This window comes from Solenopsis invicta, chromosome 6, assembly GCF_016802725.1.
Source record: "Solenopsis invicta isolate M01_SB chromosome 6, UNIL_Sinv_3.0, whole genome shotgun sequence".
NCBI classification, from domain to species: Eukaryota; Metazoa; Arthropoda; class Insecta; order Hymenoptera; family Formicidae; genus Solenopsis; species Solenopsis invicta.
In genome coordinates, this window is record NC_052669.1 from 10784308 (window position 1) to 11072665 (window position 288358).

Genomic DNA, 288358 nt, shown 5'->3' on the forward strand with positions numbered 1-288358 from the left:
TCAAAATAAAAGGAGTTAAAATTTCCTTTTGATTGGTCAAATTTCAATCTTTAATCTTCAATCTCAATCTTCAATTCGTAGTCTGATATGGACTTAAAATGTACCAGTACCACACTTGAAAAAATAATTTATTTGCCCAATGTGTTGGCACTATTGATGGATGACACGGCCAAACTTAAGATTGAGCTGTGTTTTGCAGTGTCGCTCTGTGTTTCTCTGTGTCATAGTTGGAAAGCACCAATAATATTGTTCGTTTTGTCTCTCAAGGTGCGAATTCATGCGATAAATCGCTGGCGACTTTTTTTTTCTACCTCGATTTTCCCATTCTACACATACTTGTGCCGAATCCGTTGGAATCCGTCGACAAATCGTCAGAAGTTCAACTTGGTTGAACTTCAGCGACAAGTCGACACAATCGTGAGCAGTATGGAATCTTCAAATACTAGTTTAGGAACGGATACGTGAAAAAAGCTATGATCCTGACGGTCTTTTAAGTATGGAGCTACCCAATACTGCTTTTTTTTGTAATGCCGTTTCTCTTGTGTTTTTTGCAATTCCAACATTATAGCATGTTGTACCCTGTACAACTACGATAATTATACGCATAGCAACAGGAAATCAAGATTCCTATTGCTATGCATACGCGTAGCGGACTCGAATTCCGCATACGCTAGAAATATCGAAAAGACGCTGATGGTCTGTCGGGCTTCCGGCCCGCAACACCATCGCGCTGCGCCAGCTAATGCTGAGTCGCTTTCCGGTATTCGGATTTCGGCTAAGCGTGGGAGCTGCATGCCGCAAGGAACACGATTGGCCGAACCAAACGACGAATTTCCGTATAAATATCGCGACAAAATCGGAAAGCGACGGAAGAGTTTGACAAACAGCTGTCCGGTGTGTTACTCGCCGTGCGTGACTTACACGTCGAGTTTGTAACACAATCCGGAGATAACAGCCGACCTATATATACCGGGCCGTGCGGGAGAACAAGAAAACGAGCGACATACATAATCATACTACAAGTGTAACGAAGGCAATACTGAAGAAAATACATTATTTTAACGTTGGAACGAGCTAGTGTTTTATCTTCAACCACCGAGCGGCCCTTCCTACGAGTCCTAACTCCTAAGGCGCCCAAAAGATCCCGATATACCTACCGACGTCCCTGGAGCCATCACCGGGGCACAACAAGCAGTTGTAATCACTATTCGTCGCTTTTTAATTGCTCTTGCTACTGCTGTTCCCAAAATATTTGCGCATTCAGCAGAATACACCTTATTTGAACGTATTGTCCCTGCCTGCACCGGACGTAACAGAGACGTGCTGTTTTGATCACAAAGTCGCAGAAAATATGATACGTCTTGTGCACGTCGCTGCGACGTAACTAAATAATTTGAATGTTTTAATTAATTAGCTGTTTGTTGAATTTTCTTTTGTATTATGACTTATATTTTAAAGATAAATAACATTTCACTTTTTAAAAATGATGTTTTTTAATGTAATTAAATTTAATACGTAATTGTGAAAACGTTACGTAGAGTAATGTACAGTTGGAAAATACTATCGCGGTATCCGGCTATCCGGTAAAAATCACTATCCGATGCATCTCTCATAATAATTTCCTTAACCATGCAATTAAAGTCACAAATACTTTTTTCTCTGCGTATAGTAGTACACGAAACCGTCACTAGATGGGCGTTTTCTCGTAAGAAAGAAAACACTTAAATGGTATAAAAGGCGGAGCATTATAAGATTTTTCAACGATGTTCTTTGTCGATATTCTACTCTACGATTAGAGTAGAATAATTTTTCTGATGAATTCCCTTGAAAATGAAATCAAGTGGAAGATGTTTTAATTTACTATGTAATTAAAACTAACCTTTTTAAACTTCCAATATTTGGAACCATATAAACATAATAGATGTAACTATACATAAAAAGTAGAATATTATAATTCAGAATTACTATAATTTATAGATCGCACCAAAAACCACTATAAATTACAGTTGAATTATGGTAATTGCAATCATTTTCTTCTTTCAGTGTAAAACTATTATACATTTTATCTAGCAAGTATTTTACGTACATAATGCAGTAAAAACCAATCTTAATTTTTCAAAATTGGTCGATAATTTTCAGGTCACAATTAATGCATAAGTCACAAAATACACGTCATTACAACGTCGCTGTCACCAGAAATGGGGATGTTAGTTACGTCTCAGCGACGTCTCAATTACGTTTCGAACACCAGTTGAGACATCGCTGAGACGTAACATGCGACGAGTTAGCACGTCACAGCGACGTGCTTGTTACGTTTGGTGCAGGCAGGGGTCACTTTCATTTTTCTTCACTCTTCAATTTCTATTAAAAATAATACTTATTTTATTTTATACTTTTTTAATACTTTTTTTATATTTATTGTATTTTTAGTCGCTAGCGATTTGTCGCCACATGAATATGTACTAGGAGAAAAGCGACAGATACTTGACGCTGGCGTTACTTTTCCCCCACTTCTTCCAAGTCGCCAGCGATTTATCGCTGCATGAATTCGCAGCTTCAGGAGTCGCTGCTCGGAGTCGCTCCGAATGAACCCAGCGACTTGATAGTGGCCTAGTTTACACCAAGTACTTGATACACGAACTAACTAGTAATTTTTTATTAAATTATCGTAATTTCGGCAATAAATTTAAAGAATACTATATTAAGCTGGTACAATATGAATCGAGATAATTATTAGGAGTATAAATAAGTTTCCGCCGTTTCACAAAAAATGGCGCCACTAGTATGTTATGGTTGAAATTGTCTGTTGTAAAACGTTATATCGTAAGGTTGGACATCTGGCAACAACATAACCTTAAAATATTAGCGATTTTATATCAGCATCATATATCTTTTTTCGTGCGAAAATGTCGAGTTTTGAGCCGAATAAGTGTCATTTGCGGGAGCTTTTGATTTACTTCTTTAATTTGAAGAAATCTGCAGCCGAGGCGCATCGATTGCTTGTAGAAGCATATGGTGAGGCTGCCTTAAGTGAGAGAAGTTGCCGTGAGTATTTTCACAAGTTTAAGAACGGTGAATTTGACGACGAAGACAAAGAACGTAGCGGAAGGCCGAAAGTGTACGAAGACGCGGAATTGGAAACATTATTAGATGAAGATTTGTACCAAACGCAAGAAGCACTTGCACTTACATTAGGAGTGACTCAGCCAGCAATTTCACATCGCTTAAAATCATTGGGAATGATTCAAAAACAAGAAAACTGGGTTCCATATGAACTGAAGCCGAGAAACGTTGAACGCCAATTTTTCACATGTGAAATGCTTGCTAGGCATAAACGAAAGGGTTTTTTGCATCGTATAGTCACTGGTGATGAAAAATGGATCCACTACAATAACCCAAAAAAGAAAAAATCATGGGGACTACCTGGCCATGCTTCAACATAGACAGCCAAGCCGAACATTCATGGAAAAAAGTTCATGTTGTGTATTTGGTGGGATCAGTTTGGTGTCGTGTATTATGAGTTGCTCAAACCGAATGAAACCATTACTGGGGCTCTCTACCGAACACAATTGATGAGATTGAGCCGAGTACTCAAGGAAAAACGTGCACACTACTACTTCAGACACGACAAAGTTATTCTTCTGCATGATAATGCTCGTCCACATGTTGCGGCGCCGGTCAAAACCTATCTAGAAACACTAAATTGGGAAGTTTTACTCCACCCGCCGTATTCACCAGACATTGCTCCTTCTGATTACTACCTGTTTTGATCGATGGCGCATGGCCTGTCTGAGCAACACTTCATATTATATAAAGATACAAAAAATTGGGTCGATTTGTGGATAGCTTCAAAAGATGAAGCATTCTTCCGACGCGGTATCTGTATGCTGCCAGAAAGATGGGAAAAAGTAGTGGCTAGCGATGGACAATACTTCGAATAAAACATTAGGTTCCGTTCTTTTATAACAAATGCCCAATTTTTGATAAAAACGACGGAAACTTATTTATACTTCTAATAAATATATGTATCATGTATACACGCATTGTCGGAAGTAAGATAATTTAATAAAAAGTTACGAGTTAGTACGCGTATCAAGTGCTCGGTGTAAACCAGGCCAGTGACTTTGTTTACACCGAATACTTGATACGCGTAATATTTAGTAACTTTCTATTCAATTATCTTAATTTCGGTAATAAATTTAATGAATAGTATATTAAGCTGGTACAGTGCGTTGCATTGATGCCTGGGGTACCGATTTTAAGGACCACGTTTCTTTCTTACAAGCAAACCTACCCAACTGTTACACTCCGATTTTGATGAGCTTTAAATATGTTGTAGTCTAGGTCAAAATAAGAGACACGTATTTTTTTATAAGGGCCCATACGCACTTTTAGGGGATGAAACACCTCTTTGAAGAAAAAGACTTTTTTTTTCGAAACGTATATCGTCGAAACTATAAGAGATAGAAAAAAATGTTCTAATTAAAAGTTAAATGGCATGAAAAGTACTATACAACAGTGATAAAAAAAATTTTTTTTTTAATTTTTTTTATACTTTTCCTCATCACCTACCAATTTTTTTCAAAATTTTTATTTTTTTTTATAAGCGGAATAAAGTTTATTTTATTACGAATCCAACGATGTATAACAAAGTTATATTCCGACATTCCAATTTGCCAAAAATAATTAAAAACTTCTCTATACTCATGGTACGCGCACCCGTCCGTGTGCTACGGAAGTGTCCCTTTCAATTTTGACGAGTTTTTAATATGTTGTTTTCTATTTATTATATTTCTATATTAATTAGTTGATTTCTGAAAAATGTGTCTTTGGGCTACAACTTTATCATACATGTTTAAATTTGTTGTTAAATAGGCTATAAGTTATAAAACAAAAAATCTTTAGAAAAATTTTAGGATATTTTATAATTAGTGTATATGAAAAATTCAGAAAATTTTGATGAAATGTTATAAAGTTTCAAAGTTAAAAGTATTTTTTTTTAATTATAGGATTACTAATTAATGATTTAATGATTTAATTTTTAACTTTAACTAATTATTTTTAAATTCATTATACAAATTATAATTTTGTAATTTAATATAAAAGTTTTTTAAAATTAATTTTTAATTTAACTCAAGTTAATTTACTCTTAACGTAACTTTTAACTAGTTAGTTCTTTGTTTATATAACTTTTAACGCTAACTAAATTAATTTTATATACATATAAACCATTAACTTTAACTTAATTTAATTTAAAAAATGTATTAACTTACCCAACCCTGCACTTTTCACACGCTTTATTTACGTTCTGATGCCCCAATTTACACTCCCGCTTGCTTTACGCTATCATTTTCGCCACGGCAATAAACGTTTATATATTTCAAAACACGCGGTTGTTTATTGTATAACCTGAATGGAACCCGACTTGTACTGTCGTTTCGCGGTGGAGCATTACAGGGAAACTCTGAGTGGACCTGAATGGTTCTCAACAGCTCTAACGGCAGGTAATAAAACAGAACCAAGTTTTCACCCCAATTGCCCTCTATATCACTTCCGTCTAAAAGAACACTATCAAGTCGCTGGGTTCGTTCAGAGCGACTCCGAGCAGCTCCCGAGAGACAAAACGAACAATACAATAATAAATCACGCGAAAAAGAAAAAAGTAACTTTGAAAAAGTAATCTCGTGTTCAGTAAGTAATGATTTTTACTATATGTAATTAAATAGTATATAATCATTAAAACAATGCTATTATATTACATCAAGTAATTAATTATATTTTAAAAAAGGTATAAAATCAATGTATTTGTATAAAAGATATAACACTTACAGTGTCATTATCCATTTTTTTCACACATGCTACATAATTTACAGTTTTTGGAATCATTCTTCTAGCTCGGAAGATTGCAATTATTTCTTCTTCCTCGCTTGAACTAAAAAAAGATTCCAAAAATGTCTCCAAAATATTAAAAAGATCCAAATCCGGATTGCTCATTTTTTCAAATTTGAAACTTCGTTCGTTATTGCTTACAATAATGCACTGATGCTTGCATGCATTTAGTGCATTGAACTGGCACGGTCAAAATATCTCGTGCCACTTAGTGCGCATTATGCGAGTGTCGTGCGTTCAAACGAACACGTGATACTAGCCAAGTGCGCATTGGCACTGCCAATTGAACACGCGCCTGACACTGAGCCAGTTGTAACCGGTTGGCAATCTGATTAACAATAAAATTTATACTTACTCGTTCTTTCACGGTTGCCATGTATTTTTACCTGCTAATTACCAAGGATGATTCTCGACTTTTGCCATCTCTTTTTCTTCTTCTGTCTCCTGGACGCTGATTGGCCGGCTTTCCTCTTTTGTCACTCGTCGTAACTGTTATCACTCGTGGTTGTCTTGATTCCGTTGATCGTTATAAGTCGTTTATTCTTTGATTATGCACATATGTCCATTTCAAGCAATTGCAAATTTTACGGACTGTTACTCGTATAAGAAATGCGTTAGGGTTTGTGCGCAAGTGACTTTAACACAGCTCACTTACAAAATCATTATTTATTTGAGAATCACATAAATCACGAATTAAAAATAAAATAAAATAAAAAAATTAAATAACTTTTCTTCTGATCGTGATGAATTATAAAACGTTCTCCTTAATTCCATAACCATATAATCTTACGCTACTGAGTTCTGCGAGATTATTCTCCAAATGATGCAACATTGCATCATACTTTTTGATGTCCGGTGACATCAATCTTCGCCTCTTTGCGGTACACCCAAGGACTTTGATTCTGTCCATGGGGAAATTTTTCAAACTGAAAAGTCGCTATCTTTCTACATACTTACAGTTTATGATTAACGTAACAACCAATAAGCTCTAGTTTTTTCATTAATCATGAACTGCGAGTATGTAGAAAGTGGTGACTTCTCAGTTTGGAAAATTTCCCCATGGACAGAATCAAAGTCCTTGGGTGTACTTCACCGACTAACTCACTTTTGTTCCTTCCATCTCCTTTCCCTATTTGCGCATGCGCCCTTTTTCTTTTTATGACGCCATTTTGTTTTGCGCGGAAATGGTTTCGTATTACTAAGATGCGCGAACATTACGTCGCTCGTTTCGTTGCCTTATGCGGCTTATTTTAATTATAGTTAACACATAATGAAGTAAGACAAAATATATCTTTATAAAAAAAAAAAATTAATAATAGAAAATAATAATACTGACAAAAATTTAAAGGATATATATAAAAAAAACATCAAAATAAGTTAAAGCTACGACTAACATGAGTCAAAAAACAGTAAAAAAGATAAAACTAAAATTGACTATAAAGATAAGATTGTTGATATCCGTCTTACGGTTAAGATTACAGTTCAATTTTTGTCTTGTGGCTTACAATTGACGACTTTTGGTCTACCTAACTTAATCTTGGTTGGTGCTGGTGTTGGGTGGCGCGTTCGGTGGCTCCGGGAAGTCCCTCTTGCTCTCCGGGATGTTTTTCTCATTGGGGCCCATGTCCGTTGGTTTTCTGCTTGGCACTTTATTTTCTTTGTCCCAGTTGATTCTGTCCAATCTCTGTTGTTGAACCAGGGGCTATGATGTTCCGGCAGAGTCAAGTCTCTCCAGCGCCACCCTGACTTTCGGTTGCACAGTGCATCCCAATCAAAAACGCTATAAGTGTACACCCAAGGACTTTGATTCTGTCCATGGGGAAAGTTTTCAAACTGAGAAGTCGCTATCTTTCTACATACTTACAATTCATGATTAACGTAACGACCAATAAGCTCTAGTCGTTTCATTAATCATGAACTGCAAGTATGTAGAAAGTGGTGACTTCTCAGTTTGGAAAATTTTCCCATGGACAGAATCAAAGTCCTTGAGTGTACACCTATGGAATTTGATTCTGTTTATGGGGAAATTTTCTAAACTGAGAAGTCACCACTTTCTACATACTCGCAGTTTATGATTAATGTAACGACTAGAGCTTATTGGTCGTTACGTTAATCATGAACTGTAAGTATACAGAAAAATAGCAATTTCTTAGTTTGGAAAATTTCCCCATGGACAGAATCAAATTCCATGAGTGTACCCATGGAGTAGGAGAATAGGAGGCCAAACTCGATAGCGCGCGCGAAGCAAAAGTGTTCCAGATTTATGTACTTTATTGGGAGAAAGTACGCTAAACGGAATAACTTCTTACCGATGGTCGCCATCTTTAAAAGCCTCTTACACATGCAAAATGTGATGAATTCACGATCACGCATACATCGCATACACGAGATCATGTACGAGATGCCAGTTGTTACTCCGATTTTAAAAGAAAATGTTGGAAAATATCATTTTTATTGCAACATTTTTAACAACAAAGTAATATTAATTGAAAACTAATCGTAAATTGTGTACATCGTGTTACAAGCTGAGTTCAATAATCGGAAATGGAAAATAGAAGTTGCGTCAAACAAGCGACAGAGAGATTATATTATTAAAAAGTACATAATAATTATGAAATAGTATATTTGATTAGTAATTAATACAAAAACTTACATTTTAGGGATATAATGGAAAGAAATTTCACGGAAATATATCATGCATCAGATGAAATTAAATTTAAATATTTGCAACAGAACTTGAATTTAGTGGAGCTGTCTTCTTCGAATTGGGGATTTTTGACTGGAAACGACAAATTCTTTGGTTTTACAAAAGTTGAAAGTGATTTTAGCATAAGAAAAAGAATTGCTGTCTTTCCAAATTTACATATTAATATTTATATCGATGATGAGATTATGCCCTTTTCAAGATATATTAAAGTATTGAGTATTAATAATTTAAATGAAATTTTGAAAACATTAGATACTGTTTAATTTATACTCTTTTTAACTGTATATATATTTATGGTATATATATTTATACTCCTTGTAATTGTATATACATTTTAAGGATGAAATAAATGTGCATCCAAGGAAATTAAGGAAATTAAAGATTTTACATCGATAGTTAAATTTGACAAGTGAAATGGAACCGACCGAGTCATTAAAGAAAACCAATAATCAATTTTGATTTTTGAAAACTATTTGTTTATTTACTCTGATATCAAATAGTTTAATATAAGGTCTGAGATTTATATTTCAATTTGTATCGAAGTAACTTTAAGTCTTTATAATTACTTAATGCTGTACGATGTAAGTTTATTTGATATATCTTTATTTGATATTCAATCTTTTTTAAATGATTGTACACCCAAGGACTTTGATTCTGTCAATGGGAAAATTTTCCAAACTGAGAAGTCACCACTTTCTACATACTCGCAGTTCATGATTAATGAAATGACTAGAGCTTATTGGTCGTTACGTTAATCATGAATTGTAAGTATGTAGAAAGTTAGCGACTTCTCAGTTTGGAAAATTTCTCCATGGACAGAATCAAAGTCCTTGGGTGTACATTTTCATTATAAGAGAATATAAACTTAGTGGTTCATTAAATATCCGTTTCTATGTTCATTTTTATTTATCACCATCATATACATTAACAGATGCATAAATTAACATAAACTTATGTAACAACATAAACTTGAGTAACAACTTATACTTAAAAAACATAAAACATTTAGAAATTACGTTTTTTGTTTTTTATAATTTTTATTTGTTTGTTTAATAATTTCATTTCCTGCTTGATTTTTTCTTTTTCTTGAAGTTTTCAGTTTTACTTCGGTACACCCATGGAATTTGATTCTGTCCATGGGGAAATTTTTTAAACTGAGACGTCACCACTTTCTACATACGAGTACTCGCAGTTTATGATTAAAGTAACGACTAGAGCTTATTGGTCGTTACGTTAATCATAAACTGTAAATATGTAGAAAGATAGCGACTTCTTAGTTTGGAAAATTTCCCCATGGACAGAATCAAATTCCATGGGTGTACATGCTGTATTTTGTTCGGAAAAGACTACAGACTCTACATTGCGAGTATCGCTTACTTTACTGAGCTTAGAACGTTTTCTCCGTTCTCTGGTTTGCTCTTGTTCAGCATTGTTGTTTTCATTTGATTTTTTACAAAGAAAGCACATTCTGGTTGTTAAAAAAGATCGTATAATTTTCTGAGTAACTTCATTTTTATGCTTTGCACAACCAACTGCAGGCAGAGGCGATAGTTTTTGTATTGTATTTGTTATGTTAAATAGGGTGCTAGCATTAATTTCTCCATTTTGCGTTGCTTTAATTGTACCATGCTCTAAAATGGAAATTAAATTGACCAGTGCATTTGATGGATGTTTCAAACTTCCCTTGTTTCTCAATTGAATTAACTGGTGGGTATCGGGTATTTTTTCGTTTGGCCCTAACATTAACGTTTCTTTACAATCTTTGCAGACAGTAGATCTTTTATGTTTCACAAATGTTGTGAATTGTTGACCTTTCCTAGCAACATATTCAGCTATATAACATAAGACATAATCGGACGTACTATACATATGATCATGATCTTCAAATTTGGGGGCAATATTAACAAGAATATCAACATCTGTCCCTCTATCTACAATTGTATCGATTTGATTCAGCTACTGTTCTTGCCGTTCATTGGAGTTGTTTATGTCCTTGATACTTAAAAGTACATCCATCAGTTCTCCACCAGAAATATTACAACCTCTCGCAGGTTTCACTAGTGAGTACTTAGAGACTAGTTTATACATCTGTACAAACAATTAAGAGTCCGGGTGCTCATTTGATCCACAGCAATGGCGCATCATACCAAAAAATTGCTGAAATAAAAAACGTACAATTATTTGGAAATTATTCTGTGCACATTTCAAATTTAAGTTACGTAATGTACGTACTTCCAAATTGTCTTGGTTAAGTCTTGCAGTCATTAAGTACTTAAATTTGTGCTTTTTAATAAGAAACGTGGAAAGTTCTAAGGCGGCTTGCAAAGTTATTTTTAAACCATAACATGTCGAATCCGTTATAAACTCAATTAACTAATTTTTTTCTTTGGCTTCCTTTTCCCATTCACACAGATAATTCAAGAAGTCCTGTATATCCTATTTAAGTAGAGAAAGATCTTAGTATAGTAATTCTTATGACCGTACATTACCGTTAAAAAAAACCTAAGATCACTTGTCAAAAACATATAGGTATGCTAATTTCAAATTCTCATAGCTCAGTACCAAATTATCGAACATAAAAAAAAGGGAGGGTCCCAGATGCGCACAGACCCGATCGGACACCACCAATCACGTAATCTAATTTAACCCAACCAACGGAAATACTCTAGGCATCGGTCGCTATAAATGGTGGTGTCCAATTGGGTTTGTGCGCATCTGGGACCCTCCCAAAAAAACAATACCAACAAATTAGTAATAAGATTATGTGAATACAAGTTCAAGCATATTTTTTGTTAATTTTTTTGTCGTTTTCCGTTTTATGGCATATTTTTTACAGATGATCTTAGACTTTTGAACAGTGTTGCATTGATATTAGATCTTGTTTCGTATACATTCCACATTTGATTGCCCGGTTTCAACGAATTCATGGGTGTTCGGCTGTTCATTGCTGTAATCAGTGCTTTAACTCAAGTACAAAATTTGATAGATCCATCATAGTCTGCAAGATCTGCGTGATCATTTCGCAACAATGTCGTACCATCAGCGACTCCAAAGAACTGAAAAAAGCAAGTTAATACTGCAGAAGCTTATACTTTCTCAACTACCACAAAAAAATTTGACATGAGTTCAATAAAAATTCCTACAAAAAATTTTTTATGAGTTTTTTACGAATTCGTTTTGAATTCAAAATCGTTGAATTATTTTTGTGCTATTTGAGACGTACATGTATATTTAAAATAAAAAACACGTACTTGAAATGCTAACGCGTCATTCATTTTTTGGTAGTAAGCTGGTTTTACGTGATGTTCCGTTAATTTATAATTAACTCTTAAATTGAACGCTTTCAGATTTTCTATACAAAGCAGAGCATACCAATGTTTTAACGACACCATCCCATCTGGCGTCTGTAAGAAATGAAAAAGCACTAATCAAAACTTGATTGATACTTTACGTTCGTGTAAAATTTAAAAAATGTTTTCTGCTGCTGACCCAAATATCGTCATATCGATTGTGCTTGGAAAAGAAATTTCGAAAACATTTTATCAAATGTGGGAAATCGGATAAAAAATAGAGGCGTCGTTCAGGATCAACAACGTGCTGAACACTGATTTCCTCTGCTGTCACACCGAATTTATCCCACATACGAGGTGTGATCAAAAAGTTAGGTGACTTTTCATTTTTATAAAAAAATATTCATTTATTCATCCAAATTATGTTATCCCCTTCAAAATAATCCCCCTCTGATACAATGCATTTGTGCCAGCGCTTTTTCCAGTTGTTAAAACATTTCTGAAATGCACTTTTAGGTATTGCCTTGAGCTCCTCCAGCGATGCAGCCTTAATCTCCTCAATCGTCGCAAATCTTCGTCCTTTCATAGGCCTTTTCAATTTTGGGAAGAGGAAAAAGTCGCAGGAGGCCAAGTCTGGTGAATACGGTGGCTGAGGCATAATGATAGTATTGTTTTTGGCCAAAAAAGTACTCACTAGTAACGACGTGTGCGCAGGTGCATTATCATGGTGCAGAATCCATGAATTTTCTTTCCACACTTCCGGACGTTTTTTTCTTATTGATTCACGCAAACGCCGCATAACCTCAAGGTAATACTCCTTATTTACCGTACGACCTTGTGGTAGGAATTCTTGATGCACAACGCCATGGTAATCAAAGAAAGAACTGTGAGCAAAACCTTCACATTCGAACGAACTTGGCGTGCCTTTTTCGGTCTTGGCTCTCCTGGGCTCTTCCACTGGGATGACTGGGCTTTGGCTTCGACGACATAACCATATACCCATGTTTCGTCACCAGTTATAACCCTTTTGAGCAGATCAGGATCATCATTGACGTCGTTCAACATGTCTTGGGCGATGTTCATGCGACGCTGCTTCTGATCAAAATTAAGCAGTTTTGGAACAAATTTCGCTGACCCACGTGTCATACCCAAAACATCCGTTAAAATTGATTGGCATGAGCCAAACGATATGTTAAGATTATCAGCTATTTCTCTAATCGTGATTCGACGATTTTTCAACACAATTTCTTTCACTTCCTGAACATTTTTGTCGGTTTTTGACGTGCTGGGGCGTCCAGAGCGAGGTTCATCGTTAACATTTTCTCGGCCCTCTTGGAATAACTTATACCATTTATAAATTATTTTTTTTTTGCTCAAAGTTGATTCACCGTACGCCACTGTCAACATTTCAAGAGTTTTTGAACACTTAATACCATTTTTTACACAAAAATTAATACAAACTCTCTGCTCCATTATTTTCAACAGCAAAAAATTGCCGAGCACGCAAACACGAGTCTAACCTTTATGCCTCTCACATAAAAACAACACATGCTATATAGTCAAAACTGTGAACAGATGATCGTGACGAGTGTATCAACACAAAAAAAAATTTTGAAATTAGAGTGTACAGAGCGCGCGAAATTCAAAAAGTCACCTTACTTTTTGATCACACCTCGTAGAGCGATTCCAGGATGCTCCATCTGATGCCACAGCATCGACCTTGAATCCAGCTTTCTCAAGGAGAATGATACATTCCATGACGAGTTGAAATGCAAAGTGCAAAACTGTTCCAGATGCGCTTCCTGAACTGAGAAAGCACCCTACTGCCTGCACCCACTTGCCTTTAAAAGGTTGGAACATAAAGACCAGTGCATGATCTTCTTTTTTTCCAACTTTTTGTTTTGGAGTGTATTTCCCCAAATTTGTGAAGCCTTCAACTTCTAAGTTTTTACGATTAAATGTTAATATTTTAGATACTTTCATTTCATTCAACAGTAAAACACCTGAAACAAATAAGAATTTATGAATGGGCTTTTGAATTTTTCATTCTTTCAAAACTATCGAGAATAAAACGCATAAATTTCACTCTTAAAACAGTAAAAAATTCATTCGATCTTCATAAAAGAGTAGCTCAATTTTCACTTCAAATAATTAAGAGAGTAAAAAAAAAGAACAAAGTAGTAAAAAAAAAGAAAAGATTGCAAAGAAAAAACAGTTACAAAGAAAAATTTATACAGTATTCAATATTATCGACAAAAAATATTTATACATGTACATGCTATATTTTTGAGAGAAATAAACTTACCACGCACATCAGATGGTTCCATTTTTGCACTTTTTTCTTTTAAAAGTTTAAAAGTTTTCTCCTCAAATCCATAACAACCTTTAATGGCTTCAATGTACCGACTTAAAGTATCTCTGCATGGCAAGGCAAGTATATTGTGACTTCGAAGATGCTCATAAGTCTTTTTACTTTTTATTCGTAGCAACAAACATTCGTATACCCATTGAGTAGTATATCGCATGCCTTTACTACTTTTAACTTTTGATGTTGTAAAACATGCTTGCACGGACAGTTGTTGAGTTGTGGAAAGCTTCTTTTATTGCTTGCATATTTGCTTGCGCGCATTTGATCTTCATGCTTTGACTTTCCTTTTTCAACAGCAAAAACTACATTTCCATTAAAATCTCAGTGTTAATACATGCGAATTAAGTGATTAATATATTAGCAATAGATATTTTGAACTGCTTATAAAACCTTTTTTTTAAGCCTGAAATGTTTATTCGAGATCTTTTTGTAATTTACATTTACAGTTTGGGTCTTTGTCATAAACTTTTCCATTTTTATTGGTGTTTTCGATTTTCTCAAAATAGAATTTTTGCGGTACTTTGCACATGGTCTACATCTTTTTCTTTGCACACCACATATTGTGCTTTCTCTTTGGACATATCCAAGACATAATTGTCTGTTGCAAAGTATATGGTATATAATTGAAAATTTCGAAAGCAGATTTTAATGTGTATGCATATTAAATAGTATTTTTACTTTTTTCATAAATAAATAAACAATTAAATAGTAAATTTTCCACATACTATGTTTCAGTATTCACTTCTTTACACGGATAAACATTTGACACTCTTCGAAGAAGATTCTGTACGTTGTCCACATTATCCATTTTTCCATCTAATTCAATAATTTCTTTTTCTCCAATGAATACCTGCAATTGTTATTAATGTTTCAAATGTTATACAAAGTGACGTTTGATATTTGAAATCTTGCAATATATCTATACTCACACGAGCTATCATATTTTTGTGAAGAACAATACGTCGTACACAGGAAGACAAGTTATCTGTCCAGCAGATCCATACAATCAAGTCTTCCTTGATTACAGGGCACCACTATTCTGATGGAAGACTTAGACTTTTGAGAGATTCTTTCATTATAGCCCATGTTTCCACTTCGCCAAAACCTTCATTTATTTGATGTACATTATTTGAAGCATTCTCATGTGACTGTGATGTAGAATTAATTACAGTTTGCAATTGTGTCTGTCATTTTTTCTTATATTCAGGATTTATGTGACACACACTGATGGTTTTTTTTAATGCAAAAATTGATGGCACAGCATCTTCCTTCAACTTTGGTACCTTTCGGGGCACTGTCACAGTCGACCCATCCATCATTTCGAATACATCTTGTCTAATGATATCACTGTCTATAAAATACATATTCGACTTTTCTTTGTGAGCATGTTAATGCCTTTTGTGGCTACCTCACTGGCACTCCAGTTATTGAACATGATATCCTATGCAAATGCAACATTCACATTACATGTAATTTTAACAGACTTTTATCATGATTGTTGATAAATTGCATTTTCACAAATTATTATTCCATGTTACTTACAGTAAAAGCTGTAAAAAGACTTTTTTTGCCAAAGTACCACTTTTTCCACCTTTTGTGGTATATCCTCGAATCCAACACGCCATTTCTACGTTTGATTTAGAAATAAGTAAATATTTAAATATTCGGGTAAAAACACTGAACTCTACAAAAATACATGAAAAGTCAGGTTAGGCTAACTATTACAAATGGCGCTCATCTGTAAGAAGTTATTCTTTTCAGCGACCATCCTCCCAATAGGGAACATAAAACGAAAACGTAATTGGAGTGATGAGTTCGGCCTCCTATTCTCCTACTCCATGGGTGTACCCATGATGTAAGAAACAAGAGGCTTGTTTTCTATTCCTGCACTAGACTGCACTGGAACGTTCCTTCTTGCTTTCGCTAACTTTGAAACATCTATCTATTTCATTTTAAGTGTACACTTATTTAGAGAGTTCAGGAACAGAAAACAAACGGAAGGTGAAACAACGCGCATCGTCGGCGGCTCGATGCGTGGTAAGAGGCGTGGCTCGATGTGGTGAGCCAATGAAATTTGGGTCCAAATATATCCGCGCAATTTGAATACGAAACAATCATATGTAGTCACATGTACTTAAAATGTAAATGTTGTTAAAAAAAATAAATGTAAAAATACTTGAAATTTATTATCTTTAACACAAATTACTGTTTCAATAAACACTGCTGTTATAAACATAAAATACAACAATTTAGCCAAACACATAAGCTCATTCTTATAATTTTCCAAATTTTTTCTAATTTAAGTTTAAAAAATTTGAAATAACAATTATCACAATTTTCATTAATGTACACCCAAGGACTTTGATTCTGTCCATGGGGAAATTTTCCAAACTGAGAAGTCGCTATCTTTCTACATACTTACAGTTCATGATTAACGTACCGACCAATAAGCTCTAGTAGTTTCATTAATCATAAACTGCGAGTATATAGAAAGTGGTGACCTCTCAGTTTGGAAAATTTCCCTATGGACAGAATCAAAGTCCTTGGGTGTACAAAATCTCGGGAGGGTCCCAGAGGCGCACAGACCCTATCGGACACCACCAATCACGTAATCTAATCTAACCCAACCAACGGAAATACTCTAAGCATCGGCCGCTATAATTGGTGGTCCAATTGGGTCTGTGCGCATCTGGGACCCTCCCAAAGTCTCAACTTTACCTTTATGTTCTTCCTTTTTTAAGTAGCTTTGAATTTCTCCGATTCACCGATTATTTCCGATTCACGTATAAATACAAGTATAAATACGCCCCAGTACCGGAGCCGTAGCCATATTGAATCTCAAAATTTGGACCGACTTCTGATTGGTCTAGAGTATGGTACACTGCGCATCTGGTTACTTGTTTCACCTTTCTTCTTACATCATGGGTGTACCTATGTGAAATATATATTTATGCTACTTTGAACCATTGAACTATACTCTAACTGGAATGGGCACTAGCCGCCAGAAAACGTGACGAAAGAGAGCCATTTCGAAGGGCCACCTCTCTTCGTCAGTACAGTCACGTTAGAAAGTTTTGCAGTACCGGTACATAAGAATAGATAAACGAGCGACTTGAGTGACATACATAAATAAAACAAAAGCAAAATTGTATTATATTTTTTTAAGTATTTAAGTAACTTTTTAAGTAAAAGTTAATTTCTTTCTCGTTTCCACGAATTCCGTTACATGCTGTATCAACATGAAAACAAAGAAGAAATTTAACTTTTGAGTAGGAATGTAAGGTAAATGCTAACGCATGCGCAGAGAATGCTTAGAAAAAGAGAGGTGGCCCCTCGCATCATGCTATTTCTATCACGTTTTCCGCTTACAGACGTTATATGACAGTGCCCATTCCAGTTAGAGTATAGTTCAATGCTTTGAACTGTGTTTAAATCAATGGTGGACCCGATCTAATGCGTCCAATTTTTATGGGACCATTGATAAATGACAACCGTGCGAACTTTATGCGAGCGCGTGAGCAATAAAGAAATAGACAAATACATATAAATTAAGAAGGTTCGAACAATCGCGTGGCGTAACAGCGTCGGCCCTAACGAAAAGAATAAGCTCAGCCAATCAGCGATCGGGGAGACTTAAAACATAAAAAGACAGGAAATTTGAGAGACATCCTTGGTTATTAGAAGGTAAAATTACCTGACGACCGTGAAAAGATAAGTAGGTATAAGATTTACTAATAATCAGACTGTCACTTGGTTACACACTACACATATGACACTGCGGCTGTATTCTTGAAAAATAACGTATACGAAAATACTAGAGAACTCTATATAATATATGTAACGTATACTATAGTATTTTCGTATATTTTCGTATACGTTATTTTTCAAGAATACGGCCCCTGTTTTATAATTTCCACCGATACGCTCAATTCGGTTTCACTTCGGTGCAGGTCAAGTTTAGTGTCCTGTTTCCATTAGAAGTGGAATAGAAGTGAAGGTGATTGATATTTCAGAAGGACCAACTTAACTTTATAGAATATATATATATATATATATATATATATATATATATATATATATATATATACAGGGTGTCCCAAAATTTGCGCATTCGGAGTACAAGATGTGATACTTTATGATAAAAGAAAGAACTTTTTCCTTTAGCAAAATTGCATGCGACAAGTAGTTTTTGCAAGGAAGCACGTTAAAGTTAACGAATAAGCGTTCTTTGCTCTGCGGCGCTCAGGGCCGGCGCGCGCGTTTCTCACTCACTTGTACTTATTGTTAGTCATTGGCTAGTGGTTGTAAGTAATGTCTTAAGATGCTGATACAATTCTGTTATAATTAGTTACGACATTTTAAGACGACTGCAGAATCAATGAATATCGGCCGTTAACCTCTTTTGTATTACTTAAAATATGAAAAGTTAATAAATTAAATATTGATTTTATTTCTTGCGTAAGAAATGAATAAAAAGTTATCTGATTCTGTAGATTTATTTGAAAATAAAGATTAAAAAAAAACAAAGAATTTGTTTAAAATTATTAATTTTTTAATGTTATAATTATTACATAATTACGTAAAATTAGTAATAGTAATAGAATTGTATCAGCATCTTAAGACATTACTTACAATCATTAGCCAACGACTAGGTACAAATGAATAAGAAGCGCGCGCGCCGGCCCTGAGCGCCGTAGAGCCAAAAACGTTTATTCGTTAACTTTAACGTGCTTTCTTGCAAAAACTACTTGTCGCACGCAATTTTGCTAAAGGAAAAAGTTGCTTCTTTTATTGTAAAGTATCACGTCTTCTACTTTAGCGCGAATTTTGAGACTCTGTATATATATGTATGTATGTATGTATATATATATATATATATATATATATATATATATATATATATATATTATATATATATGTGTATGAAACAATGCACACCCCCGAGAAACAATGTGCATCGTTCCCGGTTACCAACAAATCCCGCCGGGCTATAACCGGGGGTGCCTCGGGCACCCAATTATAAAGATACCACGAGCTACGCGCGGCCGTGTCGATCCATCGCGCGCGCCAAGTCAGCGCGCACGCGTACACGAGAGAGCGCGCGTTTATATCACTCCGGCGACTCCGCCGTCAAACGCCGAAAATGACGGAGGCGAACAGAGTCGCCGGGTATATATAGGGCCGCGTGCTCCGGTAAAGTCGCCTTTTTCCATGGGACTGCAACTTCATGTTAAACGATGAAAACGGTGGGAACACAAGCGATCGACGGAATCCAAGCGGCCTGGCCTTGATACTACATGATTCTATATATATATATATATATATATATATATATATATATATACAGGGTGTTTCAGACCACCCGTACACCCCTTTTCTCTTCGCAGGATTAGGATCAATCAAAAATATGTTCAGACGAAAGTTGTAGGGTTTCAAAAGATCTATTCAATGATCTTATCAGTTTGACCTTGGATGGCGTCGCCAAGGTCAGATCGAAATCACATTAAGTTTTTTAAATGGAACACCCTATTTTTGATTCCAGAATCTAATAGCTGGTGTCAAGACCTTTCCAAAACTATAAGAATGTTTATTTTCGTTGACTACTTTCCGAATTGTGCGGCTTGAAAGTTACACTACCGCCAGCATCAGCATTACTCAAGATGTACCATGTGGTTACTTAGTCGGATTTAATCTTGTGTGTGGGTGTGTGCATACGTGCATGCGTATGTGTATGGGGGAGGAAAAGGGGAGTCAAAGTTTTATGTACTCTGCTTTTGTTTATTAACTGGATTGATTATGTTTGATGATCAATCATGTCCAGATTGACTGTATGCATTTTCCCGTGCTTAGCATTATGATGAGATCCAGAATGAACGACGTGGACGTGACGAGAATTTCATCCCATTGGGGTGCTTGATTCACGTGAGTCCCCTTGCCTCTCACGTTTGGGGTGCTTGATTCACGTGAGTCCCCTTGCCTCTCACGTTTGTGGTGCTTGATTCACGTGAGTCCCCTTGCATCTCACGTTTGGGGTGCTTGATTCACGTGAGTCCCCTTGCCTCTCACGTTTGGGGTGCTTGATTCACGTGAGTCCCCTTGCCTCTCACGTTTGGGGTGCTTGATTCACGTGAGTCCCCTTGCCTCTCACGTTCGGGAATGAATGAGTGTATGTTTTGTTAAGCGACTAAATGTTCAAAGTGAGCACCATTCTCTGCGATGCAAGCATCAACTCTATTTTGAAAATCATTGGTTGCTCGAAGAATTTCTTCGGCACGTAAGGATCGAATTGCTTCACTTATTCTACGAATCATATTATCCCTCGTAGTCGGACGTTCATGATAGACCAAGTTTTTTATCCTTCCTCAGAAATAATAATCAAGGACGGTGAGATCTGGTGATCGGGGTGGATAATTGATTGGACCGTATTTGTCTATCCACTTGTCGGGGAACATAGTATTTAATGCCGCACGAGCAACTCTCGATGTATGAGACGGACATGCATCTTGTTGAAACCACATGTTCAGGCGCAATTGCAGAGGAATATTTTCTAGTAAGACAGGAAGATCTGTCATTATCAAGGCGGAATATCTATCACCGTTTAGATTTTCGTCAAAGAAAACAGGACCTATGATTTGACTTCCAATAATTCCACACCAAACATTGACTTTCCAAATGGTTTGATGATCTACTTCTCTCAACCAGTGAGGATTATTTTGTGCCCAATAACGAGAGTTCCAAGTATTAACAGATCCATCACTTTTAAGTGTACATTCGTCAGAAAATAAAATTTTCAAGTGGAAATCAAGTGGTTGCTGTCTTATAAAGTTGCAAAATACAAGTCTCTGTCTAATATCGTTATAATTCAACGCTTGATGAACAGACATTCTGTAAGGGTGAAATTTGTTATTTTTTAGAATGCGCCAAACACTGATTTTACTAACACCAGAATCTTGTTCTCGTCGTCTTAAAGAATCATAAGGGTTCAATTCTGTCGATGCAAGAATTTCCACTGTTCTTTCATCCATAATCGGACGACGAATTTGTGTACCTTTGTTATGTTGAGGCTGAACGACACCTTTAATTTTGATTCGTTTAGCCAAACGTGAAAAAACATTTCGCGAGTGAGGAGTCCGATCAGGATAACGTTCCCGCCACAATCTTTCCGCTGCAATGAATGTACCTCGATACTCACCTAAAATTAGCAGCATATCATATGCTTCTTCATTGGAATAGGACATGGCTAAATAAACCTAGACTAATAAAGAGGGTCGGATTTTTGTTGCGCGATTGATACTGATATGACGGTTATTGAAGACGTAGGTGACAAGTTTGAGAGAGTTATTGTCACTCGTGTTGAGTTGAGTCACAATAGCGTTGTGGTGAATACATCTCTACTACATCCTATGCAAATAACAATATGTATAAAATCACGAGTTAGACATCGTTACGCAGAAAGCCGCGCTCGTTATTGCTCGTGTGCTACCGTTAAAGTAATAATGTAATTACATAATATTATGACATACATATGTATGTGACTATCTACGGTCGCGACAGCTAACTTTCACGATTTTTCATGATCTGTTTTTGTTGGCCCGGCTCGCGTGTTTACTTTCTTTGTGTCGGCTGCACGGCTTTCTGCGTAACGCGTGATTTTATATTGTTATTTACATGGTGTTGGCGGTAGTGTAACTTTCAAGCCGCACAACTCGGAAAGTAGTCAACGAAAATAAACTTTCTTGTAGTGTTTTGGAAAGGTCTTGACACCAGCTATTAGATTCTGGAATCAAAAATAGGGTGTTTCATTTAAAAAACTTAATGTGATTTCGATCTGACCTTGGCGACGCCATCCAAGGTCAAACTGATAAGATTATTGAATAGATCTTTTGAAACCCTACAACTTTCGTCTGAACATATTTTTGATTGGTCCTAATCCTGCGAAGAGAAAAGGGGTGTACGGGTGGTCTGAAACACCCTGTATATATACCCTATGATCAGAAAGTACCGGGAATTTTTTATTTAAAAGTACCGAGCATGCGGGAACCGATTTATTTTTTTTCTTATGTTGGTACGACCTTAAGACGCACATTTGTCAGGTTTTAGTGCCATCCGATCATTAGTGTCTGCCATGATGTAAGAAGAAAGGTGAAACAAGTAACCAGATGCGCAGTAGACCATACTCTAGACCAATCAGAACTGGGTTCAAATTTTGAGATTCAATATGGCTACGGCTGCGGTACTGGGACGTATGTATACTTGTATTTATACGTGAATCTGAGATAATTGGTGAATCGAAGAAATTCAAAGCTACTTAAAAAAAAAAGAACGTGAAGGTAAGGTTGAGACTTTGTACATTAATGAAAATTGTGATTTCAAATTTTTTAAACTTGGATTAGAAGAAATTTGGAAAGTTGTAAGAATGAGCTTATGTGTATGGCTAAATTGTTATATTTCATGTTTATAACAACAGTGTTTATTGCAACAGTGATTTGTGTTAAAGATAATAAATTTCAAGTATTTTTACATTTATATATATTTTTTTTTTAACAACTTCTACATTTTAAGTACGTGTGACTACATATGATTGTTCGTATTTAAATTGCGCGGATATATTTGGACCCAAATTTCATTGGCGCATCACATTGAGCCACGCCTCTTACCGCGCATCGAGCCGCCGACGATGCGCATTGTTTCACCTTGTTTTTTACATCATGGTGTCTGCCTGGCGTTTGTTTACATCAGTCAACTTTTTTCATTTTGCCGCATTTTACCATGAATAATTTTGTTGAACAAAGAGTTTGTTTGAAATTTTGTGTTGCGAACGAAATTTCGTGTGCCGATGCACTGAAAATGTTGCAAAAAGTATTTTGCGAATCTGCTCTATCAAAAACAAGAGCATACGAGTGGTATAAAGACTTTAAAAGTGGTCGTACAGTGGTTGAAGATTTCCCTCGTTCTGGACGTCCATCGACGTCGAACACCGATGAAAACGTGAAGAAAGTGAAAGAAATGGTGCTTAAAAATCGTCATACCAGCTTAAGAGAGATGTCTAGTGAACTTGGCATTGCATATGGAAAGGCACAGCATATTGTGGTTGATGTTTTGGGAATGAGACGCGTGGCAGCCAGGCTCGTTCCGAAGGATCTGAATTTCTTGCAAAAACACCAATGAATTATTTGACCAAACATCAAGTAAATACCATCAAGCAAGCACCGTATTCACCTGATATGGCCCCGTGCGACTTTTTTTGTTCCCCAAGTTGAAGTTGCCACTTCGTGGAAAAAGATTTCAGTCGATCGAGGAGATCAAAGAGAATGCGACGAGGGAACTAAAGGCCATCCCTTCGTCGGCCCATGCTTAGAATTTTTATCGATAAATGTTTTTAAACATATAATATAAATAACGGACATTAAGTGCAATTAAATAAGAGGTACACCCATGAAATTTGATTCTGTCCATAGAGAAATTTTCCAAACTAAGAAATCGCTATCTTTCTACATATTTACAGTTTATGATTAACGTAACGACACTGAACTGAATACATACAGGAAAGAGCCGTGGCCGGAAAAAAGCGGTCAGAGAGAGAGGGTTACGTTATGTTAGTTGTCTTTTTCTGTTATAGGCCTCTTTTTTTAGCGGTACAAGCATCGTCAAAAGTATGCTGACTGATAAGTTCAGAGAACGATTCAGAGGCACTTTAGGAGGTTTGACTAACTTTTAGATATGATTGTACCATCAAAAGCGGGTTTCAAAAGCCTAAGAAGAAAAGAAACAGCCAACATAATCATGATGGAAGTAGACATGCTGTGCGCAGTTTGCAAGCGTCTCTCTATAATTCTTTGCCCTCTCACTTATTTTTTGATCGTAAGTCCCCATGTGTACCAACCTTGTTTAACTCCGTAAAGTTGTTACAACTGAATGTGGTTGTTTTTGTTGCACGCACGTCATTTAGTATTCTTTCGGTCTCTTTTCATCATATACGTGCGTGAATGTCGTACGATTGCACTTATCGTATAATTATAATAAAATGTACATTGAATTCGACATAAAAAACGTATGGAAGATGTCGATAATTTTGAAAAGAAAATGTTAAGACTTATCTCCACAATGCTAAAACTCGGTGCAACTTTTCGAGCTGAGAACTGTGTGGTCAATTAGCTTGTCACTTTTCCGTAAAAGCTAAACATTGATTGGTGACAAACTTTTCGATCTGAGAACTCGGACCGATTTCTATCCATTTCTAGCATCGCGGGCTTTTATAAATAAACTTTTCCATAGTAATCAAAGAATATCGTAATATTATTACAATTTCTAAGAGCTGGTTTTAAAATCTCCTGTTTGTGACCAGTTCAGTACCAATTGTAATTGATTATTTCTGGGGGTCGATTGTGTATCATGTAACTAGAGTGAAAATGACAAAAGTGAACAAATTTACTAGAGTATTTATTATTTTATTGGTCAATACCAATGAATTCGCTCACTTTTGTAATTTTCACTCTAGTTACATGATACACAATCGACCCCCTGGTCAATTTTATTTAACGACAACTACGATATGTAAGATAATAATAAAGTATATAAATGTAGGATAATATTAAAGGAAAAAAACTAATATAATAAAGGATAATAATAAACGATTTTTATTTATATAAAAAAAACTCTGATATATTTAAACCAATGGTTTCGCGCTCGTGTTATAAATCACAGATTAATTATAGGCCGTAAACAAGCAAGACGGTTGTTAATTTAATAAATTTATTAAAATCTAAAAAGATTGCGATTACGGAACGTTTCGCTCTTACTTGACCTTCTTCAGCCGTAATGTTAACATTAATCTACTATCTTTTTGAACATATTTTTTATTTATTTTTCTACTCGTATATAAGTACGAGTTCGTACCAAACATTAATTTTTCAACAATTTTACTAATATGAATTAATTCATCAGAAGGATACATTATTTGGTACCCTTCAGAGACATAATGATATATATCAGGTATCAGAGAAAAGGACACAACGAACATATAGCAGGGTGTGACAAAGATGCAATCAAAACAGTTGTAGTAACCTGATATCATCAAACATTTAGTTTTTCGTAGTTGGCAAACTTGGGGACTTACGGTCTCCCGATGCGAAAAAAGGGCGTGGTTTGCGAGTTTTGCGCACACCATGGCTGTGTTCCGATATAACTGCCAGTACTGACAGTGATGAAAAATCCGTTCCGTTATTGGTACGCAGCGCACTGCGACAGCATCTAGTAACATCAATGACGTCATGAATGGTAGCCATATTGCCACTGTGACTACTGCAGCTTCCAAGGTGAGGTAGCTACAGTGCAATATGGCTACTATGCTGTTCCGAAATACGATGCTATAGCAGTGCTGGCAGTAATGCAGTAATATTGGAACAGTTGTGACAGTGTACTGTCATGACGTCACATTTACTGCACTGCCAGTAAAAACGGAACACAGCCCATGTCTACTTCCACCATGAACATAATGGAAACCTCTCTCTCTGACCAGCCTTTTAAACACGATTTCCATAAGACGGCTCTTTTCTGTATGTATTGAGTTCAGTGCGTAACGACCAATAAGTTCTAATCGTTAACTTAATCATAAACTGCGAGTATGTAGAAAGTGGTGATTTCTCAATTTAGAAAATTTTCCTATGGACAGAATCAAATTCCATGGGTGTACAAAAAAAAATAAATTAATTAATGTTACATAGAAATATATTTTTATTTCACAAAATAACGACAAATATATATAACTTAATTTTTATTAATAACTAAACTTACAATTAGTTGTAATAATAAGATAATGTATAAAAATACATGGTAAAATAATATTATTTTTCTTATTTTAAAAAGCTCTGAAAAAGCAGTGATATTTTTTGCTACATTACCCTACAGCTATGACAAAATTTTTGAAATCTTTAGTAGAATTGCAATTTTAAGAAGTATTACTATTTATTAAGTAATTTTTAAAGACTAAATAAAAACTAATTAAAAAGAAAATAGTAAAAGTATTTAATATTTTAAACGTAACAAACATTATAATCAAAACTGAAAATAAAAACAAAAAGTATACTAAAAAAAAATAAAAAATAATACTGATTGCATCATTAATACTTAAAATTGCATCATTAATACTTAAAAGTTACTTATGGTAATAAAATTTTGAAAAAGAAAACTGTAACACAAAATCTTTGAATATATATTAAAAATATACTAAAAATGTAAATAAATAAAATATGAAGAAAAAGAAACTACATCATAATGACTTAAATTGCTTGGTTTTCTCATAATGTCTCGAAGTTAATTGTACTGGTTTTTTCTTATCTTTATCATACTTATCTATTAAAAATGTTAAACTATTTTTGACGATTATATTGTCACATTAATGAATATTTAATAAATATATCTGCATAAATATATATTTGCATAAAAATATATTTAATAAATACATCTATGCATAAATTATATAAGCAATACAAAGTTAATTTCTTGCAAATAACACAAATGCACGTATTCAAATAAGCAACAATATAATCGTTGAGTCCTACTTACACAAGTATATCACACGAAATCATATATCACATAATATCACGTATCATATAATATCACATACTTTTCTCCACTACATTTTTTCATCGGCGGGTCCCGATAGCGCACATCCCGATAGCACACAAACCACTTACAATGGCAGATGCCTAGAGATTTTCCGTAGGTTGGGTTAGATAAGTCAAGATGATTGGTTGGTGGGCTATCGGGATGTGCGCTATCGAAACCTTATCACATTTCATATCTTGAGTAATCGGAAATTAACCGATGGTGAAGTTGTGACTGACTTCCATTGATCTAATTCTATAACACACACAGATATGCAATTATAAACTTGTAAATTTTATTTTATTTTATCTGTTAAAATTAATAAAATTATTATAATTTATATTCCGAGATCACTAATTTCAATATGAAGCAAATGCGTCAGGTTTTGCAATGTATGCATTGGGTGTATAACTTCTAGTTTTTTATTTTGCGTAAGACACTGGCCTAGTTTACACCGAGCACTTGATACACGTACTAACTCGTAACTTTCTATTAATTTATCTTACTGTCGACAATGCGTGTATACATAATACATATATTTAATTATCTTGATTCATATTGTACCAACTTAATATACTATTTTTTAAATTTATTGCCGAAATTAAGATAATTTAATAGAAAATTACTAGTTAGTACGCGTATTAAGTGCTCGGTGTAAACAAGGTCACAAATTGTACACTCACGAAATTTGATTCTGTCCATGGGGAAATTTTTCAAACTGAGAAGTCACCACTTTCTACATACTCGCAGTTCATGATTAATGTAACGACTAGAGCTTATTGGTCGTTACGTTAATCATAAACTGTAAGTATGTAGAAAGATAGCGACTTTTTAGTTTGGAAAATTTCCCCATGGACTCAAATTCCATGGGTGTATATTACTGTTTAGCTTTGCAAATTTTCTAGCAAATTTTTGGTCCGATAATTCTTTCCCGCAAAATTCTCTGAAAGAATATAAACAGGATGAAAAGAATATCTTATTATATGGGTACTTTACTATATGTGATATATAGCTTATATTTGTACATAATCTAGAGCTAATAAAAATAGTTAAAAAAAAAAAATATATAATATTTAATGAATATATCTGCAAGTAGCGTATGTAACTTTTGATTCATATCAATAAGCAAGTTTGTGTGGTAACCTAACCTTACAGACTCGAACAAGAGGAAGGCGATACAACGACATAGGACCTTCCAAACGTTTTAATAGATTCTCGCTTAACATAATGGGCAAGAACATAAACCAATTATGTAGCGTATGTCAAAGCAGAATTTGTGCCTAATCACTTTAACCATTTTCCAGCTTTCAGTAGTTTCAACTTGCCGTTCTTATCGTTCTTACCGTTGCTACATGGTCACTAGGGATGTTCGATTTTGAATCGATCTTTTAGAAAATCGATTCTTTTTCTATCAATTCTCGATTTTTTAGATCGATTCTTTAGTTCCGATTTAATCGACGAATCGATTCTCAAGGCCCAAGATCGGGGTCTCGATTCTCAGGGTGCGAACCAATCACGAGCGTTTCTTAATTTTTTAAACAGTTTCCGAAAACTGTTGAACGCTCGTGATTGGTTTCGCTCTCGTTCCATTACGCTATTCCGTTGCATAGATTCGCACCCATAAAGGCTATAAAGGGCCTCGCACATGAAATGCATAACATAACATAAGCACAACATAAGACCAATGCACCAATAAGCATCCAACATAAAATCGCCATATTGATTTACATAAAATTCCCATTGGTCCAGAGGCCTTATGTTACGCTTATACTCTGTTATGCATTTCATGTGCGAGGCCCTTAACACACACTTTCCATAACCGTAACCATAAGATGTACCATAAGAATTAGCCAATCACAGTCGAGAATTCAAATTCTTATTTCTGAATTCTCGACTGTGATTGGCTAATTCTTACGGTACGTCTTATGGTTACGGTTATGGAAGGTGTGTGTTATAGCCTTTATAGGCTTTCTACAATAAGCTATTAAGAACTTCGCACATGAAATGCATAACATAACATAAGCACAACATAAGACCGATGGACCAATGAGCATCCAGCATAAAGTCGCCATATTGATTTACGTAACATTCTCATTGGTCTAGAGATCTTATGCTATGTTTATGCTCTGTTATGCATTTCATGTGCGAGGCACTTTAGTCGATATCATAAGTCATAAGCCATAAGAATTGATCAATCACATCGAATATTCTCTTCACATTTGACTGTGATCAATTTTTATGGCTTATGATTTATGATACCGACTAATAGCTTATTGTAGAAAGCCTATAAAGGTTGGTTTATGCAGATCATAACCGCTAACTTATGCCGGAATCTGTAAGAAAGTGACCAATCATAGTCGATTATTCTTCTGTAAATCGATTAAAAGTCGCTAAAAAAAATTAGCGTTGGTATTAATAAATACATTAAAAGAATAGGATAACGAATGCGAGTAGTGCTACAAGTCTTATCTAATAATTGCTAATCAATACGAGCACATGAGTGTATGTATAAGTTATTAAAGTACAAATTAATTTTTTATATGCATTACTAATTAGAAAGTAAGAAAAGTTTATAATGTAAATAGAAAAACTACGTTATTATTAAAATCGAGAACAAATAATAAATATTTTGTTATACATACAAATTAATGAGAGAGACAATAATTTTCCACTTTCCGTAATTATCCGGACACTGAAATGAGTCTTCCCGTGTATGAGCTTCCACTCAAATACTAATACTCACGCTGTAAGACACAATTATCTTACAACAATCCTTAACGCGTATATAATTATGTAAATAGTATGTATTATGATAAATATAAAAGAAATATAAAATATTTTATTTAAGGCGTACTGCTTTTATTTTTACCAATATACAGAAATAACGTAAATTATATATTTTTTTGAATTTTTAATAATTTTATTTTATCAATATTAAAATCAGATATATTAACAATTTAATTATTTATTTATCTTTTTTAATTTTTTAGTATTATGTTATCCAATAATTTACATTGTTTGTATTGTCTACATAAAAAAAATTTTGTTTAAACAATACGTAAATAATAAGTACAGATGTAATCTTGAAATGTACGGCACAATTTTGTATAAAATTAAAAGAATAAAAAAAGATCGATTTTTGCGAAATCGATTCTTTGACATTCGATTTTTGGACGGATCGATACTTTTAGTTACGATTCAGTTTGATTCAAAAAATCGATTCTTTTGACAAGATCGAACATCCCTAATGGTCACAGTCGTTTTCTTAATTCTCTTCTTCTTTTTAGGTTAATCACGTGATCACGTCCCACTCGCTATACATGCGCGTGCATACATTTATTCCCGATCCTGCCTGGCCCGGTTATTTTCTGCTTTTAGATACTGCCTGTACTCCCGTGCCTTTTTTCGTCAGCCAGCATCACCACCTGATCCGCTAGGCCTGACAACACAGAAAATCAAGTAGTCGAAGCGTCTTGGTCACGGCGAAGATACTTCGCCTTTTCGTCTTTTCTTCTCCCGCATCCTCGCGAGCACGGACGTCCGACTCTCGCCAAGGTCCTTGGCGAGGGGAAGACTCCCGACCAGCTCCCGAGCAGCGGACTTCTCCGCTCCTCCGCAGAACGCAAAAAAAAAACGGAATCGCCGCTACGGGGTTTCAGTCGAGGTACTCGACGCGTTCCGCGGTTTCCAGACCGCCATCACTCCCGGCACGCACGAGGCCGCCCGGCCGTCCCGCCGATTCGCGAACCGTAAACGCCGTGCCGAGAGCTCCGCCCATCGCGCACCAATAAGCCGCAAGAAACTGCACTCGCACAGAGACATCATCCGCGTCTCAACATCTAGCGACGCCTCGCGGTCAATTGTAAATAACCGTGTAGATATTTGTGTTTCAAACACTGCTCGTCAACCCGCTATTTCAAATTTGTCTACTTTGTCCGTCCGCGCGCACCTCATAGCTGTAAACTTTCTATTCCGTAGATATAAGCAATAAATGTACATATATTATACGTCATACACCGCCGCGTAATTATTTGTAAGCCCGACTTCTTTCCTCTCTTCCCGTTCGAGCCCTTTCTCTTGCACCGCTCCGACGAGATGATCCGCGCGGAGAAAAACGACATGTCACATATACAGGTGTCAGGTAACTACCGCCCGTGATTTCGTGGATTGATAGATCAAGTAAAACTGAGCAGAAAAGTCCTTTACCATTTTTTAATATTTGCTATAGTTAACAAAAAAAAAATTAATAAAGTCTGCGAATAAGCGCGTATCACCGCACGCAAGGACCACCCGCCGGTCGCCGAGACGTAGGCAGCCGCGTAGACACGGCGCTGTGCGGTGAGGAGGGAAAAGCAGTAGTAATTGCGGCCTGCGAGCGGCGCGGCAAGGAGGGAGAAGTAGCAATGGGTACTTGCGAGCGGCGAGCGGTGCTAGATCGTTGCTCTGAGCTGCTCGTTCCCTCGTTTTCTTATAAAAATGTATCTTTTTTCATTACAAATGTGTGTATACATGCATGAATAACGCGTGACACATACATGCATGAATAACGCGCAATTTAAGAAGTAATGAAAAAAGATACATTTCCATATTTAAATATTGTATTAAAAAATTTCATTTTTATAAGAAAACGAGGGAACGAGCAGCTCAGAGCGACGATCTAGCACCGCTCACCGCTCGCGAGTACCCATTGCTACTTCTCCCTCCTCGCGCCGCTCGCAGGCCGCAACTACTGCTGCTTTTCTCTCCTCACCGCACAGCGCCATGCCTACAGCCGCGGCTGCCTACGTTTCGGCGACCGGCGAGCGGTCCTTGTGCGCGGTGATACGCGCTTATTCGCAGACTTTATTAATTTTTTTTTCGTTAACTATGGCAAATATTAAAAAATGGTAAAGGACTTTTCCGCTCAGTTTTACTTGATCTATCAATCGACAAAACCACGGGCGGTAGTTACCTGACACCCTGTATATATATACAGGGTGTAACAAAACAAAAGGACCTGGAGTATACCATGAGTTAGAGGACACGAATCCAAGTCGAAAAGTCCTGAGTCATTTTTTGATCTGAACCTTCTGTTCCATGCTATATGATGTTAAAGTTAGCGAATGAGCGCCCGTCTATAGAAAGAAAGCAGTGGCGGACAATAGACGGGTGGAGAGAAGGTGACAAACTACGCGGCGGGAGAACAACGATGAGCAGCGAAACGGCTGTAATCAAAAACACACACACACACACACACACACACACACACACACACACACACACACACACACACACTCTCTCTCTCTCTCTCTTTTTCTCTCTCTCCCCCTCTCTCCACCTTGTTTAAAAAAAACCTTAAAGATCCTAAGCTGCATAACTAAAATAAACGTTTCGGTGTTATTGTAATTTATCAATTTAACGTGAATTAATTATTTATTTTCTTATAATTATAATAAATGTTCGAAGTGTGCTCCTCCTACTTCGATACATGTTCTTGCTCTTTTTTGTACATTTTGCGTAGCTCTTCAAACTTGAACATTATTTATTCCTTCAATAGTGCGGAATACTAATTCCGTCATCTCGTCAGCCGTCTCGATGGTGTGCATAAATATTTTTGCTTTTATTGCTCCCGAAGAAAAAAATCACACGGATTGTAATCCAGAAATCGAGCAGGCCACGGAGTTATCGAATCTCTTCTAAACCATTGGGAGAAAGTATCATCGAGACAACGACGAACTATAACTTTAAATAAGATTTATTGAAGTTGATATTAAAAGTAGTTTAATGGATAATTACACTTGAATATAAAGTTTGTCTCAAACAAACGATATGTTTTTAGTACTAATTTTAATTAATCTAATTAACAAAAAATTATTGTGTAAAAGCAAGTTATTCTATGTATGTACACTGTGAAAAAAATTTTCGTAGTTTAAGTAAATATGTTATTAAGGCCATTCAAGCAAATTATTTACTTCACACAAATAAATATTACTTAAAAAAAAATAAATAATACTTTAAAGAAATAATATTTTCTACAAACAAGTAGGATCTTTAAGGTTTTTTTAAACAAAGTGGAGAGAGGGGGAAAGAGAGAGAGAGAGAGAGTGTGTTTTTTTGATTACAGCCGTTTCGCTGTTTATCGTTGTTCTCCCGCCGCGTAGTTTGTCACCTCCGCTCCGCCCGTCTATTGTCCGTCACTGCTTTCTTTCTATAGACGGGCGCTCATTCGCTAACTTTAACATCATATAGCATAAAACAGAAAGCTCAGATCAAAAAATGATTCAGGACTTTTTGACTTGGATTTGTGTCCTCTAACTCATGGTATACTCCAGGTCCCTTTGTTTTGTTACACCCTGTATATATATATATATATATATATATATATATATATATATACATGGTGCGTTCCATAAGTAATGCGACCAAATTCATAAAAAACTATTTATTGAATATATTTGTACCAATGGTTAGAAATCTTCAAAATAGCACCCTCCCGCATCGATACATTTTTGGAGGCGATGCTTCCAGGCCTGGAAGGCATCCTGAAAGGCCTTCTCCGGGATGTCCTTTAGAGCCGATGTCACATGTGCCTGGATGTTTGTAATTGTGCCCCAATGTTTTCCTTTCAGGCCTTGTTTTAAACGAGGAAACAAAAAAAAGTCTGCGGGTGCCAGGTCGGGACTGTAGGGAGGCTGGGAAACCAATGGGGTGTGGGTCTTGGCCAGAAAATCGTTGACAACGAAGGCGCTGTGGCTTGGCGCGTTGTCATGATGCAGCTTCCACGCGTTCTTGATGTCGCTTCGGCAACGTGTGACCCTTTTTTTCAATTTTTTTAGCACTTCCAAGTAGAAAGCTGCGTTCACAGTGGTCCCTGTAGGTACGAATTCATGGTGAACAATGCCTCTGACGTCAAAGAAGACAATGAGCATGGTTTTGATTCTGGATTTGCTCATGCGTGCCTTCTTGGGGCGGGGCGACGATGGAGTGTGCCACTCTGAACTCTGTCTTTTTGTCTCCGGGTCGTACTCAAAAATCCACGACTCATCACCGGTGATAACTGAGTTTAAAAAATTAGGATCATTTTCACACATTTCCAAGAGTTCTTGGCATCGAAGCACTCGCATGTTCTTTTGTTCGTCGGTCAACACTTTAGGGACCAGTTTGCCGCACACCTTTTTCATGTTTAAATCGTCGGTTACAATACGAAAAACTGTTGTTTTCGTAATGTTAAGAGTTTCTGCTATCAATTGAAGGCTCAACCGTCTGTCAAAATTTAAACAATCACGCACACGCGTCACATTTTCGTCAATTCGGGAGGTTGATGGACGTCCAATGCGGGGTTCGTCGGTGACTTCCTCTCGGCCCTCCTTGAACGACTTGTGCCATCGGAAAACTTGTGATTTTGACAAGCAATCACTCCCAAAGGCCTGCTGAATTAATGGCAACGTTTCGGTGGCGGACTTTCCAAGTTTAACGCAGAATTTGATAGCGTAACGTTGCTCCACAGTACGATCCATCGCGCCGTGTTACGTTAACCTCAAACGCGGTTCACGGGAATGCACGTCCTGACTCTCCTGCTGCTCGGAAGCGACCGAGACCGGGCGCATTTTGAAGCTAACACTCCCCTCCACCTTTCCCAACAGGTTAGAACACGCTGCGATGTATCGTCGCGTCAGGAAAAAATTGGTCGCATTACTTATGGAACGCACCATGTATATATATATATATAGAATAGAATTATTTTATATAATTTTATCTAAACCTGTAGTTTTTTATTAAATTTCTATGATAAATTACATGCGATTTCTAACCTCTTTGGACTTTTTTTACAGCACCCAGCACCCGCACACATGAGATTTGTTTGTTTTGTCCGTCCTGGGTCTATTTCAGAGCAGACCTAAGCAAACTTGGGTATCTTTGGGCTAAGATAGAGAAATTCTGGAAGTGCCTTGTAGAACAGAAAGTGAACTACTGATATTGCTCCAAACGACTCTGAAGTGAACTCGGCTGTAAAGAAAACACGATAGTATAACCTGGGGAGGGTGACACTCTTTTAGACACAGCACGATTGGACACCAACCAATCATCTTGACTTATCTAACCAAACCAACGGAAAAACTCTAGGCATCGGCCGCTGTGAGTGGTGGTGTCCAATCGTGCGGTGTCCAATCGTGCGCACCCCACCTGGGGGTCAATCATGTAATTTTACGTGGAACTTTTCACGTTTCACTTTTCACTTCTCATTTTTTCATTTTTCACTCATAGAGAGTTCACGTGAATCTTTTCACGCACAGCGTTTATGTATGGATAATGCGCGGAAGTTTAGATTGCGTTCCAAAATTTACCTTTAGAGGCTCGAATCTGTCATCGCAACTATCATGATGCAGTCCAATGGAGTCGGCGTACACCCATGGAATTTGATTCTGTCCATGGGAAAATTTTCCAAACTAAAAAGTCGCTATCTTTCTACATACTTACAGTTTATGATTAACGTAACGACCAATAAGCTCTAGTCGTTACATTAATCATGAACTGCAAGTATGTAGAAAGTGGTGACTTCTTAGTTTGGAAAATTTCCCCATGGACAGAATCAAATTCCGTGGGTGTACAGTCGTGTTCATTATAGTTGCAACACTTTTTCTTTGATGGTTTTTGGAATGTAGCCTTGCTCATCAAGCGACGAACGTAATTGGCTGGATCCACAAGTAAGAACCAATCATGTCCTCAGCTCTCGTTATAGTTGCGCGTTCAGAAACGCATCTAAGAAAAAGTGTCGCAACTATAATGAACACGACTGTACACTCAAGAACAAGAAAGATTAATAAGCTAATCAAATGTTAATTTACAATACTCATTTTTGAAATGGATAATAAAGGGATCTTGTAATTGGCTTATTAATCATTACGTCGACGTAAATACGCTCCATGGGACAGTCGATTAAATTTTCAGCGTAATGTTTTGACATATACATTCACATATATAAAGTCGAAACAAATGTCCATAATTTTGTTAATAAAATGTCTGAATTTGCATTAATCAATTTAATAAAACTTTTAAAAGTTTACAAATGTTCAGATAGTAATTTAAGCAAAAAAGACATTCGTCAAAAATTAATTCAAGTATACATAATATACGAATTAATGAGAGTCAAAGAAAAGAAAAGAGTGTTTAAAATTAAACACAATGCTCGAAGATTTTGGGTTAGACCAATTTTTAATATTGAAAGATTAGCACAAGGGGTTAGCCACAATCTAGTACAAGAAATGATGTACGGAGATAAAGAAAAATTTTTTAATTTTGACTAACACCAGAAACATTCAAAAAATTATTGTATATTGTTTTACCACATATACAGAAACGATTTGTTATTTGTGAGCCAATTTCTGCTCGCACTCGTCTTTAAATTTGTTTGTGATATTTATTTTCAAATAGTAGTATGACTATCAGAGATATTATGGTTTCCATATCATACGTATTTCGTGTAGGACACAATAATTATAGTTTCCACTTAAATTTTAATAAAAAAAGATTAGTGAACGAGACCAGATAAAGATTCCAAATGCGACTCTTCGCATCAATGGCATCAACGTCTCCGCACGAAGTCTATGTGTATGTGTTGCGTAAACGCTGGAACGCTGCAAATCAGCGTGGCTTTCTTGCGGGTGACACTCTTTTGGACACAGCACGATTGGACACCAACCAATCATCTTGACTTATCTAACCAAACCAACGGAAAAACTCTAGGTATCGGCCGCTGTGAGTGGTGGTGTCCAATCGTGCGGTGTCCAATCGTGCGCACCCCCTTTCTTGCTAGTGACGAAAACGAGCGTAAAGTCTGATTGGCCTAGTTCCTTTACGCCATACGCTAATATGCCGACTCCATGAGACTACACCATCAAGCGGTCGTGAAAAAAGTTTCTATCTGCTTTAATAGTATAACTTTTACTGTAAAAATTTAATTATATAAAAAAAGAAATTGTAAAAAAATATATTCATAAATAAATAGTAGTATTTCTTAGTTATATTGCATAAACTTAATTTACAAATATAATATATATTACATTTATTTTTGATGATCCATATATTGTAACAACTATTTTATTATGCAGTAATCTAATTCTAAAAATTACATTGTAATTTAATACAAACATTATTTTTCAAAATTAACTTTAATTTAGTTTTTCATTTGTGCAAATTTTAAAGTAAATTAATTTCATTAGTCATTAAATTTAACTTTGTTTAATTAAAAAATATTAAATAATTTAGAATACGGACTTTTATCAAAATTGAATTCTCCGCTCACACATGTATTTTCCAAATTTATAAGTTATAAACACTTACATGATTGATTAATATTTTATTTCACAAGACACACTTTTCTTATATCATTGTGTATTAAAACGCGTTAAAGTATATTTTTATCTAAAATGCATTTGATGAAGCCTTATTCTATATAATTATCAAAATATCAACTTGTCAAATATAAATATCAAACTTAATTGTATCACAAAAGCATTATTTTTATTTATGTATGTATAGTCGTGAGCTAAAAGATTGCAACACATTTTCTTCGATGGTTTTTGGAATGTAAACTTGCTCATCGATAGGCGAACGTAATTGGTTGGATCCATAGGTAAGAACCAATGACGTTTGCCGTTTGATGAGCAAGTCTACATTTCAAAAACAATCGAAGAAAATGTGTTGCAATCTTTTAGCTCACGACTGTATATTAGCTTAGCCTGTCAACGCAATGCAATATCAAAAAGGTTAACCTCTTCAATAATACCTCTTCAAACTGTTACCACACTGTTACCACACTTTTATTCTAATTTCGAAATACATACAATTTATTAATTCCCTAAATTTCTACCTTTTCGCTATCACGGCTGATGGCGAAAAAGTTCACGTGAAAAAGTTCATATTTCCGCTCATGAGTGAGTTACATGATCCCGTGGAATTGATCGTGCAATTCACGTGAAAATCTTTACTATTGAAGTTAATGGAGAAATTTTTCACTTTTCACGTTTCCGCTATAGGGAAAAAGTTTCATGATCGACCCCCTAATCTGAAAGATTATAAGTATTGTTTGTTTTATCTCTCGGGAGTTGCTCGGAGTCGTTCCGAACGAACCCAGCAAACTTGCTAGTGTTCTTTTAGGCAGAAGTTATATAGAAGGCAATCAGGGTGAAAATTTAGTTTTGTTTTATTACCTACCGTTAGAGCAGTTCAAGGTCCGTGGATTGGCGTTGGAGGGGAAGGAAGGTCGTTGCATAGCCGCCATTTTCGAGACAGCAAGTCAGTGTTAGTGTACGTAGGTACTACAGCTATTAGTTGTGTGAGTGAGCGAGTGTGCAAGACTGCGTTCAAAAATTCTACTCGTCGAGTAGAGTAACTTTGAGTGACCAATCAGGATAAAGAAATCTAAGAAATCTCAAAATTTTTTCATCCTGATTGGTCACTTAAAGTTACTCTACCCGACGAGTAGAATTTTCGAACGCAGCCCAGTAAAAGTATGTACAGTCGCCTGCATTATAGTTGCGACACTTTTCTTTCGATGCGTTTCTGAACGCGTAACTATAACGAGAGTTGAGAACATGATTGGTTCTTACTTGTGGATCTAACCAATTACGTTTGCCGCTCGATGAGAAAGGTTACATTCCAAAAACCATCGAAGAAAAAGTGTCGCAACTATAAAGGGCCTCGCACATGAAATGCATAACATAACTTAAGCACAACATAAGACTGATGGACCAATGACCATCCAACATAAAGTCGCCATATTAATTTACATAAGATTCCTATTGGTTCAGAAGCTTTATGCTACGTTTATGCTCTGTTATGCATTTTATGTGCGAGGCCCTTAATGCAGGCGACTGTACAATGCCAGGTTGCTGTTCTATGGCCACCGCCATTTTTGTTCCACATCGTTGAAGTGGATGCAACGACCTTTTTTCCCCTCCAACGCCAATCCACGGACCTTGGAGCAGTTGAGAACCATTTAGGTCCACTTAGAGTTGCCCTGTAACGCTCCCTCGCAAAACGACAGTTCTAGTCGGGTCCATTTGGATTACATAAAACAACTCGCATGTTTTGAAAAACGTAACACGCGAAAATGCAAAACAAAATAAGTGGACATGGCTATGGAGTAGACGTGTAACATACCCATACAGCACAGAGAGATTGCAGGAACATTGCAAAATGATTTCATTGAAACATTGTAATATTGCATTTTGATTGTGAAACATTGCTGCAACATTGCTGAAAGATTGCAGCAACATTAAGATGTCCGGTTTTGAAATATTGCATTGAAACATTCCATTTTTCCAAAATATTTACATAAATATTATTACATCACATAATTCCAATAAACAAAACAATATTTGTGTAACATTTTAAAAACATTTTTTGCAAAAAAAAAATTTTGGGAATATTTTTTCGGAAATTTCCAAGCGGTCACCCATCCAAGTCGCGACTCTGGTGAACGTTGCTTGACCTCCGTGATCGCTGCGAACTGATTCCTCATGATGACTTGTGAACACTTGTTACTGATATGTGTATATAACTAGTAGTTCAGGTCAATATACGTTATCAAAAAAATGAAATATGTATAATTAAAGCACAATATTTATATAAACAAATATAAAATTATAGTTTTTTTTACTAATTTTGCAAATGCAGAATAGCATCTGGAATAACTTTTCTGTTATTTGTTTAAATAAGATGCAATTAGAAAATATATATCAATATAATACAATAACTAAATTAAATATAAAAAAATTTTTATTAAAAAAACAATTAAAAAATAATGTTTGTTCATTGGGCTGTAGATCGAGGTTTCTTCATATATGGACCTATTTCATCTATTGATATAAATATTTATGTTTCTTAACAATACTATGAGGCACACAGCACCACCGGACCGCATGCTTTTTTCTAGACGTCTTAGAGTCAACATTTGAAGGATGTCTGCAGACGTTTATGCAAAGTTGATTTGCAATCAACTTTGAAAGCCTGACTTGGATGAGTCGACTTACAGTCGACATATGGACGGTTGTATTCTTAGGGAATGTAGAGATTCAGCGGAAAATTTAGTAACGTCGCCCGACCTTAGTTTGCTAAATGCGGATGAATAATTATGGATGAGTTAAATTAATATATTATTATACGCGAATATTCTGCTTTGGCTCTTTATTGCCACTACTTTATTAAAAAATTATGATATTGCAATGTTTCCGGAATATTACTGGCATATGCCATGCGATGTTGCAGGTATATTGTTAATTTATATTTCTGCAATGTCTCCGTAATATTGCATTGCAATCTGCAACATTGCAACGTTGCTGCAATGTTGCTGGAATTTTCTGTGCTGTATGGATATTGATTGTGAAAATTGTAAAATAAGTCGATTAACAACATCTCTTCTTAATCTAAAATGCTTTACAAATTTTATTTCACTATATTCAGAAATAACAGCTTCATAATTTTCTATGCAATGCCTATTATTGTCTTCATTTTTAAAAGATAAAGAATCGAAAAATATTTCCTGGCCATTAAATGATATTTCCGATGAATCAAATGATGATAACGATGACAACAATATTTTATAAGTATAATAGTTAAGAGAGATATTTTGATTGTTGTTGTATCAAAACAAATTGAACAAAAATGCCTTCTACGGTCGCAGCTAGGTCTTCGTGCTTGTATTGTTTGTGTGATTTTATATTGAACTTGAGGAAAGGATATAAAATTACACAAACAATACAAGCACAAAGATCTAGCTGCAACCGTAGAAGACATTCTTGTTTAATTTGTATTGATACAACAACGGTCAAAATATCTCTCTTAATTATTAACTAATATTTTATAACTTTGATACTCTTGTACCGATTTAATAATAAACATAATATAAAAATTAACAATAAAAGAATTCAATTAACAATAAACAAAATGCATGCAAATCTGTTACAAAGTTCGCATGTACATCGCGCGCAAAATTTGCCAGCAAAAAATGTTATCTGGGAACTGAAAATTAATTTGGCGCGCAGTTCATTGAACTTGAAGAAAGTATATAAAATGAATAAAATCACATAGACAATATAAGCACAAAGACCTAGCTACGACCGTAGTAGGCATTCTTGTTCAATTTGTGTTAATACAGCAACGATCAAAATATTTCTCTCTATTACTTAAAAAAAAAAATTGTTTGATGTAAAACGGAGTACGTATCCACTAATTTTAACGTTTTTGAAAAAGTTTAATGCAAAAATTTTTTAAATGTTTTTTTCTTATTGTTTTGCTCATTTATGCTTCGTTAAAAAAAACGTTTCTTTAATGTTTAATAAACGTTTTCTTTAAATGTTTAAAAAAACGTTTTTATAATATTTAAAAAACATTTTTTAACGTTAAAATAAACATTTTTTTAATACAAAAGAGCACTTAATCCATCATTCTTAACGTTTTCATAAATGTTTTAAAAAATGTTTTTTAAATACTTTTAAAAATATTTTTTAAATATTGTGTACTGGTTAAGATATTACGCATTTTTTTTCTTTGATTTTACTGCGATCTTATATCTTATTCATCCTTGTTTATTCATAATTTTGTTTTTGGAAAATGTAAAAGAATGGACGAGGAAGATTTATTACTGCTTATAGTAATATAAATCTAGTACACGTAGAACGTTGGTTCTTTTGTTAAAATGGCTGATCTATATTACTTTTTGATTGGTCAGTTATAACATAATTTAAGTTATAAGTCGTAAGATATGGAAATTTACCATCTGTTCTGTCACTGACTACTGACTTATGATTGTCTTATGACGCACTAAAAACTCGTTATAACTATAGTTTCCGACTTCTGACTTATTACTTATAGCTTATTATAGAAAGCTTATTGCATTTGTAATTATAGCGCTGTCGAGTGCAGCAGGTTAATGACGCCATATGATGGAATCATTCAATCGGAATTTAAAATAGAGCAAGTGACGTCATTAATCTAACTTGGGGTGTATTTCGAAAGTTCTATCAAAAATATCCCTTTTAATAATAAAGTTGGTAACACTGTAACTAACTACGCTATGTTCCGTAATAAAAGTTGAGTTTGTGATTTTGTTAGCTTGCAGAGACCATCAGAGAAGTTAGTTTAATTTCTTGTAATTTAATTATTTATAAAATAATTTTAATGACGTATTATTTATTAAAATAATTCTAATCATGTATTATTAAAATAATATTTAGTAACTGTTACGTCTGGCAAAAAAGAAATTTTATTTTTCCGCGCCATCCGTACTAATAATAGCCTAATTAAAATCCGGAAACATCCTCCGATCAATTAGATAAATTCTATATCAGCATCATAAATCGATATCGCTCGATTTCAAATCTCATACGGCTTGGCTACATCGCGGTGCCGCCCCCTCGACACGCAACACCCGCGAGCGTCCATCGGCGCGAGACAAACATCGTGCGTGCCGACCCCTCGGCTCGCGACCGGGGTGCGCACGATTGGACACCGCACGATTGGACACCACCACTCACAGCGGCTGATTCCTAGAGTTTTTCCGTTGGTTTGGTTAGATAAGTCAAGATGATTGGTTGGTGTCCAATCGTGCTGTGTCCAAAAGAGTGTCACCCCTCGCGACCCCCTCTAATACCGCCAAGCTCCGCACTTTGGAATTCTATTCATCTTTCCAATTTAATATAAAATATTAGAAACGGCAAATTTATAATTATCAAAACGTGATCCACTCATGAACGCTTCCTACTGCTGCGCCATGCAACTTTGATCAAAACAACTCTAAAATCGCGGCCAATAAAAATGCCAAACGATTTTGAATCAATTAATTCCTTACGAATAATAATGAAACCTTAAATTTTTAAATGGAAACTACTGCGTGTGCTTGGCGCTATCGCCTCGCACACTCTCAATTATAATATAATTTTTATTAAATTTTATTAATTTTCTGAGCACTAGATTTCGCGTCAGGGCTTGATATGCGGTGCCCCCGCGAGTCGCGATTCCCGGAGAAGTCTACAAGCGCCTCGCGCAAACTATAGGCGCAAGCCGCACGGTCGCGGAGCGGGGCGGGCTTCTAAGGGCCACACGAAAAACTATCACTCCGAATTTTCCGCGAACCTGACGAATCGTCCCACGACACCTCTTGCCCATATCCTTGCCTATATAAGGAGCAAAATCGGAGCTCGAAATTCAGATCAGTCTTGTTGGTCGAGCGAGAATCGCTGCCATCGGCGACCGACAACGTGCAGACCTCCAGGTACGATCTCAGCGACGGGTAGGTCTTACTCCTGACGAAGACGTTGGTCTTCGGAGTGGTCCCGGTCAAATCGCCTTTTTCCTACTCTCCCCCTCCCACCAGAGATCCAGAGGGTTGAACCACACTTAGCATTAGCTAGAGCGTGGCCTCACTCGTTTCTCCGTCCTTTCCACCGTCACCCTGGCATCGAGGAAGATTCGCTAACGCGACTCCTCGGCTTCCTCCATCCTTCTCTCTTCCTTCCCCACCGAAGAAGATTCGCTTACGCAACTCTTCGGCGTTCTCCCTCTCTTCCCCTCCCGCAGCACCGAAGAAGATTCGCTAACGCGACTCTTCGGCGTCTTTCCATCCTCTCTCTCTCTCTCTCTCTCTCTACCTGGACCCGAAGTTTTCTCCTAGACGTCCTCTACCAGCAGTAAGGCATTCTAACGGGTATCTACTCCGACCCAGCGGATTCGTCTCTCACAACGTATTTTCAATTGGTTCTCAATCATTAATAATTTGTCTCATTAAAATTCGTAGATCACTCACACTGACCTCTCTCTATCAATCGCTATCGCTTTAAAATCGATTCTTCAGAAAACCGGTAAGTCATCTGCTCATTCTAACATTCACGTGGCAATCCTTCTCTCATATTAACTCAACCATGTCTCTCTTGAAGCACATATGGGCAAACGTAAGGCACACCGCGCGTACGCCGGCGGTAGAAAACGTTTTTTCCGAAAAATGATGCGGGAGCTCCACGCATTCGGAGAGTTTGACCGTTCAGCGTTTCCACCCTCGCGTCTAAGCCCCCTACCCTCACCGGTGGAAGCTTTGAACACCGACTACCGATCAAGGCCGGACTTGAGCGGAGGTGAACCTCACCGTTAACGCCTTTGCCGTTAGGCCCAACGAAGACCTCACGACCAGACCCTGCGGCAACTCGCAAATGCAGTCTCGAGCTTTGAGAGGCGCCGGCCTGCACGGAAAACCACAGATTTTGCTTCAGTTCGTATTATGACTCGGCTCTTGCCCCTGTCCATCGCCGCCAGGAAACCGACCGCAGAAACTCCGGTACTGATCTCGCAAAGATTACCGGCCATTGTAAAGGACGTAGTAATTAAATTAATCATAACTAAGGATCGGCACGGGAACATCCGCTTTACCCGCAGTCAAACTATGTAACCACCGTTCAACTTCTTTGTATGTAATCACGTAAATATATATACATATTTAATCTAACAATCACACGCGTGTCACTGTTATTTAAGCCCACGCCAAGCTCAATCACGCATTTCAAATCTCCTTCCATTACAATGAAATTCTATTAGAACTTTCCAAATTCACTGCTTATTTATTACATAAATACATGTACTCTCCCAGAACATCTCCTCTCCTTGCATAAATCAATTGTCGTGTATCGGGGCGTGTTATCGCACGATTCCGAGCCGCGACTGGTGACAGCTGCCTTAATACCAAAAACCAAAGAAACCCACGTCCCGGATCGCAAGCCGCGGACGCAACAGTAACAATAATTTTTATTTAAAAATAAGAATTATAAGCAAAAGATGGATTTCCAAAAATTTCGTGAAGCTAAAAATCTCAAGTTCTGATTAATTTTAAATTATTAATTGTAAGTAAATTAGATTATATCCGTTTGTGTGCACTAATAGTGCATGATAAAATTTATTCTGTTTAAGTAGTTGGAGAGGCTACAGTAGCTTAGCTGGCATGCTTATAAATGTTAGTCTTTTTATTAAATATTATAATAATATAATTTCATACTTCTTTCATACAAAATAAAATAAGATTTTTAAAAAATCATATCAATATTGGCTAGAGACCCTATAGTAAACAGAGATGCGCCAACAGTCACGTGATCGTAATATTTCTCTGATTGGCTAGTTTTTCGCACGTAATTTAAACTCGCGTAGCTTTGTAGTGCGACTACTGTCAACATTGATTCTTGCGAAAAAAAGTAGTAAGTCATCCTTTTTAATGTTTTTTGAATACATTATTATTTCTTTGCATACTTTATATAGATTTTACATTCACGATGCCAACCTGTTGTACTGCATATCGTTGTAATAATAATAGCAATAAAGGTTATGCCTGCTTTAATTTTCCATCGGATGCAGATCTTTGTAAGAAATGGGTAATTGCTTTAAATAAAAGTTCCGAATGGCAACCCACACCTTCGCAACGAATTTGTGAAGTAAGCATTTTGAATTAATCTCCATTAATGCATTTCCAGATGTAAAGGAAATATAAAAAGCTCTTGACAGCTAGAGTTTATAATTAATATTTATCCTATTTTTCAGTTTTGTAATATTTTTTTATTCAGGTACATTTCGATCGAAAAGACATAGCGTTCATCGCTAAAAGGAAACAAGTATGTAAAGATGCCGTACCACGTTACTTCTGTACATGTCCATATACTCATACCGATCACTGCCCATTATTAAAGAGTCCTATTTCGACAAAGCAATTATTGACAGAATTCAATATAAATATAAATCAAAATGAATTAGACACGGATATTAATCTTAATGAATCTGACATAAATTCAAGACAACCTTTAATGTCTAAGATAAAAGCTTTATCAACAGAAAATGAAAATTTAAAATTAAAATTAAATGCAACATGTGTAATTCAAAATAGCAAAATAAATGCTCAAAATATTAAACTGAAAGAAGCTATTGCGGATAATAAAGCTTTAAAGAAACAACTTGAGAGACTCACTCGACAGACTATTAATTCATCAGCCAATAAATTACCGTACAAATCAAGAGCATATAAATATTCTGATGAATCTATTATAAAAGGGTTAAATCTTTGGACTGCATGTGGTACAACCAGATATAATCGTGTTCGAAAAACACTTTGTGTTGAACTGCCATCGACAAGAACACTTCAAACTAAAGTTAAAAATATTCCATTTAATTCGGGAATTTTGGAAGAAATTTTTTCGTGTCTTGAAAATAAAATTAATAATATGGAAGAAAAAAGTAAGCTTTGTTGCCTTGTCTTTGACGAAATGTCCATAGAACCTAAAATTGAGTATGATCCAGGTAGCGATTCAAATATAGGATACTGTACTCTTCCAAATCTTCCAATTGAGGCATCCAAGGCTTTATTATTTCTTGTTGGTGGAGTCTATAAAAGATATAAACAAGTTTTGGCTTATCATTTTACATCAACTTCTATGGATAATATTGCTGCAAAGAACTTTATTTTAACTCTTTTAGAAAAATGTGAAATTTCTGGCCTCCGAGTATTTGTAATAGTTTGTGACATGGGAAACAGAGGTATTTTAAATCAGCTGGGCTTCAGTTGCCGAAAAGATGATATCCAATACAGCATTCAACATCCTTTTAATATAAAAGAAAAATTATTTGCTTTACCCGATGTAGTTCATGTGTTTAAAAATCTAAAAAAAATGCTTATAAAGAGTGAGATTATTACTCTTCCTTTAGAGTTAGTTCGTGAATATGGTTTATCAACAGGAACAATAGACATGAATTTAATTGAATGGCTTGATCAACAGCAATCTGAAATGGGATTAAAGTTTGCACCAAAACTGAAGAAGAAGAATATTAGGGCAAATCATTTTAACAAAATGAAGGTTTCTACTGCAACTTCAGTATTGAATGAACAGACAGCAGGTGCTCTTTTCCGATTTAGTCAACTACATCAAGATTCAATTATGGAAACAACAGCTTGGTTTGTGTTGATTTTGCGACATTGGTTTAAAATTGTAACGTCCAGAGATAGACGTTTTGCTCTCAGTTTGCATAACATGGATGCTTATACAACTTCCATTAAAATCATTCAACTAGTAAAAAATATATTTCAATATGCAGATTTTGGAAGTAGTTGGAAAGTAACGCAGTCTCATGTAATAATGTGCTGTGATTGTATACTAGAAATTCAAAATTACCTTCTGCATGAGAAATTTTTTGAATTTGTATACCTCGGTAATCTAACTCAAGATTCAGTTGAAAATAAATTCTCTCAAATCCGAGCAAGTTGTTCTAAGCCCACAGCAAGAGATTTCAAGTATCGCCTTAAAAATTTGAGTATATCTGGAGAAGCCGCTCGTATTTCTAATTCTAGTTATGACCATGATGACAGTCCTACATTGATCAATATTATACAAAGATTTGAAAAGCCAGTTACAAAAAAAATACTGAAATTACTGTCGAATTACCAAAATTGCAAAATTGTCCGTCCTTATCTTTAAAAGAAGAGGAAATCTTGTACAAGATGTGTGGATATGTTGTCCATAAGTTGCAATCAAAGATAAAATGTAATGTATGCTATAATAGTTTATTACACTGGGGACTTGTAGATCATCCCAAAGCTGGACTTTTACTTGTATGTGAATTTGTATAAGATGCATTAGTGCGAGTATCTGATGAAGTATATCAGATTCTTCATGGCGCAGAATTAATTCTAATGGCTTCTCAGAATGTATTTAAAGATTTAGAAGAGTCACTAAAAAATATTTTGGAATGTCATTTAATAAAAGAATTATCTTCATTTCCATTATCTACATGTCACGACCAAAGACAAATATTAATTTCAAGATTTCTTAATATGCGATTACATCAATTATCACATTGTCAAGAAAGTAATAGGAATACTGCTTTCGCTAGTAAGAGCATGGGTTCAAGATTACTTGCTGACTCTTTTAACCCACACCACAAATAGCTTTAACGTAAAGCGCAAATTTTTTATTTCAAATAGATATATTCTTTCACAATTGTGATATTTTATAAGTTTGATTTCTTTAAAGATTATTTTATACATTGTTAACTAGATTCTATATAGTAATTAAGGCTGATAGTTATATATATTAACAATAAGTAAACATTATCAAAGCGATATTCAAAAAGACAAAGCAATTTTTATATTGTTCTTCACAGATCTGTGATATTTACAAGATTTTACATTACATTTTTAGTTTATTTTATAAAACGTTAATATTTTACATTGCAAATTACATACTGATAGTTATATACTTTAACAATTAATAAATAAAATACTTCTGATGTGATAAGTATTTAAAAAACATTTTTATGTAAAAAAGCAATTTTTTTAAATGAATTGTTCTTTATTGTATTGTTCTTCATAATTCTATTTCTCGAATTTCAGTTTTTTCTTTTAATTTTTTTTTTTTTATGTTAACTACGTTCCATGTAAGACTGCTAATCATAGTTACATAACAATAGTTTAACACTAATATAGAAATGTGAAAAAGAAATAAATAAATATTTTTCTATTACATATTGTTTTTATACTTTATTATTTGTATATCAAAATTTAAAGTTAAATTTGAAATTTTATATATTTGTCCGAAAATCATAATATAAAATTTTGTTAACAATATTAAACACATACAGTTCATTCTATTTTTAAGATATAGATAAAAATATTTTCAGGGTTTCTGTAACTTCAGTAATGAATAAACAGTTTCTTTTTCATTTTAAATTCTAGTAATAATCATGATGACAGCTCTATATTGATCATTTTTTTAATTTATCCTGAATTTTCGTAAGAGACAATGTTGACAGTAGTCGCACCTCATGGCTACGCGAGTTTAAATTACGTGCGAAAAACTCTAGCCAATCAGAGAAATATTACGATCACGTGACTGTTGGCGCATCTCTGTTTACTATAGGGTCTCTAATATTGGCAATATCAAAAAATTTATCTTACAAACAAACTTTGTAGTTAATTTTTAGTCTTTGGAAGTTCTTGTGCTCTTTAATTCCTATTTTAAAACCAAATTATTGTTAGTAAATAATATTTTAATCAATAATACATAATTACAATAATTTTCTAAATAATTAAAATACAAGAAATTAAATTAACCTCTCTGCTGATATTTGCAAGCCAACAATAATCACAAATTTAACTTACATTACGGAACACAGCGTAGTTAGTTACAGTGTTACCAATTTTATGATTAAAAAGACTATTTTCAATAGAACTTTCGGAATACACCCTTGGATTGGATTAAAAGTCACTGCATGACTGTACTCGAATTACTCAAAAACGTGCTATTAGTGATTGCGGGTGCGTTCAGTTATTTACTCTTATGAGAAATTCATACTGCGGGTTCAAAATAATTGTCAAAAAAGTATTAACATCAGTATGTACATATAACTACAACCGGAAAACTTGTTATAGAATTTTTTATATTTTAAAATAATAAAATAATACAAAATAAAAAACTTTTTATAAAATTAATTATACACGCACACATAAAATATTACACATTTATAGATGTGTTTGAAAACTGCATTATTATGATTATTAATCGTAATTAGTTGGCAAATAAGACATTTTTAATTTGCTAAAACTCCGTAATAATTGCTTGCTGATGAAAGATTCACAAAAAATTAACAGATATCAATTCTGACAAATTTTCTTCTTTATTTTATTCATTGACATCCAAATTTTTACTTGTATCTTAATTTTTTTTACATTGCACGCATGTTATATGTATAAACAACATAAAACATTTTATTACAGATTATAAATTATTACACGTATTCTACGATAATAAAACCAAAATAATCTGTATTATACATTATTGTATTCGATTTCAACAATTGCATATGCAATATATGCAATTGCAGCTGGGAAAAATTTTTGGTACAATCATTACATACATATATTTTATTATACATATACATAGAGGGTAACATAAAATATTCACTTATGCTCTCGTGGGTTGATAAAACGATTAAAACTGAGAAAAAAGTCTTTTACCATTTTTCAAAATTCGCAATAGTTATCGAAATAAAAATTAATGTAGTTGACAAATGAGCACATACTTTCCCATCCACCGCACGGCGGAATCGTCCGTCGGTCGCTAAACTGTAGGCAGCCGCAGCAGGTAGCGCAGTGAGGTGGGTAAGACAGCCATTGCTGCTTCTCCCCTGTCATCATGCTCCTCTCATCCTGCTGCGGTTGCCTATGGTTTGGCGACAGACAGGCGGAGGGTAGGGATATGTACTCATTTGCCGATTATATTAATTTTTATCTCGGTAACTATTGCGAATTTTGAAAAATAATAAAGGACTTTTCTTTTCAGTTTTATTTGCTCTATCAATCCATGAGAGCATAAATAAATATTTTTTAACATTCTGTATATTTGATGTATAATTGTAATATAAAAAATGTTTTTCCGGATACGCGTACACATCAACAATTGTTGTCAAAATATAATTGCTATTACATTGCGGATTAATATTACTTGAATATTATAGACAATATAAACTTGTCTTACACTATCAAACGTAAAAATTAAAGATAATTTTGTACCTAGATGCAAAACTAATTAGTGGACCATGTACGTTATTGACTGTAATTGTTTAATTATTCCAAAGTTGCGAGTACCGTAAAGTATGACATCGAGGTTTGCACGACCTACGAAAAGTATCATTGAAATCATTTTATAACATGTATCATAATGGCGATATACGATATTATACAGAGTGTTTTAGATTACCCGTACATCCCTTATTGCAGGATTAGATTTAATCAAAAGTATGTTCAGACAAAAGTTGTAAGGTTTTAAAAGATCTATTTATTAATCTTATTAGTTTAACCTTGGATGGTGTCGCCAAGGTCACATCAAAACACATTAACTTTTTTAAATGGAATACCTTATTTTTGATTCCAGAATCTAATAGCTGGTATTAAAAGTTTTTCAAAACTTTACAAGAAAGTTTATTTTTGTTGAATTCTTTTCGAGTTTTGAGGTTTGAAAGCTACAATGTACTGTAACTTTCAAGCATCATAACTCGGAAAGTACTCAACGAAAATAAACTTTTCTGTAAGGTTTTGGTAAGCTCTTGATACCAGCTATTAGATTTTGGAATCAAAAATAGAATGTTCTATTTAAAAAAGTTAATGTGATTTTGATGTGACCTTGACGATGCCATCCAAGGTCAAACTAATAAGATCAATAAATAGATTTTTTGAAACCTTATAACTTTTGTTGAAACATATTTTTGATTAGACTTAATCCTGCGAAGATAAAAGGGGTGTATGTACAGTGCGTTGCATTGATGCCTGGGTACCGATTTTAGGGACCACGTTTCTTTCTTGATTATTTTTATGTTTATGACTGAATGCTGCGGTGATCGTTGACCATTAAACTATACTCTAACTGGAATGGGCACTAGCCGCCAGAAAACGTGACAAGAGAGAGCCATTTCGAAGGGCCACCTCTCTTTGTCAGTACAGTCACGTTAGAAAGTTTTGCAGTACCGGCACATGAGAATAGATAAACGAGCGACTTGAGCGACATACATAAATAAAACAAAAGCAAAATTGTATTATATTTTTTTAAATATTTAAATAACTTTTTAAGTAAAAGTTAATTTCTTCCTCGTTTCCACGAATTCCGTTACATGCTGTATCAACATGAAAACAAAGAAGAAATTTAAGTGAGTAAGAATGTAAGGTGAATGCTGACGCATGCGCAGAGAATGCTTAGAAAAAGAGAGGTGGCCCCTCGCATCATACTATTTGTATCACGTTTCCCGCTTACGGACGTTATATGGCAGTGCCCATTCCAGTTAGAGTACAGTTCAATGTCGTTGACAGCAGTATTTGGTCATGAACATAAAAATAACTAAAAAAGAAACGTGGTCCTTAAAATCGGTACCTCAGGCATCAATGCAACGCACTGTACAAGTGGTCTGAAACACCTTGTATATGCTCATCTTTACCGTGGTAAAATTCTCCATTGAGAAAATGTAGATCTTGCAGGCGCTGAAGAAAATAGGTTGAAGAGTCTTTTGCATTATAAACAGAAGCATTTTTTGCAATTTGGGAGATGTTTCGTACCAAAGACTACTATAGCTGCAATGCTTCAGTGATACGTTAACTAAATTTTGTAATTAAGTATTAGATAATAATTATTATGGAAAATTTGTCATCTTACATTTTATCGCGTGTTTGAAGACTGTGATCTATCAGCTTTTGTCCCTCAAAACTGAGGCAAAATAGATGAATCAGTTGACTAAGGACATAAAATACATACCTCACTACTACTAAAACATGGGCGTTCTGCTGCGTAATCTCCAGTATGAAAAATGTAATACTTTAATTTCTCGTACATGTGTTTTCTTATACAATTTTTAAGTGAAATATGCAATTATATATATAGGATGTCCCAGACCAATGTATACAGATTATTACGATGAGGTACAAGGCAACGAGATAAATAAAAAATTAATACTTTTTTGCGATATTTGTAATAATTTTCGAATAATAAAATATTAAAGTCAGCCGAATAAGAGCGCGCGCAGAGACAGCAGTTGCTCGTCTGAGCCGTAAGACCGCCTACTGCGACCCGATTGTAAGCGACGGTAAATAGCACGCGACGAGGGGAAGGATAACTTGGCACCGCACCGCTCCCTCATGCCCCCGCACCGTACCGTGGCTTGCGGTCCTATGACCTATGGCTCAGGCGAGCGACTGCTTGTCTCTCTGTGCGCTCTTATTCGTCTGACCAGGGGCGAATTAACAAATTTGTCGCCCCTAGGCCGTTTATACACTGCCGCCTTCCCTCTCCACATTTCTTGGATAATTCATGCAGATAAAAAGAATTAAGTGTATAGCTCTGATTAATCTCTAATACATATTTGTAAATTATCAAAACGTAAATAATTGTATTTATTGATTGTTGATATTATGTACATTCTATATTTTCCTATGTTATTTTGTAAGAATTTTTTATTATATTTTAATATAATATATTTACCGATATCACAAGTGATAATGTAAGGAATGTACGTAAACAAAAGATTCAATTATTAACACAGCTTTTATTTTAATTTAAACATGAAATAGAATAAATTAGACGACTTTGCGTCTCGATTTTTCTTTTGCAAAATCATTTATAATGTCGTTAAAGTCTAAACTATTTAGAATATCTAATTCTATACAGAGGACAGCTAGAGTATTGAGTCGGTCTTCTAACATAGTTGATCAAAGATAATTTTTTATACGTCGCAAGAAAGAGAATAAACGCTCGGCTGTGCAGTTTGCTATGGGAATGCACACATACATCCGTAATGCTACGTCAATATTAGGATAAAGATCCCGCAAATTTTTTTCATACATCCATTTGCAAAGCTGAAGTGGTGTCTTCGGAATTAGATTATCTTTATCTACATTAATATGTCCTTTAAAATGTAGCAGTTCACCCAATAACGAGTCCTCTAAATCATTTGGATATCGACTAAGTAGAATCTTTCCCTCTTCTTCCAATTGGACGGTGGTGAGCTGATTTATTTTCGATTTTGCAGTAAATGGTTGATCGAATTGTGCATACGCAATTTGTCTTTTAATTAATTCACAACGTAATTGGTCAATAATAACCAGAAATGTATTTCTTTTAAAGTGGTCGCTACCAGTTACATTTAATATTTCATTAGGTTCCTCGTCATGGTGAAGTATCCTCTTTCTTTTTCTTTGAGTATCAAACTCATAAGTTTTGACACTAGATTTATTAAGAGCTTTATCTTCAAATAATTTGAATTGTTCCCGAGTAGTTCCCATAAGTGTTATAAGGGAGTTATACAACTCAACAACAGTACTTAAATCAATATTGACTTTCTGCAGTAACTTATTTGTTGCATTTAAACGATCTAACAAGAAGCTCCAAAACATAGCCATGAATGCTGTTTCAAGTCGTTCTAGTCGTAAACGCAAGGCTTTTGCTTCATTTCTGGTAGATGTCTTCTGAGTTAAATCCTGTTCTAATGTTATGATAGCGTTCAGGATTAGCGAGACCAAGACTCCATCAGAGCTTTACAAGCATCATCACGTGCAGACAAACGTGTTTGAGAAAGACTTTTCAATGAAACATTGCTTGATGTTGAGGCATCTGAAGAATTTTTTTGTAGGACCTCCCATTGATATGTCGAAGCTGTAAAGAAATTGTATAATAACTGAAGTAAGCTGAAAAATGATGTTGCTTCGGGACAGCACTCAGCAGCACAAGTTCCGACCAGGTTTAAAGAATGTGCAGAACATGGAGCATACTCAGCCAGTGGATTTACGTTCTTGATTCTGAAGTCCTGAATATATACTTAACATGTTACTGGCATTGTCGTATGATTGACCACGGCAGTCATTAATATCTAACTTGTAAATTTCTAGTGTTTTAATTACAGCATTAAATATATCTTCCGCTTTGTGGCCAGTGTTAGGAATAAATTTGATGAAACGTTCAACTGGCGAGCCATTCTTATTTACATAACGCACGACAAAAGAAAGCTGGTCAATATGAGACATGTCAGGTGTAGAGTCTACAATGATGGAAAAGTACTTTGCATCTCTAATTTTGTTAATAATCTTTGAAACGACTTTGCGAGCAATTATCTGGATAAATTTATTACAAACTGTTGAAGATAAATAAAAAGTATGTCCACGACCTGGGTTACCAACCTTCTTAATGTGATTTGCTAGAAACAAATCATATCTAGCAATTACCTACAGTAACATCCATATAATTTCCATTTTGATCCTATCCAAAATTTTCATCATGGCCCCTAAAAGGTAGACCTCTTGAAGCAAGTGTTTTTATCACTACTACTACTCTATGAAGAACTTTTCTCGAGTAGATCATTTCTTCATTTAGTTGTTGGATCAAATATTTATCTATTCTACCTAACACAGTTTCTCTTTTCATCAAATCAAGAATGCATGTCTTGTGATTATTAGAATTTTCATGTTCCGTTAGACGTTCTGAAGCATTTTTCCAGTCGTTGAAGCCTTTCATACTAAGTACTGAATGTTGTGTTGTTTTTCTTTGGAATAAACAACATGTACCACAAAAAACGCGTCCCATGCTCTCAGAGTAAACCAACCACGATCGTGGCTGAAGTTCTCCATTTGCAAGCTTTCTATTAAAAATATTTTTTGTAAGCATTCGAGTCTTATCTGTGTACTGTCGTTTTGATTTAGAAAAGTCAGTATTCTTGTTTTGCTCATATCCATGCATGGCCACATAATCTCGAGTATAATCATTAATAAGCCACGCGACAGGATCATTTGGCAAAATTTGGTCTGCATCACGTACAACGGTCTCATTATTTACTGATTTCTAAAATACAAATATTTTCTATTTTTTTGTAACGTTGCCGATTTTCTCTCTCGCGGACTAGCTCGTCGGAGCGGTGCGATTGAAAGGGCTCGCGCGGGAAGCGGAGGAAAGAGTCGGACGTGCGTAAATAATGAGTCGGCGGTATGTGCGTGTGCTAGAGTTTTACACGTGCTTTTTATTTTACGACGTTCAAATGGGTACAGATGCTTGTTGCGCGCGGATGGACAAAATACAGGAATTTAGAACGGCGCGCAAACGGACAAAATACAAGAATTTAGAACGGCGCGCGGACGGACAGATTTCGGTGAACGCGGCTATTTACAGTTTTCAGTATGTACAGATGCTTCGCGAGGTGTCGCCAGGCGACGGGACGCGAGCGATGCTCGGATGCGGGCGCGGCTTTCCCGCGGTGTCGCGACGCGCGTAGGGCGGAGCTTCGCGATGTGATGTGGCAACGCGCGAATCGGTAGGGCGACCGCGGCCGCGTGCGGGCCGATGATGATGGCGGCTGGGATGCCACGAAACGCGCCGAGTACCTCGGCCGAAATCCCGTGTCAGCGATTCCGCTTGGTTGCGTTTCGTGGCGGAGCGGAATGTAACCGCGGCTCGGGAGCTGATCGGGGGTCCTCCCCTCGCCAAGGACCTTGACGAGAGTTGGACGCTCGGGCTCGAGAGAATGCGGAGGATGAGGAGCGGTGCGGAAATCTGCGGAGTACCTCCGCCGTAGCCAAGCAACCTTCGACCACTTCTATTCCCGGGATTGTCAGGCGCAGCGGATCAGCGGGTGATGCTGGCTGACGAGAAACAGGTGCCTTTTTCGGAGCACGCGGCCCTATATATACCCGGCGACTCCGTTTGCCTCCGTCATTTTCGGCGCTTGACGGCGGGGTCGCCGGAGTGGGGCGAACGCGCGCTCCCTCGCATGCGCGTGCGCGCCGACTTGACGCGCGCGATGGACCGACACGATCTTAGTGCGCGAAGTTTCTGTTAACTTTTATATTTGGGTGCCCGAGGCACCCCCGGTTATAACCCGGCGGCTCTCTTTCTCCGGCTGTCGGTGGCCGGGGACGATGCATCGTATTTTCGGGGGTGTGCATCGTTACATCACCCCCCTCCTAACAAGTGCCTGAATTCGAGGCACATTATTATGTCTCTCGGGGAGGCAGCTCTCGGATCCGGCGGACGCTTCCGTTATGGTTGAACCGGATGTGCCATCGTTTCCCGCCTTGTCGCGTTTTCCACTCGCGTGCTGAGTGGGCGGCGAAGTGGGGCACCTCCACGATTAAGCCGTGCTCGACCTCGACTGGGATGGGTGGCGGTGGCAGCGGTCCCATTACTCGTGCCGGCTCCAACGTCGGGCGAGATTGTGATGCCCGTCGTGGTGGTTGACGAGGTTTAGGTCGTGCCGTTGGCGGGTTCAGCAACCAGGCCCTCTTTACTTCGTTGCGGCGGTCTGACGGTTGTCGTAGTCGGCCGTTTCGTTGCCCGACGATCGGGTGGCGGTTTGCCTCTACGGCAGCAGTAGCTGGCGGTTGGCTGGTCCGCAAGGAATCCCATGCCGGGTCGATTGCCGGGTCGTAACCCTCTGTTTCGCCGAGCAGACGATTAATCTCGTCGACGATATCGCGCTCTGTGCGTTCCATGTCGCTGGGACAGTCGGTTCGCTAGTGGCGAGCTGTGTTTCTTGTCGAATTTAACGGCTGACCTCCCCTCCTATTCCTCGTCGTCCTTCTCGTCCCCGGTGTTTTGGTTTGGCGTGTTGTCATTTTCCGGCGGAGCGTCGGTATCATCTCCGGAGTCGGTCTCGCTTTCGGTCTCCCCTCTCTGGCCCTCGGTGCGTGGTGCTGGTTTGAGATGCTGTATGTGTACGTGTCGAGTCCACCGCCCGCGTCGGTCGCGTAGGTCAACAATCACGGGCGAGATGATTTTGCGTATTTCGAGGGGGCCTTGAAATTTCGGAGCGAGCTTGGCGTTAAACGCGTCGGCTTTGTTCGAGAGTGGGTGGTCTCGTTTCCACACCCATTCCTCGATCTGCGGTCGCCAGGCGCGGCGTCGGAGATCGTAATGTTTTTGCTGGCGTTGGAATGCGCGCGCTAGGTGTATCCGCACGAGTTCGTGTGCTTTCTCGAGGTAGCGGCGTGTGGTATCCGGAGGCGGGGCCGGTTGCGGCGGGGCTTCGTTGTTGAGCGCGGGGGTAACTAGTTCTCGCCCGAAATTGACGAAGGCGGGCGTATACCCGGTTGCCTCGTGCCGCGCCGTATTGTAAGCCATTTGTAACTCGGGTATTCGTTCGTCCCAGTTTCGGTGATCGCGGTCGACGTACTGGGCGATCATTGTTTTGATTGTTCTGTTTGTGCGTTCGACTGGATTACAATGCGGCGCGTACGTCGGCGTGCATACATGGCGGACGCGGTAGGCGGTGAGCAGTTCGCTCAGCTGCTTTGACTTAAGTTGGGTCCCGTTATCGGATATGATGCTCTCCGGGCATCCGTGGCGGAGGATGACCTGTTCCGCGATGGCGCGGGTGACGGCAGGCGCGGTTGCTCGGCGGAGGGGGCGCATTTCGACCCATTTCGAGAAACGATCCTGCATATTCAGTAGCCAGGTGTGGCCTTGTTTGGAGCGAGGGAGGGGCCCTACCAGGTCTAGCGTTACTTGTTGCCAGGGGCGGTCCACGTGCGTTGCGTGCAGGTTCCCGGCGGTCCGGCGTTGGTCTACCTTGTGTCGGAGGCAGTTCTCGCACTTACGTACGTACGTTGCGATCTCGCGGAACATGCCCGGCCAATAGTACGAGCGGACTATCCGAGTGATGGTCTTGGCCACGCCGAAGTGGCCGGCGGTCGCGTCGTCGTGATTCCGGCTTAGGATTTCCGCTCGCTCGTGTCGCGGTACGCAGCGTTTCCACTGGCTACCTGCGGGTATCTCGGCGAAGTCCAGGCTATGCTGGACGTGTCGGTATAACTTTCCCTCACGGAGGGTGAAGTCGGGCAGGGCGGCCGGGTCGTTTTGCACGGTTTGCAGCGTGCGCCGGTACCAGCGATCGGCGGGGGCGTTCTCCGCGGCGGCGGCGGTAGGCTGGCGTGACAGCGCGTCGGCGACGCGGTTTAGGGCCCCTTTACGGTACTTGATCTCCATGTCGTGTTGTTGTATTTCGAATGCCCATTGACCGAGGCGTCCGGTCGGCGCGTCAAGCTTTTGTAGCCACCGTAGCGATTGGTGGTGGGTGATGACCGTAAAGGGGTATTCCTCGAGGTACTCCCGCATCCGCCGTATTCCCCAGGTCACGGCTAAGCATTCCAGCTCGGTGGCGCTATAATTTCTTTCGGCCGGATTTAATGTGCGACTCGCGTACGCGATGACCCGTTCTCCTTCGGGGAAAAATTGAGTCAGTACGGCCCCGAGTCCGGTGTTACTTGCGTCGGTTTGGAGGAAGAAGCGTCGCGAAAAATCTGGGCAGGTCAGGACGGGTGCGGAGGTGAGTGTGTCCTTTAGTTTTTGAAATGCGGCTTCCTCGTCGGCGCTCCATTTCCAGCGCGCGCGTTTCTTTGTGAGCGCGGTCAACGGGGCGGCCACGGTGGCAAAGTCGCGGATGAATCGTCGGTACCATGAGGCGATGCCCAAGAATTGCCGTATCTGTTTAACGGTGGTTGGGGCTGGCCAGTCTGTGATGGCCTTAACCTTCTCCGGGTCGGTCTGGATACTATTTTGGCCGACTATATGTCCGAGGTATTTCAATTGTCCTACGCAAAATCGGCACTTATCGGGATTTAGGCGTAGGTTTGCCTCGCGGAGTCGTCGGAAAACCTCACGTAGCGTGCGGAGATGTTCGTCGAACGTAGGGCTGATAACGATAATATCGTCTAAGTATACGAAGACCCGTGGTTCGAGATCGGGGCCCAGGACGGTGTCCAGTAAGCGCTGGAACGTAGCCAGTGCCGAGTGGAGGCCGAACGGCATTACGGTAAACTGGTACAGCCCCTTCCCCGGCACGGTGAACGCGGTCACGGGTCGGCTTTCGGCGGTCAGCGGGACCTGCCAGTACCCGTGGCGTAGGTCGAGTGTCGAAAGAAATGCCGCGTCGCGTAATTTATCGAGCGTGGCCGGGGAGGGGGTAGGCATCAGGTTCGGTGGCGTCGTTGACGCGGCGGAAGTCGATGCAGAATCGATACTTCCCGTCCTTCTTACGGACGATCACGACCGGGGAGCTCCAGGGGCTCTGTGACTTTTCGATTACCCCTTCCTGCAGCATTGCGTCGACTTCGGTGTTTATGACCGCCTGCATGGGTTTCGCGGCCGGTAGCGCTGTTTGATCGGAGCGCGGCCCGGTTTGAGCCGGATTGCGTGCTGGGCTAGCGGTGTCGGTCCGGAGACTTCGTCGAATAACAGTAGTTCGCGGGACAGGAAGGTTTTCAGCGTGGCTGTTTCCGTCGCGGTCAGCGGTGACGCTTTTTGCGTGACGGCGGCGTTCGGTCCGCGGTAGCGTGGCTGTGTTGGCGGTGGAGGAAGCGATGCTCCGATTTTGGCCCACGCGTCGATGCCGAGGAGTAGCGCTGTGCTCATGTTCGGCATTATGCAAAAACGGTGGCGGAATTGGCGGTGTCCGATGCGGATCGCGAGATGGATGTGGCCGGGCAAGTCTACCGGTTGTCCGTCAGCGAGCTGCACGGAGTTTGGTTCGTGCTGCACGCGGAAGCCGAGTTCCGTGGCGAGTCGCACGGTTGCCTGGTTCACGAACGATACTTCTGATCCGGAGTCGATTAATGCCAGGACGGTTCGGTCGCGGATTCGGACGGTAAGGTGCGGCCGGGGCAGGAATCTTACTCGGAGGACCGGGGAGCGGCCGGGGATTCGCCGGTCCTGGTCTCGTTTCCCGGAGGCGGATGACAGTATGCCATCCTTGCCGCATTGCGAGCAGAATTTTCGCGGTGGCCGGCGGCAGTCGAAACGAGTGTGACCTCGTTGTTTGCAGCGCCAGCAACATTCGGCGCGGTCGTACGTGGTGGCGGCGGCGGTGGTTTCGCGGTTCTTGGTTTGGGCGGCGCGTAACGCCCGGCAGCTTTCTTGTACATGCGTTCGAGTTCGGCGGTGCGTTGAAGCAGGTCGGTCGGACTACGGATGTCGTCGCGTCGGATGTGTAGCTGGTACTCCGGTTTCATGTTATCATAGAGTTGATCGATTCGGCCATTGATCGAAAACCCTCCGGCGCGTCGCATCAAGGCGAGACTTGCGGTAGCGTAACGGTGATACGGCTCGTCGGGCTTCTGCACGCGGTCGCGCAACTCGCGGATTAGGTGGCTGCGGTACCGCGGCGGTAGGTAGGTCGCCTTAAAGTCCTCCAAAAAATCGGACCAATCGCCCCAATTTTCTCGTGAATTCCGCAGCCAGAGTAACGCGTCTCCTTTCAGGAGTTCTGATAACCCTAGCAGCAGCTGGTGTTCGGAGAACCCGTACCCAGTCCGTAGCTCTTCGACTCGCTCCAGGAATCCCCATGGGTCCTTGCCGTCGAATTGTATTCCCCACTTTCTCATTTGACTCATGGTCTTGGCGGGGGACAGGTCATCGTCACCAAGGGTGGCCGGAGTGGTGTGATTGAGCGTCAATCGCGGTGGGCGGAAAAGAGGCGCGGGTGCGGCGTGGGTCAGCGACGGCCCGGGCTTAGTCGGGGGAGCTGCGGGGGCCGTGGCGTTTGTGGGCGCGCGGTATTCGTCCGGGTTTTCGTCGACGTATCGACTCATCCTTTGCCGGAGGGTGTCGAGGGTACCTTCGGTGTCGAGACCAACCGATTCCATCTCGATAACTAGTTCTTCTTTGCGGATCTCATATATCCAGCTCTTTGTTTCGGCGGACTTTCCTCCCTTCCGGTCTTGTCCCTGTTCGGGCGCCATTGTAACGTTGCCGATTTTCTCTCGCGCGGACTAGCTCGTCGGAGCGGTGCAATTGAAAGGGCTCGCTCGGGAAGCGGAGGAAAGAGTCGGACGTGCGTAAATAATGAGTGGGCGGTATATGCGTGTGCTAGAGTTTTACACGTGCTTTTTATTTTACGACGTTCGAATGGGTACAGATGCTTGTTGCGCGCGGATGGACAAAATACAGGAATTTAGAACGGCGCGCGGACGGACGAAATACAAGAATTTAGAACGGCGCGCGGACGGACAGATTTCGGTGAACGCGTCTATTTATAGTTTTCAGTATGTACAGATGCTTCGCGAGGTGTCGCCAGGCGACGGGACGCGAGCGATGCTCAGATGCGGGCGCGGCTTTCCCGCGGTGTCGCGACGCGCGTAGGGCGGAGCTTCGCGATGTGATGTGGCAACGTGCGAATCGGTAGGGCGACCGCGGCCGCGTGCGGGCCGATGATGATGGCGGCTGGGATGCCACGAAACGCGCCGAGTACCTCGGCCGAAATCCCGTGTCGGCGATTCCGCTTGGTTGCGTTTCGTGGCGGAGCGGATTGTAACCGCGGCTCGGGAGCTGATCGGGGGTCCTCCCCTCGCCAAGGACCTTGACGAGAGTTGGACGCTCGGGCTCGAGAGAATGCGGAGGATGAGGAGCGGTGCGGAAATCTGCGGAGTACCTCCGCCGTGGCCAAGCAACCTTCGACCACTTCTATTCCCGGGATTGTCAGGCGCAGCAGATCAGCGGGTGATGCTGACTGACGGGAAACAGGTGCCTTTTTCGCACGCGGCCCTATATATACCCGGCGACTCCGTTATTTGCCTCTGTTATTTTCGGCGCTTGACGGCGGGGTCGCCGGAGTGGGGCGAACGCGCGCTCCCTTGCATGCGCGTGCGCGCCGACTTGACGCGCGCGATGGACCGACACGATCTTAGCGCGCGAAGTTTCTGTTAACTTTTATATTTGGGTGCCCGAGGCACCCCCGGTTATAGTCCGGCGGCTCTCTTTCTCCGGCTGTCGGTGGCCGGGGACGATGCATCGTATTTTCGGGGGTGTGCATCGTTACATTTTTTTCATCACTCGGAGGGACAAATGCACACGCATTGTCGATTTTATCGTCAATAGTTGAAGAAGTAGTACATGATTCAATGCTTATTTCAAAATCGGTATTCTGTTGTACTACAGATTCGTTCAAAGATTTAAAATATACGTCTATTTTTGCGTTTTTGTTTAAAGTAATTTCTTTTTTCAATTTTTTTATTTGTCTTAATTTATTGTATTGACTTCCACTAAGCCTCTTTCTTCTATCACTCATGATGATAATTGTTATTATCAAGAACTGTAAAAACTAAAAACAAAAATTGCATTAAAAACGCAATATTTATTGTCATTTAACTCAATACTTAACCCAGATAACAATTTGTGACGGCTCACGTCACCCTCACAGCGTGATATCACGTATGCGTGCAACATCGCAGTCATATTGCCCTATCAATGTGATAGCGGCACGTGTGCGTGCATGGAAGGTGGCATTATGAAGTCATGCGTGAGAAGATATATGAGTGATCGAAAAGAATATTTTATATATTCTATCGTTGTGTATGATTGTATATTTATCATGGTGTATTTTTCATGGTGAGAATTTATATCACCCTCACGTGTGATACTCACACGTGCATGCACCAACGCAATCACTTTGCCTACACAACGTGACGGAGTAAAAAATGACCAAAATATTAAATCGTCATGAATTTTACAATTTTATATAATTTTCTTATTAATATAACAATATATAAAAAAATATATGTTGTAGTATCATAGGAAACATTTTATATATGATTTTTTTGTAATTTTTATTGCTAATTAATCAGAAATTATAGGACAAATACAGTTTCTTTTTTAATATCTCCTATAATTTTTAAATAATTTTCAATATGAAATTTATATATAACATACATAATTTATATATAATATAGTTTTATATTATGTACACATAATATATATAATTTTTTATTTAATATATTAAATTATTTATCTATTTATTTATCTATTTTAAGTATTTTCAATTTTAATTATGAATTTAAAAATATTACGTATTATGTAATTTACAAAATTGTGCTTCCTTTTTTAACTTTTAAATTTTATTCCATTTTATTGTAAGGCAATATTATAATCCAGTTTCTAAGTTTAAACTTGCGCGTACGTTTATTCTGAACGCACCGCAGTGACTGTGAAAAAAAAGTTCCATTCGCCGATTGGCTGCGTGTACAGTACATACATACACTGATTGTGCTTAGGATTTTGCTCATGCAATCCTATTATAATTCGTTAAGTTAACTATATTGCAGAGTGGAAGGTTGAACAAGTCCGTACCAATTAAGAAAAAGAAGAAAGTGATTGGAGGGATAATTAAATCATTTGGAGGTATGTAGATACATGTTTATTATTGTATGTTCGGATAAATGTTAAGATTACTCCCACCTCCTCCGATTTTTAGGTTCATTCGACGCGTTTTCGCACGAAATGAACGAATCTGGCAGAAAAAAGTGTCGGACTGACCCGCGAATCAGGATATCAAGCGTTAAAGTTGACGACTATTTAGGTTAGGATATCTAACCTAACGTTTGACTACGAAGATATTCGATTCGCCAGTCAGATATTCGGAAGAAACGTATACTTGTAAGTCGCGCTAATGGCGATGAAGTTTGTTATATCACGTTAATAATAATAATAATAATGTTTGTTATATACCGTAATAACAATAATAAAAAATATATATATAATTAGTGTACGTTTTTTAAAATAACCCTATGTATAATTTTAATATTTTTATTTATTATTTTATAATTTAACAATAAAATAAAATTAATATCGCTTGCACGCGTGTGGCACTCACGTGTGTAGACGATATGAATCTCAATTGGTGCACTCATATCAGATTCATGTCGCCCGCATGCGTGCGGCATTCACACGTGCGGGCGATATGAGTCTCAAATGCGGACATATCTGCATGGTGCTGTGCAGGCACACTGTGACGATTATTACGCACACGTGCGCGCACCGTGCACTCACTATGCAGGCATTTTGTTATCTGGGAACCGTCACTTTAATTAGACATTAAATATATTTCTATAAGTAACGGGATGATTAAAAAAAAACAGAATTTATAATTAAAAACAAGAAATCTTTTTAAATAAATTTTAGTTTAAATTTTATTTTTGATGACTAAAAGAAGATTCATCGGTTTTCAGAAATGTAGTTTCTTTAAGTATGCATTAACAAGAACATTTAAGTATGTATTAAAGTAGAATGCATAGGCGGATTCTAACTCGGGGATCTCAGGGGGGTGCGGGGAAGGGGGGGAATATTTCGGGTCGCGCGGGGGAACCTAACTGGCGATAAGGTCCCGCGGGTGGACCAAACCGGGTAGAGGAGGGGGAGGGGGGGCTTAAAACGAGGTCACACGTGTAAACCTAACCGGTAGTTCTGCGTAATCAATGTTTATACAAACAGAGATAACGATTCGAGGACCATGTTCTAGGCCGATGTTTAAATAAATTTGACACCTTTGAAATGTGTCGCGTGGAGGCAACTGGCCATTTAATGTAAACATGGACCATGTACTTGTCACTCTGTTTACATAAACATAATAAATCACACCGCGAGGAGGTGAGTATGGCAGTACTTTGAAATCGGAAATGGTTCTGCGTAATCAATGTTTAAGTAAACAGAGATAACGATTCGAGGACCATGTTCTTGACCGACACCTTTGAAATGTGTCGCGTGGAGGCAACTACTGACCATTTACTGTAAACATGGATCATGTACTTGTCACTCTGTTTACATAAACATAATAAATCACATCGCGAGGAGGTGTGTATGTGACTGTACTTTGAAATCGGAAATGTCTGTCATCACGAGGGGATAAGCGATACGATGGTGAATATTTTGTGGGGTGTGCGCGGCTATTTCCGCGGGGCCCGCCGCCGCCGCCGCCGCCGCCGCCGCCGCGTACGCGGAGGGGATGCGCGCTGTCTAACGCGGGGTCCGCTGGGGCGATCCGCCGCCGCCGCCGCCGCCCCCCAACGCTCGCTATCCTCTAATTTTTGGTCAAGGTGGATGCAAGAGAGAGAGAAAAGCGCTAAACAGCTCTTTCAGCTGTGCTAATAACGCGTTGAAATATTATTTAGATTTGTTTACGTGAACTCTCTTTCGTGTGCGGTTGTCGCCCAGTGGCATGTCTAATCGTGCAAGGTATCTTTCTTAGTAAAGAGAAGCGCCGATAGTCCGGCTTCTAATGACACGTGTAAATAATATTTAGATTTGTTTACGTGAGCTCTTTTTCGTGTGCGGTTGCCACTCAGTGGCATGTCTAATCTTGCAAGATATCTTTCTTAGTAAAGAGAAGCGCCGATAGTCCGGCTTCTAATGACACGTGTAAATAATATTTAGATTTGTTTATGTGAGCTCTTTTTCATGTGCGGTTGCCACCCAGTGGCATGTCTAATCTTGCAAGGTATCTTTCTTAGTAAAGATAAGCGCCGATAATCCGGCTGCTGCACGTTGAAACAATATTTAAATGATGCAAGAGGGAAGCGTTAATATTTCGATCGATTAAACAAAACTCATGTTTCAGTTATAAGTCTGGCGAATGTATTATACGATCAGTCTCGATGTGGACACCGAATCAATCGTAATAGTTACTCTATAAAAAAATAGTTGATCATATTGAAGCTCACATTAAACGCAATCAAAATACATGCAAGTGCTCCGAGAAAGCGTGTGATACGTACTAAAAACTGAAAAAAATGGAAAATAGTGAGCGAGTGGAACGCGAACTGCTCGAGCAATGCTCGCAGATTGCAAATTTAGCTGAATGTTTCGAGTGGTTGCAACGATGCGACGAGTACCTCGCGCAGCTCGAAGAACATTGTAGTGCCAAACGTCCTCGACTCGCCGTGGGAAAAAGACAATCACTTGTGTCAAGAATCGCGCGACTCAAAGGTGAAAAAGCGCAGTTAGAAAGACGTTTCATGCACGTTGGTGGCAATTATGCAAGCACTGGCGCTGATGATAAGCAATCGCTCGTATGGCGCGAGATCGAGACCGCGTTCAAGAATCGCATTGTGACTGGCGCTGTTATTAACATTGATTATATCGAGCCGCGACATTTTTTGGAGGACGCCAGTGATTTGGTGATTGAGCGAGTGCAAGACGCTATCGCGAAACATGATAGTGTAAAGGTAAACACCGTATTTAATGGTGAATATGTTAATAATCATGATGAACGTAATATTAAAAATATCGCTACGAGGAACAATGAACTTTATCGATCGTCAAATTTGCGCGAGTGGTATCAGCAGAGTGTCATCGATGTCACGTTGGCGATGCTCGACGAGTTCCAAGAACGCGATAGTGGTTGGGCACTTACGCGAATACTGAATTTAACGGTAAACATTAATAAACATAATCCCATGCACGCGGGATGTTGCATCGAATTGCCGCGGGGAATAAAGAATAAACGTGCCGTGATTAATGTGCAATCGAAAGACAATGCGTGTTTCGCGTGGTCGGTAGTGGCCTCTCTGTACCCTGCCGAAAGAAATGCAGACCGGGAGTCGTCATATCCACATTACGCGGAAGTCTTGAATGCTAGTGATATAACATTTCCAATGAATATAAAAGACATTGGAAAATTTGAACGTTTGAACGACGTGTCGGTGAATGTATACGGTACCGAATTCGACAGAAAAGAAAAGAAACTACGCGTATTCCCGATAAGGCTCACCAAGGATAAGAAGGAGAAGCATGCCAATCTACTGTACTTGGAAGATGAACGTGATAACAGCCTCGGTCACTTTGCATGTAAACAACCTGTCGCGACTGGTCAGTTCACAGCTGAACAATAATAAAAGAAGAAAGTACATTTGTGATCGGTAAGAATAATAAAATCTGTTAAAAAAAATATTTCTCACTTATAAAAATTGTTTTAATTTTAAAAATCGTCTTCTGTTTTTTATAGTTGTCTGCATTACTTTAGGTCTGAAGAAAAGTTGCAGTCACACAAAGTGGATTGTCAGCAATTAAACGACTGCGCCGTTTTACTACCGAGCGAGGATAACAAGTGGCTAGAATTCGATAATTACAACAACAAGGAGCGTTACCCTTTGTTGTTTATTCAGATTTGGAGTGCATACTGCGGAAGATTGACCCAGGAACAGAGAACACTTCAAATTTCCCGTATCAGCATCACGAGGTATTTAGTATAGCATATAATGTTAAGTGCTCATACGACGACGCGTTGTCAGAGTATCACTTTCGTCGCGATAACGATTGCGTCGTGTGGTTCGCGAAAGAACTCGAAAACCTGGCGCATAGCGTGAAAGCCAGAATATCCGCCAATGTTCCTATGGAATCATTAACTAAAGAGCAGCAAGAGGCATACAGTAACGCGAGGAATTGTCATATCTGTGAAAAACCGTTTGCACCGAATAGTATACGTGTGCGCGATCATTGCCATTTGACAGGGTCTTACCGTGGTCCTGCTCATTCAGATTGTAATTTAAATTACAAAAATTCATACGTTATTCCGATCGTATTTCATAATTTATCTGGTTACGATGCACATTTCATCATAAAAGAAATTGCCACCACGTTCGAAGGCAAAATCGATTTACTACCGATAAATAAAGAAAAATATATATCTTTTACCAAATATGTTGAAAATACTTGTGATAAAGACATAATTTTCAAAAATGCACGAAATTGTATACGGCTACGGTTCATCGATTCGTACAAGTTTTTAAGTTCAAGTCTTGACAAATTGGCATCGTTTTTAAGTCTTGATAAGTTAAAAATTTCTCATTCGGAATTTTCCTCGTTATCAAATGAAGACTTTGAATTGTTGACACGCAAAGGTGTCTTTCCATACGAATACGTGGATAATGTTGACAAACTGTATGAAACGCAACTGCCACCGCGTGAATCATTTTATAGTTCTCTTACCAAGCAGACGGTTACACAGTCTGCTTGGCAGTCACAGACAGATTATGCTCATGTTCAGAAAGTTTGGCAGCGGTTCTCAATCAAAACCCTGGGTGAATACAGCGACTTATATCTCAAGACCGATGTCTTATTATTGGCTGATATTTTTCAAAACTTCCGCGAAAGTAGCATTAATAGTTATGGTCTTGATCCAGCGCATTATTACACATTGCCAGGCTACACTTGGGATGCAATGTTGAAACTAACACGCGTAAGATTTGAGTTGCTCACCGATATAGACATGATCTTATTTATAGAACGCGGTATACGCGGTGGTTTGAGTCAATGCTCCGGTAGATATGCTAAAGCCAATAATAAGTACATGCGTTCTTACGATCCATCGAAACCATCGTCTTATCTAATGTATTTTGACATAAACAATATGTATGGTTTTGCGATGTGTCAACCATTACCATACGGTGAGTTTCAATGGATCGAAAACGTTGACAATTTTGACGTGAACGCGATCGCTTCGGATTCGCCCACTGGGTATGTGCTAGAAGTCGATCTCACATATCCACAATGTCTGCACGATCGACACACTGATTTACCTTTCTGTCCTACACAAAGTCATTCGTTAAACGTTCGTAACCGTCTTTTCGACGTTCATTGCTGCTCATTTTTGTCGTCTATCGCACGTCCTTCTCAAACAAAATCAACCTCTCGTCTGACTCGTTTCGTGGGTATACGATTTAATTTATAATTATGCCAGCTTCACGAAGTTCTTCCACGATGGACAACATCTCGTTGCCGTGAGCGTCGTTGCCCGCTCGATGTGAAGCGTCTAGCAATCGTAGACGATCTACTAATTCGTTGGGATCGTCCCAGTGCACGTAATCAATCGCCTTGTCGTTTAGTATCATAGCGCGAGGTAATCCCTTTCCGGATTTATTCGTTCTCTTTGGTGTAGATTCGATTGACATCAATGGTGCGATCATGTATCTATACTTGTATCCTTTGTTGCCTCGTAATCGACTCTCCGCGGTGTAATTACGTCTATGTACGTTTGTAGTCAACAATATGCTCTTGTACTTTTGCAAATCGTCCTCCTTATAGAGAAAATCATCGGGGAGTCTCTTAAAAATCAACTCGTAAAGACCGGGTGTGCCAGCGTATCGCACGCCATCGATAATTATGTTATCATTGATGTCCACGTCAAACTTTTTATTACCAAGCATCATTCCATCCTTGTCGAGACGAACACCATACACGGTGTCTATAATTTTCTCTTTTCCACCACCGCTGAAGAAATCTCCAATGTACTTTTGACCGAGCGGGCCAAAATGCTCAGACAACGTTTTTCGACCTTCCAACGTTTGCATCTGATGTTGAACAGACGTTCCAAACGAATCGTCTGTGGTTTTGAAAACGTCCTCGAGAGCCTTGTTAGTTAATGTTGCAGGACCAATCATCGTACGCGGTGTTGACGTTATCGCTGGTGAATCCATTGCGTCGTACGCTTGTTCAAAACGTTGCTTTTTGCTCGATGTTGCTTTCGACAATTCGTAAGATGCACCATCGTCGTCATCGTCGTCGCTCGGTCTTTTCTTAATTATTCTTTCTTCCTTCATTTCTTCTTTTCTTTTAATCGGCTGAGATTCCTCGACAATCTGTTTCAGAGGTGCGACGATGGGCTTGAAACGTCTCTCCATTGCAATTTCCTTCTCGATCCTGCCGGTTTTTAAAGCGCGATGTTTCTTGCGGATCGCATCGCTCGTTTTTTCAATCTCCCTCGCGAGTTGCTCACGCTTGCGTATATCTTTGTTATTTTCCGCCATGTTAACGTTCAACGTTGACGTATCGATAATGACTAATCGTTTTGCGGTACCGCGAATTCGTTAAATCCTTTTCTGTATCGTCCGTTACTAAGCGCGCTGTCCTTGTCTATCACTAGAAATCCATACTTTTGTTGCCAACAAGCACGGCACAAAGCACAAAATTCGTCGTACGACATGTCGGTGTTTACGTGATCGTTGTAAACGTGTTTGAGGTTGGTACCATCCTGTTTAAACAGAATTAGGAGATTGGCGTTATCGCGTATCAGATGTTTAGGTATCCTCGCGTACGTTTGACAAAGATAAAAGCAGTCGACATTCGAGTGGCGGCCCATTGAAAAGTATTCTCTCACCGCATCCTGCTTATCGCACGCAACGTCGTCGAAGACAAAGATTGAATTTGGAAGCGCCTCGCTCGGTGGAATAACGTCGCTATTATTGGAGAACGTAAAGTAGCCGATTTCATCGATCGATTTCAACAGATTTTCGAGATATTGATATTTAGGCTGCTGTAGCGACTTGGAATAAATATAAACATTCTCGAAACGTACACCATGCGGACTCTCGAGCAGGCTTATCAGAACATTAGTTTTGCCGCACGAAGATGGTCCCGCAATTATTGCGCGGATGGTACTCGGCAGCATTTCACCGTGTTTCCGCAACTGCGCGTTGTCCCCAATCATTCGCAATTTCTCGTCGCAGTTTGTAACGCGTATCGTCAGCGACTGCCGCACGAATTTTATGTTTCACACTAAACTCGCGTGACGCATCGAGGGCCTATTTATAGATATGTGAATAGCTCTTGAATAGAACTTGAGTAGCTCAGTATCAAAAATGTTTCTCGCGCTGTCACATCCCAGCGATATTCTGGACCTAAGCGCTGAGCAGTTGCAATATATACCTAAAGTCGTACTGTTACGCGTGTACGGTAATTACATCGACCACGTTTGGGAATGGCTTCCGAAACATATACAGGTGGACCCGGTAGTTCAAACTTATCGTCGCTGCGACGAGCATTATAATCAACCTTGGCAGCGTACGCACATCGACGGCCCTGCACCGAGGATAAAAGATTGCAGCGAATGTCAGCGTCGAAAAAACCGGAAGTTTGCTGAATCGAGCGATAAACGCGCTTCCTTTCGAGTTACATATCCCCGGTTACCAGTTTTGCGGTCCGGGCACTCGGCTGAAGAAACGATTAGCCAGAGGCGACACGGGCGTAAATCCATTGGACGCAGCGTGCCGCGAACACGATATTGCGTATTCTAAGAGTAACGAACTCGTCGATAGACACGCTGCTGACGATATACTCGCAGCGTCAGCACGGAAACGCATTACCGCGAGAGACTCGACTTTGGGCGAGAGAGCCGCCGCTGCAGCCATCTGGGCAGCGATGAAGGCCAAGACCAAGATCGGCATGGGTATGAATGCAAAGACGAGAAAGAGGAAAACGACGACGACGAAAAAAAAACGAGTACTTCCGTCGGCAAAACGAGGCGGCATGTTACCGATTCTGCCAATGTTGGGCGTTCTAGGATCTTTGATCGGTGGAGCTGCAAATGTAGCGAAAGCGGTAAGCGCCCGCAAAGATGCGCGACGTCAACTTGAAGAACTGCAACGTCACAATCGCGCGATGGAACAAGGTCGCGGTCTATACTTGGCACCTTATAAATACGGACGAGGAATTTATCTCGGGCCGTATAAACGCGGACAGGGCGTATCAACTAAGAGAAAAAAAAAAAACGTCGAAAAGACAATAAAAATGCCTGCGAGCGTGACCACCGACGTGCAATTGAACCAGCTGGCGAGACGTATGCGCATACCGTATTTTAGAGGTGTGTACATGCGTAATGCTTTACCGACGAGTGGCGTACGTCGAAACGAGAGCGGTATCGTTAATTTGGACGATACCACGGGCCCTGGCACGCACTGGGTGGCTTACGCAAAGAGGGGCAACCGCGTTGTGTATTTCGACAGCTTTGGCAATCTTCGACCGCCTCGAGAGTTGGTGCGATATTTCGGAAGCAATGTTACGATAGAGTACAATCAAACGTCCTATCAGACGTACAATCAAAATTTCTGCGGACAAATGTGCCTGAGATTTTTACAAACTGTTGACTTTTAAAAAGATCGATGAGGTGTCGAAGAGTCTCAGTATTCGTTGATCGCTTTTTTCCATCATGTCGTTTACGCTAACGCTAAGCGGAAAGAGCAGCGTTCTCACTGCAAATTACTCTCCGGCGATAGATTTGACCGATGCCGAATACGAACTCGGTTTAACGCTTTTTGAAACTTATAACACGATACCGAACGTGAACGCCTCAAACAATAAATTTTATTTCGGCAAAGACGATGTGGAGATTACGATACCCGAGGGATCATACGAGTTGCCGGCCATTAACGAATTTTTGAAACGCGCAATTTCGCAGAAACGTCCACGACGCAACGCGCCAGATGCCGGTGACACGCTAGTTGTCCGCGGCGATATCGGCGTGATCAATGATGACAACGAGGAAGCGATAGTGATTCGAGCTAATCATAACACGATGAAATGTGAAATTAAATGCGCTTACAAAATAAACTTTAACAAAGCCAACAGCATTGGATCCCTGCTGGGATTCTCGAAGCGTATACTGCAACCACGTAGATGGCACGAATCGGACATGTCAATTAATATTATGAACGTATATATTATCCGCGTCGAATGTAGTATCACCGCAGGTGCATACAATAACGGTGCGCGTGTGCATACAATTCATGAATTTTCTCCGAGCGTGCCTTCAGGATATAAGCTCAGTGAAAGGCCTGCAACAGTCATTTACTTGCCAGTGATCATACGAAGCGTTACGGATCTTACCATACGCATTGTCGATCAAAACGGACGATTGCTGGATTTTCGAGGGGAGGAAATTACCGTCAGGTTGCACGTTCGAAAACGATAACGCGACACATGAGATGCTTGTGTTGAGTGGAGCTGAGCGAGCAAAGAGAGATAACGCATTCTTTACAAGACCGGTGACATCATCATCATCATCGATTGATAATCCGACTCGATCAACTGAGAAGCGAAAGAGGCTCAGTGTATCAAACGTTAAATTTTTACAATCACTGGGATTCGCGGTACGACAATCTTGATTAAAAAAGAAAAAATGACTGATATTCTAAATATCGGAGACGAGCCAATCTTTGACGATCGAATTGTCAAGATTGAGACCCATGCTTATTCGCCGTATGCAAACACAACGTACGGGCACAGCGACGAGATAAGAATACCTATACAGCAACAGGATTTGTATACATTGCCGTACGAGAGCTTTCTATATGTCGAAGGGAGGCTGACAAAAAAGAAGAAACCTGAGGAGGTCAACGGTGACGTGGTTTTGGGAAATAATTGTGTTGCATTTATGTTTGACGAGATAAGATATGAACTCGACGGTGTCGAGATTGATCGTAATAGAAACGTGGGTATAACTAGCTCACTCAAAAACTATGTAACGCTGTCATCCGACAAAAGCGTGATTTTGCGAAATGCTGGCTAGGAAGAACAGTTGACTACCGCTGATGGCTACTTCAACTTTTGCATTCCGTTTTACGTGCTGTTGGGATTCTGCGAGGATTACCGTCGAGTAGTGATCAACGCTCGTCACGAATTGATCTTGATACGAGCGCGCAACGATAACAATTGTCTAAAGGGCAATTCAGCGGTAGAGCCTGTGATAGAATTGTTTAAGATTCAGTGGCGAATGCCGCACGTAATACTGAATGAAATAAATAAACTTTCGATGCTGCGCACATTGGAGAGCGGACGATACCTCAGCATGGCTTTTCGCTCGTGGGATCTTTACGAGTATCCGCTTTTGCAACGTACGACCAAGCACTCGTGGGCTATCAAGACCGCTACTCAACTCGAGAAGCCGCGATATGTCATCTTTGCTCTGCAAACCGGTCGAAAAAACGTCATGTCCGAGGACACGAGCCGATTCGACCATTGCAATTTAATCAACGTGAAACTGTACTTGAACTCTGATAGTTATCCTTATGAAGATATGAATTTAGATATTAGTAAAAATAGATGGGCTATTCTGTACGACATGTACGGCATTCTGCACGTTTCTGCAAAACTTATCTCGGATACGAGTATCTCGAGCCGAATCTCACAGTGACAAATTTTATACGTCACGGTCCTTTCGTAATAATAGATTGTAGTCAGCAAGTTGAATCAATCAAGAGCGCAACCGTTGACGTGCGATTGGAATTTGAGACAAAGGATAACGTACCAGAAAATACTAGTGCCTATTGCTTGATAATACACGATCGCGTGATTCAGTACAACCCGTTGACAAACATTGTGCGCAAAATCACTTAATTCCACGCATATATATATTATACGATACATCGACGTAGACCACAGTCTTCGTTTCGACCGCGACATGTCCGTGCCGACGTTCGTGGATCTGCAAGGTTTCCCCCTTGGACAATTGAGAGGTTTCGTCGTAAAAGAATTTGCTGCTCTTAGAGGGGGAAACGCGCATTATATCTTTGACAGCCCCCAGCCATGGGATTGGCTGATGAAATCCGAAAGATCTTGCGCCTCCTGGCTCACTGCCATGCATCATGGGCTAAGATGGGGCACCGACGGGGTGGTTCCGTACCGGAAAGCGAGACAAGTGATTACAACTGCAGTACTGGGTGCTGAAAATCCTGACGACAAGGAGATTGTATACGTCAAAGGACATGAGAAACGAGAATGGCTGGGAGAATTACTTCTGGACAATCGGCGAGAATACGCATACATCGAGAGCCTGGATGTGGATTACGAAGACGTGGATAATCTGAATAATCTAAATGATGCTAATACTTTTCAATGTGGGCAACACCGTACGAATAAACATTGTGCTTTACAAAATGTATTCAAACTTTACAATTGGTGGACACAATTGCAAAAATAAACATACGTAATATACGAGATACATTTTTTTTCCCCCTCCATTACATCTACGTTTCTCCAACGTTTTTTTCATGTTTCTCACGTTTAGTTTAACGTTTTTCATGTTTAGTTTAACGTTTTTCATATTTCACGTTTCATGTACGTCATGTTTCATGTATGTCATGTTTTACGTTTCATGTACGTCATGTTTCATGTATGTCATATTTCACGTTTCATGTACGTCATGTTTCATGTACGTCATGTTTCACGTTTCATGTACGTCACGTTTCATGTACGTCATGTTTCACGTTTCATGTACGTAACGTTTCACGTTTCATGTTTCTCACGTTTAGTTTAACGTTTTTCACGTTCAGTTTAACGTTTTTCATGTTTTTTCACGTTTAGTTTAACGTTTTTTCATGTTCTTTTCACGTTTAGTTTAACGTTTTTTCATGTTTAGATTAACGTTTTTTTCATATTTCACGTTTCATGTACATCATGTTTCATGTATGTCATGTTTTACGTTTCATGTACGTCATGTTTCATGTATGTCATATTTCACGTTTCATGTACGTCATGTTTCATGTACGTCATATTTCACGTTTCATGTACGTCATGTTTCATGTATGTCATGTTTCATGTACGTCATGTTTTACGTTTCATGTACATACGTCATGTTTCACGTTTCATGTACATCATGTTTCATGTACGTCATGTTTCATGTACGTCATGTTTCACGTTTCATGTACGTCATGTTTCATGTACGTCACGTTTCATGTATGTCATGTTTCACGTTTCATGTACATCATGTTTCATGTACGTCATGTTTCACGTTTCATGTACAACGTTGCCAGACCGCGAAAACGTGTCGTGACACGTTCGAGCGATAACGATGATGATGAAATTGTTTGATAGAGGGGAAAAGTATCCCCCACTCCTTTACAATTGCAGAAGCATAAACGTGTCGTGACATGTGAAAGTGATGACGACGACAATAATGAAATTGTTGAAAGAGGGGGAAGCCTCCCCTCTCCTTAAAAGTGCAGAAGCATTAATCTTCAAATAAGCATCATAATTTCTTGCAACATCAGTATTGCATCAGAGGTTTGAACGAACGATTCGCAATGTACTTTGCCGAGGGAGGTAACACATTGTACAGTGGTGAAGTGAAGAAGGAATGCAATGGGTAAGTTTCGATATTCTAATAGCGTTTATGCAACATTGTGTGATAAACTTTTGATTTTCTTTTACAGCATTTCGACGGAGCGTCGTACAGCGCGCTTATTGAGCAGACGTTACGCTTTGACAGCTACGAGTTACAAGTATTTGGAGATTGGAATTAACGTCGGTCCACCGAGTTACGTGGAGATCGCCATAGGAGATCATCAAGGACGAGAATTGATACTGTCTGTTGAAACGTGGAAAGGTCTCTACGAGCAACGATGGAATATTTCCAAATTAATTCGGAATGACTACAAGGACAATTTTATAAGCGTCGGACCCTTAACAATCAAAGTTAGTGTGATGAATGACGTTAGGCTCATACGTCTCGAATCTTCTAACGTGTATGTGACAGTGATTGAATCCACGTTACATCGTATGTTCAGTTTGTACGAGTGTATCAACGTAATGTTCGAGCGCTTAGTTAGAATCGTTGATACAGTCGATGTTAAGTACACACAATTCTTAAACATTGCGTCCAATGTAATGAATCAAGAAAAAGCGATACGCGAGAGCAATATCTTCGATATGCGTCAACTCGTCGATTGTGAGCTGTTAGCTTTATTTTTTACTGCATAAACAATGTATTCACAACAGACAATAAATTGTTTATTATTAAATTAAAATTGCAACCTTTTTTTATTTTTCCTCTTCCAAAAAAAATCCACAGTTATACATTAGTATCAATACCACGATATTTAGTTTTTAAATATTTTAAAAAGAATGTGCGAAGATACGAGAGTACAGTCAGGCTAAAAAAAGATGCGAGTATACGAGAGTAAAGTCAGGCTAAAAAAACGTGTGTTTCAAATGCTCAGTCGTAGGCTAAAAAAGATGCGAGTATAAGAGAATAAAGTCAGGCTAAAAAAAACATGTGTTTCAAATGCTCAATCGTAGGTTAAAAAGATGCGAGTATACGAGAATAAAGTCAGGCTAAAAAAAACATGTGTTTCAAATGCTCAATCGTAGGCTAAAAAGATGCGAGTATACGAGGGTAAAGTTAGGTCTTAGCGACGGAGAATGCTCTAGCTCTTCAGTCTCAGTCTAGCTCGCGCGACTGTAACAACGCAAAAATGGGTTACGGTCCAAATATTCCCGTGCAAATATCGCTTCCGGAAATAGAATTAGGTTTAGTGGTGCCTGAACCGCGTCAACCTATAAGTTTCCGGGAGTTGGTTATACGTTTTCGCGAGCTGGGTGCCCGTTTGCGTTATTTTAGGCTGGAAGGACCAGCCGTTCGCCGTCGTGCTGCGGTCATAGACAATGATGTAAATTGGTGGCCCGATGGACCAATTTTCCATGGTGGTCGCGGGAATGGCCGCTTGTTGCCCTTCCCCGGTATGGACTTGCAGCCTATACGCCGACCTCATCGATCGCTACGCGCTTCTAGACGGTCGCGGGGGTGGTCGATTAAACATCCCCCGTTTAGACCTGCCCATACGCCCGCCTCGTCATCTACATGATGCTGCCGAAGCTGCTCCTCGTGGTCGGGGGGCAGCTTTATTAGATTTTATGCGACGTGAGAGGGCTCAAGGTCAGGCTGGACCTTCACGAGATCGGGCTTCGGACGAGGAGAAGGAGGAGCAGGAGCAGGAGGAGGACAAGGAGGAGCAGGAAGAGGAGAAGGATGAGAGGGCTCAAGATCAGTTCGGACCTTCTCAAGATCGGGCTCCGGGCGAGGAGGAGGAGCAGGAGGAGGACAAGGAGGAGAACAAGGAGGAGCAGGAGGAGGAGAAGGACAAGGACAAGGAGAAGGAAAAACAATAGTGATAGTGGTGGTGGTGGTGGTGGTGGTGGTGCCAGCGGCGGCGGCGGATCGCCCCAGCGGACCCCGCGTTAGACAGCGCGCATCCCCTCCACGCACGCGGCGGATCGCCCCAGCGGACCCCGTGTTAGACAGCGCGCATCCCCTCCGCGTACGCGGCGGCGGTGGCGGCGGCGGGCCCCGTGGAAATAGCCGCGCACACCCCACAAAATATTCACCATCGTATCGCTTATCCCCTCGTGATGACAGACATTTCCGATTTCAAAGTACAGTCACATACACACCTCCTCGCGATGTGATTTATTATGTTTATGTAAACAGAGTGACAAGTACATGGTCCATGTTTACAGTAAATGGTCAGTAGTTGCCTCCACGCGACACATTTCAAAGGTGTCGGTCAAGAACATGGTCCTCGAATCGTTATCTCTGTTTACTTAAACATTGATTACGCAGAACCATTTCCGATTTCAAAGTACTGCCATACTCACCTCCTCGCGGTGTGATTTATTATGTTTATGTAAACAGAGTGACAAGTACATGGTCCATGTTTACATTAAATGGCCAGTTGCCTCCACGCGACACATTTCAAAGGTGTCAAATTTATTTAAACATCGGCCTAGAACATGGTCCTCGAATCGTTATCTCTGTTTGTATAAACATTGATTACGCAGAACTACCGGTTAGGTTTACACGTGTGACCTCGTTTTAAGCCCCCCCCTCCCCCTCCTCCACCCGGTTTGGTCCACCCGCGGGACCTTATCGCCAGTTAGGTCCCCCCGCGCGACCCGAAATATTCCCCCCCCTTCCCCGCACCCCCCTGAGATCCCCGAGTTAGAATCCGCCTATGCATTCTACTTATTAACATTTCTGATTAAATAGGTCAAAAATAAAGTTATATTTTTGGAAATAAAAAAAAGCATATGAATTTCAAACTGAGAAGTTGTAGATGCCCCCAAATATGACATTAATTTTCAAAGTTCAATTTAAGCAGTTTTCCAGAAAAACTACTCAAATTAAAATTTGAAAATGTCATGTTTGGGGGCACATACAAAATTTTTTAATAAATACATTAATATCTATCTAATATATTATTTTTTTTATAAGATATTTTAAAATAAAATTATATTGTGTAAATAGAAAAATACAAAAAGTGACTTTTTCAGTTTTTAAAAAATATACGCAGTCGAATTTGCTATCAATATAATTATACGTTAAATTCAATTATTGTACTTAAAAAATAGTAGTATGTTTATAAACTTGTAAAAACGACATCCAGTTATTGCACCCAAGAGTTCAATTTAGACTATAACAATTAACAAAAGTACACTTACCTTGTGGGATAACAAATCTGTTGAATATTATTTGAAGAAATACAGCAAGTTATGAACACAGAAATATGAAAAATGACACGAGTTTAACACTCTTAAGACATAATTCTTCCGCGCAGGAAAATAATCGAAGCAGATCTGCTCTGGTTAGAAATCGTATTGCATATGCCGAAACAAAAGAATGCGATGCGAGCAACGCGTCGCATGCATGTACCGAAACAAAAACACGCGACGCGAGCAACGCATCATCTTGAAAAACTTTTCAATTTTTTTTACTTTTCAGTTTTTGTGTAGTATAAAGTATAAAATGTGATATACATATAAAATTTTTCTTAGAAAATATTTTAGTTATTATACACATAATTTCAAATTTATACAATAAATTTTTGGATCTAAAGATTTTATTTAATAATTTTTATTTTTTTTTTTAAAGAAATATCTTTCATCGCTCATTTTGCCACCCCCCAAAATTTGCCGCCCTAGGCCCGGGCCTAGGTAGGCCTTGCCGCTAATACGACTCTGCGTCTGACTTTAATATTTTATCAGACTTTAATATTTTACTCGAAAATTATTGCAAATATTACAAAATGGTATTAGACTTTTTGATTTATCTTGATCCTTTCTACCTTATTGTGATAATTTTAATATTTTATCAGACTTTAATATTTTACTCGAAAATTATTGCAAATATTACAAAATGGTATTAGACTTTTTGATTTATCTTGATCCTTTCTACCTTATTGTGATAATTTGTATACATTGGTCTGGACGGGATCCGATAGCGCATGGTGCAATAGCCCACCAACCAATCATCTTAACATATCTAACCCAACCAACGGAAAAACTCTAGGCCTCGGCCGCTGTGAGTAGTGGTGTGCTATCGGTCCCGTGTGCTATCGGGATCCGCCCCATTGATCTGAGACACCTTGTATATACAGGGTGTCAGATGAAGTTCACTTGTGGTCTCGTGGGTAGAGCAAGTAAAACTGAGCAGAAATGTTCTGTACCATTTTTTATTATTTACAACGGACAGGATCCGATAGCGCACGGTACGATAACCCATCAATCAATCATCTTGACTTATCTAATCCAACCAACGAAAAAACTCTAGGCATTGGCCGTGAGTGGTAGTGTGCTATCGGTCCCGTGTGCTATCGGGATCCGCCCATTCGCAACAGTTATCGAGATAAAAAGAAATTAATATAGTCAGCAAATGAGCGCGTACTCTCCCTGCCCACCGCACGCGGGAACCGCCTATTGGTTGCCAAATTATAAGCAGCCGCGGCAGACGGCGTGGTAAGAAGGGAGAAGCAGCAATGGCTGTCTTACCCTTCACACCGCGTCGCTTGTCGCGGCTGCCAATGATTTGACGATCGAGGATCGTGCGTTGACTTGGCAGAGGACGGACGCATTAGAAGATAGCTCTGTTATCTTAAAGAATAATCCGAGATTAGCCTAATTGCACTAAGTTAATTAATTTATCATTTCTTCTAAATGAAAGAGAGGTAATGAGGAAGTTGGAAGTTCTGTCACAGAGAGCTGCAGATCGAGCATTTGTTGGTTTTTCAAGTGGAAACTAAGTCACCGCCATCTTCCACTTCCATTTTGGAAGACTGTTCTAACGAACCACAAAAAAGGCTGTAAATCCTCCATTTTGTAAAAGAACACAAAGTCCAAGAATTTAGAGAAATGTCGTCCTTTTTACACATTGCATCAGCCATTGCATGGGCCACCATGGAGAAATAAAAGGATCGCTGCACCTTGCGTCGAATTTACTGAAGATGAGTCTTTCACAACGAGGAGGGTTCCGATAGCGCACATCCCGATAGCCCACCAACCAATCATCTTGATTTATCTAACCCAACCTACGGAAAATCTCTAGGCATCTGCCATTGTGAGTGGTTTGTGTGCTATCGGGATGTGCGCTATCGGGACCCGCCGCTCACAACGTGGCATCAATCTAAAACGATCAGACGAAACGAGTCGAATTCCACACACGTGGGCCGGTGAGTCTCTCCTGGTATATTTTGGCAATATATTGTTTGATTGATTTGTGTTAAAAAAAAACTTTTTTTGGTATTTGTGATATGATGCGTGTCTGATTCCTTCATAAAAGGGGAAAAAAAATTTTGTTAGAAAATATTCATATAATACATGCATTAAATTATTTTAAAAGAGAACAAGAATCTTGGTCGAGATCTTTCAATTTGGAATTCAATTTCGTTGGCTGGATGGGCTGGAAATATTTTATGTGCTCCTTTAGAAAGAATAAAAGAAAAGAAAAGTAAAGAGAGATGTTTTTCCTAAAGATATTACTAATCATTTATACTAATATCTATGCTATCTCATCCCAGCAAACATCACGTTACATGTAACGTAAATGTTAGTTATAATTTTTTACTCAACAATGTAATTGTTATATAACACACTCGTTATATAACAGTTACATTGTTAAGTGGAAAATTACAACTAACATTTACGTTACATGTAACGTTGTGTTTGGTGAGATTTTTGATAAAGATAAGTTCGCATTTACATTAAATCATTTTGGAATATTCATGTGCTTGCGTACCTTTGTGTTTGCTGCACTTTGATATAGTTATTGTATAATATCTAGTAAATAACAGATGGTATTAATTGATTTTGTTCTTATGGATTTTGAACTTTGGCAATTTTAAATTGACATATTGATAGCAAAATTCATATACAAATAATGGGATCCAGTAAGTACTTCCTTATATAAGCTAAGTAATTTACGGATTTTATGGTAAGGACACCTGCTAATTTTCATGATATTATTACAATTTGTGGCTTGACTTTACCGCTTACCGCTAGTGCGATTACCTTTTAAATAAGTAAGTAAATTAATATTGATTTTCTTGTGTCCACGGACATAGTTGGAGCTTGGAATTTAAATTTTATTTGATCTGAACATCCTTGAGACATTTGTGATGAGGCAAACATATTCTGGTATCTGTTGCTACCTCAGTGAACTGTGATATTATATAGATTTATACTTTTAGAATTTTAAATAGACTTTTCCTTAACAGGATGAGATCCCAATCAGGACACAATATTTAAAAAATGTTTTTAAAAACATTTAAAAAACATTTTTAAAAACATTTATAAAAACATTAAAAATAATGGATAAGTGCCCTTTCTTTTCATTAAAAAAAATGTTTATTTTAACATTAAAAAAATGTTTTTCAAATATTATAAAAACGTTTTTAAAACATTTAAAGAAAACATTTATTAAACGTAAAGAAACGTTCTTTTTAACGAAGCATAAATGAGCAAAACAATATTTAAAAAAAACTTGCAATAAAAAAATTTTTCAAAAACGTTAAAATTAGTGGATTTACACTCCTTTTTATATTAAACAATTTTTTTTAATATTGAGATTTTTTTCTTAAGAATTTTTTTCTCGGAAATTTCCACGCGGTCACCTATCCAAGTTGCGACTAGTGAACGTTGCTTGACTTTTATGATCGCTGCGAACTGATCCCTCGTGATGATCTGTAAACACTTTGTGTTCATGCATGTACATCACTGATAGATTAGGTCAATATGTTATCAAAAAGACAAAATATATATAATTAAAGTATATTATTTATTTAAATATACAGGGTGTCAGGTAACTACCGCCCGTGGTTTCGTGGATTGATAAATCAAATAAAACTGAGCAGAAAAGTTCTTTACCATTTTTTAATATTTGCCATAGTTAACGAAAAAAAAAATTAATAAAGTCTGCGAATAAGCGCGTATCACCGCGCGCAAGGACCGCTCGCCGGTCGCCGAGACATAGGCAGCCGCGGCTGTAGGCGCGGCGCTGTGCGGTGAGGAGGGAAAAACAGCTACTGCTTTTCCTTCCTCACCGCACAGCGCCGCGCCTACAGCCGCGGCTGCCTATGTCTCGGCGACCGGCGGGCGGTCCTTGCGCGCGGTGATACGCGCTTATTCGCAGACTTTATTAATTTTTTTTTGTTAACTATGACAAATATTAAAAAATGGTACAGGACTTTTTTTCTCAGTTTTACTTGATTTATCAATCCACGAAACCACGGGCGGTAGTTACCTAACACCCTGTATACGAGTATAAGTTAATTTTTTACTGATTTTATATATATCGTATAAGTTAATTTTTTACTGATTTTCATAGATGTTATTGAAATATTTTTTAAACAAATTTTAAATTTAATAATAATTGAAAAATAAAGAGCTTAAATGTTAAATAAATAATAAATAAACATAATTTTATAGAGATGAAAAATAAGTAAAAAAATTAATATTAAATAAACATTAAATAAATATTAAATGAACATGTAACAAATGCTTATTAAAATCATTTCTTCAATTAAATAATTCATGAAAAATAAATACTTAAACAATATTAAATAAATATTTAAAAAATGTTTATTAAAAAAAAATAATAAATATTAAATTAATATTCAATAAATGTAAAATTAATGTTTTTGAAATTGTTGTTTTAAATAAAAAATTAATATAAAATGAATATTAAATAAATGTTAAGTAAATGTTAAATTAATGTTTTATAAACGGTTTTTTAAATAAAAAATTAATGTAAAATAAATATTAAATTGATGTTGAATAAATATTAAATTAATGTTTTTAAAACACGTTTATTCAAATAAAATTTAATGTGAAATAAATATTAAATTAATATTGAATAAATGTTAAATTGATGTTTTTAAAAAATGTCTTTTTAAATGATAAATTAATGTGAAATAAATATTAAATTAATGTTTAATAAATTTTAAATTAATATTTTTTAAAAATGTTTTTTTAAATAAAAAATTAATGTAAAATAAATATTAAATTAATGTTTAATAATGGTTAAATTAATGTTTTTAAAAAATGTTTTTTTAAATAAAAAATTAATGTGAAATAAATATTAAATTAATGTTTAATAAACGTTAAATTAATGTTTTTAGAAAATGTTTTGTAACAAACCGCCTTTCCGCCGAAGTGCAGCTGTACCGCGCGTGCGTCTACGGCCGTGGCCGCGGCCTTCAGCAAGGCTACGGTACCAGCGCGTCAACAAGGATTCCGAGAATCTCGGCTCGGAATCCCGCGCACCTGTAAATAAACACCGTGTAAGATACCGCGTTTAAACGCCGACCGTTCCGAATCTCGCGTATACATACCGTCCTTCCGTCCGCGCGTTCTGATTTTCGTTTGTCCGTCCGCACGTAAATTCTAAGCTTTGTTACGTCCGTCCGAGCGTCACCGCCATCCGTCCGTCCGCGCGCCGTGGCCAGAACGCCACGCTTTTGTATTGAACCGACCGTACGCGAAATAAAGATTCACTTATTTATCCAACAACACCAGTCTAGTTCTCTTGGCGACTTCAGTCCGCGTCCTCGTCCGCCGAACCCACGCCGCCCCGTGCGCGGAAAAAGACAGGTCGTTACAGTTTTTTTAAATGAAAAATTAATGTGAAATAAATATTAAATAAACGTTAAATAAACATTTTCCCAAATCATTATTTTAAATATTTAATTAATGTTAAATAAACATTTAATAAATATTTAATAAATATTTTTGTTATAATGAATTGTACAATGAAAAATTAATATTAAATAAATATTAAAAAAACATTTAAAAAATATTGTGTGCTGATTGGGATCTTGCAGCAATTGCTTAGATCTCTATTCAATTCAATTTGTGCAAGAGTTGGTTATCATTTATATTTATTTTCTAATACCCATAAAAAGTGAAATTTCTGTTTAATTTTGATAGTTATGCTGTACATTATAATTTTACGCGGGAAATTTCCGAAGAAGAATTCCCGAGATTCTTTTCTTTGCAAAAAATGTTTTCCAAAATGTTACAAAAATATTGTTTTGTTCATTGAAATTATGTGGTGTAATAATATTTATGTGAATATTTTGGAAAAATTTATAACATTGTTGCTGAGATGTTTTAATGCAATATTTCAAAAAACGGACATTTTAATGTTGCTGCAATCTTTCAGCAATGCTGCAGCAATGTTTTGCAATCAAAATGCAATATTACAATGTTTCAATAAAATTATTCTGCAATGTTCCTGCAATCTCTTTGTGCTGTATGGATAACATCCCACATAGCACGTAATATTGCAGTGATATCACAGCAATATCACTTTTTTATTGCAATATTACAAATAAAATATTGCAGAAATATCACAAAATATTACTGTGATATCATAGTAATATCAAAATGTCCGCAAAAACGCATCACAGTAATATTACTGTAATATTTTACAATATTTCTGTGATGTTTATTCTGTGATATTTAAATAATATTGCAAGAAATTAAATAAATGAATTATTTTAATTTTTTTATTTTTATTGTTATTCTTAATATTATTTTCATATTGTTACATGTAATATATATTAGACATAGAAAAAAATAATTATATTTATTAAAACAGAATACAATAATGTAAACGTAATAAATATTTAATTTACAAAAAATATCTCTTGTGTCTTTTTTCATTTTTGTTAAATAAGATTTAATTTGAATTATAATTTTAATTTATGTTCAAGATTAAATAACAATACAAAATGTTATTTACATGTAAAAATATAAAATTTTATATGGAACAGCGTTCCACACACACGTCACGTTGGGAAAAGAATTAGGACAAGTATTTGTCTCCAAATTACAACACGCAATAATTTTCCTTAAAATCTCATTGAAGTGTGAGCTAGTGAGTCGGCCGCGGTGGCGTCTAGATATAACACCTGTGGTTGCATTCGACTCACGGGAAGGTCTCCAGCGGCGCGGCCACCTAACGGTGGTGCTAGCACTCAGTTGTTTGCGTAGAGTTTTATACATATGGCGGGACCGCATAGCAGCTATGCACGCGCTCGCTTGTTTCGTCGTATGTTGTGACGATCGGTGACCGAGCCGCAACATTACATGCATACATATAATTAATAAACATTGTAAAATACTTAATTAATGATGGAATATATATATATATATATATATATATATATATATGTATATATATGTATATGTATATATATATATATATATATATGTATATATAATCATATTTTTTAATAGAATTAAAAAAGTAAAGTAAAGTCTAAAGAAAAATTTGTTGGAAATTTAATATTTTAATTAACTTGAAAAAACCTTTACTGTGGTGTATAATAGTCTAATCAATATTAATGAATAAACTATTTTACAAAATAATGTACCAAGCAGTAAATATTAAACGACGTAAAAATGTATATTTTTTTCAAAAACTTAAATATACCTTAAAATATTTATTGCCAAGTGAATAATAAATATGTATTGACAAAACTTTTTGTAACATTTTCTTTAAAAAAATTCTTCATCATAAAAATTTTTAAAAATTAAAATCGATTTTTGTGCTCCTGTAAAAATTATAAATGACAATAAGACAAATAAAAAGGTTTTTCTGTAATTTTTAATAAAATCATTATTGATCGAGTTGTAAAGCGATAATGAAATTGATAGATTACATAGAAGAACGTACATTAGTTTATATATACAGTTTAAAGGGATAAACTAAGTAAATATCTAAAACAATAATAAAGTTAATTAATTCTTTTTCATAACTTTCACTTTTATTTCACGAAAGGGCAAAGACATTATTATTTTATTTAAGTAGTAAGTTGATTTCTTTTTCAGGATACTAACCCACATAGCACGTAATATTGCAGTGATATCATAGCAATATCACTTTTACATTGCAATATTACAAATGAAATATTGCAGAAATATCACGAAATATTACTGTGATATCACAGTAATATCAAAATGCCCGCGAAAACGCATCACAGTAATATTACTGTGATATTTCATAGTAATATTACTGTAATATTTCACAATATTTCTGTGATGTTTATGTGATATTTAAATAATATTGCAAGAAATTAAATAAATAAATTATTTCAATTTATTTTATTTTTATTCTTAATATTATTTTCATATTGTTACATGTAATATATATTAAACATAAAAAAAATAATTATATTTATTAAAACAGAATACAATAATGTAAACGTAATAAATGTTTAATTTAAAAAAAAAATCTCTTGTATCCTTTTTCATTTTTGTTAAAAAAGATTCAATTTGAATTATAATTTTAATTTATGTTCAAGATTAAATAACAATACAAAATATTATTTACATGTAAAAATATAAAATTTTATATGGAACAGCGTTCCACACGTACCCCTTAAGAAAAAATTGATAAACTTGTTTCAATAAACTGATTACTAATCAGTAACTGACAAAATATAATCAGTTACTGATTAGTAATCAGTTTATTGAAACAAGTTTATCAACTTTTTTTTCAGGGGACGTTACATTGGGAAAAAAATTAGAACAAGTATTCGTTTCCAAATTACAACAAGCAACGATTTTCTTTAAAATCTCACTGAAGTGTGAGCTAGTGAGTCGTGGTGAGCAGTGGTGAGCCGGCCCGGTCGGCCGCAGTGGCGTCTAGATATAACACCTGTGGCTGCACTTGACTCACGAGAAGGTCTCCAGCGGCGCGGCCACCTAGCGGTGGTGCCAGCACTCACTTGTTTGCGTGGAGTCTTATACACACGGCGGGACCGCATAGCGGCTGTGCACGCGCTCGCTTGTTTCGTCGTATGTTGTGACGGTCGGTGACCGAGCCGCAACATTATATACATACATATAATTAATGAACATTGTAAAATACCTAATTAATGATAGAATATATATAATCATATTTTTTAATAAAGTTGAAAAAAAAGTGAAATCTAAAGAAAAATTTGTTGGAAATTTAATATTTTAATTAACTTGAAAAACCTTTTACTGTGGTGTATAATAGTCTAATCAATATTAATGAATAAACTATTTCACAAAATAATGTACCGATCAGTAAATATTAAATGACATAAAAATGTATATTTTTTTAAAAACTTCTAAATATACTTTGAAATATTTATTGCCAAGTGAATAATAAATGTGTATTAACAAAACTTTTTGTAAACATTTTTTTTTTAAATTCCTCATGATAAAAATTTTTAAAAATTAAAATCAATTTTGTGCTCCTGTAAAAATTATAAATGGCAATAAGACAAATACAAAGGTTTTTTGTAATTTTTTAATAAAATCAGTATTGATCGAGTTGTAAAGCAATAATTAAATTGATAGATTACATAGAAGAGCGTACATTATAGTTTATACATATATACAGTTTAAGGAATAAACTAAGTAAATATCTAAACTAATAATAAAGTTAATTAATTTTTTTTCTTAACATTTACTTTTATTCCACGAAATGGTAAAGACATAATTATTTTATTTGTAAGTTGATTTCTTCTATAGAATACCGAAATTACCAAGAATATTAAGGATACTAAAAATATCGAAATTAATCAAAGAGATACTGACGTTGCATTAATAAGACATAATAAAAACGTCATTTGACATTACCTTGTTCTTTGAAATTAAATATTGCAACAATATATTGCAATGATATCATTGGAATATTTTAATGTTATTATCACTGTGTAATATCACAATAATATTTCTGTGATATCAGTGGAATATTTCAATGTCATTATCACTGTGTAATATCACAGTAATATTTCTGTGATATTTCACAGTAATATGTAATATTTCTGTGATATTGCAATGATTCTGTGATATCACAGAAATATTACGTGCTATGTGGGAAAATTACCAAGAATATTATGGATACTGAAAATATCAAAATTAATCAAAGAGATAGTGACGTTGCATTAATAAGACATAATAGAAACGTCATTTGACATTACTTTGTTTTTGGGATTAAATATTACAACAATATATTACAATGATATTACTGAAATATTTTAATGTCATTATCATTGTGTAATATCACAGTAATATTTCTGTGATATTTTACAGTAATATGTAATATTTTTGTGATATCACAGAAATATTACGTGCTATGTGGGATCTTATAATTTATAACTTTTTATAATTTACAACGTCTTATAATTTATAATATTATAGAAACTCTCAAAGTGTATTATTTTTTGGAATAAATCTGCTCGTTAAAGCCTTATTATTAATCTTTATAAATAATTTTATTATAATAAATAATTTATTAAATGTTTTTATTAATTTTGTATTAATAAAAAGTTGCTTAATTTTATTAGTATATGTAAGTACATTAATATTAATTAATTTAAAATATACTAAAGATAATGTAATTGTAAAATATAATAGCAAAAAGTTTAAAAAAAAGTAAAAAAAAATTTGATACTGTGGAGATTTGAACCCGGTCTGCCACAAAGGAAAAAATGTAACTCTACAACTAAGCCTTCTCACCCACGACGCTCTCTTGGATAGTGGTTCAAGATTCTAGTACTTAACATACGAACGTCCAAATGTTAAACTTTAATTGCAATTTTCTTAAAAAGTAAGGCCCATTCACGCTAACCCTTTTACACTTTTAATATACTTGTTCTCCCCTTTCGAATGAGCTATGATTCATTTCTTTGGTATTTTACAGTTCTTGCTTACTCCTTGTTAGTGAAAGGATATTTACCGGAAACTGTGCTAGCAGGAAAATTTATTAACAAACGGATGGAGCAAGGTCAAACATTTTTTGCCTTCTTTGTATAAATAAAATTTACACCCTTACTTTGCTTATCCCATTGATTTAGAGAACTGTGAGACATGGATACGACTTTGGGCATGGATGCGGTTGAATCGAGGTTGGATTCTGATATCAATATAGCCTTCAAGAGATTGATTTCTTGCAAAAAATTGGACTTTGAAGAAGTGGACATCTACACAGATGGATCAAGGAGGTCGATTGTGTATCATGTAACTAGAGTGAAAATGACAAAAGTGAACAAATTTACTAGAGTATTTATAATTGCATTGGTCAATACCTAGTGAATTTGCTCACTTTTGTAATTTTCACTCTAGTTACATGATATACAATCGACTCCATGATCCGTGGGTTCGGGAAATGATAACACATTGGATAACGTGCCAATTTCCAATAATTACATAGTGGGTTGCTCGATGTAGATCCCCAAACTTAGGATAAAGGGTAAATATAAATTAGACTTATTCACCTCCTTCTTTTCGGCGGAGGCTGTGGCAATTGGGAAAGCATTGGAATTGGTTTGTCAGAATGGCTTGAGAGCTGTAAATATACTATATGTACGATTCAAGGAGCACATTAAATGCTATTGAATCATGTTGTAGGGGAAGTTACAACTCTTATATTAAATTACTAGATCCTATTATCATAGATTTATTTTATTGAATAATTGCCTTAATGAAAAATAATTATCTGTTGTTAAGATTCACATGGTGTCTGGCTCACAAAGATATAACCGGCAATGAGATAGCTGACGCGTTGGCAAAAAAGGGGTCGAGAGTTGGAACTCCGATTATTAATAAGATCGCCTTTAAGGAGGGCATAGGATGTTTACTTAATAATTATCTAACGATGGATAGTTACTACTTTGATTCTATAGTGAAAGGAACTGGTAAATATTATTTCGACCATTTTAAAAATGTGAATCTTGGATGCCTTAAAAAATTTAAATTAAATAGAGGTTTATTTGGAATCTGCTAAAATAATTACGGATTTGGTCTTTACTAGAAAAATTAAACACAAACATTGAGATTGGTAGAATCCCGGGCATGCTTTTGAGGAGCTGAGGTACAGGATGTTAATCATATTTTCTGGGCTTGTCCCCACTTAAATAAAGTCTCCAAGTTAATAATAAAGAAATTAATGAAACTAGGCCTCTCTGTGGAATAGGGATCTGATAGCGCACGGTGCGATAGCCCACCAACCAATCATCTTGACTTATCTAACCTAACCAACGGAAAAACTCTAGGTATTGGCCGCTGTGAGTGGTGGTGTGCTATCAGTCCCGTGTACTATCGGGATTTGTCTTGTGAAATACTTGTTTAACAACTTAGATTTTAAAGTCATGAATGTTATTAAGAAATTCATATAGATATGAAGGAATTTGACATTATATTATAATCTATTACAAAAATAAGTACTTAAGTATTTAGTAATTGTCTTATGTTGGAGTAATACTTAAACTTTAGGAATATTGCCAAAATGGGTTTCCCGGGAGATCTCATTGTTCTCAGGTGTTGGAGAGGAGACGAGTCATCTCGGGGCAATATCCATTGCATGAAGCAGAGATCCCTGTCTAGGATTTACTACCTGCCCTGAATAAAAAATTGGTACTTAGTCCCAACAAGGACTGAAATCTATGGCCTTGTAAAGAAGAAGAAGAAGTTTGGCGACCAACAAGCGGTCCCCGCATGCGGTAAGTAGTACGTGCTTATTTGCCGACTTTATTAATTTTTATCTTGGTAACTATTGCAAATATTGAAATATGATACAAGACTTTTCTGTTTTACTTGTTCTATTAACCCACGAGACCATGGGCAAATTTTATCTGACACTCTGTATATACAGGGTGTTAGAAAAAAACCTTTTATGCCCTCGTGGGTTGATAGAGCAAGTCATACTGAGAAGAAAAGTCGTTTATCATTTTTCATTATTTGCAATAATTAACGAATTAAAAATTAGTAAAATTTGGCGATTGAGCGCGTATTTTCCCTGCCCACCGCACGCGGGAACCGCCTGTCGGTCGCCAAGGGATACGGGCAGTCGCGCGGTAAGGAGAGAGAACCAGCATTGCCTACCGGCGCTCGGCTGCCACACACGCAAAGTTGCGCGCGCATGTGTCTTCTTCTTTTTTGTAAGGCCTTGGATTTCAGACTAAGTAAAGGCTAAAGGCCATGGCACATAGAAAAACTTAATCATTAAGACGTACGCAGTAAGAAATTCAATGTGTTGGATTTGCTACTGCTTACGTTTGGCCTTATGTTCTCAACTGCCATTGGCTAATTTGCTTACAGCTTAAGTTTTACTGCTTAAGTTTTTTTATATGTCCTAGCCTTAAGTGCCAAATATTAGACTTCACATGCAAGTCTCTAGTAAGGAAATCGGAAAGCAGGTAGAAGGTGGGGCGCGCTTGATCGTGCATCCTCCTCGTTTGACACTTGGTCGAGAGAGAAAACATGATACGACGTAATGATATGGAGAAATGCGTTGTTCTTTCTTTTTACATCGCCGCCACCTGCAACTGCCCCTAGCTTAGCGACCAACGGGCGGTCTCCGTGTGTGGTGGGCAGGGAAAATACATGCTCATTCACCAAACTTTATTAATTTTTAAATTGTTAACTATTGTGAATAATGAAAAATGGTAAAGGAATTTTCTTCTCAGTATGACTTGCTCTATCAACCCCCGAGAGCATGGAGGGTTATTTTTTGATATATATAATTCAAACTGTGTAAAGAATACATGTCGGATTAAATGTTGTAATTAGTAAACAACGTACTTGTAATAAGGTCATGCTGATCATTGCTGTATTTAATATTATTTGTATACCTAGCGTTAACGAAAACGTATCCTCGATCAGTTGAGCGAACCTACACAGGAAAAAAATTAACCATTTATTTTGTTTCATATACAGGGTGTCAGAAATCTAAAATTTATGCTCTTGTGGGTTGATAGAGCAAGTCATACTAAGAAGAAAAGTCTTTTACTATTTTTCATTATTAGCAATAGTAATCGAAATAAAAATTAGTGAAGTTCGTCAAATAAGCGCGTATTTTCCCTACCCACCGCATGCGAGGACCTCCCGTTCGTCGCCAAACCATAAACAGCCGCGGCAGGCGGTGCGGTGAGGCGGGTAAGACAGCCATTGCTCATTTGACGAACTTTACTAATTTTTATTTTAATAACTATTGCAAATAATGAAAAATGGTAAAGGACTTTTCTTCTCAATATGACTTGCTCTATCAACCCACAAGAGCATAAATTTTAGTTTTCTAACACTCTGTATAAGCAAAAATATAAAAGTTTTTTAAAAGAATTGGATGAAAAAGATTGATCTTAAACAGACATTATTATAGTTGCAGCTTACATAAAGAAATAAATTATGTTTTTTTAGGATGATAAAATTTTTTCAAAAAGATTTTCTCTTTCTTGTTCATGTATGAAACAATTAATGAATTGTCAAGTCAATATTAATTTTTTTTCGTGTATGGCAAAAGCGAGGGATGATGGAATAATAAATAATAAGACAAAATTTCTCTTCTCCTCTCCTTCTGCTGTCAATGTTTCTTTTTCTCTCTTTGTGGATATCAAGAGCTATCATTACGGTCTCGATAGACTGTGCCGACGGTGGACTACTCACTTTAGAGCCTTTCGGTGCGTATACACGGAAAATGCAATTCTTTTGCGATACACGTCACTTGCATTTGAATGTAAAGTTTTCGTAGCATTATCGCGCATTAATCGTTCGAATCGAAATCTGTAAATGTATTTTCTGTAATGTATGATTATTCGCAAATTTGTAGTATGCGTGTGTGATGATTATCAATTTCCATTGTTAATGTACAATATATTACTTGTATTTATTTTACCCGACTAGGGTGAAAATACTGCAAAGGTGTTCGATATAAGTTAGAAGCATACAATCGTGAGCCACTATCCCAATCACGGCAATTTCCCAGGCTATTATGGCGTGCAAAAAAATGTAGTAAAAATATTTTGTTTCATCAACAAAATAGTATCCTGGGTGAACTGGTAGTAAAGGGCGAGATTCGTTGAGAGGTAACACGATATCTAATAGTGGTGGTATTAGTGATATACATACAAACAGAAACCCGGTTGCAAAGCAATACACTGCAAATACACATAAATGCGCCTCGTTAACGAATAAATTATAAGATGCATTGTTCAACTGCTGAATTGTAATTTAGATTTATAACATTTCAAAAAGCAGCAAAAGAAAGCATTTTAAGATACATCTAGCGTCATTGATTTTGTCACTTAGAAAATTTTTCAAACTGAGAAGTCACTATCTGTCTACACACTTAGGCCGGTATTACACGTGTCGTACGACAAATTTTTTAAGCGTGTTGATTGGCTGCACGATAGAAAATTTCTAGAGACTCAAGAAATTTTCTATTTTGCAGCCAATCAACACGTTTAAAACATTTGTCGTACGACACGTGTAATATCGGCCTTACAGTTCGTGATTAACATAAAGAGACCAATAAGCTCTAGTCGTTACATTAATCATGAACTGCGAGTATGTAGAAAGATGGTGACTTCTCATTTTAAAAAATTTTTTGAGAAACAAAATTGATGACGCCGGGTGTATGTATGTACACCCATGGAATTTGATTCTGTCCATGGAGAAATTTTCCAAACTAAGAAGTCGCTATCTGTCTACATATTTACAGTTTATGATTAACATAACGATCAATAAGCTCTAGTCGTTACATTAATCATAAACTGTAAGTATGTAGAAAGATAGCGACTTCTCAGTTTAGAAAATTTTCCCATGGACAGAATCAAAGTCCTTGGGTGTACACCTTGCGTGTTTGATTCTGTCCATGGGAAAATTTTTCAATCTGAGAAGTCACCACTTTCTACATACTTGCAGTTTATGATTAAAGTAACGATTAAAGCTTATTGATCGTTACGTTAATCATGAACTGTAAGTATGTAGAAAAATAACAACTTCACAGTTTAAAAAATTTCCCAATAGACAGAATCAAACACGCTGAGTGTACAGTCGCCTGCATTATAGTTGCGACACATTTTCTTCGATAATTTTTGGAATGTAACCTTATTCATCGAGCGGCAAACGTAATTGGTTGGATCCACACGTAAGAACTAATCACGTTCTCAACTCTCGTTATAGTTGCGCGTTCAGAAACGCATCAAAAGAAAAGTGTTGCAACTATAATGCAGGCGACTGTACAGTCATGTTCATTATAGTTGCGACACTTTTTCTTTGATGGTTTTTGGAATGTAGCCTTGCTCATCGAGCGGCAAACGTAATTGATTGGAGCTGAGAACATGATTGGTTCTTACTTATGGATCCAACCAATTACGTTTGCCGCTCGATGAGCAAGGCTACATTCCAAAAACCATCAAAAGAAAAGTGTCGCAACTATAATGAACACGACTGTACAGTGCTGAGCACGTATTATAGAATTCTTTGGAATGGATTCTGATTGGAATTATTCCGTTTTCCCTAGAAAATTTAGGGAAAAACGGAATAATTCCGATTGGAATCGATTCTAAACAAATACCATGGTGGAAGTATAACATGGTGTGCTCAATTTGGCTAAACCACGCCCCTTTTCATGGCAAAGTGTCTCTTATATGAAGGTTGCCAACTGTGAAAAAATGAAATATTTAATGTCGGAAAGTTGTTGAACCTAGATGGTCGCATCTTTGTCACACGTACGAGTGCGTGCATTGCGTCTTTTTCTGTCATACCAGCGCCGCCAGCGTCATTGCTCCAATTTCAGCGTCTTTGCTTCATAGCGTCCATAGTAACAACACGTGTTTTGAGGTTATTTTTTAAACTTTATTATAAAATAAAGTGAAAATGGTACGTTGTGTAGTGAAATCGTGTAAAAATGGCAACGAAACATGCTTGCCAGCGCAAGTAAGCTTTTTCCGATTTCCGGAAAATGCAGTAATGCGTGAAGGCTGAATTCAGAGAATCGGAGAGAGTTTTATGCCAAAAAATATTAAGAATGGTAAGTCTTATTAAATATTATTAGCCAATTTTTTGTAATGACATTATTTTCATTGCAATTTGTATTACACACACAGGCACACACACAACATTCCAATACTGTTCCAAAAGAAAATATTGTAAATATTCGTATCTTAATAGAGCAACCTAACCTAACACCAATTACTTGATATATATACTAACCAACAACTTTCTATTTAATTACCTTAACTTTTGCAATAAATTTAAAGAATAGTATATTAAACTGATACAATATCTTTCAAGATAATTAAATGTACGTATCATGTATACATTTATACGTATTGTCGAAATTAAAATAATTTAATAGGAAGTTACATAGCACACATCAAGTGCTTGATGTAAACTAAGACAATTGTTAACTTATTAATTGTTAGTTAACTTAACTATTATTCTGTCATTTGAATTTTCAGCAAATATATGCTTAGCACACTTCACAGAAGATTTGTTTGTGAGAAGTAAGAAGATTCGACCTCCTATGGACATTCGAAGACAGTCGCTTTTGTCGTTCCAACATTATTGTTACCAAAAACGGAAAATAGGTAAACATGAATAAATAATAATTGATGTATTAATTACTGAAAAATACATTCCTTTTTTTGCATAACATTATCAAAGTAACATTTATGTTTTCTATTTTAGTGACAATGAAAGTAATATGGACTTCAAAGTCATAGCCAAAGATTTTCCGCTTCTCGTTATCCACGAAAATGTACATGCAGTCTTCCGAGTTACTCGTCAGCCCTGATGATCCATCGAATATACAGGAATATATGATAGATGTAGAATCACCGAAGGATCGATTTAGAAGGTAAGAACAACATTGAACGATTACTGATGATAGTAATTTGCTATCTTAATGTGCCACGAAATTCTTGGTATATACAATAAACAATGATGTTTTGTTTTATTATTACAGTAATCGAAGGTTGGAGGAAACATATGCAATGTGTTGAACGCCACCAAAAACAAGAAAAAAATGAAAAAATCAAATAGAACTTTTAGCTCTTAGCTTTTTAACTTTGAAATGTATAAAATAATAAATAATTATGTGTATCTAAAAACTGTATAATATAAGAATTGTGTATAATAAATTATTATATTTATCATGAAACCTGCATAAAAAATAATGACTTATTTCTACACATTTTGTCGGTAGAGATTGTCTTAGTCAGTTCATTCAAAAACAGCAACACGTGGCTCAAGCATAAAATCAATGAATATTATTTAATTTAATTTAACTATCTTAACTATTTTTTTCTTTTCATTCTTAATGAAAAAATATCTTCAAATTTTAATAATTTTTTATTTACAAAAAATTGATATTCTGTAATGATTTGTGGACTTAATAATTCTATTTATTTCTTGTTTTGGAAAAAATTCTTGTATATCAATAGTTGTTTTTTAAATTTTTAAGAACTTTATTTTTTATTATTAAAATTACCGTAAAATTTATTACGATATTTATATTTGTAGTGTTATTTCAAATATTATTTTATTATTAAATACTATTAATCTTTATATTTTACACAAACTGTTTAATTTTTATTAATTTTTTACAATGAGCGCAGTTAGTCTTTCGTGTCGTGTTGTATTTAATAACATTTATTTACAGCGGTAACTATCTGCAAGAAAAGAGACAGAGTGAAAATAGAAAACGTCCGACACAGTTATATCAGGTGTACAGACTTTAGAAAGTGAAATACTTCAACTTTTTACAGTTGGCAGCCCTCTGGAATAAGAGACAGAAAAACGACGGAGAGCGCAGATTTTAGAGAAAGAAGGCTGCAAATTGAGCACACCATGCTATCCCTTCCACCATGACAAATACATAATACGTGCCCTGTAGCGGGATTCTATAACTCCTTAGCGACAATTCGGTATCGTTACAGCGTCGTTGCGCAGATATTATACATGGTAGAAAAGCTGCGCAATGACACGTAACGATATCTCTAGCTGTCGTTAAGAGTTACAGGGTGTTTACGATAACTAATCGGATCTCGGATTGGATTGAACAATGGTAACTCAACGTAGGTATAGAAAATTTCCCTAGGCTAATCGGATTGACGATTGCTGTCTCAAATGTAATCCGATTGATAACGAAAGCGTGGAGACCAAAAAGCATGCTTGAAAAGTAAGTCTCTTTATTTTTTTAAATAATAACACAAAAAATCAGAGATAAAGTTAAAAAGAATGATTTGAATTTAGATTTATTGTAATATTTTTTGTCTAAACAAATTTCGTTTAAATTTCTATTTGTAAAAATTAATTAATCTATTCTAAAGTTTGTGGTTATATCGGAAACAAATCAAAATTAATAAAACAATTATTAATTGTTAGGTACAAATTAAAGCATATAATATTTTAAGCATATCATATAAAATTCCTGTTTATTATAAACTTAGTAAAAATAACTTTGAAATCATTCAACTACATTACACATTAATCAATATTAATTTATATGTTTGTAACGCTGGTACTTTCTCGGTGTCGGTTACGGGATTTTGGGTTCAGGATCGGATGCTCGGATGTGCTCGCCGGATGTCCGGGTTCGTGTCGAAATGATAACGCCGTATTTTGGTAGTAAAAATGAAAGATGTCAAATATATTTAGCTATACTTTAATACAAAAATGAAATTATACAGTTCCGATATCGTTATCGGATAATACTGAGCTCCTTGTACACATTACGGCCCTCAATTGCGCGGTCGTCGGCCCGCGGGAAATCAAGAGAACGATCACGTGGTATTCGAATAGTGTCGCGGCACTTATTTGCGCGGTCGTCGGCCCGCGTGAATTTAAGAGAACAGTCGCAACGTATTTGCGCGGTACTTAATATCTAAACGGAAAGGACTTTAGAAAACTAGGAAACGGACTTAACAATTCGGAAACGGACGGACGGTGACTAGGCGCTTTGCGCTCGTAAGTAGCAAGCGGGGTTGCTCGGTTTAACAACATAGATCTATATACATAGTTCGCGGCGGAACGTGCGATGTCGGAACGGACTCGCGGTTATCGCAATGTAACGACTCGGATGAGTCGTGATCTACGGACGGCTTCGGTTTACGCTCTATGCGTACGGTATCCGTTTGTTAGAGTGGCCGCGCGGCGGTCCACTCTAATGCCGTGCTCGGGGCCCGATTGGCCCGTGCGGTTGACCGGTTACGGTCTCGGTACTCGACGCCCTCGCGCTGTGCGCGGGCTGTCGACGGGGTCGGCCGGTTCGGCCTCATCTCGCGGGGTTAGCCCGGGAGGTACGGTGGCGGACACTGGAACGGTGTCGGCGCGGACGGTCCCCGAGAATTCCCGGGGACACTCGGAACGGTCTGGTCGGAGTGGCCGGACGACGAGAATGCCCGTCGTCCGGCTGTACGGAAACGGAATTGCCGTGCGGGGAGAATACCCGCCGTACGGCGCAACGGATTCGGATCGGATTTAGCCGGACGTACGGGAATGCCCGTCGTCCGGCCGGACGGTCCGGATTGGCCGCGTGACAAGAATGCCCGTCACACGGCTGATCGGATTGGATGGCCTGCGCGACGAGAATGCCCGTCGCGCGGCTGAGCGGATCGGATTGGCCGAGCATACCCGGCCTCGGGGACGACGGTTTTACCCGTCGCGGGAAGGTTGGAACGAGAATGCCCGTTCCCGAGGAGGTGCTCGAGAATCCCCGAGCTAGGAGGCGCCGAGTATGCCCAGCGCTGGAAAGGATCCGATGAGATGGGATGTTCGGACGGATCTCTGGTACGTTGCCCACTGCCGGCTTATATATCGTTCCGCGCGGCTGGACGCACCAATCAGCGCGCGCGGACGGGCCGGCTAGAGTGGGAGCGCTTTCGGAACGCGGCGCGTAGCGCGTCGGTCGTGCGCGGTAGCACGCGGTGGTCTTACGTAAGCCGATCGTACGTGCGTGGGTCTTACGTAAGATACACGTGCTCGGCTGCGGTGCGTTCGACGGTTGGTCGGTCTGGAGTGGCGGCACAGTGGAGGGGCGTAATGTTACATGTTAAAAATCAATAATGTTTCTAAAAATGTTCTTTTTATTCTTTTCCAGATCGTAAATAAACTTCAACTGCAAGAATAAATAAAAATTACTGGAAAATGGATTTATATGAAGAGGGCATTATTGAACAATATCAATTTGTGCTAACTTAAAATCTGCTTTTCTTTATTAGTTGTTTATTAGAGAGTAATAATATAAAAATGGAATATACGCATCATATATGCATACAATTATTTTAATTTTATTTATGTATATTCCGTTCTTATATTATTACTCTCTAATGAACAACTAACAAAGAATAGCAGATTTTACAAATTTTAATTTAGCACAAATTGATATTGTTCAATAATGCCCTTTTCATGTCAATCCATTTTCCAGTAATTTTTATTTATTCTTGGAGTTGAAGTTTATTTACGATCTGGAAAAGAATAAAAAAAACATTTTCAGAAACATTATTGATTTTTAACATATAAATTAATATTGATTAATGTATAATGTAGTTAAATAATTTTAAAGTTATTTTTACTAAGTTTATAATAAACAGGAATTTTATATGATATGCTTGAAATATTATATGCTTTAATATGTACCTAATAATTAATAATTGTTTTATTAATTTTGATTTGTTTCCGATATAACCAAAAACTTTAGAATAGATTAATTAATTTTTACAAACAGAAATTTAAACAAAATCCAGTGTTTAGACAAAAAAAATTAGAATAAATCTAAATTCAAATCATCCTTTTTAACTTTATCTTTGATTTTTTGTGTTATTATTTAAAAAAATAAAGAGACTTACTTTTCAAGCATGCTTCTTGGTCTCCACGCTTTCGTCATTAATCGGATTACATTTGAGACAGCAATCGTCAATTCGATTAGCCTAGGGTTATTTTCTATACCTACGTTGAGTACCATTGTTCAATCCAATCCGAGATCCAATTAGTTATCGTAAACACCCACAGAATCTCGCTACTGGTCATTGGAGTTGCGATACTTTTTCTTTGATGGTTTTTGGAATGTAGTCTTGCTCACTGAACGGCGAACGTAATTGTTTGGATTCAGTGAAAACCAATCATGTTCTCAACTTACGTTAGAGTTGCGCGTTTAAAAACTTATCAAAAAAAAGTGTCGCAACCCTACTCGCACAGCACATATGGTAATATTGTAACAATATTGCGACAATATTAAGATATTGCAGTAATATTATAATGATATTGCAGTGACATTGCAGAAATATTAGAACGCGTTATACCACATTGTAATATTGCTATGACATTGCAGCAATATTGCAATATAATCTATCCAGATAGCACATAATATTTATGATAAATAATAAAAATTTATTATAAATATTTTTAATAAATGTTATGAAAATATTTCATACATATTTCATGTACATGACAAAAATAATTATAAAAATCTTTATCCAAAATGTTATTAAAATATTTATAAAATATTTTTTAAAATATTTATGCTAAATAAAAAATAAATATTTACTAAAATATTTTATAAAATATTTTAGTAAATATTTATGATAAATAATAAATAGATATTTAAAATAATAATTTATAAATTTTTTTTTATTTAATTTAATTATTGCATTATATTAACATATATTTACTAGTTGCATTTTTATTTACACAAATAACGTGTATTGATCTGATGTACCAGTTATATACACATATCAGCACAAAATGTTCACAGGTCATCACGAAGGATTAGTTTGCACCGATCCTAGAAGTTAAGCAACGTTGACCGGAATCGCGATTTGGACCGCTTGGAAATATCAATATTTCTACAATATATTATGTTGGCAAAAAATAGTCACAGGAATATTACTGCAACATCTCAGTAATATCGTTGTAACATTGCTGCAACGTATTGTGTCCGCGAAAGTTAGAGGAATATTATTGCAATATCTCAGAAATATTACTGAAATATTGCAGTGACATTAGTGCGACAAATTTTTACGGACATCATATATTGCAGTAATGTTGCAGCAATATTACTGAAATGTTACAACAATATTTCTATGACAATTTTTTACGGACATAATATATTACAGCAATATTACAGCAATATCTTTTTAATATTCTTTATTATATAATATTATATAATATTAAAGAATATTACTGCAATATCTTGGTAATATTACTGAAATATTGCAATAATATTACTGTGATAAATTTTAGCAAACATTAGACATTGCAACAATATTGCAATATTACTGCAATATATCTGTGCAATATTACCGTAATATTACAATATTGCAGCAATATTGTAACAATATTACGTGCTGTGCGAGTAATGACAGCGATTGTACATTATAGTTAGAAGGTAGCCGCCGCGCAGTACCCAGTTGAATGCTGGTGTACACAAATTATTTATTATATTATATCTATGTAAAAATTTTGTAGTCAACACGCAATTAATAAGTATATGTAATATACATGCATGTATAACACACGTGTCATATTACATTTATATTGTTAAGTAGATGTTTTAAATTAAAAAAAATGACAAAATTATAATATTCTTACATGAATATCCCAAAGCATATCGTCTGCTAGTCTCAGCATATCTCCTCATAATTTCGCATTCTTCCGGTGTCTCCAATTCATCCCACTCACCAAATAGCCAGTCAATCAAAACTTTTATCTAGGATTACTGTCGGTTAATAACAGAGGCACACAAAAAAACAAAAGCGTCATGTTTGAAAGACTACACCTATGTATCCCTATTTATTTTGACGCCCTAAAATGACTTAGTAAACTCTTCTGTAATTCTTAACGACAGTTTCGTTATTGTTATAACGTCGTTGCGCAGCTTTTTTTACTATATATTGTATCTGCACAACGACGTTATAACGATAATGAAACTGTCATTAAGAGTTACAGAATAGATCTGTAGAATTGCTCCATCAAGTCAGAATTTTTTTTACGGGTTGAATAGTGTGTAATTTTAAGGAACGTTTAACAATTTTTTGAGTGTAAAAAAAATCTTGATCTGATGGAGCAATTCTGAAATTATATTCGGTTTCAAAGTCTAAAAATACATAGGAATACATTGGTTTAATCTCTTGGACATGACATTTTTTTGTGAATAGCTGTGCATAGCTACCCTGCTAAAAAAGAGCGATTAAAACCAATTAAAAATAAAGTAATTTATTTCGATCCTGTTTGTTGTTCCGGAATTTCGCTATCAAAAAAGATTAAATTTATTCAAATCGTATATAATTCATCTTAGACGGATTAGTATTGCGGGAATTCATATGAATCTAAACTTTGACGATTGCACGTGTGGACATTAAATAAAATAATTAATTGAAAATAAGATCGGAATCCAGATAGATTTATTAAAACAGAATACATTAATGTAAACGTAATAAATGTTTAATTTATAAAAAAATATTTTTTGTATCCTTTTCATTAATAAAAATTAAATTTACTCTCTAAAATCTTTGGAGTGGAATCCCACTCTAAAAGTGTGAAAATCCTGCCAGTCTTGACAAAGAGTGGCAGAATTTTCACACTTAGAGTGGAATTCCACTCTTTTAGATGAAATTCCACTCCAAAAAATTTAGAGAGTAAATTAAACATTTAATTTATGTACAAGATTAAATACAAATTATTATTTACATGTAAAAATATAAAATTTTATGTGGAACAGTGTTCCATACACACGTTACGTTTGAAAAAAATGAGAGCGAGTATTCGTCTCGAGGTTACAACAAGCTGCTCACTGAAGCATGAACTGGGGAGTCGATCGCGGTGGCGCCTAGATATAACGCCTGTGACCGCACTCGACTTACGAGAAGATCTCCTACAGCGTGGCCGCCTAGCGGTGGCGCCAGCACTCACTTATTAAATCCATTTTAACCCGAAATTACAGGATTTCATAAATTATAATTAAATTGGATTTTAATGTGACACGTTGAGACGCTGACAATTTTTGTGTCATTTTTAAATAAAAAGACATTTTGATGACAACACTATTATATAAATCACGTTAACAAATTTGTAAAATTGTCCAAAAGCTACGCTTTTTTTAGCAACCATCATGAAAAAAATAGTTTTTAAACAATTTTACAAATTAGTTAACCCTTAAACACACCAATCCTGTAAAATACGGAAACACATTTTAGGGTCTGGGAGACTTTTTCAACTTTGAGAAGCTATAATTTTTATTACAATAAATATTTTTCTACAATTTTTTTTTTTTTAATAAAAGTTCAGAATCTTAGGAGTGTGACTGCACAATCGGCATTGCCGAAAATATAATTTATTTTGAAGTTATAAAGGTAAAACCATTAAGCAAAAATGAGAAATTGGTCAAAAATCCATTTTTCTTTCAAAAAATCATATCTTTGCAACAAAAAACTTTTAAGGACTTTCAAACGGTGTTTTAAAGCTAAAAAGTCACATTTTCAAAATAAAATTTGGCAAAGTCATTTTTTTTTAAAGTATAATTATGTAAGATCGATAATATGAGGTATTTTTGAGCATCTAAAAATCCTTTTTTTTTTTTAATCATATCTTTGCAACGAAAAACTTTTAAAGACTTCACAATACGGCGTTTTAAAGCTAAAGATTCATACTTTCCAAAAAAATTATATTATTGTCATTTCTATTAAAAAATGTACTTATGTAACAAAGCGAATATGAGGAATTTTGATTAAATCGTGTCTAAAATTGAAAATTGATGTATTTCATGATATATTTCGGAAAAACTCCCTTTTCTACAGCATTTTATAGTATTCCAACTTTAGACAGAGTATATGCGAGTAACATCCGCTAACCGACCTGTTCGAACGTATTTTGTCCAGCTTTTTTATATAAAATACCCACAAAAAATGTTTCACTTACACGCTATATGGGTCGCATTGACCCTAAAACTTTGCTGCCATGCCATTCAAATTCTAGTTGACCAAAAAAGTTGATCAACAATATCAATCAAAAGAGATTTCAAACTTTTTTTACGTCTTGATCCAAACCTCCTATCTCATTCTGTCTTCACACACGAAGCATTCGAAACTTCATATGGGGTCTCTCAAACCCACTTACGTGTGTAAGGGTTAAAATGATTTACAATGTTATTTTATTAAAATAGCTTTTTATTTAAAAACAGCACGCAAGAATTTTTAACGTCTCAGCGTATCATTTCTCGTTACTAATGTTAGGATTCCTAAACGTGGTCGCTGAAAGTATTTAGGAATCTTAATGCAACTAAATTAAAATTAAAAAAAATTTTTATATTATGCATTACACTTAAACAATTTATAAAATTTTGGTAGAGTATTTTCTATAAAAAGAAATTCATTTGAATCGGAACTTTGATAATAGCGCGTATAATAATGAAATCGGTTTTAATACAATTCTAATTTTATTTTCCTGTATTAATCGCATTAAAACTAATCCATTTTAAATTGAAATTAAAAAGATTGTATAAGATACATATGTAGGAGAATAGATATCGGACAAGGATCGAGGGATCGAAGATCGATTGTTATCGGTCGACAATCGTAATGACCTTATATGTTGTCGGAATTTGGAAGAGCGCGAGCGAGTGGGAGTCCGCTGTGAGTCGCGAGCCGAGACAGTGCTCCGTGTCAGAGACAGAATGTATAAAGACAGAGTAAGAGATAAACAGAGACAGAGTGCGGAAATTCAGAGTTAGCCACGAGTTCGTTTTTTCCTTTTACGTGAACTTTTGCAAGAGACGATTGATATTATTAATTCGACTGAAGCGACAAGATTCGCTCTATATATGTAACTATTTAAATCGCGTATTTGATTAAATTGCGACATTATTAATAACAACTACCTTTAATCATTATATTTATTTTTATTTTATCCTTCTTAAAATCATATTATCCTACACATATAAATATTTGTTCTGCTCGATATTATGTATACCCAACCTAATGAATATGAAATTCAATAAATGTATATTCGTTAAAAAATGCAAATATCTCATTTTCTTTATTGATAATTCGTACCACGTTAGTTTTAGTTCACAAGTAGTTGTAAAGACTTGTAAAGTTGTTGAAACATAGATGAAATCCTGGAAGAGCGAATTAAAATGAGTTACAAGAATATTTCAGTTTTACATGCATAATTGCAAAATATCTGATTAAAATGGATTATAAGATAATTCTATGAGCGTTTTATAAGTGTAATTGTAAAATACTGGATTAAAATGGATTATACAAAACTATTTCAGTTTCACACGCGTGATCGAAAAATATCACATTAAAACTCCAGGTTACAACTCCGCGCACGATTCGATTTTTCAGAATTTGATTTTATTAAAACCAAAATAAAAAATAACTTTATATTCTTTCCAAAAACAAACAAAATTCACAAAATGCTAATTAAATTAAATTGTATTTACTCATAATTATGTATATTCTTTAATGTATTTAGTTCGTATAATGGACATTAGAATAAATTTTTTTACATTTTTCTATTGCCGATTACATTGTATTAATAAATAATTCCTTCCCTTTTATTACAATGAGTTAAATTGTAAATATGTTCAACAGCATTCATACTTATGATTATACAGAGTGATTCAGAATAACCCGTTGTCTTTCAAGGGATGTATTTCTGGTCGAATTCTACGACGATTTTTCTTTTGCCAAAAATTTGTCAGACGCTTAGATTTTGAAATATCAGCCGATTAAGTTAGCCTATCACGGGTCGAATACAAATGGTACGCAGGGGCGGCGCACTCACCGTTACGCGGATATGTCGTGAGATGTCTGCTGCGCTCAGCTGATACAACACACAAGTCTTTGTCTCCTCTCACTTTCTCTCTCTCTTTTGTAGACTTCGTGCAATTCTTTGTTCGATTCTTCGACTATACAAAGAATTTCCTGTCACTTCTCTTATTAAAATCATTAAAATTAAGAAGAAAATTAATTACATTTTTAAGTTAAAGCTAGCATTGTAATGTGACAGAGAGAGAAAGAGAGAGAAAGAGAAAGAGAGAGAGAGAGAGGGGGGGGAGAAAGACTTGTGTGTTGTATCAGCTGAGTGCAGCAAGCACCTCACGACACACTCGCGCGTAACAGTGAGTGCGCCGCTCCTGCGTACCATCTGTATTCGACCCGTGATACGCTAACTTAATCGGCTGATATTTCAAAATCTAAGCGTCTGACAAATTTTTGGCAAAGAGAAAAATCGTCTTAGAATTCGACCAGGAATACGTTCCTTGAAAGACAACGGGTTATTCTGAATCACCCTGTATTTGATCCGTATTTTAATAATTAAAAATGCTTAAATACTGTCACAGATTTAAACGGATTCTTATTCGGCTACTTATTCGGATTTATCTGAATTAATAAAAATATGTATTCAAAAAGAATTATTTCGAATTAAAACTAATCGTTGTATGATGTATTAAAAACATTTACGATTCATTTAGCATTAAAACGGAATATCTTTCAATCCAGACAATGGATTACATCTATTAAATAAAACGGATTACAGTGGATTAAAATAGATTAGATTTTAATCCAAATTAATCGGTTTTAATTGCCCTTTTTCAGCAGGGTACACAAAAAAGTAGCATGTCCGAGAGATTAAACCAATGTATTCCTGTGTATTTTAAGATTCTAAAATCAAATATAACCTCAGAATTGCGCTATCAAATCAAGGTTTTTTTTATCGGGCTGAATAGTGTAATTTTAAGGAATATTTGGCAATTTTTTGAGTGTAAAAAAATTTTGATCTGATAGAACAATTCTAAGGTCATATTCGGTTTCAGGGCGTCAAAATCTTAGAACATATATATATGTATATGTATATGTTCTAAGGTCAAAATACGTAGAGATACATAAGTGTAGTGTCTCGGACATAACACTTTTGTTTTTTTGGGTGCCTGTGTAAACAATTATTTTTTTCTTGATAGTTTAATGCATTCTATGATGGAATATATCAAAGTTTGAGATATCCCAAGCAGAACAAGGGGTCATCACGACGTCAAAATGATGTCAAAGTGACTGCAAAATGATCATTAAAAATCACTTTTTAATCAATTACGCTTTATTTTGATGTCATTTTGACACAATTGTGAATTACTTTGACGTCATTTTGACTTGTTGTTTTGCTCGGGATACTATTGTGTCCAAAAAGTAAAACCAGTTTTTAATTTAAATTGCGCGGGTAAACCGCACATCATAAATATTTTTTTTTTTCTAGCCTAATCTACAATGTGCTTTTGCGTTTTGTTTTGTGCCTTCTGCTTTTTGTTTCCTTGTTTTTTGTCACACGAAACCGAAAAACATTGTCATGTATAAAAGATAAGGATTTTTTCTGCACAAAATTGGCAAACATTTCGCCAAAAGCTTTATCTATTTGTATCTCATCTTTATTTTTTTTATCACACATATTCTTTATCAGATTATATTCGATTCGCTACGATACCGTGGTCGTATTTAACTTAACCAACATGTTTCTTTGTTTTTGTTGTCCGAGATAAAATTTGATGAACTTTAGAAAAAACAAGAAACATGATTGTTGGTAAAACAGTGCGCGAAGAGACAAGAAGCACCGACGAGAGACTGTTAAAGACCGCTAACCTTACGGGAGTTTGTGTGACTGTTAAATTTTTAATGATAAACTGACAATACAGTACTAATTTTATAATTTATTGTTATCCTGAAGTTTTATAGATATGCTTATGTATTTGTAATCCGAAAATTCTCGATTTTTATTAAAAATTGCAGTTTTGATGTTAATATCCAAGTTTGCTTATCGACAGAGATAATAACTGATCAAAAAGAATTACAATTTTAAGGTGATGCTAAAGTCGTCCATTTTTATCGACCGAATGTTAATTTTCGGGCATGCCGTTTTTCTAATTGCATTTACAGATTTAAAAATCCTTTTCCACAATTAAAGTATAGACAGTAATGCATAATGGACGCTATATAAGGATAAGGAAAACAAAAAAAATTGAAAATAATTTTCCAATTTTTTTTGTTTTTATTATCCTTATATAGCGTCCATTATACATTACTGTCTATACTTTAATTGTGGAAAAGGATTTTTAAATCTGTAAATGTAATTAGAAGAACGGCATGCCCAAAAATTAACGTTTGGTCGGTAAAAAAGGACGACTTTAGCATCCCCTTAAAGCAATAAACTATGTTGTTATTAAATATAAGTATGCATACTTGTTTATGAAGTATTTGTATAATAAAAAAAATTAAAATTTTAATAATGTATTACTCAAATATTTGTATTAACAATTATATAGTCGATAACGTCAGCGCTCTTTAACCGCCGGGCCCCTGGGGCCCCAGTGACGACAAAAATTTACCCAGGGTTGACAGTCTTTAATAGTCTCTCGGTGATATTATATATCCGCGCCGCAAACTCGAATAAATTATACATATGGAGCATTCCACGTGAAAGAGGTCCACCTAAAAATAAACTGTTTGGAATTTTTTAAATAATAATGAAAACATGTTAGTGGATGTATTGTATAAAGTTAATGATAAAAAAAGTAAACATTATATGCCTTGCGTCAAAAATATTGAAGGTTATCGTTTCCCTAATAGCACAAGACGTCCTCGGGATGATCCTGAATGTCTCGGGACAATAATGGAACGGACTTAGGATATTATACTAAGATGAAAATTTCAGGACTTCCCGAGCAAGGTTAAATAAACTAAAGGAATTCTATATACAGCCTACATTATACCCAGTGGACGTAATTTTAAGTCGTCCACACAGCACACTGTATTCAAACGACGTTTTTGGGACGTCTAAGCCGAGCCTAAGGACATCCGTAGGTCGTTCAAAATCTAAGTCGATCCTAAGGACGTCCTTTGACCATCTCTCTGTGTCATATAATACAAACTAGAAAAGCTAAGGAAAAATAGAAAAGTTCACGGTTATAATACTTTTCCGCATTCCTACATTATCAAATAACTAACTCCTTTAATGTTAAAATTTTTATTTAATAAAGATTTGAATTTGAGCAAAGAAATTTGAGATTAAGAATTTTGCTTTAAACAAAAAAAATCAAGACTGCCTACGGAGGGTTAATCCAGACTATATATAATATCTAAGTATGTATATAAAGAATTTAAGAAAGTTTTTATTATAAATTACACTTAAACATATAAAATTATTTTAATAAAAAAAAACGATTGTGTTGTATCAGAAAATTAAGTATAAGAGTAGGATTTGTTTTTTTATTGATGCATTGGACTGTACTAGCTTTTTTTTTGCTTTCATCAAATTTTAAACATATACCTAAATATTATTTTTAACGCAGAATGTGCACTACTTCACCAATAAAAAGCAGGCCTATAATACATATGACAGCTACTCTGAATCATAAAGATCAACTTAAAATTATACATTGTTTTTAAATAATTAATTAAATATTTAATTCCTAATAAATAAAAATAAATAAAATATTTCTTTTATATATAATAATTAAATGTTAATTTCACAATTTCAAACATATAAAGATTTAGAGCCGCTGTTCATATATCATCAAAAATTGGCTGCGTTTAGCGAAAAATACAGCTTTGCAATTGTTGTAAAATTCTTTAATATAAATGGTTATACATTTAGATACAAAAAGTAAGGGCAAATATTAATTATATCAAAGAATTTTACAACAGTATTAATAGACAAAATAGATCTATGAATGAAAAAACCTCAATCTACATCTCAATGAGCAGACAATATTAAAAAAAATTTTTTTTTAATGTTTTCTTTAATAAAAATTTTTTCATACTTAATTTAGTTATTGTATTATATTGACATATTTTTTAGTTGCATTCTTAAACAAATAATAACAAAAAAGTTATTCCAGATGCTAATCCGCATTTGTAAATATCAGTAGAAAAACTATAATTTTATATATGTTTATATAAATAATATGGTTTAATTATACATAGTTCTTTTCAATAATATAAATTTACTTAATCTATCAGTTATATACACATATTAAAATAAAGTGTTCACAGATCATCACGAGGGATCCAGTTCGCAGCGATTACGGAGGTCAAGCAACGTTCACCGGAGTCGCGACTTGGATGACCGTTGGGTGACCGTTTGGAAATTTTCGAGAAAAAATTCCCGATTTTTTTTTGCGAAAAATGTTTTTTAAAATGTTATTAAAATATTGTTTTGCTCATTGGAATTATGTAGTGTAATAATATAATATATTTATGCGGATATTCCTTAAATATCCTGAAATGCGTATGTATATTCCGAGGATTGCGAATGGACGTCCTTAGGACTCCCGACGGGACGTCCACAGGATGTCCGTAGGCAAGAATGAGGCGCTCATTTGGCAGTCCACAGGATGTTTCGGGACTATAACAGGTAGTCCCCAGGATATCCTGCTCGTCCCGACAGGACGTCCCTTTTTTTTTTGTTTTTTTGTTTACAGAGAGGAAATGCGTTACCGCATACCCCAGGCCCCGGGGGAGGCCTGGTGGTTATGTGGGGCTCTTCCCTGCCGACTAACGTGCCGACGGGGACATACCCACTAAAACCTCTCCGGGTGTCCTGCCCTGGTCCTTGACTGGGGGGGCTCCGGGAACGCGTGCAGCATACTTCCGGAGCCCCCCCGGACGACAGGACGTCCCTGTGCTACTAGGGTTAAATTAAAAAAAAAAATTTTTTTTTACATTTTTGCTTAAAATTAAAAACTTTTTAGAGACATAATTTGTCAAGATTTTTTTCGTACTTTTAGACAAAAATATTAATTTTAGTGACAAAAATTTAATAGTATCAAAAAAAGTAATTTTTTAGTTTTAAATAAAAAAATGAACAATTTTATTCATTATTAAAAATTCTCAAAAATTCTCAAAAATACTTTAATACATGTAGGACTTCCGTTTCCGGTAGCGAGAGTGATTGACGTGTGTGCAATTGATAAACAGGTGTTAAGGGATAAGATGAGACGTGGTGGAGTGTGAGGAGGTGAAGGAAAAGAGAAGAGGCTGGTGGTGGAGGGTGAGTAAGGGTAAAGGGCGGGGGTAAGAGAGTGGAGAGATAGAAGGGAAGTAGGTGAATAGGAGTTGGAGGTTAGGCGAGCAGGAAGTAAAGCAGGCCACAAACGTAGTTAGTGGATGTTGTAGAAGCATAGATTGCAAAATAGTGTTCGCTCAATAAAACACACTTAAGACACAATTATAATTATTGAAATATTTAATATTCGAGATGAGAGAAATCTGAATACAATTTCAAATAAGCGGTTGTAATGACAAAAGACTTCACGGGGTCTACACGCACGGAAAATAAAAGAAAAATGAATTATTTGGGTTTAGAACATCAACGAAGTGAGCCGCTTAGATTTAAATACAAAAATGCTCGTTACACTGAAATATAAAAAGAAATTATATCGAAATATATTTTCCGACACTTCCCCTCGAAACGAGCACGACTAAATATCGGATGATGGTTTCAAGATTTTCAATGAAGTAATCCTGCCAGTCTTATCAATTCGATCAATCTGGGTCTTGCTAGAGCCTTGGTAAATAAATCGGCAATATTTTTTTCAGTAGGAACATGTTCAAGCCGTAGAAATTAATCTTGTAGGGCTTGACGCACGAAATGATGACGAACGTCGATGTGTTTGCTTCAACCATAAAAAATCGGGTTTTCGGCAAGTTTTAACGCTCCGTAATTGTCAATGAACAGTACGGGGTCCTGTAATTCCGGAAAACCAAGCTCTTGAAGAAGACGTGTCAAATATATTGACTCCTTGGTTCCATCAGTCAAGGACATGTACTCGGCCTCAGTAGAACTTAAGGCTACTGTCCTCTGCTTCCGAGACTCCCAAGATACTGGGCATCCACTTAGCAAAAAGATGTATCCGGAGTAAGAGCGACGATCATTTGGACAATTTCCCCAGTCCGAGTCGACATACCCTCGCAAAGGCTTAGAATCTTCGGTAAATGTGAGACCTAGTTCTTTTGTACCTTTAAAGTAACGCAGGACACGTTTTGCTGCGGTCCAATGAGTTTTTCCGAGTTGTTAAATTGACCCAGGCAGCTGGCGGCATAAGCAATGTCGGGTTTAGTTGTCAGGGCAAGATACGTAAGACAACCGACGAGTTCCCGGTAAGGTACGTCGTCTTCTAACTCGTCCGGATCGGCTTCTTTGAAGAGTTTTGTGTTAACATCCATTTGTGTAGTCAATGGTTTAGCATCCGCCATTCCGAATTGTTCCAACAAATTTTTGACATAGACTGCCTGATTCAAGATCACTTGACCTTTGACTTGTCTGAATTTTATCCCCAGACAGAAATTTACAGGTCCAAGATCCTTAACATCAAATCGAGAAAAAAGCACTTTTCCGAGTTTGGAAATTGAGTCCGGATGACTGGATATAATAATGCCACAATAATGTCATCAACATATATTGCGATGAGCGTGACGTCTTTTCTTAAAGTATAAGCATGGATCTCCCTGCGAAGGTGAAGCTCCAAAATAAAGTAAAGCATCTCGTAGCTTGGCGTGCCATTGTCTTCCGGCTTGACGTAGGCCGTAGAGAGATTTTTTTCAGCAAACAAACTTTGTTGCTTTTTTTGAAATCGCTCAGCATCTTCTTTGCCTTCCTTGCAATATTCGAATTTTTCTCTTCAATGAGAATTTCAAGCATCTCTGTGAAAAACTTTGGCGGCTCCATATGAATCACCTCCTCGAGCTCTCCGTTTAAGTAAGCTGTAGTGATGTCAAACTGCCAAATCTTTATATTGAATTGAGCAGAGAGAGCTGCGATGAGACGAATCAAGCTCAGACGTGCGACAGGGGCAAATGTCTGATTAAAATGCACACCTGGTAATTACGAAAAACCTTGTTCTACCAGACGAGCCTTTTTTCGTTCGATTTTGTTGTTTGCTCCTATTTTATTTTGGAGTACCATTTGACTTCCGATGACAGTCGAGTCTCTCGGACGATCAACTAGTTCCCAGGTATTATTTTTGAGTATCGAACGCATCTCTTTGACCATAGCATCCTCCCACTCGGATGAGTCCGGACCAGTAATCGCCTGACGCAGAGGTACTTCGGAGAGTAGAACTTGCTCTAAATTAACATCGCAGATTATAGCCTCGTGGAAAAGTCTGTCCTCGATTACCAGTGCGGATAAGACGCGGTCTGCCTCTTCCACGTCTCACAGTGAGCATCTCGTTTCTGAAAAATGCTGCCTCGGGCTCCTCCGCAGGAACATTATTAGGCAAATCATAGAACTCTTCTTCAGACGACTCCGGTGACAAATCTCCGAGATGATGCTAATCCAGAAAATGATTCTCCGGCTGCGACTTAGGCTGCGGATCCGGCTGCAACTCCACGGAAGAAGGAGCGTCATCGTCGACTAAAGGATTTAGGAGATTCACATCGATGAATTCGAGATCTTCTTCCCGCTTTCCCTCGACGATCTCCGGCCTCTGGCTTTGAAATCCTAAATTTAAAGGCGTCTCGATGCTTGTAGACTTTTCGGAAAATTTCATGTCCCGTGATATGACGACCTTCCTGTTCTCAGGTATTCAGATTCGGTAACCTTTGCTCTCTTCGGAAAATCCAACGAGAATACCATCTTTAGATCAAGGTTCCAGCTTTCCCTTCCCAGGAGCGCGGTCAAGACAGAAAACCGAATTCATGAAGATGGCTTACGTCAGGCGGTTGTCTAGTCCATATCTCGTGAGGCGTCTTCCCTTTTAGACTTTTAGTAGTCTGTTGCGAATATAATTCGCAGTGTTGACGACTTTAGCCCAGAAATGTGAAGGTAAACTAGACTGAAACAATAAACAGCGAGCCATGTCAAATAATGTACGATTTTTGCGCTCGGCAATGCCATTTTGTTCCGGATTATACGGAACCGTCAATCGTCTTGTGATGCCCCGTGCCTTGAGATATTCCTTGAATTCGTTGCTTAGGTACTCTCGTCCGTTATCAGTCTGCAAACATTTAACAGAACGTCTCTTCTGGTTTTCTACCAGAGCGATGTATTCTTTAGTGGCTTTGAAAACTTCGTTTTTGGACTTTAAAAATTTTACTTCACACCATCGAGAGTGATCATCAATGAATTCGATGTAATACTTTACGTTGCCGATTGAAGCGACACGCATTGGTCCACAAACGTCAGAATGCACAATATCCAGAAGTTCAGATTCTCGAGACGACTGTCTTGGAAAAGACTTGCGAGACATCTTGGCGCAGATGTCACATTCCACATTGTCTCCGAGCTCCTTTCGAGTGAGACCAAGTACAGCTCCACTTCTCTCCGCTTCGCGTAGATCTGCCATATTAAGGTGTCCAAGACGTCGGTGCCATAAAATTTTGTCATCTGAAGAGACTGAGAGCGGAGTTCCGGAGCCAGTTACGGCATGAACGACTTCCTCGTGTTCTCGGACGTAATGCAATCCGTCGATCTTCTCAGCGACGAGTTTCAGGTTTCCCTCAATATCCGTCACAGATGCAGTGTTTCTGTAAAAGATCACTTTGAGTCCCTGTTCAGTAATTTTATCTACCGAAAGAAGATTTGTTTGTAGGTCAGGAACATATAAAGTGTTCTGCAATGAGACGTCTTTCATCGCTCCAAAAACATTAGCCTTGAACTTGACGGTGCCCTCGGCTATGCTTTCTGTGTAGTCACTGTTGGCAAGATATAATCTCCCATGCTTTGTGAAGTCTGTAGATACAAAAGATCCGGCGTTGCTGCACAAACGCGTAGTTGCTCCACTGTCCAAGCACCATCGGCGAGCTCGATCTTTAGGATTTATCAGAAAAACTTCTCCGATACATAGCGAGACTTGTTCCGACAACTTTTGTTCAGTGGAATTTTTGTTTGGATTTTTACGACAATTGGCATCTTTATGCCCGAACAAGTTGCAAATAGAATATTTGATTTTGTTCTTCTTGTTCTTAGTCCCCTTTTTGCTTCCAAATTTTCCGAAGTTCTGCTGTGTGCTCTTCTAAGACGATTTCGCGAGCATCGCTGTTGATCCGGAACTTTTCTCGTGACGATGAGCATCAGATTCCTCAATGATCTTCACACGTAAGGCATCCGAATCCGACAAGTCATTGCACGATTCGATCGCCACGCGAAAATTTTTAAAACTCGGCGGCAAGCTGTATAACAATGCTATAGTTAAAACGTCGTTATTTATATCCACATCCATATCTTTCAGCTTATCGACGGCATTGAAAAACAAACCAACGTGCTCTCGAATATCAGAGTTCTCCATTCGGTGAAGCATTAATCTTTTCAAAAGGGTCACTTTTTGCGTCGGCCCTTTCGACTGGTAAATAGACTCCAATTTAAGCCACACAGCACGCGAGGTTAGACATCCCTTAATTTGTTTAAGTTTAGATGAACTTATTGCGAGGATGATATCAGAACAAGCTTTGCTATCGCCCTTTAACCAAGCAGAAATAGCTGTGGCATTCTCGGTATTGCCATCGGCTCGGGTTTTATGTACGTACCGCTTACAAATTCCCATTCGTCATTTTTAATCAGAAGCGCCTCCATATGAATCTTCCAAGTGTCGTAGTTCTCTCAGTTAAGGGATTCAAAACGTGTGACGTGAGAAGACTGCATTGCGTCGATTAATTCACTTCTCGGAGTGAGCACGGGCGAGCACAGAGAGTAATGTGGCGTTCAAAGGAATAACGATTCGGAATTCACTCGTGTATAGAGTAAGACCTCTGGACCCATAACCTGTTGTAGAGATTGTCGTAGATTGCGAAATAGTGTTCGCTCAATAAAACACACTTAAGACACGATTATAGTTATTGAAATATTTAATAATCGAGATGAGAGAAATCTGAATACAATTTCAAATAAGCGGTTGTAATGACAAAAGACTTCACGGGGTCTACACGCACGGAAAATAAAAGAAAAATGAATTATTTAGGTTTGAAACATCAACGAAGTGAGCCGCTTAGATTTAAATACAAAAATGCTTGTTATGCTAAAATAAAAAAAAATTATATTGAAATATATTTTCCGACAGTGGAGAAAGCACTAAGCAGAAGAAAAGGCAGAGATAGCGCCGTCGTGGCAGAAGTGGGAAACGCAAGGAAAAAGATCAGACGGGGACGTGGGAAATTTGAAAAAGGAAAAGATAATAAGATAAGAGAAGAACAAAATGTAGGAAGGAAAAAGGAGTGGAGAGAAAGGAAGGGAGATAAGAAGGCAAAAAGAGGGGAAAGGGAAGGAGAAGAGGAAGGTGGGAAGACCGAGCAAAGCAGAAGGTTTGATGAAGGATAGAGTATATAGTCTGTCGCTGATAGATTCATTTAAGAGAGGAGAGAAAAGGAAGGAGATAGATGCATTACAGGCAGATATTTTTAAGAAAAGTTTAAAGGTATTGAGATTGCCGGAAAAACAGCAGAAAAAACAGCCGGAAAAGCAACCGGAAAAACAGGAAAAAGAGGGGTTAAGTGAGATATTAAGGGAGGTGAGGAAGAGTTTTAAGGAAATTAAAGCAGAATTAAGAAAGGTGAAGGAGGGGAAAGCAGAAATGAGGGAGTAAATGGAAGATATGAGGAAAATATTAGACAGTTTAAAGAAAAGAGTGGAAGAAATTGAGAAAGGTAGGGGGAGGAAGGAGAAAAAGGAAAGGGGTGAGGAAAGAAAGGAGGAGGAAAAGGTAAAGCAGATAAAGAGAAGGAGAAAAGGAGAGATGAAGAATTTAGAAGAAAGGATGAAGAAAATAGAGTTAGAGGGGGGAAAAAGGAAAAAGAAAGAGAAGAAGAGAAATATAATTATAAAAGTAGTGAAAGCAAAGGAGAAAAGGATAGAGGGGTTAAAAAGAAAGATAGAAGAGATAGTGGGCAGCGGGGGAGATAGCGAGAGTGGAAGGGATAAGGAATGTAGGGAAGAAAGATAAGGAGGGAAAGAAAATGGTATGGGTAAGATTAGCGAGTGTAGGGGAGAAAATTGAAGTGATGAAAGAAAAAGCAATCTGAGGGAAAAAAGGGAGTGGATAGTAGATGATTTGACAGAAAAGAAGAGAAGGATAAAGTGATGGATAAGGAAGGAAGCGGAAAGGATAAAGAAGGAAGGTAGGAAAGTAAGAGTAGGATATATGAAAATATGGATTGAGGAGAAATTATGGGTATGGGATGAGATTAAGGACGAGTTGAGGGAATGGCACGGAAAAGAAGTAAGAGAATGGAAGGGGGGGATAAAGGAAAGTAGAAGGTTGGAAAAAGAGAAAGGGGATTTTTAGTAGGGTGGTGGACGAAGAGAGAGGGAGAGGGGGAAAAAAGGAAATATAAAAAATGAGAAGTATAGGAAAAAGAGGAAGAATAAGAAAAAAAAAGATGGTAAAAAGTATAAGATAGGCTTTTGGAATGTGGCAGGCATGAAAAACAAAGAGAAGGATTTCAGGGAGAGACTAAAAGAATGGGATGTGATGTTCCTGAGTGAGACTTGGTTACAAAAGAAGAAACGGAAAAGAGTTCAAAAATGGCTGCCAAAAGGATACGTGTGGGAAATGCAAGAGACGGCAAAGAAGAGTAAGAAAAGGAGGGTAATGGGAGAAATGATTATGGGGATAAGGGAAGGATACGGATAGAAAAGGATGATAAAAAAAGAAAAGAGGAGGGATTACAAGCAGTAAAAGTAAATTTAGGGGGAGAGTGGTGGAGGCTAATAAGAGTGTATGTGAATGGAGATTTGGAGGAAAAAATGGGGCAGCTGAGAGAGTAAATGGAAGAAGGAGAGGAAGGAGTGAGGGTGTTAATATGGGGGATTTCAATGCTAAGACGGGGAGAAAAGGGGAAAGAGTAGGTGAGGATGAAGAGGGAGGGATAGAACAGAGAAAGAGGAGCTCAAAGAATAAAAAAGTGAATAGAGAAGGAAAGAAACTATGTGATTATATAGGAGAATTGGGATAGTCGATATTGAATGAAACCGTAAAGGGGGATAAAGAGGGGAAATGGACGTATACAGGAGGAAAGGAAGGATCGTAATAGATTACGTGATCGGGAATGAGGAGACAAGAAGAAAGGTAGAAAAGATGAAAGTGGAGGATTGGGTGGACTCCGACCATCAGCCGATAACGGTATGGGTGGAGGGAGGAAGGCAAAGGGAAGAAAGATTCGGAAAAGAGAAAGGAAGAGAAAGAAGGGGGGTTTGAACAAAGAAGAAAAAATAATTTGAGGAATACTTTGGGAAGAAGGATAGTAATGGTGAGGGAATAGAGGAGGTTTGGAGGAAAATGAAGAAAAGAGTAGAAGTGGCATTAGAGAGAATAAAGAAGGAAAAGAAAAAGGCACAGAGAGGATGGTGGGATGAGGAATGTAAAGATAGGAAAAGAAAGGTTATGGAGAAATTAAAGAGATGGAGGAAGAGAAGGAAAGAGGGAAAAAAATATAAGGAAATGAGGAGGAGGTACAGGGAACATTGTGAGGAAAACAAGAAAAGGGAGAGGAAAAAATGGGAGAAAAAAATAGAAGGAATAAGATCCGAAAAGAATGTGTGGAAGGTAGTGAATAAAGGAAGGAGGAAAAGAAAAAGAGTCAGAGAAAAGATTGAAATGGGAGAGTGCAAAAAACACTTTAGAGGGGTACTGGGGGGAGTGGAGGATAAGAGGGAAGGTGGAGAGAGGGATAGAGAAGAAAAAAGAGATTAGTAGAAAGAAAATTGGTAGGGCAATAATGAAATTAAAAGAGAGAAAAGCGGCGGGAGAGGATGGGATTATGAATGAAATGGAAATACGGGAGAAAAGAAATAAGGAAATGGCTTTGGGAAATATGCAATAGAGTGTGGAAGGAAGAGAGATGGCCGGAAGAATGGACAGAGGGGATAATGGTACCAATAGTGAAAAGGGGAAGGGAGAAAAAGTAAAAGACTATAGGGGGGTTACGCTTACGCAAACGGCGTATAAAGTGTACGCAGTGGTTTTGGCGGAGAGATTAAAGGAAAAAGTGGAGAATAAAGGGATATTACCACCGAGTCAAACGGGGTTCAAAAGAGGGGTAGGAACGATAGATCACATATACGTGTTAAACTATCTAATAAATAAGAAAATAGCGGAAACGAAAGGCAAAATAGTAGTTATGTTTGTGAATATGAAAGCAGCGTTTGACTTGGTGGAAAGGGAGATACTGGTACAGACAATAAGGAAGAAGGGAGTGAGAGAAAGTCTGGGGATGAGGTGTGAGGAAGTTTTGGAGGAGACAATAAGTAGAGTAAGGGTGTGGAAAAGAGAGGGGGAAAACTTTTGGATAGGTAGAGGAGTGAGACAGGGATGTCCGTTGAGCTCTTGCATGTTCACACTACTGTTAGCAAATTTGGATGAGGAGTTAGAAAAGGGGGGGATGAAGGGGGCGTAAAGGTAAAGGAAAGAAAAATCTATTCCTTGGCGTATGCGGATGATGTGGCGGTAGGATGAAACAGGGATGAAAGGGTTGATAAAAACATTACAAGGATATGTAGAACAAAAAAGATTAGAGGTAAATGTGGAGGAAACAAAAGTGATGAGGTGTAGAAGAGAGGGTGGGAGACAGAAAAAGATAATATGGAATTAGAAAAAAATGAAATAGAAGAAGTAGAAAGGTATAAGTATCTGGGGTACATGATGATGGCAAATGGGGGACAAAAAAGGCATATAGAGAAAAGAGTTAAAAAAAGAGCGGTGGTGATGGAAAAGGTATGGAGAATAGAAAAGAGGAAATTTGGAAAGGATTGGGCTAAAAGGATGTGGTTATTTGATAGGTTGGTGTAAACGGTAGTTAGCTATGGTGCAGAAATTTGGGGGTGGAAAGAAAGGGAAGGGGTAGAGAGGATACAGGACAGGTATTTGAAATGAGTAATAGGAGTGGGAAGGTACACATCGAGGTACATAATAAGGGAGGATATGCAGAGAGAAAAATTAAGGGGAAAGGCAAGAATGATGGCATGGAGTTATGAAAAGAAACTGGGAGAAGAAGGGGGGAGTTGGCAAGGTTATGTTTGGAGGAGATAAAAGATAGAGCGAAGGAGGGAAAAGTGATGGAAAAATGGGAGGAAGAAAGAAGAGGTTTTTATGAAGAAAAGAGCTGGAATATCAAGGAGATAGAAAAGTTGAGAGAAAAAGGAGGGTTAAGGGGAGAAGAGGTGGTAGCAAAAGAGAGGAGGCGGCAGGAGGAGGAAAGGTGGAAAAGAATTAGGAACTTGAGTTTTAACAGATGGTATAACAAAGTGAAGAAGAAGGAAGTTCCGGAGTACTTGAAGAGGGATTGGAAGCAGGAAAGATGGAAAAGGATTGCGAGGTTTAGGTTAGGAACATATATGGGAGGAATGCACGGATTGGGGGATAGAACAGAGATGGCAGGAGATGGTAGAAAAGGTTTTAGGTGAGAGGGGGGAAGGAGAGATTTGGATGAAGAGACTGGAGGAAATGAGGGAAGGAGGAGGTTGGCTTGGAATTAATGGAAGTATGGAAGAAAGGAACGAAAATGCGGCGAAAACGGAGGTCCAAGGAATGAGTGTAGAATAATGTATGTATTTTGTTTTTTCTTCTCTCTCGTGCGGAATGAAAAGATGCGAGAAGCATAGGTATTTTATAAGCGGAGCGGAGGTCCGCAGTATACCCCGCAAAGGGAATAAAGCACTACTACTACCACTACTACTTTAATACATGTAGAATATTGCACCATAAAGCAAATTTTGGAATTGTAATGAAATCCTCTTAAAAACAAATATTTTTTCCAATACAAAATTATAATTTCAGCCAAAAGCTAAATAATATCATTTTTTATTAGCCAATTATTTAGTACTAAGTAAATAACATATTTCTAACAAATAACTATTAAATAAAAAATAGTTGTGACGTAAAAATTGTGAAATAAAAAATAGCTGCATTATATATTATTTAGACTTTCTTTTGGAAAAAAGTCTTGTTTCCTCATCAAAACTGAATTTTTTTATAATCAATTAATCTTTTTTTGCAGGAATAATTGCATAATATTTTAATGTACCCGGAATTATTTTTGCTAATGCGAATCTTGGTTCCAAAAACTTACTTGATTTGTTGTGATTTGTCTTCAAACTAAATATAATTGTTGTTTCTTTCATATCATTTTTAGCCAACGTGTACAATATCTCAGCATTGAAGATTACTTCCTTCCTGAAGATTATTAAATTAGAATTAAATTCTAATTTAATAATTATAATTTGCTTTAACATGCGCGAGATTTTTTAATATCATGGCCGAATGGCATTTCTTTACTACAGCACATGGGAAAGGTCTCTGTGATGGTACTGGTGGAAATTTTAAACAATTAGTAAGGAAAGCTACTTTGCAAGGAAGTGTAATCCTCAATGCTGAGGTATTGTACATGTTGGCTAAAAATGATATGAAAGTGACAACAATTATATTTAGTTCAAAGACAAATCACGACAAATTAAGTAAGTTTTTGAAACCAAAATTTGTATTAGCAAAAACGATTCCGGATACATTAAAATATCACGCGATTATTCCTGCGAGAGAAGATTAATTAATTAAAAAAAAATTCAGTTTTTATGAGGAACAAAAATTTTCCCAAAAAAATAAAAAAATAAATAAATAAGTCTAAATAATATATAATGCAGACGTTACAACTATTTTTTATTTTATAGTTATTTGTTAGAAATATGTTATTTACGTAATACTAAATAATTGGCCAAAAAATTGATATTATCTAGCTTTTGGCTAAAATTATAATTTTGTAAAATTTTTGGAAAAAATATTTGGTTTCAAAAGAATCTCATTGCAATCCCAAAATTGGATTTATGATGCAATATTCTACATGTATTAAACTATTTGTGAGAATTTTTTTAGATTTTTAAAACTGTATAAAATTGTTCATTTCTTTATTTAAATCTAAAAAATTACTTTTTTCGATACTATTAAATTTTTGTCACTAAAATTAATATTTTTATCTGAAAGTACAGAAAAAATCCTAAAAAATTCATGTCTCTAAAAATTGTTTAATTTTAGCTAAAAATGTTAAAAAAAGAAAAAAAATTTTTTTTTAATTTAAACGATAGCCTTCAATATCTTTGATGCAAGGCATATAATGCTTACTTTTTTTATCATTAACCTTATACAATACGTCCACTAACATGTTTTCATTATTATTTTAAAAATCCCAAACACTTTATTGTATAATAAATTAGAGCGTCATGAAAATATACGTATAATATATGTTACGTAATTTGAAGCGGCTGGCCGGAGCTTGTACGTACTTTACATTGGTTCAAATTGCATGTGTAGAGCTTCACTAATGCTATAGTCGTCAACATGTATGCTGCCATGGTTTGAAATATGCATTGCAAGTCTCCGTGACATTCGACCAATCTAGCAATCTGAAAATAAATAAACAAAAAATACAGCTTTATTTATCACTGTTTCTAAAACAAAGCTTCTAATTAAGAAGAAATAGCTCTACCGCGCGCGCACATACATTTTATCAATTACCTGTGGAATAAAGAGAGAAAATATGCCCAAAGTCACGATACTCAAACAGATTAATTTTGTTTTTCGTTTCTGATACGGCCACTGACCGGCCAACGATAATAGTTTCTTAACGACACCGTAATAACAACGGTTTGGAGTCTCCATTGCGATTGCAAGCGCGCGGTTAAGACAGTCGGAGTCCCAGACAGTCTTACGTTCAAAGAGAATAAGAGACGTCCATCACGTGCAGTTTCGACTAACTGTAAATTTTTATTTTACCCACGTCTCCCATCTCCCTTGCTATAAGACTTATAATTTAGTGGACCTTGAACATATCATACATTACACGCTAATAATAATACAGCTATATACGCGGCTCGGTTTCCCTTCCTTCAATTCTTTTTCTTTCTTAGTACGTATAGCTAGGGGTGTTTCTCAAATCAACTAGCGGTGTTGCGTACGCACGCCCTAATGCAACAATGACATGTATATAATAACTTTTTTTACACGATTGAGTAACACATGAAAGCAACGTTTCCTTGACACTAAATATAGAGCAGGAAAAGCAAAACTCGATTTATACTGATATATAATTTTTCAAATTTTATCCGTTGACGGAAAATGTATCGATCGAAATAAAAGCTATGTGTTTCAGTTCTTTTCCTCCTCCTCCTTCTTTTCTTCCCTTGACTCTAGCTTCTTTGCATTCCATTCGCAATAAGAGACTTGCAACAAGTTAAATACAATTCAACATTCGATAACATTAAAGGTAAATTAAAATAAAAAATGTAAAATAAAAAATATACCTACACATGTGTGTCGCGTGCGTTAACAATTATATATATATATATAAAATAGACTTTCAATCAAAGGTACACAAATGCAGCTTTTGCTTTTGATAATCAATTGCTATTGCACAAATAATAATTAATCGTATGTCGGAATAACAGTTACTGAATTGATGCGAATACCGTAAAGTACGACAATGAAGTTTGTAGAGCCTTAAAGTAAAAGGGAGAGCCCCAACTGCCTACAAAATCAATTGCCTACAGCGTCGATAGCCAAAACACGTTTGCCTATAAATCTTTCGTACACAAAATCTTTTATCTACAAAATTGATTGCCCACAAAAATTTTTGCCTACAGTTTGATAGCTTACAAGGTCTATTGCGCACAAATATTAAATTGAGAAACAAATGTACGTTTGCACACAAAAATTTTTGCCTACAGTTCGATAGCCTACAAGCTCTATTGCGCACAAATATAAAATTGAGAAACGAATGTACGTTTGCACACATAACATTATTGCCTACAATACATTTGCCTACGAACTTTATTGTGCACAAGTAAAAAATTATAAGTCCAATGCGACAATTTTAGTAGTATAAAAATTTTTATTTTAATAAAACTTTTTAATTTCTGTTTTCTCTTTAATTTTTAGAGATTAAATGTTACATATTCCATTGAAAACTTTTTTAAATTAAATATATCCACTTGAGTTAGAACAAAGAGATTCTTCAATGGAAATACGCAGATAGTACCACTTTGGTTTTGTATAGAAATTAAAAGGAGTATTACGTGGGTTAAAATAGAAAAATTACGTACGTTTGTTTTTTAATTATATTTGTGCGTAATGGAGCTTGTTGGCTATCGACCTGTAGGCAAAAATTTGTGCGTGCAAACGTACATTTGTTTCTGAATTGTACCATATTTGTGCGCAATGGAGCAAGTAGGCTACCAAACTGTAGGCAAAAATTTTTGTGTGCAAACGTACATTCGTTTCTCAATTTAATATTTGTGCGCAATAGACCTTGTAAGCTATCAAACTGTAGGCAAAAATTTTTGTGTACGATCAATTTTGTGAATAAAGGTTTTGTGTACGAAAGATCTGTAGGCAAACGTGCGTTGGCTATCGACGCTGTAGGCAATCGATTTTGTAGGCAGTTGAGGCCTTCCCAAAGTAAAAGCATTATATGTATGCATGTGTATGCAGTGAGAGCACATTGAAGAAGCAACAGTTATTTATAATAATTCTTCTTTTACCAAGGTAAAGCTCTCTCGAGAGAAAACGTAAACTTAAGAAACTCAATCAAAGACTCTTCATCATTGTCAGTATAAGTAATTAATTTTTGTGATTTGATGGATGTATTGTACCAACATATCTATATTGTACCAATTATCATATCTGTTATATTTCACACAAATGTGAATTTTATGCATGAGATATGTAACGAATATGTATTTATAGATGAATGATTATATTTCTTTCTTTTTTGAAAGAATTATCTTACATTTTGTCTTTCAAAAATGAGAAAGAACAAATGCATCAATTCACTAATAACGTATAACGCAAATTTTATTGTTTTTAAATTATTGTTGCTATCATCGTTCTGCTGCATCGTTTTTAGAACAATAAAAAAAACGTACATTTTATTTTGTACAAAAAATAGTTATTAATTTCATATTCATAATAAATGACTTTGTACTTGTAGCAGTGTAATGCTCAGTCCTATTGTTACTATCAAAATGACTGCATAGCAAAAGGAACACAAAACGTATCTTCGAGATGTTACGCGTCCTGTTTGTGTGAGCGTGCGTGCGTGCGTGCGCGCGCGCGTGTGAGTGTGTAACAAACAATATATGAAAGTTTAACAATGAATTGAATTTTGTCAAAGTTTTTATTCTAGATAAGTATTCTTACATTTACAGATACATGTTGCTCTAATATTTGGTCTAATCATTCGACTTTGTATATTTGCCCTAAAACTTTTTGTTATTTACCTTAAAGTTATTTACTTTAAAACTGTGCATGCACAATGAACGCGGTTTTTTCCGGTATGTATCATCCGTATTAGTATTTACAGTATTCGCTTTGTCATTGCGATTACGCGATAAACATTAATGTTTCATCAAGACAAGATTTTTTTGTCTTGAAATGCATTTCTTGTTTTGTCTTGATTTTCAAGATAAGAAATTTAGGTTTTCTTATCTTGACTATTTCTTGGTAATGCATTTCTTGTTTTGAATTTAAGAATCTTGAATTTCTTGAAACTTCTTGATCTTTTTATACATATTACAATTTAAAAAATACTCATCTATTTTAATATTATCAAAATTTCCGACAGAATCACAAAAACTTTATAAAATTAAAATAGGCGTAAAAAGAAGAGGTGCTTAGATAAATTTTACAAGAAAATCGAACAAAAAATTAATAAATCATTAAATAAAAATGCAATTGTGAGCAATTAGTCCAATTAAAGTAATTTCCCAAGCTATGATAGCATGCAAAAAGATGTAGTAAAAGTATTCCCTTTCGTCGATAAAGTAATATCCCGGATATGTCAATAGAATAGGACGGGATTTATTGAGAGGTAATACAACATCCAACAATTACGGAATAAGAGACATTGACAAAAATAGACAAACAACTACAAAGACATATACTACGCAAGAGATGATGATAATTGTGTAATAATTATTAAATTGTATGTTCAATTTTCATACACGAAAGAGAAGAGAAATACACACACACACACACACATAGTACTTTATACTAATTGATTATAACTGCAGACTGTTACAATGTTTTATCTTATAATTAGTAGATATGTATAAAATATTGTTGGGCCGAGTTGTTATAAGTACTGCCAAGATAAGAAAATTAATTTTTTTATTAATTACTAGTTTCTGAAATTGATAGGTAATCGCGGCAGCAATCGAAGCAATCGTCTTGATCGTTAGAAAATGTGATCAGAACGAATACTTGTATAACCGACATATACCTATATCAATTGAATTCTTTGATGCTTTTCTGTGCCTTTTATCAAAAATGTCTATACATTAAAAAAATGTAGTAGTTACAAAAGTAAGGTAAAAAATAAACAAATGCACCCCAATTCAATTTGTTCAAAGAGTATCATGGAAAGAAGACTTCGTATATACGCGTTACACAGCACTTTGTTGCAATTAAGGTAGCACGTGTACAATTTCACTAAACTTATCGTTGCTAATATTAACGATGTCATAGCTTCCAAAATACATTGCAAGTTTCTGTCGCATATTACAAATCTGGCAAACTGGAAATATTATTGTTTTCATTAGGCTCAAAATTTATGTCAATATAAATACAATATAAAATTAAAATTTAATCAGTGTTACCGCCGGAACGTTTACGGAAAATATATTTAGAGTTATCAAGCTGACGCCGAGCAACTTCGTTTCCGATTTTTGATAAGGCCACTGATCTCCAGCCAATGACGTCATTTTTTTAACATCTTAATAATTGCTTCACGACATTAGTTGATGGCGGATTCTTCGTTTCTGGTCTTGCAAATTTGCAGACGACAGTTGACAGAAAATTTCTTTGTCACAAAAATTTTTGTTCATCGTTTTATTCGCTTGTTCTCATCTCTCAACATGAGAATACATACAGTCTGACAAGTTACGAGATAGTAAAAACACATCATAAACCATATAATGCAAACGCTATAGACTTTGTATAGCACGTGCGCGATGTACTTCTGTCGATTACCGCGCACAGAGTACAACAAACGACACACACATAGTGTGTCGTTTTCACAGGAATAACATTTATAGAAAATTTATGTGAATCCGCGCGTGTTCCAAGCATCGCACGTCATTTGCGAATTCCCTCCGTGTATGAAACGTAGTAAAAAATTTTCTTGGAAATTATATAAACGCCGAGCGTACAGCGCGCGGCGTTTATATAATTCCCGAGAAAACTTTTTAATCTTCTAATAGTGACACGTGTTATGCGTTTCTTTCCTTTTCTTTTTTTTTACACTTTTAAAAACTTGATTTAGCAGACCCTTACTGTCTCGTGAGGGAAGAGAAATTTTACGTTACATTTACCGATGATTTGCGGTAATAAGGATAAATGAGGGTGATTTTTACCTCATACCTTACAATTGTTTCTACACAGCGTTACCTTGTAACTATAATCTTATAATATTTACATGTTTATTCTCTCATTACACTTTTACTTTCTCGAATTACGAATACTTTTTTATAACGCAACTCCGTTTGATTTCAAGCTAGTACTCTAATACATAAAGGTCAGCAAGTGATGAAGATTTCTTAAAATGTATCATTACAATTAATATATGTATGTTATCGCAAATGTTACTCATGTACTAATGGATAACTTGTCTTGATGTTAATACACTCAGAATTACAACTTTTGTGGATTGGCTGGATAATCTGGATATATTCGTAGGTTCTAATGTTTGATATTTCAACACTGCAGATCGTTCCTTAATTATTCCAAAGACGAGAGTACGGTAAAGTATGACATTGAAGTTTGCACGATCTTAAAATATACATATTACACGTATTATTAAATTATTGTACGTTTACAATGTAATTCTCAAATGAGTATTAGAAATTGTAAGGGAAATGTTTCTTGTTTATTTAAGGAAGAAAAGATCCTACAAGAGTATACGGGGTATCCGATACCCCTCTTAATTAATATTTTGGGAAATGAAAGAAGATGGAATTTTTTAACTAATATTTTCTTTCTCAATTTTTGCTCAGATTATTATATTTATTAAAGTTGAACAACCAAGTTGCAAGGAGTCTGGAGTACGCACAAGTGTAACATATGAGGCCATGCAGAGCTCCTAGCTTGGATTTACTGTACGTTCTCTCTCTCTCTCTCTCTCTCTCTCTCTCTCTCTCTCTTTCTCTCTCTCTCTCTCTTTCTCTCTCTCTCTTTCTCTCTCGATCAAAATTGTATTCCAATTGTTTATTAATAAATAAATAAATGAATAAATAAATCAATAAATTGATAAATAGGTAGATAATTAATAAGGGTAATTATTTACTATAGGGAACCCAACTCCAATCATGTTGACCTTGATGTACGTTATAGAGGCAAGGATATTGAACAACTTTTCTTTAGAAATTAATTGGCGCTTTTCTACAGATTTCGAAATATACTTAGAGAAAGAAAAAACAGTTTTTCTTAATTATTTTAGAAAATATTTATTTTAGAAGAAAAAGTATCCAATAAAAAATAAAGCTTATAAAAAACTCTACAAATAAGATTTTATACAGATTTTACCTAATTCCAATACTTTAGTCGTTATAATCGAAAAACCATTTTAAACAAATTTTGAAAAATTCCAATTTTCACATATCGTACAGAGAACGCATGGGCGGGGAAGGGGATCCACCCCTCCACCCTATATTTTTCCTAACCCAACTCAACTCTATTTTAGTTACAATTTGGACATAATTTCAAATCTAATGTCGCAACGTAGTCAATTGGATATCCTTGGCCAAATTACAATTAAAATAGGGTTAGATTGGGTTAGGAAATATACAGGAAGAGGGTGTAAGGAGAGGGGCGGAGCCCCTTCTCCGCCAACGCGTTCTCTGTACCATATGGATTTTTAACTTTCCACGCAAAACAAATTCCTCATTAAGTGTGTGAGTATATGTCTGGTTATTACTGAAAATGAATTATTAATGAAAATAAAAAGAACTCATTTTAAAACAGTTTTTCTATTGTAACGACTAAAATATTAAAATTAGGTAAAATATGTATATGACCTTTTTTTGTAGAACTTACCACAAGCTTTATTTTTTGTTTGAGCAGAATTTTTTTGTAAAATAATTATTTTCTGAAATAATTTAAAAAAAAATGTTTTTTCTTTATCTAAGTATATCTCGAAATCTGTAGAAAAGCGCCAATTAATTTCTAAGGAAAAGTTGTTTAATATCATTACCTCTATAACATATGTCAAGGTCAACATGATTAGAGCTGGGTCCCCTATAGTAAATAATTACCAAATTCAATGTAATTTTCTATATGCACATTTCTGGTGAATGTAAAAATGTTTTATCGATACTGGAAAATAATTCTTAATTTATCTAGTACACGCATTAAATATAAATAAAATATTTTTAAGCGTTTTCTAGATTTTTGAAATTTTTTTTTCTCAACATAGATGCTTTGTATTTTAAAAAGAAAGCAGTTTAGGACACATATTTATAGAATCTCTTCTTCTTAAAATAAGACAAAGAATATTTCCCTTCACAATTTTTATACTTATTAGGAATCATCGTAATCAACATATGTATGTATATTATAAAATTTACCATGGTAAAGTTCTCCATTGAGAAAATATAGATCTTGCCAGCGCTTAAGAAAATAGGTTGAAGACTCTTTTGCATCACAAACAAAAGTATTCTTTGCGTCTTGGGAGATGTTTCATACCAGAGACTATTATAACTGCAACGCTTCAATGACACGCTAACTGAATCCCAATAAAGTAATCGTCATAAAATTATTCATCTTACATTTTATCGCGCGTTTGAAGACTGTGATCTATCAGCTTTTGTCCTTCGAAACTGAGGCAGAACAGATGGATTAATTGACCAACGACATACATCACGTATCTTATCACTTCTAAAATATCGGCATTCTGCTGTGTGATCTCCAATACGAAAAATATAACATTTTAATTTCTCTTGTGCATATATGTCTTTTCTTATTTTTTTCAAAAGTGTACTGATAAGTATATCTGATCTCAAGTGTTTGCGTAAAGCCCAAACGTTGAATAAAATTTTGAAATAAATACATACTTGTAATAATGTAATGCTAATCATTATTGTATTTAGCGCTATTTGTATAGCCAGAGTTAACGAAAAGGTATCTTCGATCAGTTGAGCGAATCTATGGCACAAGCGTGAGACACAATGATAACAAGAATTAAAGTTTTTCTTTCCACTTTTTGCTGTCTTTGACTCTCCTCTCTCTCTCTCTCTCTCTCTCTCTCTATATATATATATATATATATATATATATATATATATATATATATATATACAGTGACGCTCAAAATAATAGAGCCACCTCTAGCGGAGAGTGAATGAATCACATTATTATTGGTTAGTCTTATTTACAGTTGAGGTTAAACAATTTCTTGTCGTTAGACAAGTGTAGAGAAGACATTGATGGTATCTTAATGTCGCGGAATAGTATTGTGTAGTGTAAAAAGGTCGAACATAACTTAAAGGTCAGTATTAATTGGGTCAAAATAATAGAGCCACCTTATTTTGCCTTTACTTAAAGTTCAATTTTCCAATTAAAATATCTTCTTTCATCAAATATTTTTATTACTGTTTACATAAATATCCCACAATTTAATTTACCAATGATTTTTCAATAATCCGCACTTTTAGATGGGAAGAGCAAAGCACACAAGTGATAATGAACGCGTACTAATATTTCAAATGTGGAAAAATGGTTCAACAATGAATAAAATTGCAAAACAGTTAAATGTTTCTCGGAAACGCGTTCAGAACGCAATTAAAAAAGCGAAACAAATTAAGCCAACACCTGAAAATCGAGGAAGGCCCCGAAAAACTTCTGCGCGCTTGGACCGAGAAATTACATTAAAAGTTAAAAAGGATCCTTTCTTGAGTGCGCCACGCTTGAAAAAGATGGTATCCAGTCAATATAATATCAAATTATCAGCATCAACTATAAAAAGAAGATTATGTGATGCAAAACTCAATGGTCGCATTGCTAAGAAAAAACCACATGTATCTAAACGAAATATCGAAAAAAGATTAACTTTTGCCACAAAGATAGAGATGATAAATGGTGGCGTAATGTGCTGTGGTCCGATGAATCAAAGTTTAATAGGTTCTCTTCGGATGGAAAAGTGTATGTGCGACGACCACCGAATCAAGAAAACAATCCCAAGTACACTTTAAAAATTGTGAAACATGGTGGTGGCAATGTTATTGTCTGGGGATGTTTCTCCTGGTACGGCGTTGGCCCATTATTTCGAATCAATGGCATTATGAATGCAGAAATGTATAAACACATTCTTAAAGATGTTATGTTACCATATGCCAGAAGTGATATGCCTTTGATATGGAAATTTATGCACGACAACGATCCAAAACATACCGCTAAAATAATAAAAAAGTTTATTGAGAAGGAAAAAATTTCCATTTTGGAATGGCCACCGCAGAGTCCGGATCTAAATCCGATAGAAAACCTGTGTAATACAATTGACAAAAGAATCGATTGTTCGAAAGCTACAAATCTTGACAATTTTTGGGAGGAAATCCAAAAAGCTTGGTACTCAATTTCTGAAGCAGAGTGTAGATGTTTGGTAAGCTCTATGGGTAGAAGATGTGAAGCTGTTTTGAAAAACAAAGGATTTCCTACAAAGTATTGAAGCACGAAAAGCAAAAAAATATTTTTGTTAATTAGTTAAACTTAATAAACAGGTGAACTTATTAGGTGGCTCTATTATTTTGGCCTAATTACTAAGAAGCAAAAAATTTGCATTACAATTATTTTATTTTGTTCGCGTCAGTAGTGATAAAATGTGATTAAATTCTGGTCAACAGTCATTACTTATAATATGTAAAATTGTTTATTCTATAATAACAATATATTTTGCCTTAAAATTTAAAGTTATTTCCCCAACATTGCACTGGCTCTATTATTTTGAGCGTCACTGTATATATATATATATATATATATATATATATATATATATATATATATGTATATGTATATAATCTATCTATCTATTAATTAGCTACTCACTTTAGAGCTTTTCGGTGCGTATACACAGAAAATGCAATTTGTTTGCGGTACACGTCACTTGTATGAGAATGTAAAACGTTCATGGTGTTATTACGTTTGCACATTAATCGTTCAAATCGTAATCTGCAAATATATTCGTAATGAAGCATCAATTTTGTTAACAAGAATATGCTGTTTTTACCCGACTAAAGTGAAAATACTGCAGACATGTTCAATGTAAGTTAGGAGTATACAGTCGTGACTGACTATTCCAGACATTGCAATTTCCCAAGCCATAATAGCATGTGAAAAGGTATAGAAGAAATATTTCCTTTCGTCAACAAAATAATATCCTGGATATGTCGGCAGTATAGGGCGAGATTCATTGAGAGGTAAAAGGACATCCAATACTTGCGGTATAAGGGATACAGACATAAATATATATACGGCCATAAAACAATACACTGCAACGTACATAGATAAAGGCAAAGAAAATAGGCAGAGATGTAAAAAATGTGAAAAAGAAAGTTGGATGATTTGTTTTTCTTACAAGCATATACCAAAGAATATCGTCTGCCGTTCTTGGCATATCTCTTCATAATTTCGTATTCTTCAGGTGTTTCCAATTCGTTCCAATCAACGAATAATTGATCAATAAGAACTTTCATCTGGAAGCATCAATGATTAAGGAAAAATTTTTCTTTATTGGTCAACATGCTCTACAATAATAAAATAAGATATCCTCCTTACATACACACACACACACGCGCGCACGCGCGTGCACACGCACACGCACACGCACACGCGCACGCGCCCGCACACGCGCCCGCACACGCACTCGCACACGCACACGCACGCACAGGCACGCACACGCATGCACACGCACGCACACGCACGCACGCACGCACGCGCGTACGCACGCACGCACGTAAACATAACGTTGAGATTTAAGATACGAGATCTGTTCTTTTCAGCTCAAGTTTAACTGAAACAGACAGTAGAGATTATAAATACAAATGCCACACAAATGAATAATTTTACGTACTTTACATCGGTTGAAATAACACGTGTATAGTTTCACCAACGTTACACTTGTCAACATGTAAGATGTCATGGTTTCAAAGATACATTGCAAGTTTCCGTCACATTTAAAAAATTTCGCTACCTAGAAATTCAAATATATATATACATACATGCATACATATATATATATATATATATATATATATATATATATATAGTATATATATACACACACATACATATATATATATATATATATATATATGTAATCAAAGTGGAATAGCTTCATATATAATCAAAGTGGAATAGCTTCTATATATATATATATATATAGAAGCTATTCCACTTTGATTGAAAATTAATTTGAGATTGCATGTCGCAAAACTGCGACTTTTTTCTCTTTTGACTTTAACCGTTTATACATACATATTATTTTTTTTACTTTGTATTTATTACCAATAAATTCACCCTACTTTGAACATTTTAACTTTATACATTTAATTTATGGAATCATACATAGAATCTTTAATTATCGTAGAATTAACCGGTATATAAATGAGGTTGAAACTTGTTCCGCGGTATGCATGGGATAAATTAACATATTATATTGGCCATATAGTATCGGCCTTTCATGTTGATTTGACTGACTTTATGAATATAAGTGATATAAAAATTTAGATTGTATGTAACTTGAAATTACCTGTGGAATAATCATAGAAATTGTACTCAAAGTCACTAAGAGCACACACAACAATCTCGTTATTGGTTTCTGATAGGGCCACTGACCCGACAATGATGTTATTTTCTTAACAACACCATAGTAATGATTCCAGTTGGCGTTCATACTTTTAGTCGCAAATAATCTTTTGTCTCTGACTTTATCTAAGTAACTCATTTCATTTTACTTAAAACTTTCCTTGGTCCCCTTGGTACGAGGGACAGTTTAAGATCCTGGACAGGTGATGCATACATTTGCATAATACAAACGTGCATGCTATATGCCTATAATTTTCCAATAGTTATCACACGCGTTTCCGCAACGCGTGGCGTAGCTTACCGCACGGACACGTACGGATGATAGTAGTATTTATTCCTTTGACAATAAATACAACTTAGGGGAAAGCGAAACCCTATTGACAGGCGCGCCGCTTAGCATATGTTAGTAATGTATGTTCTCTTCGAATAGAGCTTATCGATCGAAAGAGTATTTTTTTTTTCTTTTCTTTTTCCGCGACAGTTCTGGAAGCAATCTTCTCATTTTCGGCAAGTACTTAAAGTCTTACGTTTAACAATAATAATCTTACTTGGTAAAAATTGACATAAACTAAAAAAATAATTTGATGTAAAAAAAAGTAAATGAAATAAAACAACTCTTCCTTAATGTCACTCTTTCAATATATTTTTTAAAACGATGGATTAATTTTTCTATTCTATTAATCCTTAAACACACAAGCGAGTCTGAAAGACTCCATATAAAGCTTCGAACGTTTGCTGTGTAAAGACGGAATGAGATAAGAGGTTCGAACCAAGAGGTAAAAAAAAATTGAAATCTCTTTCGATTGATATGGTTGATCAATTTTTTTGGTCAACTAGAATTCAAACGGCATGCCAGCAAAGTTTTGTTGGAGTCTGTGGGACTAACATTGTGTATGAATGAAACTTTTTTGTGAGTAATTTGATATAAAAAAAACTGCACAAAACACGTCTGTAGATCCATTTGTGTATGTTACTCTCATATACTCTGGCCTAGTTTATACCGAATATTTGATACTAACTAGTAATTTTCTATTAAGTTATCTTAATTTCGGCAATAAATTTAAAGAATAGTATACTAAACTGGTACAATATAAATCGAGATAATTAAATATATGTATCATGTATACACGCATTGTCGAAAGTAAGATAATTTAATAGAAAGTTACGAGTTAATACGCGTATCAAGTGCTCGGTGTAAACTAGGACTCTGTCTAAGGGTGCGATCCATTAGATGTTGCAGATGCTTCGAATCGCTTCAAGTATGATTTGCTAACTCGTAACTTTCTATTAAATTATCTTACTTTCAACGATGCGTGTATACATGATACATATATTTAATTATCTCGATTTATATTGTACGAACTTAATATACTATTCTTTAAATTTATTGCAGAAATTAAGATAATTTAATAGAAAATTACTAGTTAATACGCGTATCAAGTGCTCGGTGTAAACTATGTCTGAAACTTTTGAAGCATCTAGTGGATTGCACCCTAAAGTTAGAATACTATATAGTGCTATGAAAAAAAGAGCTTCTGCGCAGAGTCCAAAATACATTATGAAACACATCAATTTTCAATTTTAAACACCTTGAGTTAATAAAAAATACCTCATATTCGCCTTCTTACATAAGTATGATTTTTAATAGAAATGGCAGTGACATAATTTTTTTTTTTATGACTCTTTAGCTTTAACACGCCGTATTATAAAGTCTTTAAAAGTTTTTTGTTGCAAAAATATAATTTTTTTAACAAAAGTGGATTTTTAGACACCCAAAAATACTTCCTATATTCTTCTTATATGATTATACTTATATGATTATACTTTTTAAAAGGAATGGCAATGTCATAATATTTTTTTTTGAAAGTATGACTCTTTAGCTTTAAAAAGCTGTATTCAAAAATCTTTAAAAGTTTTTTGTTACGAAAATATGATTTTTTAGAGAAATAGTGTATTTTTATACAATTTCTCATTTTTGCTTAATGGTTTTTCTTTTATAATTTAATAATAAATCATTTTTTGACAATGCCGATTAGTCAGTCACATTTCTGAGATTCTGAACTTTTTTATAAAAAAAAGATTATTGAAAAATATCGATTGGAACTAAAGTTATAACTTTTCAAAGTTGAAAAAGTCTCCCAGACCCGCAAATATGTTTACGTATTTTACGGGATTCGGTGTATTTAAGAGTTAAAAAAAATGTTGGAATTTTTGTCTTTAAGAGGGGGAATTCGGTCTTTTTGGCCAAAAATATAGTAAAATTTAGAAATTTTTTTCAGAAATTAACTATACAATTAATTTGAAATTTGCACCATGTTCTTATCCATATTTTAAGAACGTACAGTTGTTTTTTGCTAATTTTTAATTATAAATAGAGAAGTTATATATGATTGAATATCACGCTGCGCAAAGTTCTTTATCTACTGGTATATACGGTATTGATCTTCCAGGTAATCTAACACAGAAAAATAAAACGACGTTTTTTATTTTATACATATGTAGTTTCAATTTGATGAACAAAAACTAAAAAAAAATTGTTGCGGAAGTTATTAATTTTCAAATCAAAACTAAGGTACCCGAGCCAAATAAGGCCCACCTAACTTATTCTATGTTTTATAAATTGTATTTACAAAGATATTGAAATAAACTAAGTGAGAATAAAATATTTATTTCAACCATTCGCCAAAATAAAATTATCTTTTATATAAAACATTTTTAAATAAATAAAAAAGACATGTTTTTAAGCTCTGAAATTGGGCCATATTAAATTCTTGTGCTTTTAATAAGACCCAAATTAAAAATAAATTGAAAATAACAAAGGAATTAAACATTATTTTCCAACTCACTATTAAAATGATTATTAATTATAAATATGAAATTTTTTAAGATCTATTTTCCTGTAAAACATCATAATTATTTTCAATTTTGTCTATAACTAATATTTTAACTTTAAGAAATTCTGACTATTTTAATGCAATCTTAGCTTATGGAAAGTTAGCGTCATTGAAAATTGTTATTCTCTGCTGCAAGCCACATACATAAGGGCTATAACAATAAATGTATAAGTGGGCCTTATTTAATAATGCATTATTTGTAAAATATTATACTTATTTCAAAAAATCGATATATATATATATATATATATATATATATATATTTGTTTTTTTTCTGTAGTTACAAAGTTGAATAATATTATAATGTGTTGTAATAAATCATAAAATAATGTATACTTATTAAATTTACAACAAATTTTTATAAAAACGGCTGATTTACCTACTTTGTTACAAGCTTTTATTGCACTGAATAAACGTGTTGGTACCGGTATTAATTTCCTTGTCCCTCTTTATCTACTTCCTATGACATATCTTTTAAGCATATATTTCAAACATAAAGAGCGTTTTTAAATGATAAATTTAAAAGTCGGCCTTATTTAGTACTAGGCCTTATTCTGCTCAAAATTATAGATTTTACTATCAAAATTTGTCCATATTTATTATGTAAAAAAATAATATGTAACTTAATTATCAATATTCTGGTTCATCAAACGATAAAGTAATATTTACTGAATATGCAAACCAAGTAAAAAGAAATCGTTTCAATAGTTACAAAAATATCATGCACACTATTTACAAAAATACTGTTTCGAGAAAACAGTGTTTAAAGTTTTAAGTTTAGTTTATAAACGTATATCAAGTATATAGTTTATAAACATAAAAAGTATATCAAATACTTACATAATTTTTCTGTTACTCAGCTATTCCAGGGCCATACAGTAGTTCTTCCTCTTCTTCGTAGAAGACGTTTTGAACCATTTGTTTGCTTCTACGCTTTGTCTGAGCTTCTTTTGTAGCCTCGAGGCTTCGTCGCGTTGATCTTTCAAGCCGGTATTGATCTCGCTCTTCAAAATATATTTTGGCTTTTTTTTCTATAACTATTCCTATTGTTGTCATAGTTTTAAGGACAGCCTTAAAAACCTTCATTAAAAATTTCGATTGCTAAATAAGCTGCAATTATTTGGAAGATCAATATCGGGCACAGTAGATGCAGTAGATAAAGAACTTTGCGCACTGTGATATTCAATATAACTTCTCTATTTATAATTAAAATTTAACAAAAAAAAAACTGTACGTTCTTAAAACATGGTGCAAATTTCAAATTAATTAAATAGTTAATTTCTGAAAAAAAATTCCTAAATTCTACTACGTTTTTTAACCAAAAAGAAACTGAATTCTCTCTTTAAGACCGACTCATAACTTCGGAAGTTTTACAAATTTCAAAATGAAATTTTCTGGAGATATTCTTGAGATGTTAAACTAAAATATTTCGTTATAAAAAATTGATGTTTTTTTATCTGAAAAACCAAATTTCCCTTTAAAATAATTTAATATTATTTATGGAAATTACATCTATGTTAATAGTGGTAAACTTTTTTCAAGTAAATTAGACTTAAATTTTGAAATTAAAATGATGCAATCCAACTAGATACTTATTTTATTTAAAAACATATGGAGATAAAGAATGAATATATGTATAGAAAAATAAAAATGTATTGTTTTGCATCCATATATCGATTAAGTATGATGACATTATCTTTTATCTTTTTTATTCTTTCTTTCTAGGAACTTTGACGAGAGAACGTTTAACGTAGACTTTATTGTATATAATTTTATTCTAAGCAAGTGACAACAAAGAATTCGTTTACATATTTAAGTTAATCATCTTTGACGAATTAAATATCACTTACTACACAAACTACTTTAGACAGAGCTAGCAGATAATCGTAAGAGAAAAACAATTTTATCTCACATCTGTTTTTGTGACGTAACAACTAATGAATGTAACTTGAGTGTGCCTTGTTAATTATAAATATATCCGTGTAACTATGTTACAGTTTTTCTAAATTATTAAACCTACTTCTAACTAAAACGATTATTATATACAGGGTGATTCAGAACGACCCATGTGTCCCTGTAAAGACGTGTTCTTGAATAAATTCTGAGACGATTTTTCCTGTACGAAAATTTTGTCCAACGCTTACTTTTTGAATAATAAGAGGATAAAGTTAGCGAATCACGGGCCGTGTACACATGGTAGACAAAGGCGGCGCAACTCACCGACCGACGCGGGCGCTTACCCGCGTCGGTCGGTGAGTTGCGCCGCCTTTGTCTACCATGTGTACACGGCCCGTGATTCGCTAACTTTATCCTCTTATTATTCAAAAAGTAAGCGTTGGACAAAATTTTCGTACAGGAAAAATCGTCTCAGAATTTATTCAAGAAAACGTCTTTACAGGGACACATGGGTCGTTCTGAATCACCCTGTATATTCTTATTTTTACATAACACAAAACATTTTGGAGTTACGAATATTTTTTTACGTTGCAACTTTTGCTTCGATTTCAAATACTACAAATACAAATACACAGAGGAGGCAAGCAAAAAATTTGCTACAATTGTTTCAATATGTTACTTACATGCAAATAGGTAATAAACTTGCCTTGATGTTACTTAAAAATTATGATCCTTGCCGATATAGAGTCTGGATGCCAGAAGTCTGATATTTGGACACTGATCGTTGCTTAATTATTCCAAAGACGAGAGGACGGTGAAGTATGACATTGAAGTTTGCATGATCTTAAAACACGTTATGTGTAACATGTAAACTATTATTTTAACAATAACAATGTACGTGTATTATAATCTTTACCATCGTAAAGTTTTCCATTGAGAAAATGTAAATCTTGCTAGCGCTTAAGAAAATAGGTTGAAGACTCTTTTGCATCACAAACAGAAGCATTTTTTGTGACTTGGGCGGTGTTTCGTACCAAAGACTATTATAGCTGCAACGTTTGAGAGTGAGATACATGCGTTAATTAAATTTCATATATAAAGTAATCATCACAAATTTATTTGTCTCTTACATTTTATCACGGGTTTGAAGACTGTGATCTATTAATTTTTGTCCTTCAAAACTGAGGCAAAATAGATGGACCAATTGGCCAACGACATACATCACATACCTTATGAGTTGTAAAATGTCGGCCTGCTGCTGCGTGACCTTCAAAATATGAAAAGTATATTTTAATTCATCGCGGTTTATGTACTTAATATCATTTTAAAAAGTATTTGTAGATTATCTGCAATCTCACAAATCTTCAATACACATATGTTCGATAGAAGCTCGAAATGAAAATAAAAATATAGCAATAACATACTTGTAACAATGTAATACTGATCATTACTGTATTTAGCGCTAGTTGTATAGTCAGGGTTAACGAAAACGTATCTCCGATCAATTGGGCGAATCTGTGATAACAGTGAGAGATACAATAACAATACCAATTGTGAAATATCTCTTTCTCTCCCTCTACATGGATGGGACAGAGCAGGACTCACTTTAAAGCTTTTCGGTGCGTATACACAGAGAAGGCAATGTGTTTGCGCAGGTACGCGTCACTTGTATGAGAATGTAAAATTTTCATAGCATCATTATATATTAATTGCTCGAACCGAAATCTGCAAATACGAGTATTCACAATGATTCATTAATTTTGTTAATAACAAGACACTAAAGACACTATGCTGTTTTTGTTCTTACCCGACAAGTGTGAAAATACTGCAGACATGTTCAATGTAAATCAAGAGCATGCAATCGTGGGAGACTATCACAGTCACAGCAATTTCCCAGGCCATCATGGCATGCGTGTAAATATAAAAGAAATATTTTCTCTCGTCAATAAAGTAATACCCTGGATAAACTGGCAGTATAGGACGAGATTGGTTGAGAGGTGAAACAACATCCAACACTTGTGGTACGAGGGACATGGATACGAATACATACACGCCGAAATAGTAATACACTGCAACGCACACAGATGAAGCGTTTGACCAACGATAGATAAATAATTTTGTGACCAAAACAGCTCAACGTGAAGATGCATGGTTTATTCTTACACGAATATCCCAAAGAATATCTCCTGCCGTTGCTGGCATACTTTTTTAGAATTTCATATTCTTCTGGTGTTTCCAATTCGTCCCAGTCGACGAATAACTGATCAATGAGAACTTTCATCTAAGAGTCCAACGATTAATAGTAAATCTTTAAATTCTTCATTGTCTAATACGTTCTACATACAATACGACACAAATATATACACACGCACGCGCGTATAATAACATTATGATTTAAATTATATATTTTCTCTCAGGTATAATACAAACGCCACGGGCCACGAAAAATGAATAAGTTTACATACTTTACATCTGTTAAAGTAACATGTATACAGCTTCACCAACGTAATGGTTGTCAACAAATAGGCCGACATGGTTTGTAAGATACATTGCAAATTTCCGTCGCATGTAACAAATTTAGCTATCTAAACATTTAAATATTAAAAATATCTCTCGCTAAACTCTCTTTTCTTTTCTCAAGAAAATTAACAATTACCTGTGGAATAATCATAGATAATGTACTCAAAGTCATCAAGATCAAACAAAATAATCTCGTTACTGGTTTCTGATAAGGCCACTGTCCACACAACAATGATAGTTTCTTAACGAGACTGTAATAATGATTCCAGTTGGTATTCATAGTTTTAGTCACAGGTAATCTTTCGTCTCTGACTTTGTCTAGGTAACTCACACATTTCAGATTTTTATTTCACCTAAAGTTCAAGACTATTCTTTTATGAAATTAAGAGAGATTATAAGAGAGTTTAAGATCTTCTCCTGGCAGGTCATATATAATGCAAATGCTGTATTCTAGTGCCACAACTGCGTTTTTCCACACTTATCGCGCTACGACATTTTCTCGAAACATGACGCGTAGTCCACGTACGCATACGATAGTAGAATTTATTCCTTTGACATTAAATGTAACGTGAGTAGAAAGAGAGAGAGAGAAAGAGAGAGATGCACAAAGTCTCATTGACAGACGTATCATTTAGCAAATTCTCTCCGAATGAAACTTATCGATCGATATAGAGTGTCTTTTTTCTCACGGGGCAATTCCGGAAGCAACCTCTTGATGTTCGAAGCAAGTAAGATCTATGTTTAACAATGATACTCTTACCTTTACTACAACTTGATATATACTAGTTATGTAATTTATAAACGTTACATATATGATTAACAAAAGTATATTTTTATATATTATAGTAAACGTGTTGCAATGACACACACGCATATTGTTTTCGATCGCTTTTGTTGTCGTTGCTCAATTGCTGGATACAGGAAGTATAAGCTATTGAAAGGACGCAAATACTGTAAAGTATGACATTGAGGTTTGCAGAACCTTTAAAGCAAGGACATCATTAAAAAAGTGTTGGAAAAAAAGCTTTGAAACAATATAATAATTGCTTCATACCGATGTGAAACTTTGTAAGGAGAAAATGTAAATTTTACCAGCGCTTAAAAAACTCGGGTGAAGACTTTTCATCATCACCAGCATGATCATCTTTTGTAATCTCGTGGATGCTTTGTACCAGCAGCTGCTGTACCTGCGACATTTTCTAGATGCAGAATTATTCAAAATAATGTTATGTAATTGAGTATATCTAGATTACATTTTTGTTACGTACATCTTATTGCGTATCTGAAGGCTGTGATCTATCAACCTTTGTCCTTCGAAGCTAAGAAAGAACAAATGAATCAATTGACCACCGACATAAAACACGTACCTCATTGCTTCCAAGTTATCGCTAGTTTTCTCCGTAATCTACAGGACGAAAAATTGTTTTTAATAGTTGAATTTTGTGCAGAGTCGATGAGCGTCGAGTTTTATATAAATTATTGGACGTACTTGTAGCAAAGTAATGCTCATCCCTATCGTTGCTATAAATATCTGCATAGCTAAAGGTATGGTAAACGTATCTTCGAGCAATTGCGCGAGTCTGTGACAAACGATAAATGAAATTTTCTCTATCCAAGAGTTTCGTTTGTACATTTATCCATTTACATGCATCCATGCAAGTGAGTTACATGAGTTATGTTTCATCTTGCACTATTCTCTCTCTCTCTCTTTCTCTCTTTCTCTCTCTCAAAGAAGAAAATTTTATCTCTTTTTCACTATTCAGTGCACTTACTCTAATGCTTCCCGATGTTTACGTACGAGGAACGCTACTCTCTTGAAATCTGTCGCGTCAGGATTCATCGATGGTGTACTTTTCATTTTATTTCTACAATCTTGAAATAAATGTTTGTAGTGAAATCTGTAAATAGTTTGGACGATATGAGCTTTATAAAATTTCAAGTACATTTTACGAGATGAACGTGTAATTTCAGAACGCGTTATACATATGTTGGCGCGCTATTGCGTCATCATTCAATCCTCATTATTTAAGAGGGAAAGGTCATGTAAAAATCAATTTTTATTATTGCATATATACGTACTAAAACATTTCAAAAATTCAAATTTCAAGTCTTCATATTGGAAATCGACATATTAACGATCCTACAGACAAGTTCATTAAACCAAGAGAAAAATTATGATTAAAATTAAGAAATTTTTTCTTCACATACCTGTATATTTTTTTAAGTTAAAGTGAAAATACTTTTGAGAAAAATAAAAATTTATTTGATTTCAAGAAATGACGGTATTAGCTTTTACTAAAGTAAATAAATTATTTGTTTAAATTATTTATTTAATTGAAATACATAACTTTTTAATTCAAAGAAATACTGATGGAATTATAAGAAATAATTTTCTTGTTTTTTATTTAAAAATATATTTCTTTCATTTAAAAAAAGATTTTCGTTGCCCAGCTAAATTATTTCTTTGATTTTAATAAAAAGAAATAACCAAGAAATTTCTTTACATCAAAGAAACTTTTGTTTGACCGTATAACAATGCACAAATTTGTTTTATGCAAACAAATTTTCTTTGATTCGAAGAATCTTTTCTTTGGGTGCACGTCCAATAGATAGTTACGCGCGTTTTAAACTTTAAACGTGTTTTTCTCAAAACTACATTTTTTGAAATAGCGTGCAATATAACTTAAAAAATATTCGATTAATATAGCTGAGACGATGTATGTTTATTTTTCATTAAATTCTCCACCGCAACTACCTATAAAACTTGCAAGAATAACTCTCCAAATTATATTTTCACATGATAAAAATGAAAATTTTATGCGAAAATTTGACATTTTCTTTAAAACTGCGTAGAATTTTTATTTTTGTACTTTTTACTATCGAATTTAGGTTTTTCTGGTGTGTAATTTTATTAAAAAGACAGATTCGTTTGATTTTTTTATTTTAAGATGAGATAAAAATGCTACATTGCACGCCATTTAACCTCTTCAAAAAGCAGGATTTGGAGAGCGAGCATCATTACGCCGCTGTATTTGAACTAATTTGATTTAACAAATTTTTTCTACATCTACAAATTATAAGAAATATGTGAGAAAAGTTATGAACAGTTTATTAAAAGTCTTGTGCCGCAAAAAAAATCATGAAAATCAGCTTTCTTTCGGCTGATTACATGACCTTCCCCCCTTAATGAATAATAAAAATAGAATGATGCAATAACATATGTGTGCGCGATAATTATTCTCCTTACCCAGTTATAGCAAACTTGCTGCAAACATGTTCGACAAACGTTACAAACAAGCAGTCGTGGGAAATTATACCAACCATAACAATTTGCCAGGCCACGACGGAATGCCAGAATATTTCAAAGAAATATTCTCGCATATCGACAAAATAGTATCCTCGATATGGCGGTAATATAGGCCGGGACTCGTTGAGAGATGATACAATATCGAGGATATGCGGTATAAGAGACATGGACGTAAACGTAATCATCCCTGCAGAGCAGTATACTGCAATGTACGATATTAGCGAGATACGTTATATTAATTATGATCTCGAAAATAGAAACAATTACGACTGAGATATAAATAGATCGGTCGATTAAATTCGGACGATCTATAACTTATCTCGTCTCGATCTCGTCTCACCGAAATATATCAAGGAGAATCGTCTACTGTTTGCGGCGTACGACTTCATAATTTCATATTCTTCGTAAGTATTTAATTCTTTCCAATCGCAGAACAAGTGTCGAGTGAGGTCTTTAATCTGGCATCGATCGATAATCTTATAATATATTTTATAAAGATCTTACGGGTCGCAATCAATAATACTGTCGGTACCAACAAAGACTGCTAATATTATTGATCGTGTGTCATTATTTGCTAATATTGATGCATGGATTGATGCAGAATTGAAGAATATTGACAATGACTACCAAATTTTTAGATTTTCGTGTTTCAGTATCACTGTATGCGTGTGCGTGCATGCGTGCGATGGGGTTAAAGATTGGGACATAGAGTGTGAAGAGAATGCAATATTTACATCAGTTTACAGTTCTACAAATGAATGGATCATGGCACGAGATAGAAATAATCTCATCAGCTTGTAGAAATATTAATTGATGTAAATAATTGTTGATATTACTAATTCAATATTATTGATACTAATCAGTATTATTCCATGTTTCTATTATAGTTTTCCTTACAAAATTTACAAATTAAAAATCTTTAATTAATTGTTTTTTTGTTGACAGTTTTAGTTAATTTGCAATCGTCATCTTTAATCAGATATATTTTGGAAAATTTAATCGTGAAACGTGTATATGTATATATGTATATGTGTATGTTATATAAAACGTTCTGTATCAACGTTGAATTGAAAGGTGTACATCTTTATTAAAATCACGATACAGAGTAAATAGGCTGTCATTGCCTGGAAGGTGCAATGCAAGTTTTTCTTGCACATAAATTGATACGCTATCTGAGAGTGAAATATCACAAGCATTAAAATTTTTCCAACAAAAAAACACTTCTTTCATTTGTCATACGTGCGACGAGTGATAATAACCATTGACAATTACCTGCGGTATCAGGAGAGTTAACAAGATTATAGTTAACAAGGCCATACGAAATATTCTTGTCCTAGACTCTAGATACGGCCACATGCCAGTGAGAGATGATATTTTATAAACGATATCATAATAATGGCTGGAAATAGCTATAACTTCCATGACTTTCAGAGATATTCTGCGCGCGCGTTGGCCGGTCGTCAATCAACTCGCTTTACAAACTCGCTTCTCGCTTCCGTTGGCTTCCACGTAAGACTGCCGTGCCGTGCCGTACGATCAACTGTCAAACGTCTCATATGACTCAGTTGTCCCTCATATCGCTTTGCCAAGTAATGTCGCATTTCCCTGCAATAATCGACACACGTGTACACAGCATGTGGTTAGAGCAGGTAGGGCATGCATTTATTCCCTTGACACTAATTGCAGTATAGGGATAAAGTAGAGAGGGATGGTTGCTCGATTGACTGCAATGTGGTTGCAATGTCCACGCAGCGTGTTGATAATGCTGACTTTTCAAGTTTCTTCCGCTCCGCTCTACTCCGCTTCCGCCACGTACGCAAAAAATAATAATACGAGGGGTTCACAACTATTGAAATCCGGTGTACAGGCCACCATGAAATCCGGCTGAAATCCGACTGAAATCCACGAAATCCTTGAAAACGTGCTGAAATCCTTAAAATTTGACTGAAATCTTTGACATTTGGTTGAAATCTCCTGAAATCCGACTAAAATTCTTTGAAATTCGATTGAAATCATTGAAATCCGACTAAAATCCGAGTAAAGTTCTATGAAATCTTTCACAAATTTTTTTCGTTATCCTGCGAAATCTTTTTGGACTCAGTGGGTAAAACGTTTATTTTGCGCGCCCTGCAAAACGCTGCAAGACTTTTGTGCCGCCAACGCGCTTTGCTGACACGGAAGCAAACGTTCACTACGTTCAGCGCGAGCGGCACCACGCTTTCAGCAGCGTAGCAAGCGTGAGGCGTTGTGAGCAGTTGTGAGTTGTGTAAGCCAAAGCGTTTGGTAGTTTGACTTGAGATCGTTCGTGGTGAGTAATTTTTAGAACAATGGACGCAGTGATACAGAATACGGTAATTGTTCAGAATACCCCCCTCCACCTCCGATTTTGACGAACTTAGGCTCATTCGATGCATTTTCACTCAAAATGAACGAATCTGGCAGGAAAATGTGTCGGACTGCCTCGCGAACCGAGATATCAAGCACTAAAGTTGACGATTGTACAGGTTAGGATATTTGTCATCTCGGCGTATTGTAATGAACTGTGCATGCGCTGTGATAGAAATGTGCACGAAATTTGAAATGTTTATTAATAATTACATCAGTGGCACATTTACTACACTTGATTGTGCAATGTATATTTAACCCCCCCCCCTCTTGTTAATTATAAAATATATTATAAAAATGTTTAATAAAATGTAAGCACTGTGTTAGATTAAAAAATTTATTAGTTTCTGTGCAATGTAGATTTTTTATGAAGGCATTAAAACAATTTATTTTATAAAATTAATTAATTGAATTAATAGACACATCCCACTTACATTCTTATTTATAGTTTTTACAATAAACAAAAAGCACAAGATGGCTGAGAATATAACTGTAGAGAAGAGCTTGGAACAACACAGGATTCAGGATGAAAGAGAAAACCAGCAAGAGAAGCTGATCGAGCAAAGAAACGATCAGGGGGAAGTAAAAGAGGTGGAGAAGACTAGCAAGGACTTTTGGGAAGTCATAGAAGAGGAAACAGGTGTAATATTACCTATGTACTAAGAATCTGTTAAATACGAGGTGTGTTCAAAAAGTATCGCGAATTTTGAATTTTCGCGGGTTACGTATATTCGAATTTCGATCTTTTTGTGGCGTTATGTTGGTACTCATGTCTCTCACTTATGCCGACAAGCTCGGCCATTTTGAATGTTCACTTAATTGTTGACAGCTGCTTTGCTTGCACGTGTTTTGGATCGTCTTCGATTTTTACCTATTCAAAAAAATGGATCAAAGAACCTGTATCAAATTTTGTGTGAAAAACGAAATTAAGTGCGCGGATGCATTCCGAATGTTGACTGTGGCATACGGAGAAGCTACCTTGGACCGAAGCAACGTTTATCGGTGGTACAAAATGTTCTCAGAAGGCCGAGAAGATGTGAACGACGAAGAGCGTGCCGGACGCCCGAGCACTTCAACAACAGACGAAAAAATTAATGAAGTGGAGAAAATGGTATTGGCCAATCGTCGAATCACCGTTAGAGAAGTTGCTGAGGACCTAAACATATCGATTGGCTCGTGCCATTCGATTTTTATCAATGATTTGGGCATGAGACGGGTCGCCGCGAAATTCGTACCAAAATTGCTCAATTGCGACCAAAAACAGCATCGCATGAACATTGCTAATGAGATGTTGGACTCTGTCCGCGACGACCCAAATTTGCTCCAGAGGGTCATAACTGGTGACGAATCGTGGGTTTATGGTTATGACGTGGAAACCAAAGCTCAATCATCTCAATGGAAGCTGCCGCACGAACCAAGACCGAAAAAAGCGCGCCAAGTTCGGTCGAATGTGAAAGTTTTGCTGACAGTTTTCTTCGATTGCAGGGGCGTGGTGCATCATGAGTTCTTGCCACAGGGTAGAACGGTCAATAAGGAATATTACCTGCAAGTTATGCGCAATTTGCGCGAAGCAATCCGCCAGAAACGCCCGGATTTGTGGAAGAACAAAAATTGGCTTTTGCACCACGATAACGCCCCTGCTCACACATCGTTGCTTGTGCGCGACTTTTTGGCCAAAAACAACACACTAATGATGCCGCAGCCACCGTATTCTCCAGATCTGGCCCCCTGTGACTTTTTCTTGTTCCCTAAACTGAAGAGGCCCATGAAAGGACGACGTTACGCTACGCTTGACGAGATAAAGACGGCATCGAAGGAGGAGCTGAACAAGATAAAAAAAAAATGATTTTTTGAAGTGCTTCGAAGATTGGAAAAACCGTTGGCACAAGTGTATAATATTTCATGGGGATTACTTTGAAGGGGACAAAATAGATATTCATGAATAAATAAATAATTTTTGAAAAAACACAAAATTCGCGATACTTTTTGAACACACCTCGTATGACAGGGTTTAACAATGATCATTCTATGAAAGGCTTTGAAGCTTCTGAACATTTGCCAGAACTAGAAACTTTTGCACGCAATGTTGTGTCAGAATATGCCAATTCAGTTTGTCCTCCTGAAAGTAAAGAAAGCTACCTTGGTATGTTTGCTAAATGCCCAAAATTGTTTACAATAGCAAGTGGCCATAAAATTATGTTTCAGCAAGTAAGTGATTTTTGCAAGAAAAGAATCAATCAGCAGGAAATCTTATTAAGAAGTAAGAATAAGGTATCCAAATTACAATCATCACGTCAATTGTCTGTTGTGCCTGCATTCCCTGCAATCACAGCCCATCAATGTGAAAGAGACAAGTTAGCAGCTTCCATTTTGTCATCAATCCATCGATTAAGGAATCTTGTTGAGAGTGATCAGTCTGTTTTAGAGAAACCAGTTTTCACCATTGCACATAAGAATGAAAGGCCTTCCAGTGCTTCAATCAATTGTCCTGTATGTAGTGTTGGAAACTGTGCAACCTCGTGTGCAACTAAAAAGCATTCAAATGTATATTTTAATCAGGGACGGTGGCTCTTGTCTAATTATCGTCGGCATTGCTTACGCTTTCATTCGGTCGAAATGTTAAAATAACTCCACAGATTACCATCAAGAGTATGCTTGAAAGAGGCCCAGTTGCAGGCACTTTAAATGCAGAAATGTCTCACAGCCTAGTTTCAAATTCAGGGTGTTCATCTACAGTTCCTCAAGATGGTGAATTTGATGTTGATGATGTTGTGAATCCCAAAATAAGAAGGCAACATAATTATAACCTCCTTTCTGACGATGAAAATGAAAATTTTGTTTCTCCGGGGACATCCAAGGAGCAGGACACCTCCGTGCAAAGTGAAGTCATCTCAGCTCCAACCTTATTCAAATAAGTAGAAATTAGAACAGTATTCCCGTGCTGCCAGAAATAAGCGATCTCTAGAGAGGGTATCGCAAAATTATCCTTGCATCATATCATTTTTTCCCTGCTTAAATAATCACGAGAAGCTGTTGACAGAAAATTCAGAACTTTGGAAATCTTTATTGAATTTATCAGAACAGTTGGTAGAGCAAAAGCAAACAGACCACCTATCTAGCATACCATCAAAAATTCTTAGTGCTCTCGTTAGAACAGCAGCGGAAAATGCAAGAAGTGTCCATGGGTTTAAGTACAAAGAAGAAATTGTTCCCAAGCTTGCTAGTCTTGTATTCCTTGTAGGCGGTAGATGATTGTATGAAGTTTTGCAGAAAAACCTCGGACTTCCTTCAATTTCAACTTTGAGCAAGGTCACTAATTCTGCCACTCAGCCTGTTATAGAAGGGGAATTTTGTTTCAAAGAACTAAAAAGGCATCTTGAAGATGGCGGTTACCCACCAGCAGTAATGATCAGCGAAGATGGAACTCGAATTCTAAACAGGATTAGGTATGATGTGTCATCCAACACGATTGTTGGTTTTGTTCCTCCCACCCTCTTATACAGGACTTTCAATTACGTTCCACTACAAAGCTACATCCAGCAATGTTATTCAAGATTATTTTAATTCATGTTCCAAATCGAACTACGCTTATGTTATCATGGCCCAACCTCTCTTTTCAACAGCTCCTGCATTTTGTTTGTGTGTATTTGGAACAAACAACAAATTTGATTCAGATGTGGTTTTGAAACGGTGGAAGTAAATGAAGGGAGAGGTCTCTGTTCATGGAATTGACATTCTTGGATTCTCCTCAGACGCTGATACACGACTGTTGAGTGGAATGAGGTCAAATGCCTTCCCAGTGATTGTTGACAATCCGCTTGTGTAGTATGATTGGTTTGTTCAAGATATTGACCAGAAGACGTCCTATATTCAAGACACCGTGCACATTATAACCAAGCTGAAAACAAGATTTCTAAAACCTTCAATAGTTTTGCCTATAGGGTAGCCATGTTGTTTCTCCAACGCATTTGAGAATACTCATGCAGGAGAAATCCAAGCTAGAGCACGGTTTGGTTGAGTCTTATTTGAAAGCTGATGACAAGATGAATTTCAATGCTGCAGAGAAAATTATGTCAGTAAGAGTGTCACATCTATTATCCAATATACCTGGCACTGCAGCTACGAAGATGTACCTAGAAGTTATGAGAAACATTTCTGATGCATATCTTCTAAAAAACCTTACTCCTTCTGAACGTATAAGTGCCATTTGGAAAAGCGCATTTTTTTCCGCATCTGGAAGCGATGGCTTCAAGAAAATGGTTACAGCACAAATAAAAATTTCTTGACTACGTATACCTATCTATGTATAGAACTTAATGCACATGCACTTGTAGCTGTAATCCGAAGACTGCGAAAAGAACAGAAACCAGAGCTTTTCCTACCATGGATGTTCAGTTCCCAACCATGTGAAGGATTCTTCCGTGCTATGAGGTCTTTTACAACTGTTTTTAGCACAGTTGTTAACTTTGATACGCTTGATCTCTTGTACAAAATCAAGAGAATCCAACTTAAGTTACACCTTATGCAAGAGCTGTCCTCTGATGTTGTTTTTCCAAGAAACAAACCAAATCCCTCAACTTTGCCAATATGTGAACTTCCTTGTGATAAAGATATAATTAAGTCAATTCAGGAGGCCAGAGCATTTGCTATTTCTGAAGCTAGAATTCTAGGCATGAAACCAAAAATAAGTCAAAAAGTTCCTCCTTCTGTGCCTCTTCATCTCTACCATTTAAAACCTAAAGTCACTCAGGACGAGCTTATTTTCGATCTTACTGTGCCAGCAAGTAAAGAAGCAGACACTGAAGAAGACATATTGCTGGCAGATATTTCTGCTAAACAAGAAGCACAGTTGAATCTTCAAAGTCCATTTGTAAATTATGTCGACAATACTGGAAAAGAGATTGTTCTTCGCAAAACAACGCTTTGTTGGCTCCTAAGTAATGGTCACTCTAGGCTTAGTTCTGATCATGTCCACAGGGTGAAGCAAAAAGAGGACAATTTTAATCCTGAAGGCCATGTGGAAACAATCAATAACGTATGTCACTGTGAGAATGTTCATCTGGGTGATTGGTGTGCTTTTAACGATCCTGACAATAATTGTGAACTTTTAATTAGACGGGTCTTAAGTTTTTCTTACTTAACAGGAACATTGAAAGCTACAAACTACTCAGCTACCTTTGCACCAACAAAGGACTCTTTAAATAATGCTAAGGATATAAGATGTTTGTGTACATGGTTTAAAATATCTGTAAGTGGTGTTCTTATTCCGTCCAGAAAACAACATTCCTTCTTTAATTTATCAAATTATATTTGTTCTTTGCCTGGCCCTTGCTCTGTAGACGGTAGTTTGAGGCTTAATGGTGATATTATGAGTAAGATCGATGAGCTTTTAGTAGCTGCCTCTAATTCTTAGTTATTGATTCCTAGTTTACTCTTGTCACCAATTTCAAAGTATTTATCAGAGATAATTAGTAAGTAAGTTTTTACTTAGTTGTTCTGCTGCATTTGCTTGACGTTAGTTAATTGCAGTGTGATTTTGTCTTTTATAGTAAATTGACATTTATTACCATGAAGTAACTAGTTTACCATGTGTTACATATCAAAGATGTTCAGTATTTAAGTTTTTATTTGATTTTAACTACTTGTGATATATTTTGTTCAGATGTTTAAAGACTGAAAGTATCTCTATGTTTAATTTTGCTGTTGTGCTGCTTTTATTAAACATAAGTTTAATTGCAGCGTGTTTCAGAAGTCTATGTAAATTAACACTTGTTACAATATATAGCCAGTTCACTAATGTATAAGTTACGTATCAAAGATGTTTAGTATTTAAGTTTTTCAGTAGATGTTTAAAGATTGCAAGTTTCTATTTGATTTTAACTACTTATACTATATTTTATTCAGATGATGTTTAAAGATTGAAAATGTATCTATGTTTAGTTTTGTTGTTCTGCTGTTTTAGTTTGACATAAGTTTAATTGCAGCGTGTTTCAGAAGTCTATGTAGTAAATTAATAATTGTTACTACTTGTAGTCAGTTTCCTAATGTGTAAGTTCAGAAATAAAAATTAAATTTTCAAAGCTTATTTAAAAGTTACCTTTATTGCCCTACTTTTCTTTTGCATTACAAAGTAATAACTAGAGCTGTTTATTGAGTTTCTTGAGTTATCTGTTGTAGTTTTTCTACTACGAAAAATAGAAAAAACACTGCAGCAGATAACTCAAGAAGCTCAGTGAACAGCCCCAGCCGTTACTTTAGACTAAATGTCTAAAAATCCCTGGAATCCTAGAATGAAAAATGTTGTGCCAGAAGATTTTCAAAGTCTCAAACTAGTATGGTGAGAATAGCAGCGTTAACGATTTCATCCAAATAGTGATACGATACACATGCTTATATTGCTAAAAAAATATTTATTTACTTCTAAATAATTCTACATTCAGTTCTAATAACATCACTTGATTTTCTTGTACACTGAATCAAATAGGAAAGTATGGAATCAAGAAATTGGACAGCAAGTTGTGCAAATGCAGTCTGGCGCTCGGTCTGGCCTTCTACAACTCGCGCGGCTACAGATTTTGAAAGGCGCAGAAATTCGAATCTAATAGCGAATTCGGTCGCTTGCACTAGTGCACACTGAGTGCGCACTAAGGCTTGTTTATAATCTATTCTTATATTTAAAGTCGCTTAAATACACATTTAAAAACTTTTTAGCCAATAAAACAATCTGTAATAATTATATGGATCGAGATATGGATGCTGTACAAATCATTTTATAGACTAACAGGGGAGGATCAGGTGAGTCACCCTGGGATTTTGATTCCAATTTTTTTAGTTACTCTGGAGAAAAAAAGTTTACGTCTTCCGGCGTTTGATCAAATAGGCCTTAGTTTCGAAATAATAAATTTGTGAAAATTGGCTATACTGCAGCGCGCCATATGAGCCTTCCCGGTGACTGTTTTCCCAACCAGTGCAGTCGGCTCTGTGCATTAGGTGCTTGCTTCACAATCGTAAGATCCGGGTTCGCTCCCGAATGTGTGCAATATTTTTTTTTTTAATAAGTACGAGGTGTGTTCAAAAAGTATCGCGAATTTTGAATTTTCGCGGGTTACGTATATTCGAATTTCGATCTTTTTGTGGCGTTATGTTGGTACTCATGTCTCTCACTTATGCCGACAAGCTCGGCCATTTTGAATGTTCACTTAATTGTTGACAGCTGCTTTGCTTGCACGTGTTTTGGATCGTCTTCGATTTTTGCCTATTCAAAAAAATGGATCAAAGAACCTGTATCAAATTTTGTGTGAAAAACGAAATTAAGTGCGCGGATGCATTCCGAATGTTGACTGTGGCATACGGAGAAGCTACCTTGGACCGAAGCAACGTTTATCGGTGGTACAAAATGTTCTCAGAAGGCCAAGAAGATGTGAACGACGAAGAGCGTGCCGGACGCCCGAGCACTTCAACAACAGACGAAAAAATTAATGAAGTGGAGAAAATGGTATTGGCCAATCGTCGAATCACCGTTAGAGAAGTTGCTGAGGACCTAAACATATCGATTGGCTCGTGCCATTCGATTTTTATCAATGATTTGGGCATGAGACGGGTCGCCGCGAAATTTGTACCAAAATTGCTCAATTGCGACCAAAAACAGCATCGCATGAACATTGCTAATGAGATGTTGGACTCTGTCCGCGACGACCCAAATTTGCTCCAGAGGGTCATAACTGGTGACGAATCGTGGGTTTATGGTTATGACGTGGAAACCAAAGCTCAATCATCTCAATGGAAGCTGCCGCACGAACCAAGACCGAAAAAAGCGCGCCAAGTTCGGTCGAATGTGAAAGTTTTGCTGACAGTTTTCTTCGATTGCAGGGGCGTGGTGCATCATGAGTTCTTGCCACAGGGTAGAACGATCAATAAGGAATATTACCTGCAAGTTATGCGCAATTTGCGCGAAGCAATCCGCCAGAAACGCCCGGATTTGTGGAAGAACAAAAATTGGCTTTTGCACCACGATAACGCCCCTGCTCACACATCGTTGCTTGTGCGCGACTTTTTGGCCAAAAACAACACACTAATGATGCCGCAGCCACCGTATTCCCCAGATCTGGCCCCCTGTGACTTTTTCTTGTTCCCTAAACTGAAGAGGCCCATGAAAGGACGACGTTACGCTACGCTTGACGAGATAAAGACGGCATCGAAGGAGGAGCTGAACAAGATAAAAAAAAATGATTTTTTGAAGTGCTTCGAAGATTGGAAAAACCGTTGGCACAAGTGTATAATATCTCATGGGGATTACTTTGAAGGGGACAAAATAGATATTCATGAATAAATAAATAATTTTTGAAAAAACACAAAATTCGCGATACTTTTTGAACACACCTCGTATATTTATCTTGATGATATTGATCTAGTATGCAAATTTTTAAAATAGAAAATTTAATTTAATATCACTTTCTAAACATTAATTTAAATTTAATTTCAATTCAAGTAATAATATTTGAAATAATAAATAGGTAATAATAATAATAATATATAAGTTATTTGAAATAGATAATATATAAAAGCAATGTATCTAAATTTTCAAATTATTTAATTTAAAATTTAATTGGAAATAATATTAACAGTATTTTAAAATTCTAGTTTTTAAAATAATTAATCGTAGAAGAAAAATACCAGTGTTAAATTTAAACAATTTGAAAATTTAGATACGTTGCCTTTATATGTTATCCATTTCAAATAACTTATATATTATTATTACTACCTATTTATTATTTCAAATATTATTACTTGAATTTAAATATCCTTCAAATTAAATTTAAATTAATGTTTAGAAAGTGATATTATATTAAATATTTTATTTTAAAAATTTGCATGCTATATCAATATCATCAAGATAAATAAATACACTTATTAAAAAAAAATTAAAAAAATATTGCATACATCCGGGAGCGAACCCGGATCTTACGATTGTGAAGCAAGCACCTAACGCACGGAGCTGATTACACTGATTGGGAAAACAGTTACCGGGAAGACTTATATGGCGCGCCGCAGTATGGACAATTTTCACAAATTTATTATTTCAAAACTAAGGCCTATTCGATCAAACGCCGGGAGACGTAAACTTTTTTTTCGTCTCCAAGATAATTAAAAAAATTGGGATCAAAATCCCAGGGTGACTCACTTGATCCTCCCATTGTAAGAAGTATTTAAAATGATCTGTAAATATAACAATTGATTAAGAACAAGCCTTAGTACTCATTCAGTGTGCACTAGTGCAAGCGCCCGAATTCGCTATAACCCAGTCAGGAACAGCAGATTAGGTTTAAATTTTCATGCATCAAGAAAGAAAGGGGTTTTTTAAAAAAAAAAGAAGTAACACGCAAATACAATTAAACGCATCAAAAAGGCTGATTTATCTCAAATAAGGATAAACTTAATGTAAAACTTTTGAAATCCTCTGAAATTCTCTTGAATTCTACTGAAATCTACTTGAATTCTTTTGAAATCCACTTGAAATCCGATGAACTCCTTGAAATCCGTTGAAATCCGCTGAAATTCGATGAAACCCGCTGAAATCCTTTCCCTCTGAAATCCGGTGTACAAATTTTTTTCTAGTTGTGAACCCCTCGTAATAATATGATAAAATTGATATTTTTTGTTGGTATAGATTGCCGTAGCTATAACAGCTGCATCTCTTGTCAGTTATCCCACGCACGAAAGAAATACCATTTTTCGAGATTCTCGACAAACTTGAGTATGGTGCAGGCGATTCCAAGTAATATAATATAAATATCTTTGCTTCGTGTCTCTGGCAAAAATAATAAACTTTATAAAGCGTTCACAACCGTTTGTTAAGGGTTTTTTAAGAGTTTATACGCTTTCAAACTTTGTAAGGTAAGAACGCTTACAAAACACTGTTGGATTAGAACGCTTTTAAACCCTTAACAAACGTTATAAGGTTTAATGAAAGTTTTGCAACGTTCAAGCAACGCTTTTTAGAATACGCTAGTAAACACTGAAAAAACTTTGTATAGAGAATTTGCTGCTCCACATTTAAACGTTTAGTAAACGCTTTTCCAAACGCCGTTTACTAAACGTTTTCCTTCGTTCAAGTAACGCTTATTTAATAAATCTCTTCCTAATTTTTATTTACATGAGAGGTTAATGTAAAAGAGAAAGTTCATTTTCTCCCAAAATTAAATAATATTTTCTTTAAAATAATTAACGCTAGTCTCTAATGCTAGCTTTTTCATTTTTTACATTTTTATTGAAACTATTATAAATTTAAAATTGTTTATAAATAAGAAATAAAAAATATTAAAAATTACACATTAAAAGTTTATAAATTAATTTATTATAAATCAATTTACAATACATTTGAGGTTAATCATCCTGATAACAACCAAAAGGTAGTCCAAACATATAAATATGATTAAATAAATTTATTTCAATACATATATGGTTCTTTGATGAGTGACAGTTTAATACACATTATTTTGTAATTTTTTTAAATTTTGAGTATGTATCTTAGAGCCACGTTATCGTTTTGAATTAATAAACATTTAGAACATTTAGTTACTTTTACAAGAAGTAAAATTTGCCCAAATGCTGATAGGCAATGTATTTTATTTTCACAACTTTTCCATCTCTTATTCTTTCTTAAGAGATGAAAAAGTAAGAATCATTGTTTTTTTTGTCAGCATATTGGGAGAAAGTGTATCTCATTCCATACTGTTAGATATATGGTATTCTTCAATTTCATTATTTTTTAATATACACTGATAAATGAAATTTAAATTCTCTGTAACCAGAAAAAACTATTATGTATATACATGAGATTTCACTTTATAACAACTTAAAAATTATAAGTATTGAAATTTAACTTTTAAACACGTAAGTGGATCTGAGAGAACCCATATGATGTTTTGAACACTTGCTGTGTAAAGACGGAATGAGATAGGAAGTTCAAACCAGGGGGTAAAAAAAGTTTAAAATCTCCTCTTTCGATTGATATAGTTGATCAACTTTTTTGGTCAACTAAAATTGGAACGGCACGGCAGTAAAATTTTGTTAGGGTCAATGCGACCCATATAATGTGTGAGTGAAACTTTTTGTGAGTAATTTTATAAAATTAATCTGATAAAATCTTATAAAAATTTCCCGGACAAAACGTGTTTGAATAGGTCTTTTAACTATATTACTCGCATATACTCTGTCTAAAGTTAAAATACTATATAGTGCAGTAGAGAAGAGGTTTTTTAAGCGCGTTCTGCGGACGAGTCTAATACGTAGCGCTGTGAAGAAAAGGAGCTTCTAGGCTGGGCCTACGCGCAGTGCTGTGGAGTGGGGGAAGTCCCCCAAGTTTTTGTACGATCTCGAAAGACGTGCAAAATTTTACACTCAGTAACTGAGAGTCATACGACGATAAAGACGTGCTGTGCATTTCGGAAAGAGAGCTGTTGTTATTTTGGAAATTTATTACGGTATGTACATAATCTAATATATCGTATATGTGCTTGAGTACAAACGTGTGCATGCATGCGTCCGTGTGCATGCGTACATGCGTGTGCACACATGCGTATATGTGCACGCATAATGTACATACGTGCGTATGTGTGCATGCATGCGTGCATGTGCATGCGTACGTGTGCATGCGTACGTGCGTGTGCATGCAAGTATGCGTATATGCGTGCGCGCGTGTACGTGCGTGCGTATGTGTGCATGCATGCGTACGTGCGTACGTATGTGTGCATGCGTACGTGCGTGCGCGCGTGTCATGCGTACGTGTATGTGCATGCGTACGTACGTGCGTGCGTGTACACGCATGCGTACGTGCATGCGTGTATGTGCATGCATACGTATGTGCGTGCGAGCGTGTGCGCGGGTATGTATGTATGTATGTATGTATATGAAAAATTATTCTCGTATAGTAATTTTAATGGTTTTTTCCCTTTAAAACAGCAAAATGGAATTGCGATCACGAAAATCGTCAGAAGTAGTAAATATACTTTTGAAATCCGCTGAAGAAAATTTTGACAATATAGATAATTTGAGCGACAAAGGAGAAGACTATTTAGAAAAACACTGCTCAACAGTGTCCGAGGAAGAAGCTGAATCTGACATAAATGACTCGGGACAAATTATTGATCCAGATGAGAGGCAGTGTAAAAAGAAGGGACGTTTATGTAAATATTTACGCGCATCTAATTTTAAATGGTTGATTAACGCACCAGAATCTCGAGGTAGATCAATTAAAACAGAATTTGACACTATAAAAGCTAAAGCAAAAAGTGCTGCAAAATCCGTTTCAATACTGCTCGAAACCTAGTCTCTTCTTTTATCAGATGATATTTTAAATAAAATTATTTTACACAAGAACATAGAAATCGAATGGCATCGATATAAATTACTAACTGAAAATAAATTCATACCATCTTATTACAACCATATGACTTTAATGGAGTTTAAAGCTTTTATAGGCTTATTGTGTTGTGCTGGATTCAATAAATTAAATTATACGAATATTCGACGTTTATTATCTCCGTTTTCAATGCCGTTATTTAATGCAACGATGTCAGAAAACAGATTCACATTTTTATTAATTTGTCTCCGATTTGATGATAAAGAAACGCGCGCACAGCGTTAAAAAACTGACAATTTTTCTTGCATGAGAGAAATATGGGATGGCTTTATTGCGAACTGTATAAAATATTATGAACCTAGCAATACTTGCACTGTAGACGAACAGTTGCTCAATTTTCGCGGCCGATGTCGTTTTCGTATATTCCAAGTAAGCTAGATAAATATGGTTTAAAAATTATATCTTTAAATGACACAAAAATATTTTATATGATTAATGCGATTCCATATGTAGGAACTGTAATGGATAAGGATCCAATGGAATCAATACCAATTTATTATGTTCGACAAATTTGTGAGCCTATTTATAATAGCAATCGTAATATAATATGTGATAATTGGTTCACATCTGTACTTCTCGTTGATAAAATGAAAAAAGATTATAATATTACGATTGTAGGAATAAAAAAAAATAAATAAATAAACGAGAGATTCCGAATCCGTTCAAAACAATTCCTAAAGAAGGCAACAGTCAATTTGCTTATCATGATGGTAAAACTTTAGTATCCTATAATCAAAAAAAAAAATTGTTTTACTATCGTTTTTTCACAAATGTGGAAAAATTGATGAAGCGTCAAGAAAGCCAGAAATAGTTTTGTTTTATAATAAAACAAAAAGGGGTACAGATGTGTTTGATCAATTAATGCATGAATACAGTACTTGTCGTAGAACTAAAAGATGGCCTATGCGTTATTTTTACGGAATTTTAGATCAGTCTGTAATTAATGCCTTCATTTTATATACTTTTAATCTAGCAAATAAGGAAAAGCGATATATATTTATAGAACAATTAAGTTTATCATTAATTAAACCATTTTTAACAATAAGGTTGACAACAACGTTGCGTTTACGCATTCGACTAGAATCAATTCTATCTATAGATATTCCGGAAAACGATAATCCGCGGAATTATCTACGCAATAGTATTATGGAAATTTGAAAAAGATGTGCGTTTTGTCCGTATTCAATTCATAGAAAAACACAATATAAATGTTTAAGATGTCATTCACCCATGTGTGTAGAACACACAGCCAGAATATGCTACGTCCTATAAGTTAGCGGAACAAAGTGAGCAGAATCAATTTGAACTAATTTTTTTAATTGTTGCTCATTTGTTGCTAAAAAGATGCCAAAAAAAATTTTTTTGCTCTATTAATTTTTTTTTAAATAATGTTCCGCTAAAGGAAATTTAAGTTAGCGGGACAATATGTAATTGTAAAAATTACACGCAAGAGCAACGTTAAAATATATTGCTCTTTTGTTGCTCACAAAAGCTACTCTCGATATTGTTACTTGCACAATAAATACCAATAACAATAAACAATCATACGGAGAGTTACAAGAATAAACTAGAAGAAATAAATTTGTTACTCGCATAACTATGATTCTGAAATAATCCTCAACCATCGTACTATCAAACATTTGAAATTGTTGCTAACCATAAGACACTAAAGATGATTAATTTACCCAAGAAACGCGCACGTCGCGCGCAGTAGGCGCGTTAAGGAATGTCAGAAAATGTGTAAGCTGGTATAATTGTAATATCAAAATAATCCCCAGACATCGTACTAACAAAATATATAAAAATCTCAATTTGTTGCTAACCATAAGACACTGCAAATAATTAATTTATGCAGTAAACACACGCGCTGCGTGCTATAGGCAAGGTATTACCTATCAAATAATGTGTACGCTGGCGTAATCATGGTATCAAATTAATCTGCGGATATCGTACTATCAAAATATGTAAGGTTTTGAATTTATTGCTAACTTTAAGACACTGAAAATAATTAATTTGTTCAGTAAACGCGCGCGCCGCGCGCTATGGGTAAAGTATTGCCTATGAAATAGTGTACACGCTGGCGTAATTATGGTATCAAAATAATTCCCGAACATTGTACTAACAAAATATGTAAAGGCATGAATTTGTTGCTAATCATAAGACATTGAAAATAATTAATTTATGCAGTAAACGCGCGCGCCGCGTGTTATAAGCAAGGTATTGGCTTTCAAATAATGTGTATGCTGACATAATCATGATATCAAAATAATTCCCGAACACCGTACTATTGAAATATGTAAAAATATGAATTTGTTGCTAATTATAAGACATTGAAAATAATTAATTTATCTAGGAATTTATCTGCGTACACATTATTCATAAGCAATACGATATCCGCGGATTAATTTGATACCATGATTACGCCAGCGTACACATTATTTGATAGGTAATATCTTGTCTATAGCGCGCAGCGCGTGTGTTTACTGCATAAATTAATTATTTGCAGTGTCTTATGGTTAGCAACAAATTGAGATTTTTATATATTTTGATTGTACGATGTCTAGGGATTATTTTGATATTACGATTATACCAGAGTACACATTATTTTACATTTGTTAACGTGCTTACCGCGCGCGACGCGCGCGTTTCCTGGGTAAATTAATTATTTTTAGTGTCTTATGGTTAGCAACAATTTCAAATTTTCGATAGTACGATGGCTAAGGATTATTTTGAAATCATAATTATGCAAGTAACAAATTTATTTTCTTTAGTTTACTTTTGTAACTCTCTGTATAATGGGTGATTGTTTATTGTTATTGATATTTATTTTGCAAGTAACAATATCGAGAGTAGCATATTTTGTGAGCAACAAATTAGCAACATATTTTAATGTTGCATTAACGTGTGATTTTTGCGATATAGAGGTATTATCCCGCTAACTTAAACTTCTTTTAGCAAATCATTATTTAAAAAAAAAAAATTAATAGAGCAACAAATTTTTTTGTTTGGCAACTTTTTAGCAATAAATGAGCAACAAATAAAAAAATTAGTTCGAATTTATTCTGCTCACTTTGTTTCGCTAACTTATAGGACGTGAATATGCTATATACAGGGTGATTATTAATGACTGTTCCCATTTTTTACCATAGGAGCACGCATTTGTAATTTCTAATATAATAATATGTTAGAAATACGTATTCGTCGGTAAATCATGCTCCTATGATAAAACGTGGAAACAGTCATTAATAATCACCCTGTATGTTCTCTGAACGCAGAATGAAATATATTACATCATAAAATACTTTTTTCAATTTAAAACACTTTTAATTAATCATAAAAATACCTTAGATTCTCCTTGTTACGCAAGTATGTTTTTTAATAAAAATGACAATAATATAATTTTTTTTAAGTATGATTCTTTAGCTTTACAACGCCGTATTGTAAAATCCTTAAAAGCTTTTTGTTGCTAAAATATGATTTTTTTTTAAGTGGATTTTTAGACATCCAAAAATATCTCATATTCTTCTTGTTACATAATTATATTTTTTAAAAGAAATAATAATGCCATAATTTTTTTTTGAAAGTATGACTCTTTATCTTTAAAACGCCATATTGTAAAGTTCTTAAAAAATTTTTGTTGCAAAGATATGATTTTTTAAAGGAAAAGTGGATTTTTGAACAATTTCTAATTTCTGCTTAATGGTTTTTCCTTTATAATTTCACAATAAACCATTTTTTGCCAATGCCAATTGTGCAGTCACATTTCTGAGATTCTAAACTTTTATTTAAAAAAAAAAAATTGTTAAAAAATATTGATTGTAATCAAAGTTATAGTTTCTTAAAGTTGAAAAAGTCTCTCAGACCCAAAAATGTGTTTCTGTATTTTACGGAATCGGTGTGTTTAAGGGTTAATATACTTTTTATTTACAAATGTTATTTTAATTAACCGTAATTGAAATAACTAATAATGTACATATATTCTTAGTATCAACGACCCGTACAGCACAAAAGCTTGCAGCAACATTGCTGCAATGTTGCAATGTTGCACGTTGCAATGCAATGTTGCAAAAACATTGCAAAGATGTTTTTTTGCAATACTACTTCAGCAATATTGCAGCATTATTTAAAAAATATTATGAAAAATATAATGAACTATTCTATTGTATTATAAATGCATTGTCATTTAATCCCAGCAAACGAGAAATGATTGGATTGGATAAATCCATATGAATCATGTTTCTGAATCCGCAAAAAAGTATTGAATTTTATAGAAACTGAACACATTGAATCCGTTTCCTATATCCCTAATTAAATATAATTCATTGCATTTTTTTTTACGTAAATCATTCAAATGGAATCTACGTGAGCAAAACAACATTTTTGTAATAGTTTCAAAAACAATTTTTGCAAAAAAAAATCAATTTCTTAGAAATTTTTCCGGAAATTTTCAAGCGGTCACCCATCCAAGTCGCGATTCCGGTGAACGTTGTTTGACCTCTGTGATCGCTGCGAACTAATCCCTCATGATGACCTGTGAATACTTTATACTGATATGTGTATATAATTGTTAGATCAGATCAATATACGTTATCGAAAAAACGAAATATGTATAATTAAAGCATATTATTTATATAAACAAATATAAAATTATAGTTTTTTTATTAATTTCGCAAATGTAAAATAGCATCTGGAATAATTTTTCTGTTATTTGTTTAAATAAGAATGCAATTAGAAAATATATATATCAATATAATACAATAATTAAATTAAATATGAAAAAATTTTTATTAAAAAACCAATTAAAAAATATTGTTTGCTTATTGGGATGTAGATCAAGGTTTCTTCATATATGGACCTATTTTGTCTATCGATATAAATATTTATGTTTCTCAACAATACATGATGCACACAGGACTACAGGACCATATGTCTTTTTCTAAACGTCGTAAAGTCAATATTTGAAAGACGTCTGCAGACGTTTATGCAAAGTCGACTTGCAGTCAATTCCGAAAGCCTGACTTAGAAAAATCGATTTACAGTTGACATATAGATGATTGTGCTGTTAGGGTAGTTAAATATAATTCATTGCATTGTACATTGAATATGATACCAAAAGCAAATGGCTAATCCACAATTACAGATTCAAACGAATAGACTCACGTTCATTGCATTGAATATTGAATATGATATCAAAAACAAATAACCAATCCACAATTACGGATTCAAATGAATAGGTCGCACGTTTTACTTTTATGTATATTGAATAAGATACAGAAAGCAAATAGCCAATCCGTAATTATTGATTCAAATGGATTACGGATAGAAAACGGATTCAAAAAATCCAAAAACTGGATTTAATTTCGTTCCTTTTAATAATCCTAAATATTTTTCAATTATTTCTCGTTTGCTGGGATAAAAATTATTATACTTCTATAATTTTTAACCTTTAAGAATTCTTAAATGAAATACGTTATATTATTATACATACAAATTGGCATATTAGTCTTAATATATCAGTAATACTAAAACTTCCCATAATAGATCGATGCGCTTTTTAACAATTTTAATTACTTTATGTGTTAAGAATATTATGTCAAGTTGTATATAATCCATGAGTAAGGTCTTGCGTACAATGGAGGAATAGAAATGATTATTATTAGAAACAAAAATATTAGAAACAAAAAAATTAGAAATACAGATTAACAGAGGGAAGATTAGGAAAAAGTAGAAAAAAGATGATTTTTATAAATTTTTTTGCGGCATAAGATTTTCAATAAACTGTCTATAACTTTTTTTGCATATTTTTTATAATTTGTAGATGCAGAATTATAAGAAATATGTGAGAAAAGTTATCGACAGTTTATTAAAAGTCTTGTGCCACAGAAAAATTAAAAAAATCAGCTTTTTTCCGCCGATTACATGATCTTCCCTTCTTAAATGTAAAACGCACAGTGAATATAATATTTTATACCTCATTTGTATCTATTGTGCGTTTCGTTTAATATTTATTTCTAAGTTTTTGTATGTCTGATATTTAATCCATACAATACATAATCCGTACAGCAAAAAAATATTGTAACAACATTGCAGAAATATTTCATCGCAAGATTGTAATACTGCAGAAATGTTGCGACATATTGCTGCAATGTTTCATCAATATTGCAGCAACGGTAAAATGTCCGCTTTAACAATATTGCTGAAACATTTCACGTAATGTTGCAGCAACATTGTAATATAATGTTTATGCAATATTATGCTCTGCGTACAATGGAGGAGTACTTGCAACAATATTGCAGCAAAACATTACACAGTGTACAGCAATGGAAGAATACTTGCAGCAATATTGTTGTAACGTTGAAACGTTAATTACTGCAAACTTATGTATTGTATGAATTAAATATCAAACGTATAAAAAATTAGAAATAAATATTAAACGAAACACACAATAGATACAAATAAAGCATAAAATATTATATTCACTGTGCGTTTTACATTTAAGAGGAGATGGTCATGTAATCGACATAAAAAAGCTGATTTTTATAAATTTTTTTGCGGCACAAGACTTTTAATGAACTATCTATAACTTTTCTCAAACTTATAAAACTCAACTTTTTTCTACTTTTTCCTGATCTTTCCTCCCCAGAAAATAATAGTTATATAACTTGTGTGTGTCACGTTATATAACGAATTTTTACATTCTAGCAATATTGTAGTTATGTAAAATTGAATTGTTGATATTACAACACAATAACTTATAACAGTCATATAACTGCTTTATCAAGTTTATATAACAAACATTTTATTTTAATAATATAACTGTTATAAAACTGAATTATTAATACGACTCCTCCCTGTCGAAAATGTGCGATTAAAACCGATTAAAACGGAATCCTTTTTAATTGATTTTAATCTGTTTTAATCAATTCAATCCACGAGCGGATTAAAAAGTAATCGGTTTTAATTATATACGAATCATAATTGATTTTAATATCGCTTTCGTGAATTATTTAAGTGTAATACATAATATAAAAATTTTTTAAAATTTTAATTCATTTGCATTAAGACTCCTAAATATTCTCAGCGACCACGTTTCAAAATCCTGACATTAGTAGCGAGAAATGATATGCTGAAAATTCTTGCGTGCTATTTTTTAAATAAAAAGCTATTTTGATAAAATAACATTGTACATCATTTTTACTAATTTGTAAAATTGTTCGGAAACTATTTTTTTCTTGACAGTTGTCAAAAATTATTAATTGCCAAAAAAAAACATAGCTTTTCGACAATTTTACAAATTTGTTAACGTGATTTATAGTGTTGTCATCAAAAGATCTATTTAAAAATGATACATAAGAATTGTTAGCGTCTTAAGGCGATGCTGGAGTGATGGCCGAACTCCGACGGTCCTGCGCCATCTACTAAGTGGAACTAAAAATGTCGATAATATCGATATTTTTAGATCCATTATCATTTGAGTTCTGCACTCATCCTTGTCTTTTCAACAAGCGAAACCGCCCAACTCAGTACCGTATATTTCGACAGGCACGCTCGGGCCGTCTTGTAGGCGGATGAGTTTACGCGAAACAATTTTTTGTCCGACCTGTTGGGTTTCTGCTGTTGAATAAGGACGTAATGTGTTGGCAATATACATTGCACTTTGACACTACGCTATCTCTTTTTGCTGCAAGTAACAAAAAGAGATTGACGTCAGTCAGACTAAATGTTTAGCACATTTATTGCCATTTCATTAGAAAATGATGTATATAATACATAATACTAAAATTATATTTTCATGTCGAACATGAATATGGCAATATTTTGTAGGCAATATGGAATGAATTCTTCATTCTCATCGCCCATTTTTATAAAACGCAAAAATTTTTCATAGTTTCTCTATTCTCGTTTGCTTATGTTTGCCTATAAGATGGGCAAATACAAACTTAAAATAGTCAGCCCACGATAAACGCTTCTGATAATTAATTAAAAATAGTCAGCCCATGGTAAACGCCTCTGATATCTAATTAATAATAGTCAGCACACGGTAAACGCCTCTGATATTTAATTAATAATAGTCAGCCCACGGTAAACGCCTCTGATATTTAATTAATAATAATCAGCCCACGGTAAACGCCTCTGATATTTAATTAATAATAGTCAGCACACGATAAACGCCTCTGATAATTAATTAAAAATAATCAGCCCACGGTAAACGCCTCTGATATTTAATTAATAATAGTCAGCCCACGGTAAACGCCTCTGATATTTAATTAATAATAGTCAGCCCACGGTAAACGCCTCTGATATTTAATTAATAATAGTCAGCCTACAAAAATAAAATATTATTTGCTTTAACCATCAGACTTCTTACATATGAAAGACTTTCGCATTAAATAATAAAACTTATGTAACTTATTTTATTGACTTTAAATATATATTTTTTATTAATTTAAAATTATCATAAATAAATAAGATTTTATTAGATTTTGATAGTTTTAACGCAGAACGTTTTGCTGTGATAAGTAAACTTGCAGAAGAGAATGCACGTTCAGATGCTAAACTTGTAACCGGTATAGCATAAATGCTGCACATCAATTTGTATAAGTTTGGCAAAGAATTAAGAAATAAGAATCTGTATTCTCGACTGTGATTGGCTAATTCTTACGGTACGTCTTATGGTTTCGGTTATAGAAGATGTGTGTTATAAAGGGCCTCGCACATGAAATGCATAACAGAGCATAAGCGTAGCATAAGGCCTCTGGATCAATGGGAATCTTATGTAAATCAATATGGCGACTTTATGCTGGATACTCATTGGACTATCGGTCTTATGTTGTGCTTATGTTATGTTATGTATTTCATGTGCGAGGCCCTTAAGGACATAACAGAGCATAAGCATAGCCACCGACGAGAGACTATTAAAGACCGTCAACACTGGGTAAATTTTCGAAGCCATTACTGGGGTCCCAGGGGCCCGGCGGTAATTGAAGAGCAATGACGTTATCGACTATACGATTGTTAATACAAATATATGAGTAATACGTTATTAAAATCTTGATTTTTTTATTATATTTACGAATACTTCATAAGCAAATATGCATACTTATATTTAATAATATCATTGTATATTGCTTAAAAATTGTAATTCTTTTTGATCAGTTATTATCTCTGTCGATAATCAAACTTGGATGTTAACATCAAAACTGCAATTTTTAATAAAAATCGAGAATTGTTGGGTTACAAATACATAAGCATATCTATGAAACTTCAAGATAACAATAAATTATAAAATTAGTACTGTATTGTCAGTTAATCATTAAAAATTTAACAGTCACACAAACTCCCGTAAGGTTAGCGGTCTTTAACAGTCTCTCGTCGGTGGTATAGCGTAAGACCTCTGGACCAGACCTGTGCGCCGTTTTATTTTATACAGGCGGCGGCCGAATCGGCGGATGATAATTTATCGGCGGCGGCGGCGTAGCGCGGCGGCGTAGCGCGGCGGCGCATAATTTATTGGCGGCGGCGGCGTAGCGCGGCGGCGTAGCGCGGCGGCGTAGCGCGGCGGTGCAAAGGTCTATTTATACCAACTCTAGGTTCCACTAGGGCCGAAAAATGTTGGGCGTAACTCTCTCTAGTACCTTTATGATTTATGACAACTCAACGCTGTATCGTATTACCTGAGTTAAATTAGACCTCGTGCTTAGCCGATGTACTATGTAGAAATTTCAGAATAGCTATTTGTATAAGTTTCTCATAAATTTCACACATAAATATTGCATCTTTTAAAGGAAATAATAAGCCTCCTTTATTTTTTATGGAAATCAAATCATGGTCATAAGAATTTAGCTGGAGTCCTGTCAAAGCGTCAACACACTGTTCAAAATTTTTTTTTGTAAAAAACGCACTGCAATGCCTGATATGTATGATATAATACTGCGGGAGCATTTTGTAATTAGCTGCGAGTTATTTTTACAATACAAAGCAATATCATATATTTCTAGTTTTTATTATCACAATTAGTAAGTCACATATTTCCAAAATATCTGGGGGGGCTATTACGGTTTCTGAAACGAGGTGAAAATTACAAAAGTGAGCAAATTCATTAGTTGTTGATCAATAAAGTTATAGATATTCTAGTAAATTTGTTCACTTTTGTAATTTTCATCTCATTTTAAGAACCGTGATAGCCCCCCTGAGAAGGTGCAATTGGTGTTGCAAAAGCGAATTGGTATTTAATCAACGAGATTCAGAGACGGAAGCACAAGCCCAGGATGATCCTTCCCGAGAAAGCAGTCTCCGTACTTCGTCTGGAACCAAGATTCATAACTCCAGCGATTAGAACCTGTTCGGATGCACTCAAATGCAAAGTACAATAGAATTAATTTTTTCAGAAAGATGAAAATGTATTTAATATTTACACATAAAATAACATTGGATCCAAGATCCTTGACGATAGTTGATGCATCTTTATTTATTTTTGCAAGTAATTTTTTTGGATGCTGTATTGATTTTATGTTCAACGCACTATATTTTATTGCAGGTTTGTCGTGCCATGAGATATTTTCCTCCTGAACAATGCAGTATGGTCAATGTTAAAGTGATCGGGTGTTTACTGTTTGTATGTGATGGCGACACACTATAGTTATACCGGTGATTCAAGAACAGATTGGAATATTCCATCTGCGACTTGCTCTCTTTGGCGAAAGGATATTTCTTGATGCATTCGACTTTATTTGATAATCTAACGAGTTTGTATGAAAATGTCTTAGAAGTATGGGAGAACATACAGAGGAATGCCATTGAAATGCATGATAATTTGTTATTTACATATTTTAATTACTGTTTAACAAGTAGTACACAGATAATTTCCACATTATTGAATCTTGCACTTAGCTAGACTGGTTTTTTTTAAGCTCAAGATAAAATTATACTGAGTCCTGCGGATAGTTGGTTACATTTGTGGACTCGACGCAATTAGAAACATATCTAAACCACGGTAGGACAAAGGATAAAAAATTTGATCAAGATCTTATGATTCTGCGATAAAGAATGCGATGTTTTCCTCCAAAAATGCACTCCATCAACGTTGCCAAACCAGCAACGTTGATGGAGTGCATTTCTTAGGGTATGATTTCTGGAGTAGAATATCTGTCAGAAGGGAATAGAGTCAATTATGATAAATATACTAATCATGATTTATTCTAACCATGTTTTAATCTGAAACTGTACATAATAAAATTCCCATTATGCAAAATACCTTGTACCATACAAAAAAACCTATTTGTAATACAGGTAAAATTATATTGTTACTGCAAAGAGCTATTGTTACAATTGTATAATCAATAAATCTTCCATTTAATTAAAAAAATTGACTTCTAGTTAATTTTAGCCGACTGTTTCGTACATTTACCCCGAGAATTTTAAGGTCGCTATTTAAAATCAGGCGTTGAAGCCAATCCGTTGCTATATCGTTCGACGTCTTACAAAGTTAACGGCATTACATAGTAAATAATTAGTTAATTCACGTTGAAATACATTAAGCATTTGCCATTTCAAAAAAGAAGAAAAGACAACGGATTGTAGCCTCGTTACTATTCAAATTATTATACATTTATTACTTATAATATGTACTTAATGTTATCGATCAAAGCACTTATCACGCAGTTAGAACCATTGATACATATTGCACAATTGTACTTTTCATTACTCGGCTGTATCACTGTTCTTCATACAAATATATATATATATATATATATATATATATATATATATAGATATTAACAAATAAGATGTTATTATCGCGGCCATAGACATAAGTTAAGAATCCTGCTATTTATATATGTATTATTTTCTCACTTTTGTAACTATCTCTCCTAAGTATCAGACTCTCTTACGTATCAATAAGCTTTGTACATTTCTATTAGAATAATGAGAGATATGGACGTTTGTTGTAGTGTAAAGATTATCCAAATTATTACACATTTATTACTTAAAATATGTACTTAATGTTATCGATCAAAGTACTTCTATCACGCAGTTAGAACCATTGATACATATTGCACAATTGTACTTTTCATTATTCGGCTGTATCACTGTTCTTCATACAAATATACATATATATATATATATATATATGTATATATGTATATATATAAACAAATAAGATGTTATTATCGCGGCCATAGACATAAGTTAAGAATCCTACTATTTGTATATGTATTATTTTCTCACTTTTGTAACTATCTCTCCTAAGTATTAGACTCTCTTACGTATCAAGCTTTGTACATTTCAATTAGAATAATGAGAGATACGGACGTTTGTTGTGTACAGATTATATATTAAGACTCATTAGAGGAATACGTATGACATCATGTATGTATACGTGCTGTAAAATACAAATTGGCTCTAACAATGAAAAGACGATGCATGGATCTGAGTTTTGTCTGCAAAAAGGGACGAGAATTTAAACTTGCATTCCACATATTTAACTTGGATGAAATAATACGTTCGTACTCGCGTATACATACATCTTCATAGGAATCCCGTATAGCATACTATTTGTATTAAAAATTAAGGAATTACGCCTTTTGGTGGTGTTAATTGATTATTTGTAATTGATTATTTGTAATTGATTATTTGAATGCCTGTTTGAATCATGTTGGTGTTTTGTTTTGATTCTGAGCTGATGACGATGATGATTTGCCGCTACATTACTCGGTTCTAGAGTGACATGATTGCTCTCGACAACTGTGCCTCTATCACTTTCAATCGTTAGATCTTGTTTTTTCCGCATCGTGGCGGTCTTATAGACGAATATGTCAAATTTAAATGATTATGACAGTCTACATCGAATGATGCAATCTGTAATGCAAGAAAAACATGTGTATTACTGATCATGTCATACAAAACAAGATAATTTATATATGTTACATTTATATCCATGAATTTTTTTTCTAAATTTTATACTTATAAATATATTTTTCTTCTTATATTTGACATATATCTATAATATACATACCATATTTAATTATCTTCATATATGATATAAACTGCAGCAATAGGACTAATTGTCTCATTATGTGAACAAGATTTTACTGTAGTATTTAGATCATTGTATTGCTCCCATAGTCCTGAAAGTCGTCTACAATAAGCAACAAAATGACCTGGATATGCTGCAACGACGCCTACCAACCTTAAACATTGAGAGCAAGTCGCAGATGGAATATTCCAATCTGTTCTTGAATCACCGGTATAACTATAGTGTGTCGCCATCACATACAAACAGTAAACACCCGATCACTTTAACATTGACCATACTGCATTGTTCAGGAGGAAAATATCTCATGGCACGACAAACCTGCAATAAAATATAGTGCGTTGAACATAAAATCAATACAGCATCCAAAAAAATTACTTGCAAAAATAAATAAAGATGCATCAACTATCGTCAAGGATCTTGGATCCAATGTTATTTTATGTGTAAATATTAAATACATTTTCATCTTTCTGAAAAAATTAATTCTATTGTACTTTGCATTTGAGTGCATCCGAACAGGTTCTAATCGCTGGAGTTATGAATCTTGGTTCCAGACGAAGTACGGAGACTGCTTTCTCGGGAAGGATCATCCTGGGCTTGTGCTTCCGTCTCTGAATCTCGTTGATTAAATACCAATTCGCTTTTGCAACACCAATTGCACCTTCTCAGGGGGGCTATCACGGTTCTTAAAATGAGATGAAAATTACAAAAGTGAACAAATTTACTAGAATATCTATAACTTTATTGATCAACAACTAATGAATTTGCTCACTTTTGTAATTTTCACCTCGTTTCAGAAACCGTAATAGCCCCCCCAGATATTTTGGAAATATGTGACTTACTGCACATTGTTTATCCTTACTGTCAAGAAAGAACCAGGAGTATCGAAATACTAGAGATTACACCGAACGCGCCTTCTGGTACTTCAGGACCAGTAGCGCCTGGAATCTATATTTCGGTCAATTACATGACTTTAAAATATTTTATTAAAATTATCTGGATAACTCACAAACGTTTCTGACGACACTTCAAAAGTCTTCAAACGAAATACAAACGAATCCATACAAGATTTTTGTTTAATTTAGCTCCGGTTAATTTTTTCGGCCAAATACACGGTGTAAAAATAAAAAATTAATTACAATTAATTGAAGGACTCACAAACCTTTTCAAATGCACTTCATAACTCTTCAAACGAAATACAAACGATTTAAAATAGTCATTTCTTCATCCGGAACTTTGCTTCGGTCAAGTACATACGAATCTTATGCTACTCTTATGCTCTGTTATGCATTTCATGTGCGAGGCCCTTTAGTGGTACCCACTCCCTAGATATTGGTTGGACGGGAGTAGAGTCCTATATAAAGAGAGAAGCGACATTGATGTCCGAAGCTCTGATTGGTAATCTGATTGATACTTGATTGGCTAAGCGAGCAGCCATATTATGACCACAGCTGTTTGTAGACACTGAACTCAATACATGCAGGAAAGAGCCGTGGCTGGAAAAAAACGGTCAGAGAGAGAGGGTTACGTTAGGTTAGTTGTCTCTTTCTGTCGTAGGTCTCTTTTTTTAGCGATACAAGCATCGTCAAAAGTATGCTGACTGATGAATTCAGAGAACTAGAGTCCTATATAAAGAGAGAAGCGACATCGAACCCCTACCACAACCTTCAGTATCCAATTGAGACCTCCACCACCATTTTGGGACCGCTCTAACGTCATCAAAGGGTGACACTCTTTTGGACACAGCACGATTGGACACCAACCAATCATCTTGACTTATCTAACCAAACCAACGGAAAAACTCTAGGCATCGGCCGCTGTGAGTGGTGGTGTCCAATCGTGCGGTGTCCAATCGTGCGCACCCCGTCATCAAACACCATTCGTATCATTCTACAAACAGCTGTGGTCACAATATGGCTGCTCGCTTAGCCAATCAAGTATCAATCAGATTACCAATCAGAGCTTCGGACATCAATATCGCTTCTCTCTTTATATAGGACTCTACAGAGAACGATTCAAAATTCAAAGGCACTTTAGGAGGTTTGACTAACTTTTAGATATGATTGTACCATCAAAAATGGCGGGTTTCAAGAGCTTAAGAAGAAAAGAGACAGCCAACATAATGGTAACCTCTCTCTCTGACCGGCTTTTTACGCACGATTTCTATAGGATGGCTCTTTCCTGGGAGGGTCACAGATGCGCACAGACCAATTGGACACCACCAATTATAGCGGCCGATGCCTAGAGTATTTCCGTTGGTTGGGTTAAATTAGATTACGTGATTGGTGGTGTCCGATCGGGTCTGTGCGCATCTGGGACCCTCCCGCTCTTTCCTGTATGTATTGAGTTCAGTGTTTGTAGAATGATACGAATCTTTGACTATATATATATGGACTGCTAGTTGGCTCTTTTAGGCTGTAAGAAACATCTACAGCGCCATCATCTCCTAAGCGACGATTTCCAGTATAAAATAACATATGGTGTGGTGTGTGGCTTTTATACGCGACAGTAATAAACATTTGTGCGATTGAGTGATATAATACAATGGTAGTATATTGTTTTATAAATGATTGTAAATCAACCAAATATAAAAGTGTAAAGGAGAAACACATTCCTGTACCATTTATTGGGTAAGTTATTAGTTAATTGCATTGTAACCTAAACTTTTTAATTTTTTTAAATTAGAAAATAAATTAAAAATGAGAAATATAATTCTTACAATTCAAGAAATCTAAAATTAGATACATTATTTATTAACTTTGACACACATATTAAAGATCTAGAAATTTTAGAGAATCACAAATATGTAATAATAAAATTAATTATTACGTATTATTTGAACGTTAAATTAGCTTATGAAGGTAAAATAATTACGTTGAATGAACACAAAGACTTCATAAGACATAATTTAATTAAAACTGTTATTTTCAGTGGGCAATAATTTATACTGTACACTTTATTACCCGAAAATAACGGTTTTCTAATAAGGCTTCCTTTTATTTATATGACATCACTTAGTTGTTTTTATTTTTAATTACTTTCTATTTTTTGCTTTATGTATTTTATTATTTTATATATATATATATATATATTTTATATATATATATATATATATTAATTTTATAATTTTTTTAAATATATCTTTAATAATAAAATGTGTATATTTCATATTTATTTTCTTTTAATTTAGTAAAATTAATTTTTATTTTACAGAAATATAATCGCATATTTTGGAGTGAACGTATAAATTCAAAGCGATATATTGTATTCCGTCTCTTTCTTTTCTGATTTTCTACTATTGCTGTCTCGCTTTTTTGTTTCACATTTCTGCCACTTAGGAGATGGAAGCGTTGCAGATCTTTCTTACACGAAAACATAGGAAAGTGGAGGGGTACTAGCAAGGTCCGTGGATTGGCGTTGGAGGGGAAGGAAGGTCGTTGCATAGCCGCCATTTTCGAGACAGCGAGTCAGTGTTAGTGTATGTACGTAGATAGTAAGGTACTACAGCTATTAGTTGTGTGAGTGAGCGAGTGTGCAGTAAAAGTATGGCCGCCGCCATTTTCGTTCCACATCGTTGAAGTGGATGCAACGACCTTCCTTCCCCTCCAACGCCAATCCACGGACCTTGGGTACTAGCAGTCCATATTTATATAGTCAAAGATACGAATGGTGTTTGATGGGTGCCGTCACATGGGGCGTAACTTGCGTAAGCGTAACTTGCGCCGACCAATGATATCGTTTTACTGGAACATTAGCTTCCGCCTAGTTACTTTACGCTTTTTACGTTATTATTGTTACGTCGAATCCAATTTCCTGCGTAAGAAAGCTGTGTATACATGTATTGGTAACACATGTATTACTTAAATAAGCAGAACAAAATTGAAAGGTAGATAATGATATCAGGGTAAATTAAGAAGCAGTTTTATATCAAATTTATTATTTATAATAGCTATTCTGTAATAACATTCTGTCATATCCAATCTTTTTGCAATATGTTGATACAAAATTTTAAGGTTATAGTTGTACAGTCGCTTGCATTATAGTTGCGACACTTTTCTTTCGATGTGTTTCTGAACGCTCAACTATAACGAGAGTTGAGAACATGATTGGTTCTTACTTGTGGATCTAATCAATTACGTTCGCCGCTCGATGAGAAAGGCTACATTCCAAAAACCATCGAAGAAAAAGTGTTGCAACTATAATGCAGGCGACTGTACATTAATAGATATGTCGGTGTTGCTTGAATTTCTTGCATGTAAAATGCTTTCTTTTTCTTAAATGCTCACATATATTTATTTTATTTTAAATATATAAATTTTTGAAAATTACAAGGAACAGGAATATATGCGCGCACAGGTTAAATTCGCACATAGATGATTCACACATACTAGTGTGTAGAGTATCAGTTCCACATGAGGCGTATTTTCCGAGACGCGTAAATTACAAAAACCAATCGTAAATTTGTTTAGCATTTCTGTTAGAGAGTACAAGAGAAACCCTAATCAGCAATTGGTTGCATTAGATACGCATTTCTTGAAAATCCGCGAAATACGCTTCATGTGAAGAAAGGCTTTTAAATGGCGCAACATATTTTAGTAAGTTACTAGAATACGCAAATTACGCTACGCAAGTTACGTCCCATGTGACGGCACCCTGATGACGTTAGAGCGGTCCCAAAATGGCGGTGGAGGACTCAATTGGATACTAAAGGTTGTGGTGGGGGTTCGATGTCGCTTCTCTCTTTATACGGACTCTAGGCGGGAGTGATATGACCAGTGTGCCAAGGTCTAGTTCTTCTTTAGGCCGTTTTCCAGCTAGAACACACTAGGCTTGTTTTCTATTCCTGCACCAGACTGCACTGGAACGTTTCTTCTTGTTTTCACTAACTTTCAAATATACATCTATTTCATTTTAAGTGTACACTAATTTAGGGAGTTCAGGAACAGAAAACAAAAGGACTGTGTTACACTAGTATTGTTCGTTTTGAATGCTTTCCAACAAGAGTGCCTTTGATTATCCGTTTGTTTTTTGTTCCTAAACTCCCTGAATTAGTGTGCACTTAAAATGAAATAGATATATATTTGAAAGTTAGTAAAAGCAAGAAGAAACGTTCCAGTGCAGTCTAGTGCAGGAATAGAAAACAAGCCTTATATATCTCTGGACTGCTAACGGCAGCCATTAGTGGAATCTAAGATCTCAGCGCCCCCGGGTCCGAAAATTGATCAAATTGAGAATAAAGATTGGTGTACACCCAAGGACTTTGATTCTGTCCATGGGGAAATTTTCCAAACTGAGAAGTCACCACTTTCTACATTCTTGCAGTTCATGATTAATGAAACGACTAGAGCTTATTGGTCGTTACGTTAATCATGAACTGTAAGTATGTAGAAAAATAGCGACTTCTCAGTTTGGAAAATTTTCCCATGGACAGAATCAAAGTCCTTGGGTGTACAGTCGTGTTCATTATAGTTGCGACACTTTTTCTTAGATGCGTCTCTGAACACGTAACTATAACAAGAGCTGAGAACATGATTGGTTCTTACTTGTGGATCCAACCAATTACGTTCGCCGCTCGATGAGCAAGGCTACATTTTAAAAACCATCAAAGAAAAAGTGTAGCAACTATAATGAACACGACTGTACAATTCCATGGGATCATGTAACTCACTCATGAGCGGAAATATGAACTTTTTCACGTGAACTTTTTTGCCATCAGCTGTGATAGCAAAAAGGTGAAAATTTAGGGTATTAATACATTGTATGTATTTCAAAATTAGAATAAAAGTGTGATAATAGTGTGGTAACAGTTTGAAGAGGTATTATTGAAGAGGTTAACCTTTTTGGTATTGCATTGCGTTGACAGGATAAGCTAATGTACACCCAAGGACTTTGATTCTGTTCATGGGGAAATTTTCCAAACTGAGAAGTCGCTATCTTTCTACATACTTACAGTTCATGATTAACGTAACGACCAATAAGCTCTAGTCGTTTTATTAATCATGAACTGCGAGTATGTAGAAAGTCGTGACTTCTCAGTTTGGAAAATTTCCCCATGGACAGAATCAAAGTCCTTGGGTGTACATACATAAATAAAAATAATGTTTTTGTGATATAATTATGTTTGATATTTATATTTGACAAGTTGATATTTTGATAATTATATAGAATGAGGCTTCATCAAATGCAAATTTAGATAAAAATATACTTTAACGCGTTTTAATACACAATGATATAAGAAAAGTGTGTCTTGTGAAATAGAATATTAATCAATCATGTAAGTGTTTATAATTTATAAATTTGGAAAATACATGTGTGAGCGGAGAATTCAATTTTGATAAAGGTCCGTATTCTAAATTATTTAATATTTTTTAATTAAACAAAGTTAAATATAATAACTAATGAAATTAATTTACTTTAAAATTTGCATAAATAAAAAACTAAATTAAAGTTAATTTTGAAAAACAATGTTTGTATTAAATTACAATGTAATTTTTAAAATTTGATTACTACATAATAAAATAGTTGTTACAATATATGGATCATCAAAAATAAATGTAATACACTACTCAAAAGAAAATAGGGAACACTTTCCAGACACCAAAAATTAGGCTATTTTCAAATGACTGTAACTCGGTGAAAAATCATCGTAGATAAAAAATAAAAAAAGCATTTTGAAGCTTGAAGATCCAACTTTAACGCTCTATCAGCAGATTTTCAAAATTCTTTTAACTTCCTTGTCTTATGCAGTAAAAAAGCACACCCTGTTTTGGTCCTTAAAACTTCGTATTTTTGACACTTTGTAGTTCAACCAATGAATTTTTTTCGATCAATTCAAGTAAAGCTTCATAAACTACAACATTTTGCCTACAAAATGCTTTTTTTAAAATTTCTCTACGATTTTTTTTTACCGAGTTACGCTACTTTGAAGCTAAACCTGCATTTTTTACAAATGATATCCGTACTCCGTGAAAAATCATCGTAGACAAAAAATCAAAAAACCATTTTAAAGCTCGAAGTTCCAGCTTTAACATGTTATTAATGGTTTTCAAAAATTTTCTCAATTTCTTAGTACTATGCCCCAAAAAAGATACACTGTTTTTTCCTTAAAATAACGTATTTTTAACAGCCTGTAGCTCAATAAAAAAATTTTTCTCGACAAATCCAATGCAAGTGCCATAAAGTATGACATTTTCTCTACAAAATGCTTTTTTTAAAGTTTTCTCTACGATTTTTTTTGACCGAGTTACAAGACTTTGAAGATATACATTTTTTACAGTACATTTTTCCGAAAAATGACGTCTACCGCCGACATTAGCATTACCCAATGTGCACCACGTGGAGGTTGTCGGTCGGATTTTTGCACATTGCGCGCGCGCGCGCGCACGTGTGTGTGTGTGTGTGTGTGTGTGTGTGTGTGTGTGTGTGTGTGTGTGTGTCACAGAAGAGATAAAGACCCCGCAGTTCGTCACTTCTGCAGTATTTAATGACTCCAAACCCTCTCTGCTGTGTGTGTGTGTATGCGCGCGCGCGCATGACTGTTCAATAGTGTGTATTTCCTCCTCTCTGATCAGTTACTGCTTGCAAGCGTTCTCGCATATTTATACATCTTACAATACGATCTTGCGGAATGTTGTGCCAAATTTCCGTTAAAATTTCTCCCAATTCTTCTAAATTTCGCGGCTGTTCCTCGCGACGCCTTAATCGTTGTTCCATTTTATCCCAAATGTGCTTGATTGGATTTAAGTCCGGGCTATTGGTGGGATGATTTAACAGTCTAATTGCGTGTCATTGAAAAAAACGTCGCGTTATATTCGCCGTATGAGATCGAGCGTTGGCCTGCATGAAAATAAAGTTCCGACAGGTTCGATTTAATAGCAAAACGTGTGGTCGTAGAATATCGTTGATATAACGAACACACACAAAATAAACACTATTGAACACTCATGTGCGCGCGCGCGCATACACACACAGCAGAGAGGGTTTGGAGACATTAAATACTGCAGAAGTGACGAACAGCGGGGTCTTTATCTCTTCTGTGACACACACACACACACACACACACACACACACACACACACACACACACGTGCGCGCGCGCGCGCGCAATGTGCAAAAATCCGACCGACAACCTCCACGTGGTGCACATTGGGTAATGCTAATGTCGGCGGTAGACGTCATTTTTCGGAAAAATGTACTGTAAAAAATGTATATCTTCAAAGTCTTGTAACTCGGTCAAAAAAAATCGTAGAGAAAACTTTAAAAAAAGCATTTTGTAGAGAAAATGTCATACTTTATGGCACTTGCATTGGATTTGTCGAGAAAAATTTTTTTATTGAGCTACAGGCTGTTAAAAATACGTTATTTTAAGGAAAAAACAGTGTATCTTTTTTGGGGCATAGTACTAAGAAATTGAGAAAATTTTTGAAAACCATTAACAGCATGTTAAAGCTGGAACTTCGAGCTTTAAAATGGTTTTTTGATTTTTTGTCTACGATGATTTTTCACGGAGTACGGATATCATTTGTAAAAAATGCAGGTTTAGCTTCAAAGTAGCGTAACTCGGTCAAAAAAAATCGTAGAGAAATTTTAAAAAAAGCATTTTGTAGGCAAAATGTTGTAGTTTATGAAGCTTTACTTGAATTGTTCGAAAAAAATTTGTTGGTCGAGCTGCAAAGTGTCAAAAATACGAAATTTTAAGGAACAAAACAGGGTGTGCTTTTTTATTGCATAAGACAAGGAAGTTAAAAGAATTTTGAAAATCTGCTGATAGAGCGTTAAAGTTGGATCTTCAAGCTTCAAAATGCTTTTTTTATTTTTTATCTACGATGATTTTTCACCGAGTTACAGTCATTTGAAAATAGCCTAATTTTTGGTGTCTGGAAAGTGTTCCCTATTTTCTTTTGAGTAGTGTATATATTATATTTGTAAATTAAGTTTATGCAATATAACTAAGAAAAATTTATTTATGAATATATTTTTTTACAATTTTTTTTTATATAATTAAATTTTTAAGTAAAAGTAAAGGTGCAATTTTACGCAGCGAGTAAAAGCTGGCGTTTTACCCCCACTCAATCGCAACGCAAAGCAGCGTTAAAAAGCTAAGCGCTATTGCTTCTATTCTTTTTATGTAGCGAATAAAAGCTGATATTTTACCCTTACTCCACCCAACACCACCGCAACGTAAAGCAGCGTTAAAAGCGGCAATTGCTAAGTACATAATCTGACAACCGCAAAAATGGAGTTGGAATATTATCGATATTGGAATCAATATATCGAGTATGTAAAATATTATAAACACACAGTGGCGATTATAGCTGAAATTAGAAGACGACGTATAGCTGCTGCAATTGCTGCAATGTATTTGTTAAAAAAAAAAGAAATAGATATAAAAAAAAAGTTTTGGGTAGCTCCAATTTTTGTAAATTGTAATGAGCACAATTTCTTCTTTGCATTGGGCTGAAATTGTTACTAATGTATTTACCGTTTTTAGGATAAAAATAATATGAATTTTTATCTATGTAACATTCATTATATCTCTCCATACAAGTGTGCCGATATATTTCTTCATTTTCTTGTATGGTACAAACAATTGTTTCACACACACCACAAGTATATGAGGGCATAACAGAATTTTCTACAACATAAAAAACACAATTATTAACAATATAACAAATAAAGCTATCTAACATAAATAAATAAAAAACAAAAAGCAACCTAGCCTAAAAGTATGCTTACTATATGTATATAATATATACTAACTTCGTTTGTATTTTTAAGTGATATCGATTGATTTAACCTTTCAGTCATAATTTTTTTCTTATATATTCACTTTTGGAAAGTAATTAATTTGGATTGTTATATTTAAATTTCAGCGTCGTTTTGCTAAAAGTTGGACTGTGTCAAACTTTGAGCGTTTATCCTCTGAATTTGCAAATTGATGAAAATTGATGGAGAAGGGATAAACGCCAGCGTTTAGTCGCTAAAAGTTGGACTGTGTCGAACTTTGAGCGTTTATTCGCTGGATTCGTCAAATTGATAGAGAGGGGGTAAAACGCCAGCTTTTATTTGCTGTGTGAACTTGAGCTTTTATACTATAAAAGCAGGTAGAAACCTTTTTCACGACCGCTTGATAGTTGCGATGACAGAGCCTCTAAAGGTGAATTTTGGAACGCAAACTAAACTTCCGCGCATTATCCATACATAATCGCTGTGCGTGAAAAGATTCACGTGAACTCTCTATAGGGCGGGATTCATAGATGTTTCTTGAGTTTCAAGATGAGCTTAAGCTAATGCTTAAGCTTGTGATCGATTCATAAACATTGCTGAAGAATGAATTCAAAGCTAGAACTTGAGACCATGCTTAATGAAGCAAATCCAGTTTCATAGTCGAATCTCAAGTACGACTTGAGATTATTAAATACACAATCATGGCTTGTGCCACATCTTGAGCAAGTCTTAGCCGAGTCCAGTAAATTGTGGACTTAAGATAGGTCTGAAATAAAAAAGTGGTGCTGTATGTTATATAAATTAATAATATCATGTGTAAAACTCAATATTTGAGATAAATATTTTATATGCGATACTATTATTTATTATTTATTTACATAATTATTATTTAAGGTTTTATAGGTTAGTTGCAAATACATACAATAATTTCGGGTTATTTAATATTTTAGATAAACTATGGAATTTAACATATTAGGTCAATTTGACATTAATTTGTTTGAAGCTTCATCTGATTCCTCCTCTGATGAAGAAGATGATATTCATATAATACGTGAAAAACGATATGTGCGAGATGCAATTGATCCGTTTACTGCTTATCGTGAACATGAATTTCACATAAGATATAGATTTTCAAAAGAGTGTGTTATGTATGGATTATTACCTCTGGTCAAAGATGGTTTAACAAAGCCTGATATGCGAGGTCTTCCTATTGAACCAGTTATTCAATTGCTTATTTGTTTAAGATTTTATGCTACCAGCAGTTTTCAAGTAAGTTCTCTATATTACATGTTTTTAATCTTAAAAAGAAATATAAATAATTATATTATACTTTGTTTTATGACTTATAGAAAGTGAATGGCGATCTCATGGAATTACCGCAACCAACAATTAGCAGAATTATATTTCGAGTAACTGCTATATTAGCATCTTATCTAAATACTTATGTCAAATTTATAACAAACCCAGCAGCTATACAAGAAAATCGAAGACTGTTTAAAGAATTAGGATATGGACATGGAGCTATTGGACTTCCTTGTATTGACGCAGCAATAGATTGCACTCATATAAGACTATTACATAATAACTTTGGAGGAGTAGGCGAGATCTATAGAAATAGGAAGGGATATTTTTCCTTAAATGTCCAGGTAAATTAATGAAAACTGTGTTCATGTCATTTAAATTCATTTTTGTTTCTTTATTGTATATTTTTTTGTATAAGGCTATTGTAGGACCACGAATGGAATTTTTGGACCTAGTTCCAGAATGGCCAGGAAGCCAACACGATAGTAGGATTTTACAAAATTCTCGAGTTTTTATACGGTATCAACAACGTGAATTAACAGGAATGATGGTTGGAGATTCTGGGTATCCTTCTCTCACATTTCTTTTAACGCCATTTAGAAATCCACAAAACGAGGAAGAACAGAGGTCAGAAAAATATAATTTAATATATTTTAAAGTTTTTAGTTTTTTTTAAGTCTTTTTAATGATATTAGTAATGAGAACCTATTAGGAATCATAAAATAATTTTATAAAAATTTATCTAAAAAATTATCTTTATTTATTAAAGTTTTTATTATAGATATAATGAAATTCAATCAAGAACACGAATGGTCGTTGAAAGAACATTTGGAGTATGGAAGAGACGGTTTCCTTGTTTATCAAGAGGATTATCTTTAAAACTTGTAACCTGTACTGGAGTCGTATCAGCTTGTGCAGTTTTACATAATTTATCATTATATTATAAAGATGTTCTTCCAGAGGAACCAGAGCCTAATGCAATAATTGAAAATAATGAGGAACTCTATTACAATGAACCTCATTGGCAGCCTGGAGATGGTTATATTATTAGGCAAAACGTAGTTCGAGAATTATTTCACTGATTCTATTATAATGATTTAAAGTTTTAAAATAATAAATATATGTAAACAAGCAATTGAATATAAGTGGTTTATCAGAAAGACTTTGCATATCAAGCTTTATTAAACCGACTATAACCAAAGGTAGTAATCCATACACATAACACAATCTTTTGAAAATCTATATCTTGTATGAAATTCATGTTTGTGATAAACTGTAAGCGAATCAATCGCATCTCGCATATCGTTTTTACTTTTGCATATTCATACACTTTTATATTGTAATCTAATTATATTAGTTCATATTAAATGTTTTTATTACAAAACTTTAAAACGCATTGATTTGATAACGTTAATCATGACTATTAGAGCATTATTCAAAATTTAAAAATTGTTATCAATGATTTCTAAATAAATCCTAATAGCAAATACATATTAAAAAAAATTGATTTAGAAATGTAAAAGTAAATCATTAATTTCATTATTTCATTACACTTTTATTTTTATATTAGGCACTTGTTAACAATATACATATAATATACGATGCTTATAACATATGAAAGAAAATAATTATTCCTTTGACTGTACATTTATTAGTATTATCAGTCTTAAACTTTATCACAAAATACAAATAGAAACTTTTATAATAACATAAAATAAACGAATAAATGAAACAAAAAATAATACTTTTTTATCTTATATGTATAGTTAACACATAAGTTAATAATCACGTTTCAACTTGTTATATAAAAATATTTAACTTATTAACATATATCTTAAATATTTAACTGCATATATCTTATTATTACTTAATATAACTTGTATAAAACTTATTGTGGCCCAGAGATATAATAATGGTCTCCCCTAAAATTAAAAAAATGTTTGAAAATATAATGCAAAATAAAATATACTTTGATTAATTAATAAAACACAAGCAATTGCTTACATTTCTTTTTGAGCACGGAATTTTGCTAATTTGACTCTTTCTTCTACTTCCTTTTTTTCTAAGATTAACCTTTCCACAGTAATTTTATTGATAAACTCTTCTCTTTCTTTCTTGAGTTTACATATCTCTATTTCGTGATTAATTTTTATATCTGCTAATTCCATTTCTTTTTCACAGACTAATGTCATTCTTTCCGTTTTTTGCTTCTTTAAATTGAGACATGATTTATTGACATTTGCACGTTTGTTTTTCTTAATATCTTTTAATAAATCTGTATTTTCATTTTCAATATATGTATCTAAAACATGATTTTCATAATATGTACATCTGTTCCAATAACAACAAACAGCTTTTTATTTTGAATAATATTTGGTATTTTCTCACCACAGTCATTACTAAAAGTTTCTTCTATTGGTACAGCATCGTCCATCTCAAAATCAATTATCATAGTGTCATTTACATTCTCACTTACTAAAAAAAAAATAAAAAATATATTAACAATAATTATTTCATTAATACAATTACTAAAATAACTGTATTAGTTTAAATTTATTTAACCTACTATTATCAGATATTGATTGATTAGATGATGTATTGGATGATAAGCCTTTTTTTTGTTTTTCCCAATGTTCTCTATTAGAAATGTGATCAATTCTTGTCAAAGAATTTTGCTTAATGGCTTTTAAAACTTCTCTTTGTCGATCTAAAATATTCAAATTTATTATTAATTTTATTAAATATCATTCCTTTAATTAAAAAAGTTACACACACACACACACACACACACACACACACACACACACACATATATATATATATATATATAGTCTATGAAAAAGAAATGGAATTAGCAGATATAAAAATTAATCACGAAATGGAGATATGTAAACTCAAGAAAGAAAGAGAAGAGTTTATCAATAAAATTACGCTGGAAAAGTTGGTCTTAGATAAAAAGGAAGTAGAAGAAAGAGTCAAATTAGCAAAATTCCGTGCTCAAAAAGAAATGTAAGCAATTGCTTGTTTCTTATTAATTAAAAAAAAATATATATATATAAATATTATTTCAGAATAGTTTATGTAAATACCTGTAGACTCTTTTGTAGAAAAATTACTTGAAGAAATAGTTGGTGCTGTTGTCATTAAATCAGGGACAATGTCTAAAACATTAGGATCAACTTCGTCAATATTTTGTTGTGATCCTCCTCCTGTGAGAAACCTTGATTGTCTTTCAGTAGTCAATATGTTTTTACTTTGTTGTTTTAAATTAGACCAATACTTTCTCAATTGTTGTACGTCTCTCTATAATATAAAATATTGCCTATATTAAAAAGAATTTATAAAATTGATATAAAAATAAGAAAAACTACATTTCATACTTTAGTAGAAATTAAGGAAGAATCATTGTACTCCGTCATAATTAACAACCAAGCTTCTGACTTTTCTTTCAATGTAGAAGAATTTGTACCTTTAGCCTCAATTACGTGTTTGTACTTTTTTAAAATCTCAAGGAATATTTGCTTTTCCAAATCGGAATATATAGCTCTCTTACTAGACATTATATTTCTAAACAAAATTATGTTTTAAAAATATGATATAAAAAAGAATATAAAGGCAAAGAATATTTACAATGAAATTTAGATAAGGTTAGTTTTCTCTATTTAAATAAGTTTAAGATTTATATCATAAATATTATATTATAGTAATATTACACTTCAATGTTATAATTTCTTTCAATATTTATTCTATTTTCAATTTACTTAATATATTAACTTACTTTTTATTAAAATCCGAGAAATGCACTGATATAATGTATGTATGTGTACACGGATCTCCTTTACGTATGCATATACTATACATTTTCTAGGGAATTCCGAACATTTCTAAAATTTTAGTGCTTGAGCACAAACTTTATGAAGACAGTCTTAAGCTAAAACTAAATTATTCAAGACTCAACTGTGCATATAGGACGTTCTCAAGATAGTTTTGGACGTTAAGCTGGCCTTGGCGAAGACTATCTCAAGATAGAGTTTAAGCAACGTCTATGAATCCCGCCCTATAAGTGAAAAATGAAAAGTGAAAAGTGAAACGTGAAAAGTTCCATGTGAAATTACATGATTGACCCCCAGATGTATATTAGGACCACTTTCACAAACGCCGATTAACTTAATCGCTGATTAGTCTATCGGAATGGACTAATCGCATTTGTCGTTTTTACTTAACGACAAATACGATTGGTCAATTCCGATAGATTAATCAGCGATTAAGTTAATCGGCGTTGGTGAAAGCTTGTTTTCTATTTCTGAGGGTCGATCATGAAACTTTTTCCCTAAGGCGGAAACGTGAAAAGTGAAAAATTTCTCCATTAACTTCAATGATAAAGATTTTCACTTTTCACGTTTCCGCCCTAGGGAAAAAGTTACATGGGGTGTTTACGATAACTAATCGGATCTCGGATTGGATTGAACAATGGTACTCAACGTAGGTATAGAAAATTTCCTAGGCTAATCGGATTGACGATTGCTGTCTCAAATGTAATCCGATTGATGACGAAAGCGTGGAGACCGAGAAGCATGCTTGAAAAGTAAGTCTCTTTATTTTTTTAAATAATAACAAAAAAATCAAAGATAAAGTTAAAAAGAATGATTTGAATTTAGATTTATTGTAATTTTTTTGTCTAAACACTGGATTTTGTTTAAATTTCTGTTTGTAAAAATTAATTAATTTATTCTAAAGTTTGTGGTTATATCGGAAACAAATCAAAATTAATAAAACAATTATTAATTATTAGGTACATATTAAAGCATATAATATTTCAAGCATATCATATAGAATTCCTGTTTATTATAAACTTAGTAAAAATAACTTTGAAATTATTCAACTACATTATACATTAATCAATATTAATTTATATGTTAAAAATCAATAATGTCTCTGAAAATGTTTTTTTTATTCTTTTCCAGATCGTAAATAAACTTCAACTCCAAGAATAAATAAAAATTACTGAAAAATGGATTGACATGAAAAGGGCATTATTGAACAATATCAATTTGTGCTAACTTAAAATTTGTAAAATCTGCTATTCTTTGTTAGTTGTTCATTAGAGAGTAATAATATAAGAACGGAATATACATAAATAAAATTAAAATAATTGTATGCATATATGATGCGTATATTCCATTTTTATATTATTACTCTCTAATAAACAACTAATAAAGAAAAGTAGATTTTACAAATTTTAAGTTAGCATAAATTGATATTGTTCAATAATGCCATCTTCATATAAATTCATTTTCTAGTAATTTTTATTTATTCATGGAATTGAAGTTTATTTACGATCTGGAAAAGAATAAAAAGAACATTTTCAGAGACATTATTGATTTTTAACATATAAATTAATATTGATTAATGTATAATGTAGTTGAATAATTTCAAAGTTATTTTTACTAAGTTTATAATAAACAGGAATTTTATATGATATGCTTAAAATATTATATGCTTTAATTTGTACCTAACAATTAATAATTGTTTTATTAATTTTAATTTGTTTCCGATATAACCGCTACTTTAGAATAGATTAATTAATTTTTACAAATAGAAATTTAAACAAAATTTAGTGTTTAGAGAAAAAATATTACAATAAATCTAAATTCAAATCATTCTTTTTAACTTTATCTTTGACTTTTGTGTGATTATTTAAAAAAATAAAGAGACTTACTTTTCAAGCATGCTTCTGCGTCTCCACGCTTTCGTCATCAATCAGATCACATTTGAGACAGAGATTTTGTTTACACCTAGCACTTGATACGCGTACTAATTAGTAATTTTCTATTAAATTGTCTTGATTTCGGCAATAAATTAAAAAAATAGTATATTAAGTTGGTACAATATGAATCAAGATAATTAAATATATGTATTATGTATACACGCATTGTCGACAGTAAGATAAATTAATAGAAAGTTACGAGTTAGTACGCGTATCAAGTGCTCGGTGTAAACTAAGCCAGAGATCGTCAATCCAATTAGCCTAGGGAAATTTTCTATACTTACGTTGAGTACCATTGTTCAATCCAATCCGAGATCCGATTAGGCTACGGTCCACTTGATGCTACAAATGCTTCTAAGTTTTTTCGATTGGTCAATTTGTAAAATTCATTGTTCCGATTGGTTAATCAAACGCTTCGAAGCATTTGTAGCGTTAAGTGGACCGCAGCCTCAAATGCACACTAATTCAGGGAGTTTAGGAACTAAAAACGAACGGATAGTCAAAGGTTTATAGCGTTTTTCATTGGGAAAACTAGTGTGCGCTTGAATGTGCACTTGCTGCAGGTAATTGGGCGTTTCCGTTGGCACCGTCATTGCGCGAACCGAAACATCCATAGGTTTGTTCGAGTTGCTTAAAATCCCCAAAAATTTTTGCACTCGAGATGAAATAAATATATATTCGACCGTAAGAAAGAGAGAGACGACGAAGAAATTAATTCAAAAAGGGCAGCAACACGAACAGGCCTAATTGCTAGTGGCGAGTGCACACTTAGTGCGCACTAGCCGTTTGTTTTCTGTTCCTGAACTCCCTGAATTAGTGTGCACTTAAAATGAAATAAATATATATTTGAAAGTTAGTGAAAGCAAGAAGGAACGTTTCAGTGTAGTCTAGTGCAGGAATAGAAAACAAGCTTTAGGGCCACTTTTACCAACGCCAATTAACTTAATCGCTGATTAGTCTATCGGAATTGACCAATCGCATTTGTCGTTTTTACTTCACGACAAATACGATTGGTCAATTCCGATAGACTAATCAGCGATTAAGTTAATCGGCGTTGGTGCAAGTGGCCCTAAGTTAATCGGCGTTGGTGCAAGTGGCCCTTATGCCTCGTGCCCACAGGACGCGGCAAGGCTTGCCGCGCGGCGGAAGTTGGCATGGTAGTCAATCATGAAGTTGAACTCGATCCAACTTTTGCCGCGAGGCGGAAATTATATCCAGGCGAACGAGACGTTGATTGGCTATCGAAATATTCCTCAGCCAACTTCTGCCGCGCGGCAAGCCTTGCCGCGTCCTGTGGGCACGAGGCATTAGTTTACCCAGTGAAAAACGCTATTAAGTGTGGGAGTTTCCGAATCCTGATTGGTAACATTGGTAAGCTTGTAAACTGAAACACGTTTTACTACGCGGGCGACATTGAATATTGAATTATTTACAAATTAGCAGAATTTTCTTCTATGTTATGTTCGAAAGTGACGATTGGATTTTCGAAGTGAGTCTTTTAGTTGTACGATCATATTAGAACTTATTTGAGTAATTTCTTTACTGTGTTTTTTCGTATACATTGCATAATTTTGTCAACGCACAAACGGGCAACCGGTAGAGTATCTTTCAATGTTATTTGTAAAACGGTAAAACTGACACGTACTTGTTTGTCATGTACTATTTTAGGATGCTTTCGACGATGTCGAGGAGGAAACGAGGAAAAAATTCCATTCTCCATGTCAAAAGGAAGAAACACCGTCTGTCAAACGGCGTAGAGTGTCGGTCAATTGTGGCGAAGGCGGCGAAGTCTTGCCGTTCACGTCGACACATAATACTTGTTCTCAGACATTACAAATGGATACTGTAGTCAATATCGAGGATAACGATCTACTTTCCAAGAATAAGAACGACGTATCACGAGGGGATTTATTGTTGGGAATTTTCCAGAAAACCACTTCTCCAAGGACATTTGACTTTGAGAAAGAGATAGAGAAAGATTTTACAGAGATACAAAGGAAGACGCAACGTTTGCACTCTCAAGTGGATGCAACTCCAAAGGTATCACGGTATAAAGAGTCTAGGGAAAAGAGTCGTGAGTCTATGACTAAAGGAAAACTCGCAAAAGAGGTAAAATTGATTCGAATGTTTCCTGGGCCAGCTGGCTTGGTACCAGATGTAAAAAACGATAATATCTCTGCTACTCTGTCTTATCTTAGCAGTGTTGACCAATTGGAAAATAAAATGGCCACCAAGATAAATCGGCGCATCGAGATCAAGTCCCAAGATGAAAAAAATTTGGCTGGAGAGAAAGCTTGGAAACTTTTGTTAAACGACCTACCAAATAATTTTTTACAGGATTATAAGATATCTGTTGTTAAAGACAAAGCGAATGCTAGTCATTGCGCTAGTATGAAAGTAAGATTTATAGCAGGTGTATTGGAGTACATAGATCATAGTCAGGACGATCCATTTGTAGTATTAAAAGATACAACTGGTAGTATAGAAGGCACTATTCATCGTGATATTTTGTTAACTTATCCTGGCATACTGGAGCCGAATGTGGTTATTTTTTTATGCAATGTAGGCCTACTAAAAACTACAACGTATGTATTAACAAACAAATATCATATTTTAGTGTCTCTAGTAAACTTATTAGCCATATATTCGGATAAAGGCCAGATTGTAAGTACAAACCTTATGGAAAGTATTTTATCTCGTGCGTCTTCAAACGACGAATTAAATAGAATTAACGATAATACGCCAGAATCGGTTTTGGAACCACGTTATATTTCTGGACTGCAAAAGCAAGTTGTTCTAGATGCAAGTAGTAACGCACTTTTACAAACTAGTTCCTCCATTCTCGATTCGTCGTCTACCACGAATCTGAATCACGAATCTGAATTAACGAAAAATTCGCTGTTACAAAATCGTCAGACAAATGAAAAGTACAAAAATTGTGAGAAGGCCTTTAAGAATGATAAAAATGATAAAAATACTGATGAGATGTTTGGATGTTTTAACTATTCGATGGATATTGATGACTTGGATATGGACGTTTTCTTTACTGTCGACTGCGAATTTACAACTTTGGAAGAGCAGAATAGTCACGATCGTTCACATTCCCAAAGTATTTCGCAAACTGAAAAAAGACACTTGAAAAATACGAAAAAAGAATCAACGATAAATGTTGAAAAGCAGATAAAGGAGCAACATTTATCACAGACTTTACAGAAATGTATTACCGATGTAAAAACTTGCGATTCACATACACGTCATTCACGTAAAAATGATTTCTCGTCTTACGATGATACGGCATACAGAGATTCAAATTTAAACGTGAAATCCACATTGTCAATGATAAAACGTAACGTCGAAAAATCAGAAACACTGGTAAGTTATTTTGCTGACGATAGGATTGACGAGTACGATTCAGACGATGAGATTTTGTCGCAATTTGACGTAGATAACATTTTTGACAAATCGAAAAAAGACTGCTAATGAAAGAAGATGATGAAGCAGCAGAAGGGTCAAGTCGATGGCAGAGAGAACGAGATGTAAATCGTAAATGTAACCGGTCTTTCATCACTCGCGACAACGTTTTTCTCTGCCTTACCTTACGTCCACGACAAACTTGAGTTACTCGCGTTTCGCGTTCTTTGCCATCAGCCTATCTCTGCAAATATGCTTATGTGATGCGTCACGCGAGACTGGGTTTAGATGGCAATACTAATCACTAGTGTAACTATTGTGTAAAAGATAGATCTTGACATTACTATACATGAAGCGAGTGATGCACACTAAAGATAAAATGATTCTTATTAAAATAGAATGTATTATAATACACGTATTTGTACTTGTCTAGAGTTGTTGAAGATAAAGCTGTTTACAAGATTGTATTGTGAGCTTATCTCTTACTTGAGCTTATAAAATTATTATCCCTCTAAAGTTGTGTCGTAAAGTTAATACAGCTTGCTCGGTAGATGTTCTACAATTGATCATACACATTCATACAAGGTCAACTATGCGTTACGATTCGACAATGTTGTATGTACGAGACGTAAGACATGCGTATGTTGAAGCTTTGTTGAAAATGTCGACAAACCATACATATACACACACATACATACATATATACATACATACATACACACATCATACAAATATACATACATACATACATACATACACATATCATATAAAGATCAAATGAAATTAATCTTTTACCACTCTCGAGATTTGAATTTGTCTGTCTATCGCGCAATAGAGTAAGCGTTAACGTATACATTTTACTTTAATCTTTACAAGTCGGATAAATTATGATTCTTAATGCATAATTCACAGGATTTGCGGACGGTATATTTCAAGGCTGATATAATGGGCACATGAACGCGCATTGACGCACACTAATAATTATTGAACTCGCCTTTTTCAAAATTGTATTTTTTTGTACTTATAATATTAAAATCTTGTGCAAATTGAAGAAAGAGAAGAAATGATTATGTAAATGATAAATAGTAAATTTTAACTAGAGCGCGCGAACCAGGTTGGTCATTGTTTATTTATTGACTTTTAACGAAAGTAGCACTGTGTAAATATTAATTATATATAGTACATTTGTTGTTTCTTTTAAAGATAAAGGTATTAAACAAGGCAACGAGCATTGAGACATTAAAGCTTCGGAGCTTACCGCATAGAGAGTGAGGGGATTACAATTGCCTTGTCAACGGTAGGATAAGAGATCGCGTAGGTCGAGATTAAGACTGTACAAAACAATAATTTTATACGTATATCAGGATTAATCTCGCGTTTCCGCGTATATTAGTCATTTCCATCTCTTTTTCTTTTTTTTTCGCAACATGGATATACGTCAATGTCAAAGTTTTTGTTGGCGTCGTGTCCTTTTAGATACGATCGTTGAGTAGCAAAGATTTATCGGATTTTGATTTTTCTATTCTGAATATGCATTAGAAAACACTGAATTTTCATATTCTTTGCAATTAATAAAGCGCGATCAAGCGTGTACTTTTGTCACATGTGCTATATTATACAACAAACGTACCGTAATATATGCTTTATTATTAATGAATAGAAAGAAAAAAAGACGTGAAAACGATTCTTTCATCAACAATTACACTGTTACGTGTATTTACGTAACAAAATTGTTAGCGATTCTATCGCGACACATTCATGCGAGAGCATCACATACGCGCTAGTCGCGCTCATTTGCATGAGTAAAAATTATTTGGCGCTTTTCTTTTCCATTTTTTTACAGATTTTTCCTCTTTTGTTAATCTTCTGAGGACCGGTAAGTTTTTAGACGACTTATATATTTTTCGATTTAGAATTTTTATAAACTGTCATTGCATTGATTTACGAAAAAGATGGCACCGCTTTAGAATCGATATATATGTGTGTGTGTGTGTGTGTGTGTGTGTGTGTGTGTGCGCGCGCGCGCGCGCGTGCGTGTGCGTGTATATAAAAGCGGCTTCCGGTCCTCTAGAGATTAAACATATATACTTGAAAATAACATTCGATTATAGCGATAGAACTGATAAATAAACGATCCGAGATAGATTGGAATGTTGGATATACATATACAGGATATATACACTGATACCTTTCAATTAGGGAACTACCAATATTCTAACATTCTACATCTATTATTGCATTTTCTTACAGTCGATTTTAAGAACTTTTCAAAACACTATCAAGAAGTTATTTTTCATTAAATACTTTCTGAGTTGTGAGGCTTGAAAGCTACAGTGTACTGTAACTTTCAAACCTCATAACTCGGAAAGCACTTAACGAAAATAAACTTATTTATAGTGTTTTGGAAAACTTTTGATACCAGCTATTAGATTCTGGAATAAAAAATAGGGTGTTCCATTTAAAAAAAGTTAACGTGATTTCTATCTGACCTTGGCAACGCTATCCAAGGTCAAACTGATAAGATCAGTGAATAGATCTTTTGAAATCCTATAACTTTTGTAGAAAATATTTTTATGTACAATACATTCTAAAAAAGTTATTTGCATGCGCTTATTAAAATAATTCACTCTGTATATAATATATATATATATATATATATATATCAAATTTTATAATGTTGATTATGACTTTAATACTCTGATTTTGTAGGATACGCACAAACATTTCTAGTGTGTACATACATGGAAAAAATGATAAGCATAAGGTATCATACACATACAGTACATGTACATGTATTGTTTCGCATTTATAATTTTCAAACGTCTTGATTTTCTCTTGAATCACGTCCTAAATAATAAATATTTCATTACTTTGAGTTTAGAATCTGTCAAACTCCGACGAATGTAATGTAATCGTTCTAGTTTCAATAGAAAATATTAATTGTAAACGAAGTTATTCAATAAAATGAAAATGGGTGCCATATTATTCTTTTCTCCTCTAATAATTTAGAACGATGGACGTTGCGCCAATATTACAATATTTGTTATCTTTTAAAGTTACAACGTGTCCCATTATACAAAATCGTTATTGGCAAAGAAAAAAACTTTATTGCAACATGTTGCGAAAATTTGTCGAAATCGGCGAGGGAAGAAGGGATGATACGTGGAGTGGTTGCGCGACTTTTCTGACTCTCCTCATTCGCGAGACCGTTCAGTGATCATCAGGGACTCTGAGAAGGCCGGAATTCGCAAAGAAAGCATATATCGCGCTCATCGTTCCACTTCGTAAAATGCGACAATCGAATTCGGTATGTTCCGTAAGAGACACAATTAAATCGTACGCGAGAAAAAAAAACAAGAAATATTAATCATCGACTTTAGTCATATTTGCAAAGTCGTTAACGATTTAGCGTCTCTATAGCTATCGACGCGCACGCGCGACGCATCCAAAGTTCATTCGCTGACCTTGAATGCCGCGAACGATAACGTAGTTTCCGCTTTGCCGATTCTATCGTTAATCGCTCGGATTTCAAGCAATTTCCACGGTAGACGAATCGTTCCACCTCGTCTCGCGCGCGCATTCGACCGACAGCGAGCGTTCCGCGCGTTTTACCTTAACAAATTTACTTTTAATTCCTTGACAGCTCGTGAACGGATATCTCGTGGAATTTTTGAAAATTTGATCAGCCTGCTTGAGGCGTCGAGGCGTCGAGGCTCGAATCGAGCGGCGGCTACGGCGACGACCAACACGGGCGTGCGAGCGCGCTTGCGTACGCCCGTGACTACGCGCGCGAAATTGCCCACTCTTGCAGCTGCCATTGAGGAGGAGGTGAAAGCAAAAATTGAAGAAATTCGACGAATACTCAAAAAGAATTACACGTATGTATTCTACTTCTGTATCATCGTCATCATCATCATCATCATCATCGTTTTAACTATTATTGTCATAATTGCCGTCGTCGTCATATTATAATCATGGTTCCCATTTTTTGGGGTATTTTCCAGCAAAAGATACAATAAATTATTGCATCTATGTTGTTTGTCAACGTTAAATGAGTATGTAATGATTTACTGTGTTCGTTGGGTTGTCTCTGGTAGGATTCGGTAGTAATTTATATAGTTAAAGAGTTAAAAGTTAATTAATAAAGTTAAAAGTTAATAACTTCAAATTTAACTTAGTTAATTTTTAACGATTTAATTTTTATCTTTAACTAGTTATTTTTGAAACACATTAATTTTAATTCATTAACTTTTTTCCCCAAGTTAAAAATTTATTTATGTATAAGAGAAAATTGTAAGAGAAAAATACGTTTCCATATAAGAAATAAGATTCCTTTGTTATATTGTACAAACTCAATTTACAAATAAAATATTAAGTTTATTTGATGATCCTTATTATAATCGTTTTAAGTAATTTATAACTTTAAAAAATTACGATTTTGTAATTTAATCTGAATGTTTTTCAAAATTAATTTCTAATTTAATTCAAGCAACTTACTCTTAACGTAACTTTTAAATAGTTAGTTTTTTGTTTATGTAATTTTTAACGTAACTAAATTAAATTTATAAACCATTAATTTAAACTTAATTTAGTTAAAAAAAATGTATTATCTTACCCAATCCTGCTCGTTGGACAACATTTCTCGTTGGAAAATACTCTACTCCTATATGACGTGGATAGTCGTGCAAGAAAAAACAAGAAGCAAAACGTTACGTTGAACGTTACGCGAAAATGAATTGTCAGAGTTTTAATTGCTATGTTTCTTGCACATCTTGGCACTCGAAGGAAATATTTAGTAAAGTTGAAATTTACACGTATTCCTGGTACATCTCACTTCTTACATTTTATCAACGAATCTATTCATCTATCTAATTTAACGATATCTTAACGATACAGTATTCTTATTGATTGTTTGCACTATATTGTAACAGTGTCATGTATCTTTTTCAAGATAAAAAAATATGTAAATGATAAAAAATCTTCATTTATCTAGCATTTATCTGTTTGGAGCGTAGTTTGTTAAGATACAATCACAACACACATGTATGTACGAACGTGCAATAACAATTGCACTTACGATAATTTTTATAGCGAGCAAAATATATATATGACGTGTTGTATTGTACTTGAAGTACGTAATATACACAAGATATAATTATACACGCGCACATATATAGTATGTATAGTAGGTATATAGTAGGTATATCGTCAATACTTGTACGTATACTAATATTAACCAAATTAATGATATCTATGAAGATAAAGTTAAGTTGTTTTGCGGTAGATGAGCCGTTTATCGTTTATCAATTTTGTACACAATACGGGGTACCATCGAACATGACGCGGCGCATATCTGCGGCGCATATTTGCGGCGCGGGCACATCAACAAATATAATAAGCGACTGACTGTTGGTAAAGTGAATTGGGAAGTAACTTGTAACCAAGTTACAGTTCGATTCGAGTTACTTTTCTTCAACTATAAATCAATTTTGTTTCTTTGTTTTCATATATAAATGTAACTTAATTTGGCTACATTCTTTTATAGTAATTAATAACTAATTAGTTACTTGAGCTACATTCGAAATATCCTCTCCGAGAAAAATTTTACTCCATATAATATAGTGTACATTACGTGTATTATGTATTTTGAGTAGTTTTCCTTGGAAAGGACGTTTTGGAATATCTAACATTATTATGTATTATAGTTATTTTACATGTTTCAAACTTTATTATTTGTGTATAATAAAATGGTGTAAATCATCTTTGAGAATATTAATAATATAAACACATTAAAATTAGGACTTTAACAAAAGTTGAGACTAAAATGAATCTTGGACCATTGGTTCGCGATTATTATTATTCGCCAAGTTTGAATTTGGCAAATTATCAATATTAATAAAAATAATATTGATAATTTTTATACATATACACGCACGCGCGCACACACGTGCCCACACAAACACACACACACAATTTAGCTGTTATTTTTACATTATATATAATATTAATATGTATTAGGGTGAGCCAAAAAAATCGACTATTTTTTTTTCACTTTATACTCCGAAAACTTGGTTGGTAGAGACCTCAAAAACATTCTCTCCAAGTATGAGCTTTTAATTTTAATAGGAAGGTCCTCCGCCTCTCAATTTTCTATTTTTTTCTTATTGTGAGGAAGAAAAATATATATCTCGGTATTTACTATTTGAAAAAAAATATTTTGTCTCATATTTTCGTAGGAAATTGAATTCTCTACAAAAAAGATCTCTTACAATGTTTTCGTATACCTCAGCGTTCAGAAGTTATTAAAGGTTAAAGTTTGATCATTTTAAGGTAGATTTCTTTTTTTTTATGAATTTTATAACTCCTTAACAAAAAATCATTATGATACGCGCAACTCATGGTTTTGTCGGAAATTCACTGCTCTACAATAATGGTCTTTTATGATTAGTCGATTAAATTAACTGTTCAAAAGATATTCACCGTCAAACTTCAATGCACACTATTTTTAACAGTTTTTGATTAATAATTCAAACAATTTCAATTTAATTCATGAGTTTCGGGGAAATTTTTACAAATTTCAGTTTCTATGAACATGAAAATGTTTTAAACTTTTTTTCTAGTTTATTTTTTTAGTCCCAAGCATGTTTGAATACATTGAGTACATTGGTTAATAACCAATGCTTGACGAGAAATGAAGAACAATTTCAATATTTATTGCAAGCTATAAAAGAACATCGCAAAAAATACCCGAACTGCAATAAAGAAAATTTTTTACAGTAGAAATGTACGATTATGTTAAAAATGTTGATAATTATATCTCAGCTGACAATTAAATAAAAAAAACTTTTTAAAACAAATTGAGAATTTTTTTTTCTTCTATCAATACTTTTTATATTAAATGTGACACAAAAAAGATATTTACTCGAAATTTAATGAATCATTGACTCTAAGTTAGAAAAAATGCAATAATTTTTTGTTTCAATGTACTCAAACATGCTTGGGATTAAAAAAAAAAACTAGAAAAAGGGTTTAAAACATTTTCATGTTCATAGAAACTGAAATTCGTAAACATTTCTCCGAAACTCATGAATTAAATTAAAATTGTTTGAATTATTAATCAAAAACTGTTAAAAATAGTGTGCATTGAAGTTTGACGGTGAATATCTTTTGAACAGTTAATTTAATCGACTAATCATAAGAGACCATTATTGTAGAGCAGTGACTTTCCGACAAAACCATGAGTTGCGCGTATCATAATGATTTTTTGTTAAGGAGTTATAAAATTCATAAGAAAAAAGAAATCTACCTTAAAATGATCAAATTTTAACCTTTAATAACTTCTGAACGGTGAGGTATACGAAAACATTGTAAGAAATCTTTTTTGTAGAGAATTCAATTTCCTACGAAAATATGAGACGAAATATTTTTTTTCAAATAGTAGATACAGAGATATATATTTTTCTTCCTCATAATAAGAAAAAAATAGAAAACTGAGAGGCGGAGGACTTTCCTATTAAAATTAAGAGCTCATACTTGGAGAGAATGTTTTTGAGGTCTCTACCAACCAAATTTTCGGAGTATAAAGAGAAAAAAAAATAGTCGATTTTTTTGGCCCACCCTACTATGTATATGATTTTATTACAAGAATATTTGAATATTCTTGTAATAAAATCATATACATATTAAACTGTTACTGCGTGGATAATAAACAGTCACGTGTTGCGCAAATACTTGGATTTACACGAAGCACGCGCTGCGAATATGATTCGATATGAACACAAATTCTGCGCCGCGTTAAGATATTTATGACTCTGTGTGTACATATTTGAATGCGTCAATGTAATGTCGGGTATACATAATATATGTATGTCCGCATTCACAAGGACACGCGACCGGACGACAAGTGATTATTCCATTTTTTTATTTGTGGCAAGTGTAAAATATTCAAACTGTACGATTGATTACGTGAATAAAAAGATCGATGTAAAGTGCGCGCGCGGTCGCGCCAAATCCGGAAAATATTAATGCATTTGTCTATCACAGTATGTATCTGTAGCGGTCTTGAATACGCGCTCATTTAACTATAATCTTTTTCTCTTCTGCAAATTCCATGCAATTGCAATTTTACGTGGGAAGTTGAATTTTTCTTTGATTTTAAATTAAAACTTTAATCAAATGCCAATTTTATATGATAGCGATTACATTCAAAACTAATACTTATTCAAGTATTTTTCCTTCTATTATTAAATTATTGATGAAGCCTTTATACTTTCGATAAGAATAAATAATTACTTGAAATCGTTGAAAGAAATTATATGTAAATTAGAGAAGAAAAACATGCTAGCAGAAAAATTAAAAATTTTGATACTTTAATTTGCGGGCGCGCGTGTCATATGTCGTATATAAATTGCTTTATTGTTAGCATGGCACAATTACAATCTGCAATGTAGATTCGATGCTAGCGATACTGCGAAAATCGTTGTAAAACGTGCGGCAGATGGGCTTTGTAGAAGAACAGATTAGAAATGATAAATGGACGTAAACTACATAATACACAATAGATTAAGGTAATATGTCCGTCTCTGTGATGTTAATGAAATACTACTACGTTTGATCGTTGCTTACTTCATTTTTAAATCATCTATAAAACGATATTTAACTATAAACAGATGATAGTAGTTTTAATATAAGAAAAGACTTAAACTCATATAATGTAACATAGATAATATTATTAGAAATTTTCTGTTACACATACACATATTGATGAAATATTTGCGTGTGGTTTAACATATACATGTGTATCAAAGTCACACGCGCCCGTGCGGAACGCTAAATAATCTTTAAATAAGCAACTTTGCATTTCGCAGGCGACACATCGTCGGCGGCAAAAAAATTTGGTGACAGACTAGATTGGATCGTAACGAAAGAAGCTGTCGAAATTACGGAATAATTTAATCGAACAAGGTTGAAGTTATGATCGATGCTAATGGTAAGCAAAACAAAATAAAACGCGCAATATTGATCGTCAGATCGTCACGCGAATAAGTAATTTAGCATTCGAATATTTTGATAATTGTTGCGCAGTATCTTTACGATATAATATTCTAGAGCATATATAATACATCAAGTATGTGGAAAATCAAATCGAACCTACTGCAAGGCGCGAGTGCAATTTTTGTGTTTTTGTTATACATTTTTCAATAAAGTTATATATATATATATATATGGTATATATACACATACACATATATAAAATATATTTAAATAATAAAAATAGAGAAACTCAATTATTATTAGCATAAATTTATTATTTCAAATAGTATCTTGAGGATAATTTACATAATTTTCTTCTTAGGGGTGAACGACTACAAAAAGGCGGGGGTTTTATGGCAGAAAATTCCTACTGACCGAAATGAACATCTGGTATATCGTTCAACCTTTTCTATATTATGTGCATTAAATATGTATAATTTTATGTATTTTGTTGTTATTTGCAACATTTTACTTATTACATTATTGTTATTGTGGTATTTTAGTGTATTTATGGATTCGAGAAGAGTTTGCTAAGGACCACTTTGATATATGTAACGTACATATTGTCTATCGGATTGGTACGGTTATTGTTTCATTGGTATCCTCGACTACATTTGTACGCGACTCATCAAAAATGTGCTTTGAGTTGTGCGACGAAAATACTCGCGATAGTAAGTCGATAAAATTATTAATATATTAATTGTTATTATTTTTTCTTTAGATTATTACATTACATAACTGTTCTAAATAATTTTTGATTTTAAATTGGTGTTATCATTATAACCATTATTATTATTTACTTTAATTAATCATTTTATTATTTACTATTGGGTTTACAACTTAATTCGGCCTGTTTTTTGCTTGAAAAACGCATTTATTTAAACGATAAAATGAATTAATACTTTATTCAAAGTATTGTCCATCGCTAGCCACTACTTTTTCCTATCTTTCTGGCAATTTATGGATTCCGTTGCGGAAGAAGCGTTCATCTTTAAAAGCCAAGAATGAATCGAGCCAATTTTTGATACCCTGTTTTGAAGTGAAACGTATTTCAGTCAAAGCGTTCTGCATCGATCGAAATAAATGGTAATCGGAAGGAACAAGGTCTGGGCTATAAGGCGGGTAAGCCAGAACTTCCCATCTGCTATTTTCCAAATAGTTTTTAATCGGAACAGCCGAGCGTTGTCATGATGAAAGATTATGGACTCGTGTCTGGTTGCATATTCTGGACGTTTTTCGGCTATAACTCGTTTTAAACGGATCAATTGTTGCCTGTAGAAGTCTCCCGTGATGGTTTGACTAGGTTTTAACAGCTCATAGTGGATCACACCCTTCTGATCTCACCAAATACAAAGCATTACCTTGGCACCATGGATATTCGACTTCGGCGTTGATGTTCCCGATTGGTCGGGCTTTACATACAATTTTTTGCGTTTCGGGTCGTAGTGAATCCATTTTTTGTCACCGGTAATGATTCGATATAGAAAAGACTTTTTTTTGTACCGTTCAAGCAACATTTTGGACATGCAAAATCGTCGTCCGACATCTCTCGGTTTCAATTCGTACGGAACCTAATTTCTTTGCTGTTGGATGTATGCCGCGGCTTTGAGTCGTTTTGAAATAGCTTGTTGAGTAACTTTCAATGTTTTTGCGAGCTTTTCTTGCGTTTGACACGAATCTTGATCGAGTATTAATGTTTCTAATTCTTCATCTTCAAACTTTTTTGGTTGACCCAAACGCTCTTTGTCTTTAACACTAAAATCACCACTTTTAAATCGTCGAAACCGTTCTCTGCAAGATTTATCCGATGGTACAGATTCACCATACACTTCCACAAACATTCGATGCGCTTCAGCTGCACTTTTCTTCTAATTGAAACAGAAAATCAAAACTTCTCGCAAATGGTGCTCATTTGGAACAAAACTCGACATTTTTAACGCAGTAAAAATTAAACTTGTTGTGCAAAACTTAAAGGATTGTAAACAATATTTGGTTGACAGATGTTAACACTTCACGATACAGCAAAAATTAACTGTCGCCGTCAACTATTTATAGCACCTAGAGCCATCTTTTCGGACCGAACTAAGTTGTACACCCAATATTATATTATTAATACAAGTATAATACAACTGATATAGCATAATTAATTATTAAATGGAATAATTTTCGAAATAGTAATTATGTAATAATGTATACGACAATAAATGCAGGATGATTATCAAGGATACAAGTCGTACTTTGTACGAAATGTCCGGAAAATTTCTACTAAAAATATAAGGTAAATTTAATATGTTGAAGTAAAAGAACATACATATACAGGGTGTTCAAAAGTTTCGGAACGGCAAAATATCTCGAAATCTAACCATTTTAGAAAAAAGTGTTTCAGATAAAAGTTGTAAGTTTTTGAAAAATTTATTTACTGATCTTATCAGTTTGACATTGAATGGCTTCGCCAAGGTTAGATCAAAATCACATTAATTTTTTTAAACAAACACTATTTTTGATTCCTGAATCTAATAGCTGGTGTCAAGAGTTTTCAAAACACTATGATAAAGTTTATTTTCGTTAAGTGCTTTCCGAGTTATGAGGCTTGAATGACAGTACATTGCAGTTTTCAAGTCTCACAACTCGGAAAGTACTTAATAAAAAATAACTTCTTTATAATGTTTTGAAAAGTTCTCAAAATTGACTACAAGAAAATGCAATAAAAGATAGAGAATGTTAGGGAAGTACCGATATCCCTTAATTAGGGAACTACTCTAACATTCTACATTTTTTATTTTCTTGTAGTCGATTTCGAGAACTTTTCAAAATATAAAGAAGTTGTTTCTCATAAAGTATACTTCAAGCCTTATAACTCGGAAAGTAATAAAAATAAACTTATTTATAGTGTTTTGGAAAGTTTTTGACACTAGCTATTATATAGATTCTGGAATAAAAAATAGGGTGTTCAATTAAAAAAGTTAATGTAATTTCAATCTGACCTTGGCCATTTGAGGTCTAACTGATAAGATCAGTAAATAGATCTTTTATAACCCTACAACTTTCTGAAACATATTTTTTTTTTAATGCTTAGTTTTCGAAATATTTTGCCGTCCTGGAATTTTTTGAACACCTTGTATACTTATATAATTTATAGAGGCCAAAATGACGAGAATTTGACTGGCATCTAATATGTAATATACTTATTATATATTTTTTTTCAGTGAAAAAAGTTTGTTGAACACTTTGGGTACCGTTGACCAAGATCTCTTGGAGAAAATCAAGGACAAAAGATTAAAAATTACTTTAGAGAATGGCACGCGTTGCGAGGTTTACGAATACAAGGCTTTTTGGTGTAAAAAAAAATGTTACATCTGGGACACTACGAAAAATGTATTCTCAAAACTTGTAGGAATTGACAATGATACAATGTGTTCCGATCTCCACGTCTCGCGCAGTAATGGCTTGTCCAAGGAAGAACAATTACTTAGGTAATATACAAGTATATTTAAGCGTGCACAAAGATATAAGTAAATGATGTAACGCGCGTGTGCTAAAGACTTTTTTTATTTTCAATGAAGAAAATCAAGTTTTGTCTTCATTGTGTGTGTGTGTGTGTGTGTGCAGGCGCATCGTTTATGGAAACAACGACATTGTTGTCCCGTTTCAAAGTATCGGCGTGTTACTGCTGCTTGAAGTTTTAAACCCATTCTATGTTTTTCAAGTGTTTACTCTATCCGTATGGTTCGCGGATAGCTATCTGTATTATCCTATCGCTATAATACTAATGTCACTATTTGGCATCACAAGCTCTATAGTGCAAACGCGTAAAGTACGTATATATACATATAAGGAGATTGGAAAACTTGTAAACTTTTAAGTAATAATAAAATTGTCATTACCAATTATTTTTAGAACCAAATAAATCTGCGTGGTACCGTCGCATCGTCAGAAAGTGTATGTGTACTTCGCGACACTGGTATTTTCGAAAGTATCTCTAGTAAGGAATTGGTGCCCGGTGATGTCATACAATTACCGAAACATCAAATGACTCTCGTGTGCGACGCGGTTCTATTAACTGGACAGTGTATATTAAATGAATCCATGTTAACGGGTAAATATATTATACGCAAGCTCTTTTTCACGATATCTCGATCCATGTATACTTACATATGTATGTAGTAGACATGTACTAATTTGCATGCTTTATCAATTTTAGGCGAGTCTGTACCTGTAATGAAAACATCATTACCATTACGCCATGCATTGTACGATACTAAAGAACATACGTATCACACGTTGTACAGCGGTACTACTGTAATACAAACCAAGTACGAGAAAAAAAACGTGACACCTTTATACTTTTGACAACATGTATATTATACATAGATACAATATAATATAGCTGTCGATTATACTATTATAATATATATGTATAGACTTTTTGTGAATAATTAATGAGTGGATAATTGATTCGCAGATATCACGCGGACGATCAACCGGTTCTCGCGAGGGTAATTAGAACTGGTTTTACAACTAACAGAGGTGCTCTGATCGCCGCTATACTATATCCACCTCCAGCGGATTTCAAATTTGACAAAGATTCATATAAATTTATTGGAATTTTGGCATTTATCGCAACTTGTGGCTTCATATATGCCGTAATAATCAAGGTAATCTCCAAGATACTTACGGATAATATCATTTAATTATATCGTATCATTTATCTATTTGATTAATTCGTTTAATGTAAAGAGATAAAAAAGATAAAGGAGACATCATATTTCTTTGTAATAACAATAATAATAATGGTAAATAATATGTAGGTCTCTCATGGAAGTACAGCTGACATTGTAGCGATAAAAGCATTAGATCTCATTACGATAGTCATACCGCCGGCATTACCAGCCGCGATGACCGTAGGAAAGCTATATGCTCAAACGAGATTGAAACGTGCGCAAATCTACTGTATTAATAATAGGGTGATAAATGTTTCCGGCAGCATAAATTGCATATGTTTTGATAAGGTAAGAAAGAGAGAGATTTGAGAGATTAAAAAGGAGATCATTGTGTCACGTGCGAGGCAAATAATTCCAACAATTACCCTCAAATTCGTAACTGCTATCCAATGTAGAAATAATACACTTGACATTTCAAACGTTTCATGATATTAATATCATAATAATTACTTAAATTGTATCTATTGCTTTTTTTATGTAATAGAAATTTGCAAATGCTACATATATACAAGGTGATCAAAGTTTTTGACTACAAAAATGCAATAAAAGATATAGAATGTTAGGGAAGTATCGATACCCCTTAATTAAGGAACTACCGATACTCTAACATTTTATATCTTTTATTGCATTTTCTTGTAGATTTCAAGTATTTTTCAAAACACTATAAAAAAGTTCTTTTTATTAAGTCCTTTCCGAGTTGTAAGGCTTGAAAGCTATAATGTACTGTACTTAATGTTCAAGCCTCATAACTCGGAAAGTACTAAACGAAAATAAACTTTATCAAAGTGTTTTGGAAAATTCTTGATGCCAGCTATTAGATTCTGGAATCAAAAATAAGGTGTTCTAAAAAAGTTAATGTAATTTTCGATCTGACCTTGACAACGCCATCCAAGGTCAAACTGATCAGATGAGTAAATAGACTATTTAAAACCCTACAACTTTTATCTGAAACACTTTCCTAAAATGCTTAGTTTTTGAAATATTTTGCCGTCCCGGAACTTTTTGAACACCTTATATACAGAGTGTTCATTAATAGTGGTACCCACTTTTTACCATAAGAGCATAATTTACCTAGAGTCCTATATAAAGAGAGAAGCGACATCGAACCCCCACCACAACTTTCAGTATCCAATTGAGTCCTCTACCGCCATTTTGGGACCGCTCTAACGTCATCAAACACCATTCGTATTATTCTGCAAACAGCTGTGGTCACAATATAGCTGCTCACTTAGCCAATCAAGTATCAATCAGATTACCAATCAGAGCTTCGGACATCAATGTCGCTTCTCTCTTTATATAGGACTCTAAATTTACCGATGGATATGTATTTCTAACATATTATTATATTAGAAATAACAAATGCGTGCTCTTATGGTAAAACGTGGGGATAACCGTTAATGAACACCCTGTATAAATAATAATATTTACATAATATGTAACGTAAAATGTAAAAATTACAAACGCGTGATGCTTCAATATGTAGAATTTAAACATTGCAACTATATAACTATAGACGTTATAAAAAAGTAATTAATTATAAATACAATGATGTAAATATAATATATACCATCGTTACATACTTATTTTGAAAAAGGATGAAATTATAATACAACTGCAACATTGATGTAACTTTCATGTTGCATATAAAATGTGATACTGAAACTTGTATTATGTAGCGAACACATAACTGCAGATGGATGTCGATTGGATATAAAAGATACTTGTAGTACAACGTTAATTTTGACACCGGCGTGTTCACAGACGGGAACGTTAACCGAAGATGGATTGGACATGTGTGGCGTTGTGGCATGTACAAACGGCATTTTTGCCCAAGTCGAAACGGATGTATCCAAACTCAAAGATCATCCTCTTTTCGAAGGGATGCTAGTTTGTCACAGTTTAGTACTTATCGATGGACAACTTTGCGGAGATCCTTTAGACGTAAAGGTAAATTAAATTACGTATATTAGCTCTCTTTCACTTTCTTATCATCGTGCCATACAACAACACCCTGTGTGTAACGCGCACCATATATATGTATACGTTACATACGTTACAGATGTTTGAAAGTACCAAATGGATATTGAAAGATTCGGATTGCATGCACGTAGATAAACATAATTCAGTATCACCAATTGTCGTAAGGCCACCGGCAGAAAACACGAACTTGACGAAAAATATGAATGAAATCACGGAGATTGGTATAATACAGCAATATCAGTTCTCGAGTGATTTACAAAGAATGTCCGTGATCGTGAGTGCATCAGGATCGGATGATTTCAGAGCTTACACGAAAGGTTCCCCCGAGATGATAATCAATCTAAGCAAGCCGGAAACTGTACCAAAGGACATTTCGCTCGTTTTAGAGCGATACACCAGACAGGGATTTCGCGTGATAGCCTTGGGCCGCAGAGCGACAATTTCCAAAAGTGCACAGGTAATGATCATATACATATACATATATTCGCGCAATTTTTTTCTTTTTTATTAAAAAATGCGAGCAACATACACAATTGAAAAATATATCACATAATTCCGAAGAGTGCGCGTATTTTACTCGTAGATATCAAAACTGCCTCGAGAGACGGTTGAACGAGACTTGGAGTTCTTGGGACTAGTCATTCTGGAAAATCGATTAAAGCGACCGACGACACCAGTGATTACGGAATTAAGGGAAGCTAACATACGCGTGATGATGATTACAGGTGCAGTGTGAAATGAATGTGATGAAACAATATCGAATTCTTGTTCACAAATCTCTGCGTCCACACGCAATATAAAATTTTGATTCAATTAATTTTTTCAGGAGATAATATTCAGACCGCGGTAAGTGTTGCGAGAGAATGCGGAATACTTTCGAACGAAGAATACATCGTAGACGTGGTGGCCGTAGCCTCAAATGAGGGAAAAGATCGTCCAGAGATCATTTTCAACGTTCAATCTCGATCTCCAAGATTGGTAAATTTGATTGAAATTTTATTTTTAACGAAACAGCTATTGGATGCAAGCAAACGGTTCGGTGTTTAAAGATGAAATCTGTCGCAATTTCTTTTTCTAGAGCAGCTCGCAAGCTCATCACTCGGTGTCACCAACGATTAAAGATGTAGAATACGGTATAGCCAATTGCAATTATAGATTTGCTCTAACGGGTCAAACGTGGCAAGTGATGCGAGAGTATTATCCCGATCTCGTAGATCGCATTTGCGTACGCAGTGCGGTATTTGCCAGAATGAACAGCGATCAGAAACAGCAGTTGGTTGTGGAGTTGATGCGACTCGGTTATTACGTAGGTACGTTAAAGACATCTCTAGATCGATCGAACGAATAGAGCGAAGACAAGAAACAATAAATATACTCATGTTGGCACAATTTGTAACCGCTATATAATTTAGGAATAATACTTTACGTAACAAATATTTCGTGAGATTAAAATCACAGTTTTACTTGTATTTATACTACTTCCTTTTATATAAATTTAATATAAATATAATTTAATATAAATGTACAAATGCTACTTATTATTTGTATAACAAGTATATGATGCTTTAATATACGAAATTTAATCATTGGAACTACATAGACATTATATCGTTATGTTATAAATATATCAACATTGTTATTTACAAAAAAGGGCAAGGGCTTTACAATATATAAGGAAATTACAATATAATTATTTTACAACATTGCCGAAAGTTTCAAGTTACATAAAATGTGATATCGAGACTTGTAATTATAATTATATAGCAAATACAGAATTGTGTTTCAACTGGGTAGAGAACGTTCAAACGTGATAACGTGAAAATTCTTGTGTTTCAAAACGATGTTTAGCTATGTGCGGAGATGGCGCTAACGATTGCGGAGCGTTGAGGGCTGCGAACGTTGGTATATCGCTCTCCAAAGCAGAATCCAGGTGAGAAATCCTACATTTATATAAGTTACATGTAATTGGGATATTAATTTCCCTTATTAATTGACGATTTTGTTGTATTTTACAGCGTGGCCAGTCCCTTTACCTCGAAAGTACCCGATATAAGCTGCGTCCCAAAGATAATACGGGAAGGACGCGCTGCTCTAGTTACATCGTTTGGAATTTTTAAATTTATGATCGCATATTCCCTTACCGAGTTTTTGTCCGTCATAATATTGTACTCCATAAACTCGAACTTGACGGATTTACAATTTCTCTTTATCGATATCTTTTTAATCATCAACTTTGCCTTTTTCTTCGGCAAGACTCACGCATCTAAAGACAAGTTATCCAAGACAACACCCATGACAAGTCTGCTAAGCTTCACTCCGCTCTTATCTCTAGCGGCATACATGTTAGTCACGATCGTATTTCAAGCTACGGCGTTTTACGTCGTTCAGCGATTTTCATGGTACACGCGGTTAAATCTTCTCACCAAAGACACCGAAAATAATACGTGTTACGAAAACTATTCGGTCTTTTGCGTCTCTATGTTTCAATACATTACGATGGCGATTATATTTTCACGCGGAAAGCCCTACAGACGTGCAATCTATACGAACGTAGCATTTATGTTCTCCATACTTTTATTAACGGCCATATGCATATATATTACGATTTATCCCGCGAAATGGATAGTGAGCGTGTTGAAATTGATCTTACCACCTGACTACGTCTGGAGATGCGTTATTTTAGCGCTCGCTCTAGTAAACTTTCTCATTTGCTTCTTCATCGAGAACTTCGTAATAGAGCGCCTTATTGAAAATACCTTGAAGAGAAAATTATACAAACCAGAAAAATCCAAAAAACGATATTTAAAGATAGAATGCGAATTGAAGAATTGCGAAAATTGGCCGAAATTTAAGCAACAATCACCAATACTATCTATCCTGCAAAAAGACGTACAAAATGTTACATATTGTAATAGCCATTGTCGCCGCATCGATGTTATTTCGGACGATCAAACGGCGAAAAATTTTTCCAATTTGAGCAAGTTGAACGAACGAACCAGGGAAAACCAACAAGGATTTGAAAATTTTGGTTTTACGAATGATAAAGTATAGTGTTGGAGAAATATGTATAATACATATGTATTTACAAATTATTTTTTCAAAAAAGACCATTGTGTTCGTTATTACGACTCGGTATTGGTGCAGAAAAGTATCCAATATCTAATATACATAATATAAAATGTGTATGAGTACGAGGGAAGAGTAAATCTGTAGTATTTATGTAAATATAATAATTTAACTGCGTATACGCTAACGTTATATATATATATATATATATATATAGTATAAATACTGATGTGACCAAAGCACGTTTTCTCTCTTATTACTGCAACATATGCTTATCTTGGCAATACAAATTACATTTCCTAATGCAAGAGTACAACTTCGACGAATCATACGCAACTTTCAGCTAGATATTTGATACTCGGAGGACAGGCGGGGAACAAAGGACGAGGGGAGGCACAGAAAGAAATTTTAACAAAGAACTTTTACGTATCTTTGTCCTTTTGAGAAAAAGAGCAGCGCTCACGTGACAGAATACTTTAACGTACATCGAGACATAAATAATTTTTCTCGTTTTCACTTTCGCGCTCGTCTCACATTCTCAGGGCACGATACATCCAAGTCATGAAGCTGATTGATTTATTATTTAATAATAAACATGTGAATCTATAAAGTAAAATAGATTACAAATCATAAGTCTCGATTGTTTATCATCATGTGAACCTACAATATCGATTTTGTTAGCATTGTCTGAAAAGAATAAAGCTGAATGTTAATACGACAAAAGTGATAAGAATACGATTCTTTTTAATCAAATTCATACTTCTTACCGATAATAGATTCGTGCTTAGCCACCAATTCTTCCCGGATCCATTCTTTAAAACGTACAACTATATGACTGATCATACGAATTACGACGTCATCTATGCTTGGTTTCAGGAGTAAACTTGGTAAGCTTGCAACAAAGTTTTCAAACGCTCTCTCTCTGTCAGACAAAACAAGTATAAATCAGGTTCCGTCTACTCGTTATTGCTCGTTATCATGTCGCCATATCCATACGTCGTATATTTTATATATAAATATATATCAATAATTATATATATATATATATATATATATATATATATATATATATATATATATAAACGGATAATCGTAAACGTGTACTCTATAGAAATTACACGAGGTTATTTCTATTAAAAATCTGTATTACCTGTGTAACTCATTCAAATCGCTTTGCAACATAATATCACCAATAATCAAATAGAAATGTGATTGCAATTCTTTCTTAGCTAAACGAGAAGCTGCTTCAATAATCAATCTTAAAGTATGATTTAAACTAATACTGTTGGTATACCAAATTGTACCAGCTTTCAAAAACAAAGTTCTTAGAAGTTTAGTTAGTTGCGATGATACGGACGAGTCGCACCAATTTTCAACAACACCTAAAAAAAATGTTTTTTTTCTTTTTTAGAAAAATGTTCTTCCATTGTTTTGTTTGAAAAAAAAAGATTTGCGATATGTAACGCTAATTAGATACAATATTATTTTATACCATTTAAATATTTCATAACTGATACACAGCACATCTTGGTAGATTTGGAAAATTGTTCGTTACGACTAAATAAAGATGTAAACCAAGCATGAATTTGACAAAGTCCTAAATTCTGTTCCAAACATCCTTCTGTAAATTCCATTTGAGAAAAATCTTTTTGGCGCTTTCTGAATTTATTAATATGCGGTTTTACTTCAGTATATGGGAATCTTGATAGAAAATTTTTCATATATGAATCGTGAAACGTCTCTTTAAACCAATGTTTTACATTTTCCACATCGCAATCGTCGTGATCCAACGTATCAATGTACTCCGCAATAGATTGTATAATTATAACGATGCTTCTTAATAATGTGGCTCCATCACTTAAAATTGTAATCTCTGTGTAATTATCAACTTTTTCATCCTTGGGACATACTTCGAGCCAAATATTACACATCAATGGTATCAATAAACCTATATACTTTACAAATTCTTCTAGAGGTACAGTTTCTTTTGCACGACTATCTAACGAACTCATATCTTCAAGATTAATTTCATAAAGTCGAGTTGCACAGTTGCTGTAAATAGGAACATATCTGGTATACCTTTTAGATCTTGGAAGTACCATATTCGACCGCGTATTCGTACAAAGCGTTCTATAGTTTACAACAGAGATAAATAAATTGGCTAAACGTTCCAAAACTTTAATTCTCCAATTTATATTTGTGCTTTTGGAATTTAGAGTCGTTGTTAATTGTGCTTCAGGTCTAACTTCATTGTGTAATCTACATATCATACCTAAAAAATTGAGTAGTATTTTATGACTATTCTTTGCCACAATACTACCACAATTTTGTAGGAGTACATCTAAGAAAAGTAGAGAATCTTGTTTTACACATGGATCGATATGTGTCATGGCACAGCTCAAGTAAGACATAACGATTTCACACAGGGGCATCAACTGTTCATTCGAAATACGACCAAGAATAACATTGAGCGCATGAAAACAACTTGTTCGTACACCTTTCTCTTTATCAAGAGATAAAGCTGCAATACCGTGTAACAAGGAATTCAATCGTGAATGTAATGATTTTGGAGGATGTCGAAATAAGATGTCTTTTAATTGTTTCAAAGCATCTTCTCTCACAGTCGAATTATGATGTCGAAAGAGCGTTAATAAATCCTGAAAGTAAATTACATATAGATTAGATAATACAAGCTCCAATTATAAGCGCACTAATTAAATAGTCTTTCAATAAATACGCTAATATAGAATACGCTGTGTCGATTAATTCAAGTAGAAAGTAAATGTAAATTGACTCACGTACATCAATATTTAATTTGCGAGTGCTGACAATTTCCGTTTCATCTCGTTGCTTTAATTGTTCACGTATCAATATCTTTTTAACTTTAAACGACGTATCCGTAGCGTTCAAGCCTTTTGCTGGCCGATCGATGGATTTCTTTGTTTTCAATTTTACTTTTGACTTTTCCGATTTTAGATGTTTCGAACGTTTATGATTCTTACTCATGTCTTCGAAATGTGATATGTATCGTATTAATTACAAGTAGTACCGCAGTTTAAAGTGTAATTACAATACTTTTCTATAAAGCCCCGCAATTCGCGCCGGTTGATAGGTTGGGTTACACCGGTTAAAGGGCCTCACACATGAAATGCATAACATAACCAGAGAGGAACCTGCGGGTGCCGTCACATGGGGCGTAACTTGCGTAACCGTAACTTGCGCCGACCAATGATATCGGTTTACTGGAACATTAGCTTCCGCCTAGTTACTTTACGCTTTTTACGTTATTATCGTTACGTCGAATCCAATTTCCTGCGTAAGAAACGCTGTGTATACATGAATTGGTAACACATGTATTACTTAAATAAGCAGAACAAAATTGAAAGATAGATAATGATATCAGGGTAAATTAAGAAACAGTTTTATATCAAATTTATTGTTTATAATAACTATTCTGTAATAACATTCTGTCATATTCAATCTTCTTGCGAAATGTTGATACAAAATTTTAAGGTTATAGGCCGGTATTCATAGTCGAGTCTTATTTCAAGATTGTCTTAAGCAACGTCTTAAGATGCTTATACGGCTCTCTGATTGGTTGATGGCATCTTAAGGTGATACTTAAGGCAATCTTAAATATAAGAATCGACTATGAATACCGGCCAATAGTTTTATATTAATAGATATGTCCGTGTTGCTTGAATTTCTTGCATGTAAAATGCTTTCTTTTTCTTAAATGCCTAACATATATTTATTTTGTTTTAAATATATAAATTTTTGAAAATTACAAAAAACAGGAATATATGCCCGCACAGGTTAGATTCGCACATAGATGATTCACACATACTAGTGTGCAGAGTATCAGTTCCACATGAGGCGTACTTTCCGAGACGCGTAAATTACAAAAAACAATCGTAAATTTGTTTAGCATTTCTGTTAGAGAGTACAAGAGAAACCCTAATCAGCAATTGGTTGCATTAGATACGCATTTCTTGAAAATCCGCGAAATACGCTTCATGTGAAAGAAGGCTTTAAAATGGCGTAACATATTTTAGTAAGTTACTAGAATACGCAAATTACGCTACGCAAGTTACGCCCCATGTGACGGCACCCTCAAGGCGCTCGTTTATTTATTCTTATGTACCGGTACTGCAAAACTTTCTAACGTGACTGTACTGACAAAGAGAGGTGGCCCTTCGAAATGGCTCTCTCTCGTCACGTTTTCTGGCGGCTAGTGCCCATTCTAGTTAGAGTATAGTTCAATGGTGTACACCCAAGGACTTTGATTCTGTCCATGGGGAAATTTTCCAAACTGAGAAGTCACCACTTTCTACATACTCGCAGTTCATGATTAATAAAACGACTAGAGCTTATTGGTCGTTACGTTAATCATGAACTGTAATGCCTGTTCTACAATAGCAGTAAACACAAGAGCGTAAGGTTGTAACGTAAGAAATGAAAATTTTTCATTCGCTTACGAGCTCTTAAAACCACGCCTTACAACCTTACGGTCTTGTGTTTATGCTATTGTAGAACAGGCTTAAGTATGTAGAAAGATAGCGACTTTTCAGTTTGAAAAATTTCCCCATGGACAGAATCAAAGTCCTTGGGTGTACACCCATGGAATTTGATTCTGTCCATGGAGAAAATTTCCAAACTAAGAAATCGCTATCTTTCTACCTACTTACAGTTCATGATTAACGTAACGACCAATAAGCTTACCAAATTAAGAAGTTGCTATCTTTCTACAAAGGGTGTTTATGATAAACCAAGTTGAGTTGGGTTCCACTAGGGACAAAAAATGTTGGGTGTAACTCTCTGTAGTACACCCAAGGACTTTGATTCTGTCCATGGGGAAATTTTTCAAACTAAGAAGTCACCACTTTCTACATATTTGCAGTTTATGATTAATGAAACAACTAGAGCTTATTGGTCGTTACATTAATCATAAACTGTAAATATGTAGAAAGATAGCGACTTTTTAGTTTGGAAAATTTCCCCATGGACAGAATCAAAGTCTTTGGGTGTACCTTTATGATTTATGACAACTCAACCGTTGAGTTGTCATAAATCATAAAGGTACACCCAAAGACTTTGATTCTGTCCATGGGGAAATTTTCCAAACTGAGAAGTCACCACTTTCTACATACTCGCAGTTCATGATTAATGAAACGACTAAAGCTTATTGGTTGTTACGTTAATCATGAACTGTAAGTATGTAGAAAGATAGCGTCCTCTCAGTTTGGAAAATTTTTCCATGGACAGAATCAAAGTCCTTGGGTGTACTACAGAGAGTTACACCCAACATTTTTTGTCCCTAGTGGAACCCAACTCCTCAACGCTGTATCGTATTGCGTGAGTTAAGTTAGACCTCGTGCTCAGCCGATGTACTATGTAGAAATTTCATAATAGCTATTTGTATAAGTTTCTCATAAACTTCACACATAAATATTGCATCTTTTGAAGGAAATAATAAGCCTTCTTTATTTTTTATGGAAATCAAATCATGGTCGTAGGAATTTAGCTGGAGTTCTGTCAAAACGTCGACACATTGTTCATAATTTTTTTTTGTTAGAAAACGTACTGCAATGCCTGATATGTATGATATAATATTGCGGAAGCATTTCGTAATTAGCTGCGAGTTATTTTTATTACAATACAAAACAATATCATATATTTCTAAAGCCTGCCGCAGACGATACGTTTTTTCTTACGAGATTGCTTACGTGCTCCTATACTGGCAGTCTTACGTGCTCCCGTACTGGAAATGGGTAGCTTACGGGCTACGCTACTGGCTCGCGTACTGGATTTTCGTAATAGATCATGTCCTATTTTTCTTACGTGATTCTGTACTGGTTTATTGTGAAAGCCAATCAGGACGCAGTCTTATAGATTATACTGGGTTATACCAGGTTATACTGTCGAAGTGTTGTCAAAGTTCAAACGTGAATTCACTTCGCAAACATAACATCGTGCAGAAATGAAAAGACTTCAAAATAGTCCAAAGAAAGTATTTTATGTTTAATAGAGGCCTCCTAATAAGAACCATGTTTATATGCGATAAACACACCAAATTACCATAATAAACACAGTAAAAGTGAGGCATTAAAGAATGTATTGACTGTCGACTCCATAAACGTCGGCGATATTTATTTCGTTGTCGCAATTTTTCAATAATTAAAAATAATGCAATTTTACGACAATGTACAACTGTTGCAATAATTTCATCCATCTCATCTATCTCATCCATATTTAAGCGTGCCGCTTCTATGAAACAAATTTCAGTTGCTTAGCCCGTACGAAAACTTGCACCGTGTGAAGCCACGGCCAGTAGCACTGCCAGTACCATTGCCCGTACGGTAGCAAGTAAGAAAATCCAATTAGAAATCCAGTAAGAAAAAACGTATCGTCTGCGGCAGGCTTAAGTTTTTATTATCACAATTTGATGCATCAGTTACTAATGTCTATTTTCCATTATTGGCGGTTTTATTTATCGTCGTAATTAAATTTAATCAAGAAGTAAAATATAATATATTTATATTTGATAATAAAATACAGTTTCCAGATGAATCTTCTTTCAATTCCATATAAAGCAAAATTTTTTTTATTGCACTTTGAAATTGCTTTAAACTACTTATTATTGGATCTAAATTGCTGTCTTATAATACTAAACATAAGTTCTACATGATCTTGACTAAATTTGTAAGTACAAATATCTTATAACAGAATTTGATTTTTGCAAAGCATAATTCCATTAAACATTTAATTGAAATACAAGAACCTAAAAATCTAGCGTTTCTACGAGAATTAATGAGCATGTTTCATGTGGCGTTTTTATTAAATTGGAAATATATTCAAAACATTTATTTAATTTTGCATACATGATGTTTCTATTTCTAAAATTAATTTGTGCTTTATAATTGTATACACCCAAATAGCACAAAATATTTATAAAACATTTACTAAATATTTATTAGGAGTACAAATTGAAAACCGTTGTTTTTTGTTAAAATTTGAGGATTGATTGTTGAAAAATGGTTACATACTTATTCTTGAAAGTATTGTCCATCGCTGGCCACTACTTTCTCCCACCTTTCGGGCAGCATACGAATCCCGCGTCGAAAAAACTGCTCGTCTTTTGCGGCGATCCACGAATCGACCCAGTTTTTGGTCTCTTCGTAATAATGGAAGTGCTGCTCAGCCAGGCCATGCGCCATTGATCGGAACAAGTGGCAATCTGAAGGGGCGATGTCAGGAGAATACGGCGGATGAGGTGAAATGTCCCATTTCAATGTTTCCAGATAGGTTTCAACGACCTGAGCAACATGTGGCCGAGCGTTGTCGTGCAGCAACATCACTTTTTCGTGTCTTTGCTCGTATTGTGGCCGTTTTTCCTGCAATGCTCTGCTCAAACGCATTAGGTGTGTTCGGTAGCGAGCTCCTGTGATGGTTTCACCCGGTTGCAACAGCTCATAATAAATCACGCCGAGCTGGTCCCACCAAATACACAGCATGAGCTTCGAGCCATGGATGTTTGGCTTGGCCGTCGATGTTGATGCATGACCGCGGTAGCCCCACGATTTTTTTCGCTTTGGATTATCATAATGGATCCACTTTTCATCGCGGGTTACAATACGATGCAGAAAACCCTTCCGTTTTTGCCGTTGGAGTAGCTGTTCGCACGCGAAAAAACGACGTTCGACGTCTCTCGGCTTTAATTCGTATGGCACCCAGTGTCCATGCTTTTGGATCATTCCCATGGTTTTCAAACGATGTGAAATAGTTTGTTGAGTCACGCCCAATGAATCTGCAAGCTCCTGTTGCGTTTGAAATGAATCTTCATTCAGTAATGTTTCCAATTGTGCGTCTTCAAACTTTTTTACCTGTCCGGGACGCTCCTTGTCTTCTACGCCGAAATCACCACTTTTGAAGCGTTGGAACCATTCTCGACATGTTCTTTCACTAATGGAAGCCTCACCATAAGTTTTTACAATCATTCGACGCGCCTCAGCCGCAGATTTTTTCGAATTGAAGGCAAAAAGCAAAACTTCCCGCAAATGACACTTATTGGGCACAAATTTCGACATTTTCGATCACAAAAAAATATATAATGCCGATAAAAATTCACAACTGCAATGATAAGGAATTGTTGCCAGATGCCCAACCTTACATTAAAAATTTTTGATCTAACGTTTGGCGCCAGCATTTACCGCTGGCGCCATCTACTGGAAAACGGCGGTTTTCAATTTGTACTCCTAATATAATATTTATTTTAATATTTTATAAACATTTATCATAAACATTTAATAAATGTTTTTATGGCCGTAGATTAGACTGATTATAAATATTTATCATAAACGTTTCAAAAATATTTATGATAAATATTATGGTAAATGTTTTGAACACGTTTATTAATTATTATGATAAATATTATGATAAATATTTTGAAAATGTTTATTAATTATTATTATAAGTAATATGGTAAATATTTTGAAAATGTTTATTAATTATTATGATAAAGATTTGTAAAATTTTGCTTTTTTTATTAAATTTATATAAAATTTAGTATTAAAAATTGCATCAGCAAACAATATTTTTTAAATATTTATTGTTGTGTATTTTAAATATTTAAAAAAACATTGTCTACTGATTGGGAATAGTAGAATCCAACTAAAAATTATAAATTAATTTTAATTTTATTTATTATTTTATAATTACAATATTAATATGTAATAATAATAACATAGATATTGCAATTCTTATCATTCTCGGTTAGACGTTAGCGGGGAAAGGTATTCAAAGGTTCCTTCCACATGTTCTGAGACTTAATTCGTGCGTAGATATCAATAAAAACGCTGCCGGCAGACAAAGTTCAGACGCCACAACTCTCTTAAATTTATTTTTTTGAGGAATTTATATGCCCGACATACACCGCCTATTTAATGTACTAAACCTCCTCAAGGATTACTAATGGATTATACTCAATTTACTTAAGGGTCTCAATGGCTTTCAGATCTATTCTATAGATATAGGCTGCGGTCCACTTAGCGCTTCAAACGCTACATAGCATTTGTAGCATTAATCATGATGTAAAAAACAAGGTGAAACAACGCGCATCGTCGGCGGCTCGATGCGCGGTAAGAGGCGTGGCTCAATGTGATGCGCCAATGAAATTTGGGTCCAAATATATCCGCGCAATTTAAATACGAACAATCATATGTAGTCACACGTACTTAAAATGTAGAAGTTGTTAAAAAAAAATATATATAAATGTAAAAATACTTGAAACTTATTATCTTTAACACAAATCACTGTTGCAATAAACACTGTTGTTATAAACATGCAATATAACAATTTAGCCATACACATAAGCTCATTCTTATAACTTTCCAAATTTCTTCTAATCCAAGTTTAAAAAATTTGAAATCACAATTTTCATTAATGTACAAAGTCTCAACCTTACCTTCACGTTCTTCTTTTTTTAAGTAGCTTTGAATTTCTTCGATTCACCAATTATCTCAGATTCACGTATAAATACAAGTATACATACGTCCCAGTACCGCAGTCGTAGCCATATTGAATCTCAAAATTTGGACCCAGTTCTGATTGGTCTAGAGTATGGTCTACTGCGCATCTGGTTACTTAGGCTTGTTTTCTGTTCCTGCACTAGACTGCACTAGAACGTTCCTTCTTGCTTTCGCTAACTTTGAAACATCTATCTATTTCATTTTAAGTGTACACTTATTTAGAGAGTTCAGGAATAGAAAACAAACGGCTTGTTTCACCTTTCTTCTTACATCATGGCATTAATATGGCTGGTCCATTTGACGCTTCGGAACGCTCCCAATAGCTCTTATTACGTCATCAATACGTCATCGTTTTCGCTCTCGATTCGCTCTAACTGCCTCACCTCGGGAGATGGGTTAGCTGGAGCGTTTCAATATTTGGCGGGAAATTACGACTTGAGCCGCATTTCGATTTGCGCTCAAACCGCTGTTGGCTTCATCAATAGTTCGTTTGGGGCCGTATTTGTGGTCATACGTGTTTAAACATGATATATCAATTGACAATAAAAAGGAATTATTATCATTAACTCTCTTTGTTTCTGCTACGCGAGAAAAAATAAATTAAAATTATGACTTTACCTGAAATGACTCTTGAATTCCATAGCAGTGAGAGATGGGATAATACGTTCTACATAACCTTCAATTTTAGGCGTTCTTCATTTTCTTTGATTCATAACTCATTAAGCAAAATTCTATTTCTTCTTCCTCATCATCATATATATAAGATATTATATCGTTGAATGTATTATAAACATTTACTAAAATCGGAACTGATTCCATTATTAAATTTGGATAAATCGCGGCTAGTTGATTCAAGTGCTACAACTGCTACAAACTGGTCCACTTGTGTAGTGATTGTAATATTGGTAACACTAGTGGACCGATCATAGCGTAGCGTTTAGAGCGTAGCATTCAAAGCGTTCAGAAGTACTAAATGAACCGCAGCCATAGACACACCTCGGCATGGCTCGCTCAACGTGGCTCAACAGGAACAGGAAGTAGCTGCTCAATCGCCGGTCGCTGGTCGGCCACAGATTGTTCACGTGACGCTGTTGGTATGTTCTTTTCAGTTTCACTTCAAATGCAGTTGAAAAGAACAGACTAGGAACTTACGATAGTGGCCTAGCTTACATCGAGCACTTACGCGTACTATAACTCGTAACTTTCTATTAAATTCTTTCTATTAAATCTTACTTTCAACGATGTGTATACATGATACATATATTTAATAATCTTGATTCATATTGTACCAGTTTAGTATACTATTTTTTTAATTCATTGCCGAAATTAAGATAATTTAATAGAAAATTACTATAATAGTACGCGTGTATCAAGTGCTTGGTGTAAACTAGGACAGTAAAGAGGAATCGATAGTACATATTATACATACATCAAAACAGTATAAAAAAGAATAAGAAAAGCTACGCAACGATACCACTAATTATTTTATTTGTATTTATCATAAATATTTACATAAATATTTTTGTAAATATTTATTCTTCATTTATCATAAATATTTTGGAAAATATTTAATAAATATTTTAACAATATTTTAGATAAAGATTTTTATAATCTTTTCCATCATATATATAAAATATTTATAAAATATTTCTATAATATTTATAAAAAATATTACAATAAACGTTTATTAATATTTATCATATATATTGTGTGTTATCTGGGTAGTTTCATATTTCGATTATTCTACGCAGTCCACCAGTTAAGCACGAGGTCTAACTTAACTCAGGCAATACGATACAGCGTTGAGTTGTCATAAATCATAAAGGGGGTTAAAATCCTGCATTGACAGTCTTACCATTTTAACCAGCTTTATACACACCAACTTCCTTAAGAAACGCTCTGTCATCTGTATATTTCTAGACATCAAATCAGCGTTTGACAATGTCATCCCCTCTATCCTCATCAACGATTTAAAGACAATTGGTATCCCAGCAAAAACACGCAAATTCATTGAAAATTTAATCTGGAACAGAAAAGCATTCTTCGTTATCAATGGCAATCTATCGGCGCCACTCAACTTACAAAAGAGCACCCCTCAAGGAGCAACTTTAAGCCCCATCCTTTTCAACTTATATCTAAAAGACATCATTAAATCTCTCCCACTAGGAGTCAAATCACTGCAATATGCAGATGATTTGGTAATCTATACTTCTATCAAGAACGTTGTTTCTGTAAGTGATATGCTACAACAGGCTATCAACAATGTATGTCTTTTCTTAAAAAACAAGGGCCTGGAGTTGTCCCCTACTAAATCTAATCTTCTCATATTCTCCAAAAATAAAATAGTGCAGGATTCTAACGTCTCTTTTAAAATACAAAATTCAGAAATTTTAAGAGTTAAATACGCCAAATTCTTAGGCTTCTGGCTAGATGAAGAGCTTACTGGCAAAGTACATTATCAATTTTTAGTTAGCAAATGTCGCAAGCTAGTGGACATTATTTCAGCCTTGGCTGGACTTTGGTGGGGATCACATTCTCAGCTTCTAATAAACATTTATCGAGCCATAATCCGAAGCGTGCTGGAGTACGGATGTCAGATATACTAATATGAGGACAACTCAACAATATTTTTAAAGATTTGTCGTTTGCATACAAAGCTATTAGAGTTGCACTAGGCTACAGGGGCTCCACACCAATTAACGTCGTGTTAAGTGAAGCCAGGGAACCAACTTTGGTCGCTAGATTCAACTTTCTAACCATCAAGTTCATCAACAGCCTGCAAGAGACTGCAATCCAATAATCAATGCACTCACAGATCTCATGTGTGCGGCTCGTTCCCCAGAAGCACGTGCCCATATCATAAAAATCTTTTCTTTATTTAAATTCTACATCTTGTTTAAACATAGTGTTAACGTTATATATAAAAGTGTCACACCTTCAAAATATGATCAACCCCTCAAATCAAAAACCTTTATACCAAATCAACCTTTATACCACATCAACACTTCCATGAAAACATCAGTTTCAAATTCTCGCAAAGCTTCCAGCAATCTAATTCAACAAACTTTTAAAATGTAAATAGAAAAAATTCTTGTCGAGGACATCGCAGCCCTTTATACAGATGGATCTAAGCTAGATAATGGAGTTAGCGTGGGCGCTAGTATCTATATTCCCCGCCTTAACCGTAGCATTTTATATAAACTGCCTCCTGACGCCTCGGTATTTTCTGCTGAAGCATTCGCAATCTTGGAAGCAATCAGCGTCATCCTATTAATGAAACTGAAGAAAGCAGTAATTTTTACTGTTGCGTATACATTTTGCTTTACAAGTTTATTTTTCGAAATGAGAGGAATCGAACGGGTTTCATGACCGACTCGTTCATTCCTGATAGTACATGTTAAGGCATGCACGGACGGTTAGGCTATCCGCGTCTTTGCATCCGCCCGCGCGCCTACAAACGGACAGTCGCCGAGCCAAAGGGATGACCAATCAGAATGCGGCTGCCAGGACGAGTACGCAATTTGCTGGAAGGAAAAGAGTGGGATCATCGCAACCCCGAAAGGATATATATATCGATTGCTTATGGATCAAGGCCTCTCTTCTCTTTTTCTCATCTCGGGTTCAACTGGCTAGCGGCTGTTCGTTGGAACATTAGCAATACACAACAAATCACAACCCTGAGAGCGCATCGCGTTGTACTTCTGGATAGTGAATAAGTGTCCTCTCGACAAACACGCGAAGACGTGCATGATCAAAATTACGAGATCGTGCAAAGAAGCGGTAAAGTACCGAACATTTTGGTGCCTCCTGTGAGGTCTCTTCCCTGGTTTGCGAAGAAGGTGTCATCCGGAGCAGAGGTCGTATATTCCATACAAAACGAAGGGTGCGCTACGAAGTCAACCAACGGCGTTCCCAGCGAGAGGCTCTTTGCATCACAAGGACAAGCTTGCCGAGAACAACGAAACAGGTCGATCAGGAAAGTACAAGTTAATTTAATTCGATACGAATTGCATAACGATGGCCACTAGAGTTAAAATACTAGAACAAAAACGAAGGACTCTAAAGGCACAGCTTACGAGTCTCGCGAATGCCCTCGATAAAAACAAATACGATAACGCGACATTAAAATTGCGCATTGCCCGATTAACGGAACTATATCACGCGTATGAAGAGTTCAATGCTGAACTCGTGGTGTTAGATCCGGACGATGAACACCAAGCGGAATTCATGGATATCAATGAAAGATTTTTTACTCTCACGGGCAAAATCGATAATATTCTGTACGGAACGAATGCCTCGTCGAATAGTAGCGGCTTGACGAACGAAGACACTTGTAGATCCAATACAGCAGCCGCACCGGCGCACAGTGGGCAAAAAGGCTCATTTTTTGGACAAAAATCGACCGACAGTGCAATTCTTAACCGATTTCAAAAAATTTTTTTTTAAATTACTCGTAATGAAATGCTCTATTACGTGGACCTGCGCCTTTTTTGAAACAAAGCTTTAATTAAAAATGGCGGATCAAAAATGATGACGAAAGTGCTGAAATGATATTGAACGTGATACCTCACCTACAATATTGGATATTTACGCCAAATAAGGTATATATAGCTTTTTTGACACGCTAAATATGAATTTAGTAATTAAAAAAATTCTAAAGTAAACGTGACATTGAATATAGAAATCAAAAATATTGAAATTAGACAATATTTAGTAGATTTACAGAAAAGTTCGTAAACATTAGATACATTATTATTATTAAATGTTTTTCACAGTTTGTAATATTATATTGTTAAAAGACTAGAGAATATTATATTGCTAATTAGCAGAATTTTGTTATATTGCTTCGTTATAATTGTTTGTGAATGACAAAGCAATGCCTAAGCCCTTTTACCGCGTCAAGGTATCTGCCATTAAAAGGGTGTTTGGTTTTTTGGGAGGTTTTTGGTTTTTTGTTTTTTTTTGTTAAAAATTTTTTTGTATAAAATTTTTTTTGCTGTTTTTGTTTTTTTTGTTATTCCTATATCCTAAGCATTATATTACGCGTTATTTATACACGCACACGTATACGCACGCGCATTCCTAAAACAAAAAGTCTATGTCCTCAGTCTAAGACTCAATTAAGAGATCTTTTATTTCAGGTGAAAATTCTTTTGGTGTTTTCTCTTGCTCAATTCTAATATTACTGATTAGAGGATCAGATGAAATCAAAAGATAGTGCATTATATCCTCGTTAGTGCATTTCCTTGATTTCATCCTGCTGTTGTGAGCTCGAGCTTTTCTAAAAATTTTATTACTTGCCTCTTGCGCTTCTTCCGACAAGCAACCAATTGGCAAATCTAAATGTTTTATTATGTTACTACCATGTAGTAAAACCTTATGTACTGATGGTGGCATAGCGTACCAAGGATATAAATCGAGACACAGTTTTGCGGTATCCAGACAGTATTGACCAAATTTCTCAAAATTTATATCTTTGCCACATGCTAATATCTGCAAAATGTTCCCCAATCGTTTTATCACATGTATGTGCAGTCCTGTAATTTCTGCTACACTTTCAGCGTGTGCAAAAAAAGAACGGGCAACATTTCCAGTGTTTGTTGTCCCTGAGCCTTGCTTTACAATGTCAACGGTTAATGACAATTTCGATTTTAATTTATTTTGGATCCTTTTTTTTCTTTCGGCTTTCAAAATTTTATTATCTTTCTTTGCGTAGCCTAATTTGAAATCTAAATTGTAACTAATATGTAACAAGTACTCCATGAATCGGATCCAGCAATGCAATGTAGAAAGACCAAATTTATAATTATCTGTAGTACATGGAAGACTTTCAATGTATTTTATATTATTAATATTTTTTGGACTTACTCCACAAATGTTGCAACAATTCGAGGATTTTTGACCAGTTAAAATGTTACAGATTTTGCCATCAATCATTGTACATTTGATGTTGAACGATATATTAAATGCTATATTTTCTTCTGTGATAAATGAAGATTCCAGTTTCTTCAAGGCATCTGAATAAAATTTGTATTCATTAAGTACAATGTTATTATTTTCTTTTACAAATTGAAATTTTATTGGGCGGCAATAATTAACAGACGATGGTCTTTTATTCTTCCACACAATACTATTTTCAGCCACCAACTGAAGCGGGACAAATGATATTAAAAATACAGCGTTATCACAGAAAATATCTTTTACTATTTTATCGTCATCATCATCAATATCAGTTGATTGATCTTTCTCTGAAGTAACGATTTCTGGTATCCATTTCTGCCTAGTTGTTTGTTGTCCGGATGCGCCATCCATACCCCATTTACCATACAAAACCAACGTTTTATCGCGTAATTCGTAGAGCTTTTCTTTACTTAATGATAAAAGAATTCTTTCTGTGGTATGGTTTAATAATGATTCGATATTTACACTTGCACCAAAATCATTAACATTTAAATCTTTTGGGTAGCAGTTCTCTTTAGCGCTCTTAATAGCAGTGTACGGAGGATATAATTTACTACCATGTAGCATCTTATTGTATGTCCGCAGCTTGTTATACTTAACTTTTGTTAAGTCTAAGTCTACATACATAGCTAAGATATTATTAATATTTTCAATATTTAAAGTTCCTTCTTCCGTATCCGAGTCATCATGAGATTGGTTTTGTAAACATTTAGCAGCTCCCAAAATTTCCTCAGCACCGTGGTTTGAAATTATATTTTTAATACGTCTTTTTTTTGTTCTTTCGGAACTTTCGTTATAAGATATGGATGGACGACCTTTTTTATTTACATTTTTCATTTTTTCATTTGGTGCAGGAACTTGTAATGAAAGATTTTGTGAAGATTGTGCTATATTTTCAACTGATTTATTTGAAGCAATATTGAATCTCACTATAAACTCCTTGTTTAAGAATGTTACATACTTTTGTTCAAAACGTTTCTTTTTACGACTAACGGTATTCCATTTCTTATTGTATAAAGGAAAAAAATTGTCTCGTAAATTTATTTTTATTTGCATAAGTTGGTTTTCATTCAAATTGTGCTCACTTCTTAAATTATTTAAAATTATATCCATGTTATTTTTATTTTCATCTGAATAAGTCCACATATATTTGCATAACGTTTTATACTTTATTACGAAATCCATCTTTTTTGTATGTTTTTAGAATTATGATTTTACTTAATCAAAACGAAAGCGTTATTACGTACAAAGTATTAACACGAAAGTGACTTTGCTGGTCTAATACAATCAACACATATATTCTAATCCATACATATGTCGTTATGAACGCGATAGTCTTCTATACGCAACAGCAAGCATGTGGCTCGCTACGTATAGCGATCGTCAATTTCTGCAGCTTGGCCGCTGCCGATCACAGCGCTGTTTTAGGAATGCGCGTGCGTATACGTGTGCGTGTATAAATAACGCGTAATATAATGCTTAGGATATAGGAATAACAAAAAAAACAAAAACAGCAAAAAAAATTTTATACAAAAAAATTTTTAACAAAAAAAAACAAAAAAACCAAAAACCCCCCAAAAAACCAAACACCCTTTTAATGGCAGATACCTTGACGCGGTAAAAGGGCTTAGGCATTGCTTTGTCATTCACAAACAATTATAACGAAGCAATATAACAAAATTCTGCTAATTAGCAATATAATATTCTCTAGTCTTTTAACAATATAATATTACAAACTGTGAAAAACATTTAATAATAATAATGTATCTAATGTTTACGAACTTTTCTGTAAATCTACTAAATATTGTCTAATTTCAATATTTTTGATTTCTATATTCAATGTCACGTTTACTTTAGAATTTTTTTAATTACTAAATTCATATTTAGCGTGTCAAAAAAGCTATATATACCTTATTTGGCGTAAATATATCCAATATTGTAGGTGAGGTATCACGTTCAATATCATTTCAGCACTTTCGTCATCATTTTTGATCCGCCATTTTTAATTAAAGCTTTGTTTCAAAAAAGGCGCAGGTCCACGTAATAGAGCATTTCATTACGAGTAATTTAAAAAAAAATTTTTTGAAATCGGTTAAGAATTGCACTGTCGGTCGATTTTTGTCCAAAAAATGAGCCTTTTTGCCCACTGTGCGGCGGTTCAAAGAAGGCGCATAAAATTGCCAGATGCCCCGATGCCTTCGTTCAATGGAAAATTCGAAGAATGGCTTTCTTTTAAGAACGCGTTTATTAATTTAATCGGGTTGCAATCCGATTTATCGGATCTAGACAAACTTCACTACTTGACGACCGCATTGAAAGGCGAGGCGGCCAATAAAATCAAGATTTTTGCGAACGATAAAATAGACTATGCTACTGCATGGAATTTTCTAGAACGATCATATGAGGTAAAGCGCATATTAATAGTACGGCATCTCGCGTCTATAGTCAACCTTCCGGTGTTAGACAAAGAGAATACGAGCGGTTTAATGAAACTCGCGGATGATGCTCAACAGCATCTTGCAGCGTTAAAGTCTTTAGGGGTCACAGTCGGTTCTGAAATGGTAGTATATCTTTTAGAGAGTAAATTGCCGAGACACACGATGGACAAGTGGGAAGCGTTAATTGAGAAAGATGAATTTCCCACACTCGAGCAAATGTGTGATTTTTTATATAGGACCGCGGTTTGCGCGTCGAGACGCGAGAAACCGAGATTATGCGAATCCGAACGAAACAAGGATACACCCCCGGCGAAAAAGGCACGAGTATCTCCCTCGAATCGGGCGTTCGTAGTAAACGCGTCGCGTAACTGCATCGTATGCAAGGATAAGAAACATCCACTTTATCTTTGTCATAAATTTAAGCAAATGTCTGTGCCGGATCGCATCGAGACGGTAAAAAATGCAAAAATTTGTTTTAATTGTCTACGATCTCATAAAGGAATACCGTGTAAATTCTCTAATTGTACAGTTTGCAAACGACGTCACAACACACTTTTACATCTTGAAAAACCGACAGATAAATCGGATGGAATTAACACTGAAATCTCTCAATCAAAGTGACTAGATAATTCGATCGGTAGTCAAGAAGCAAGTCTCGCGACGATATCATATTTCGCACCACAGTTGTTAACAAGCGCGATGACGTATGTCCAAGGTTCCGACGGGCGCAAGCTTAAGGGCCGAGCATTGCTAGACACGTGTGCCACGGCTAATTTTATTACCGAAACTTTCGTCAAACGTTTAGGCGTACCGATAATTACGAGGTGTGTTCAAAAAGTATCGCGAATTTTGAATTTTCGCGGGTTACGTATATTCGAATTTCGATCTTTTTGTGGCGTTATGTTGGTACTCATGTCTCTCACTTATGCCGACAAGCTCGGCCATTTTGAATGTTCACTTAATTGTTGACAGCTGCTTTGCTTGCACGTGTTTTGGATCGTCTTCGATTTTTACCTATTCAAAAAAATGGATCAAAGAACCTGTATCAAATTTTGTGTGAAAAACGAAATTAAGTGCGCGGATGCATTCCGAATGTTGACTGTGGCATACGGAGAAGCTACCTTGGACCGAAGCAACGTTTATCGGTGGTACAAAATGTTCTCAGAAGGCCGAGAAGATGTGAACGACGAAGAGCGTGCCGGACGCCCGAGCACTTCAACAACAGACGAAAAAATTAATGAAGTGGAGAAAATGGTATTGGCCAATCGTCGAATCACCGTTAGAGAAGTTGCTGAGGACCTAAACATATCGATTGGCTCGTGCCATTCGATTTTTATCAATGATTTGGGCATGAGACGGGTCGCCGTGAAATTCGTACCAAAATTGCTCAATTGCGACCAAAAACAGCATCGCATGAACATTGCTAATGAGATGTTGGACTCTGTCCGCGACGACCCAAATTTGCTCCAGAGGGTCATAACTGGTGACGAATCGTGGGTTTATGGTTATGACGTGGAAACCAAAGCTCAATCATCTCAATGGAAGCTGCCGCACGAACCAAGACCGAAAAAAGCGCGCCAAGTTCGGTCGAATGTGAAAGTTTTGCTGACAGTTTTCTTCGATTGCAGGGGCGTGGTGCATCATGAGTTCTTGCCACAGGGTAGAACGGTCAATAAGGAATATTACCTGCAAGTTATGCGCAATTTGCGCGAAGCAATCCGCCAGAAACGCCCGGATTTGTGGAAGAACAAAAATTGGCTTTTGCACCACGATAACGCCCCTGCTCACACATCGTTGCTTGTGCGCGACTTTTTGGCCAAAAACAACACACTAATGATGCTGCAGCCACCGTATTCCCCAGATCTGGCTCCCTGTGACTTTTTCTTGTTCCCTAAACTGAAGAGGCCCATGAAAGGACGACGTTACGCTACGCTTGACGAGATAAAGACGGCATCGAAGGAGGAGCTGAACAAGATAAAAAAAATGATTTTTTGAAGTGCTTCGAAGATTGGAAAAACCGTTGGCACAAGTGTATAATATCTCATGGGGATTACTTTGAAGGGGACAAAATAGATATTCATGAATAAATAAATAATTTTTGAAAAAACACAAAATTCGCGATACTTTTTGAACACACCTCGTAAACATTCCGCCACAATCGGTGCGATTGATAATGCCAGCACCGTGTCGAGAGGCATAGCACAAATTATCATCCATTCGATATACGATGAATATAGTAAATCGTTGACCTGCTTAATAGTACCTACGATTGCGGATTTGATACCCGCCGAAACGTTTTCGCGCGACTCATTTAGAATTCCGCAAAATATCAGGCTAGCCGATCCAGAGTTTCACATTCCACGGGGAATTGATTTGTTAGTCGGATCCGGAACAACGCTATCGTTATTTTCCGTCGGACAAATTAATTTATCAAACAAACATCACGATCTATATCTACAAAAGACGCGACTCGGCTGGATAGTCGCTGGAAATCCGTCCGCGCTGAACTCTTCGAAATTCCCGACATGTCACTTAACGAGCTTAGAACGGCAATTAACCAAATTTTGGGAAATCGAGGAGATAACGACGGACAAACCGATGTCGGAACAAGACGCGCGATGCGAAGCGTATTTTTCAGAGACCGTATCTCGCGATAACAACGGGCGTTACGTGGTACGATTGCCATTTCGCAAGGATAACGTGCGTCTGGGCGATTCACGGGCCCTTGCTCTTAAACGATTGTTATCCGTAGAACGAAGATTCAATATAAATGAATCATTTAAAACTGGATATGTTCGAGCGATCGAGGAATATATGGCGCTAGGATACATATCTCGAGTAGAAAATCCCGGCAGCGACGGCTATTACATGCCTCACCACGCGGTGGTAAAGGAAACCAGTACTACCACTAAAATTAGAATCATGTTCGACGCATCCGCAAAAACCAGCGAAGGAATATCATTGAATTCCTTGCTGATAACAGGGCCTACTATTCAAGACAAGCTATTCGTGCATTTGATTCGTTTCCGTACTTATAATTACGTTCTTACAGCCGACATTGAAAAAATGTATTATCAGGTGATTACATGAAAATGACCGATGCTATCAGAGAATACTATGGCGTGTAAACGAAGAGATCGAGACCTTTCAATTTAATACTCTCGCTTTCGGTGTCGCCTCATCCTCATTCTTAGCAATACGCGCAATTCACCAATTAGCAGATGACGAACATCATGTCTATCCTCGAGCTGCGGCAATTCTCAAGCGGCATTTATACGTAGACGATCTGTTGACAGGCGCGGACACTATCGAACAAGCGCGAATGATTAAAGATGAAGTGATCGTGCTATTGAACCGCGGCGGATTCGTCATAAGACAGTGGGCGTCTAACGACGAACGAGTCGTTAATGATCTGACTACTAATGCACTGCACGCGAATTTCATATTGAATATCGATCGTTCCTTAAAAACGTTAGGAATAACGTGGAAAGCGCGCGAGGACAAGATATGCTATTCGGCACACTCCATTGAAATACCGGGAAGACTAACGAAACGGAACATTCTATCGAAAATCGCGAAAATATTTGACCCAATGGGCTTGCTGGGCCCCGTGGTCTTATACGCGAAGAAACTAATGCAGGACATGTGGAAATGTAAGCTTCAGTGGGACGAATCCGTCCCGCAGGATTTACATACCGCATGGACGGAATTCGCTCAACAGCTGGCGTCGATAAATCAAGTTTCCGTCGATCGCAGGTTATTCGCGGAGGGTTACCGTGATATTCAGATACACGGATTTTGCGATGCCAGCAATGTCGGTTACGGGGCCTGTCTTTACGCACGATCGACAGGGGAAAGCGGAGAAACGACGATTAAATTAATTTGTGCAAAATCGCGAGTAGCACCGTTAAAAACTATAACGATCCCTCGACTAGAGCTGAGTGGCGCATTGTTACTCGCGCGATTGTATATCGAAGCGAGTGGTGCGCTGAGCATCATACCTAGTAGAGTCATATTTTGGTGTGATTCAACAATCGTATTACACTGGTTGAAAACGTCACCTCACTTATTAAAACCCTACGTAGCAAATCGAGTCGCGGAAATCCAAGAAATTACCGGTCCGTGCGAATGGCGGCACGTAGGATCGCAAGACAATCCCGCCGACGCAATCTCTAGAGGGCAATTACCTCACTGCTTTTTGCAAAATAAAATGTGGTTTGAAGGACCTTCGTGGTTGAATCGAGAAGAAGGAGAATGGCCGTATTTAGTGACGCAATCCATAGAGGTACCTGAGTTAAAGCGAAGCGCATGTATGATAATTAAGCACAATGATTTTGAAATATTACTGAAATACGCGTCATACTCTAAATTGCTTCGCGTCATAGCTTACTGTTGTCGATGGCGGCCCGGTAATAGACACATTGGCACACTAAAGACAACAGAATTAAACGAGGCTGAGACGCGAGTTTTGAGGCTTCTCCAATCCACGCAATTTTCAAACGAAATTAAACTGCTTAGAGAAAATAAGCAATTGCCAAGCAACAGCAAAATTGTCAATTTGAATCCTTTTTTAGATAATGACGGGCTAATCCGAGTAGGAGGGCGGTTACGATTGTCACATTTAACATTCCCACAAAAACATCCAGTTTTATTGCCTAGTCGACATAATTTAGTTGATAGCATTATTCGAGAAATCCACACGAGACAACATCATACGGGAATTCAGACTACGCTATATAACCTTAGACAAAAATTCTGGCTGCTTGACGGTAAAAACCAAGTGCGAAAGGTCGTGCGGGCATGCACGCGTTGCTTCCGTTTCAGTGCTAGTACAACCGAATATAAAATGGGAAATCTCCCCACGGTGCGCGTGCGTGGGGCAACACCTTTCGCGAACACGGGCATAGATTTCTGCGGTCCTTTCTTCATTAAGGAAAGGAAACATCGCAATAGAACGAAACTTAAGGTATACGTGTGCGTATTTATATGCATGACAATTAAAGCTGTTCATCTCGAGCTCGTGAGCGATTTGTCCTCCGATGGATTTCTCGCGGCATTAAGAAGATTTATAGCAAGACGAGGGATGCCGGAACATCTTTATTCCGATAATGGAACCAATTTCGTCGGAGCTAACAATCAATTGAAAGAAATGTACGCGCTTTTTAATTCCGAACCTCATCAAATTCTCGTAAATCAGTTCGCAAGCCAGCATCGTATAGTTTGGCATTTTATACCGCCCGCCGCGCCACATTTTGGCGGATTGTGGGAGTCGACGGTGAAGCTCTTCAAGCATCACGTCAAACGCGTTGTAGGGGACTCTTTGTTCACCTTTGAAGAGTTAAATACATTTATAACCGAAGTCGAGGGCATTCTCAACTCTAGGCCAATTACGACACTTTCTTCTGATCCGAATGACCTTTCGGCATTGACGCCGGCTCACTATCTTCTCGGCAAGCCATTAACAGCACTTCCAGAGGGTAACGTTAGCTCTATTCCAGTAAATCGATTGTCTGCATGGCAACACATTGCAAAGGTCCGACAAGATTTTTGGGCCCGTTGGCATCTGGAATATCTTAACGAGCTTCAAAAACGCAGTAAATGGTTCAAAGACGGACCAAAACTTGAGGCCGGAACAATTGTACTTATAAAAAATAAAGGACTGCCGTGCACACAATGGGCGCTAGGCAAAATCACAGCCTTGCATCCTGGTGACGATGGAGTCGCACGGGTCGCCACCATAAAAACGGCAAATGGAGAATTAAAACGCTCCACTAGACTGCTCTGTCCATTGCCAGTCGAATAACGACAAAAGGGAAACTACATAAAATCACAAGTTTCTCACAATGGCGATTACAATGGCCGTGACTCAAACGATTCGTTCTAGGCGTTGTCACGGACCCGTAACACGTGACTCAGACGATTCGTTCTAGGCGTTGTCACGGACACGTAACACGTGGCCCAGGCGAATAGCCCAAGGCGTTGCCACCATTATAATATGCCAGATTTTGGCAAGCAAGAAAAACACACTCACACGTTGGTACGTCATGTCGTGGCTCAGGCCGGCGGCCTAGGCGTTGCCGCGACCTACCAGCAAATGTTGCGATTTAAACAAATAGCCTTAGGCGTCGCCATTGGCATACAAAAATACTGATCACGAGTACTCGATACGAACACATAAAAATAAATGAGATCTCATGCGACTAATTATAACGATTCTCTTAGAATCTCATGCGACTAATTATAACGATTCTCTTAGAATCTCATGCGACTAATTATAACGATTCCCTTAGAAACTCATGCGACTAATTATAACGATTCTCTTAGAATCTCATGCGACTAATTATAACGATTCCCTTAGAATCTCATGCGACTAATTATAACGATTCTCTTAGAATCTCATGCGACTAATTATAACGATTCTCTTAGAATCTCATGCGACTAATTATAACGATTCTCTTAGAATCTCATACGACTAATTATAACGATTCTCTTAGAATCTCATGCGACTAATTATAACGATTCCCTTAGAATCTCATGCGACTAATTATAACGATTCTCTTAGAATCTCATGCGACTAATTATAACGATTCTCTTAGAATCTCATGCGACTAATTATAACGATTCTCTTAGAATCTCATGCGACTAATTGTAACGATTTTCTCAAACCCCATGCGACTAATTGTAACTCTAGGTTATCATGCGTTTTGATCGGTGCCCTCTCAACGGGAGGGAAGATGTTGCGTATACATTTTGCTTTACAAGTTTATTTTTCGAAATGAGAGGAATCGAACGGGTTTCATGACCGACTCGTTCATTCCTGATAGTACATGTTAAGGCATGCACGGACGGTTAGGCTATCCGCGTCTTTGCATCCGCCCGCGCGCCTACAAACGGACAGTCGCCGAGCCAAAGGGATGACCAATCAGAATGCGGCTGCCAGGACGAGTACGCAATTTGCTGGAAGGAAAAGAGTGGGATCATCGCAACCCCGAAAGGATATATATATCGATTGCTTATGGATCAAGGCCTCTCTTCTCTTTTTCTCATCTCGGGTTCAACTGGCTAGCGGCTGTTCGTTAGAACATTAGCAATACACAACAAATCACAACCCTGAGAGCGCATCGCGTTGTACTTTTGGATAGTGAATAAGTGTCCTCTCGACAAACACGCGAAGACGTGCATGATCAAAATTACGAGATCGTGCAAAGAAGCGGTAAAGTACCGAACATTTACAGACTCTCTCAGCGTATTACTTGCTTTGTGCAAGACTTCTGCCAAAAAAAAGAGCTACCTTATCACCAGAATCAGGAAAAAACTACATCAAATACACCTGAATAACTCTTCAGGGCTGCGTTCAGATTCTCCACCCGGTGAGTGATCTCTGGGTGACTGGGTAAATGGGCGGAGCTAATGAAAAGCTCCCTAGTGGTTTATGGAATCTGAACGCACTCTCAAACATTGGGTGTGTTTAGCAACGCTGAGAAATAGTAACATAAATATCTCAGATTCAGATTAAATTACATAATAAATTAAGATAAACGATAAAGATAATACATAAATATTTTACTATGAATATTTTTATCAATATAACTAAAGTAGATGAAAATTAAATGTTCGTAGAATAGGACGAATCAATTTAAACAATGAAAATAAATTTTTATTTTAACAAATTAGATGAAGATATATATTGCGCATATCATCTATTATATGTATAGGCTTGTTTTCTATTCCTGCACTAGACTGCACTGGAACATTCCTTCTTGTTTTTACTAACTTTCAAATATATATTTATTTCACTTTAAGTGCACACTAATTCAGGGAGTTCAGGAACAGAAAACAAACAGTATATTTTATTAGTATCAGAAAATATTTAATAATACTAAATATCTTTAACATACTAATCTCAAATATAAATATTTATATAACGGTTTTGTGAGACTGTAGACCAAGAAACCTTACATTAATAGAATAAAAAATTAATATTTATTAATCTGTAATTACATAAACAGAATAATAAACAAAACGTTTAAACTTTACTTGGTTATTAACGTTTTTCTTTATTATATTTATACATTTTAATTTTTATTTACTATAATATTTTAAATTAAATTAATTTTTTTATTTTAAATTTGTTTTAAATATACGAGCTTTATCACAAATGTATAGAAATTTTTATAGCGATACATTTTGGAACGCACCTTTACGTCACCCACCCGTTTCACCCGGCTCAAGGACCCATGTGGTTTTTCCACTCTCTCGGGATAGACAGAGTGATAAAGTGAACGACCCACCTAATGTCCGGTAGGGGCACTCTAAAGGAATCTGAACGTTCTTTAGGTGCCTGGGTGCACTCGGGTGGGGAATCTGAACGCAGCCCAGAGGGTGACACTCTTTTGGACACAGCACGATTGGACACCAACCAATCATCTTGACTTATCTAACCAAACCAACGGAAAAACTCTAGGTATCAGCCGCTGTGAGTGGTGGTGTCCAATCGTGCGGTGTCCAATCGTGCGCACCCCCTCTTCAGAAATATTGATATTCTGGACTCCAGCGCACCACGGAATTGATGGTAACGAACGTGCTGATCAGGCAGCCAAAGATGCCGCAAAAAAGGGTCTTAGGATCCCGTTTCAAGTCCCACACGCAGATCTTTACTCATATGCCACAGATTTCAGAGACAGTAAACTCAAGGGATATCTGGCGGCGAGAATGCAGCGCAAGACGGGTGATACTCTTTTGGACACAGCACGATTGGACACCAACCAATCATCTTGACTTATCTAACCAAACCAACGGAAAAACTCTAGGCATCGGCCGCTGTGAGTGGTGGTGTCCAATCGTGCGGTGTCCAATTGTGCGCACCACTTTTTCTTCGATGGTTTTTGGAATGTAGCTTTGCTCATCGAGCGGCAAACGTAATTGGTTGGATCCACAAGTAAGAACCAATCTTGTTCTCAGCTCTTGTTATAGTTGCGCGTTCAGAAACGCATCTAAAAAAAGTGCAACTATAATGAACACGACTGTGCACACCAACACACACGCGTCTGCTCCGACTTTGGCTCCTGCCATTTTATCGGAGCTCGATTAAACCTTAGAATATATAGACATGGAAGGAGAATGCCTATTGTTCTCGAAAAAAAATATGTCCAGAGAAAGTGAGAAAAAAAATTATAGTTGCCTCTCTCTCTTGTAACTGCTCAATAGTGCGCATGTGTAGCTTACGTTTGCTTGGTCGGTTTTATCCATGAAAATAGATTAGGATTCTTTAAGGTTCCAAAGTTGTTAAACGTACTCTTTTGCGAACTGTCAAAAGTTAAACAATGGGCTTATATTGTATTTTATGTGGTAAAAAAGACAAAAATATCTAGATATATCTACATCTACAGATACGGTGCTTGTATGCGTCAAATTGGCGCGCATGCGCATTTTCGAGCAGTTACTCACAAGAGAGAGGCAACTATGATTTTTTTTCTCACTTCCTCCGGACACATTTTAGTCTGCTATTCTGCTTCCATATGTCTATATGTTCTAAGGATTAAACATTCGAACATTGTGAGTTTCTTTCTGAATGACATTTGCATCACGTAAAATCATTGTTTGGCACATATCCTCAACTTTTGGCACGTTTCTCTCGGACAAAGACATATTTCGAGTATCGTCAGATGTAGTGCGATAACGTGATGAAGCGTCAATGTTACAATTGCTCGCCGATATGTCTTGATCGGTAACACTTGTCGCCTGTTTTGTAAGATCTACAATTCTGATGGGTCTCTTAAAAAATACGATTTCTTTGATTCTTGGACCATTTGCTCGCACAACAGCCCGTTCTTTACCATCATGTTTAACGTTTTCCTCCACGTTTTGCGCATCGTCGGAAAATTGATGGAATCTAACTTTCGGTGTTGGAATTACTTTAACGTCATCCGTCATAATGCAAGCGTGCGGCTCTCCTTCTCAACTTCTTGTTAGTGGTACCCACTCCCTAGATATTGGTTGGACGGGAGTAGAGTCCTATAGCGTTTTTCATTGGGAAAACTAGTGCGCACTGAGTGTGCACTCGCCGCTGGCAATTGGACGTTTCGGTTTGCGCGATGACGGTGCCAACGGAAAGGCCCAATTACCTGCAGCAAGTGCACATTTAGTGCGCACTAGTTTTCTCAATGAAAAACGCTACTATATAAAGAGAGAAGCGACATTGATGTCCGAAGCTCTGATTGGTAATCTGATTGATACTTGATTGGCTAAGCAAGCAGCCATATTGTGACCACAGCTGTTTGTAGACACTGAACTCAATACATACAGGAAAGAGCCGTGGCTGGAAAAAAACGGTCAGAGAGAGAGGGTTACGTTATGTTAGTTGTCTCTTTCTGTCGTAGGTCTCTTTTTTTAGCGGTACAAGCATCGTCAAAAGTATGCTGACTGATGAATTCAGAGAACGATTCAGAGGCATTTTAGGAGGTTTGACTAACTTTTAGATATGATTGTACCATCAAAAATGGCGGGTTTCAAGAGCTTAAGAAGAAAAAAGACAGCCAACATAATGGTAACCTCTTTCTCTGACCGGCCTTTTACGCACGATTTCTATAGGGCTGCGTTCAGATTCTCCACCCGGTGAGTGATCTCTGGGTGACTGGGTAAATGAGCGGAGCTAATGAAAAGCTCCCTAGTGGTTTATGGAATCTGAACGCACTCTCAAACATTGGGTGTGTTTAGCAAATAACGCTGAGAAATAGTAACATAAATATCTCAGATTCAGAATAAATTACATGATAAATTAAGATAAACGATAAAGATAATACATAAATATTTTACTATGAATATTCTTATCAATATAACTAAAGTAGATGAAAATTAAATGTTAGTAGAATAGGACGAATCAATTTAAACAATGAAAATAAATTTTTATTTTAACAAATTAGATGAAGATATATATTGCGCATATCATCTATTATATGTATAGGCTTGTTTTCTATTCCTGCACTAGACTGCACTGGAACGTTCCTTCTTGTTTTTACTAACTTTCAAATATATATCTATTTCACTTTAAGTGCACACTAATTCAGGGAGTTCGGGAACAGAAAACAAACAGTATATTTTATTAGTATCAGAAAATATTTAATAATACTAAAAATCTTTAACATACTAATCTCAAATATAAATATTTATATAACGGTTTTGTGAGACTGTAGACCAAGAAACCTTACATTAATAGAATAAAAGATTAATATTTATTAATCTGTAATTACATAAACAGAATAATAAACAAAACGTTTAAACTTTACTTGGTTATTAACGTTTTTCTTTATTATATTTATACATTTTAATTTTTATTTACTATAATATTTTAAATTAAATTTATTTTTTTATTTTAAATTTGTTTTAAATATACGAGCTTTATCACAAATATATAGAAATTTTTATAGCGATACATTTTGGAACGCACCTTTATGTCACCCACCCGTTTCACCCGGCTCAACGACCCATGTGGTTTTTCCACTCTCTCGGGATAGACAGAGTGATAAAGTGAACGACCCACCTAATGTCCGGTAGGGGCACTCTAAAGGAATCTGAACGCTTTTTAGGTGCCTGGGTGCACTCGGGTGGGGAATCTGAACGCAGCCTAGGATGGCTCTTTCCTGGGGAGGGTCCCAGATGCGCATAGACCCAATTGGACACCACCAATTATAGCGGCCGATGCCTAGAGTATTTCCGTTGGATGGGTTAGATTAGATTACGTGATTGGTGGTGTCCGATTGGGTCCGTGCGCATCTGGGACCCTCCCGTCGGAAGTAAGATAATTTAATAGAAAGTTACGAGTTAGTACGCGTATCAAGTGCTCGGTGTAAACTAGGCCATTATCTAGGGAGTGGGTACTATTAAACAAGAAGAAGAAGAAGTGGTGTTGAATGTGCGGTGTAGCCGGCGTGTGAGGCGGACGTGATTTGAGTGTGGCGTCTTTCTTTTGAGTCGTAGAGTGCGATCTAGCTAGTTTTGTTCCTTCCATCCCTTACGTGCAGCGTAGTATTGCGTTGCCTTTACCCCGTCTGCTTTTTGTGGGTGTAGTTCGGCATCGCGAATCTCCGTGCGAATAATAACGGTCGACCGTGCGTGGCACGGCTATGAACGCTGGGGCTTCGGCCTCGTTGGGGTAGGGGGATCTCCCTTCCGAGCGGGGTCCTTCTTCCTCCTCTCTTATTTCCCAAATCAGTAATCTCCAAGGGAGAACAGTCTCGATTAAGTGCTTTTCTGATAAGGAAGATAGCGAAAGCGACCTTAATCAAGATACTTCCATCGATTTCGACAATGACGCAATCATAAAAGCCATTGCATCAGCTACGCCGGACATGACAAACAATGGAACCGCCATTCCTCCTCATGATGGTCTTACAGAAGTTGACAGTGCTGTTAACCTAAAAAAAAGCTAGCACAAGAGATCTTGCAGTCACGCGGAACAAACTTTGATCTTAGGTACGGCAACCGAAAGCCTCGCCAAGTCAAGAAAAATAGAAAGTAAGGGAAACGGAATCAGAGGTAATAACAAAGACAACATCTCTAAAACAATAAGTCCTCTCGTAAAGTACATAATTTTACTTATTCGTCTAAAGATTTCGGCCCTTTCATAGCGTACGTTTATTTAATCCCGAGTGAAACAAACTATGTGGTACCACACTATCTCACCATGGCTAAGATTATCACCAATATCATCGGAAATAACGTCTTAGGGGAAGGTTCCGATAGCGCACAGTACTATTGCACACAGCCAATCACAGCGGCTGGTGCCTAGTGATATTCTTCTGTTCAAGCGCTGTGAGTGGTTGTGAGTGGCTTGTGTGCAATAGTACTGTGCGCTATCGGAACCTTCCCATTTCTTCTCCCTTCTTAAAGCAGTCACAATACAGAGCTATTATTCCGTCTTACCTAACTTCTAAATCGGGTGTTATTCGTGGTATCCCCATGGATTATAGCGAGCTCTTCTTGGAAGACAACATTCGCTCAAGCAGCAAAATTTTAGAAGTCATACGACTAAACCGCCAGACTATCGTTGATAGCAAGAGAGAAATTGTCCTCTCCAACACCATCCGCATAATATTTGAAAGAAAAGCCCTTCCTGCCTACGTCTCTCTGTTTTACGTTAAATTTAAGGTGGACACATACATTTCTCGCACCAGCATCTGCTTTAATTGCTACAGACCGGGCCATATTAGCAAAGCCTGCAAAAGTACCGCACGCTGTCTGTATTGTGGGAAAGAAAAGCATAATGAATCCGAAACGTGCATTATCAAAGAAAACATGGCTTTCTGTATTAATTGTAAAGGTCTTCATTTGGCTACCTCAGCCAGCTGTCCACCGGCGGGTCCTGATAGCGCACATCCCGATAGCACACAAACCACTCACAATGGCAGATGCCTAGAGATTTTCCGTAGGTTGGGTTAGATAAGTCAAGATGATTGGTTGGTGAGGTATTGGGATGTGCGCTATCGGAACCCTCCCGCTGCTCACACGTAAAATTTCAAAAACGTGTCACGACTCTAGCTGCCATTAAAAACATTCCTTCCATCGAGGCTCGTGAAAAACTAAAGTCTAACACCAACATCTCCTCTAGCTTCACCTCTTCTTCCAGTGACAGACGCCGCTTTAAGGATTTTTTTTTCTTACCCCAAGTGAATTCTGGCTCATCCACGCATAGTAACTTTGCTCAATTTTGCAGTCATAATCCCTTCAGTCCACCGAGTTCTTGGGAGGATCTTGATTCTTCACCAAACGGTAGGAATTATGCTTAGGCTCTATGATCAAGGAGCGAGCCCGGTCGATGTCACACATCTCAACCTGGAGTGCGCCTCGTGGACCGCAAGGCTCAGGATATTGGCAACGTGGCCTCCAGCTACTCTAATCACGGTCACAAAGACACCTGGAAATCGGACTCAAGATATTCTACGCAGACGATCCATAAAGAAAACTTTGTCGCGCCCAATGAGCGATCAACCAATCTTTCTGGAAATGGAATAGCTCTCAGAAACTTAGGTGAGCACAATTACACCAATCACACAAGACAAGAGCAAAGTCAGTGCAGTTTCCATGAAAGCCTACAAAGCTTCTTGCACACACGCAGTCTCCGAAATTTTTCCTGCACTAATAAAGAGCGACCTGGCAGGCGTTTTAAAAGCCTTATTGAATTTTATGTACAAAAAACTGCTTTCTTATGATTTTCATAACTTTGATTTTGCTGATTTCCTTAATTTATTCAGTGTTCCAAACACCAGTAATTCAATCTAACTCGTACGCGTATACATTTTATTCTTTCTTTTTTACACTCGCTCTTAACTTCCCATAAGCTTTTGCATAATTCATTGGAACTGTAAGGGTCTTAAAGACAAGCTTGCTGTCACTCTCCCTCGTGAGGGTTCCGATAGCGCACATCCCGATAGCCCACCAACCAATTATCTTGACTTATTTAACCCAACCTACGTAAAATCTCTAGGCATCTGCCATTGTGAGTGGTTTGTGTGCTATCGGGATGTGCGTTATTGGGACCCGCCGCTTTTCGTGAGTCGAGTGCAGCCACAAGTGTTATATCTGGACGCCACCGCGGCCGACTCACTAACTTACACTTCAGTGAGATTTTACCACTTTCTACATACTTGCAGTTCATGATTAATAAAACGACTAGAACTTAAGGGCCTCGCACATGAAATGCATAACATAACATAAGCACAACATAAAACCGACGGACCAATGAAAATGTTATGTAAATCAATATGACGACTTTATGCTGAATGCTCATTGGCCCATCGGTCTTATGTTGTGCTTATGTTATGTTATGCATTTTATGTGCGAGGCCCTTTATTGGTTGTTACGTCATGAACTGTAAGTATGTAGAAAGATAGCGACTTCTCAGTTTGAAAAATTTCCCCATGGACAGAATTAAAGTCCTTGGGAGTACCAGAAGAAAGGACACAACAAACATATAAGGCTGCGTTCAGATTCCCCACCAGGGTGCACCCAGACATCATTCTATCCTTGTTTAACATTTGGTAAACAACAAAGATAAAACGACATCACGGTGCACCCGGGTGAGGAATCTGAACGCAGCCTAACAGGGTGTGACAAAAATGCAATCATAACAGTTGTAACAACCTGATATTATCAAACATTTAGTTTTTCGTAGTTGGCCAACCTGCAGGTTTCGCGTAGTTCGACTACAAACTTACCGTTTGTTTTCTGTTCCTGAACTCCCTGAATTAGTGTGCACTTAAAACGAAATAGATATATATTTGAAAGTTAGTGAAAGCAAGGAAAAACGTTCCAGTGCAGTCTAGTGCAGGAATAGAAAACAAGCCTCTTGGCTGTGTTCCGATATAACTGCCAGTACTGGCAGTGGTGAAAAATCCGTTCCGTTATTGGTACGCAGCGCACTGCGACAGCATCTAGTAACATCAATGACGTCATGAATGGTAGCCATATTGCCACTGTGACTACTGCAGCTTCCAAGATGAGGTAGCTACAGTGCAATATGGCTACTATGCTGTTCCGAAATACGATGCTATAGCAGTGCTGGCAGTAATGCAGTAATATTGGAACAGTTGTGACAGTGTACATGACGTCACATTTACTGCACTGCCAGTAAAAACGGAACACAGCCTTAGGAATAGAGAGACGGAGCATAAAGCCCTACTTTAGGCAAGAGGGGGTGTTCTCTCAGGCATGCATGGGGAACCGTTCTCCGCCATATTGGTTTCAAAAAACTTATACATAGGGTGTATTCCGAAAGTTCTATTGAAAATAGTCTTTCTAATCATAAGGTTGGCAGCACTGTAAGTAACTACGTTGTATTCCGTAAAGTAAGTTGATTATCGTTTGCTCACGTTGGTTTGCCAAGATCAGCAAAGAGGTTAGTTTAATTTCTTATACTTTAATTATTTATAAAATATTTATAATCATGTATTATTGATTAAAATATTTACTAAAAATAATTTTGATTTTAAAATAGGAATTCAAAAACACAAGACTTTCCAAAAACTGCACGAAAACTAACTGCAAAGTATTTTTATCTATTTATAATGTTTATAAACAATTATTGGAGACATTGCACTGTAGTGGTGCTCATTGAACAGAGGATATCAGCATCGGTGAAATACATTGGGCAACAAAATTATCGCAACACTCATTTATATCAAAATTTCGCACAACTTCAAATAATCGTAACTTCGTTAAAAATTATCGTACTTGAAAAAATTCTTTTTTATTTTAAAGCTTAAAGTCTCTACTTTAAGATGCATTTGGCCAATTTTGAATTTCTTCTTTCCTCCTTCCGCCGTCTTTTTAAAAGTAAAGACATGTTTTGTCTCCGAACATTTGCAAAGTTTGACGCACTCCACGGAGTAGGACGAATTTTTTTCGCAAATGTCACAATAATCATCGTAAAATTTGGACTTTTCGCTGCAAATTAAAAAAAAAAGAGGTTCGTACGATTTTTTTTTGAGGAGTTAGGATGTATCAAAGTTATGTATGCATTTTGGTCAGTTACCGTCAGCATTAGCATTACCCGATGTGCACCACGGGGAGGTTGCTGGTCGGATTTTGCACATCGTGTGTGTGTGTGTGTGTGTGTGTGTGTGTGTGTGTGTGTGTGTGTGTGTGTGTTACAGCAAAGATGAGGACCCCACGGTTCGTCACTTCCGCAGTATTTTATGACTCCAAACCCTCTCTGCTGTGTGTGTGTGTGTGTGTGTGTGTGTGTGCGCGCGCGTGCGCGTGTGTGTGTGTTGCATAAAAAATGTGGGTGCTCTCGCATTTAATATGAGGTATTCCCACCTCGTCTTCGAATGACTTCTTGTAAACGGTCATGCATATTAATGCATGACCTAATTGTGGCTTGAGGAATTTCGTGCCATATTTGCTGTAATATTGCTCCTAACTCCTGCAGATTTGTTGGTTGTCTCTCCATATCTCGCAATCTTCTTCCCATCATATCCCAGACATGTTCAATGGGATTCAAATCCGGGCTCATTGCTGGATGTGGTAACACCTCGATGTTGTCTTCTCTAGCTGACGTTATTCGTCTTCGACCTTGTCCTCTCCTTCGACGAACAACATCAAAACTCTAAACCGTAAACCTATTCCCATTACACTCAAGAAGCAAACGATAGTCGTACAACATCAAAACTCTAAACCGTAAACCTATTCCCATTACACTCAAGAAGCAAACGATAGTCGTAACAATGCTTCGTTTGAACGAAATTCAATGTGCGCAAATCATTGCTCTTTTGGAAGAAGGATTAAATCAAAGTTATGTTGTAAGGAGAATAGGTGTTCATCGATCCTCCATCTCTCGAGTTTGGGCTCGTTATCAAGAAACAGGCGGATTTCGTCGAAGGAGAGGACAAGGTCAAAGACGAATAACGTCAGCTAGAGAAGATCGCCGCATCATCAATGAGACAAATCGAAATCCAACAAGAATTGCACGAGTAATTGCAAATACAGTTCTTCCGCACAGACAAATTAGTGCTCAAACGATCAGGAGGCGTTTGCACGAAGGAAATTTGCGGTCGCGAGCTCGTGCTCGAGTGCCAACCCTAACAGCACAAAGTCGACTTTAAGTCGACTATGAGTCGGCCATAACTGCTAGACGTCTGGAAAATGGACGTCCATAAATCGACTTTAGACGACTTAAAGACGTCTATAAGTCATACAATGTCCCACTTTAATCGACAACTAACACATCGTTCAATAAGTCCCGAGACTAACCCAGAGATAACGCTAGTAGTACCAAGCTGGCCACGTTTCCCTAGAATGCGAACCTTCACATGAAACGTGTACAAATTTCACGTCGATCGGACCACAAACAGCTGAGTTATTGAGGTTAGAGCAAAGTCACTTTGTAATTTGTAAACGGCTTCCAATGGCCTACCCGAACGTTCCGCATCGTTTGTGTCCGTACGACCACGTTTAAACTCAGCATACCAACGACAAATCGTTGATTTAGATGGAATTTACCCATTAAAAAACAATGCTTTATCAACACGCGAAACTAAATTTTTTTCCATTTTTCAAACAAATTACAAAGTGACTTTGCTCTAACCTCAATAACTCAGCTGTTTGTGGTCCGATCGACGTGAAATTTGTACACGTTTCATGTGAAGGTTCGCATTCTAGGAAAACGTGGCCAGCTTGGTACTACTAGCGTTATCTCTGGGTTAGTCTCGGGACTTATTGAACGATGTGTTATAAGTCGACTTTTAGAGACGTCTTTAAGTCATACATTTGAAGACAACTATAAGTCGACTATAGTTAGCCATCCTACAGACATTCTATGCAGTTGTAAAGGAAGGAATATTGAAATTGGGAAAATATGTTATAACATTTTTTACTTGTTTGATTCGTTTTATTTAAAAAAAAAAAGAAAATTGTTATAATATGTAAAGCAAATATAAATGTGTATATCTGTGTATATGTATTGTGCGCATTTGTTTAACTTTGTGTGTGTATATGTATATCACAATAACTTAATGTATATAAAATTATCTCGCATAATATTACTATTGTATACAGATGCATTTGTTAAGAAAAATAATAATAAAAATAATAAAAACTTTTAACTATATTATATTAATGGACGTCACATAAGAAAAAAAATCTTTATTTCTCACCTCTCGTTAAATATCCTGTATACATGTATAGATTCTAAATTTATACAATGTCAATGTAAAATGTTCTTTCTATATAAATTATAGAACTTAGCTAACTTTTTAAGAAATGGATCCTTTGTTGTAGATGCTGCAAAGATAAAATATTCTTTTTTATTTTGCATTCTGCAACTCGAATCTCTAGTGGATAAAGAATGTCACTTTGTTTTACTCAAGATATTGAGGGATAATTTGTTTATCTTGATTGTTGGTACATTTTTTGTGTTCTTTTCTGCAATTAGAATGCACAAATTGAAAGTGATATTATTAAAAAAACAATTGAATCAATCATTTAAAAAATAATTCAACTTAAATAAAAAAAAAATTAATTGAGCGTCAAAATCAAAATGTTAATATCTATAACAATATTTAATTAATATCAATTTTTAATTAATTTTAGTGCTGCAGTTGTAAAAACTAAACATCTTTAATTTTCTAAAAGTGAGAGTTGTTGACGTATGTTGTTTTTCAAATGAACAAATTAATTTTTGTTTTGAAGACAAAGCTCACTTGTAGTAAATATGTTCAGTTGTAGCTTCTTTTCTCCGTCACGTAAAGTTCTTTATGACTCTGCCAGTTTTCGTGCCACTCAACCTCGACACCGACATAAATACCATGGATTGGAAATGCTTTGGCAGAGAAATCTCGATACACATATCTCCAGTGTTTTTAACTGCTTCGGCACCACTGATCTCAAAACTAAAATATTCGCAATTGATCGTTTAAATATTCGGATTTATATCTAATTGATATGGTTTAAAAAAATACATACTATAGTCCTACTTCACGACTCGTCTGTCCCTCAACAACGGCTCACAATGGCAATCGCATATGACCGGTATGGCTGCACACGCTCCGATGGATAATAAAAAATAGCGGAGAGTACAAGAGAATTTTGTATGTCCGAACGGCTGCAGCTAATAGTCTTTATTCAATAAGCACAAGACCCGACAGACGGGTAGGATTACAACAACGCGGATTGACTCTTGCAAGAAACTTGATGACTCTCGCTTGGCGCTACATGCAGCAGCGGTGACAGCGGTGCTCGCTCACTACAGTGGCGCTCAGTCGAGTCGATTTCAAAATGTCTTTTTCTAGACGTCTTAAAGTCAACTTTTGAAAGACGTCTGCAGACGTCTATGCAAAGTCGACTTGCAGTCAACTCTGAAAGCCTGACTTAGAAAAGTCGACTTACAGTCGACATATGAATGGTTTTGCTGTTAGAGAATGTTATCTGTGGCTCATAGACGTGCTCGTTTGCAATATGCACGCACTTATCAGAATTGGATTCTGAGACAGTGGAACAATGTATTGTTCACTGACGAATCACGGTTTTGTCTTTTCCGTTCCGATGGAAGAGTACGTGTTTGGCGTCGTAATGGACAGCGTTTTGAAGAAAACTGCGTCGAGCCTGTTCGAGCGTTTGGTTGTGGCTCTGTCATGGTATGGGGTGGAATATCGATGCATGAACGCACAAATCTTGTCATCATACCACCTCCTGGATTGACAGGAGAACGTTATGTAGAAGAAATTTTGCGTCCTCACATAATACCCATGCGTCGTCAAATGAGGCGCAATTTTATTCTCATGCATGACAACGCTCGCCCACACACTGCCAGGATTGCTCTTAACTTCCTCGTTAACAACATCGAGGTGTTACCACATCCAGCAATGAGCCCGGATTTGAATCCCATTGAACATGTCTGGGATATGATGGGAAGAAGATTGCGAGATGTGGAGAGACAACCAACAAATCTGCAGGAGTTAGGAGCAATATTACAGCAAATATGGCACGAAATTCCTCAAGCCACAATTAGGTCATGCATTAATATGCATGACCGTTTACAAGAAGTCATTCGAAGACGAGGTGGGAATACCTCATATTAAATGCGAGAGCACCCACATTTTTTATGCAACACACACACACGCGCACGCGCGCGCACACACACACACACACACACACACACAGCAGAGAGGGTTTGGAGTCATAAAATACTGCGGAAGTGACGAACCGTGGGGTCCTCATCTCTGCTGTAACACACACACACATACACACACACACACACACACAGCAGAGAGGGTTTGGAGTCATAAAATACTGCGGAAGTGACGAACCGTGGGGTCCTCATCTTTGCTGTAACACACACACACACACACACACACACACACACACACACACACACACACACACACACACACACACACACACACACACACACGATGTGCAAAATCCGACCAGCAACCTCCCCGTGGTGCACATCGGGTAATGCTAATGCTGACGGTAACTGACCAAAATGCATACATAACTTTGATACATCCTAACTCCTCAAAAAAAAATCGTACGAACCTCTTTTTTTTTTAATTTGCAGCGAAAAGTCCAAATTTTACGATGATTATTGTGACATTTGCGAAAAAAATTCGTCCTACTCCGTGGAGTGCGTCAAACTTTGCAAATGTTCGGAGACAAAACATGTCTTTACTTTTAAAATGACGGCGGAAGGAGGAAAGAAGAAATTCAAAATTGGCCAAATGCATCTTAAAGTAGAGACTTTAAGCTTTAAAATAAAAAAGAATTTTTTCAAGTACGATAATTTTTAACGAAGTTACGATTATTTGAAGTTGTGCGAAATTTTGATATAAATGAGTGTTGCGATAATTTTGTTGCCCAGTGTATTTCTCAAGTTTGAACCAGATTTTGTTAAAGCATATTCTCCATATACCAACTTCTTCGAAAATATAAAACAAATGTTAGAGGAATGTAATCCAAATAAACAACGGTTTTACGTTTATTTAAAAAATTGCCACACAAAACCAAGGATGTAGACAAGATCAATGCCATATTATCGGTTTTCTTTAGCTTTCACTTATATTTTTCTAAAAAATGGATTTACTTATATTTGATGAATTATTTTCAAGTTCAAGTGAAAGTTCTGACAGTGAAGAAGAAATATTAGATGTTATTTTTGAGAACAACAAAAATCATCCTAGAAGAAGAAAAGCAAGAATTCAAAATTTTATTGAAAATATAATTTATGAATACGATAATAAAAGTTTTCAAGAAAACTTTCGGTATGTATATAAAATTAACTTATTAATCTTACATGTATGTACAAAAATAAAAGACAAAAACATTTATTTTAGAATGCAAAAAACAACCTTTAATTATCTTTTATTTTTATTACGAAATGATTTAGAAGAAGAAAATTATTCTGGAAGAATACCCATATCTGCAGAGAAACTGTTGTACATAACTTTATATGTGTTAGCAACACCAGATTCATACAGGTTAACTAGTTAAATTAAAATAATTTTTTGTAAAGGCATGATTAATAATTATTTAATAACCATATAATTTAATTAAAGGTCAGTGGTTACAAAATTTAATGTTGGCAATGCAACAGCTTGGCGAGCGGTACGAAAAGTTGTCAAAATTGTACATTTAGGCATTATTTTATTTGATGGCCAAATAGAAGAGAAATAAATGATTGTAGTCGAAGATTACAAATTGAATACGGTTTTCCTGGAATTATTGGAGCTTTGGACGGGACGCACATTTGTATATTAGCTCCAGTGGAAGACAGTCAATCTTATATCAACAGGAAAGGAAGACACTCTAATCAGTTGCAGGCACATATATTTATTATGATTACTTGATTAACAACATGTGTTTTAAAATATTTAAAATAATCTTTTATACAGGTAGTATGTAATGATAAATTGCAATTTTTACGTTGTTATGCTGGTCTTCCTGGATCTGTGCATGATATGAGAGTATTTAAGTATTCAGGATTACAACAAAAATGTAACGACCAGTTTTTTCCTGATAACACCCACATTATTGCAGACTTAGCTTATGTATTGCAAAAGCATATCACGGTGCCATATAAAGATAATGGTCACCTAACTGAGCAAGAAATGAATTACAATAGTGTTCTTTCTAGAACTAGAATGATAGTAGAAAGATCAATCGGCTTATTAAAAGGACGATGGAGATTTCTGTTGGATAAAGTACCAATGAGAAGAACGGATTTAATACCATACTATATAATAAGTTGCTGTGTTTTACATAACATTTGTCTACTGCAAGGTGATAATTTTGATTATCCAGTTATTTTCAATGAAAACTTAGCTGCAGGACCAGAGCCAATGGCAGTAAATCAATTTCTACAAAATGAAGGACTAGTAAAAAGAGAAGAAGTAAAAAGTATGTTGAATATTTAATTTGTACGCACAATACTATGTAAAAGTTTTTTAAAAAATAAATTACTGATACATTGAAAATATTTGATTTTTTATTCAATTGCAATATATTATTACATTATTATTACATATTATTATAGTTTTTATAACTAAACTTTTTATGCACAGTAACAACTTAGCAACAACGCTTTTCCATGCTTTTCAATAACGCTTTTATACTACAATTATAAATAAAAAAAAAACTTTTGTAACATTATTTTATAGAAGTTATAGATTATTTGCAGTCTTTTTCAAAATATATTCTATATTATTTATGTGGTAATACAGAAAAACTAATACAAAAAGAATTATTCTTGAATAGATATTAATACAAACATTTTATAGATTGAGAAGATTTCTACTGTTAAAATATTTTACATTCTTTGTTAAGAGAAGTATAAAAATTTTATTTTATACCTTTAATCGCACGTTCATATATTTGAAACATATAATGTATAATTGGATACTCCATCAAATAATATTACTTGTTTGATTGTATTTACATTAACATTTTGTGATTGAAGCTGTTCTGTAAACAATTAAATCGAATAAATTATCTCTCTGTGCTTATCTAAAAACATGAAATATTAAAACAAGCATGCAAGCTAAGCTACTTGTAACCGGATCAAAGTCTGATCAACAATAAATTTGTATTCGCTTATTCCTTCACGGTCGCCATGTAATTTTACTTGCTAATTACCAAGGATAATTCTTGATTTTTCCCATCTTTCTTCCTTCTTCCGTCTCCTGGATGCTAATTGGCTAGCTCTTGCTTGCCGTCGCAACCGCGTCCCGCGTCAGCCGTCACTCAATTCATTGACCGTTAATTGTCAATTTCGCCTTACGCACGTTTTTAATGTTTACCTCGCGCGATTGTAAATTTCACTGTCTGTTCCGCGTTAAGAGGACGCGTTTTGGGTTGGTGCGCAAGTCACTTTTCACAGTTTGTTTAAAAATCTTTGTTTATTACTCAATTATACAAATCACAAATACTAATGATAAAACTAACCAACTTTCCCTCTCTTGATTACATTAAATCTCTAACGGGTCTTTCTTAACGTAATATAAAAAAAAATGTTACATTGATTTTCGCACGCTGATACAACTATTGCATCACCCTTTTAAGTCCCGGAGACATCGACCTCTCATTGCCTCGGTTCTTTCCCGACTCACTCTTTTATTGTCTCTTCCTACTTCTTCGTTTTTTACGCATGCGCCTAACGCCTCCTTCTCACCTTTGTACCTACGCCATCTTTTAGCGCAAAATAACGTTGAATTTTTCAAACATAAAGTTGATATACGTTAGTAATGTTACTCTAGCAATGAAATAAATAAAAATATTGATAAGATAATATAAAATTTGCCAAACATGAAGTTGGTATACGTTAGTAATGTTATTCTAGTAATGACATAAATGAAAATATTGATAATATAAAATTTGCCAAAGTAATGTTACTTTAGTAGTAAAATAAATGAAAATATTGATAAAATAATATAAAATAAAATTTGCCTTATGGTTATAATTATATAATACTTTGTTCATTCTAATCTTAATTGGTATTGTCGCTCTGCGGTGACCTTGCTGGCGTCCTCAGAGGCTCCTCGAGGCTGCTGCCACTCCCCGGGATGTTTTCTCGATTGGAGATCATCTCAATCAATCGTCCGCTCGGGAGCTCGCCTTCCTTGTATGAATTGATCTTGTCCAATTTTTGTTGCTCGATCAACGGTGGTTCCGGTGTTGCTGCACGGCCAAGCCTCTCCACTGTGACCCTCGGTTGCATACTACAACTTCTCCAACTACTTAAACAGAATAAACTTTATTATGCATTATTAGTGCACAAAAACGGACATAATTTAATTTACTTACAATTAATAAATTAATATTAATCAAAACTTACAATTTTTATCTCCGGAATTCTTGGAAATCTATTTTTTGCTTTTTGATTCCTATTTTAAAATCAAAATTATTGTCAGTAAATAATATTTCAATCAATAATACATGATTACAATTATTTTATAAATAATTAAAATATAAGAAATTAAACTAACCTCTTTGTTGATCTCTGCAAACCACCGTGAGCCAACGATAATCATAAACTTAACTTACATTACGGAACACAACATAGTTAGTTACAGCGCTACTAACCTTATGACTAAAAGGGATATTTTCAATAGAACTTTCGGAATACACCCATAGATATGTGTCAGTGACATCCCGTTTGCGCTGTGTAGTGTGACAGCTATAAAGTTAGGTTAGATACTTGAACTTATTCGTCTTATTCATCAACGTTAATTCACACTTTAAAAATAAAAATGGTAAAGTGCATAGTACCAGAATGTTTCATCACGTCCCGTAGGGGTACAGAGTCGACCTGGGGTTTTTAGAGGTCGTGGATCGAGTTTGTATACAGAAATTGGCGTTCCTGCGGTTCCCGAGCTCGCTAGGGAGTCTGCGGTCTCTAGTAAGCTGCAGACTCAGGAATCTCAGCAACCCTGGCGCCCGACGGCGGGTCCTGATAGCGCACATCCCGATAACACACAAACCACTCACAATGGCAGATGCCTAGAGATTTTCCGTAGGTTGGGTTAGATAAGTCAAGATGATTGGTTGGTGAGCTATCAGGATGTGCGCTATCGGAACCCTTCCGGCGCCCGAGCTGACACACCGTAATTGATCACGCGCTGAAATTATGCGCGTAATGGACCGGGGGCCTTGGTTTCACCGCCCGGGCCACGAGGAGTTAACGTCTATAAAAAATCAAGGTGGCGGGGTCTTAAATGTCGCGTTTCGCGCCTCAAACGCTATGGTGGTGTGTATTGTGTCCAGTGTACAGTGTTCGTCGTGGCCGAGGGATCGGGTCGCCTCCTCCCCGCCGAATCCCTGGGCGATTCTCTGGTCTGTGGCTAAATCCCGCGTGTTGACCCGCTGGCTGTCGATAGTCCCGGCTAGCTCGGGTACATCGACACCGGGCCTTTGGGCCTAAGAGCAATCCGTATACCGGTGCGGCTGACGTCTCTTCTCGGAGATGTTCCCCGTTAGCGCAGAGACATTGTCGGGTGATGGACGCTGGTTTTTGCCCAGGCCGTGGATCGGGGGATCTTTTCGGGTGCCTGTTGGGATTGGGGGACCTGGTCGCCCGGGCGCAGTGCATTGTCTGGCGCGCGTCGATCGTGGGTTATTCCAGGTGTGCGCTTAACCGCGTGCATTTGGGTTTCGTTTTGTGTTTTTCCCTGGTCGGCGCGTGTGATGTGTGTGCCGTCCATTAGGTTCGCCTCGGGTCGGTGGTCCCTGGACGCCGGCCCGTAGTATCCCTCGAGGCAAGGGTTTTTCTCGTAAAACCATCGTATACTCCATTTATGGATTTTATGGAACACGGCAACGACTTACGGCGCAGGGAGGTCGGATATCCCAGGGCCGGCAGAGGGGGACTAGAGTTCCTAGAAGTAAGAATCTGGCCAATCTTCTAGTTCGATTAAAAATGGAGTGTTAGTTACTATAGTTACTATATAAAACAACATCTTGATTTATCAAATTTTAACTAAAAAAAGGTGTCAGTCAGGACTATTAAATAAACCCATTTTTAACAACAAAACTATGGCTATGCACTTATTGATTTAATAGACATTTTATTTATATCATTTTATTTTATTGAAAGATATGTCACATCATATTACATTTTATAAAGTAAATATATTTATGTTTATTATTTATTAATATATTGAATGTTTATGTTGAATGTTAATTTATACGAGCCTGTTGAATGTTCATAAATAGTTTAATGATTAATGTAATATTATTGTATGTTTTGTATTATTGTATATTGTTAATGTAATATAGTTCAATAAATTATATTCTATATTTTATTTGTATTTAATTTTTTGTTTTATCGATAAATATTATATTCTTATTATGTATTTTGCATATTTAATGATTAATCTCTTTTATAATTTTTTAATTCTTTTTCTATAATCTTTTTTCCTATTTTAATTTTTGGCTTATGATATTGTTTCCGATTTATTTTCTTGACCGAAAATACAAACCACTCGTCATATGTAAGTATATTAAATTGATTCATCCATTATTGACATTTTCGACATTTATGTATGATTAATTTTTGCTTCTGTGAGCAAATAAATTGCCTATTTTCGCTAGGTTGTAACAAAATATATTCTTATATTTATTTTTCACATTTCGGCTTTTAAATTGTTCCGCGTACATCACTCATTGGTTCCACCATTTTTACGAACCAATTAAAAACAGGACAAGATTGACCAAAGGTGTATTCCGAAAGTTCTATCAAAAATAACTTTTTTAATAATAAAGTTGGTAACACTAAGTACGCTGTGTTCCGTAATGTAAGTTGAATTTATGATTATCGTTGGCTTGCAAAGATCAGCAGAGAGGTTAGTTTAATTTCTTGTAATTTAATTATTTATAAAATAATTTTAATGACGTATTATTTATTAAAATAATTCTAATCATTATTAAAATAATATTTACTAACAATAATTTTTATTTTGAAATAAGAATTAAGCAAAAGATGGATTTTCGAAAAATCCGTGATGCTAAAAATCACAAGTTCTGATTAATTTTAAATTATTAATTGTAAGTAAATTAGATTATATCTTTGTGTGCACTAATAGTGCATGATAAAATTTATTTTGTTTAAGTAGTTGGAGAAGCTACAGTAGCTGCCATAAATGTTAGACTTTTATTAGATATTATTATAATATAATTTTATACTTATTTCATACAAAATCAAATAAAATTTTTAAAAAATAATATCAATATTGGCAATATCAAAAATTTATCCTACAAACTTTGCAGTTAATTTTCAGTTTTTGGAAGTTCTTGTGCTTTTTAATTCCTATTTTAAAATCAAAATTATTGTTAGTAAATAATATTTTAATCAATAATACATAATTACAATTATTTTATAAATAATTAAAATACAAGAAATTAAACTAATCTCTCTGCTGATCTTTGCAAGCCAACAATAATCACAAATTCAACTTACATTACGGAACACAGCGCAGTTAGTTACAGTGTTACCAACTTTATGATTAAAAAGACTATTTTCAATAGAACTTTTGGAATACACCCCAGACTCTTATTTCTAGGACTCTAGGGGAAACTGATGTCCAGGCTTTCTTGTTGTCATCATCCGACGGGCTGTCGTGCGGGGTGCCCACGAGCGGATCCTGACAGCACACGGGACCGATAGCACACCACCACTCACAGCGGCCAATGCCAAAATTTTTTTTGTTGGTTGAGTTAAATAAGTCAAGATGATTGGTTGGTGGGCTATTGCACCGTGCGCTATCGGATCCCGTCCGGTGCCTACAGGCTCCGCTGACGAACGGGAAGTTGATGTATGTGATCGTCCTGGTCCGTCGCGGGAGTCGCGCATGAGGACGCTCTTGCAGATGCGAGAGCACCTCAAGCCTGAGGCTTGCGACGCCATTGATTGGTTCCTCGCTCTTGAGCAGCTCGAATGGGAGCTATCCAAAAACGACGATTCCGACTGGGAGAGGAGGAAGTGTTCGAAGGGATCCTCTTCCTCTTCAAAAAAGGAGGGATACGTTTCTTTTAGCAAATTGGGGCCGACGGAGATGGACCGTTGGGCCGGGGTCCTCGCCTCGTCCGCTGGAAACGGCTCGATCCTGTTGGCCAACGGCCGTCGTAAGAGGGACGGCCGGATTGTTAGGGATCTGCTATTTTGAGACGGTGGCGCATCCAACGCTACCGCAGATTCGGGGGAAAACGATGCTCATCCACGTCCGTGGGGAAGGTTTGAGCGGGAAGGACCTCAGTGACCCGCCTTGTCCGAGGCGGCAGGGTCTATCTCAGCTCCGGGCCAAGTCTATGGAGGTAGATCGGCTGTAGTCTTTGGAGCCGGTCATCAATTTGGATGAGTCGGAGGCTGTGTCCGGATCCCGGATGTTCCGAGAAACGGATCCGACCTACCTCGGCTTACGTGAGAAGTAGGCGCGCCCGTGGCCGCCCTCGTCTGGACGGGAGTGGACTCTTCAGGTTCCCTTTCCCACTGTCCGACGGAGCAGACATTGAGGACTGGCTCCATGGGGTTTCCTTGGAAAAATTCAGGGCCCGCCGACTCCGAGCCAATCAAGAGCTCGATGTCGGAGAGGGAACAGAGGCTAGTGATGCAAGGCCTTGGCAGCGTATCAGGATTCCCCCGACCCTCTTCACGCCGGATTAGCGCCGGTATATAGACCGGCAGTTGGGAGTGATCTGCCGGAGCACAACCACCGATTTGGTCGGCCTGGCCGAAGGGTGGCTCCGAGAGGTCGAGCGCGCGTAACAAGGCAAATTGCCCGCTGTCGGGCAATCTGTCTGGACGCATCAAGATCAACCAACCATCTCGCCCGGGAGGCGCTCATGACGCTGGCGTATCGCGCCATGGACCGTCTCGGGCAAGATGATGGGGAGAAGGAAGCGACGGCCGCGGCCCGGGAGGAGAAGGTTTGCTCCCTCCGAGCCGAGTTACGGGGGCAGTTGGGGGTGCCAAAGCGCGCCCTCATGCTCCAGAGTAGGCCCTCCTCGTCCGCGGCTGCTTCACAGCTGTCGACGGGGAGAAGGTCTTTTTCTCCTTTGCCGCCCCCGGTGGCCGCTTCTGTCCTCGGCTCTTCTCCTTTTGAGAAGCGAGTGCTGGTGACGTTGAAGCGGCTGGCAGCGACGGTAGAGGGGCTGGAAAGGCGTCTGGCTCGGGTAAAAACAAGAGCTGTCCCGGCCGCCGTCCCCACCGGCGCCAGGAGCAAGAAAAGAAAGGGGAAAAAAGGAAGTACAGGGGCTCTGCGCCTCCCATCATGCCGGCGGCAGCGCCCGGCCTCGATGCGCCTACGAGCGATCGGAGATGGGTCGAGGTCGTCGGCACCAGGCAGAGGAGGAGAGTAGACAGGGACAAAGGAAGCCAAAGAGCGGCTCCTTTTGACCCTCTCCCTCCGAGTAGTTGGGGAGTATTCCCCCCTTCACATAGAAAGGGCAGGACTCAGCCCGGGGATAGCGGCGTCTGTCGTCTCCCCCCTCCCCCCCGGCGGCTGAACCTAAGAAAAAGAAGAAAAAAAAAACAGGGAGATCCGCCGCAAAGTAAAACTTTCGCGGCGAGGAAGATTAAAAGGCGCATCCCCAAATCATCGGCGATACTGATAACGGTGACAGGGGATGACGCCTTTTATGTGGGCGTCATGCGGCGGGCCAGAGAAGCCATAGTCCTGGGGGATATTCTGTCGCAAGAGGGAAATGGGCTTTGAGTCCGCCGAGCTCAGGCCAAGGGTCTCCTCCTGGAGATCCTTGGTGAGGATAGTAGGCCGGCAGCAGAGAGGTTGGTCTCGGAGATGCGGCGCGTTGCGGGGGGCCCAGACGTGCAAATCTCATGCCCTATGCGTAGGGTGGGGATCCGCATTTCCGGGTTCGAGTCGGTCACCCGGAGGAGGTAGCCACGGCGGTCGCCGACTCTGGGGGCGCTGTTTCGTGGCGGATTTTAAAGTGGGCCGGGTGACGCAGAACTGGCGAAGACTGGGCTCTGTAATCATGCAGTGCCTGGTCGCCGCGGCAGCGAAGATCACCCGGTCGGGGAGTTTGGCCCTGGGCTGGGTAGCGGCCCGCGTAGAGGTGCTGAAAGCGCTTCCACAGCGGTGTTTCCGCTGTCTGGCTCAGGGACACATGCAGCACCGGTACCCTGGCGATACCGACAGGCCCCGTTGCTGCTTCAATTGTGGGGGGGGGGGGCATACCCAGGCCAAATGCGCGAATAGGCCGTTCTTCCCGGAGTGTGGTTCTAAAGAAAAAGCGCACAATCACCGCCCCGGCGGTGAAAAGTGCCCCCGAGTTCCCCCTACTTAGGGGAAGAGAGGTCCCCCTCTTCCGCAGCAGGAAGAAGGAGGAGATTTGGAAGACAATCGGCCTCTGTCCCCGCCGCTTTCCACCCCGCCCGGCGCTCAGGCCGTGGATGGTGAAATGTCGGCAGGGCCGGTAGCCGACGTAGACATGGAGGAGACCCCTTCCGTGACGGAGGCCTCTGTCGGTGAGGCCCTCATAACGGGTGTGATCGAGATCTCGTCGGAGTCGTCCGGAGCCTCTGGGCTCCGGGCGAGTCCGCCGAGCAAAAAGAGGTGCAAGGCACTTGACAGCCCGAGTGCCTTAAATCTTCCACAGGCGAAGGTGGTGCTCGAGCCCTTTCCTTTTCCACAACGGGAGAGGCGAGTGGGATTTGACTCGAGCCAAATCGGCGATTAGACCCCGGGCAGAGAAGGCGTTGATTCCTTCTCTCCCAGAGTCGCCTATTCTTTGAGGTGACAGAGTGACCCCCTGAGGGGGGGGGCTCTCTGCGCCCCTGGGCCTCATTCCCAGCTGCCCCTGCGTTCGGGGATGCTCAGGGGACGAGGACCCTGGCTATGGACCGCCCGATGAGTCGGGGGGGGGGAAGGGGCGGATCCCAATAGCGCACAGGACTGGTAGCCCACCACCACTCACAGTGGCCGATGCCTAGAGTTTTTCCGTTGGTTGGATTAGATAAGTCAAGATGATTGGTTGGTGGGCTATCACACTGTGCGCTATCGGATCCCGTCCGAATCGGGGTCTCCGCTCATCCGGCGGGTCGGCCACTTGTAGTAGTAGGCATGATGTAAGAAGAAAGGTGAAACAAGTAACCAGATGCGCAGTAGACCATACTCTAGACCAATCAGAACTGGGTCCAAATTTTGAGATTCAATATGGCTACGGCTGCGGTACTGGGACGTATGTATACTTGTATTTATACGTGAATCTGAAATAATTGGTGAATCGAAGAAATTCAAAGCTACTTAAAAAAAGAAGAACGTGAAGGTAAGGTTGAGACTTTGTACATTAATGAAAATTGTGATTTCAAATTTTTTAAACTTGGATTAGAAGAAATTTGGAAAGTTATAAGAATGAGCTTATGTGTATGGCTAAATTGTTATATTTCATGTTTATAACAACAGTGGTTATTGCAACAGTGATTTGTGTTAAAGATAATAAATTTCAAGTATTTTTACATTTATATATATTTTTTTAACAATTTCTACATTTTAAGTACGTGTGACTACATATGATTGTTCGTATTTAAATTGCGCGGATATATTTGGACCCAAATTTCATTGGCGCATCACATTGAGCCACGCCTCTTACCGCACATCGAGCCGCCGACGATGCGCGTTGTTTCACCTTGTTTTTTACATCATGGTAGTAGGTAGGCCTAGACGGTCTCTTGCGGCCGCTGGACCTTGGGCAGAGGGTTGGCGCGGAACAGGTAAGTTTGGTGCTTGCCTCTGGCTCTCAAGGAGCGCGGGAGGGGAGGGCGTGTCGGTGCTTGCACGGCGCTATCCCGAAGTGGACAGACGTATCTCGGCTTGCCGCCCTTGGACGTCCTCTCCCAACCTGACGAACTGGCGCGTCGGGGGATTGTGACCGGACGAACAAATGTTAATTTTATTATTTTGACTTTTCAGGTTATTTCCCTTACCTCTTGTGTTGATCCTGCACGGATCTCACAGTCGCCAGGTAATTTGACTTAGTAATTACCAAGGTGCAATGGCTAATAATTGTTTCTGTCCGTTACAGTAATCTTTGTACCTGATTGGCCAGGCTCGTCCTTCCTGTCTACGGTCGTCGTGGGATTGATCACGCACCCGTGTGATGTTCGTTGGCACATAGGTAAGTATTTATTGTTTATATAGTGCACTGAGTCTAATTGAATATGCACTTGCTGTGACAGGAACGCACGCGGAAAACGGGATTGCGCGTTGTCAGGTGTACAAATAATTTATGACAAGTTCGCATAAACTATATATATATTTTTATTGTACACTCACAAAACAAAATAAACTGGTTATACATATGTAAAGAAAATATATTTTCTTTAACCATTCCCGCGCTCTCCCGAGCGTCGGTGTAGTAGACTGCAACATGTACGGCTGATCATACGACAAGAACGGAAAGGCGAGAGATGCGGATTGACACACGTGGAGTATCGTTAAAGTGAAGTTAGCCTAAAGACTCTACTTTGTTCAATTAACAGATCTAAACACCTGTGATTAGGAGTGATTGACACGACGGTCTACGGACATTAAATGTCGTTTCTTTCATTACAGGTGAGACCTTGTAAATACCAAGCTAAAACTTGTAAACAATAAAATACTTCTTTTATTACAGAAACTCAATTAAGTTCTGATTGTTGGTGTCGTACCTCCTCCCCTAATCACCAAAATACCTTATAAAACGACATTTAATGAAAAAAAATTCTTGTCAGGATGGAAAACTTGAAATTTGAATTCACCACATGAAAGGGAAAAAAGGAGAGAAAAGAACAAACACGCTGTGCCTAACCTCAATCGGCACACTTGAAGGCGAGACTTTCGCTTTGCCAGAAGATTTTCAAGATATAAACTTTCACACTGAATTAGCAAAGACAGACACCTTTAGAAAAGTAAAAAAATCGATTACAAAAAGGCACCAAAAAAGGAATGTTTGGATTGTCTTAAATGAACCATTAAAAGAAGTTTATGTTGATGATAGTGGAAATATCCAATTTGCGGACTTCCTATTGGAAAAAAAATTTGAAGATCCACAGCCTCCGGAACAAGCAAGCACCACAGGTGGCATCTCAAAGGAAGATCTACAAACAATACTAGAAAAATTTTTTGCAACAGAAAGAAACCAAAAAAAGAACTTAAATAAACTAGCAGAAAAATTTGTACTAGACAAATTTAACAACAAAACCAACAATGCCACTCAATGGATGGAGTTTTTTGAAAATGAATGCAAACGGTGGAACCTACAAAAAGACGAGAAAAAAATAGATTATTTTTGGAAGGCTCAGGTACAGATTGGTACAGCTCAATGCTTATGAATCTCACAATTGATTCAGAATGGACAAACTGGAAAGTAAATTTCTGTGAGACTTATGTAGATAAAGGATGGTCACCGGTAAAGTATGTAATCAATTTTAATATGAGTGGACCATTGCTAGACTACGCTCTAAAAAAAGAAAAATTGCTATTAGAAATGGATAAGTCTATAAATCCAAACATACTGATTAACCTAATTGCAACAGAATTATCAGACTTTGTGACCGACAGAATTAATAAAACTGATATGAAGGAAACGAAAAATCTGTTCAATGAAATCAGAAGTTTGGAACACTTAGTAAAAAATAAAGCGTTTGATAAGAAGAAAAATACATCTATGAATTCAAAGGAGAAACAAGAAAAGAAGAAACCATGCAAAATATGCGAAAAATTAGGAAAGAAGAATAGACATCACCCCGAGGATTCATGCTGGTTCAAAACGAAACAAACTAAAGAGGAAAACCAGATAAAACTTATCAACAACGCATAAGTGGAATGCGAATTACAAGACGATAATAATTCAAAAAACTAGTTGTGTCGCCATTAATAAAAATAAAATTGGTATTGAATGGTGATCTTGAAATATTTAGAGTTTATGATTCCGGCTCAAACGTTTCACTAATAAATTCAAAATTATTAAGAATCAACAATAAAGAACCAAGTATCTTTAACAGTACTAATTTGAAAACTATTAATGGCGTAAAAAAAACAAGTGGTATAGTAACTCTAAATGCAAAAATTTTCAACATTGAAAAACAAATCAACGTCTTTGTGATAGATGAAAAAAATTTTGATTACCAGTCAAGGGAATCAGTCAAAAGTAGGAATCAGTCAAAAAATCCAAAACAAAACAAATAATAGTATTTCTAAAGGAATAAAAATCAATGAATTAAAAAGTAAGACTATTACAGAAAATAAAGAGAAAATGACTGTTAAGAACATGAATAATAATGACTCAAAAAACAATCATAGTCCCAGTACAATCAGAAAAAATCAAATAGCTGAAGATTCCACAAATCTGGCAAACTTCAATGAACACATTGGAGAAAAAAAATTTAGCATTTTGATAAATCACTTAGATTATGAAAAACAAGCTGAAATAAATGACTTAATAATCAAAAATGCAACCATCTTTGCAAAAGACAAATATGATATCGGCATGACAACTGACTACGAAGCACATATAGACCTATTAGTCAAAAAATATTGTAGTAAGAGGCTGTACCGATGCACATTCGAAGATAAAAAAGAGATCGAGTCACAAATTGTTAAGCTACTGGAAAAAAAACTAATAGAAGAATCGTATAGTCCGTTTGCAGCTCCAGTAACCTTAGTGTTCAAGAGAGAGGAAAATAAAAAATCTAGATTGTGCATAGACTTCCGAAACCTAAATAAAATTGTGGTGCCCCAATCACAACCGTTTCCACTCATTGAAGATCTCATGGTAAAAACAAGGGATTGTACTCTTTTTTCGAAGCTAGACATAAACTCAGCGTTTTGGTCGATACCCTTAAAAATTTCAGACAGACAAAAAACAGCGTTTGTCACGCAAGAAGGACACTTCCAGTGGACCTGTTTACCATTTGGTCTAAAAACAGCGCCAGCAATATTCCAAAGAATAATGTGCAATATAATAAGAAAACACAAACTGGCAGACTTTACGATTAGTTACATAGACGACATACTAATATTCTCAAAATCATTCGAAGATCATATCAAACACTTGGCACAGCTATTCCACGCTATTAAAATAGAAGGTTTTCGACTGAAATTCTTAAAGTGCAGTTTTGCTGAGAATTCAGTAAAATATTTAGGTCACATATTACAAAATAATTCAGTAAGACCACTAAAAGATAACTTAATCGCAATAAAAAACTTTCCAATACCTAAGACACAGAAAAATGTGAGACAATTCTTAGGGAAAATAAATTTCTACTACAAATATGTGCCTAAAATAGCTATAAAATTGGAACCATTACACAACCCATTAAGAAAAGGTAAAGAATTTAAATATTGTGCACTCAGTCCGTACTGACGACTTTCGACTCAAATCGGCCAATACACATTGATATAGATGCCTGCCTACTAGGAGTCGGAGCGATACTAAAACAGTCACAAGAAGATGGAATAGAGAAACCAGTGGCATTCTTCTTAAAAAAATTAAACAAAACTCAAAAAAGGAAAAAAGCCATATACTTGGAATGCCTGGCAGTAAAAGAATGTGTACGATATTGGCAACACTTATTAATAGGAAGAAAATTAAAAATCTTCTCAGATCATAAACCATTAGAAAATTTAAATATAAAATCAAGAACTGATGAAGAACTTGGGGACTTGACGTATTACCTGTCCCAGTATGATCTTGAGATTAAATATGAACCAGGAAAATATAACCTTGAGGCAGACTGCCTCAGCAGAAATCCGGTTCTAGACCCGGATGAAAGCACGGATGAACAGCTGAAAGTTGTAAATGTAATAATACTGAAGGATATTTTGAAGGATCAAGAAGGGAATAAAAAGGTACAAAGGACAAAGGAGAAGCTAATATCGAGAAAAAACATTTTCTTTAAAAAAATAAATAAAAAACAGAAAAAATAATATTGACAGAAGAGTTTAGCATCAAATTTTTAAAGAAAATTTATGAAAACTTCTGTCACATAGACATCCAACAAATGAAAAAGAATATATACCAGTATTACACGGCAAATAATCTAATCAAAAATATCGAAAAGATATGTAAAAGCTGCACAATTTGCATAAAAAATAAAACAAGAGGGCAACCAAAATATGGCTTAATGTCATATTTAGGCTCAGCCACAAAACCTTTTGGAATCATGTCATTAGACACTGAAAGAAGTTTTGGCGGTTCTAGATCTACAAAGAAATACCTTCACCTATTGGTAGATCATTTCACAAGGCATGCCTACATCCTGACGTCTAAGATGCAAAACGTAGCCGATTTTATTAAACTAATAAACGGCATCGCCAAAACCGAAAAAGTTAACATGCTTTTATCGGACAAATACCCAGGAATAAACTCAAAGGAGTTCAAAAGATTCCTGGATAATAAAAATATACCAATAACATTTACAGCAGTAGATTCTCTTTGTTCTAACGGACTAAATAAACGACTAAATCAAACACTAGTTAATAAAATTAGGTGTAAAATCAACGAAAACGGGAAAAAGATGGCTTGGACAACAGTAGCACGCAAATGCGTACAAAAATATAACGAGACAAAACATAGTGTCACTGGATTCGCACCATCTTACCTGATGAACAGACGTCTCAATATTACCACAGGAACTGAGGAAGAAAATCACCGAATAAGATTGGATCAGAGACAAGGAAACCGCTCTAAAAAATTCAATAAAATCACATGAATATAACAAGAAAATCTACGACAGAAACCGAAAATGCCTAAACCTCAATGTGGGTGACAGAGTAGAAAACGGAAACAGGCTAAATAGGAGAAAACTTGACGAGCTGAGAATTGGACCGTACGTAATCATAGAAAAAATTTCAAATTTAATTTTCCAAGTAAACACGGATCACAAAAAATCAGAGTCAAACCTTTTCCATATATCAAAGCTGATTCCACTCCCAACGCTTGAAGAGGAAAATAAAAACACCGATGAGGAAGATGGAAATGAAGACTAAATCATTTACAAATATTGTAAAGTATTACAAGAAAAATGTAAACATTTTCTCCCGCGGGAGGGGTGATGTAAAGAAAATATATTTTTTTCAACCATTCCCGCGCTCTCCCGAGCGTCGGTGTAGTAGACCGCAACATGTACGGCTGATCATATGACGAGAACGGAAAGGCGAGAGATGCGGATTGACACACGTGGAGTATCGTTAAAGTGAAGTTAACCTAAAGACTCTACTGTGTTCAATTAACAGATCTAAACACCTGTGATTAGGAGTGATTGACACGACGGTCTACGGACATTAAATGTCGTTTCTTTCATTACAAGTGAGACCTTGTAAATACCAAGCTAAAACTTGTAAATAATAAAATACTTCTTTCATTACAGAAACTCAATTAAGTTCTGATTGTTGTCATACCCCCCCCCCTCTAATCACCAAAATACCTTATACATATCTATACCGAGTGTGTACAATTGTCCCGTATTACACTTTTATCGCGTTTTCTATGCTTCGACGTAATAGTTTGCGTCGTGATGACGCAATGTTGCATCATCCGTCTTACATGCACCGTTGCATGTCTTTTCGGTTTCGTGGTCGATTGACTCTTGATGGCTTTCTTTGCCATCTCGCACTCCTTGTTCCCCTTCCCGTGGGTACGCATGCGCGTTACATGGCCGTGTATCACTGTGCCATGCTTCCACAACGGTTGTGGAATCCACGTTGAGTGGGCGCGGGAAGGACTTTTTGAATTCTTGTGGCTGAATACCATTTTTCATAGTATTATTAAATAAACTCAAATAGCGCAATAATATTAAAATGAGTAGATAAAATTTGTAAAACTAAAATAGATAAAAATAAAATAAAATAAAATAATAATAATAATGATAATTGTTGGAGCACGCAGGGAAAGGGCAGGCAGACCGGGATTAAAAGAACGCACGTTTTATAGGAATAACTAGAACAGTATATTTAGCGAGACGTTACAATCTGAACGGAAGTGATCGAGCGAGCGATCGGCATCAGAGCCACGGGTAAGATAAGTAGAAGGGAAAACGGACTCGAGAAATTAGCCGGCGTAGATGTCGCCGTAACAGGGGCAATGAATAGTTATACATTAGAGGTGAATTCCGTATGTGGGTCGCTTTGGTCCAACACTTCCCCTCGAGACACATCAAGGAATTGTCTCGTCAATTAAGTCCAAGTACGTTGACACACCAGTCGTGTTTTTCTTTTGGCAGTCCCTTGGTCAGAACATCCGCGATCATCCTCTCCGTTGGAACGTAGTCCACTTGTATTGTTCCGTTTGCTAGTACCTGCTCCGATGTTGTCGCAGAAAATGGTTACTTTCTGTTCATGAATTAAGCCTAATTCTTTTAGAAAGTCTTGTAAATAAATGGCCTCCTTTGATGCCTCAGTTAAGGACATATATTCGGCCTCCGTTGAGCTTAGGGCCACGGTCCGTTGTTTTCTTGAATTCCATGCGACTGCTGCTCCATTGATCAGAAATGCGTATCCGGTGTACGATCTTCTGTCGACGATACATCCTCCCCAGTCTGCGTCGGAGTATCCGACGAGTGGACTTTTCTGGCCTTTGAATTCCAGCTTATAATTGATTGTTCCTTTCAAATATCGCAGCACGCGTTTAGCCGCGATCCAGTGGCTTTTGCCGAAATAGTCATTAAATTGACTTAAATGACTCACTGTGAACATTATGTCCGGACGTGTTCCCACAGCGAGATACATTAATGAGCCTACGAGCTCTCTATATGGCAGTTGTAGCTCTTCTTTGCTTCGATCTTCGTTTCTGATCAATTTGGTACCTATTTGCAGCGGGGTTGATATCGGTTTGCAATCCGACATGTCAAAACGATCCAGGATATTTCTGATGTAACCGGACTGACACAGTGTAATTGAGTCTCCTTTCCTATCAAATTCTAGGCCTAAACAATGTTGAACTTTGCCTAGATCTCTCATTTCGAGTTGCTTGGAGAGATGTGCCTTTAATCTTTTAATTAGATTTGAGTCTTTTGACATCACTAAAATGTCGTCTACGTACACGACGATCAGTATCATGTATTCCTCTTTTCCTGCATGATACACGCATGGATCTGCAGCGCTAGGTTTCACTCCGAAATCCTGTAGCACTTTGTCTAGCCGCATGAGCCAATTGCGTCCTGACTGACGCAGCCCGTAAAGTGCTTTATTTAGTCTACACACTTTGTTGCCATGCTGCATCTGCTTCAGCATACTCTTCGCCTTGGCGTTGAGGTTAGAATTTTTCTCCTTCCTTCTTATAATAAACTCTAGCGTTTCTTCGAAAAGTTCGGGTACTTCCATGTAGATCTCTTCGTTAATCGGGCTGTTTAAGTATGCCGTTGTAACGTCAAATTGTCGGATTTTCATTCCGATGTGAGCAGCGATGGCACATGCCAATCGTATTGAGCTCAGTCTTGCAACAGGAGCGTATACCTCGTGGAAATCTATTCCAGGGCGTTGGAGAAACCCTTGGGCTACTACTCGCGCCTTTCTTCTGTCGATTTCCTCCGTCTGAGTGAATTTATTTCTAAGGACCATCCTACTTCCAATGACCCTTTTATGATCAGGTCGATTGACCAGCTCCCAAGTGTTCATGTTTATTAGTGATTTAACTTCTAATGCCATAGCCTCCATCCATTCTTTGGAATGCACGCTTGATAGTGCTCGACTCGTAGGCACCTCAGCCATATATGCCGCTTCGCATAGGTTAGTATCTTCCTCTTCGTGTTCTTGGCTAGTGTCTTCCTGTTCGCGTTCCTGATATTGTTTACGTGGTCTTCCTGGTCTTCCTGTCTTGACCGTCTTGGGCCTCCCCGGGCCTCGTCGAGTGGGTGCTTAATTTTCATCTTCGTCGGCCGTGTCCTGGTCATGAGGTACAGCGGGCTCATCTTCGATGTCTTCAGGGTCTGTATTTCGTGGTATTAGCTCCATGTCGATGTTGTTACCATCGGTTGAAGTCTTTTGACTCTTTGACGAAATCAGTTCCTCAATCAAGTTTGTTGGAGGTGGAATTACGTCCTTTAGGAATTTGACGTCATCAAATACGAAATACACGAAATACAAATCATCTTTACGCGCCGCGATCGACTTCACATTGCCGTCTTTGTCCGATATCTTAGCTTTGTAACGGTCGAAAGTTACTATATGGCCGCGATCGGTTATTTTTGCCACTGAGAGGAGGTTAGCTCGTAGGTCCGGCACGTATAGCGCTTCATTAATTTCGACGTCACTAATTTCCCCTTTGATATCGGCTGAGAAAACGACCGATCCTTTACCGCGTATCGTTGTGGATTTGTCACTCGCGAGGTTAAGTTTACCACAGTCTTTTGAATCGAGGTTTACGAACGCACTCTCGTCCTTGCACAAATGCGAAGTGCACCCGCTATCGAGGCACCACGAATTATCATTGTCCGCGCGTAGTCCCGCTTGCGTATCGTTATCGAAATTAGCGTAAAGACTTACTTTATCCGCGTTGGTAGCGTTCTGTTTCTTACCCTTCGACCAGCAATCGGATGCTCTATGGCCTACCTTGCCACATTCAAAGCATTTCAAGCCTCCTTTCTTATCCTTGTCGCTCTTCTCAAATTTCTGTTTTTGGTATTTCTTGAATTTAGCCCTTTTGTCGACAGCCAATGCCTCTTGACCTGAGTTACACGGCGTGTTTCCTGTCCTTGAGTCGCTCTCTTCCAAAATTTTCACTGGCAGTATTTCTGGCGATGGGAGTTCGTCTCGAGACTCTATTGCACATCGAAAGTTTTCGTACGCAGCAGGAAGACTGTATAGAAGCATTACCGACAGTAGATCCGGATGAATGGCGACGTCCATCTCCGCGAGTTTATCGACTGCATCGAAAAATTTTGCCATGTGGTCGCGCATGTCGCTCCCTGCATCCATTTTTTGTAATGTGAGCCGCTTGAGTAACGTGGCCTTCCTCGCAGGGCCTTTTGACTGATATATGCTCTCTAATTTCAGCCATATCTCGCGTGAGGTCTTACATCCTTTGACTTGTTTCAACTCACTCGCACTGATAGACAAGATTAAGTCGGATTTGGCTTTGCTGTCCTTTTCTATCCAATCTGTCTCTGCCGTCTTGGATGCCGCGTTTCCGGCGACTCGTTCCGGCTTCGGGCGTTGCCCATTCACGTACAGCCATGCATCATTTTTAATTAATAGCGCTTCCATCTGCATTTTTCAACTATCATAGTTGTCTTTATTGAGCGCCTCGATGCGTACGAGTCCGCCAGGATTCATCTTCGTAGATGATCGGAGATACAGTCGACGTTGCAAAACTTACACGTGTACTGCACCGCGTCTTTCCTTCTTCACTGCACCGTAGAGTCGTGAGATTCCTTTTTCTTCATATGTGCCTGGGCCCATAACCTGTTGGAGCACGCAGGGAAAGGGCAGGCAGACCAGGATTAAAAGAACGCACGTTTTATAGGAATAACTAGAACAGTATATTTAGCGAGACGTTACAATCTGAACGGAAGTGATCGAGCGAGCGATCGGCATCAGAGCCACGGGTAAGATAAGTAGAAGGGAAAACGGACTCGAGAAATTAGCCGGCGTAGATGTCGCCGTAACAGGGGCAATGAATAGTTATACATTAGAGGTGAATTCCGTATGTGGGTCGCTTTGGTCCAACAATAATAAAAATAATAAATGAAAAAAAAAAAAAAATATTGCAAGATTAAGATATCGAAATGACCCTATGACGCCGTTTAATCAGCTTTCCTGTTGTTGTTCGGGTCCTGAGCCTCTTTTGCGTTGTCCGAGTCCGTTGTTCGTTGCGAGTTCCCCTCGTGTTGTTGTCGCATGATCGCTGTCTGGACGGTTGTGGCTTGTTCTTCGTTTGTTGTGTTCCCTCGCAAACGTCGGTTTCCCCTTCAACGTAAGGCTCCGCTTAGTCACAAACTCCGTTCTGGGGCTCCATGACAATTGTAATTTTATTTGCGGGGGGCTCGTCTGCGACTAGTGCCATGTTGCACTTGGTCAGTTGCACCGCTGGAAATTCTTCCAGCGGTTGCAGGGTTCACGCTTCGCCTCCGGGAAAAGGCTACTGATGTAATGACGTATTGTTGTCCGGGACTTTTCTTATCCGGGGCAAGGTGGCTCGGTAAAGTTTGTAGGCGGAGGGGGGGGTGACAAACACGGTCGTTAAAACTATGTGGCCGGGATTGCACCGTTTTGACTCAAGTCCAACACTACCAGGTCTAGCCAGCCTGGTGTGCCATGAGCATTTTCCTCATCGTACCAAAAAAAGGATGTTTCATCACGACAAATTCTTTAGACAAATATAAAAATAAATTTCAGAAAGTATTGGAACAAAATATAAAAATTAGTTTCCAGAGGTAAACAATTATATTAATCTTATTAATACGTAATATTTTATTTTTATTGATATAAAAAAATATTTTCTTTGTTGATACAATTGATGTATGTATTTGTTGATACTTTATTTATTTAAAGCAAAAAAGAAAAAGATTATTTTAAATTATTATTTTTTATTTTATCATAGTTTATTTTTTAGTTCGTTTTTATATGTAAAATATTATTTAATATGTTTGTTATACTAGCTTATTACATTGCTAAATGTATTATATGTTATTAAATAATTGAAGAAAAATTTAATGTAAAAAATTAACAAAATTTTAAACTTTATTATTCTGTACTATTTATATCACACATACACTGTACACATTTTAATGTGTGCAATTTTTGAAACCAACATGGCGGCCTTTCCCCCGCCGCAAACGTGCTTCACCCCTGTAGGTTATGCACCGTCCCTCTATTCCTAAGTCCGCGAGCTTGAGGCGAAAAAGGGGCGTGGTTTCTGAGTTTTGCACACACCATGTAATCCTTCTACCATGGTTCGCACCCTAACTTGAAACGCAACCCAAGACGTAAGATTGTAATCAAAGAAGTAAGAACATCAGAAAAGAGCATTTGGCGCAAAGAAGAAAAATAATCAGGACGGAGAATTTGGCGAGAATCCCATGGTTACGCCTGATGGTGCAGTCCTATGGAGTCGACGTACGGCGTATCGGCGTATGGCGTAAAGGATTTAGGCTAATCACAGACTTCACGCTCGTTTTCGTTACGCCAGCACAAACATCGACTGTCCCATGGAGCGTATTTACGCAGCGTAAAGATTAATAAGCCTGCTGTACCCTGTACAACTACGTTAAATACGCACATAGCAACAGGAAACTAAGATTCCTATTGCTATGCATACGCGTAGCGGACTTGAATTCCGCATACGCGAGAAATATCGAAAGACGCTGATGGTCTGTTGGGTTTTCGGCCCGAAACACCATCGCGCTGCGCCAGCTAATGCTGAGTCGCTTTCCGGTATTCGGATTTCGGCTAAACATGGAGCTGCATGCTACAGGAACACGATTGGCCGAACCAAACAACGAATTTCCGCATAAATATCGCGACAAAGTCGGAAAGCGACGGTAGAGTTTGACGAACAGCTATTTGTTGTGTTACTCGCCGTGCGTGACTTACACGTCGAGCTTGTAACACAATATAAAGATAACAGCCGATCCATATATACCGGGCCGTCCAGGAAAAAGCAAGCAAACGAGTGACATATATAATCGTACTACAAGTGTAACGAGGGCAATACTGAAGAAAATACATTATCTTAACGTTGGAACAAGCAAGTGTTTTATCTTCGACCACCGAGCGGCTCTTTCTACGAGTTCTAACTCCTAAGACGCCGAAAAGATCCCGATATACCTACCGACGTGTCGGGAGTAATCACCGGAACACAACCAGCCAATCAAATGTTCATTTACAATACTCATTTTTGAAATAGATATTGAAGGAATCTTATCATTGGTTTTCTTAATCATTACGCCAACTGTTACCTTTTTCTACCATTTTTGAAAATTTGGCTTCGACTTTAGATTTTAATGCGAACGACATTTGATAAGCTTGACAAAAGATAGGATTGACATTTTCTTTTAATTTTATATCCTCTTTGAAATTTTTTATACTAGTATGCTTTTTTCCTGAAACAATACTTGCAAAATTAGTTTTGATCGAAGAAATTAATTTATTTCATTTAATACTGGTATTGTTCGGTTGGTTAATTTGGTTCTTTTCGTCTTGTAAATGACCTATCAATTTTATATTAACGTTTTTACTGTTTGTAAATATTACTTGAGAATTTATAATGCTTTTTCAATTTGGATTAAAACTAAACCAATTTCAACCTAATAACGGAATAAACTTGTTTTTACTGTTTAATACGACCAATAATAATGTTAATTTTTTGCCATTATGTGAAACTGTAACTAAAACTTGACCGACTATACCTACATTTTCGCTTGTACATACTTTAGTTTGAAGTTTACCGGTTTTGTTCTAAGATGTGATAATATTTGATTATAATCTTCAACATGAATGACAGATTTACATGCGCTCGAATCTATTTCCATAACTATTAACTTATCTTCGATTTGTAGTCTTACTTTCAGACTTCCATTTTTCTCGGTCTTCATCACAGAATGTACATGGTATAATTCTCTTCTGCTATTGTCTTCTTATAATAATCCTAGCTCTAACGAATCTTTTTCCTCGGCTATGATGTTATTCTCCGTTTCTTTTTCTTCTTCTTTGTCTCCCTTATGAATATTACTTAGCTTATGAATATTACCAGCTTATGAATATTACTTTTGCACAATGTAGATTTTGCAGTATGTCCTGTATGATTACATGCAAAACATTTATTGCCGGGCAGGTGTTGCCGTCCCAATGAATACGTAAACATTTTTTGCACTTTGGATGTTTTGATTGATAATTCCGTGCGTTTGACGTATAATTTTGATTATTTGACCTATGACTTTGAGCATTATTAAATTCTCGAGTTTGATTTATAATGCTTTTTGCTTTTTGTCCACGTTGAATTTTCAACTTGTTGACTGACGCACCTTCTACACACATGACTTTAATTTGACCTTCCGCTAATTCCATTCCTATGATCATTTGGTATGCTTTCGTGAAAGTAAAGTTATCTTCAGTTAACAGTTTCCGTTTGATTGCTTCTGAACGCAATTTACATACCAATTTATCACGTAATCGTGAATGATTTTACATCCTCCTCGGTTTCTTGACTGGCAATATAAAATTTATATCGTTCGGCTATTATTAAACGCTTTGGACTGTAGTGGTTTGACAACGTTGACTTTAATTGTTCAAATGTTTTTTGGTTCGGTAGTGATGGAGCTAACAAATTCTTCAACACTCTATCCCACACAATATATGGACGTCCCCGGACGTCCGATACACGTCCACAAAAGTCCTTGTAATGTCCCAGTATCTCGTACGTTCATAGGACGTCCCAGGGACGTCCGAAGGAAATCCTGGTTTATCATAGCTGCAATATGACGTTTGTAGGACGTCCGCAGGACATATTTGGGATGATTCGTAATATCTAACATATTATGTATATTAAACATGTTCCCGACATACATAATAAATATGCATTCGAAAATTGTGAGCGTTGTTCTTTATATTAAATAAGACATTTTGAAGATGTTTTAAAGACGTCCATTAAATGTCCAAAAGATATCGGTGGTACGTTCCGAAAAGGTCCGCTATACATGGTGCGTTCCATAAGTAATGCGACCAAATTCATAAAAAACTATTTATTGAATATATTTGTACCAATGGTTAGAAATCTTCAAAATAGCACCCTCCCGCATCGATACATTTTTGGAGGCGATGCTTCCAGGCCTGGAAGGCATCCTGAAAGGCCTTCTCCGGGATGTCCTTTAGAGCCGATGTCACATGTGCCTGGATGTTTGTAATTGTGCCCCAATGTTTTCCTTTCAGGCCTTGTTTTAAACGAGGAAACAAAAAAAAGTCTGCGGGTGCCAGGTCGGGACTGTAGGGAGGCTGGGAAACCAATGGGGTGTGGGTCTTGGCCAGGAAATCGTTGACAACGAAGGCGCTGTGGCTTGGCGCGTTGTCATGATGCAGCTTCCACGCGTTCTTGATGTCGCTTCGGCAACGTGTGACCCTTTTTTTCAATTTTTTTAGCACTTCCAAGTAGAAAGCTGCGTTCACAGTGGTCCCTGTAGGTACGAATTCATGGTGAACAATGCCTCTGACGTCAAAGAAGACAATGAGCATGGTTTTGATTCTGGATCCTCTCGGCCCTCCTTGAACGACTTGTGCCATCGGAAAACTTGTGATTTTGACAAGCAATCACTCCCAAAGGCCTGCTGAATTAATGGCAACGTTTCGGTGGCGGACTTTCCAAGTTTAACGCAGAATTTGATAGCGTAACGTTGCTCCACAGTACGATCCATCGCGCCGTGTTACGTTAACCTCAAACGCGGTTCACGGGAATGCACGTCCTGACTCTCCTGCTGCTCGGAAGCGACCGAGACCGGGCGCATTTTGAAGCTAACACTCCCCTCCACCTTTCCCAACAGGTTAGAACACGCTGCGGTGTATCGTCGCGTCAGGAAAAAATTGGTCGCATTACTTATGGAACGCACCATGTACGAGGTGTGTTCAAAAAGTATCGCGAATTTTGTGTTTTTTCAAAAATTATTTATTTATTCATGAATATCTATTTTGTCCCCTTCAAAGTAATCCCCATGAGATATTATACACTTGTGCCAACGGTTTTTCCAATCTTCGAAGCACTTCAAAAAATCTTTTTTTTTTATCTTGTTCAGCTCCTCCTTCGATGACGTCTTTATCTCGTCAAGCGTAGCGTAACGTCGTCCTTTCATGGGCCTCTTCAGTTTAGGGAACAAGAAAAAGTCACAGGGGGCCAGATCTGGGGAATACGGTGGCTGCGGCATCATTAGTGTGTTGTTTTTGGCCAAAAAGTCGCGCACAAGCAACGATGTGTGAGCAGGGGCGTTATCGTGGTGCAAAAGCCAATTTTTGTTCTTCCACAAATCCGGGCGTTTCTGGCGGATTGCTTCGCGCAAATTGCGCATAACTTGCAGGTAATATTCCTTATTGACCGTTCTACCCTGTGGCAAGAACTCATGATGCACCACGCCCCTGCAATCGAAGAAAACTGTCAGCAAAACTTTCACATTCGACCGAACTTGGCGCGCTTTTTTCGGTCTTGGTTCGTGCGGCAGCTTCCATTGAGATGATTGAGCTTTGGTTTCCACGTCATAACCATAAACCCACGATTCGTCACCAGTTATGACCCTCTGGAGCAAATTTGGGTCGTCGCGGACAGAGTCCAACATCTCATTAGCAATGTTCATGCGATGCTGTTTTTGGTCGCAATTGAGCAATTTTGGTACGAATTTCGCGGCGACCCGTCTCATGCCCAAATCATTGATAAAAATCGAATGGCACGAGCCAATCGATATGTTTAGGTCCTCAGCAACTTCTCTAACGGTGATTCGACGATTGGCCAATACCATTTTCTCCACTTCATTAATTTTTTCGTCTGTTGTTGAAGTGCTCGGGCGTCCGGCACGCTCTTCGTCGTTCACATCTTCTCGGCCTTCTGAGAACATTTTGTACCACCGATAAACGTTGCTTCGGTCCAAGGTAGCTTCTCCGTATGCCACAGTCAACATTCGGAATGCATCCGCGCACTTAATTTCGTTTTTCACACAAAATTTGATACAGGTTCTTTGATCCATTTTTTTGAATAGGTAAAAATCGAAGACGATCCAAAACACGTGCAAGCAAAGCAGCTGTCAACAATTAAGTGAACATTCAAAATGGCCGAGCTTGTCGGCATAAGTGAGAGACATGAGTACCAACATAACGCCACAAAAAGATCGAAATTCGAATATACGTAACCCGCGAAAATTCAAAATTCGCGATACTTTTTGAACACACCTCGTATACATATATGTCAACAAAGTTGAATATTTTTATTATTATCATCATTATCATTATTATTATAACACAAGGATTTTATAAATTATAAAATTATAAAGATAATTTTTTGTGTTAAAAAATATTTAACAAAAGATATATTTAACCATATATAAACATAAACTATAAATTAATGATGAGGAAAATTGAGCTTGAGAGCCACGCAAGATGTCAGGTGCGAATAAATAAATAACAGCATAAATCCAATGATAAACGTTTCGACCTTTAATGTCGGTCATCCTCAGTATAAAAGTCCATGAGAACAAAATAATCGCAATAATTATAATAATGTTACAAATTTTTTTCCCGAAACAAACGAAAAAAAGAAGACACAATTAAATCTAGTTACCAAAAAATTAGAAATTGTGATGAGCCGCGATGTACATCCTCTATCATCGTAACATAATAAACAACCTCAAGGAGCATGTGCCGAGACAAGAGCTTCGAAAAATCAACATGACTTGATTTGCTGATTAAAATAAAGAATAATATTAAGGAATGAATATTAAACTTGTAACAAACAACAATACGAATTTAGTAATTAAAAATAATTAACAGGAGATTAAAATTAAGAAATAAATAATAAAATAAATATTGTAATTAAATAATTAAGTAAATGTGGAAAAAAAGTAGAAAACTGTACAAGTCAAGAGATGTAAAATAGTAAATAAGAAATAATACTCGAAACAAAGAATTGTATACTAAATACCTCTAGGCACCAAAACTCGTGTCACAGTAATATGAGGAAAGATGTTACATCTTGGAAGGAATAGATACAAATAATAAGAACCGAACGAGTGGGATGGCCTCGGCGGACCGCACGAAAAGAGTACAAAGAGGAGGGATGATAAACCTAAGAAGGGGGAATACGTTCGAGAATAGGAAGATACGCATCCGAGAGGAGTTCGGTATCACTTTGTTTGTTGAGTCCATGCGATTGATTTTTGATGTGTAACATCTCGGATATAGATCTTTTTACGTAAGAAGGCTCTTTGTCTAAAATTTCGACGTTCTCCCAATCAAAATCGTGGTTTTCAGAAATACGATGTGACGAAATAACCGAAGGAGAACTGGCCTTTCTAATATCCGCTTTATGTTCGTTTACTCTTGTTTTTAGCTGACGCTTAGTCTGTCCCACGTAAGAAGAATCGCAGTCTTTACAATTGATTTTATAGACCACGTCATTACAAGAAAGACGCTCTATGTGGTCTTTACCGGTGGTTATAAATTTATTCAATTTAGAAGGGATCGTGAACGCCACACTGCAATCAAACTGACATGAGAAAGACGAGAATTTCTCTGATACCGACTCAATGTAAGGGATCGTAAAAAATCTTCTCACATGTTTATCCATAACACAACTGTCATCTCTATAAAAAAGGTGTTTGAGTCTACAATGAATCATGGCAAAAATAAAATTTAATGGATAATTATTTTCTAATAAGATATTAACAAAAGAAGCGCGCTCCCTCCTCTCTAATTGGAAGGAGAAAGGTTTCATCGAACAACATTTATATAGGAGTATGTTAACAACGGACGGCATCTTACCGAGAGCCTATGGTCTGCCGAAGATCCATAAACCTAATATTCCATTAAGAATCATAATTTCTTCTATAAACAGTCCACTATACTCATTAGCTTATCATTTACATGAAATAATTTATAACAGTTTACCAGAAGCGGATAGTTTCATAAAAAACAGTGTCCATTTAGTTAATAAACTAAATGGCCTTTCCTTGAGATCAGATCACGTCTTATTGTCTTTGGACGTCGTGTCACTTTTCACCAATGTTCCAAAAGACTTAGCGGTGGAAAGCGTCACGTCCAGATGGGATTTGATTTCTAAAAATACTACTATTCCGCTCGTTAAATTTCTCAAAGCTCTTAATTTAATAATAGATTCTACATTTTTCAAATTTAATAATGTGTGCTACAAACAGATCTTCGGTTTGCCGATGGGTTCCCCGTTGTCTCCTATCTTGGCGGATTTAGTCTTGCAAGATTTGGAGTGCAAGGCGATTAAATCTCTCTCCTTTCATCTGCCATTTTACTATAGATATGTAGATGACATATTATTAGCAGCTCCTGTAAGCTTGTTACCGGACATTCTTGACACGTTCAATTCTATGCATGAACGCTTACAATTTACTATGGAGAGAGAGAGCGAGGGAAAAATCAGTTTTCTTGATGTCATGCTATTGAGGGTGAATGATAGAATTATTTTCGATCAGTATCGCAAACCAACGTTCTCGGGAAGATACTTGAATTTCTTCTCACATCATCCCTTGTGTCACAAAAAGGGTGTCATCTTCGGTATGGTTGACAAATTAATTTCTTTATCACATCCGCAATTTCATCGTAAGAACTTCATAATTTTAATCAATATCTTATTAGAAAATAATTATCCATTAAATTTTATTTTTGCCATGATTCATTGTAGACTCAAACACCTTTTTTATAGAGATGACAGTTGTGTTATGGATAAACATGTGAGAAGATTTTTTACGATCCCTTACATTGAGTCGGTATCAGAGAAATTCTCGTCTTTCTCATGTCAGTTTGATTGCAGTGTGGCGTTCACGATCCCTTCTAAATTGAATAAATTTATAACCACCGGTAAAGACCACATAGAGCGTCTTTCTTGTAATGACGTGGTCTATAAAATCAATTGTAAAGACTGCGATTCTTCTTACGTGGGACAGACTAAGCGTCAGCTAAAAACAAGAGTAAACGAACATAAAGCGGATATTAGAAAGGCCAGTTCTCCTTCGGTTATTTCGTCACATCGTATTTCTGAAAACCACGATTTTGATTGGGAGAACGTCGAAATTTTAGACAAAGAGCCTTCTTACGTAAAAAGATCTATATCCGAGATGTTACACATCAAAAATCAATCGCATGGACTCAACAAACAAAGTGATACCGAACTCCTTTCGGATGCGTATCTTCCTATTCTCGAACGTATTCCCCCTTCTTAGGTTTATCATCCCTCCTCTTTGTACTCTTTTCGTGCGGTCCGCCGAGGCCATCCCACTCGTTCGGTTCTTATTATTTGTATCTATTCCTTCCAAGATGTAACATCTTTCCTCATATTACTGTGACACGAGTTTTGGTGCCTAGAGGTATTTAGTATACAATTCTTTGTTTCGAGTATTATTTCTTATTTACTATTTTACATCTCTTGACTTGTACAGTTTTCTACTTTTTTTCCACATTTACTTAATTATTTAATTACAATATTTATTTTATTATTTATTTCTTAATTTTAATCTCCTGTTAATTATTTTTAATTACTAAATTCGTATTGTTGTTTGTTACAAGTTTAATATTCATTCCTTAATATTATTCTTTATTTTAATCAGCAAATCAAGTCATGTTGATTTTTCGAAGCTCTTGTCTCGGCACATGCTCCTTGAGGTTGTTTATTATGTTACGATGATAGAGGATGTACATCGCGGCTCATCACAATTTCTAATTTTTTGGTAACTAGATTTAATTGTGTCTTCTTTTTTTCGTTTGTTTCGGGAAAAAATTTGTAACATTATTATAATTATTGCGATTATTTTGTTCTCATAGACTTTTATACTGAGGATGACCGACATTAAAGGTCGAAACGTTTATCATTGGATTTATGCTGTTATTTATTTATTCGCACCTGACATCTTGCGTGGCTCTCAAGCTCAATTTTCCTCATCATTAATTTATTTAAGCGAGCCTTAATCTTTGACTAATTGTTATAAACTATAAATTTTGATATAATAAGTTTTAATATATAGTATATAGCTTGTTAATAAAATATATTATTTGTTAATATTTAATATTTTATTATATATAATATTTAAATTATATCATATTTAATACATATTTAATACATATGTATAATACTATAACGATTAATTTAATATACTATTTAATGGCCATTTTATTTGTGAGAAAAATTCTATTCAAAATATAAATAAATACTAACGTATATTATACCAAGTAAAATTTTCCTCGGAAAAAACGTTTTAGAATGTAAACTTAAAATATAAAGAAAGTAAATACATCTAGCAGGAAGGTATAGATATTTGATTTACAGAATCATATCTGTTTACATGATTCTGTGAATCAAATACATGTATACATTTGTAATTTACCGACTTTCTGCGCACGGATCAGCTTGTTTTCGGTGCTAGACCGCAAAAATGGTTTGACGCGGGAGAAGGGAAGACTAGCGGTGCGGTTAAAATACTACACGTGTAGTATTACTTGGATATATTTACATGTATTTGGCTAATTTGCGGGATGGATAATATGTACACGATATAGCTGTATGTATGTATAGATAGTCTACGATGCTACTAGAGCTGACAAAGGTATCTTTATGTACAAGTGCGGTTTTGTAGGAGCGCGGGCGCGGTCTACGGCCGGCGTGCCGTGAGGTTCGCGACGCGATGGGCGTGGTTTCACCGTACGGTCCGCGGGCTAGCCTTTGTGTCGCGGTTATCGCGGGCGGGCCAAACTCCCGCACGATACGACGGTCGCGACGGGATCGTTGCAAGTAGGACTGGATGCGCGGTACCCCGTGAAGTAAACTTGACCCGGGATCCCGAATACGGCGGTCGCGGTTTTGGTGGATGTCGCAAGACGAGGAGGTTAGCCTCCGGGTAGCCGGGGACCGGCTCGCTGACCAAAACTCTTGGTTTTGAGCGGGTTCCCAGCTTTCAGATGGCTGTGTGTTCAGGACGGATCGGTGTCGGAGGCGAAGTAATCTCTCGCCGCGGCCAAGCACTCTTCGACCATTGTTCCGACTTCGGGAGCGGAGTGTCACAGGCGCAGCAGATCGTTTTCGGAATGCTGGCTGGTGATGGAGTCGCCGTTTCTCGGCGTACCGGCCCTATTTATATCGAGCGACTCCGCTCGCCTCCGTTATCTTTCAGCGCTCGACGGCGGAGTCGTCGGAGTAAGGAAGACCGCGTGTTTTCCGAGTGCGCGTGCGCGCCAACTCAGCGCGTGCGATGGCCCGGCGCGTCTTTTCTGGCGGTGTTTGCCGCCAGGCGGTATTTCTGTGTTTGAACTTAAAGATGGGTACCCGTGGTACCTCCGGTTATGGCCCGATGGCCTTTCCGGCTGATGTTTGCCGGGACGATGCTTGCTGCGGGGTGCATCGTCGCACGTTAAAATTTGATTTAATTATAATTTATAAAATCCTGTAATTTCGGATTGAAATGGATTTAACAATGAGTGCTAGCACCACCGCTAGATGGCCATGCCATGGGAGATCTTCTCGTGAGTCGAATGCGGCCACAGGCGTTATATCTAGGCACCACTGCGGCCGACTCCCCAGCTCATAACTTCAGTGAGACTTTTAGGAGCTGCTTATTGTAATCTTGAGACGAATACTCGCTCTCATTCTTTAAAATGTGACGTGTGTGTGAAACGCTGTTTCACATACATTTTTATAATTTTTACATGTAAATAACAATTTGTATTGTTATTTAATCTGGTACAAAAATTAAATATTTAATTTAAATTTAATCTTTTTTAAATTCTTTTTAACGAAAAGGATACAAGAACTATTTTTTTTGTAAATTAAACATTCTCGGGGGTTGAGCTACCTACCGGGCGCGTCTCCGGGTGGCGGATAGGAGAACGGTCGGAGAGGCCCGAGTCCCCCAGGGATAAAATCCTGCGTGGGGTCAGGAAGGCCGCTACCGCGGACCAGTTCCCTAAGCCAAGCTGTAAGCTATCGTGGCGATGGCTGCGTGGCACTGAGGGAGCAGTGTCTTGAACTATGCCTCTGGGGCACCAGGCGACACCCCAGAGTAATAGCCTTACCTACGCATGCGGGGCTCTGTGTGGGCGGACCTTTTGTTCCCTTGCTACTCGTGGGACTTCAAATGGAAATGAACACTCTCAAAGATGCAATGAAGGAGATGGAGGGCTCGCAGTGCGGGACCTCCAGTGCGGAGGCGGCGGAGGGGGTTGCGGACGGGGCTCATCTGGGCTCTGGAAGCGCCACCGCCGTCGGCTCCGGCACACAGGCGGAGGCGGTGGGTGCAGATGGGGCTCGTCCGGGCTCCGGAGGCGCCACCGCCACCGTCTTAGAGAAAGACTCCGCGCCAGCGGCGGGCCCTCTTGGCAAGAGGAACCGCTCTGGTGCGGAGAAAAGGAGGGCCAAACGGGAACGAGAAAGGTCTCAGTGCGGGACCTCCTCGGACACCGTGACCCGCCTAGTAACAACGCCGAGGGAGAGGGAGGGGCACGCCAGCAGCAAACGCCGGCAGGGCTCCACGGATACTCCCCCTTCGGCGGAAGGACCCGCTAAGAAGCATAGGGCTCAACATACTGGGACCTACGCCGAGGCGGCGGACCCTTTAACAAGTGTTATCATCCCCGAGGGTTATCCCGAGGAGGAAATTACTGCTGAGCGGCTGGCTCTTTTGAAGCTGGCCGTCAGCAGGGCAATCAGTGGGAAGGACCCATTCCATGCTTCCGCCGTACCTTCCTTAAAGGAGGGGCCGCGGTAGTCTTAGGCAGGGATGAGGCGTCCCTAATCTGGCTCGCTGAGCAGATGGGGAACATCACTCTCTGGGAAAACGCCAAGCTAAAGGTGGTGGGCCCGGAGGTGCTTCAAAGGCAGCACAGGGCCGTGGTCTGGGTCCCGGGGGCGTCCGATGAACCGGCCGCGATCCTGGAGCGGCTGGAGAGGCAGAATCCTGGGCTCAGCACCAGAAGCTGGAAGATCATGGCTGAGAACGTAGGCGCTACCAGGGATGGTAGGAACCTGGTTCCTAGGATTCCAGAGTCTAGCGTCCTTAAGCTTAAGGCGCTGGACTTTAAGCCCTACCTTGGGCTCGACCAAGTCACCTTCAAGGTGAGCGGGGCCCAAGGTGGGGATAGGGAGGGCAAGAAGGGGCCCCCTATGGACGAATCGTAAAGTTCGATCGTCCCGGGATGACCTTTACTCAAATCAACTTGCACCACAGCAAAGGGGCCTCGGCGATTCTGTCGAGGAAACAAGCTGCGGTGCACACAGCCATTTTACTGATACAAGAGTCTTGGCTTGTCCGGGGCCGTATCAGTGGCGTAGCAGCATGCGGGAGGTTATTTAAGCCTCCAACAGCCGAAAAGCCCAGAGTCTGCGTAGCGGTGAAGGGCGTTGACGCTCGACTAATCCCGCATTTATGTTTCAGAGATGCGGTCGAGCTCGATGTCGCTGATTCCTTGGGAAGCAGGAGGGTGGTGGTGTGCTCCGCGTAATTTCCCCACGACGAGGGGGCCCCACCGCCGCCGGAACCGGTGACCAGACTGGTAGAGTACTGCCAGAGTGAGCGGCTTCCCCTGATAGTGGGTTGCGATGCTAACTCGTACCACACGGTCTGGGGTAGCACGGACACCAACGATAGAGGTAGGAGGCTGTTAGAATTTCTAGCGTCGACGGACCTGGAGATTCTCAGCAGAGGTAACGAGCCCATCTTTTGCACGGCGGTGAGGAGAGAGGTTCTCGATCTTACTGTCTGTTCTGGGTGTATATCGAGGGACGTGGTCGGATGGAGGGTCTCGCGCGAACTTTTACTGTCAGACCATAGGCAAATCACCTTCAAACTGGCCTAGGCCAGAGGTGAGGTGACGACGTTCAGGGACCCCAGAAGGACCGATTGGGACTCCTATCGGGTGGACTTGAAATGCCATCTCGAAGGCTTCCCAAGGAGGCACGGGACCGAGGAGGAACTGGAGCTCTGCGTGGATCATCTGCAGAGGGCTCTGGTGGAGAGCTATGAAAGGAACTGCCCAGAAAGGGCGGTTAAGAATTCCAGGGGCAACTCCTGGTGGAGTCCCAAGCTGCAGGAGCTCAGAAGTGCGGCTCGGAGGGCCTGAAATAGAGCCAGGAACACGGGCCGCCAGTCTGACTGGGAACTTCACAGAAGGGCCCAAAAAGACTACAGAGACTCTGTGGTAAAGGCACAGAAAAAGAGCTGGAAAGAGTTCTGCGAGTCGGTAGAGGGCGTGCCCGAGACCGCAAGACTATGCAGGATTCTAGCCAGAAACCCAGACGCCGTCCTGGACTCCATTAGTCTCCCTGATGGGACAATGGTGACCAGGGAGCGATGTCTGGTGCACCTGCTGGAGGCCAGCTTTCCGGGCTTTCGCAGGGAGCACGGTGAACTGTTCGCCCATGATGCGGAGGGCTCGCGCAGGCCTCGCAAGGCGGACTGGGGATTAGCGGCCAGCATTGTCAAGCCCGGAAAAGTGAGATGGGCGATAAACACCTTCAAACCCTTTAAGTCGGCGGGACCAGATCAAGTATTTCCGGCTCTTCTACAGGAGGGGCTGGAGCTGGTCGTGGGACCTCTGACAAGGACTTTGAGGGCATGTTTGGCTCTGGGCCATACGCCTAGCGCATGGAAACTAGCGAGTGGTATTCATCCCAAAAGCGGGAAGAGTGAGCTACTCCTCTACTAAAGACTTCAGACCGATAAGTCTGACTTCGTTTCTCCTGAAGACTCTAGAGAAATTGGTCGACGCGTATGTAAGGGACGTTGTCTTCCTGCGGCGCCCCTTGCACTGCGCGCAGCACGCGTACCGCATGGGCTATTCCACGGAGACGGCTCTTCATGCGACTGTGTCGTTTATCGAGGGGTAACTGGAGAGGGTCGGCTATGCGGTGGGCACTTTCTTAGATATAGAGGGTGCTTTCAACAACACCCCGCACAAGGTGGTGTGTGAGGAAGCGTTACATAGGGGTGTGCCGGAGAAACTCGTGGAATGGATCCGGAGCATGCTGAGCGACAAGTTGTAACTTCGTTGGGAACAACGAGGGTCAGTGGATGGGAGGAGAGGGGATGCTCCCAGGGCGGGGTACTCTTTCCACTGTTATGGTGCCTGGTGGTGGATGGGCTGCTTGAGGGTCTGAGTGAGAGGGGCTTCTTCGTGCAGGGCTACGCTGACGACGTGGCTCTGCGAGGACCCTTTCTCGGGCCTCTCTTGGAGCTCATGCAGAACGCACTGGGAACAGTAGAGCGGTGGTGCAGGGGGACCGGTTTGTCAGTGAATCCGCTGAAAACGGGGCTCGTTGTTTTCACTTGCAAATATAAAGTGGGCACTATAAAGGGGCCCATCTTTGAAGGTACAAGGCTAGCTCCAGTTGAGTCAGTAAAATATCTGGGAGTGATCCTAGATAAGAAGCTGTCCTGGAGGGAGCATCTTGAAAGCCGCTGTAAGAGTCTGTGCTCTTACTTCTGGATGTGCAGGAGAATCGTGGGCCAGACGTGAGGACTGAAGCCCAGGATGGTCTGTTAGATCTATACTGCAATACTTCGACCCAGGCTCATCTACACAGCAGTTGTGTGGTGTCCTAGGGCGCGAAAGAAAACGGCGGTGATGGCGCTCGAGCACATCAGGGCTCTGATTTTAAGAGGGGCCCTGGGTGCAATGCGAACCACGCCGGTGGCAGCCATGGGCATTCTGCTCGGGATTGAACCACTTCACCAGGTGGTGGTGGGGGCGGCGGCGATCGCTGCACACCGACTAGTCTGTGAACTGAAGTGGAAGGAGGGGACTGCACATACTAGGTTCCCCAGCGGCGTGCTGACCGACTCCATCTTCAGAATGAGGCAGGACAGGATGCCAGCAGTTCGGGCCTTGGACAGGCGCTTTAAAGTGCAGGTCACAGGGCTCGCAGACGAGATTAAACCCGGAGCACCGGTTCAGGCCTGGGACGGGGACGTCTGATTTACAGATGGCTCCAAGACGGGTACGAGCTCCGGCGCGGGCATTGTTTGACGACAGAGGAGAGTGGCGGAAAGCCTGCCCCTGGATGGGTACGCCACAGTTTTTCAGACGGAGATCGTGGCGATCCTGAGATGTGCCCAACTGGCCCTGGAAGTGAGGGAGATAAGTGGGCGCGTGAGAATATGCTCGGACAGTCAAGCTGCTATCAAGGCACTCGAAGCTTCGATTTACACCTCGCGGCTGGTTTGGGACTGCAGAAATGCACTGGAGAAGCTGGCGAAGG

The 288358-nt window shown here is 36.5% G+C and overlaps 17 protein-coding genes across 29 annotated transcripts; 9 read left to right on the forward strand and 8 right to left on the reverse strand.

The window, feature by feature from the left end:
- Positions 1 to 9649: 9649 nt before the first annotated feature.
- LOC120358080 lies at positions 9650 to 12327 on the reverse strand. Of its 2 annotated transcripts, XR_005575052.1 has the most exons (5): positions 12086 to 12327; positions 11848 to 12000; positions 11488 to 11652; positions 10829 to 11032; positions 9650 to 10753 (listed from the first exon to the last, which is right to left on the reverse strand). XR_005575052.1 is itself a non-coding variant. In XM_039450795.1 (3 exons), the coding sequence occupies exons 1-3, from the start codon at positions 12236 to 12238 to the stop codon at positions 11563 to 11565; spliced, it is 396 nt and encodes a 131-aa protein (XP_039306729.1). In that variant the 5' UTR covers positions 12239 to 12327; the 3' UTR covers positions 11244 to 11562. The 2 variants fall into 2 exon arrangements, 1 of the variants encoding a protein (XP_039306729.1); XM_039450795.1 differs by lacking the exons at positions 9650 to 10753; positions 10829 to 11032 and having other exon boundaries at positions 11244 to 11652.
- A 1157-nt stretch (positions 12328 to 13484) lies between these two features.
- Positions 13485 to 16176, reverse strand: LOC113005133. 3 transcript variants are annotated; one of them, XM_039450797.1, is made up of 5 exons: positions 15797 to 16176; positions 15184 to 15695; positions 14980 to 15104; positions 14192 to 14852; positions 13485 to 13889 (listed from the first exon to the last, which is right to left on the reverse strand). In XM_039450797.1, exons 4-5 carry the CDS (start codon positions 14409 to 14411, stop codon positions 13537 to 13539), a joined length of 573 nt encoding a protein of 190 aa, XP_039306731.1. In that variant the 5' UTR covers positions 14412 to 14852; positions 14980 to 15104; positions 15184 to 15695; positions 15797 to 16176; the 3' UTR covers positions 13485 to 13536. The 3 variants fall into 3 exon arrangements, with proteins under 3 accessions (XP_039306731.1, XP_039306732.1, XP_039306730.1); XM_039450798.1 differs by having other exon boundaries at positions 14192 to 14556; positions 14645 to 15104; XM_039450796.1 differs by having other exon boundaries at positions 14192 to 15104.
- A 32780-nt stretch (positions 16177 to 48956) lies between these two features.
- LOC113005898 (odorant receptor 13a) lies at positions 48957 to 124676 on the reverse strand. 2 transcript variants are annotated; one of them, XM_039451294.1, is made up of 9 exons: positions 123263 to 124676; positions 123031 to 123150; positions 102370 to 102487; positions 93671 to 93932; positions 93442 to 93558; positions 92581 to 92671; positions 52060 to 52196; positions 51845 to 51977; positions 48957 to 50534 (listed from the first exon to the last, which is right to left on the reverse strand). In XM_039451294.1, the coding sequence occupies exons 1-9, from the start codon at positions 123404 to 123406 to the stop codon at positions 50484 to 50486; spliced, it is 1173 nt and encodes a 390-aa protein (XP_039307228.1). In that variant the 5' UTR covers positions 123407 to 124676; the 3' UTR covers positions 48957 to 50483. The 2 variants fall into 2 exon arrangements, with proteins under 2 accessions (XP_039307228.1, XP_039307227.1); XM_039451293.1 differs by lacking the exon at positions 48957 to 50534 and having other exon boundaries at positions 51549 to 51977.
- On the forward strand, positions 75985 to 76718 carry LOC120358180. The gene is made up of 2 exons (XM_039451301.1): positions 75985 to 76057; positions 76125 to 76718. The coding sequence occupies exons 1-2, from the start codon at positions 75996 to 75998 to the stop codon at positions 76669 to 76671; spliced, it is 609 nt and encodes a 202-aa protein (XP_039307235.1). The 5' UTR covers positions 75985 to 75995; the 3' UTR covers positions 76672 to 76718.
- A 2019-nt stretch (positions 124677 to 126695) lies between the features above and the next one.
- LOC113006103 (odorant receptor 13a-like) lies at positions 126696 to 135649 on the reverse strand. Of its 4 annotated transcripts, none has more exons than XM_039451291.1 (9): positions 134538 to 135636; positions 133860 to 133979; positions 133365 to 133482; positions 133017 to 133278; positions 132836 to 132958; positions 130849 to 130939; positions 130564 to 130700; positions 130363 to 130495; positions 126696 to 128569 (listed from the first exon to the last, which is right to left on the reverse strand). In XM_039451291.1, the coding sequence occupies exons 1-9, from the start codon at positions 134730 to 134732 to the stop codon at positions 128519 to 128521; spliced, it is 1230 nt and encodes a 409-aa protein (XP_039307225.1). In that variant the 5' UTR covers positions 134733 to 135636; the 3' UTR covers positions 126696 to 128518. The 4 variants fall into 4 exon arrangements, 2 of the variants coding, with proteins under 2 accessions (XP_039307225.1, XP_039307226.1); XR_005575132.1 differs by having other exon boundaries at positions 128554 to 128569; positions 130363 to 130520; positions 134538 to 135643; XM_039451292.1 differs by lacking the exon at positions 130849 to 130939 and having other exon boundaries at positions 130564 to 130614; positions 134538 to 135642.
- Positions 135650 to 139883: 4234 nt separating this feature from the next.
- LOC120358178 (odorant receptor 13a-like) lies at positions 139884 to 142950 on the reverse strand. 2 transcript variants are annotated; one of them, XM_039451295.1, is made up of 9 exons: positions 142040 to 142950; positions 141849 to 141968; positions 141547 to 141664; positions 141191 to 141452; positions 140989 to 141108; positions 140808 to 140898; positions 140514 to 140650; positions 140300 to 140432; positions 139884 to 140226 (listed from the first exon to the last, which is right to left on the reverse strand). In XM_039451295.1, exons 1-9 carry the CDS (start codon positions 142181 to 142183, stop codon positions 140176 to 140178), a joined length of 1176 nt encoding a protein of 391 aa, XP_039307229.1. In that variant the 5' UTR covers positions 142184 to 142950; the 3' UTR covers positions 139884 to 140175. The 2 variants fall into 2 exon arrangements, with proteins under 2 accessions (XP_039307229.1, XP_039307230.1); XM_039451296.1 differs by having other exon boundaries at positions 141191 to 141254; positions 142040 to 142632.
- Positions 142644 to 146225, reverse strand: LOC120358179 (odorant receptor 13a-like). Its single transcript, XM_039451300.1, has 6 exons — positions 145151 to 146225; positions 143676 to 143801; positions 143393 to 143483; positions 143172 to 143308; positions 142958 to 143090; positions 142644 to 142885 (listed from the first exon to the last, which is right to left on the reverse strand). The coding sequence occupies exons 1-6, from the start codon at positions 145393 to 145395 to the stop codon at positions 142835 to 142837; spliced, it is 783 nt and encodes a 260-aa protein (XP_039307234.1). The 5' UTR covers positions 145396 to 146225; the 3' UTR covers positions 142644 to 142834.
- Positions 146226 to 158794: 12569 nt separating this feature from the next.
- On the forward strand, positions 158795 to 160156 carry LOC120358181. Its single transcript, XM_039451302.1, has 2 exons — positions 158795 to 159078; positions 159557 to 160156. The coding sequence occupies exon 2, from the start codon at positions 159561 to 159563 to the stop codon at positions 159921 to 159923; it is 363 nt and encodes a 120-aa protein (XP_039307236.1). The 5' UTR covers positions 158795 to 159078; positions 159557 to 159560; the 3' UTR covers positions 159924 to 160156.
- A 23097-nt stretch (positions 160157 to 183253) lies between these two features.
- Positions 183254 to 185239, forward strand: LOC105194438 (putative nuclease HARBI1). 2 transcript variants are annotated; one of them, XM_039451298.1, is made up of 5 exons: positions 183254 to 183562; positions 183726 to 184044; positions 184125 to 184421; positions 184496 to 184704; positions 184859 to 185239. In XM_039451298.1, the coding sequence occupies exons 2-5, from the start codon at positions 183733 to 183735 to the stop codon at positions 185157 to 185159; spliced, it is 1119 nt and encodes a 372-aa protein (XP_039307232.1). In that variant the 5' UTR covers positions 183254 to 183562; positions 183726 to 183732; the 3' UTR covers positions 185160 to 185239. The 2 variants fall into 2 exon arrangements, with proteins under 2 accessions (XP_039307232.1, XP_039307231.1); XM_039451297.1 differs by having other exon boundaries at positions 183254 to 183539; positions 184859 to 185212.
- Positions 185240 to 185611: 372 nt separating this feature from the next.
- On the reverse strand, positions 185612 to 192657 carry LOC105194439. Its single transcript, XM_039451299.1, has 8 exons — positions 192521 to 192657; positions 187856 to 188134; positions 187458 to 187644; positions 187167 to 187380; positions 186644 to 186784; positions 186466 to 186552; positions 186082 to 186379; positions 185612 to 185999 (listed from the first exon to the last, which is right to left on the reverse strand). Exons 2-8 carry the CDS (start codon positions 187936 to 187938, stop codon positions 185966 to 185968), a joined length of 1044 nt encoding a protein of 347 aa, XP_039307233.1. The 5' UTR covers positions 187939 to 188134; positions 192521 to 192657; the 3' UTR covers positions 185612 to 185965.
- Positions 191056 to 193740, forward strand: LOC105202495. Of its 3 annotated transcripts, none has more exons than XM_039451290.1 (2): positions 191056 to 191215; positions 191513 to 193740. In XM_039451290.1, the coding sequence occupies exon 2, from the start codon at positions 191681 to 191683 to the stop codon at positions 193322 to 193324; it is 1644 nt and encodes a 547-aa protein (XP_039307224.1). In that variant the 5' UTR covers positions 191056 to 191215; positions 191513 to 191680; the 3' UTR covers positions 193325 to 193740. The 3 variants fall into 3 exon arrangements, with proteins under 3 accessions (XP_039307224.1, XP_011169358.1, XP_025994599.1); XM_011171056.3 differs by having other exon boundaries at positions 191202 to 191333; XM_026138814.2 differs by lacking the exon at positions 191056 to 191215 and adding an exon at positions 191227 to 191440.
- A 2118-nt stretch (positions 193741 to 195858) lies between these two features.
- On the forward strand, positions 195859 to 212573 carry LOC120358177 (probable cation-transporting ATPase 13A3). Of its 2 annotated transcripts, XM_039451287.1 has the most exons (19): positions 195859 to 196562; positions 196899 to 197133; positions 202123 to 202244; positions 202611 to 202678; positions 202792 to 202959; positions 204499 to 204566; positions 205495 to 205761; positions 205898 to 206102; positions 206186 to 206384; positions 206490 to 206601; positions 206751 to 206943; positions 207097 to 207297; positions 208771 to 208956; positions 209069 to 209446; positions 209573 to 209714; positions 209816 to 209967; positions 210068 to 210299; positions 210838 to 210919; positions 211005 to 212573. In XM_039451287.1, the coding sequence occupies exons 3-19, from the start codon at positions 202229 to 202231 to the stop codon at positions 212038 to 212040; spliced, it is 3705 nt and encodes a 1234-aa protein (XP_039307221.1). In that variant the 5' UTR covers positions 195859 to 196562; positions 196899 to 197133; positions 202123 to 202228; the 3' UTR covers positions 212041 to 212573. The 2 variants fall into 2 exon arrangements, with proteins under 2 accessions (XP_039307221.1, XP_039307222.1); XM_039451288.1 differs by lacking the exons at positions 195859 to 196562; positions 196899 to 197133; positions 202123 to 202244; positions 202611 to 202678; positions 204499 to 204566 and having other exon boundaries at positions 202829 to 202959.
- A 41-nt stretch (positions 212574 to 212614) lies between these two features.
- On the reverse strand, positions 212615 to 215214 carry LOC105202498 (testis-expressed protein 10 homolog). The gene is made up of 5 exons (XM_039451289.1): positions 214858 to 215214; positions 213548 to 214712; positions 213206 to 213437; positions 212823 to 212977; positions 212615 to 212742 (listed from the first exon to the last, which is right to left on the reverse strand). The coding sequence occupies exons 1-5, from the start codon at positions 215059 to 215061 to the stop codon at positions 212639 to 212641; spliced, it is 1860 nt and encodes a 619-aa protein (XP_039307223.1). The 5' UTR covers positions 215062 to 215214; the 3' UTR covers positions 212615 to 212638.
- Positions 215215 to 222555: 7341 nt separating this feature from the next.
- On the forward strand, positions 222556 to 224382 carry LOC113004688. The gene is made up of 3 exons (XM_026138818.1): positions 222556 to 222676; positions 223749 to 224174; positions 224219 to 224382. The coding sequence occupies exons 1-3, from the start codon at positions 222556 to 222558 to the stop codon at positions 224380 to 224382; spliced, it is 711 nt and encodes a 236-aa protein (XP_025994603.1).
- Positions 224383 to 229735: 5353 nt separating this feature from the next.
- LOC105193802 lies at positions 229736 to 235784 on the forward strand. The gene is made up of 3 exons (XM_039450430.1): positions 229736 to 230434; positions 232445 to 232990; positions 233091 to 235784. Exons 1-3 carry the CDS (start codon positions 229736 to 229738, stop codon positions 235782 to 235784), a joined length of 3939 nt encoding a protein of 1312 aa, XP_039306364.1.
- A 48462-nt stretch (positions 235785 to 284246) lies between these two features.
- On the forward strand, positions 284247 to 284870 carry LOC120358028. Its single transcript, XM_039450442.1, has one exon. It carries the CDS (start codon positions 284247 to 284249, stop codon positions 284868 to 284870), a length of 624 nt encoding a protein of 207 aa, XP_039306376.1.
- A 427-nt stretch (positions 284871 to 285297) lies between these two features.
- On the forward strand, positions 285298 to 286806 carry LOC120358029. Its single transcript, XM_039450443.1, has 4 exons — positions 285298 to 285599; positions 285732 to 285831; positions 285958 to 286201; positions 286283 to 286806. The coding sequence occupies exons 1-4, from the start codon at positions 285298 to 285300 to the stop codon at positions 286804 to 286806; spliced, it is 1170 nt and encodes a 389-aa protein (XP_039306377.1).
- Positions 286807 to 288358: the final 1552 nt, after the last annotated feature.

Excerpts from the sequence above, each read along its gene's own strand:
- LOC113005898 (XM_039451293.1), bottom strand. The coding sequence starts at position 123,406 with ATGGAGACTCCAAACCGTTGTTATTACGGTGTCGTTAAGAAACTATTA. Across the intron at positions 102,488-123,030 it reads GCAATTTGAACCAATGTAAA|ATAAAAGTTTTGATTGACTG; the intron begins GTACGTACAAGC and ends CAGTAATCCTAG. Across the intron at positions 92,672-93,441 it reads ACGCACCGAAAGGCTCTAAA|GTTCGCTCAACTGATCGAGG; the intron begins GTGAGTAGTCCA and ends TTTCCTGTGTAG.
- LOC113006103 (XM_039451291.1), bottom strand. The coding sequence starts at position 134,732 with ATGAGTTACTTAGATAAAGTCAGAGACAAAAGATTATTTGCGACTAAA. Across the intron at positions 130,701-130,848 it reads TTAGCATTACATTATTACAA|ATCACACAGCAGAATGCCGA; the intron begins GTATGTATTTAT and ends TTCGTATTGGAG. Across the intron at positions 130,496-130,563 it reads CTTCAAACGCGCGATAAAAT|TTATAATAGTCTCTGGTATG; the intron begins GTAAGATGAATA and ends GAAGCGTTGCAG.
- LOC105202498 (XM_039451289.1), bottom strand. The coding sequence starts at position 215,061 with ATGAGTAAGAATCATAAACGTTCGAAACATCTAAAATCGGAAAAGTCA. Across the intron at positions 212,978-213,205 it reads GATTTGAATGAGTTACACAG|AGAGAGAGCGTTTGAAAACT; the intron begins GTAATACAGATT and ends TTTGTCTGACAG. Across the intron at positions 212,743-212,822 it reads TAAGCACGAATCTATTATCG|ACAATGCTAACAAAATCGAT; the intron begins GTAAGAAGTATG and ends TATTCTTTTCAG.
- LOC105194439 (XM_039451299.1), bottom strand. The coding sequence starts at position 187,938 with ATGTATAGTATATGCATACGTAAAGGAGATCCGTGTACACATACATAC. Across the intron at positions 187,645-187,855 it reads TTCTCGGATTTTAATAAAAA|AAATATAATGTCTAGTAAGA; the intron begins GTAAGTTAATAT and ends AATTTTGTTTAG. Across the intron at positions 186,553-186,643 it reads TCAATCAATATCTGATAATA|TAAGTGAGAATGTAAATGAC; the intron begins GTAGGTTAAATA and ends TTTTTTTTTTAG.
- LOC105202495 (XM_011171056.3), top strand. The coding sequence starts at position 191,304 with ATGTTCGAAAGTGACGATTGGATTTTCGAA. Across the intron at positions 191,334-191,512 it reads GTGACGATTGGATTTTCGAA|GATGCTTTCGACGATGTCGA; the intron begins GTGAGTCTTTTA and ends GTACTATTTTAG.
- LOC120358178 (XM_039451295.1), bottom strand. The coding sequence starts at position 142,183 with ATGAATACCAACTGGAATCATTATTACAGTCTCGTTAAGAAACTATCA. Across the intron at positions 141,969-142,039 it reads TATCTATGATTATTCCACAG|ATAGCTAAATTTGTTACATG; the intron begins GTAATTGTTAAT and ends TTAAATGTTTAG. Across the intron at positions 140,899-140,988 it reads ACGCACCGAAAAGCTTTAAA|ATTCGCCCAATTGATCGGAG; the intron begins GTGAGTCCTGCT and ends CTGTTATCACAG.
- LOC105194438 (XM_039451298.1), top strand. The coding sequence starts at position 183,733 with ATGGAATTTAACATATTAGGTCAATTTGACATTAATTTGTTTGAAGCT. Across the intron at positions 184,045-184,124 it reads ATGCTACCAGCAGTTTTCAA|AAAGTGAATGGCGATCTCAT; the intron begins GTAAGTTCTCTA and ends TATGACTTATAG. Across the intron at positions 184,705-184,858 it reads CAAAACGAGGAAGAACAGAG|ATATAATGAAATTCAATCAA; the intron begins GTCAGAAAAATA and ends TTTTTATTATAG.
- LOC105193802 (XM_039450430.1), top strand. The coding sequence starts at position 229,736 with ATGCCTTCGTTCAATGGAAAATTCGAAGAATGGCTTTCTTTTAAGAAC. Across the intron at positions 230,435-232,444 it reads TGCCGGATCGCATCGAGACG|ACGCGACTCGGCTGGATAGT; the intron begins GTAAAAAATGCA and ends TATCTACAAAAG. Across the intron at positions 232,991-233,090 it reads CTATTCAAGACAAGCTATTC|AGAATACTATGGCGTGTAAA; the intron begins GTGCATTTGATT and ends CGATGCTATCAG.
- LOC120358181 (XM_039451302.1), top strand. The coding sequence starts at position 159,561 with ATGGAATTGCGATCACGAAAATCGTCAGAAGTAGTAAATATACTTTTG.
- LOC113005133 (XM_039450797.1), bottom strand. The coding sequence starts at position 14,411 with ATGCGATATACTACTCAATGGGTATACGAATGTTTGTTGCTACGAATA. Across the intron at positions 13,890-14,191 it reads GGAACCATCTGATGTGCGTG|GTGTTTTACTGTTGAATGAA; the intron begins GTAAGTTTATTT and ends TATTTGTTTCAG.
- LOC120358028 (XM_039450442.1), top strand. The coding sequence starts at position 284,247 with ATGAACACTCTCAAAGATGCAATGAAGGAGATGGAGGGCTCGCAGTGC.
- LOC120358180 (XM_039451301.1), top strand. The coding sequence starts at position 75,996 with ATGTACTTTGCCGAGGGAGGTAACACATTGTACAGTGGTGAAGTGAAG. Across the intron at positions 76,058-76,124 it reads GTGAAGAAGGAATGCAATGG|CATTTCGACGGAGCGTCGTA; the intron begins GTAAGTTTCGAT and ends TTTCTTTTACAG.
- LOC120358179 (XM_039451300.1), bottom strand. The coding sequence starts at position 145,395 with ATGATTACGTTTACGTCCATGTCTCTTATACCGCATATCCTCGATATT. Across the intron at positions 143,484-143,675 it reads AAACATCGGGAAGCATTAGA|ACTCGCGCAATTGCTCGAAG; the intron begins GTAAGTGCACTG and ends CGTTTGTCACAG. Across the intron at positions 143,091-143,171 it reads CTTCAGATACGCAATAAGAT|GTACAGCAGCTGCTGGTACA; the intron begins GTACGTAACAAA and ends AAAATGTCGCAG.
- LOC120358177 (XM_039451287.1), top strand. Across the intron at positions 206,944-207,096 it reads TATATGCCGTAATAATCAAG|GTCTCTCATGGAAGTACAGC; the intron begins GTAATCTCCAAG and ends AATAATATGTAG. Across the intron at positions 208,957-209,068 it reads GAGATCCTTTAGACGTAAAG|ATGTTTGAAAGTACCAAATG; the intron begins GTAAATTAAATT and ends CATACGTTACAG.
- LOC113004688 (XM_026138818.1), top strand. The coding sequence starts at position 222,556 with ATGAACCGCAGCCATAGACACACCTCGGCATGGCTCGCTCAACGTGGC. Across the intron at positions 222,677-223,748 it reads TTGTTCACGTGACGCTGTTG|GAGTCAAATCACTGCAATAT; the intron begins GTATGTTCTTTT and ends CTCTCCCACTAG. Across the intron at positions 224,175-224,218 it reads AAGCGTGCTGGAGTACGGAT|ATTTGTCGTTTGCATACAAA; the intron begins GTCAGATATACT and ends ATATTTTTAAAG.
- LOC120358029 (XM_039450443.1), top strand. The coding sequence starts at position 285,298 with ATGACCTTTACTCAAATCAACTTGCACCACAGCAAAGGGGCCTCGGCG. Across the intron at positions 285,832-285,957 it reads AGCCCATCTTTTGCACGGCG|GCCAGAGGTGAGGTGACGAC; the intron begins GTGAGGAGAGAG and ends AAACTGGCCTAG. Across the intron at positions 286,202-286,282 it reads CAAGCTGCAGGAGCTCAGAA|ACTACAGAGACTCTGTGGTA; the intron begins GTGCGGCTCGGA and ends GGGCCCAAAAAG.
- LOC120358080 (XM_039450795.1), bottom strand. The coding sequence starts at position 12,238 with ATGTGGGATAAATTCGGTGTGACAGCAGAGGAAATCAGTGTTCAGCAC. Across the intron at positions 12,001-12,085 it reads ATCGATATGACGATATTTGG|ACGCCAGATGGGATGGTGTC; the intron begins GTCAGCAGCAGA and ends CATTTCTTACAG. Across the intron at positions 11,653-11,847 it reads ATGACGCGTTAGCATTTCAA|TTCTTTGGAGTCGCTGATGG; the intron begins GTACGTGTTTTT and ends TGCTTTTTTCAG.